Below are 287,032 nucleotides of genomic sequence, written 5' to 3'. Positions count from 1 at the left end.
GAACAGCACTTATTTTAGCATCTTTAAATGGTCATATAGAAATAGTTAAATTACTTCTTGAACATGAAGGAATTGATATTACTGCTAAAGATATTAATGCGTTTTAATTAAAATTTATTTACAAAATTTGATATTACAAAATAATATTTGGTAACAGCATAATACATTTAATACAGCACTTATTTATGCAACACAAAAAGGTTTCACAGAAATTATTAAATTAATTCATTTAAAAAAAAAAAAAATTAATGAATGCTAATTATATTAATGTGTTTTATTTAAAATTTATTTCAATTATTTAGTTTTGTGATAATTCAAAAAATTACTTGGGAATTGATTAAAATATTGGAAAGGAAACTTATTATTGCATCTAAAAGTGAATATACTAGTCTTTTTTTAACTTGCTGGTAAATGTGATATCAAAAAATATATATGTTTAATATATAATATATGGTCAAGTCAACTTTTAATAATAATTTTGTTCGAAGGAAATTTTCATATTTTACCAGCAATTATAAAACGTGTGCGCACGATTCTCCCACATAAATAGCGCTTTATTTGAAAAAGTTCAACATAATTTACCTAGATACATATATATATATATAAAGATAAATATAAAACTAATAAAATAACACATTTACCTTATATCAAAATAAATATAATCAAAATCAAATTCAAAATTTATTATATTGAAGGGAGTTCAACTTTTCGAATGGCTTCTAGCCATACTTCTTTAGCTTTACATTTTTTTATAATTGCGCCCAGTTTGATTATATATTTGACAATGCTTTGACCCAAAACTTGAACTACCTTCTGGAATAAATTTAAGTATTTTTATGAAATTTCCCTCTACAAGATTTAATTCCTATTTCATCAGTGGCAATGTGTTCAAATGAATCATTACTCTTTTTCAAGAGGATCGAATGAAGCCATAACTTTTTTGAATTTATCCTGACTTCTGCTTTCCAATTCATATAATGGTGTTCTTTTTGCCCTAAGTAAAACAAATCTTTCATGAGAAATTAAATGTGTAATTTCTTATGAAGAATTTATACCTTCATGTTGATAAATAAAGTTTTGTTGATTTAGTACCCATTCATTTGCGATTTTAATATTATCTATTTATAAATTATTCATTTCTAGAACGTCTATTATATGTGAACATGGGATACCAACATGCAGTTGTTTATTGCAATTACAGGTTAAATCATGAACCTTAAAGATCTCAGAATATTTATCGCCATTTTTGAATGTATATTCTTCACTATTTACATAATCATCACAAAGAAGCATTCCTTGAAAAGGGTGCTTGTTTCTGGCATACCTCGGTGCTGTAAGCAATTTCTCAATGTAAAAATTTTCTTATTTTTTAAAATATTTTAAGTTCCAACTCAAATGTATCTTTATTAGGATTAACAAATGTATTATTTGAAGAAGTTATTTTAAGACATGACTTAAATGAAAGATTGATAGGTTTAAACATACGGCAATATAATCAGGTTCAGATTAATTAAAAATATAAACTCTTTACACAAAAATGGAAAAACTTTTAATTACAACGATAAGCAGCCGTTTATTTTTTGGCAGATTTAATGTCTTCTGTTCTCGAAGCTGTTGAGGCTTTTTTCTATTCACCAATGTGGGTCGATACAATAAAAGACTTTGTTCTTGCCAATTGTTTTATTTTTACTGGGGAAGAAGAGTTTTCACTTGAACATTTAAAATGCCACAAGAAATTCTGTGAAATTATCGAAAATACTCTCAAAATATATCTATTAGATATCATTGGAGTTTCTTTTGAAGATTTTCAAAAAGCATGTTTTGAATCATATGGAAAAAAAGATTCAATTGCATCAATTGTAATTGGTGTCCTTAAACAAGCCACTGACTTTCAATACTTTGCGGCCAAGATGTATGCTTATAATCTTGCACTTGACAGTGAAGCCGCAGCTTCATTCCTAATTAGAGGTGATGATGAAAATGCTTTCTTTGTCACAGAAAGCACTGCTGTTGAAGAAGCACGGCTAGCAGATCAAGAGGCACAGCTCGCTACCTCCAGGCTCAACAAGTTCGAAAACGACCTCGGAATTCCAGAGTCGAAAATTTCGGATGAACTAACGGTCGATTCGAATGGGGGCGAACAAACGCAAAACCAAGTTAATCCAGCACAAGAGCCTCCAAAGACACCAAAAATATCCGATGAAGAAAGAGCAGTAATGAAGAAGAGAATACAAGCGGAAAGAGAAAAGATTAATAAAAGTATCGATCCAAAGGAAGCCGAAAAAAGGAAAGAAGCATTCCAAAAGAGAAAACAAGAACTCGCAGAGCAGAAGAGAGCAAAGTGTAGAGAACAGATTGATTTGAACTTGAAAAAACATGAAAAACCAGTTGTTCAACCAGAAGAAGATCCAATTGAAGCAATTAAGCGAGCACTTGCTGGCCGCATAAAAACAATAATTGAAGAGGATTAAATAAATGAATGAATTAAATCCTTTTGTTTGATGGCACTGTTCTTTATTTGATTTATGTTCCCTTTACTACTTGTTTTTTAAAGATAAACTTTTAGGTAATAACAACAAAACTGAAGTTGGGGAAAAAACATTAAATCAACATGTTGTATAATGTACGATAGAAGGAAATAACTTTTTCATATTGATTTGATCGTTTTTGCAACAGAAAACTTCTTAATCAAATTTCTTGTTTTCTTTTTGCAAATTAAAAATGAAGGATAAAAATCAAATTCATGCAAAATTTTAACTGTTTACTGGTTGAGCGTGTACTTAATTGCTGCTTGTGTAACTTGAGCTTTGGCATTATGTTTGATCTTTTCAGCCTGCTGAGAGTAAGAGGCAATGAACTTATCTAAAGCTGGTTCATAGTGCTTGATTGCAGGACCTAAGAATTTGTTGTAAATTTCAGCAGCTAATTTTGCAGTATCATACTGTAATGCAAGTAAGAAAATGCACTTGAGTTCATAGTAAAAAGGTATTGTATTAAGGAGAAAAGATGCAGCAGCTTCAATCAATAAGAGGAAAGCGCAAACTAACCAATAGCAAAGCCATCTGAAATCATCATCTGAACCTTCACTAACAACAGCAATGAATGAACGATAACCTGGAAAAAGGAATGTTAAAGGAAATGAAATAAAACGGAATATAGGCCAACCTATCATCTTTTGGAAAAATAATATAAATCAAATTGACATTGTTTGTTTGAATTTGAATGCACTTACTTTTGACAAAGAGAACGTTAACTCCACATATAGCATAAAGGCGCCCTGAAAACGTTTAAAACAAAGACGTTTAAAAATTAAAATGTGTGCTTTTACATTCCAGGAACTTGATATTGTAGAAATTCTCAGATGTCTTTCAGATGCTGGTATAAATGCAACGGAAAAAATGATCACACAACCAAAACCATCAACTGTTTATCGAATACTTAAAGAATTTTTTTTAGTAATAACAAACTTTGAAAAAGCAGAACTATCTCACCCTCACTACATGCTTGATCAAGATCCAGATCCAGAACTTGCAGAAGGCTTTGTATTTCTAAATTTTTATAGAGGAATGAAAGATTTAATGAAATTTGCAGCTGTTGACAACTTTTGTTTTGCTGACTTATATAAACCTGATGAACAACGTTTTAAATATCTTCTTAGTGGAATTATTAATTTTGCCAAATTTCGTGAAGATCGAGTACGAAAATTTACAGAGCATAATCAACAAGCCACTGAACTACAAAAGGAAAATGATTCTCTCGAAAATGAGATTAAGCTTTTAGAGGAAGCTATCCAAGCACAAAAAACTGAACATGAAAAACAGATGCATGAAATTGATGAACTTCGAAGTCAAAAAATAAGTTACGAAAACAAACTCAGTGAATTCCAAAATGCTCGTGAGTACCTCACAGAGAGCATAAACAAGTTCAAAGGGATGATTTCCGAATGTCAATCAAGAATCACTAAAATCAACGCACAAACAAAAGAACAACTTTCAAAGGCAAAGGAACTTAAGGATCTTCTATCCCAAAGTCCAGACGAAGTCAATTCCAAAGTTATGAAATCGAAAGATGATCTTGAAAAAGAAATAAGAGAAGTCGAAGAACTCGAAAAAACGTCTCTCAGCGCAAAAAAAAGACAAAAGTTACTTGGAAGCGTTCGAGAAAATATAATTTTGGCAAGTGATGCACTGATACCACTTGTTCAGGATCAGAAAAAATATTTGAAAATCCAAGAAGAGAAAAAGGTTTTGGAAAAGGAAAGGAAAAATTACGAAAATAAGATGAAAGAGATCCAAGAATTGAGAGAGATGAAAATCAAAATGGAGAAAGAACAGAAACAGGAAGCTGCGGAAAGAAGAGATGTGATGAATAAGATAAAAGAGCATAAGAAAACATTGAGGAGACTTGGAGAAGAAAAAAAGAATAGGATTGATTATGATATAGGTGATCAAGTTGAAGCACTGTCTCGAAAAATAAAAGAATACAATGACAACCTGAATCAAGCGATGAATGAATGTGATCAAGCAATCCAAGAATAAATGTTATTAATAATTAATTTTTGGAGATTATTAATATTTTAAATCGCTTAACGATAGTTTAGTAAGAATGAAATCTCTAAAATGACTTGATAAAAAGGTTAAATTCTGTTTGATCTCTTTAGCGATTGAGAAGCTCTGCTTGAAAATGAAAATACGTTAGTAATTGGATGAGCAGCAAAGAACTCCACACAACACTTCTAGAAGCAATTGAACGGCTCACCGATATTATTGAAATCGAGAAAGGATTCAACGCAGAAGAAAGTGGTATAAACGAATTAAGTCGTCTTTTTGGCGAGTATCTAAAATTATATTCAATGCTTGAATTATGTTATGATCAAACAATTCAAACACAACGTAGACTTGCTATACGTACTCTTTTTATTAAATTGGTGAACAGATTTTTAGAGTTATTTTTACCTATAACAACTGATAGTATACAATTTTCAACACTTTGCCAAACTGTTATGTCACAATCACAGAAATGCGAACTTGAAATCCCAATACCTCGTATTGTTAAAGATGATCAAGGGCCATCTTTTTCAATCAGAGAAGATTTGGTGAAAAAATTCCAAAAACAATTTGATGAAGCCAGAATTGCTTTAGAAATGACAAAGCCACCAGAAATGCCACTTGAAGAAGCTGTTCTTATTGTGCAACGTGCTGAAAGAGCACGAAATGCTCGACATCAAACTCTCTTAAAAAAGAGTATTCAACAACAAAAGACAAACATGCGAAAACAAGCGAATCTTTCAGATAAAGAAGAAGCAGCAAATATCATTAAAAGATTTATGAAGAAATACACAGCAAGAAAAAAGTTCAAACTCCGTCGCGAAGAAGAGAAGGAGCTCATTGGGATGAAGTTAGTTCCAAAATCGCACGAAACAGAAGAAAAAGTTTTAAGAACAATCCAACGTCGAAAAGAAGAACAAAGAAAAAGAAAACAAGAACTCGAAGCTGCAGAATCTGTATCAAAATCTTGGTTAGAAGACAATAAAGCTGTTGATCTTCGACGTGAACTTGATCGACTTTGTGCTGAATATTATAATGAAACTAAGCTTCAAACAGGAAAGGCACCAACTATCAAAGCTAAAATGCAAGTCGTTCGGATGCTTCTTGAAAGGAAAGATTGGGCGCCCGAACCAGAACTTCAGAATTATTATAATGCACTTGATGAAAAAAAGAACAAAAACAAGAAAACCGAAGAACAACCGTCGTCAAAACCGCCATCCAGGTCCCCCTCGAGACCGTTAACGATGAGCGGTTTGCGAAATACCCAAAAACAAGTCGAAATTGTTCTTGATCCAAAAGTTACTGAACTTAAAGATGCTTTGGAAAAATTTATGGAACAATGGACAACAAATCGAAAAGATGAAGAAGTAACTGATGATTTTGATATTGAACTGGTTCGCAAAGAAATGTGGACATCAATGCTACCAGATATTGCTGCTTCATGCGAACAAAAACTTAAACGTGAACTCCGCAATTTAAAAGTCCTTGAAATGAGAAGATGTCGTCGTGCACGTGTTCCTCGGAGAAGGGCAACACGTCGTAGGAGAAGGAAAACACGTAATACATTAAACATGACAGACGAAGAGGTACTTTCACAATTAGTTGGACTTGGAATTATTCAAAATACTCCAAATACTACATTTAATGATTTTATTGGAAATTATGATATTACTTCACCGGTCGATTATTCCGATCCATGGCCCGATTCTGGTGTTTCTTATGCCACAGTACGTTCTCAAGTGATATTTACATCAGTATTACCATTTGCATGCAATCGAGATTCTCTTGGTACACTCTGTCCACGAGGTATTCTAATTGCTGGGAACAAAGGCACTGGCAAAACCACACTTGCGCATGCAGTAATCAATGCACTTGGTGCCACATATCTTGATTTTTCACCATCAGTCTTAATAGGTAAAACAACACCAACACCACGTCAGTTGGTTCTTATGCTTATACGTGCAGCCAAAACTCTTGCGCCAAGTGTAATACTTGTTGAAGATATTGATAAAATGTTTGGTACACGAAAACACTCTAATCAATCGAAAAAGTTCAAGCGCCAATTTAGGAGGTATGTACGAAGATTAAAACCACGCGATCGAGTGCTTCTAATTGGAACAACATCATTTTCGTCGCTGTCAAAAATTTGCATGTCACTTTTCAACTATATGATTGTTGTTCCAAAACCGAATTTCCCAACGAGAGTATTGCTGTGGAATTTTTGGCTTAGTAAAATGGGTATTTTGAGTTCGAAGAATTCTGTGAATGCATTAGCTTTTGCATCACAGAATTATACTGCAGGTGCAATTGCAAGAGCTTGTAAAAAGGCAAACAGAGTAAAGAACTCAAGAACTGAACCGAATGAACCAATTACAGACGAAGAGCTGTTAAGGTTTTTGGCTGATGCACCTGAACAAGAGTCAAGGCCACAGATACAATTTAACTTTAAAATAGGGTCCCAAGAAAAGAAATAAAATTTTGTGTAAAAGACTTATTGAGTTTTAGTTATTAAATTTTTAAAATTCAAAAAATTAATTTGATTATAAATTTTATTTATTTTCCCTTTCTTCCTCATGACGTTCCTCCACATCCTTTAAAATAAACTTAAATATCTTCTTTATGAATTAAAAAAAGAAAGTGAATAAAAAAAAAATGAAAAATAAAAATTGCCAACGAAATGTATCGGCGTGTAACAAAAGTGATTTGAACATTTTTTCAATACGAACTGAATTCAGTTTTGACAAGATTTTATTTCACATAACATTTCAAAGTGGTCGGCCACTTTTTCGAATGAGCACCTGGAATTCAGGCAACTGGTTTTGGGAAGAACACAATGCTAACAAATGGGCAAAGGAAAGGTTAACAGAACTCGTCAATGGAATTTCAGTAGAAGGTTGGACTTTTTCTGACTTCGATTTCAAATCAATCCAAGCTGCGAAATCTATCAGAAAGAACCGTGAAATCCGTTCTTTTGAAATCGTCCTCGAATTCAAGTGGAAGTATGGCGATATGGAAGGCAAAATTAATTTCCCTGACGTATCAAATGATTGTGTTGATTCACCAGATGAATGGGAATATGAACTTACATTTACAGGTGATAGCAACAAGAAAACTGCTGCAGAAAAGAAAGCAATACGTGTACCTGCTGATGCTAATGTCATTCCATTATTCCGTAAAGCTTTCGCTCAATGGGCTGATGAATTCAAGAACCTCCCAGCAACACCAAGGGCAGAGTAAAATGTAAATGCCATTTTTCAAATATTATTCATTTATTTACCTGTGTTGTTATATATCAAAGATTTCGATAATTTTTCATCCAGATAATGTGGCTGATTGATTTGTGAAATACTGTAATCAAAATATAAAATCATTAGATGTTATTTTCGAAAATTTGGAAGAATTTTTATAATTTTGAATGATATATCATTTCTTAGTGAATTTTCACATGCGTTTCATCTAAATATATTTATAAGATTTTGATTTTTTTTAATCAAAACGAAAATTTCTAGTTTGATTTTTATAGAAATTTTTATGTGAAATGTTAATGAAGAATAAATTTCCAAACTTGTAATCACCTTTATAAACATTTTAACATTACTTCTTTTGAACAATTTATTTGACACCTGTCAGAAATAACAGATGCAAGCATAGGTTGGATCAAAAATTTCAAAAATTTTAATCAACATCGTTTTTAAAAGGAAATTGAGAAAATTTGAGAATTGTGATTTTGCACACAAAAAAATAAAATCATGAATAGTTTATTTTCACCGATATATTCAAAATTTCTATATTCCGGTGTTTTTTTGTTGTTATTTGAAAGAAAACCGTTGGAACAGTTTGTGTTGATTTTCACTTCATTATCTTTTAAATCAATGGCATATCTTTTTGGTAAGAAGAAAAAAACCACAGCTCCAACACCACAAGATACATTAGATAACATTAATAAAACCATAGAGGATCTCCACAAAAAAGAAGAATATTATGATAAACAAATCCTTGGAGAAGAAAAGAAAGCGAGAGAATTTATGAAAAAAAATAACAAGAAAAGGGCTTTGGAATGTATGAGGCGTAAGAAGCTTATTGAAAAAAGTCGTGATAATGTTTCAGCAATGTCTTTTAATCTTGAACAACAAAAGATTAAAGTACAGGAAATGCAAACGACTTCAAATGTTTTTAAGACTTATATGCAAACCTCGGAAACAATGAAAAGGCAATTTGGAGAAGTAGATATTGATAAAATTGAAGACATAATGGATGATATTCAAGATATGAACGATAATTTGGATGAAGTCAATAGCTTGCTTACAAAGCCAGTCGGCGATATGGATGAGGATGAGCTCGATGCAGAGCTTGAAGCATTAATGGGCGAAGAAGAAACAACTCAACCAACGGCTACAACTACAACAGTTCACGAAACACCACAAACAGTACAAGCTGATGATGATGAAGAACAACTTGAACAATTAATGGGTAATTTTGTTTAATCAACATGCTTATCGATATTTTAAAAGATTATGAATATTTTCTTTTTTGTTATAAATTATTAAAAATTGTGAAATGTTCCAAAAGTTGAATTTTTTAATCAGAGATATTTCGTCACAAAGCATGTTTAAATGCTTTTACACTGAAATAAAAAATTAATCAAATCATTGGATAAAACACGAAGAAATCGAAAAAAAAATTTAGTGATAAACGGTTTCGGCGGTTTGACGGTTTTGGTCCTGCCTTTTTGGGCAATGTCACATCGTAAGTACAGTGCTCCACGTCGTGGTTCTCTTGGTTTCCTCCCTCGCGGTCGCGCCTCTCATGTTCGCGGAAGAATAAGGTCATGGCCAAAGGATGATCAATCCAAGCCACCACAACTTCAAGCATTCCTTGGTTACAAAGCTGGTATGACACACGTTGTTCGTGAAGTTGTTCGTGCAGGATCCCGTCTTAACAAGAAAGAAGCTGTTGAACCAGTTACACTCATCGAAACACCACCAATGGTTGTTGTTGGTCTTATCGGTTACAAGGAAACAGTTCATGGTCTCAAACCAGTTACAACTGCCTGGGCCAGCTTTGTTGGTGAAGAAATGAAGCGTTGCTATTATAAGAATTGGGCTCAATCCAAGCAAAAGAAGGCCTTCGGAAAACTCGACAAGAAGGCTGATGACATGAAGAAGCGTATCCAAGACATTAAGGAACAATCCTCAGTTGTTCGTGTTATCGCTCATACCCAACCAAAACTTGTCAAACTTGGTTCCCGCAAAGCCGAACTCATCGAAATCCAAATCAACGGTGGCGATGTTGCTGCAAAAGTTGACTATGCCGTCAAACTTCTCGAAAAGACAATCAATGTCGGAAATGTTTTCGCCGAAGGTGAACAAATCGATCTCATCTCCGTTGGCAAAGGCCGTGGATGGGAAGGTGTTATCCATCGTTTTGGTGGCAAGCGTCTTCAGAAGAAGACACATCGTGGTCGTAGGAAGGTCGCCTGTATTGGCCCATGGCATCCAATGAGAGTCCTTTGGACCATTGCACGCGCTGGTAACAATGGTTTCCACCACAGAACCGAAATGAACAAGAGAATCTACAAGCTCCAACTCGTCGAAGGCGGAAAACTTGATGAAAGTGGTTCAACTGAATACGATATCTCCAAGAAGTCAATCAACCCAATGGGTGGTTTCGCTCATTATGGTAATATCACAAATGATTTCGTTATGATCAAAGGATCTGTTTGCGGTGCTGTAAAGAGAACTATCACACTCAGAAAGACCATCAACGCTAACACAAAGAGAATCGCTACTGAAGATATCAACCTCAAATGGATCGATACTGCATCCAAGTTCGGTCATGGAAGATTCCAAACCAAGGAAGAACGTAACAAGTTCCTCGGAAAGCTTAAGCTCTCAAAGGTCGCTGCTGAACAAAAGAAAGAGTAAAGTGCTCAAATTATTAATTTCGATTTTTTTATTTCGCAATTGTATTTGCTCCATACAAAGAAATGTATTTCAACGCAAATTTAGCTGAAAGAATTCGATTTTATTTGCTTTAAAGGAGAAAACTTTTGTTGTAAATGAAATGTAAATATTGAATGATTTACGTCGGTATTCAATTTATTTCTTCATGCAAAATATTAATTCTGTGTCACCTAAAAGTGATTTTGCATGTGAAGAACATTATAATGATATAGAAATACTTACATCGCTTCAGAAAATTATATTTAATTTAACTCAAGAAAATTTGAATTTATCTGTAGATCAAACAATGAAATTATTTGATTCATATATTTCATATTCGTTTAATTTTGTCCTAAGTAATTTAATTTATTTTGCTTTTGTGTCACGAATCAATCCAAGTGACATATATAAGTTATTTAGAATTAATTCAAACCAAAGAAGAAGAAAACAATCAAAATAATCCTAAAATTATTGAATATTTTGTTAAATATATATTAAATATTGGATCACAAGAATCATATTATTTAATAGAAAAAATGATTGAACAGAATTTAATTGATAAAAGAATTACTAAAACGATTTATCCAGAATCAGTTTATTCGAAATATTTTGCGCATTATCAAACAGAAAAGCATAATAAAATATATTGTAATGATATAAGAGCAAAAGGATTTTTAGAAAATTATGAAGAACTATCAAAGAATGATTTTGAACTTCATAAGCAATTAATTAAAGAAGGACATAATCCAAATGATATTGCAAAAATAATTCGAAATGATGAAGTTGAAAAACTTCAAGAAATAACATCACAAACAAACTTTGATTTTGAGCAAAAAATTGTTCCATCACTTTATGAAAGATGTTCATATGTAAATAATTATGTTTCATTGATTAGTTATGCAGCGTTTTTTGGTTCAACGAAATGTTTTAAATATTTGATGCTAAATGATTTTAGATTTTTCGACATTTGTAGATATGCAATTGCAGGTGGAAATCTTGAAATCATTCATTTATGTGAACAAAATCATTTGTCATTTTATGAATCATATGAAACTGCAATTAAATTTCATCGAAATGATATCTTTAAATATCTTTATGAAAATAAATTAGTAAAATCCGAAATTATCGATTATGATAAATTGGAATATGTATGTATTAATAGTGGAAATTATGAAATTCTTTTATATTTAGAAGAACAAGGAATAGAAATTACCAAGAAAATAATTAATAAAACTGCAAAATTTGGTAACTTATATCTCGTTAAATATTTTCTTCGAAAATATCAAAGACCCAATGATATCTTATTAAAATCAATCAAGTCAAGGAATTCTGATTTAGTAAAATATATTCTTGAACAAAAGAACATTAATATTAATTTTTATAATATTAATTTTTATTGTTTCATATTTATTTTAATAATTCCATGTTTTTTATTCGTTTTCAAAGTTTAAGCAAATTATTAGAAACAGCACTTATATTAGCAAGTAAAAATAATTGTAGTGAAATAGTTAAATTACTTCTTGAACAAAAAGGAATTGATGTCAATATTGAAACCATTTATTTATTCTGTTTGCAATTTCTTTATATATTTTTCTATTTCAAAATAATATTTGGAAATCATTTTCAATATTTAGAACAGCTCTTATGATGGCATCTGAAAAAGGTTACACCGAAATAGTTAAATTACTTCTAACGAAAAATGAAATTGATTTCAATAAAAAAAATGTGGATTTGTTTTATTCGATATATATTTTAATATTTTATTGTTTTAAAATAATATATGGAAATTAATTAGATCATTTAATACAGCAATTATATTTGCATCTCAAAATGGTCATAAAGAAATTGTTAAATTGCTTCTACAAAAAGAGGGTATTGGTATTAATGCTAAAAATATATATTTATTTTATTTAATGTTTGTTTTATCGATTTTTAAATACAAAAAAATATTAGGAAATCATTTAAATTATATGAAACGGCACTTATAACAGCATCTAAGAAAAATTACATAGAAATTGTTAAATTGCTTATACAAAAAGAAGAAATTGATATTAATGACAAAAATATATATTTGTTTAATTTAGAATTTACATCATAAATTTAATGTTTCAAAATATTATTTGGGAATTATTTATATTATTTGAAACAGCACTAATGATTGCATCTCGAAATAATCACTTAAATATAGTCAAATTACTTCTTGATCATAAAGAAATCGATGTAAATGCTAAAGATGTATAATTATTATATTTAAAATTGATATTTTTGATTTTCATTTTCGAAATAATATTTGGAAATTATTCAAAATATTTAATACAGCACTTATTGAAGCATCTGAAAAAAATCTACTCGAAATAATCAAATTGTTACTTAGAAATAATGATGTTAATGTTAATGAAAAGAATATTTTAAATGTTTTATTTAATGTTTATTGTATTAATTGAATGTTTCTGGAAAAATCTTGAAAATCATTAATAATATTTAACACAGCACTTATTTTAGCTGCTAAAAGTGGTCACTTGAATATAATTAAATTGCTTCTTGAACGCAAAGAAATTGATATCAATGCTAAAAATATTTATTCTATTTATTTATAGTTTTTATCTTTATTTTGATATTCCAAAATGACACATAGAAACTATTTAAAATATTTCAAACAGCACTTATTTTAGCATCGCAAAATGGTCATACAGAAGTAGTTAAATTACTTCTTGAACAAGAAGGAATTGAAATCAATGCGCAAAATCTTTGTTTTTTTTCTTTAAAATTTATTTTTATAATTTAATATTTGTAAATAATATTTAATAATTATTTGAATTATTCTCAACTGCACTAATTAATGCATCAAGATATAATAATAAAGAAATAGTTAAATTGCTTCTAAATAAGAATGAAATTGATATAAATGTTAAAGATATATTTTTACTTTGTTTAGATTTTATATATCAAAATAGTTTTTGGAAATTAATTAAATTTTATGAGTCTGCACTTACCATTGCATCTTTAAAAGGATATACAGAAATAGTTAAATTACTTTTAGAGCAAAAAGGTACAGATGTTAATATAAAAGAAATATATAAATTTTATTTAATATTTTATTCCAAAATTTTCAATTTCCAAAAAATATTTGGAAATTATAAAAATTATTTAACACACCATTAATGATTGCATCTGAAAAAGGTTATATAGAAATAGTCAAAATGCTTCTTAAGCATGAAAAAATTAATGTTAATGATAAAAATATTTTTTTATTTTGTTTTATGTTTATTTTAATAATGTAATGTCTCAAAATAATATTCGGAAACAATTTAAATTATAAAATACAGCACTTATGTTAGCATCACGAAATGGTCGTACTAATATTGTATCATTGCTCAACGATTTTATTTCTAAAAATTAAATAAAACAATTTCATTTTGTATATTTATTTATTTTTTGGATGTATCAAGTGTAAATGAGAATCCAAGATCATAATCATGTGTCAAATGTTGTACTGTCACAGAAACATCAAAACCAATATTAGGAGTGATCTGCCTTGAAAAGATTGTCGTTATTGCGAGTTTAGACGAAACAACAGAATGAACAGCGGTTTTCTTAAGTTGCACATGAGATGACAAATTCAACGAAAATTCCTTTTTTGAGCTAACAGATGTGTCCAAGCCGAATCTGATCGCTGGATCAGATTGTTTCACTATGGATAAGTTAGCAATCCATTTGTCACAATAATTTAAAGAAAGGTGAATAATGGATTTTGTTAACTGAGCATGAATAAGAGCTTCATAGAGATATTTTTGGTCTTCTGTAGAGGTGACTTTACCACCAAATGCAAACCTTGTATTTCCAAAAATTGCTGTGGCTTCTTGAAATCGAACCCATTTCTCTTTGTCATAAACTCCTGACGCTGTTATGTTTGAGTAAGGCTGTTGTAAGTTAAGCTCCAACATACCTTGAAAATTAGATCCATCTGTGATAAAACGACCTTGGGTAATAAAAAATGGAGAAAGAGCAACTGCACCATTTAGAAGGAGATTGTCTTTGGTGTAAATAGCATTGATTTGAGCTCTATTTAAAATGTTGATAGCTAAATTTGGAACAAAAATTTTGTTTGATTGGAAAATTGGATAACTACCTCCATATACATCTCTACCAATAGATACTTTGAATGAACCAATTTTTATGTTATTCGACAATTGAAAAATAGAATTAAATTTATGAATGTGCTGGATTGTTAATCCCGGGAATGTTTCAATATAAAACATCGATTCTGTTTGTGCTTTAAAGTCTTTAAATGAAGGAAGAAGCCCAACAAAAGATTTTTCTCCCATTTATGCTACAAACGGATTCAGGACACCCCATAAATTTATAAGACCGTTTTTCTTATAACCGTTGGTCAAATCAAGTAATTATGTCTGTAACTCTTGACGAGGTAAATTTTCTTGTCTGGAATTACCTAAAAGAAAACGGATTTCATCATGCCGCTTTTCTTTTTGGCACAGAATCATTAGTTCAATCTACAAATATTCCTCAAGACCAAATTTGTCCAGGAGCGCTTGTAAAAATTTTACAGAACAGTATTAAGTATATGAAAATCGAAAAATCAATTAATCATGGACGTATTGATCCAAATTCAGACATTTTTACAGAAATAAAAAAATTAGAGGAAATGTTTCCAGAAACCACTCCAGAGCCCGAAGGGAAAGTTCTCATGCATATAAACGAACAAAAAATTCAATTATCACCAGAAGTTGCTTGCATTTTAGCAAGTCATCGATCATCTGTTTTTTGTTGTAGATGGTCACCAGTCAATGACCAACTTGCCACAGCAAGTGAGGATTCAACTGTTATTTTGTGGAACATCAAAGATGGTATTTCAACACGTCATGAAGTTATTGGGAAACCAGACATTCAATCATCCGATTCTGGTGTCAGTTGTATTGATTGGGATGTAAGTGGTCATTACATAGCAGCAGGTACCCTCGATGCGCAAGTCCATATTTTTTCTAATACTGGTTCACGTATAGCCACCTTATCTGATCATAACAACAACATCTTTTCGGTTCAATTCAACCCATCTGGTACCCTTCTCGTCACTGCGGGCGCTGACCACAAGGCCATAGTTTGGGACACTTCCACTTTTTCAAAGCTTCAATCGTTTGACTTCCACAAGGACACCATCTTAGACGTTACGTGGAAGGATGACAAGTGCTTTATAACAGCATCAGCAGACCATACCATAGGCGTCTGTACAATCGGAAATACCGGCTTTGTGGTATTAACAGGACATAAAGCACCAGTTTCTGTAGTATCATTTAATCCAAGTCGTACATGCTTGGCATCAGCTAGCGAAGATAAAACAATTAAGTTATGGCGTAGCCAAAACAATAATGATAGCGTTGTTTTAAATGGTCATGAAAAAGCAGTATCAGCCCTCAAATGGGTACCAGAAAACGATTTTATTCTTGTATCAGGAGCATTAGATGGTACTATACGTTTGTGGGATACTATACAATACACATGCTTATACGTAATTCAAGCTCATCAAAATGAAATATTTGCAATTAGTTGTTCACCTAATGGAAAATATATTGCAAGCGGTTCAAATGATGCTACAATTACAGTGTCATCTGTTACAGAAGGTAAAAAAATTCTCATGTTCACTGGGAATAGTGAAGTTTATGATGTACAATGGAGTAAAGATGGCAATTATATAGCGGCTGCATTCGATGATTCAACTGTGGCTATTATACCTTTCCAAAATTATATTGGAGAGGAAAATTAATTATTATTTTTTGTATAAAGTTGTTTTGCTTTTTTATTTTTCTGCGTAATAAAAATAGTTAGTCACTTAATAATAATTTGGTATATTTTTCTTGACAAAATGTCGAAGTAGTAGTGGAACAATTACATTTTTCATCTGTGCATTTTGTTTCATTATTTATTAATAATTAACTTTAATCTCAAAATAAAAGTTAACTTCTAAAAAAAAAAAAATATTTGAGCCACTAAAACTATTTCACTCAGTGAATGATGAATTTTGAACCAAAAAATGTGTAAACAACAGAAAAAAATGTGAAAAAAAGCTGTATTCTGTTAAAACCGATCAAAATTACTGTGATTGCCGGCGGTTTACGTTGAACTGTCAGATGGGATCTTGCACAAAGCCGAAAGCCATAGCAGTTCTTATCACGACATTATATTTTATATCCACAGTGTTTCCTCTTCTGTGTGGAATTTTATGGTTATTTACTGAACCAGAATTTAGGAATTTCGATAAGTATTATAAATCCATAGATCTCACCAATTTCGCTTTTATGCAAATAATCATGTCTTCAATAGAAACGTTCCTTTCTTTAATAACTCTTATCCTCTTTTTATGTGGAAATTTACGCAATATGAAAGCTCTGGTTTGGATCACTGCATTCGTAAGCATTGGACCTTTGGTTACGATTTTTATTTCTTATGCTAACACATCAGAATCTGATTGTATTGAAATTTTTAACGAAATAACAGATGATATTGACCATATTATCGCAGGATGCCTTGACCCACACTTGATCTTTTCTGTTGCTTTAGCGCTTTTTCTCATGATGCACTTTTTCATGTTGGCATACATTATAATTGAAAATTATGGATTTACAGAAAACGCAAATCCTCCTCAGACCACAACCACAGCACAAAATGAAAAGGAAAGGCAGATATATAAACAAGAATTAGTTTCACCCCAACCTTTCCAATATTAATTCAAATGCTCAACATCAAAATGTTTCTCATCAAAATCTAAATTGGTGTTTCTTACCTTTTTTTCCAATAAAGCGAATTTGGTAAACTTTTTTTTTTAAAAATATTTTGAAGTTTTTAAACGATCATAATAATGTGTAATAAAGATTGTAAACTCCACATTTTTTAACAAGAAACAGATTTTTAAAGGAATTACTATTAAAATTATTTCGGATTTAAACTTTATCAAGCAATTGCTTCATGTAAACGTACTCCAAATAAAAACGAACGTTTATTGCCACTTTTTGCTTTTGAACGAAACTGCGTCGGTTTGATTAGTTTCTGACATTTGTCCAAAATGGCACAAAGCCCTCTTCAACCATATTTAAACGCCATCCGCCGCTCTCTTCAATCAGCCCTCTGTCTTCGTAACTTTGCTTCACAAGATGTTGAACGTCATAATAAACCAGAAATTGAAACACAAACAAAATCTTCTCGCGAAGTTATCGGACACCCAATCATGATCGCAAGATCTGAAATAGAAGCTGTTTTTATAGAAACTTCTATTAATAGCGTTCGTATTTCAGTTAAGGTTAAGCAGCTCGATGATGTTGATACCCTTTTGGTCAAAATGTTCATGCGTTTCCTTTGCCAACGTGCGGATCAATTCCGTATTCTCCGTCGAAAGCCAATTGAAGGCTATGATATTTCTTTCTTGGTTACAAACATTCATACTGAACAAATGATTTTATCCAAGTTAATTGATTTCATCATTACCTTCCTTCAAGATGTTGACAAGGAAATTTCTGACATGAAAGTTACACTTAACAAGAGGGCACGTAAATGTGCAGAAGAATTTCTCAAGATTTTGGTCTAAACCCAAAACTCACTTTTTTTGTTTTTTATTGTTAACACATATTTTCAAACATGAAAACATTAAAGAGAATCAAATTGCATAAAACAAAATTTTTACTAAATTTTTATCGTTGGAAGTAGGGCACCCCAAACAAAATGACAAATTTGAGTTATTTACAATAAAAATATCGAAAAAGTTGATGAATTTAAACGATTTTAATAACGTGGTGGATATCCTGGTTGTGGAGGATATGGTTGTTGTGGATAACCTGGTTGTGGTGGGTATGGTTGTTGTGGATATCCTGGTTGTGGAGGATATGGTTGTTGTGGATAACCTGGTTGCATCATTGGCATTCCTGGTTGTGGGTATCCAGGTTGTGGTGGATATGGTTGTTGAGGATAGCCTGGTTGCATCATTGGCATTCCTGGTTGTGGATATCCTGGTTGTGGCATTGGTGCTGCAACAAATGGTTGTGCACCTCTTGGAGCAAGATGACCAATTAAATGGAGACGACCTCCCTTCTTAACACGGCGTGCAGGGATCATATCATACCATTGGTCAATAACACGTCCTTGGGTGAATGAACCTAAGTGAACATCAAGTGTTGACATTGGGTCATCCTTGATCAGATCTTGATCTTTCATGGTAATACGAAGGGTTTCGCTACCATTAACGTCGAAGTGGAAATCTTCGTTCCATCTTGGATGCATGGAATTCTTGATAACCCTTGTCCTTCTTGTTTGACCACCAATTGTGATGATACAATAAGCATCAGTCGCATTGGCATCCATCCTTGGGATGTCAGTAGCTTCGAGAACTCTGAGGTGAAATTGGTACATGAAGAATAAAAATGGGGATGTTAATTGAGTTAAACCGAAATTTTTTGCATTCATTAAAAAACCACCCGATCAGTTTATTTCTGAGGCTGTTCGTTTGAAAAATTGATTCGATCGCAGGCGCTTTTTGGCTGTTGTAAAAAAAATCGGCCGTCAATTGAATTTGAATAAAAATAAAATTGCACTCCAAAAGAAACATATTAATTTAGTCTAATTTAGTTTCTTATGTTGGAAAAGGTTTTAGGTTTTTAACTTTTTGGTAGGAAATGCGATTCGTAAATATTAAAGAAATTGTAAATATGATCCAATTATTTTTCAAAAATCGAAATTACTGAATAAAAAACTTGGAAGAGTAATGTGAATGATTTAATTAAATTCATAGTGGGAATGTTTTACAATAGAATTTGGATTTATAATTTCATTTGATATTTCTTATACCACCCTAAAAAATAAACCATTCAAAATGAAGAGTTTTGTCTATCACAAAAAGTGACAAAGGGTCTGAAATGTCATCAAAATCCTCTATCCCAGTTAGAATTGTTGCTGTTGGTGACGGTGCTGTCGGTAAAACAAGCATGTTGCTTGTTTTTAAAGGTGAACCATTTCCAGAAGATTATGAACCATCAATATTTGAAAACCACCATGAAATGAGAAATTTCCAGGGAAAAACATATTGCCTTCATCTTTGGGATACAGCAGGACAAGAAGAATATGACCGATTACGCCCAATGAGTTATGCAAAATGTGATGTTGTATTGATATGTTTTTCACTTGATAACAAAGAAAGTCTTAAAAACGTAGTTGACAAATGGAAACTCGAAATTATCGAATATTGTCCAAAAGCTGCCGTAATTCTTGTTGGAACTAAGTCGGATCTTTGGGATAAAAATGCTGATGGTGCAATTACACAAGAAGACATTGACAATGTTGCTAAACAGGTGAAAGCATTTAAGACAATCACATGTTCGGCTAAGAACAACACAAATATTGGAAACGTTTTTGATCTCGCTATTGCTGCCGCAATTAACAAAAATGGTGGTGGATGCACAATTGCTTAAAAATGGATATTTTTTTCTAAAATTTTGATTTATTTGTGTGTTTGATATGTAAATTTAGTTAAAAGTAAATAATTTTATAAGTTTGAAAATTTAATTTTAAGAATCCAATAGCGCTTGCATCGTTTTTTCATTTCTAGAAGATGTTGTTAATATGTTTATTAATATTTTATAATATATATTAAATATATTACATATATATTAAATATATAATACATGTATTGATTGAAATAAATTTTTACGTGTATGTTACTCAATTTTATATTTAGAGAATTAAGATATCCTCATTTTATTTTTTTCTGTTAATTTCTATTATTAGACCAGTTAATAATATAATATAGTCTACAAACACCATACATCAAATCACAAATTCTAACAAATTTTCGGTGATGACATGTTTTCTCTATCAAACTGAGTGTTATTTTTACTTGTGTTACTCTCTGCATTAATTCTAGGTGTTACACTTTGTATCAATTCTAGAATGATCATATGCTGACCCATATTCCATTAATTGTAAACGGTATTTATTCAATTATGTGGAGATGAATAGATTACCAGATTACCATTTTAATGTTATGAAGAAATCTTTTCAGGATTGTTAAGTTGGAACTATTCTTTCAATGAAATAATAAGCGTTCAAAAAGCTCTATCGAGGGGTTAATGAAGAAAAAACATTAGTAACATTAATTGAGTTTTTCGTATAGTTTTGGGCAATGACATTAGGTGAAGTGTTGAAATTATTAAAATAATCATCATAGAAATCAAATGCAAAAAGAAAATCATCATCAGACATTAAAAAAAATGAAGTGATTAACGTTTTTTATTCAAATTAGATTGTTAAAACTATTGGGGTTAATAGAATTGACATCAAATACTGATTTGAATTCATGGGTATCAGGTATCATATGGGAGATGAGAATATTGTTAACTTCATCATTCTTGGACTCATAGAGAAATGTTTGATACCATTGTCCAAAATTGCTTTCGAGTTTTATTGAGTGAATTTCTGAATAATGTATATTATTTGTTATTGAAGGCTTTTTGTTCTCTGTTATTGGTATTGATATTTTGATATGTCTTTGATTGAAAAAATCTATTAACTCTATATGAACAAAATAGAAATCTTGAAAAATTCTTATGTTTGATTATCATTTATATTGGTTTCATTATAAAATTAGTAAAATTGCCCATTTTATCATCTTTGGGCTAAAAGAAAAATGCAACTGCTGTTGCATCTGGATCCTTTTCCTTGAGATAATCTCCAAGTTTGGTAACTGAAAAATATTTCGTATTCATAAAGAGTGAAGTGATGAAGTAACATTTCAAAATTGAAAATACTGACCATTGGTTCATTAATATAAATTTGCCATGCGACCATACAATAACCGTCGTTTTTCGATTATATAACCTTCGACCAAATATAACATATAAACGATTTGTGCTGGTTATACGAGGTTTTTGATAAGTTTACGTGAAAGATGGCATAAAAGTGCTATCATTACTCTCAAAAAGTTTCCCTTTCTCTCAAAATTGAATGCGCATTCAAATTTTCAAACGAATTGTATGGCTCACAAAAATCATTTTGATTTCTGTAGCGAGCGAAGCGAGCCAACATAGGGGGCTGAAGAGCCCGGAATGCCCTTTATGTTAAAAGAAAAGGTCGGAATCAGTCCCGATCGCATTATAATATACCTCCCAATATTTTATATATTGAAAAAATATCAGAAATAAATCGTAATATTGTCATTGTTCATAACGTATTTCATTTTTATGAAGGTCGAAAAAAGAGCAGTAATATTTTTTATGAAACGAAAAGGCTTTAAACTTAGCCGAATTATACAAGAGTTAGATGATGTTCATCACCAAGATGCACTAAATATTAATACCATAAAATTTTGGCTGCATCAATTTAAATTAGGGAGATCTGAAATAACGAATATTTAGAGTCCAGGAATACCAGTACTTGATTTCATTGATTCAAAAATTTTGGCTGCACTCGAAATAGAATCATTTCATTCAACATATACATTAGACGAAGCCTCATCAATACCATGATACACCATAAATGATCACGTCAATAAATTGAACTTACATTATTATAATTTAAGAGTGATTTTATATGAATTGACATCTGAAATGAAAGAAGAAAATTTGAAAAGCAACCAAGCTTCTTGATATATTAAATGTCAACAATAGAAATATCTGTCATTTAATCATAACCGGTAATGAATCATGGTTTTTCTCATCATATGATCACAAGCATATGTAATCACTACTATCAAGAGAAAATTTATCTGGAATTATATATAAATAATTGACACGATAGAATATATGGTAACTATTTTATGGAATAATGATTAATTCTTTATAGTTGATCTAATGAAAGATGGTAAAAAATTTAACTCTAAGTATATTATTAATAGTATAATTAAACCTTTTTTACTATTTAATAACTTTTTTCGGCTTTTCCCCAACATTCAATTCTAAAATGAGCTATGTTTTCTGTAGACACTGTTTCTTCTTCCATTAGCCCCCATTCATAAAATGATAACATCGCAATATCTATTGCATTCATTTGATTAATCCCATCGATTACTAACATCTATTTTGTGTTTTCGGTGGTATTCAGCAGGGTTTTGTAAAGAATTTGAAACTTCTGCCCTGTCAAAGTCTTTATCAATGATGAACAGGAAATTATTTTTTTTTCTTTTAATGAAGCTTGTTTCTTCATGTTCTTCGAGTTCATTGATCAGATCATGACAAGATCTTGTCTCAGCAGCTGGGTCAGTAATAGTTTTTAGATATGAATTTTTTCTGGATGTGATGAATGGCGCTTCCAGATTTGAAAGGATGAACCTATCGATGTCTGGATCGAAAATTCTTCTAATTTCTAATAATTTTAATAAGATATTATAACAAGAGACTTCGAAGTACATTTATATTTTTTCGAATAAATCTTTAATAAACATTGTGTTTTAAATTCAAAAATTATCCATTTTAATAATCTTAATTAATTTTGATAACCTCTTGAAAATCAAATTTGATTTCATAATAAAATTTATCAACTGTTATCTACATTTGATTTACTATGGGGCCAAGCTCAGACAGCTTTATATGGTTTTTCCATGTATTTGTATATTTATTTTCTTTAAATTTGGGTGCGGGGGATATATACATAACACTCTTCATTGTGGTTTATTTGTGTAGTAGATTTTTACAAAGATGAGCACGAAATTAATTTCCAGATGTCTTTTTTGGGTAATAAATTCTCCTCATGAGATTTTAGCATTAACTTCGATGATGGAAAACATTAGATAATCAGGAAGCTTTTTAAAACCACAAAATCGAATTTTTTATCCATGTTTTAACCATCATAATGTATTTTTCTTTCTGATGTATTTCTGTTATTGGAATTTACCAAAATAAACATGAATTTTTTAGAAAATAATTTATTCGATTTAATAAATATAAATAAATTATTTGATTTGAAAATATTTGATTAATAACTATGAGGTCATATTCTATAAGAACATGAAAAGTGACAGTAAAACAAGTCAATAAATAAACGGTCTCTTAATGCGTAATTTACCACGTGTTTTTTGTTTTTTTACATAATTTTAAAAGATATGATGAATTCTCGAAGATTCTAACATACCAAACCAGTGTCAATATAAATGTTATGTTGGTTAATTCTTTAAATAGATATTGGTTAAATTTTCGCACTTTATTAATATATATATATATATTTATTTATTAATATATTTGAATAAACATGAATTTAGAACAAAATTTAAATCATCAGTTGGATATTCTGGTATAATAAATGGCAAAAAAAAAGCATTTTCATTATGGTGGAATATATATCGAAACCAAAAATTCGAAGCAGCACTTTTCGGATTGAATTCTAAATAATGTTGGCCAATAATAGATTTATTACATATATTAAAAAATGCTAGAAGTCGGGTAATATCAAAACATGATACAGTTAATGTTGATGGGAGAGATTTTTTTAGTTCTAATTACCTTGAATATAATCTACATTTAGGCGATGCCCAAAATGATTATAAGGTAAAATGAAAGATATATATTCTCTAGAAATATTTAACATTACAAACTTTTTTACTTTAATAGAACTTGAAACTTCAGAATATTATGAATGGGAAAAAAGGGTCAAGCACTAGAAAAATAATATAAAAGTCGTCCTGCATCTTATAATGAAATTTTAGCAAGATCGATTGCTTTTAACAAAAAAAATTTAATAAACAAAATTATAAAATTAAATTTTTGGAATATTTTCTTTGATTTTTCAAAATATTTTTAACATAGAATTTTGAGAAAATCCTAAAATATTCCATTTTTTTTTAAATTAAATACTGGTTTTATCCTTTTCAAATTTTACATTGAATACTTTATTCGCTGTAAAGTATTGTAACAATAAAATAAAAATATACCGAAATTCAAACAATAATTTTTTGTACCTCTATTAAGATTTTATTACATTCATATGTTTGTTAATGTTATACAAAAATGCTTGGTTAGGTATATGTTTGCAAGTTGACTTCCTATATTTGTTTTTCGAAAAACAACAAAAAATGGGGTACCCCGTTCCGTTTAGAAGAAATGGAAAAAAGGAAATTTCGGCAAGAACTTGATTCAATGGCTGTATGGCAAAATGGAAAGAAAAGCCAACATCGAAACAACAAATTAAAATCTCACTCATCAGAATTAAAACTAAATTTCCGTTCGAATTTTAAACTTAGTCGTTCTGACTTGATTCAATATTATTTAAAACTTTCAGAAGAATATCGAGAATTACTCAAAGAACATAATAAACTTGTTCAAGAACGAAAAGATATTGAGTTTCAAATAGCTTCGAACTTTTGTCAAAAAGATCGTCTTGAAGAACTTATTAAAGAAGTTAAAGAAGACAAAGAAAAATACGAAATGACTGACACATAAAATGCCATCTAAAGTTTCATTTCTTCCGGAAGCTGATTTCAGACCCAAAGAACGATATAAAATTGTGTAACTAAATTGTCGGTTTGCACTGAAAAACCACTATCGTTACATTGAATGTTTGTTTGTAAAAGAATGATTTTATTTATTTTTAGAAAAATAAAAAGAAAGTGGTGGATTATGTTAAACAAATATCATTTGAAAATGTTTATTTTAATAAATAATATTTATGAAATTAATGGGATTTATGGAACAAGTGTTTCTTGTAGTCCACTGACTCTTTGGTAAACTTGAGACTGCTGAAACACATATACATGGAGAATTCCAAGGCATAAAAGACAAAGAGTATTGATGAACGAAATGATCTTTGACCAAATACTATTTGATTTAGCAATTAAATCAAGAAATGTTGCAAGACCGACAGACCCACTATTTGGAAATCCAATAAAAAGGTATATGATAACGCCTATGAGTAAAAATTGAAGGAATGTATAAGATATTGGAATATTGTGACTTTTACAACCTTTGTATAGGCGATCAAAGCAAATGGATGCTGTAAGATATAGCTCCAATATGGTGAAAATCAATGAAAATATAATGTTTCTTGGATATGAATAAGTACTTAAACCAGAAATAGTTGCTGCCCCGATGATATTAATAAGTGCTTGAATTCCAGTGAAGACGATACCATAAAGAGCTACTTTTACGAACTTACGAGCACGTTCAGGTATATCATGATCAATATCAGCATATATGATAGGGAAAAACTTTGGCCAATTTGGAGCATTAGTTGTTTGTATTCTAGCTTGTTGAAGTTCTTCTTGTCTTTTAAGAAGTTCTTGTTCACGTTTTTGAAGACGCAATAATTTTTCTTGAGGAGTTTCATTTACTGGTGGTTGTCGTATTGGTTCAGTTGGATAAGCTACATGATTTTCTTCTTCATCAATAAAAGGATTTTTTATGTCATCCATGAGAATTTATGCGGACGGTTTTCGGTGATCTTAACGGTCACCTACGATAATAGTTTTTAAACGTCTCCAGGTTCTATGGCAAATGTAGGGATCATTTTACCAGATCAAGCTATAGTTGATAATTGGACCAAAATCACCGAAAACCCAATTTTAGACACATATCATAATATTGTTCCTAATTCAGTTTTAATTACTTATCAAACAGATGAAAAATATCCAGCCATTCAAGAGGTACTTTCAGATATATCAGCATATGATTCTTGTAAATGTGCTCTTGAAGTTCAACAAATTATTTCCAAAATCGATAGGTATATTGCTTTTACTTATCCTTTACGATCTACAACAAAAAACTTAATTCAACAACTTGAAGGTTCTAAAGCACCTCCAGCTGAAGTTGCCAAAACAGCTCGGAAAATGATGGAGAGTTTTTCTCAAAAATTTATACAAGCACGAGTTGATTGTTATGAAGCAGTCAACAAAATTTCCAAAGACTTTCACAATCATGATACATGGGATAAAGGTTTATATTCTGATTATTATATTGATCAAGTTTGTATTTTAATCACCAAACTTTTTACATTTGGTAAACTTTGTCCAATGAAAACAGCACTTTCAGACGATTTATCTATTCTTAACAAACTATCCAAAACGACAGAGCAAGAACAAGATCTATTTCCTTTTGATATTCGAATGTGGATGAGCAATCCTAATTCTAGTAAAAATGATCTTTTAGGGGACCTTTCAGATGTACCGAACGAAGATGTTAATATTATTTTTAATGCTTTTTGGAAACGTATTGAGCATGTAATTAATAATGATATTTCAATTGACACCAACACTGAAACGTCATATCTTGTTGCCTTTCTTTTCATGTTAGATTTTTATGTATCGCATATGAATGAAGAGCGTAAAGAGAAAAAACGTAAATATGTTCTTCAGCGGTTAGACTCAACCGTTGTCACTTTTCTGACAAATCAACGAAACAAATATCCATCGATCTTATTAGCGTATGATTTATGTTTTGATTTTAATCAATTTTTATCAGATGGTGTCATTTTGTTAAAAGATACCAGTCGGAAGACCTATGAATTTAATTTATTTGAACTTTTGACACAATTACAAACATCATTTAGTAACTTAATGCGAATTCATACATCCCTAATATCAAAGAAAGAACAACAAACATCAAAACGAGAAGAAATTCAACGATATTTTGATTTAATAATCAAAACCACCAAATATATCAACAAAGCCATAAATTCATTTATGCATTTGGTCATCGATAGTCATAATCGATTAGCTCCAAGTAAACCAGAAAAAGATAAAAATGGAAATCTGATTAAATTACCACCAAGTCAATATGAGATGGTAATTCGTAATTTAGATGATTCCATATTAGAGTCCATGGTCCATTTCACATCTATTTCATGTAAATTACGTAATACATTGTTAAATGATTTACCGAACATTGAAGAATTATTATCAAATTATATTGAAGAGTCAACTCAAGACTTTGTCATTAATCAATTAAAGTTAATGTTAATTCGCTCATCGAAAGTTAGTCAATTCTTTGAATCCGATGTGTTAAAACTTCGAGAAATCATTAGTTATATTGAAGAAGATGAAAGTGTTCAAAACAAACGAAATAGTAAAATAGTCATTCAACCATCGAAAGTATTTCCTCAGGTATCATTATTACAATTATTACGTATCCAATTACAAGTTTTTATTAATCCACAAAGTAAATTAATGCCGAAAAGTTTATTATCTAAATCGATATCTAAAGATGACTTAAACTCAATACGAAACTTCTTAAACATATCTGAGTATTGGGAATCATTATCTGATTTTAAGACATTCATATCAAAGCAATGTGATTATTCCGGGTTATTCTTTAAGGAATATTGTATTAATTTATATCAATCACAAATATCACAATTCACAACTTCCATTAAATATTTCCCAGTGACTACATCAATACCTTATGTATTAATCGAATATATCATTAGTCATACAAACAAACATGACTTAATTGATACGATTTATTATCCTTTATCAATTTATGACTCAGCTGCTGCTTTAGCTTTGAAACATTTCGAGTCGAGGTCACTTTATGAAGAAATTAAAGCTGAAAGTCAAATCTGCTTATTAACTATAGCGAAAATGATTTCTGATTTTGCGTTTAATTCTTTGAAGAATTATTCATATGATAAATTCTTCGATAAAAATAATGAAAACTTATTAAAAGATAAAAATAAATTTGTTGAAGTTTCAGCATTAAAAATAGCTTCAGTATTACAACAAAATAAATTGTCGTTGTTGGGGCAACATGTATCGATTAAATCATTATTCTCTGATCGATTAAATGAATTATTTGCGAATAACATAACGCAAATTTTAAACTTCGTAGCTCAACATGGGATTTTATCGATTATAGTGTTCGATAATATAATACAAATATTAAAAGATACACATCAAATATTATTAGAGTTCGATGTTCCACTTGATCCATTTGAACAAATCCTCCAAAAAACTCTTTCGTTACATTCGATAAATTCGTTTAATTCATTATTCTTCCAATTAATAATTAAACATTTAAAACGTAATGTATTAAAATATTACATAGCGCAAATTAATCCTTTAAGATTATACCCTCCTCAAAATGAAATAGATTCTGTTTCACAATACTTTAATAATAGAAAAAATATTCCAAACGTTCTCAAACAAACTACACAATTTGTGAGTATTGAACACTTCAAAACTTTAATCAAAATTTGTGGGGAAGGTTCGGTTTTCCTTTTGTTCAAATATTTGATAAGGTTCGTTAACAAAATCGTGCCAAACTTTGTCAACTTTTATTCAGAACAAAATAAACGGTTCAAGCGTATCGTCGACTTGCCGCTGGGGTCGGGATGGCATAAATCTTATGATAGATTTGAAGGTGCTTATAAGCCTTTCCTTAAGGAACAACAAGTAGATGATTTGTTTTGTTTGATGCAAACAATTGGTAATTTATTAATTATTTCAAATATGTCGGATTTAGCTTACGCATTGTATAGGGCTTCTAATAACCAAACTCAGGCATTCTTCTTTAATATAGATAAGAATAATATTGATGAAATTAATCAGGAATTATTTACAATATTTGATGATGACTTTAAAAACTTAAAAGATTGGTTTAACGGAATTAAACCTGCTCCTGATGAAAATGAAGTAATGCCACCATTCTTTGTTAACGTAGCAAAAGAATTAATGAACTTGTTAAATGAAAACGTGTCACTTTTCGAGGAAACCTCTGAAAATATTTTAGATTTACCAAGTTTAACTGGTTTTGCATCTGTGTGGAGTGTTCTTGAGTTTATTTTTGTGCTGAAAGACATAATGGCTCCTGTGAATAAAGATGGCGTAGCTATGAGATATGGATGCGGTGTTACATTTACTGCTGCAATTGTTTTAATATTAACAAACCAAGTGTTCTTGAGTAAGGCAATTTGCATAAGTACTAAAATTGAGCATCAAAAAATGACCGGAATAACATCATTGAACGAAGCAGCATTAAATCGATTCTTGAATGTGTCGAAATTGGAGAAAACTTCGTTGGAATATGCTTTGGCAACACTGAACTCTTTGTTCAAAAATGAATAAAAATTATATTTTTAGGAATGTTTAAATAATATTTATGAGATTTTTCCTTACAAATAGATTAATTAATTTTTTTTCTTAAAAATTGATAAAAACACAAATGTTTTCAGTAATGCATAACAATAAATAATTATCAATTTGTTGAATGAAAATAGAAAACAGAAAACAATGGAAAAAAAGAATATTTTTTTCAAGAACTTGGTTCCAATTATCGAAACAAGACACAAAAACTTTTTAAAACTTTCAGAAGAATATCGAAAATTACTTGTTCAAGAACGAAAAGATATTGAGTTTCAAATAGCTTCAAACTTTTGTCAAAAAAATCGCCTTGAAGAATTCTTAATGAATTTATTAAAGAAGTGAAAGAAAATAAAGAAAAATATAAAATGTCATCCAAAGTTTCGTTACTTCTTCATTAATCATTTTAATACGAATATACCTCTGATATATTAGGGTTTTTTTGCAAAAAAATCTTACATAGTAGTTTTATTCATAATGTAATATATTTTCATCATAGTAATGAACTCGTGTTCAAGAAGAAAAATATTCATAAGTGCTGAATCAAATAGTTAATATAATTACCAATATATATTATGTTAAAACTAAAATTAATATTTTTAGCATTGATATCAAATCATTCTCGTTTATGAAGTATTTTGACTATTTTCTTTTTGCCATTTGCAGATGCTAAAATAAGTGCTGTTTCAAAGAATTTAAATAGCTTCCAAATATTATATTAAAACATTCTATTATTTAAATAAACATTAAGTAAAATAAGATGATATTTTTAGCATTAATATCAATTCCTTCTTGTTCAAGAAGTAATTTAACTATTTCTGTATAACCATTCCAAGATGATGCATACATAAGTGCTGTATTAAATAATTTAAATAATTTCTAAATATTATGTAGAAACAGCAAATTATTAAAATAAATTTTATCTTTAGCATTAATATCAATTTCTTCTTGTTCAAGAAGTAATTTAACTATTTCGATAGAACCATTTTTAGATGCTTTCATAAGTGCTGTTTCAAATAATTTAAACAATTTTCATATATCGTTTTGAAAAATCAAATTATTAGGATAAATTTTATCTTTAGCATTAATGTCAATTCCTTTTTGTTTAAGAAGTGATTTAACTATTTTTGTAAAGCAATATCGAGATGCTTGAATAAGTACAGTTTCAAATGCTTCAAATAATTTCCATAAATTAATTTGAAATAGAAAATTATTAAAACAAATATCAAATAAAACAAATAAATATCTTTAGTATTAATATCAATTTCTTCTTGTTCGAGAAGTAATTTAACTATTTCTTTATAACCATAATCAGATGCAATCATAAGTGATGTATAAAATAATTTAAACAATTTCCATAAATTATTTTAAAACTTTAAAATATTAAGATTATTTTTTTTAGCATTAATATCTATTCCTTTTTGTTCAAGAAGTAATTTAACGACTTCAGTATGACCTTCTTCAGTTGCTTTTATTAGTGCTGTTTCAAATAATTTGAATAATTTTCAAATATTTCTTTGAAATAAAAAATTATTAATACAAATTTTAAACAATACAATTTGATATTTTTAGCATTAACATCAATTCCTTCTTGTGCAAGAAGTAATTTAACAATTTCTATATGACCATTTCTAGAAGCCCTCATAAGTGCTGTCCAAAATAATTTAAATAATTTCCAAACATTATTTTAAAATATCGAAATATTAAAACATATATTGATTAAAGCAAATAAATATCTTTATCATTGATATCAATTCCTTCTTGTTCAAGAAGTATTTTAACTATTTCTGTACGACCATTTTTAGATGCACTTATAAATGCTGTTTGAAACATCTTAAATAATTTCCAATTATTATTTTGAAATATTAAGTTAATAAAATAAATATTCAATCAAATTAACAAAAACCTTTAGCACTGATATCAATTCCTTTTTGTTCAAGAAGTAATTGTACTATTTTTATGTTACCTTTTGAAGATGCTAACATAATAGCTGTTTGAAATACATTGAATAATCTTCAAATATTATTTTGAAATATAAAATTATTAAAATAAATATCAAATAAAACAAATAAATATCTTTAGCATTGATATTAATTCCTTTTTGTTCAAGAAGTAATTGAACGATTTCTGTATGATCATGACAAGATGCATTTATTAGTTCTGTCCGAAATAATTTAAATAATTCCCAAAAGTTATTTTGAAATATAAAAATATTAAAATAAGTTTTAAATAAAATAATTAAAAATTTTTAGCATTAACATCAATTCCATCTTGTTCAAGAAGTAATTTTACTATTTCTATGTTACCTTTTTCAGATGCTTTCATGAGTGGTGTTTCAAATAATTCAAATAATTTCCAAACATTATATATAAATATTCGTAAATTATTAAAATAAGTATAAAACAAATCAAATGAATATCTTGAACATTAGTATTGATATCCTTTTGCTCAAGAAGTAATTTAACTATTTCTATATCACCAAGTTTAGAAGCGTATATAAGTGCTGTATTAAAAAATTTAAAAAAAATTCCAAAAGTTATTTTCAAATCCTAAATAATTGAAAACAATATCAAATAAAACAAATATATATCTTGAGCGTTAACATCAATTCCTTCTTGTTCAAGAAGTAATTTAACAATTTTTATATAACCATTTAAAGTTGCTAATATAAGTGATGTTTGAAATATTTTAAATAATTTCTAAATATTATTTTGAAATAAAAAATTATTAAAACAAGTTTTAAACAATACAATTGAAAATTTTTAGCATTAACATCAATTCCTTCTTGTTTAAGTAGTAATTTAACTATTTCTGTACGACCATTTAAAGATGCCATAATAAGTGCTGTATGAATTATTTTCAAGAAATTTTATTTCATAGTATTAAATATCAAATTATTATAAAAAATTTTTAATAAAATTTTGAAACATCGTTTCTTAAATCAATATATTTATATTTAATAAGGTAGTTAGATAGTTCTTCATTTGAACAAAAACCTGATATTTCTAAAAAATTTATTGATTTTGGATTTTTTGATTGAAAATATTGGAAAATAAAGAGATTCCCTGTTATAATCGATTCATTAATAAGAGTTTCATTCATTATCATTCCTTCTTTTTCTAAAAATGAAAGAATATTAAAGTTATCATGTAAAATACATATTTTCCCTAATTCTTCTAAATTATTAATTTCAACAATATTATTTTCATAAAGATAATGAAAGATATCATTTCGATGAAATTCTATTGCAGTTTCATATGCTTCTGTAAATGATGAATGATTTTGTTCACACAAATGAATGATTTCTTCATTTCCACCTGCAATTGCATATTTACCTGTGTTTTCTACTTTTGCTCCATTCATAAGTAAATATTTAAAACATTTAATTGAAGAAAAAAATGCTGCATAATCAATTAATGTAACATCATCCTTATTAATAAATGAACATCTTTCATAAAGTGATGGTTCAATTGTTTGATCAAAATTAAAATTTGTTTGTGATGATATTTCTTGAAGTTTTTCTATTTCATCATTTCGAATCATTTTAGCAATTTTATTTGGATTATGTCCTTCTTTGATTAATTCTTTGTGAAGTTTAAAATCATTCTTTGATAAATCTTCATAATTATTTGAGATTTCTTTCATGAATCTTTCTCTGTTTAATATATGAATTTCTTCTTTTGACAAATAATGTATAAAGTATGAACTTTTAATATTTTGATCAATTTTCCTTTCAGTTATTTCATTTTCATACATCTTTTCAAGAAGATAATTCGTTTCTTGAAAATTATTTGCACATAAAAAATTTATGAAAATATTAATCATTTTATATTTCGTTTCTTGTTCTATTTTTTGTAAATATTTAAAACATAATATTTCGTCACCTTTTTTGATAAAATATGCATATACTATCCTACAAATAATAAAATGGGATGAATATGGGTATTCTTCTGAAAAATAAAGTAATGAATTTTCGACTATTTGATCAATATTATCTTCATTTAAGTCAAAAATAATTTTTTCAAGTTCTTGTAGTATGTGAAGATTTTCATTATATTTGGATGATGTAAGACTTTGATTACCACCCATTAAGAAAAAAATATTTGAAGTGATGTGAGTTAACGTTCATTATATATCGAGTTTTTCTGCTGTTTATTAAAAGTGGCATCTCTGAAGACAAGCACTCAATTTGGAATTTGGAAAGCCTTTGATACCGAAGTTAATGCTTTACCATCTCTTGATCATCCGAATATCTCAAAAAAGAAAAAAATTGTCTAAAAGATTTAACCAACTTAATAAAAAAATAAGAATTTAAGAATTTCATTTATGTTTATATATGCTTTCTGTATTTTTTTTTAAGCAAAAAAATAAGGAGCAATACTTACGTTAAAGAAATTATTTAAATTTAACACATATAGATATAATCTTGTAAAATATAAAATATCCATTAATAATATTCTTTGCTGTTTTAGACAACAATTTTAATTAAAATTGAAGGCCGGCCTTTCTTCTGAAATTTATATTTTTGAATGAGTTAAACCGCCTTCCAACGGGATAAGTAAATTTTTATTTTCTCTGTCCAACTTCATAAAATGTTCAAAACAAAATATAATTAAAAATACGATAGGTAATATTTCATAAATTCTTGGGAAAAGCGCTTCCAAAATGACGCATTCACAAAATATTTGGATTTCATTATGATTTGACACTTTTCAGAACACAAAATGAAGTCAATAGATCAAGAACTTGTTACTCTTGATAATGATAATACTCTATCACCAAGTATACACGAAGACAAAAAATGTTGTTGCTTTAACATAGCTTATTTTCCAATTGCTAAAATATATGTATGCAATCATTGGATTGTGAAACCTATTCGACCATTAATTATTATTGTTTTATTTCTTTACCTTCTGTTCACTGGCTGCTATGACTCAATCGTGTATATTCCTAACAAAACAATTTCTTACATATTTTTGGTAATTTTTATTCTTATTGCATTAGCGCTTGCTTTTGCTTATTTTTCAACCATCATTGCTAGTCCAGGATATCTTCCTTATGATTATGCTCATTATTCTGATCTACAAAATCTCACATGGGAAAACCTAATGGATTCAATTGTAACATATCAAGAACAATTAGACTATGCACGACAAAGCAAGCGACCACCCAGATCATCCTTCTCAGTGTTAGCACGTCGTTTTGTTTTACGAGCTGACCATTATTGTTATTGGACAGAGTCGTGGATCGGCATCAAGAACCAAAGGTATTTCATGTTGACACTTTCGTGGGCCGATTTATTTGTTCTTGCTTGGTTTTTAGTCCATATCTGGTGGTTCAGAAATGAATGTGTCAATTACCAATATCTTCATTTATACATATATTTGGGTATTGTAATTGGATTTATCGCGTTCTGTTCTGCTACATACTATCTTTTACGAGCTGTTTCACATGTGAAACATAATCTCACATCCATCGAAATCTGGAAAAAATCTGCAAAAGCAACGGATTACGATAAGGGATGCTTCAACAACTTCGCTGAAGTGTGTGGGGAGAAGAAATATTGTCCTCTTTGGTTTTGTCCTTGTGTACCACTTGAACCAGTCGAGAACGGATTATATGAACCTTAGATATTTCATAATATTAATTAAAGAAGAAAAATCTGTACTAAATCCTATTTCAATTTCTAGATTATTTTGAATGAGTATTCATATCTTTATCTAACTGTTTAGTTTTTCGCTTTATATTTTAGATGAAAGAGTTGACTATTAAAATATATTATGTATTGTAAGTGGAAAAGGTACTCCACTTTCCTGTAACGATCATATTATATTGAAAAAGTGGAAATGTCAAAATATTTAAAATGATGATGAACAAAGGAAGCGAAAATATCGATTAATAATATTTGATGCTTATTCAACAAATGCAGCAGCAATTCCTCCTCAAGGCAGTTCCCAAAATACGAAAAATATGATTTTCTGTCAAAATATTTTCTTACAAATTTCGAAATTTTTTTTTCAAATTTAATGCTTATTCAACAAATGCTGCTGCTTTGAAAAAAGCTCTTGATTTGGTTACTGCAGAAACAAATCATGTACTTCAAACCATAGTCACTGGGGTAAATTCGTTGGTAATGCATTTGTCTCTGTACTTGATCAAAATTATTTTTAATTATTGTTTGTTATGTTTTTGATAAATACTTTTCAAACATTTGATTATTACACAAATACACTTACAATAATATATGAAAGTGAATTTGATCAAAATATTACAGAACATATTATTATTGAAAAAGGAATATTTTATATACCAGATTATTCATTTTCTCAAAGGAAGAGAAATATTTCAGTTAATATCAGTAATTCAGTATATTATATTGGAAATTATGCATTTTCTTATTATTCTTCACAGCAAAGGTTTTGCTCAGCGGATAATATACTTTTACAAATATAATATTTGAATTATAATTTTTTTGATTTCTATCAAAGAATTTTCAAGAAATTTTTATTTTAATTTTAAAACATCATTAGTGAAAAATAAACCGCAAAAACTGATAATGTGATATGACCGGACAACAATCATTTCGCTTTTCTAATGAAAATTTTCATTGACGGTTTTCTTCAATTTTGAATTGTAAACTATTGATTTCTCTTGAACTTTAAAAGTTTTTTGTTAGACATTTTCGTTGCAACATTTTAATTTGATACATTAAAATATCGTTAGATCATACCTATCAGATGGATTATAAATACTTGAATTTTTTGTTCAAAATCAAATGAGAAGATGAAAATAAACAAATTTTCTATTTTTCATTATTTCATATAAATCATTCAACAAATATTTAAGGTTGAATTGAAGAAATCATTTATTTGTGTGAGCAAAATCATCATTTGAAGATGTGTATAAAAAGGCAATTGAATTCCATCGAAATGATGTCTTTAAATGGATTTATGAAGAAAAAAAAAATCAAAGCGATTATTATAAAAAATGAACTTTGTTATGTTGTTGCCAACACTTCTTTTGTTGGCGTTTTTCTTTATATTGTTTTCTGCGCACAATTGGTCTTAGGAGTGATTTTAATTATTAGCAATTTATGCTTCATTTCCATTTCTTAATAAAAATGAAGATTTGATGTTTATATAAAAAGTTTTTTAATTAGAATTTTCGTTAGTACTTTTTTCACGAAGTAAATTTACTATTTCTGTGTATCCTTTTTGTTGTGCAATTTGAAGTGCTTCCAAATATTATTAAAACATATTTCAATTTATTAAAACTTATCCAAAATTATTCAAATGAATAGTTTTTGCATTAACATCAATTCCTTTATCTAAAAGTAATTTTACTATTTCTATATTATTATTTCTAACTGCTATATGAAGTGCTGTTTCAAATTATTAAAACATATATAAAATTATTAAAACATATTCCAAATTATTCAAATGAATAGTTTTTGCATTAATATCAATTCCTTCTTTATCTAAAAGTAATTTTATTATTTCTATATTATTATTTCTAACTGCTATATGAAGTGCTGTTTCAAATTATTAAAACATATTCCAAATTATTAAAACATATCCAAAATTATTAAAACATATTATAAATTATTAAAACATATACCGAATTATTAAAACATATTTCAAATTATTCAAATGAATAGTTTTTGCATTAACATCAATTCCTTTATCTAAAAGTAATTTTACTATTTCTATATTATTATTTTTAACCGCTATATGAAGCGCTGTTTCAAATTATTAAAACATATTCCAAATTATTCAAATGAATATTTTTTGCATTAACATCAATTCCTTTATCTAAAAGTAATTTTACTATTTCTATATTATTATTTCTAACTGCTATATGAAGTGCTGTTTCAAATTATTAAAACATATATAAAATTATTAAAACATATTCCAAATTATTCAAATGAATAGTTTTTGCATTAACATCAATTCCTTCTTTATCTAAAAGTAATTTTACTATTTCTATATTATTATTTTTAACTGCTATACGAAGTGCTGTTGCAAATTATTAAAACATATTTCAAATTATTAAAACATATATAAAATTATTAAAACATACCCTAAATTATTCAAATGAATAGTTTTTGCATTAACATCAATTCCTTTATCTAAAAGTAATTTTACTATTTCTATATTATTATTTTTAACTGCTATATGAAGTGATGTTTCAAATTATTAAAACATATTCCAAATTAATAAAACATATCCAAAATTATTAAAACATATATAAAATTATTCAAATGAATAATTTTTGCATTAACATCAATTCCTTCTTTATCTAAAAGTAATTTTACTATTTCTATATTATTATTTCTAACTGCTATATGAAGTGCTGTTTCAAATTATTAAAACATATTCTAAATTATTAAAACATATTTCAAATTACTCAAATGAATAGTTTTTGCATTAACATTAATTCCTTCTTTATCTAAAAGTAGTTTTACTATTTCTATATAATTACTTCTAACTGCAATATGAAGTGCTGTTTCAAATTATTAAAACATATTAAAAATTATTAAAACATATTCTAAATTATTAAAACATATATAAAATTATTCAAATGAACACTAATTGCATTAACATCAATTCCTTTTTGTTCTAAAACATATTTCACAAGTTCAACATTTCCTGATTCTGAAGCAAAAACTAAAATATTTTTTGGAATTTGATTATTTTGAAGGAAATATTTCAAGAGATATAAATTTCCATTTCTTGCTGATTCATTTATATTATAAGCATTAACATTAATTCCTTTTTTTTCAAAAAATGCTAAAATTTCATAATTATCTTTTTTAATACAAAAACTTATCAAATCATTAGTTTTATCTTCAGACATTTTCGGTATTGATTGTATTTTTTCTAATTTATTTTCATAAATGTATTTAAAGATATCATTTTGATGATATTCAATTGCTGCTTCATATGCACCTTCAAATGATGAATGATTCTGTTCACACAAATGAATGATTTCTTCATTTCCACCTGCAACTGCATATTTACCTGTGTTTTCTATATTTGCTCCATTCATAAGTAAATATTTAAAACATTTAATTGAAGAAAAAAATGCTGCATAATCAATTAATGTAACATTCTTTTGATTAATGAATGAATATCTTACATATATTGATGGTTCAATTGTTTGATTAAAATTAAAATTTGTTTGTGATGATATTTCTTGAAGTTTTCCTATTTCATCATTTCGAATCATTTTAGCAATTTTATTTGGATTATTTCCTTCTTTAATTAATTCTTTGTGAAGTTTAAAATCATTCTTTGATAATTCTTCATAATTATCCAAAAAGTATTTTTCTATTGGATCATTTTCATTCGATATAAATTGCATACTGGTTTGGTTTTGGTTTTCTTTTTCTGTTTTATAATGTGCAAAATATTTTGAATGAATATTTTTAGTGATGTTTTTATCAATTAAATTTTGTTCAATTAGTTTCTCGATTAAGTAATATGATTCTTGTGTGTTCATTTGAGATATACGTTTGATAAAAATTGAAATTAGTTTAACGTTATTTTGATTAATTTCTTCTTCTTTCATTTCAAGTGTTTTTAAAAAATTTATGTAAATCTCAAATGCATGCTTTCGTGATGAAAATGCATTATAAATTATGATACTTATAATAGTGTTAAATGTGTAAGGAAAATTTGAGTCAAATAATTCCAATGCTTTTTTAGCTGACACCTGAGAGTTTTCTTCACTCAAACTGAATATAGTTTTCTCAAGCTCAATTAAGGATTTCAGGCATGTTGACAAATTATTCAATTTTTTCTCTCCTGTGTTTGGGGTGGTGGTACCAACATTAGGCATGTGATTTGTAATATAAAACGAAACAAACACACTGCAACTTTCAATGTTGGCACTTTCCGACCGTTATTATAATAAACGGTCTCTATACACTTAAATCTCCAACAGACAATGTGAAGTGACTTAACGTTCTAAGATTTTAAAACGAATTTATCTATTTAACAAATGTGTTATTCGAGTTTATATAGAAAATATACTCACAAAATGTTAATATAAAAGAAACAAAATGGTGTATAAAGAAAATGATTTCTTATGAGAGATCGAAATTTTAATAAAATATTTTTTATGAAATTTTTACGAATTACATGCATAATGAATATGTATAAATATAATATTGTTATTATTATATTAAAATTAAATATCAATAGAGAGATTATATAATTCACTGTGAAAAAAATAATTTTATTAATGATTACATTTTCATTAAATGAGGCATTTCAAGATTTCCCTCTGAACGATTTTTTTTTATTCCAGGATATTTGCATTTTTACGAACTGATTTAGTAGTATACAGATTTTTAAGAGATTTCTGGCCTCTGGTTTTGAGAAAAACAGGTCTGATTTCTGAAGTGTTGAGTTTTTGTATAACATATAAAATGAAATATTATATATGATCAATTATCTTATTATCTTTAAAGATATTTAAATATTTAAATATTTTATATCATTTTTTATGGAAAGGAATCACAAATTTAATGCATTAAATTAAATATATGGAAATAATAATGAGATGATCCAGTAATTGTTGATATCCTTGAAAAGATGTTAGAGCATCCTTTCTTATAGCAGCTTCATGATCTTTTTTAATAAAGAAATGATTCAAAGTGAAAATTTGTTATAGTAAATTTTAAACTTTGTTTGAATTATAATTTTGCGTTATCAATATAATAAATGAATAGAATACACAATAAAAATTATATCCATATCTAATATGCTATCATTGATATTATGCAGTTACATAACAAATTCCCTGAAATGTTAAATACAACAAATCTAATGATAAAAATACCATTCAACTTGTAAATTTAAGTTTTACCGATTTTTTTTCTTAATTAACAAGTAAATGTTTATATGCTTAATATCATTAATGAATTTTTCTTCTTTAAAATTACTCGCAAATGGATCTTCATCAATATTATTCGTTGATGTTCCCATTGTAAATGTATTTTCTTTTTCATATTGGTTTTCATCAAAACTTTTGCTTCTTGTTTTTTACTTATTTGTTCTCTATTATGAATTCGAATCAAAACTATGATAAGTATTGGAATTAATACCATTACGACAACTGCAACACAAACACTTATAATTATTATTGTGTTTTTATTATCACCATTGATATTTTTATTTTGATATATAATTGTAAAGAAATCACTATAATATATGTAATAAGTCGAATATACAACAACAGTATATTCGTAATAAATAAATACACTCAAAACATAAATTAATACAGAATTAAAAACAGAAACAGAAGATGAATTCGAAACAACAAATGAAATTTCATATGACTTCGTAAATGCATTAGATTTAGTATATGCATTTGATTTCGTTAATGAATGAAATAGTTTCAATGAGTTATTACTTGAAAATAACATTTAATTAAACAAATTACTTTGTACAAATTCATATTTAATATTTAAATATTTAAACCAGAAGTAAAAAATTATATAATTTTTATTTCATACAAAAATTTTTATGTTTTAATTGGAGTTGCGACAATTCCATTTTTAAGAATTTTCGGTAACTTTTGCTCATGTGCGTTAGCTCTTAAAGTTGCCTCTTCGAATGTTGGCGTAAGTTTTTTCTCGTTTTTCTTCAAATTTTTATTATAATGTATAATTTGTTTTTGATTTTCTTTTTTTTCATTATTTTTCTCTTCAGATATTATTTCCAATGGATTTTTTTGTTGTTCTTTTTCATTATTTTCAGTTTCATTTATTACCAAATTTAGTGCTTTTAACGATGCAAAAGATTTTTCTTTTTCTTGATTCAACAAATCCATTTTTCTTTCTTCCCATTTTGCCATAGACAACATATGTCTCAAAGTCATTTGTTTCATTTTATTATTATTAATATTTCCGATCATTTCCAAATCAGAAATTAAATTTTTTGTATTTGCTGAAGATAAACCCTTTTCTTTATTTTTGTCCTCTTTTGGATCTTTTGATTTATCTATTAAATTTTTTAAGTTTTCATTCTCTTTAGCTAAAAAAGTAATCATTTCAGCCGCCGATTGAATTTTCTTGTTCGATAGCTCAGAAATCAGTGTAAACCTTTGAATTTCGCGTTCCATTTTTTGAATTTTAACGTTTTGTTTAAATAAAATTTGTTGTTGTTCATTATATGAATTATTTATATCGATTAATTGTGTAGACTTAATATCAAGTAATCTTTCTAATGACAAAATTCTATTTTTTAAGTTCTGGATATTGGAAAATGGTTTAATTTCGGAAGTGTTTTGTATTGGAAATGAAATTTTCCTTTTTATTGTGTTGTTATTTAAAGGTTTTAATGAAGTTTTCGGATTAATTTTCGAAACTTTTACTATTTTTTCGATTGGTGCACTTAATGTTAATATATTTTTAGGTTTAGGGTTCGAATTTATAAAAAAAATGATAAAAGGTTCAATTAACTCGAACTCAAATTCGGAATTTTTTTGTATTAAAATTAATTCGTTATGAAGTTTTTCTATTTCCAAATTTGATTTTTCGAGTTTATTTTTTAATTCGTTTTGCATATCATTATTTTTAAATAATGTTTCATTCAGTTTATCGATTTCTTTATGAAGTTCATTATTTTCTATTGTGAATTGATTTAATTCATATTGTAATGAATTTATTCGCGTTTGATTAAATGACATTAAATCGGATTTTATTTGATTATTAATATCATTCGCCGAATTGTTTTGGAGCTTATTAAGCTTCGAATAAAGTTCTTCTCGTTCCATTATTAAAGATGTAATATAAGCAGATTGCTCTTGCATCTTCGCGATAAGTGTTTCCGCATGTATTTCATCGCCGTTAATTAAACTCATTGCAGTTAAATAGTTTTTAATGAGAATTTCGACAATTTCTTTGTGCCGATGAAATAAATCATTAAAATTGTTTTCGATTTGCGAATATTTGTTTTTGATTTCATTTAGATTTGTTTTTAATGAAATTATTTCATTGCAATTTATTATTTCGTTGTTATTAACATTGAAATTTAAATTTTCATTAAAACTATCGCTATAAGTTTCGCTATTATTATTATCAATGCTTATGTTTTCATTATCTTTGTTATTTAGTTTAATATTTATGTTTTCGTTATCATTATTATTAATTGTTTCATTGTTTATTATTTCGTTATCTGTTGGCTCAATGTTTATGTTTTCGTTATTGTTTATTAATGTAAAATTATTTGTTTTTAAAGATATTTCAAAGTTTATAGTTGGTGAAATCATAAGATCATTTGTTTTGTTATCAAAGATATGTCCGCTAAGTAAATTCGAAAAAGGCGAAGGTGAATCATCAAGTGAATGGAATGAGAAATTCCTTAAATTCTTAGTCAATGCAATTCCAGTGTTTTCTTTTATTTTTTTCGGTTGATATTCTTCGAAAGTATCTTCGTTATTACTATTATTATTATTATCATTTTCTTCTTTTATTTCTTCGTTTATACTATTCGCAGCATTTAAATCTTCTTGTGAAAACTCTTCCCATGAATAAACTTTTTTCGGCGGATGAAGAAAACGTTGATCAAATGAAACGTGATGACCAATCTGCGCTTTATATTTTGTCTTAAGCAAATTCTTTTCTTCTTTTAACTTTTTGATTTCGTTTAATAATGTTTCGATTTGTAATATATGTGAATCAAAGAGATCAGGCGATTGTTCATATATAACATTTGTCGTTGTTGTTCTTTCTAAATTATTGTTTGGAATGGGAATTAATGGCGAATCAGTATATTCTTCATGAATTTGAAGATTCTTCTTCGTGGCCGTGATGATTTGATCTAAACGATTCGCATTTCGGATAAAGAGCGAAAATCTGTCGGAATTATTATGTGAATAATGAATAGAAGGCGGACTGCTTATGTCGACTATATCATAGTTTTCCATTCTGATTTTATTTGGTGTTTTGTTTTCAGTTTCTTCTGAATGAGTTTTGTTTTTGTTATTTTCTTCTTCATTATTATAAGTAATTGTTTTTATTTCGCTGTCTTTACTTTCTTCTTCATTGTTATAAGTATTTGTTTCTATTTCGTTATCTTTACTTTCTTTTTCGTTATTATAAGTATTTGTTTCTATTTCCTTTTCATCGTTATCTTCTGTATGAGTTTCATCATCAATACTTTTAGTTTCTGTTATATTTTCATTGTTGTTGTTTATTTGTATTTCGTATGCATTGTTATCTTCTGCTATAGTTTCATTTATGTTTTTATCATCTATTTCATTGCTTTGAACGTTTTCTTCCGAATGTGTTTCATCAGTATCATTTTGATTAGATTTAGTTGCATTATAATACTTTCGGCTTGAACTTGGAAGTGTTGGCGGACTAAATGTTCCATTATTTTCATTTGATGCTTTTAATTTATTAATTTCTGAATTCAAATTTTTATTTATTTTTTCCAATTTTTTCTTTTCTTCAGATAATTGAACAATTTTATTCACTTGTTCATTTATTGATAATTTTAATGGTTGAATCAAATCGTCGTCATTAGAACTACAAATGTTATTAAAAGTTGATCTCATAAATATATTTTCAGATTTCAATTTAATTAATTCATCATCCATTTCATCGATTTTTTGATTATCATCAATAAAATCATCAATTTTAATATTTTCATCAATTATTTTATTTATTTTATTTGTTATATTACTTTTCTTTAAATCCAAAATATTATTTTTGATATTACTTTTTATTTCTTTTAATTTATTATTAATTTTCCAATTATATAAATTTGTTAATTCTTCTTTTTGTTGATTTAACATTATAATATATTTCATTTTAATTCCTTTTTTAGCATTTTTAAATTTTTCATCAAAATTATTTTCATTTTCATTAATATTTTGTAATTTAACATTTATAGTATCAATTGGATCAGTTAATTCTTTATATAAATCTCTTTCTTTAATAACATTTCTTAAATTGTTTTCAAGATTTTTAATTTTTTCTGTTAAATCATTTTCTAATTGCGATGTAATTTTATCATTTTCATCTAAAATTTTTAATATTTCTTTCGCTTTTATGTTTTCTAGTTCATTCTTTTGGTTTTTTAAGCTTTCTTGTATATCTTCGATGTTTTTCTTTTGTAAATTTTTGATATAATTTGTTTGTTGTTCGATTTGATCCTCATAAACTTTCCGTAATTTTTTTGTTTGTTCCGAATATTCTTCTTTTAATTGTTTTATTTGTTTTTCTAAGATTTCTTCTTTATTATTTTCATTTTTTTCTTCTTTTATTTTATCATTATTTTCGTTTTTTGTTGTTTCTGTTTCATTTTTTATTGAATTGTTTTGTTTTAATTTTATTGATTTCAAAATTTCATATTTTTCATTTTCATCTTTAACTCTTTGCTTTAGAAATGTTATTTCTTTTCGCGCTGATTCTAAAATCGATATGTTTTTCTTATTAATTTCTTTTTCGATATTTAATTCATTTCGACATTTAGTTAATTCTTTTCGAACATAATCCAAATGTTCATTTAAAAGTGAAATATGTTCAATATAATTTTTATCTTCTTTTGATTTATCTAAATTTTCATTTTCATTTTGTGAAGTTTTGTTTTTCGTTTTCTTTTTACTTTTGTTTTCATTGTTCGAATTAGATTTTTTGGTTTTGGAACTGTTTATGCGTTTTTCTGTCGTTTGAAGCTCAATAATTTTGTTCAAACGTGAAATTTCGTTGTTTTTGATATCAATTTGTGCAAAACATTCGCGAAGTCGTTTCTCATAATTTGTAATGATAGATTGATGAATTGATGTAACTTTACTTTTTTGAAGTTCATTGGCTTTAAAGTAATTATTGATGAGTTCTGCTAATTTACTTGTGTCAAATTCTTGTATCTTTAAATCAGAATCATTTTCCGAATTCTTTTGAATTTGATAAAACCAATCGCGAAGTGAGTTAATCATCCCAATTTGGTCTTCGGAATTTTTGGAATGATCTGAAATCATCTGTTGAAGTTGTATTTGTGCTTCAATGATAACATCTTGACAATCAAGTGATTTCTCATTTTCTAAAATATCCATCAAAGATAACAAAAATTTTTGATCAGAAACTTCAAAGTTATGAATTATTTGCTGAATTTTATTTGTGGAACGATCAATATTAAAAAAATTGTTTTCTTCTTTATCTAAAGAATTTTTGTCGAGAATACCTGTGTTTTGATTTTCTAGATCATCCCATAGTTTGTTTGCTTTTTGAGGATTGTAATACCATGAATCTGGAATATTATTTGTTTGTATATTACCACTTTGTTGTTCTGATATTTGTACTATTTTTTTCACTTTGCAAAGGTCAGGAGGTTGTTTTTCGTGGGAAGGAAGGAAATGTTCGTTCGTTTCTGGATGTTTTTTGTAACGTTTTTTTTTTATCACGATTTTATTCAATTTCGACTGTTTTTTTCCTGAAAAATACATTGAATTTTGAAGTTACACAATTGATGAAACATTATCTCTTTTTTTGCTGTGCAATTAAAGTAATTCGATCATGAACACTAAAATTGAATTTATTGCCTCACTAAAATTTTAAGTGTTCATCTGTCAAATTTATTTAGTGAATCATTATAGGTCAATTTATTGAAGGATTCATTTTTGATTAAATGATTTGCCATTTTTTTTGCATAGGTACTTGCCATATTTTTAGGATTTCAGGTGGCAATGAAAGAGTTTATTTTTTTATGATAATAAGTAAGGAATTCATAAAGATATTTTTATTTTTTTTTGATATTTATTCACTTCACCAAATTTTGTTGCATTCAATTTTTATGAGTTTTGGCAAATTTGATGTCTTTCACGAAATGGCCTGAACTTCAACCAAAAGAACTCATTAAAAATCTCAGCAAAAAGGAAGTTCTTGACTTGCTGGCCTATGCATGTTTTAATAGCAAAATGTTGGATTTTTTATCCAATGAAGAAAATGATCCAAAAGTGTCAGATATTTGCATGGAAATATTTATACATCCATTACTGTACAAACAATATGCGTCAAAAATTGTAGGTAATTTACCCGATAATATAATCTCGAAATTATTAAGATCAAAAGTCCCAACAAATGATATAATATATCCATCGCTTCTAGAGATAAACAATTTATCATTGGACGACAAGTATGATTATAAGAATGCAAAAATAATTGATACCGAATATGCTGATTTATTTATTCCATTGCAGAGAAAAAGCACTGTTAAAATTGGAATTGAAGTTCTCAAAGAAATGGTTGATTATGTTCTCGAAAAGAAAGACATAAAAATTGATGATCGAATTCAATATTTCAATACGTTAGTTCATCCAATTGCTAAAATGCTTCTTGAATCTTGTATAATTTGGCTTAAAGATTTAGATTTGTACACAAGTCTTTTTAATATTGTTTCAACATTTCCATATGAAATTTATATGAAATCCGAAATCATTGATATCTTCTTAAGAAACAAAGATATCAAACAACAATTAAATTTTTTTGGTATTAGTTTCAGCTTTTTTAAGAAAGATAAACAAGATACTCGGAAATCATTACCATTTAATTTTGAATATATTTTACTCAAAAAACTTTTACTTGAAGTCAAAGACATTAAATCTATCAATCAGATATCGAATGCCTATTTAATATTTCCATCTTATCCATATATAAAAGAAATGGATGATGGAGTCCATAACTTATTATTTGAGCAAAGCATTGAAAACAGTGTAACATTTTTAACCAAAGGATCCATATCTATGATGTTAGGAAATATTATATTTTCATTAAAGTCTTTAACATTTGATAGGAAATCGGGATCGAAAGTATTTGTCTCTTGTGATTATGATGATTGTATTACATATTTAACTGAAGTTCTTCAACGATTTATTAATAAAAAAGAAGAGTTAAATTATAACATTGAGTTATATCCAAAAACATGTTTAACTTTAATCGATGAATTAACAGAAAGTGGTTATAATCTTTTAGATTTATTACCGAATGAATTACGAGATGATTTAATCATTGGCGCAATTAAAAATCCAATTGATGAAAATAAATTTTCGAATTATATTCGAAATCATCGTCCATATTTCTTAGTGAACTTATTAATAAAACTTTCATCAATTAAAAGCATTAATAAAGTAATGACAAAAGATAAAAGAAATAAAATAGACATTTATGGGTTTCAAAAATCGAAATTTTTAAATCAGAAGAATTATGTTCAAATGAATATGATTGAAATATTCCTACAAAAAACAAACTTCTGGGAAAGTAAAAATCAAACCAATTTATTAAACTCATTCATTAGTTATTATAATTTCATTATGTTCATTGCTAAAGAAAGTTTATTAAATAATGATAATGTATTAAAAGAATTAACTATAAATGTACATTTAAGATGGTGTACACTTTTAACGAAAGAACAAAATAATATTTTAACTCAACAAGTAAAAAACATTTTTAATAACTTATTATTAATCATTGGTTATGAAGTATATAAAGATGAATATGTAAATAAGATTTGGGATTTGTTTTTAATGATACAAATCGATCAAAGTTCATTCATTGATATAATATATGATTTATTAACACAAATTGTTTTATATTCGAAACTTAATGATTATCCAATATTAGAAAAGCCATTATTACAACTTCTTTTAAAGATATCATCTAAAATAGAATTTGATTCTTATATAATTGATTACAAATTTAAAAAATTAATAGGAAAACAAAAAATAGAATTAACATTACAAAATAATTTGCGTGATATAACTAAAAGAAGAATTAATTTAATAAATATTAAGGCTAAAGATAAATATAACCCATTAAAGACAGAAAATTGTTTGGAATATAAAAAGTTTTATCCAAAATATTCCGAAAGAAATGAAAAACAAGAAATTTATGAAGATAATATTACATATAAAGTTTCACCATTAATATTTATGAGATTTATGAAAATTTGTTTAGAAATGAAAAGAAAAGTAATTAATGATAAAAAAGTTGAAAATAATAAAATATATTATCAATCATTTAGAGATTTATATAATTTAATTTTCTCGAAACAAATTCAATTTGAAAAATTTAATCCGAATTCAATGAATTATGATAAATATTTGGGATATTCAAAACAAAATATTATATTACAATATCATCCAAATTTATTCCCATTCTTAAAAATTATAAATCCGGAAAATGAAATTTTATTTACTGAAGAAAATTATAACATTTTAAATGAATTTTTCACAATGAATGAAACGAAAACAAAAAATAATTACAACAACAATAATAATAATAAATTTGATTTTACTTATGTAATTTCATTTAAATGTCATCCGGATTCATATAATGAACAATTAAACTATGATTATAAACAAAATATTAAAAAATATAAAAAAGAGATAAATGAAAAAAATATAAAAAGAATTAATAGTTTAAGAAATTTATTAAAAGAATATGAAGATATTCAACAAATCAAAAATCTTTTAGATGATAAAAATCTTTTTAAAGAAGAAGAAGCGAAAACTTCTGAAAAAATTATAAACAAAGAAAACAATGAATTTTATTATGATAAAATTAATTATATTTTACAAACATTAACCAAATGTAATATTAATGAAATTATCGAAAACGATGAAATAATTCAAAAAATTATTAATTTTATTCAATCAATTAATTCTATTAAAGAATATGAATTCATTAATGAATTATGTAATCAACTTTTAATATCATTTATTAAATCTGATAACATAAATGATTATAATAAATATCTTTCGTATTTCATTGATATTATCTCTAAAAGTAATAAATTTATTGGTGACATTAATAATTATAAAGAATTTTGTGAAATTATAAAACAAAACATTAAACATTTAAATCATTTTAATTATATGCCAATTCTCGTAGTAATTATTCAAAGTGAAGATATCGAACGATTACTTATCTCAATGAAATATTCATTTTATGTAAAAAACAATGTACAATATCTTACAAATTTTGTGTATCCAATTAAGAACATGTTAAACAAATTAATTGAAAATATCATGAAGAATGATACGAAAATATTAAATGAATTTAAGATTCAAATTGGTTCATGTTGTATCTTTCCAAAAATCGTAGGATTTCCAATACCACGAACATCATTTGATTATATATTATATTTATCCAAATCTAAGAAATCATTAGAATGTAAACAAGCAAGTATTACATTTGTTATAGATTATATTCGATTTTGTATGATTAATAACATTAAAATATCAAAAGATTTGGAAGATTTGTTATTAGAAATCTTAAATGTAAGTTATAAAGGTAATTATTCAGATGAAATTATAATATTTTATTCATTAATTATCGCAAATAAAATTACTTCTAATGTCTTAATGAAAAATGACGTATTCCTCGAATTAAGTTTACCGGAGAAACAACCAAATAATTATTCATATGAAAAGAATATAATTTTAACGAAGAAATGTAATCCTTATTATGATTACATTATAAATAATTTCATTTTTAATGGTCTAAATTCGAAGAATGAACATATCATAGATATAACTATTAAAATAATATCATCTTTAGACTTAAATCAAAATAATCCAATAAAAATTTTGCCATTTATTGAAAATGGTTTAAATAATATAATTTTAGGTGCTGATAATAATTTATTTATTAAATTTTCGATAATTTTCATGACCAAAAATTTACAATTCGAAAATTGCATTAATTCATTTAATAATTTCTTAAATACATTAAAGAATTATTCAATTGATTTATATAAAGAGAATTTCAAAAATTTGCATAATAATTATCCAAAAAGTTTCGACAAATTGGGTTCAATGTATTATACAATATTAGAACAATTACAAGAACCTTTCTATAATAATAATATAAATGAAATGTTATCATATTCCAAATTTTGTAGAATTATAAATGATAAAATTTCAAGTTTCAAACCTTTAATTTCATTGGAGACTTTTAACTTAATTGAAGTCATTGTGAAGTTATTAAGTAATGATAACTTCACAAATTTTATAAATGAATTCGAAACTAATAAAGAGAAATCTTTGTTGGAATTACTGTTCGCTATTTCTAAAACGCCCGAATTAGTTTTCGATGTTCCGCCGTTTTTGAATACTTTGATCAAAACATTTAGTAAAGATTATAATGTGAAGCATATCTATGCTATTGCGGAATTCCCAAAGTGCTTCCAAAACGCATACGAACTCGCACGCACGTTATCAAGCGTAGTACAAAAGAATTTGAAGGATGTGCCGGAGGAAGAAGTACTGGACGTGACGTCGAAGTTGGGAATTTTTGCTTTAACTTTCGTTTTCCCGCCACCACCGGCGCCACCATCTTGTTATTCATCTGCTCCTCCACCACCGCCTCCTCCTCCTCCGCCACCACCATCTGGTTATTCATCTCCTCCGCCACCACCACCATCTGGTTATTCATCTCCTCCGCCTCCTCCACCACCGCCTGCATTTCCAGCTGCACATGAGCCATCCTACTTAAACCAAATCTTATTGAAATTAAAGAAAAATACATCAAATCAAACTGACGAATCAGATGATGATTCATCTTATGATGATTCTGATGCATGGGAAGAATGGTAAAAAAGAGTTAATTTAATGTTTTTTGTATTTTGAATATGAATTTGATCATAAATGATAATTAACGTGAGCTCTTATCGTGTTCCAATTGGAATTGGTTGACTCGGTTAGGTAACAGCGTTTTCACAAGAAATACGTTTTGAAAAAATTAATGGCAAGGCAAAAGAGATAAGGAGTTAGAGTTGCATTTTGAATTTGATATCGCGAATTAAAAATTATTAAAAGTTTTTAAGAAAAGGACTATTTTCATATGATGTTGAACATTACATTGCACAAAAACAAAATCAGAAAATTTTGATAGATAGTTTTTATTGATAGCTCAATCCGAAAGATAGATATAGTTTTTGCATTCTATATAGTTTATGTTTGCTCTTTTGTTTCTGTATTGCTTTCAAAATTTATTGGCTTAATTAATTTCTGATAGAGTTCGAAATAAACGAAAACTATCGGAAATATTAATATTAAACTTAATATATCTCCAGTTAGTGATAGCATTTGAGGAATATTTATGGGATTCCTATAAATATGGAGGAAAAAGATTATAACAAATCCACAGACAATGGAAATGATTCTTGTCATACAAGGAAATAATAAACAGCTTTTGTTGGTATTCTGTATGTCATCGCTCTGTAATTCGTAGTTGGTTGTCTGTTCTGTGGCATCCTCCATAGGCATTAACCCAAAAAAACCGCCACTTTACATTGAATTGAAGCACATCACTGCATTTCGAAGAATCGAAATTACTTTCTTTGTGAAAATTTCTTTTCAACAAAATATTACACATGGATTATATACATCTAATGAAACAAAGAAAACAAACCAAATTATTGCAAAATGATTAAGAAAACATAAAATTTTTATTTTTGTATTTGAATGACCATTGAATCCTACCTCAAAAATCCCTCTGAAAAAGTAATGCGATGATTTCAGTGCTACTGCCACGTTTGAACATCGCTACTTAAAAACCTGAGTGTTTTAGAAACACGTCTTAACTTTTTCTCAATCTCCATAAATTTTTCGAAGTCGTTGATGTTGTGGAGTGTGATTTCTGGTTGATTATCAAATCCATTGATTTTAATCTGGAATTTAAAATCATCGTATTGCAAACGTACGTTTAGCTTCTCAGGTGGATCGATTAAATATTGCGTAATATCTATGTTGGTGAATTTTAAATCATAAAAAACACAATTAATATTATTCGCATCAGAAATAAATTTGTCAAGTAAGCTTAAATTAAAGTTACCAAAATGATTTGATAAATATGATACTTCACGATACAGTCGAGAAGATAGAAATGAAATTTGATGAAGAAAAAGTAAAGGAAATTCTCTGAAGCGGAAAACAAGCTCATTTGATGTATCATCAGGAATAATAGTCAAGGCTCCTGAGTAAATACTGGCTGCACAAACTTTTAACTTCAATTGAATATTCGATTTTCCTGAGATGCTTGTAAAAAAAAGTTCAAAGCGGCTATCTTTTGACCGGATTTCGAATACATCTTTCAGTAAGGTTTCAGCTTCTTTTAATGTGTCTAAAGCAAGTTTGTTTCTTTTTTCTTGCAAATCCATCTGAAACCCAATAGCACTTTTTGTATAAGTTGATTCCTAAATATTTTAATTTTTGTTTGCTTTTATTCATTTCTTTATCGTGTTAATAACATAACCTATAGTTTTAATGGAATTTTTTCTTTTTCAAAATTCAATTCAATAGTTAATTCATAATCAATTAATTGATTGATTCAGATTTTATTATTAAAAAAATAAACTTACAAAAAAGGAAGTTTAGATAGGGTGTTGTTAATGTGTTATTTTATTATATCTGAAAACATTTATTTTAAATTTTAAGTTTAGATAATTCATTTTTAATTTGACTAATTTGTTTTGTGAGCTGCACATTTGCATCAGTGAGTTTTTCGCATGCTTCTTCGACTCTGGAAAGATTTAATTCCCATTGATTATATAACAATTCTAACTCAGATAACTCATTTTCTTGCTTGAGTAGCTTAACAAAGCGTTCTTTTTCATGAAAAAAGCCTACGTATGCTTCCTGGTTTGCTTCGTTTGCTGCTGTCATCCAGAGAACTTGCACAAGCTGTTCGAGCCTTTATTAAACGTTCTCTAGAAACACAAAAATTTTGTAATAAAAAAAACATGACAAAAGTATTTCAAAGCAAGAAAAAATTGTCATATAAAAAGATATTATATTAATGTATTTTTAACATTTTTTACAAGAGCAAAATTTCCTTAACTATATCATCTTCTTCGTTTTCAGCTGTATTCATAATTACTATTTAAAATATTTTAAATAGTTTCCAAATATTATTTTGAAATAAATTTAAAAAAAAAAATTTATAAATATCTTTAGCATTAATATCAATTCCTTCTTTTTCAAAAAGTAACTATTTCTGTATGACCAAAAAAAGTTGCCATCATAAATTATTTATCATTTATAAATTAGATCTTTAGTTAATTGCTTATGAAGTTCCTATATCATTTCGAACCATTTTTAAAATTTCATTTGGGTTATGTCCTTCATTAATTAATTGCTTATGAAGTTTCCAATCATTCTTTGATTCATAATTTTCTAAAAAAGTCATTTATAAATGCACTTTATTCATAGCTATCATTGTAGTAGTCAAAATTTTGTAATATTTCTATTAAATAATATTATAATCTTTATAAGATATAAATCTGGTTCATAATGAACAAAATATATTGATTTGATCTTTTTGGTTATATTTGAACCATTTAAATTTCGATCAATCATTTATTCACATAAAAAAATTGATTCTTGGGTATTAGCATGAGACATATCTTTAGTAAATATTTCGATTATATTTGGTCAACTTTTGTTCTCTTCTTCTTCTTTAAGTTGAATTGCTTCTAAATAATTTAAGTAAATATCACTTGCATTTAAGCAAGTTTTAAAGTTAATTGGTTGTGATATTGAGAACGTAATTAAATGTTACAAGAAAATAAGGAAAAACTTTGGCATCGTTCCATTGGGAAGATAAACCCAAAACAACACAGGGAATAGTTTGCTTGACAGAGGATAAAACTAAGGAAGTGCTGGAAAATAATGGATTCATTGTGTTGAATGGAAAAATGTGAAAACGCTTTTTTAACTCCAAATATGTCAAATGATGGAGTTAAATTAGTGCCTGTTCAATACAAATTCGTGTGCGCTGAAAAGAAATAATTTGTTGCATATCAATGTTGTGCATAAATAGAGTTACATAATGTTTTCCATTTAATGAAGAGAAACTTTTACGTAATGCACATAAAGAAGTTAATGAGAACTTAAAATGCAGAAATAATAAAACAGATGAAACGCAAAGTTTCGATGATAATGACACCAAATTGGATGATAGATATGATGAAGATGTACATGGTTTAAATGATCCACGTGAAATTGTACAGCAAACAATGAAATAAATACAGAATTTAGATTACAACAAAATATGCAATATGTATTGAAAGAAGTGCTGAAGAAATTTCCAATCCACACATTCCACTTAATCAACCAAATCAATTATTTAACATTATTAGGTTTAATGATTCAACACATATTCATCATTTAATTGCATGAACCAATTATTTGATTTTTTGCATTCATTAATAATTGATACAACTTTACTTTCACTTATTTCCATCAAATGGGAATCTATAACCGTTATCATATGACTTTTTCAGCAATAATTATTTTACCTCAATTTTCACTTTTTGAATTCACCGATCATGATGAAAACAATTCATATTTTTTATATGATGTATAGAAAAGTGACAATAAAATTTTATATTTTCATTTACTTTAATGGAACAAAAGGATATTCCTCAATTGTTGGAGAAAATTTTGTCAAAGCTAAATGATAAGAATGTTGAAGAATCAGTTACTTCAACTCTTAAACTTTTTGATGAAAACTTTCCTTATTCATTTCATCTTATTATTTATCAATTAATATATGCTTACTCTAAGCAACCTGAAAAAGATTCGTGTGTACTTTTAAATTATTTAAAATATCTTGAAGAAAAAGAACAAGAAAGGTTCAAAAAAAGCTTTAATATCATTGAACAATTCAAACAATTTCTTCCAAATTATGAGAATGAATCATTTTACCTTCTTGCAAAAATGGTTGATGAAAAATTAATTGATACAAACTTTCCAAAAATATCAGTATACTTTGCACACCTTATGACACCAGAAGATATTCAATGTTACGAAATTTATAAATCTGATTTTTATGATAATCGTGAAGAACTATCAAAAAATGATTGGGAACTTCATAAGAAATATGTTAAAGAAGGAGCTAATCCAAATGAAATTACAAAAATAATCCGAAATGATGAAATAGAAAAACTTCAAGAAATATCATCACAATCAAATTTTGATTTTAATCAAACAATTCCAAAATCAACTTATGAAAGATACTCATTTATAGATCATTATGATGTTTCATTAATTGATTATGCAGCATTTTTTGGATCAATTAAATGTTTTAAATTTTTGCTTATGAATGGAGCAAATGTAATTCACACATGTGAATATGCAATTGCAGGTGGAAATATTGAAATTTTTCATTTATGCCAACATGAAAATACTTCTATTTATGATTATGAAACAGCGATTAAATATCATCGAAATGATATTTTTAAATATATTTATGAAAATATTGGAGAAATTGATTTCCAACACTTTGGAAAGTTATCAATTGATTTTTATAATTTTGAAATTTTATCATTTTTAGAAGATGAAGGATTAGAAATCAATAATAAAATCATTAATAAAGCAGCACAAAATGGGAATATTTTTCTTGTAAAGAAATATCTTGAAAAACATCAAATTCCAAAAAATATCTTAGCTTATGCTTCAGATTGTAATAACATAGAACTCTTTAAATATATTCTCAAACAAAAAGGATATGAAATTAATGGCAGAAATATAAATTATTTTATTATAATACATGTTTAAAATATTTTATGTTTTTTTTTAAAAAAGGCCGGAGTTTTTTTGAAATAATTTCTACAGCACTTATATGGGCATCTCATAAAGGTTATACAGAAATGGTTAAATTACTTCTTGAACAAGAAGGAATTAATATTAATGCTAGAGATGATATTTAATTTAATAATTTGGTAATTCATTATATTATTTGGAATATATTTAAATTATTTAAAACAGCACTTATGACAGGATCGCAAAGAAATAGTGAAATAGTTAATTTACTTCTTGAACAAGAAGGAATTGATATTAATGCTAAAGATATTTATTTGTTTTATTCGAAATTTATTTTAATAATTTGATATTTCAAAATAATATTTGGAAATTATTTAAATTATTTCAAACAGCACTTATGTGTGCATTATATTCAAAAGATAACACAGAAACAGTTAAACTTCTTATTAAGCAAAAAGGAATTGATATAAATGCTAAGAATATTTATATGTTTTATTTTGGCTTTATTTTAATAATTTGAAATTTCAAAATAATATTTAGAAATTATTTATTTTATTTAAAACAACATTGATAATGGCAACTGAAAGAAGTTATTCAGAAATAATTAAATTGCTTCTTGAACAAGAAGGAATTGATATCAATGCTAAAGATATTTAATTGTTTTATTTAATATTTATTATAATGTTTTAATATATCAAAATAATATTTGGAAATTATTTAAATTATTTAATACAGCACTTATATTAATGGCATTAAAAAATTATAATGTTGAAATAGTAAAATTACTTCTTGACCATAAAGATATTGACATTAATGCGAAAAATATTTATTTGTTCTATATAATATTAGTTTTAATAAGTTAATGTTTTAAAATAATATTCGGAAATAATTCATATTATTTATAAATGCACTTCTTTATGCTTCTGAAAATGGTAATACGGAAATAGTAAAATTACTTCTTGAACATAAGGAAATAGACATAAATATAAAAAACATTTATTTTTTTCATTTAATGTTTATTTTAATAATCTGGTATTTATCGATAATAATTGGAAATCTTTTAAATGATTTAGAACTCCTCTTTTAATTGCATGCGATAAAAATTTTAATGAAATTGTGAAATTACTTGTTGATAAAAGTAATGTTGAAATTAATTTTACTAATACTTAATTATTATCTTTAAAATTTTATAATAAAATTTAATATATCATAATAACATTTGGAATTTTATTAAAATATTTGCTACACCTTTAATGATTGCTTGTAAAAATATTAATTCTGATCTAGTAAAAATACTTCTTGCTAAAGAAGGGATTGATATAAACGCAAAAAATATTTAATAATTTTCTTCAAATTTTGTTTTTTTGAAATTCACTTTCAATATATTATTTGGAATTTATATATAATTTTTGAAACAGCTCTTACAATTGCATGTTCATATAATAATGCTGATATTGTAAAAGATCTACTTAAATATCCTAATATTGATGTAAATTCAAAAAATATTTAATATTTTTGTTTGTAATTTATTTAAATTTTTTCATATTTAAAAATAATATTTGATATATAAATCATTTTATTAAAACACCACTTATGATTTCTTCACAGAAAGGTTTAACTGAAATTGTCAAATATCTTCTTGAAACTCAAAAAATTGATATCAATTATCAAAATGTTCTAAAAAATTACATAAATTTTCTTAAAATATTTTTATGTTTAATAAAAATTTTTGGGATATATACAAAATATTATTGACTTCTTTAATGTTTGCTGCGCAGAGTAATCGCATAGATGTTGTAAAATTATTACTTGAACAAAAAGGAATCGACGCCAATATAAAAAATGTATCTTTAATATGTTTCAAATTTGTTTCAAATCATTTCAGTATCTTTTATAAATTTGGATTTTTTTCTCCATATTTAAAACAGCACGTATGCTTTCTTCCATAAAAGGACATACTGAAATATATAATTTACTCGAAAATTATGAATAAAATATTACACAAAATCAAATAATTAATGAAAATAAGTAAACAAACACAATAAAATTAATTTTTTCACTTCAAATCTGCCTTACATGACGTTTGTAAATATACTTCCATTAACAACAGTTCGGAAAATAGAAAGAGTAACTAAAATGAATATAACATAATTGAAAATAGTATTTGTGATTATTTTTTTTAATTATAGTAGTTCAATAATACAATAAATACTCACGCACAAGGAAAAAGATGATATGCTGCGTTTTGACTTTACCATTGTTGGTAATGATGGAATTGGTGAAACATATTTCATGGATACTTATAGTTTAAATTAATGTATCATAAAAACATTACACAAATTATTTATTGTCCGAAAGGTAAAACGACAATTTCGATACCAAATAGTGTAACAACGATTAATGATGAAGCATTTCGATCTTGTACATCATTAATTAATGTTACAATTCCAAGTTCAGTTCAAACTATTGGTTCAAATGCATTTTTATAAATGTTCTAATTTAAAGATAGTTAATATTGAAGAAGGTGTTAAAACTATTGGTTCATCATCATTTCAGTCATGTTCTTCATTAGAATATATTGAAATTCCTGATTCAGTTACAACAATTGAAAGTTTTGCATTTTATCAATGTTCTAATTTAAACACAGTTTTCATAGGTAAAAATGTCACAAAAATTGGTTCTAGTGCATTTCGTGATTGCATTAAACTTCAATGTATTTATTATTATGGAGGAACACTTCCTGCGATTGGAACAGATGCATTTACTAATATTCATACCACATATGTAATGACATTGGATTATTTTAATAGTGAAGAAAACTCTAAATTTGGTGAATTAAGTATTTCGAAAGGAACAACAATTGATGAATGCAATCCGTGGCCAACGCATACGTTTTCATCATCAAACACATTCTCAAATACATTTACAAACACATTTTCGCAATCCGACACGTACACACAATCGAATACATATTCGCAATCGAATACATATTCGCAATCGAATACATTTACAAAGTCTAACACATTCACTAATTCGAACAATCTCACGTTCACGCTCACACTTACCCACACGTTATCGCTCACCATTTCGCGTTACAACTCATACACGCTCACTCTGATTGGTTCTGACTATGTTTACAACACCACTGACTTTGTGTATTACGACTACACAGTTGTCTCGTACATGTTCTATTTAAGTTTCTTTAATAATTTCTTTACGCCGGTTCACATAACATCAGATCCCAGCAACGGTATCTCCAACGAAGCGCTTATTGGAATAATATGCGGCTCTGTCGTTGTCGTACTGATTATCGTTGGCATTGTTGTGTTTCTTGTTCGAAAAGACAAAAAACGTAATGTGTCTGATGAAAATCGGAGCAAAAATGAAAGCATCACCACGTCAAACAATGGAAATAACGTGGAAGTGGATCAGGAAGTGAACAGGTTCCTCACAGAAGAGGAAAATGACCAATGGATTTGAAAATAAGAACAAGTGGTGGTTTCGTGTAGAATGCAATCATAAATAAACTTTATTTCTCCCGAAATTTCAAATTCAAATTTGCGAACAATGCTAAAAATACCAAAATAAATTCAAGAAAACTGAGGCATAAATATTTTTATTGGAGAGAGGTCAACACATGGAGATATTCATCAAAGTAATTTAATAATTTTTGTGATTATCAATCAATTAAATATAGATTTTCGCGAATAAGCAGTGATTTTGCAAATGCCGTTTCCAATAAGTCACCGCATATTCGCGAAAAACTCTATTGAACATTATAAATATTTTCAAAAAAATGTAAAATTTATGTGTATATATGCATACTTAATTAACTTCAAGAATGAAAGGCAGGTTATTTTAGTCAGAGAATAAACTCAAATGATAGTTGTCTGGTTGTGTTGTTTGCTATGAATTTATGTTGTTATCTTGAATTCATAAATTTTAATAACGTTCTTTCAAACAAGTATCTTAGAAACAAATTGGTCCCAACGAATGGCCAAAAATAAACATGTTTTATTTCTTTCAAATTCCTTTGGCTTAATCACAACTATCAAATGTATAGTGGATTCATTTTCTATGAAGATTAAATTTATTACAAATGATACTCAAATCAAATTATTAAATAATAGAACACATTTCTTTTCTTCGTGTTGTTTATTAAAAAAAATTCTAGTTTTAAGTTTTACACTTTTTAACCAATTTTTAAAATTAATTCTTCCTTCGTTATATTCCTATTTTATTATTATTAATTTATTATTATTTATAAATATTTTGTTATTTATCATTAAAAAATCATTTTATTTCATTAAATTCTTTAAACAAAATATTTATTTGAAAAACAAACAAGAAAACAAAATATTTTTACTAATTTTCATAATGTTTTTTATCCATACATTTCAAAGTTTTCATGAAGCTACAGGAATATTTGATATATATAATTCAAATGAATTTAGTGATATTAGTGAAGGAAATATTGACAAAGAAAAAATCAAATATGTTATAATTCAAAATGGTATTACAGAAATTCCAAAAAATGCATTTGAAGGATGTATTTCATTAATCAATGTTTCTATTTCGAATTCAGTTACAACAATTCAAGAAAGTGCATTTTCAGGATGTTCTAGTTTAACTAATATTATTATTGGAGAAAATGTTGAAACAATTGGAAGTCATGCATTTGAAAATTGTATTTCATTAAATAATATTATAATTCCAAATTCAGTTACAACAATTCAAGAAAGTGCATTTTTAGGATGTTCTAATTTAACTAATATTATTATTGGAGAAAATGTTACTGAAATTGGAAGTAATGCATTTGAAGATTGTATTTCATTAATTAATATTATAATTCCAAATTCAGTTACAACAATTCAAGAAAGTGCATTTTTAGGATGTTCTAATTTAACTAATATTATTATTGGAGAAAATGTTACTGAAATTGGAAGTAGTGCATTTCAAGGATGTATTTCATTAATTAATATTACAATTCCTGATTCATTTCCAATAAGTGAAAGTAATATATTCCAAGATTGTACGAATCTTCAATTTATTAAAGTATCTGTAAATAACACGAAATATTCCAATTATGAAAATGATGGAATTATTTATAATAAAAACATTACACAAATTATTTATTGTCCGAAAGGTAAAACGACAATTTCGATACCAAATAGTGTAACAACGATTAATGATGAAGCATTTCGATCTTGTACATCATTAATTAATGTTACAATTCCAAGTTCAGTTCAAACTATTGGTTCAAATGCATTTTATAAATGTTCTAATTTAAAGATAGTTAATATTGAAGAAGGTGTTAAAACTATTGGTTCATCATCATTTCAGTCATGTTCTTCATTAGAATATATTGAAATTCCTGATTCAGTTACAACAATTGAAAGTTTTGCATTTTATCAATGTTCTAATTTAAACACAGTTTTCATAGGTAAAAAATGTCACAAAAATTGGTTCTAGTGCATTTCGTGATTGCATTAAACTTCAATGTATTTATTATTATGGAGGAACACTTCCTGCGATTGGAACAGATGCATTTACTAATATTCATACCACATATGTAATGACATTGGATTATTTTAATAGTGAAGAAAACTCTAAATTTGGTGAATTAAGTATTTCGAAAGGAACAACAATTGATGAATGCAATCCGTGGCCAACGCATACGTTTTCATCATCAAACACATTCTCAAATACATTTACAAACACATTTTCGCAATCCGACACGTACTCTCAATTGAATACATATTCGCAATCGAATACATTTTCTTATTTGCTTCCAGAAAATATTACATTTAGCACAACCAACTCATTTATTATTAATTTAAATATTTCCAACACATTTTCGTTGATATTGACATTATCATTCACACAAACAATTTCAATTTTTATTTCTTCATTTTCAAATTCATTTTTGATATCATTTACTAACGACAATCGCGTTTATATTCCAACATTAATAATTTATTATGATTATACAATTGTTTCATATTCATTTTATTTCAGCTTTTATACGAATTTCTTTACAATTTTACATCAAACAGAAACAAATCCATCTAAAGACAATGCAATTATTATCACAGCTGTTTGTGTTGCAATTGTAGCAGTTATCATAATTTTAATTATTTTTTTGTTAATCAGAATTAAAAACAAAAAGCGTCTTAATGAATCAGAATCAACAAAAAGTTTGGAAGAACAGAACGGATTTGATAGCAAAGATACGTTTGCTGCAGTAATGAATTTGTCGAATGTTGAGGAAGATCCGTTTGCACCTGATTTTAAGGAAGATAATAAAATGATTTTATGAGTAAATAAGCGAATGTTAAATTATTTTTTATCGAATCTCATTCACAAGTTAAATAATGTAAAGATATTAATAAGTGAATGAAGCTATAAATAAGTTATATAAAAATAATTTTTTTCCATAATTAAAAATAGTATGTGAATAGTATTAAATATATTCAGTATATATTAGAAGGTATATTATTGATTATTTTTTCATTCTGAGTTACCAAATTAAAAAAAAATTAACTTTATTTCCCAATATGTTTCGTAGAAATCTTGAAATAAATTATCAGTAGATATCACCATGAACGAATCATGATCATGTAAATTTTAGCAATATTTCAGATGATGAAGTTTAAACTATTAATAATTTGATTACAAATCAACCAAAGGAAAGAAATAATGATTAAATATACAAAAAATTTTATTTTTGAAGGTCATATAGTTAATTTAACTGGCTTTGACTTTACGAAATGCCTTGGATTGATGTCTTATACCCGAGATATTTCAAGATATCATTATGATAAAATATATTTAATATATTCGCTGCTCCACATATACCATGAAATGATGAATAATTTCTTCATTTCCGCTCCAACTGCATAATTAAATGTACTTTTCATATTAGAACCATTCATATGTAATTCATGTGTTTTTAATTAAAAAAAAAAAAAGAAAATATGTTTTTTCACCAAAAACATATGGACATGTGATATAAAACGATCGTTATATTTATCCAAATTTGGAATTGAAAGGTTTATTTAAATGTTGTTGAATGCTTTCAATATGTTTCTTGGATGATCAACATCTATACCTTTCTCTATTGCTACATAGTATGCAAGCAACTGCATTGGTATTATGTTTACAATTGCTTGTACCCATTGTGATGTCTTTGGAACTTCGATTAAGAAGTCAGAGAACATCTTTACGCTCTCTGTCTCTTGGCTCGTTGACACAACCAAAATCTTTGCTCCTCTTGTCTTAACTTGTTGTAGTGATGATAAACAAGCAGATACCATTTCCTTATCTTCACCAGTTGCAATGAAAATCACAAATGCGTTTTCATCAATGAGTGCAAGTGGTCCATGTTTAAGTTCTCCTGCCATAAGTCCTTCAGTATGGATATATGTTAATTCATTAATCTTCAAAGCAGTTTCTCTTGCTGTTCCATAGTGTGTTCTCCTTCCAAGAGCAATGATTGTCTTTTGCTTTGCAACAATTGGTGCAATTTTCTCTATTTCAGGTGCTAATTTAAGTGCTGCTCGAGTAACTTCTGAGATATTTTTAATATCTAAAAGAGCTTCTTTTCGTAAGCTATCCATAGATTTATTGTCTTCTATCATAAGAAGGAGTATTAATGAAAGAATTAAAATATTAGATGTATATGATTTTGTTGAGACAAGACCAACTTCAACGCCAGCATTAAGAAACACGCCACAATGAGTCTTACGACTAAGTGGTGACCCTGGCGTATTGCAAACGCCAACGCAAAATGCGCCTGCTTCTTTGCAGTAGTCGAGCGCAGTTAACGTTTCGACGGTTTCACCGCTCTGCGATACAAAAATGCAAACGTCTCCTCTGAAAACCACCGGTTTTCTATCGTTGAAATCTGATGCGATTTCGACGATAACTCTTTGATTCAAAAATTGCTCATAAAGAGGACGAACAGCAAGAGCTGCATTGTATGAGGAAGCAACAGCTATGATAATGATGGAATTAGCTTTTTTGAATGTATCTAAATGAGGAATAATTCCTCCAAGTTGAACACTTAAGTCATCTTTAACACGACCTCGAAGTGTACTTTGTAATGTGTTTGGTTGTTCAAAGATTTCTTTTTCCATAAAATGCTTATATCCACCAAGTGCAATATCAGCCATTTTATTTCCTGCGAAAAACTCTACTATACGTGGCTCTACCTTATCTTGCGTTGTGTTGACAATATTGACTCCATTAGGAGAAATATGGACAATATCCCAATCCTGAATAATAATTGATCTATTTGTAAATTCAGCATAAGACATCGTTGTAGAAGAAATAAATAGTTCGCATTGAACGGGAATATTACAAAACTCGATATCACTTTCTTGTTTTGATACAGATAATGATCTAAGTGCTTGTTGTGCCGTGGATTCATTTTGGAACTTGATGCCAAGGAAAAGAGGTGATGATCTTCGTGTTGCAACGCATTCTTGTGGATATAAAGTTGATTTAAATACGCATGCAAATGCACCGTTTAACAATTTAAGTGTATTATCAACAACTGAAATAAATGTTGGCTTTTTCCCATGCTCTTGTTCAAGCTTTTTGTAAACGTATAAGGCAAGTTTAGCAATTACTTCTGTATCAGTTTCACTATTAAAAATAGCTTCACCACTATCTGCTTCTTCAACAACAACACTATCATCGTTTGGGATGCTTCTTTCGTGTTTGAAGATCCATTCTTCTTGAAGAAGTCTGGATTTTATTTCAGAAAAGTTTGTAATAATTCCATTATGAACAACAATGAATTCCATTTTTGGAGAAGAATAATGTGGGTGAGCATTTGCAGCACAAGGATTTCCGTGTGTTGCCCATCTTGTATGAGAAATGCAAATATGATTCGAAAAGCTTATATTATCGACCATATATTTTGACACAAGTTGTTCGAGTGATTTTACAGTGCCTTTATTTTTAGCTATTATAGATTTTCGCTTTCCATTTTCATCGATTTCAAATGAAATTCCACAAGAATCAGAGCCTGCTTTTTCTAAGTTTACTAGTCCCAAAAATATTTTTGTAAGAATTTCCTTTAATGTTTTATTTTCGAGAAAGTTAATATAGACGAAAATCCCGCACATCTGATTTTTTCCTAAACTTTACAAAGTCAAAGTTCCTATCAAAAATTGAATGTCCATCGGCAAAAAAACCAAATATGGCCGACCAAATAAATACTCAATAAAATCTGTTGCGAGATGTTATTTCATCTAACAAACTAAATGATAAAATGATTAAACTTAAGCAAATAAAAATTTTATTTATTTATTTATTTATCACATAAAAGGTTCGGTTTCGTTTTCATCGGATATGAAATCTGGAATGTCGATTTCTTGAGGTGAGCATTTTATATGAAAGAATTTATCTGTATTTACAGATTTTATAATTGGTGGAAGCACTTCATTTCCATGGTCTTTCTCAATGCATTTCCCGCATTTACTACATGATGTAATAAATACTGTTTCATATGATTTCAACCATTTAGAAAATTCATAAATTCCGATCTCATGATATTTCCTTAAAAAGTGTGGTAACACACGAGAAAAATATATTGTAAGTATTCTAAAAACTCTATATTCACTTTGTTCAAAAATTGTTTTGTTTCTTTCACTTGTCCCATGAACAGCAATAAAAGAAATCTGCTGGTCTATACCAAAAACAAGGCTAACGATGAAAATATCAGATATGCGTATGTTGAAATATGGAAGAATATCTTCAACCAATTCTATATCTTGAGACAAAATTTGTGATATCTCAAAGACCAATTCTTTGGGATTAAATTTGTAAAAAGGTATATTCGATGAAAGGGATTTGCTGATATTTTGTTCCATTTGTAGAGACATTTGATATGAAAATATTATTGAACAAAACAAAACAAAAAAAATTCCTCAAAAATAAACATAAAACAATTCATTTAACAAGCAACATCGAATAAGAAAAATCTTAGATCAAAGAAATATCAAAATTACAAAAGATGTAAATTTTTAGATTGTGCTTGGGTAAAGCATAACACGAACCTTTTTACCGAGCATTATTGGCGGAAGGTTGCGATCGAACTTTGCACGAACAATACCACTGTTTCCGTGTTCTTTTGTTATAACTCCCCAATTAATATGTGCTTCAATCTTCTTACCATCTTTTCCAACCTTAGCTTTGACGTATGACGCCACCTTTTTTCCGACGTAAAATTTTGCTTCTTCTTTTGAATTTACTCCACTAATTTGGAGGAGAGCTTGATTTGGGTTAATTTGACGCTTGCTACGACGGAATGATGTGAATATTGCACTAACCCAAAGCTTTGGTTCCGGAACAGTTGTTTCAGCCATGTTTTCTAACACGAATTGGCCAAGTCGACCGTTTTTGGTGCACCCCAATTCAAAATTTTGTGACACTTTTTTCACATGGCATGATGGAAGCAAATGTTTACGAGATTGATCCAGGGCCGTCAACTATTTCTCTCATTCTTGATCAACTCCACCACATACAATATACAGACGCACCAATTGTTTGCTTAATTTTGTTCATCTTTTTCCTTTATATTATTTTTTTTAAATTCAGACATAATCTTATTATTTCAAGTGTTATATTTTTCCTTTCGGTTTTTTTCCTTTTTGAAGTGCCCTCTCTAAATTCTTTTCTATCATCTAATTGGATAAATCTCAAATTTTCCAAAAATTATTTTGATCAAAACGGAACTTTCCTATTTATATTTTTTATTATCCCTTTTTCAACGCTCTCAATTCTTATCACTTTCTCATTATTTGTCAACTTCTTTTCTTCCCTCGGAATAAACCGCAAAAAAACCGCAGAAATAACCGACAACGATGAACCTCCGCCTCGTTTTGAAAAAGTTAAAAAGGATTTCTAACTTAACCAAACATGAGCGCTCAAGCACAGCATGTAATTGGTAATGCAGGCGTCATGAAAACGAGCATTCCCAAATGGTGTTGATTACATTCATTTTGATACATCAGATGGAACACTTCAACACAATTGTGGCTCAAGAAAAGAATCCGAATCAATAAAATGTATTTATCAGCTCAACTTTTTATTTATTACTTATTTTAAATGAAAAAAAATTATTTTTTTTTCTCTTTTCTTTGATCCTTAATTCAATTCTTCGTAAAAAAATAATTTTTTTTTTTTTACGAAATTATCTTTCAAAACATTATATAAAAGTAGAGCCAAAAATGTCATTACTTACCAAAGTAATCATCGTCATCACTTAACTCATAAGAAATAATTTCACTAAATGCGGACACCATATTCCTTCCAGTTGTAGCAGTGGGCACTCCATCAGTGTGACTCTTTTGCCTTATGACAGGTTGCTGCAACACAATTGGCGATGGCTTCAGACGATTAATGTCATTACCTTCCACAAGCACTTGTCTTTCTTGGAAGTGTTTAATTAGCGCGTACCAACTTATGTCCATTGACAAACATTTTGCAGATCCGATTATCATTAAACCTTTTCTTGCTCTTGTCAATGCCACGTTTAATCTTCTTGGATCTTTTAAGAATCCGATTGTAGACTTATTATTTCGTACGCATGAGAATATGATATAATCACGTTCGCCTCCTTGGAAAGAATCAACAGAAGCAACTTCGATATAAGAATATAATTCCATAGGTAAATCGCCTGCTGTTGATAAGAATTGTTTCAAGTAAAATCGTTGCCCTGCATAAGGCGTAATAACTCCAATTTGATTAGGATCAACACCTGCATGACATAACTTGGAGATGATTTGTGAAACTAAATATGCTTCAAGACGATTAATGTATGAAGCGCCATTATCACTTTGCTCTTCTTCGCCATTAGAGTTATAGAAGAACATTGGTATGTTCGGTTGTGGGAATGGGAAACATGGACGTAATGGAGTTCGATCATGTGCTGATACACCATTTTGTAAGATTCCGCCGTAGAAATAATTCGATGGGAATTCAGCTAATGATGGATGCATTCGATATTGCTTCAAAAGTCGAACAGGTTTCATACCTAATTGAACAAGTCGTTGGACCATTGATACTGATAAACCTGCTCGTAATGCTTTCGGACTTGAAATGTTTGGCCCTAATTGCATATGATCTCCTACTAACACTACTTGTTTGCAACCATGTAAAATAGGTATTAATAACTTAGGTTCAACTGTTTGTGTACTTTCATCAATGATTACAACTGGGAACTTTAAGTCTTTAAGACGTCGTGAGCCTGCTGTATCACATGTACATGTAACCACATCAACACTTCGTGCAACTTCTTTTTCTAATTCTTCACGGAGTGATTCATATTTGGCCTTCTCTGATCCAAACAATGGCTCAACCATTCGCTTTTGATGTAACTCTAATAACATTCGTGACTTAGGTGTGCCGAGTTGTAACGCAATCGAAAAAGCATTTAATTGATCAACTGTCGATGGAGTACCATCTAATGACCATGATTGAATTCGTACAACGCGAACTCCTGTTTGCCCTATAGATCGTGTTAAATGTTCAACAGTGATATTGGATGGTCCACATACTAATAATGGCTTCTTTTGTAATTGTAAGAATTGATATGTTAACGCTGCAATTGTTGTCGTCTTACCTGTGCCTGGTGGTCCTTGAATTAATGTAAATGGATGTTCGATTGAGTATTGGATGGCTTCTTTTTGTGAATCATTTAAGACTGGTAACTCGGGAACTGCAAAGCTTTTGATGATAAGTTTCTCACGATTCATTCGAACTGTTTTGCCTAATATTATGTCTTTGATTAACGGATGTATTATTGTGGAGTCGGCTTTGGTGAATTCTTTTAATGAACGTTGCATTCGCTTGTAACTAGTGCCCTTCCATAAGAATTGGATTGTGTACATTTGACCTGTTGGCGGCTCATGACTTTCACGTGGTAATATGAACTTGGCTTCAACAAACTCACTAAATGAAATCATTATAACTGTGCCTTTGCCTGAGAAGCCTTCAGTGGAAAGAATTATTTCATCGCCAATTGCTAAGTCGCGTATAGATTCGGCTCCTGGAGCTTGGAAACGTGCAATCCGTATTGAGGGCCCAGAACAAACCCATTCAATGCTCATGTTACGGATTTGTTTGGATTCTTTGACTTTACGTTCATAATCACCTTCTTCTTGGATAAGTTTTCGGAATACATATGAATATGTTTTCGTATTACTATATGTAAGTTGGGTATTTGGTATTTGGTCACGGGATCGAATTTGTGGTAAGTCTAAGATAGAGGCTTTAGGGTCATTTTCCCATGTTTCTTCTAAAAGATTCATATCGGCAATGGATATCTTAGAACAAAATGATTGTTGCTTCTCTTCGATGGCTGTGGGTGGTCGAACAAGCCATGGAAGAATGCTGTTGTCAGTAATAATGGAATATCGATTTTGCATATCAAATTGAAATGGTGCTAGTGAGGGATTGTTAAGACAGTCACGACAAAATACATAAAAGTTACCTTGCTTAAGGGATTGAACAAAACAAAGTTGAAATACATTTCTACTTTGACATTGATAACAACATAAAGGAATTTTGGAATACTTATTAGAATCAAGTAATTGAAATTCACGGTTTCTAGACTTAACTAAATGTTGAACTATATGAGAATGATGTGACCTACCTCTTCCATTACAAAAATATTTTCCAGTTGCTGGACATTTAACAAGGCAATCAGGTACATCTAATAAGCAGTAAGCACAATGCGGTGTTTCTTTTACTTTCGGGGTTGTTGATTGTTGATTAGCATTTTGAATTTCATTACCATCTTCTCCTATATCCCATTTATCATCATCGTAAGTAGGAATATAGCCAGCTGAGTTTGGGATGTTTGTATGTGTTCCCCATACGTTGGAATTCATAATTTCACAGTAAAAAAAGACAGGCCATGCGTTCAATTTCGTCAAACCGCCGGTTACAATTAAAAAATAACGTCTTTTTTCTCTTTTTTACTTGATTGACTGGACAAGCCATTTAAGGCCATCGCTTAACCCTTCTCCTGTTATAGCTGAACAACCTTGGATCTGCCAAGGATGATCACGAATCTTATGTAATTCGAGTGAAATTGTGATTTCATCTGCTGGAAGTGCCGTGGCAAGATCTTGCTTATTTGCAAAAATGAGAACTGGAATATTTGCTAGCTTCTCATCTTTGAGTAATGTGGCAAGCTCTAACGAGGTTTCTTCTAGGCGGGGTTCATCTGCACAATCTACAACCCAAACAAGTGCATCTGTGTTTTCATAATAATTATCCCAATATTGTCGAATAGCTTTTTGACCACCAATGTCCCAAACATTGAACTTAAAGGAGTCGGCTTGAACTGTCTTGACGTTGAATCCGCGCGTTGGTGACGTTTCAGTGGGATCTTCATTACATAGATTCTTGAGAATTGTGGTTTTTCCGGCATTATCAAGACCAAGAAGACTGGAATGTTAGAATAAAAATATACAGTATCCTGCACTCGTGGTCAGAACGACGCATTTGTTGTAAAAGACGTAGAAGGCCCATCAGCTCAACTAATTTCAAACGAACATTGTTAAATTTCAGAATAAATCCAAACGTACGCTCAAGTATTTAACGGTCTTTTCAATTCACCTGTTTTGTGCCGTTTAATATTAGCATAATAAAACGAAAAATAAATTAATAAGAAAAGAAAATATTGCAAAATTTTTGCTCCAACAAAGAGAACTTTCTGTTTCTTATCTTTTGGATTCGATTTTGGAAGAAATTATATCAACATCATATTTAAATCATTTCATTTTTTCAAAAGATTTTAGAAAAAATACAATTTCTCATCTTGAAAAAATTATTAAAATTTATGTTGAAAGTGAAAGAGAACAATTTATTTCATATGTTTTATCTCCAATTTCAAATCCAGATATACCTGAAGTAAAATTTGATTTTTGTAGTGAAAAACAACTTCAAACAATACTAGAATCTTATGCATTAAATGTCAATTCTGTTTTATCTTATTCAACATCATCTTTAATGACACATTTCTTTTTTGAAGCTTCTTATGTAAAATCATATGCACTTCAAATCCGAAAAATCCTTTTTGATTTTATTCGGGATTTTCAACAACAATTTGATCAATTTCGTTTACAAATAAAGAAAATTTTAGAAACATTAATGTTAAATAAATCACAAAAAAATTATCCAAAGCAAATTAATAATAATAAACAATTTCAAGAACTTAAAAGGCAAAACTCTCTTCTTCAAACATTAAATAATGAGTTAAAATCTCAATTAAATTCAAGTGAATATAATAACTTATCGATTAATAAGCAATTTTCTTTATTAAAAGAAGAAATTATAATGAAGAAAAATGAAAACGAAAAAATAATGAAAGAATTGGTTGATAAAACAGATAAACTTAGAGATTATTATGAAATTAAACAAAATCTTGAAGAAAAAACAGCAGAAAATGAATCACTTAAAGGAAGATGTTCTTTTTTAGAAATGCAAAATGAAGAATTCACCAAATCGATAATTGAAAAGAAGTTAACAGAAACGAATTATGTATCTGAAATCAGTTTATTATCACAAAAAATTATACAAATAAATAAACAATTATCAAATGAGAAATCACAAAATTTAAGTTTACAAAACCAAGTTGAAAGAATTCAAAATGAATCAAAAATAGAAATCAACAAAAAATACGAACAATACACAAAATATTATCAAAAAAACTTGAAAGAAAAAGATGATAAAATAAATTTACTTACCAAAAAAATTGAAAAACTTAAAGAGAAATCTAAACAAAAGGAAAATATTATTAATCAAAAAGAAAATGAACTTTCACAAGCAAATTTAGTAATAAAACAGTTATCATATGAAAATGAACTATTAACAAAACAAATAAAAATCAAAGAAAGTACTAATGTTGATGCACAATTTGAACAAGCACAAAGAATTGCTCAAAGTGCATTAGCAATTAATTCTCAATCAAGTTTTTCACAATCACAAAGTTCTCAGTTAAATAGTTTTGAAGAAGAATTATATCAAATTAAGTATGAAAGATTATGTGTGAAATTATATAAATTAGAAAATCAATGTAATGATCTTGAAATTAAAATAAAACGAGTTTCTTCTTCTAGAGCTAATGCTCTTCAAGAATTAAAAAAAGTAAAAGAAACATTAAAGGAAAAAGAAAAAGAGAATCGCGAACTTTATAGGAAAATTACTGAAATTCAAAATGAATTAAATGAAAAAACTGAAGAAAATACTGAACTATCTTTCAAGTTACATAAATTAATAATGAAAAAATCAACTAATAAAGAATATGAAGAAGAATTTAATGAAATGGAAAAGAAGATTAAAGAAAAAGAAAATATAATTCTAAGAAAAGATGAAATTATTAAAACGCTAAAAGAGAATTCTAATAAATTAGAACAATATATTAAAAATATTCAAAGAAAGTTGGTAAATGCAAATTGTGAAATAAAATCATTACAAATTAAAAAAGATAAAAATAAATTAAAAGAAAATAATAAAATTAAATCACTTGAAGAAGAAAATGAAAAATTACTAAGTAGCCTTCAATCACTTCAAAAAACTGAAATTCAAATCCTCAATGAATCCAATAAATACAAAGACGAAATCAAAAATCTTAATAAGCAAATTATTGAGCTAAAAGACAGGGAAGAAAAACTTCAAAGCAGTATTAAAGAAAAAAGCTTTGAAATTGATAAAAATAAATAAGAAATCGATTATAAAATTGAATGATATTAAAATCAAATCGAGAAAATATTATAAAACTTTAACTAGTGTGTTATCAACCAATTTGTGTTTAGAGGTCAATGCATTTAGCTATCAAATGATGTTCGAAAATGTTAATTAAAGTAACTCACATATACAAAAAAATTTACCGAACATCCATTTGCCAATCAACAATAAAATGTATTTGAATCTTTATTGAGTTTTATTGAGTTTTCTTTGCTCAACAATTTCCCTGAAATATGGAATTGTCCTCTCTATTCCCTCGTCGAGAAGTATCTTTGGTTCCCAGTTGAGGTATTTCTTGGCCTTTTCGATGCATGGCTTACGTTGCTTTGGATCATCGACTGCCGCTTCTTGAAACACAATTTTGCCGTTGGGGTTGATTTTCTTGAGAATTATTTCGGCTAATTCGAGAATTGTAAATTCGCCGGGATTACCAATATTTATTGGACCTGTGTAATCGGTGTCAATCATTGCGAGGACAGCACGGACAGTGTCATCGACGTATCCAAAACTTCTGGTTTGCTTGCCATCGCCATAAATTGTCAAATCTTTTCCTTCAAGTGCTTGCATAATGAGGTTTGAGACAACACGGCCATCTTCTGGATCCATGTTGGGGCCATAGGTATTGAATAATCGGCAGGTTCTGACTTTGGTGCCGTATTGACGAATGTATTCATAACAAAGTGTCTCGGCAGCGCGCTTGCCTTCATCGTAACAGGAACGTGGACCTCTGCAGTTGACGTTACCCCAGTATTCTTCGGGTTGTGGATGATGTTTTTCATCTGGATCACCATAAACTTCACTTGTGGATGTATAAACCATACGTGCATCATACTTACGTGCAAGCTCAAGCATATTCTTTGTTCCTTCAATAGATGTAAGCAAAGTGTGAATAGGATCATGCATGTAATGTGGAGGTGATGCTGGACATGCAAGATGGAAAATTCTATCAACTTCAATGTCAATAGGATCAATTACGTCGGCAATAATTAATTTGAAATTTGGATGATCAATCCATTTTTCAATATTCTTTTTTGTTCCTGTGAACATGTTGTCAAGAACAGTAACTTTATGTCCTTGTTCCATTAGGTTGTTAACTATGTGGCTTCCAATAAAACCTGCTCCTCCTGTAACGAGACAACGAAGTTGGCTACTCATAAAAGTACCCCAAACACAAACTATAAGCCTTTTGAGTAGAATTTGATCATCCAACTTGCAATTTTTGTATTAAATTTAAAGTAAAGTTATTAATTATTTCAAAACTTTTGGCTATGGTTTTTCTGTGAAAGGACACCTCTATCACTCCCAAAAGGAATCACATTGATATTAGGAATATTTGTTAATAACAAATTGTTAAACACTAATAAGTTTTTGGATAAGATAGGTATTAAAAGCAAACCATTTTGATAAATTAATCAACCAAAAAGAGATAAATTTGGAGAAAGAGTAAATAAAAAATCCATATATAAACAAAAAAAAATTGAGTTTTATGATATGAATTTTCAGTATATGTCTTCCAAACTAGTTTCACATGTGATTAAATAATGTAAAATTGGTTGGACTAGGTTCCTGGAACAAGCTGATTCATTTTAAGCATTTAACTTCTTTGAAGAGTTTATCAAACTGAGGAAATAAACATATCCTGGTGAATTTTTTGATTTTTATTAGATCCTTATCAACACATGAATAAAAATCTGCTTTCAAATTGGGAAAAAAATATCCGGATCAAAATCGAAATTTCGAAATCGATTTTTTCCAAATATATATTTTTTATGACCAATCTTGATTATTTTTGATGTAAATTATATTTTATAAATGGTAATTCATAAAATTAAAAGCATAATTTTTTTTCATTCAATTTTTTGCATTTTTTTCTCACTTTTTTTTAAAATCTTAGTAAAAAATTATATGAAATGGCGGTGGTCTTTTTTTACTAGCTATAATATTAATACATAATGAATATTAAATTATATATATATATTTCGATAATTTTAATTATTTATTAGAATATTTATATTTTGAATATCAAAAAGTGCTCGAAAATCGGTTTTTTCAAATTTTTTTCTTATGTGATGATTTTAAATAGAAATTTTTTTGATTGAAGATGTTTTATTTTGTTTCACGAATGTATTGCTTGAAGGAAATTAGATTTCAATTTTTCGAATTAATAATTTAGAAATGATGTCAAAAGTAAATAAATCATGAATTTTAAATGTGTAAAATAATCTATGATCAATTTGCTTTCTTTCCACATATATGGTTTTTTATAATATACATTTTTGATGAAAAAAAAATAATTTTTTGATTTTTTCTCATTTTTTTAATGATAAAAAATAATCGTGCAATAGTTTTTTAATGGGACCCGATTAACTATGAAGTTTAGGATTTATTTATAATCAGACCTATCTAAGGTTTTGGACTGCTGAATTTTTTTTTATGTGCAATTCTTTTTGGGGTGTTTCCCATTGACGCAATAGCATTTTCGCCCGGTGTGACTATAACAAGAGATAATGAAATTATTGGTTTATAAAAAGAAGTTTTACAGAATATTGAAAATCCTTATCAATTTTTCTGCGAAAATGCACAACAATGGATAAATTCTATAATGATAAATTGGAATCAAATAGAAAATTATGCCTTTGTTTATTACATTCAACCTATAAATCCAGATTATTCGTGCTCGATAATTCATTTTTCTTATTCACCCCAGGGGAAAGCAACAAATATTCAATGTGAAACACTCGAAACATTACGTAATTGAAATAAGAATCATAAAATATATGTTCTTGGATTTGCCTTTGATGGTGATAATTGCTATGATTCTTATCATAATCCGTTCTTTGGTCAATATGAATGTGTTGCTGAACATTACACAGCTTCAATCGTTGAAATTGCAAAAAGAGTTTTCTTTCGATATATTAGTGATCCCCTTCATATACTCAAACGTGCAAGATATCGTTTACTTACAGACGTACCATTAACTATTGGATTTAATCGAAATTCACCAATCATTGACATTTTCAAAATACGGGAAGATTTAAATTTATTACCGATTTTAATTGATAACTCTAAAATCACAAAAATGCACGATATTCTTCCCATTTCTCTATTTTCTATTAACAATATTTTAATGCTATATGAGAAACATAATTTTTCAGCATTATTATATTTCTTACCATAATCTTTGTTTATAGAAGCAATGTCTAATGACAATATAAATTCAAGCGAAAGAATTTCGCTATTTGATATCATTTTTTTTTTAATATTTATATAAATTTATGAATGAAACAAAATTAGACACAGGAATTAAACAAAGAAAAATGAAAAATATCGTTGCTTTAACAACACTTTTTGATGAGAAATTATGTATTCATTGTTGTAATACAATTCATTCATTTGTTACATTACTTTTAAATAATATGAATGCCAAAAAAAGCTTAAATAGATTTACGTCAAATCCTCTTGAACATCAATTTGGATGTTTAAGAATAAAAATGGGTATGTTCGAAACCCTAAAATCAGCATTAAAAAGAATATCAACTGATCAAATAATAGCTAGCATAACAGACCAAGAATTACAATATTTAAAGGTTTATAAAAGAACATCATCATTTGGAATAACAATTTCAAACAATGAATACGATAAATCATTATTTCCATATGATGGAAGGACAATTGCTTATTCACTATTAATTGAAGCAAGATTCATAGTAGAAAAACCTATTGTTTATGTAGAAAATTTTGATTTCATTATGGGTAATCGTTCTAAAATCGTGGAAGAATTTTTTCAGATATTATTTGATACATTTTATTTTAGTACAAAAAGAATAATGAATTCCTTGAGTATTAATGCAGTTACCTTGTCTGTTCAGACAGGTTCAAATGGTAGAAATCTTACACAATCCAAAGTATCAATGGATAAGATATGCTTTATCGAAGGTTCTCGAAGATTAAAGATAAGAAGGAAATATTTCTCAATTAATGAAGAAATAATAATCGATTCAAAGAAATTATTTGGAAATAAGTTATTATGTAGTACTCTGAAGGATATCATCGTAAATTGTTCTGAATAAAATCAAATTCCATTTTCCACTAATGATACAATAACAAAGCAAAATATGCTCGAATGGATCCAGAAATATTATAGCAACATTAAAGAAACAATAGCAGTGATATCAGTTAACTTAAGAGATCTAAATAATTAAGTAGACACCCAAAAATTCGAATAAAAAAATAAAAAAATAAATAAATAAAAAATCACTTCACATTATTTTTTTCACTTCACCAAAATTTCAATCATTCATAAAAATTCATGCCAAAAATATTTTTATTTAACAATCACATTTTTATAAATAATAAATCATATATTTTCATTCATAAATAAATAAAGACCACCACCACTTCATATAAAAAGTTGCACTCGATTTATTATCGACTAAGTTGATTTTTTTATATATTTTCACTTTTTCTCAAAATTTTAAATGAAAATGATAAAGGATAATAGTTTAGAAAATAAACACATCTAATATGCAACATTACTATATAGGAAATAACCCAAAATTCCAGAAAAAGTATGGTCGAAATCAGATCGAATTTCGAAAGATTGTACAGTTGAAATTTCGAAAAGAGGGTATTTTTGTAATCTCCTCCCAATGCTATCCTTAACATAAAATTATCGTTGAAAAAATATTGCAGGGTTTTGAGTTTTAGTACCTCTTTCTTTGAGTTTTATGTAATTATCGACAAATTTAAATTTTTTAGAAAAATATTTGCAAAAACACAACAACATGATAAAAACATGTTTAGAAAAATCGTCTGAATATAATGAACAAGAGCAATAAAATCCTCCAAGTTTTGTAATCAGGTTTGATATTTTTTTTAGCAATTTGAATACTTTATTTAACTAACGTTTAGTTTAAAGTATCAATGATAAAAAGAAACAATATAAAGCATGTAATAACGGTGAAGGAAAAACCAAAGATTGTACCACGAATCCTCCCACCAATGGAGCGACCAGTTACTCCTGCAAGTGATGGGAGATCCCTTTCTTCAGCTTATTCGAAAAAAAGACAAAATGTTGCATTACCAATGCTTTCGCAGGAAACAAAAACTAATGCTTCTCCTTTTAATGAAGTCACTGAAATTTTATCAAATTCTTCCACAAGCGATAATACTTTTGCAATTCAACGATTTGAACAAATAACTAAAGAACTTCAGCAAATAACTGTTGATGATCTTAATTCATATAATGAACTTTATCCATTACTTTCAAAATTAACTGAAACGACACCAGGGAAAACCTTAACTATTCTTATTTCTGCTCTTAGAAATATGATACATTTATTAGAAAAATCCAGTGTCCTCAAACCAAAGTCTCCTACTTCACAATCTCCTCGTTCTAAGCGTTTAATCAAACTTCAACCATTAAATGAAGAATCTTCACCAACTCCAACACCACCATCACAACCAAAACTCAAAGCAATTGAGCACTTCAATCAATTCATCTCCAAGATATATTACAAAATGTCAAGTGATAAATCTAACGATATACTTTTTAATGATGACCAAGTCATTGAGAGCCTTATATCTCTAACATCTATCGAGCACAAAATTGAAACCAGAACATACTCAATTGCTGCTCTTAAGAACGAATGCCATTCTGAGCAATTCATCAAAAAACTCGTATCGTTTAACGGTTTCCAGTCAATTTTTGAAAACTTCAAAAGTGAAGTCAAAAAGCCTCAGCTTCTTAACCAACTCACTGGTCTTTGTCGAAATATCATTTTAGACCCGAGCAATGTTTCACTTTTAGTTTCATATGGTATTCATGTTCATTTGGTAAATTCATTAATCAAATTTCCAGAAATACAAGAACTTGTTTTTAATTGTTTTAGGACACTTACCAAACTTAGCGGTATCTCTGAAGTACGCTCATCTCTTCTTGAAACATTTACTTCTCAAAAACTTGTAATTCTTTTCACCGAACTTCTTATTACTCATTCTTCACATGTTCCAATAGTCAGTCGGATTTCATATGTCTACGCCGACTTTGCAGCACATGAGCCAGAGTTTTGCGAAGTGGCAGGAGATATTACTTCTCCAGTTGACATTGGACAAATTTCAGATCTTTTAGACAACAATGACATTATAAGCAACAAAGAAGCTACAGCGCTTTTATTACAAGTGATTGCCAATTTATCTGTGAATTCCAAATGCAGTTCCATCTTATCGTTATCAGAAGCGATTCCAAATCTTCTGCCCAAATGTACTTTTAAAGATGATGATCGTGTTGGACTGAATTTATTGTGCATATGTTCCAATTTTACATTTCATGATAATTATTGGTGTCCAAAAGAACTTATTTCAGCGATACCAATAGCACTTGTATCGCGTAACCATCTGTGTATTATTGAGTCATTACGTGCTTTATGTAATATTGCATTAAAACCAAATACAATGCTTGTTGAAAGTAAAATTCCTGAGCTGTTATGCATATTATTACGTCATGTTGATCATGAAATTGTAATTTATTCGTTGCAAACACTTGCAAATTTAGTTAATCAGGCAGGAATGAGAAGAAGATTAAGAGCTGCAGATGCAATTAATGCTGTAATGGAGTTGCTTGATGCAGAAGAAGTGATGGAAGATGAAATTGAGGCAATTGCTGCGTTGATTATGAATTTTGGCGCAATTACTTCTGAAGAGGCCAAAGGATTTTTGAACAAATTGGATGAGTTCGAAATAGATGAAGAATCAAATATGGTTACTGCGTTCAGAAAGTTTTTAAAGCAACAGACTTTAGTTGATTGTTAATAAAATAACATGTTATTCAAATTAACATCTTTACGGAAAAGTGTTGGATTTTTACGTATCGTTTTCTGTCACTTTTTGCGTTCAGGTGGCATAATTGTAATGGCATAGATCTATAAATTCTCAATGATGTATGAAAATTACACTCATTTTTATGATGAATTATCGCACACAAATCAGTTCGAATTTTATCCAAGTCCACAAATGGTATATCCAAATACGCAAACATTATATCCAAAATTTCAATTATTATCTCCAATACTACAGGTGTCGGCTCCAGAATCGCAAGAAGCACCATCAAATTGTGAGGTTAACATTGATTCAAAAAATCTTAAAACAAAACTTAATTCACGTAAAGACTTCAACAAACCTAAAATAAATCCTCCAACTACTGGCAAAACACAAAACCAAGTGTATTATGTTAAAAATCTAAAGCTTTCTAAAATGGTTTCGGCTCAAAAAAGGAACTCTAAGTTCCTATGACTGTAATTAAGTAAAAACATCATTTAAATTTTCGTTTTGTAAATTTTTAAAAAATGCTATTAGCATTGATCTTATTATATATTTATCTTAGGTTATCTTATTTGATTAAATTTATCATAATTTTAGTAATTATATAATTTTAATTTTCGAGTTCCGATATCGTTCATCGGTTAGGATATGTGGTTTTCATCCACGGGAGCGGGGTTCGACTCCCCGTATCGGAATAAATTTTTTAATTTTTATACATTTTTTATCCAAAAATTTCGATACTTAAATTCTAATTCCAAAACATTTATGAAATTGCATTTTTCATTTAATTTTTTACTCATATAAATATAAAAATAATTTATACATTTTGTTTTCAATCCTTTTCCATATTCTCAAAGAATTGTTGTGCCAAATTATCATATTCCCCTTTCATTTCCTGGAACATTTCCATGAGTCCGCTGCTCCTCAACATGCTCCTTGCCTCCTTATGTTTACTCAACGCGACTATTACTTGAATTGCGTAATTTTTCAAGTTACTTTTACCCTTTGCGCAATTTGCAAATCTTTGCAAACATAACAAATACGCGTTTGAAAATTCGATGTCAGCCAAGAAGCTGCATGTCACAAGTGCGCTACTTAACACTGATGAACTTTCTGAGTTTTGGACGTATTCGAAGTATTCCTTAAAGAAACCTGACGACTCCAACTGTGCGAATAATCGTGGGTCGACAATTGATCTTTTTAATAGCGAACCGATTGTTACGAATATTTTATTATCATGAATTTGTATAATTTTACGTAATAAACGAGGGAACTCTTTTGTATGGGATAAAGTTGCGCGAATGTTTGGATATATATATAACAAAACTAATAATTTATATGTGTCAATGATTGTTGGTAACGGGATTAACATCCAATCAGAGAAACGAGTTAAGAAGTTCGCATGTTGTGGAGATATACTTATGAAGTTATATAATGCTAATGTACCATGTGATGAATATCGTGCCGCACTATATATAGCGCCGAAGATATATTCTTCAGGTGGTATATTATTAAAACAACCTAAAAGATCAATCGCATACCATTGGAATGATTGTAATCCACAATGCATTAAGATTAATTCATAAGGAATATTCATTTTATTATCATGTAAATTAATTGCGATTTTATACGCGGATTTAACATTAGAATCGATTTTAGAGTTCAAAAATAATATAATTAAATCATATATTTCTGTTTTATGTTTAGGTTGGATAATGTTATAATTATCTTTTAATAAATAATAATATGATGATAATAAGGTATCACTTATATCAATGTTTATAAGTTCTTTAGTTAATGTTATGATTATATCTAATGCATTTAATGGCTCTTTCATGTTTCGAATGTTATAAATGAAATAAGAACATAATTTAATGAAATCAGTTAAACTATGTTTCATATTAAACTCAAAAAATGTTTTATATTCAGGTAATATAATCTCAGAATTATTTAACAAAATTAAAACAAAAAATTCAAATGTGATTTCTTTGATCTCTGGTTGTAATAAATATTTCATCTTAAAAAAATTAGTAAATGAAATAACAACTATTAAATTTTTGTTCTTTGTAATGCATTGTAATGTCCATTGAAGAAATGTCTTTAATGAATCAATCGAATATCCTTCAATAAATAACAACGCAATCTCAAAAAAGTTATAAAAATAATCAGGAACAACTTCACTAGTATACCTCTTTAAGACTTTCCCAAAGTCTTTGCTCGGTTTCGATAAAGCAGCTACGTATGACACTTTTTGGTCCTCGGTGATTTGGTTGGAAAAATCACTTTTCGTGAAAAATCGCAAGCGTTGAAGGATTTCATCAACGTTTTCATAGATGGGTGGTAATTGTTTTGGCGTTTCACGTAATGTTTTCTCTTTTTGTTGTAACATTTCGGAATACTCCCGAATGATTTTCATGTTACAATCTCGAAATACATATTTTTCATATGAAATTAAGTCAAAAATTTCTTCAAATGTAGGTCGCTTTTCTTGATCAGTGCTAATGCACATCTTAATTAATGACCGAAGTTTTTGCGGAGTTCGTTTGGTAAATTCGGATTTAAACTTTTTGCTGATGATGGTGTATGTGGGAAATTCAAGTTCAGAGATGATTTTATCATACTTTTCGCACATGCAATAGATTAATACTCCGAATAAATAGATGTCATACTTCTTGGAATTGCTAACATTGGTGGATGTAAATGGTTTGGCATGATCTATGGTAAATATAGTGGGTTTGAAATCATTGGAAATATATATGACAGAAGGTGAAAGAGCTCGAAATAAAAACCCGTTATTGTGGATATGAGACATGGCTTGACATGTGGCTAAAAGAAATCTGGTATAATTTGTGCCCGAAGGAACTTCATCAATGGCAACGGTTTTGAGATAAGTATGAAAACTCATTCCTTCTGGTTGTTCTATTATGAAAGAGTATGGCTCTTCAACAGTAAAACCTACTAGTTTGGAAATGAAAGGAGAATTTGAAGTAATAAATGCACGAACCTCATGACAAAACCTTGAAATTGTAGACTTTCTAACCCTACTTACTTCTTTGACAAAAACTTTTTTCTTGGTTTTTGCATCTATAGATTTATATATTTGGAAATCTTTTGTTTGAAATTTAATCTTGCGATTTGGAAAATCTGAAATATTACGGATATAATTTGGATTAGATTCAGCTAGAGCGAAAATTTTTTTTAGGCTATATTCGGTGGCTGTGTCTTGGCTGTAAGACATTTTTCTTTTTTACCTGATAAAAATTTTGTGCGACAATCACATTCAAAAAGTTTTTTGTTCTGAAAAGACCCAATTCAATATTTCCATATTGAATTTTCTGTTTCTGATGTTGGATTGGTTTGCGTAAATCTTTCTAAAAGTGGCATCACTGTTTTCACAGGCTTGCTGACCACTGTTAATGGTGGACGTTTATTTTTTAAGATCGTTTTTTTATTGATATCTCTAATAATTCTTCATGAAAACATAACTTAATTTTTGAAGCAATAAAGGCATTATAGGGATAACCATGCCTTCCCAATTTGCCAAATAATAATCAAGAAAAAAGCAAAAAAACATCGGCTTATTATTTTCTTAGCGATCAGAAATTTTACAACCATTTCACCATACAAACATTTGAATACGCTTTATCAAAAAGTTAAAGGTAACAGTCCGAAACACCTCCTTTTTTTAATAAAAGCACTCTTGATTTCCAAAAATTTGTTATCCAGTTATAATGTAAAAAAAAATCACTTTTCATAAATAAGTATGACCACATTAATAAAATTTTCTCATAAAAACAAAATTATGAATTCAATTTTTGTACAGAATTTTTTTGCTTCAAGTATTGGAACAGAAAATGGGAAAGACAGCATATGGTGTAATTCAAGTTATAATGTTTATCGGCCAACAGTCATTAACATGATTCTTTCGGAAGGAGCAACGCTCTCATTGAAGATGATCCAATATTTCATATAACTCCAGGTGGTAGCAATGATAGTAAATTTTCTGGAAGTGAAGAAAGTGAAAGCGGCGAACCAAGCAATGGAATGAAAATTTTGAGATCATTCACAACAATTAGTTTCGTTCTAGTAATTACTTAATGTGGAATTGATTTAACCTTTAAAAATGTTTAATGATTTGAACCATTAATTAAGGAAAAACTAAGCAAATGATTCTCACATCTTTAAATTATGTATAAAATCTATATAAAAGTATTAAGAGTGATAAATTACATGAAAAATACCTTCTTTGACATTCTCCTTAATTTTTAAAAATTTCAAGTGAAACTCAAAACTAAATTTGAGATTCCATAATGTGAGTTCACTAATGAACAGTTTGAATGGCATTACAAATTGTGATCTTATATGATTGACAGTTCATTGATAGGGCGGGTTGTTTGAGCGTTGCTGGTACATTTTATGTGAAATGGGCTTGGTGTTCTCTAATATTGAAATAGTTGTCTTAAAGCAGAACAAATTTATCTGAAAACATTTTTATAATGAATAAAGAGAATGCCGTGGCGGAAATTTTTGAATTTTTATTTAACTATTTAATTGATGATTTGAAATTTCTTTCTTTTCTTAATTAAGAAGAAAGCATCATATGTACAAACTCGGCATAATCAATGATTCCATCCTTATTAGTGTCTGCTTGGGCGATCATTTCATCTATTTCTTCTTGTGTTAAAGGTTCGCCTAAATTTTTCATAATATGTGTAAGCTCTGCAACTGAAATTTTCCCGTCGCCATCTTTATCAAATACGCGAAAAGCATCTATTATTTCTTCTTCTGTATCACCTTCGCGAAGTTGACGACTCATCATGTAAAGGAATTCATCAAACTCGATTGTTCCATTTCCGTCAATATCTACTTCGTTTACCATATCTTGTATTTCAGCCTCAGAAGGATTTTGACCTAATGATCGCATTACAGTTCCTAATTCCTTAGCCGTAATTCTACCATCCCCATCCTTATCGAAGATATTGAATGCTTCACGGAATTCTGCAATTTGTTCAGGTGTTAAGTTGAGATCTTCAGACATGTCTTCCGCTTTACAACGGTTGTAAACTGACATTTTTCAAATAAATGAAGAAATCATGTTATTGGAGTCTAGTTAGAATATTATCTTATGTTTGATATTTGCCGCAGTAAAGGTAATTCCAATTTGACAGTTCCCACTAAATTGTAAACAAAAAAATCAGAAATTTGTGACATAATTTCATAATCTTTTGTTATATTTTTCAAACACACATACTTTATTTCCTACTGTTCACCATTTAATTTATTCCACCTCCGTCCAAACATCTAACTTTCATTTCAAATATTCTTTTCCAGTTTCGATAGAAAATTTTGAATTATTTTTGATCGAAAACAGTAAAAAAATTTTTTTCATTGCATTAATGCAGAAATTCATTTCTGGTGTTTTATGTTATGAGCTCCGGTAATAAGAAATATTCAAAAAATCTAAAGTTCTCATTTGGGGACAAAATCATGTTTCCAATAGAACTGTTCACCAAGAAAAATTTCACCCAAAAAAGTTCAAAAAAAGTTTAAACTATATCACATGAAATGAGACTTCAAAGTACTACTTGAGAACTCTAAAAAAATCAATTAAAACAAGAAAAATGTATGGCAAGAAAGAATATGTTAATACAGATCAAAAAGTCTGTTCAGTAACCCACACTACATGAACTATTGTTCTACCACAACATCGAGATCAGACAATAGTTTTAATGATCACATAGGCAAAAACAACGAGATAGATTCAAAACATGGAAAGATTATTTTATTGAATTTATGTTATGATTGGAACATAAAATAATAACAAATTTATGTGCTCATAGATGCAAACCAAAATAGCATTATTACATTTATGAATTTAAATTCAAATTTTTGAATAAAATGAAAAATATCAATCAGAGAGTTCATGAAAACCAGTTATTTCTATTTTAACACTATTGCATTTCAGCAGTGATATCATTCTTAAATTATCAAAATATTATAAATCATTTAAATAAATATCAAATCATTTAAATATATTAAAAATCATTTAAATTAATCCAAAATTCATAAAATAAAGACCAAATCATTTAAATAAATATCAAATCATTTAAATAAATATCAAATCATTTAAATAAATATCAAATCATTTAAATATATTATAAATCATTTAAATTAATCCAAAATTCATAAAATAAATATCAAATCATTCAAACAAATTATAAATTTTTAAAATAAATTTCAAATTTTCAAAATAAATTTCAAATTTTCAAAATAAATTTCAAATTTTCAAAATAAATTTCAAATTGTTATAATAAATTACTTGAAGATTAAGGTCAATTCCTTTTTGTTCTTTAAGTAATTTAACAATATCAATATGATTATTTTCATTTGCATATATTAATGCAGTTTTGAAACAAATGAATAAATTCTAAATGATTTAAACAAATGTTAAATTACAAAAAAGCTCATCAAATTAAACAAACAAATATCTTTTGTATTAAGATCAATTCCTTTATGTTTAAGAAGTAATTTAACAATATCAAAGTGATTATTTTCCGCTGCATACATAAGTACTGTTTTATATCATTAAAATGAATTCCAAATTAATAAAATAAATATTAAATTCTTATAATAGATACGAAATTAAACAATTAATCATTATGAGCATTAACATCAATTCCTTTCTGATCAAGAAGTAATTTAACTATATCAATGTGATTATTTTCATAAGCAATAAGAAGTGCTGTTTCAAATCATTTAAATAAATGTTAAATTTAAATGATAAATATTAAATCACTATAATCAATATCATATTAAAAAATTAAATATCTTTTATATTAATATCAATTTTGTCTTGTTCTAGAAGTAATTTAACAATGTCAAAGTGATTATTTTCAGCAGCATAAATAAGTGCTGTTTTATATCATTAAAATGAATTCCAAATTAATAAAATAAATATTAATATTAAAAAAAGGAAAAAAATGTTTTTTATATTAACATTAATTTCTTTTTGTTCAAGAAGTATTTTAACAATTTCAAAATAACCATTTTCTGCAGCATCTATAAGCGCTGTTTTAAATCATTATAATAAATACAAAAGGATTTAAATATATCCAAAATTATATTAATAAACATTTTTTTCATTAATATTAACTTCATTTTGTTCAATAAATAATTTGACAATTTGAAGATTACCATTTTCAGATGCATACATAAATGCTGTATAAAATGATTATAATAAAAATCAAACACATAAAATATATATTAAATTATTACATTAAATATCAATTTGTTTTAATAAACATCTTTTATATTAGAATTAATATATTTTTGTTTGAGAAGTAATTTAACAATTTCTAAATAATTATTTTTAGTTGCATATATAAGTGCTGTTTCAAATTATGGAATTAAATTCCAAATGAATAAAACAAATAACAAAATATTCAAATAAATATCGAATTTATCATACAAATATTTGTTTGATTAATATTTATTTCTTTTTGTTGTAGTAATAATTTAACGACTTCAATATATCCATTATCAGCTGCATACATAAGTGCTGTTTCAAATCATTGGAATAAGCACCAAATAATAAAAGCAAACTAAAAATTATATATACTAACATTAAATATAGTAAATAAATATTTGTTTCGTTAATATTAATTCCTTTTTGTTCGAAAAGTAATTTAACTACTTCAACATAACCATTTTCAGATGCATACATAAGTGCTGTTTTAAATAATTTAAATAAGTTCCATATGATTAATATTGATATTAAATAATGTGATTAAATATTTTTGGCATTAATATCAATTCCTTTTTGTTCTAAAAGTAATTTAACCATTTCAACATAACCATTTTCAGATGCATACATAAGTGCTGTTTGAAACAATGAAAAGAAACGCCAAATCAATGATATAATCGGAATAAACGCGAAAAATAATTAATTTATGTTTTTCATATTGATATCGATTTCCTTTTGTTGAATAGTATATTTTAATAATTCTAAATTTCCTGCATAAACTGAGTCAAGAATATTAATTTTTATATTACTTTTATATTGTAAATACGATACAAGAAATATATTTCCTGTTAATACAGCATTTTCTAACATTGAACAATTGATTTTCATTCCTTCATTTTCTAAAAATGAAAAAATTTCAAAATTATTATATTTTACACATTTAATTCCTAATACAGCTAAATCATTAATTTTTATCATATTCTTTTCATAGAAATAATGAAAAACATCATTTCGATGGAATTTAATTGCTGTTTCATAAACATCTTCAAATTTCGTATGATACTGTTCACATAAATGAATAATTTCTAAGTTTCCACCTGCAATTGCATATTTACCTGTTTTATTTACAGTAGCTTCATTCATAAGTAAATATTTAAAACATTTAATAGAAGAAAAAAATGCTGCATAATCAATTAATGTAACATTTTCTTCATTAATAAATGAACATCTTTCATAAAGCGATGGTTCAATTGTTTGATTAAAATCAAAATTTGGTTGTGATGATATTTCTTGAAGTTTTTCAATTTCATCATTTCGAATGATTTTTGATATTTTACTTGGATTAACTCCTTCTTTAATTAATTGCTTATGAAGTTCCCAATCATTCTTTGAAAGTTCATCAATGTTTGTAATGAATTGTCGGTAAAAGAGTGGTTGGTTATAATATGTAAGAGTATTACTTCTTTTAATTTGTTCTTTTGTTTTAAAATAACAGAAATAAAACGAATCTTTATGTTGAACAATTTCTTGATCAATTAATTCTTGTTCTATCAACTTTTGAAGAAGATAATTTGATTCTTGTGTATTATATTTGATTAAAAACTTACCAAAAACAGAAAATATTTGTGAACTTTTTGCTTCTAATTTTTCATGTTTTTCGATTTCTGTTAAATATTCAAAGAAAACATTAAATTCTTCTTTTCTTGATATAAAAGAATAATAAACAAAACGACATATTGCAAAATTAAATGAGTATGGAAAAGATCGTTGGAATAAACTCATTGTGTTTTGAACGGATATATCAACATTTGATTTATTTAAATTGTCTATTATATTTTCAATATTTATCATACTTTGAAGTTGGGATTTTTTTTCTTCAAATGTTTTTGTGTCCTTTTTATGAGATACATTATCTTCATTAATGTCTGATTGATTTCTTTCATCAGTTGATTCACTTTGAGTTTTTTGAAAATTGTAAAAATTTATTAACATTAGATTTTGATTAACTAAAACATTGATTAAAAGAATAAAAAGATTAATGAGTTTGGAATTACTTTCATTGTGAAATATTTTGAGAAAAGTTTTAATTTGATTATGAAAGTTCTTTGTTTGTTCTTGACCTGGCATTAAACAGCCATCTTCTATACTTTTGGCGTATGTGAACAGTTTAGAGAATTCTGGTATGTTTTCGTAATTTTCCATTGATGAAACCTTATTCACTGTTTAAACTGACAAGAATTGGTTGAGAGCTAACGATCGAATATAATTCAAATATGAAATTCTTGAAATAAAAGTGCCATATGGCAGACATGTCTTTCAAATTTTGAATGGTTTCAACAACTGCTGTGCTGACAACATTAACATGAATGTTTCTATTAAAATATGTTTTAATGTTTTGATATTTTTAAATAATATTTAGAAATTTATTAAATTATTTAAAACATCATTAATGATAGCAACTATAAAAGGTTATATAGGAATTGTTCAATTTCCTATAGAACAAGAAGGAATTAATTTTAGACTAAAAGATATTCGTATGTATTATACAAAATTGATATTGTAATTTTGTGTTTTTATAAGAAATTTGGAATTTAATCGTTTTATTTGATACCGCACTTTTATTGGCTTCGCAAAATGATCAAACTGAAATATTTAAAATACTTCTTAAGAAAGAAAAAAACATTAATAACATCAACATTGTTTTTGTTTATTTTGGAATTTAATTAAATTATTTAAAACACCACTTATTGAAGCAGTTGCAAATAGATATTTTGAAATGGATAAGTTACTTCTTGAACAAAAAGGAATTGATGTTAATGCTAAAGATATTTAATCATTATTAAACAATGATTATTTATAAAATTATTTATAAAATTTTAATATTTCCAAAGAATTTGGAAATTATTTAAAACAGCACTTATATTCACAAAGAAATAGTTGATTTATTATATTCTAAATAATTCTAGAAATGATTTACACATAAATTCCTTTTATAAAAAATTTACACATCTAAAAAATTAATTTTCTATCACATTTTGAATTAAATGCAAATAAAAAATGTTTTATTTTTTTGCAAAACTGTATTTCCTTCGTATCGTTTGCCGATGGACTCATTCTGAAGTTTATCAAAAACACAATTTTGGATATTTTAATAATAAATATAAAAAATAATCATATGTTTTTATTCAAAAATAAATACAGACGAGCGCCACTTCGTATAAAAGTTGCATTTGCATAAATCTTGGAGAAGTTGTTTTTTTCATATATTTTCACTTTTTCTCAAAAATTTCAAAAAAAATGATACAGATAATAGTTTAGAAAATAAACATATCTAACATACAATATTACTATATAGGAAATATTCCAAAATTCCCGAAAAAGTATGTTCGAAATCATATCGAATTTGGAAAGATTGAAAAGTCAAAATTTCATAACGAGGGTATTTTTGCAATCTACTGCCGATGCCATTATTAACATAAAATTATCGTTGAAAAAATATTGCAGGATTTGAAGTTTGAGGATCTCCCTGAGAACATTTCTTAATATAATTATTATTCTTCACATTTTTATTGATTTCTTATCTGAAAATGCTTTTTTTATTATTTTGAAACGACCGTTTACATGCGAAATGGATGGGATCTCGTTATCTTCTGAATTGTAATATTTTTCAAAAAAATACCATTTTAATAATAATAATAATTTAGTGAATATCATTTCCTTTTTGTTCAAGAAGTAATTTAACTATTTCTGTATGACCTTTTGAAGATGCTCTAATAAGTGCTGTTCTAAATAATTTAAATAATTTCCAAATATTATTATGAAATATTAAATTATTAAAATAAATATAAAATAAAACAAATAAATATCTTTAGCATTAATATCAATTCCTTCTTGTTCAAGAAGTAATTTAACTATTTCTGTATGACCTTTTGAAGATGCTCTAATAAGTGCTGTCCAAAATAATTTAAATAATTTCCAAATATTATTTTGAAATATTAAATTATTAAAATAAATTTCAAATAAAACAAATAAATATCTTTAGCATTAATATCAATTCCTTCTTGTTCAAGAAGTAATTTAACTATTTCTGTATGACCATTATAAGATGCAAACATAAGTGCTGTTATAAATAATTTAAATATTTTCCAAATATTATTTTGAAATATAAAATTATTAAAATAAATTTCAAATAAAACAAATAAATATTTTTAGCATTAATATCAATTCCTTCTTGTTCAAGAAGTAATTTAACTATTTCTGTATGACCATTATAAGATGCATTCATAAGTGCTGTATTAAATAATTTAAATAATTTCCAAATATTATTTTAAAATATGAAATTATTAAAATAAATTTTAAACAAAACAAATAAATATCTTTATGATTTACATCAATTCCATGTTTTAAAAAGTATTTAATTAATTGTTCATGATTATACTTTGATGCCCATAAAAATGCTTTTTCAAAAAAATTAATGAAATTTTAAATAAATATTTATCACATAGAATTATGTAATTTAACATCATCATTCTCAATCTTAATTCCTTTTTGTTTGATGAGCCATTTCACTACTATAGGGTTTCCATATCCAAGAAATTGGGAAAAAAGTTCTTTTTTAATCATTTTTCCTTCATAAAATATATGTATAAATGGAAGATTATGCAAACTTAATGCACCAGCTTGGAGTGAAAGATTTAATTTTGATAAACCTTCTTTCTCTAAAAAAGATAAAATTTCATAATTAATGTGTTTTAAGCATTGTATTCCTAATTCATTTAAATCTTTGTTAATGATTAAGTTTTTTTCTTTCTTCAAATTTTTGATTTCTTTCATCATAAAAATAATAAAAAACGTCATTTCGATGAAATTGAATTGCTGTTTCTAATACATAGCTAATAGTAGAATTATTTTGTATGCATAAATGAATAATTTCTAAATTTCCGCCTGCAATCGCATATTTTAATGTATTTTTAACATTTGATCCATTAATTAATAAAAACTTAAAACATTTAATTGACTTATAAAATGCACAAAAATCAATTAATGAAACATTTTTATGATTAACAAATGAATGTTTTTTCATAAGATGATGGTTCAATTGTTTGATTGAAGTCAAATTTATTTTGAGTTGACATTTCTTGTAATTCTTCTAAATTATCATTTCGAAGAATCTCCAATATATGATTTTCTTTCTGATTTTCTTTGTCTGCTTTATTTATAATTTTTTTTAGATAATAAAAAAGATTTGAAGGTATCATTTTATGGTCGTTCATTTCGTTAAGAAGACATTCTGATTCACTTGTATTTTTTATGTAAAGATAAATGGTTAATACCTTAAGTAGTTTTGGAAAACTTAAATTTTTTGTATTTGATAACAAGTTTAAAAATGAAATGTATAATTTTGCATCTTTATTTTGCGTAAAATAAGCCATATAAATACACTGAGTAATATAAAATTCATAGAGTAAAGGACAACTTGGTGGAACTTCTAATACTTTTGAAACTTTCTGAGAAATTAATTCGAGATTATTTTCATTTAATTTCAAAAACAACTTTTCAATTGCAAGAGCTTCATCAGGAACGAGTTGCAAAACTGATGGACTTGGTGGAGGAGGAACGTCCATAAAAATTATAGAAACGATCATAAGTCACTCAATTTATCAAAAAGTGAATTCAAAGTGTTGCTGGAATGAGGAAGAATTAATCCCAGTAAATATACTGATCTCAATAAATACAAACCAAATATGATTCGCCATACTGTTATGTATGTTGCGAGGTTCACAAAGCCTTCGAGCAATTGGCATTTTCCGGACATACTGGAATATCATAACATTTATCACCGCACATAGTATTATTCATAGCTGAAATAGCTACCATAGATTCAGTCTCGAATACTTCAAGTATTCTTTTTTTATTCATTGAAGGCATTCTTTATTAATAAATTAATTTCTTCTTATATTTTATGTCATTTCCCATGCACGGCAGCTTCAGGGTTAAATACCTTGTAATACATAGAATGAACAGTGTACTGTTACGATTCTTGTTTATCCAAAGCCCATAATGTTCATCGATCCTACTTCTCTGGAGTATCATCTTTCTCACACAGCTAAAGCACCTGCTGGTATTTTTTTAAATTCATAATAAACAATTATAATCAGGAACGTGAAATTTATTAATTCAATTTAACATACTGATTTTTCAAAAAAAATTCGGGTAGTTATTTTAGCAATCATTATTACAACATTAGTATGAATTCATATCTTATGGGAACAAGATTTATGTACATCATTATATGACGAGTCATACATATTCATATTATCAAATTTATTATATTCGTTATTTTACACTTAGAAATATACATGAATATAGCAATGATAATCAGGTAAAAACAATAATAATATTTGATTGCATTATAGAAATTCTTATTGTTTTTATAGTTATAATAATTTTCAAACGAAATTAACTAGGAATTAATTCATGATACTGTATTAACAATTACACACTTATTGAAGAAGATCCTTCTGCAAATGATTTTTAAAAGATAATATCATTTGAAATGTGTAGAACAAATGCAATTCTAAAAATCATTTATTCAATAAGGAAAAAATAATGCACATTTATTAATCATTTGTTTCATATATATAAATAAAATATTTATTACACCATTGATAAATAAAATACATTATTCTAATTAAACAAACTATTCCATCATATTACAATCACTTTGTTTGAAATTGCCTTGCAAGGCAGTGGAGTAAATTATTTCTTTTATAAAATATCATTATACCATTATACTATAAATATATATAATGAGAAACGCAATTTTATTGAGTTTATCTATTTCAATATATTTTGATTTATAATTAAATGATCCTTGACCATTCTGATTAGACGGAAGATGGAAAATATATTGAACAAATAATTATTTAATTGGGTTTAAGTTATTGCTCCTTTTTCACTAAGTAATTTGATTATTACAATATCTACATAAAAATGTGCAATTTTTAGTGCTGTATTATATAATCTAAATAAATTCCAAATAATATTTTGAATTTTCAAACTATTAAATTAAATATCATCTCTAGCATTGATATCAATTCCTTTTTGTTCAAGAAGTAATTTGACCATTTCTGTATTTCTATTTTTTGCAGCACTAATAAGTGCCGTTTTAAATAATATTGGAAAATTCCATTTGTTTTTATGGGATACCATATAAATGAAAAAAGTTTTAAATAAAATATTTTAATATATTTAATATTAATATCAATTTCTTGATGTTTAAGTAGAATTTTGACTATTTCTTTGTTTCCATGATTTACTGCGATGATCAAAGCTGTATTAAATAATTTGATTCATTTCCAAATAATATATTGATATTTCAAATTATAAAAAATAATATTATCTTTAGCATTAATTTCTATTCCTTCTTGTTTAGAAAGTAATTTAACTATTTTTATATTATTTCTTGATGATGCATAAGTTAGAGCTGTACAAAATTCTTTAGATAATCTCCAATTATTGTTTTGATATTTTAAGTTGTAAAAATTAATATTGTCTTTTGCATTGATATCAATTTCTTTATGTGTAATAAGTATTTTGACAGTTTCTATAATATTATTAAAAGATGCAATAATAAGTGCTGTTTTAAATGTTTTAAAGAATTTCCATATAATATTTTGAAACATAAAATTCTTTAGTTAAATTTTTTATTATACAATTAAATATCTCTAGCGTTGATATCAATGCCATTTTGTTCAAGAAGTAATTTAACTATTTCTGAATTACGATTTTTAGATCCATGAATGAGTGCTGTTTTAAATAAAATGTTAAATTTCCAAAAGTTTTAATATAACATCAATTTTTATAAACAAATCTTAAACATATGAAATAGACATCTTTAGCGCTGATATCAATGTCTTTTTGTTCAAGAAGTAATTTGAGGATTTCTGTCTGACCTCTTTCGGATGCCAAAATTAGCACTGTTTTATGTTTTTGAAATAATTTCCAAATATAATTTTGAAAAATTAAATTATTAAAACAGACATTAAATAAAATAAATATAGATCTTTATCGTTGATGTTAATTTTTTCTTGTTCAAGAAGTAATTTAACTATATCACTATGCCCTTTTTCGGTTGCTGAAATTAAAGCAGAATAATAACATTTGAATAATTTCCAAATGTTAAGATGAAACTTTAGATAATCAAAACAAATTTCAAATAAAACAAATAAATATCTTTAGTATTTACATCAATTCCTTCTTGAGAAAGAAGAAATTTAACTATTTCTACATGATTTTTCTCCGTTGCTATCATAAGTGCTTTACAAAATTATATTTTGAATTCCAATTTAACCAAATTAAATTTCAAATAAACTATATAGAGATTTTCTTTAATACTATTATTATTTCTTTCTTTTTCTAGTAATGTTTTCGTAATTTCTGTATTACCTATCGAAGATGCCCAAATGAGTGCTGTATTAAATGGATAAGTTTAATTTCAGATACTAATTAAAAATATCATTTCATTAAATTAAATATTAAATAAAATAAATTAATATCTTTAGCATTGATGTCAATATCTTTTTGTTCAAGAAGAATTTTAAATATATCAATATAGCCTTTTTCGATTGCTTTTATAAGTGCTGTTTTAAATATTTCAAATAATTTCCAAACATTAATTAAAAATATCATTTTATTAAAATAAATATTACACAAAATAAATTAATATCTTTAGCATTGATGTCAATATCTTTTTGTTCAAGAAGAATTTTGACTGTTTCAATATGACCATTACCAGATGCAATCATAAATGATGACATATGAAGTCTTATTGAATTCCAAATAATGTCTTAAAATTTTAATTCATTAAAATATATATTAAATATAACATTAAAATATTTTTAACACTGATATCAATTCCTTTTTGAGAAAGAAGTAATTGAACAAAATCTATATATCCATTTGATGCTGCCATTATGAGTGCTGTATTAAATAATTTGAATAATTCCCAATTAATGTTTTAAAATATTAAACTATTATAATAAAATTTGAATAAAATGATGAAATATCTTTAGTATTGATATCAATTCCTTTTTGAGAAAGAAGTAGTTGAACTATTTCAATATGATAATTCCAAATAGCACAAAGAAGTGCTGTCCAAAATAATTTAAACAATTTTCGAATCTCAAATTAAAACTTTAACTTATACAAAAAAATTGTAAGCAAAACATATATATATATTCTTTATCATTTATATTAATACCTTTTTTAATAAGTACTTTTGCTATTTCTGTATAACCATTTGAAGAAGCCCAAATGAGTGCTGTATTATGTAAATTAATTGATTTCCAACAATTATTTAAAAACTTTTAATTAACATAATAATCATCAAATAAAACAAACAAAAATCCGTTTCTTTAATACTAATTCCTTTTTGCTCAAGAAGTAATTTGACTATATCTCTTTGATTTTTTTCAGTTGCTTTTATAAGTGCTGTTTTAAACAATTTATATAATTTCCTAATATTATTTAGAAATATGAAATCATTAATATATAAATAAAATAAAACGTATATATATTTTTAGTATTTATATTAAAGTTTTTTTGTTTAAGAACATATTTAACTAATTCAATGTTTCCTGACTTTAAAGTTTTAAATATAAAATTTTTTGGTATTTGTTGATGAAATTTTTTAATAAAATGTTTAACAAGATAAATGTTCCCATTTTTTGCAGTAAAACAAATTAAATTTTTATTGCATTTCATTCCTTCTTCCTCTAAAAATAAAAGAATCTCATAATTTGCGCTGCAAACGCATGAATACATCAACTCATTATTAATTTCACCTATTTTATTATCATAAAGATAATAAAAAATATCATTTCGATGGAATTCAATTGCTGCTTCATAAGCACCTTCAAAAGCTGAATGATTTTGTTCACATAAATGAATGATTTCTAAGTTTCCACCTGCAATTGCATATTTACCTGTGTTATTTACATTTGCACCATTCATAAGTAAATATTTAAAACATTTAACTGAACCAAAAAATGCTGCATAATCAATTAATGTGACATTTCTTTGATTAATAAATGAACATCTTTCATAAAGCGATGGTTCAATTGTTTGATTAAAATCATATTTGTTTTGTGATGCTATTTCTTGAAGTTTTTCAATTTCATCATTTCGAATGATTTTTGATATTTTACTTGGATTAACTCCTTCTTTAATATATTGCTTATGAAGTTCCCAATCATTCTTTGAAAGTTCATCATAATTTTCCAAAAAAGTTGTGTCATATATTTTAAAATAATACACTGGAAATGTTTCCAAATCAGTTCTTCTCTTGTTTATTATTGAAGAAAGCTTATTTTGTTTTTCTTTTTGATAGTGTGCAAAATATTTTGATTCAATATTGTTGGGAATACTTGGATCAATTAGATTGTGCTCAATCATTTGTTCAATAAGATAAAATGATTCTTGTGTATAAATTCCTCTTATATAATTAAAAAAAGTTTCAATGATTTTTGGATAATTTTTATTCATTTTTTCTACATTTGTTTGAATTAATTCCAAATAATTTAAGAAAATATCACTTGAATTTTTTTGTGATAAGAATGCATTATATATTAAAAAACTTACATTTATATTAAATGAATATGGAAAATTCGAATCATATAAAATCATTGTTTGATGAACTAATAAATCCAAATTTTCTTTTGTTAAGCAAAATATTAATTGTTCAAGTGAACAAGGTGTATCGATATATTTATCGATACTCTTATGAGATTTGAAATGTTTTTGGCCTTTGGTTATAGTGGTGTGATAGTTCATTCTCCAAATCTTTTCAGGTTTTAAATGCAAACATATTCAAAAGTTCTGAAAAGCTATCGTATGAATTTCATTAATGAATTTTTCTCACGTTCACATGCATTCTGGGAAATAATCATCATCAATTAACAATTAACAACTTAATTAAAAAAAATAAATTTAAGAAAGCATATGATTTAGATGGCGATCGATCAACTAATCAATGGATTTTTCATTAAAGTACTTTTTTTGAGTTTTCATCCCACAGGCGTAGGCTTATACACACATATTTTTCTTCAAAAGGTTCGTTTGAAAATAAAAAATTAAAACAAAAAAGAACATTTTAAAATATATTGATTGATTAAGAAACATAATAAAATCAAAAGATGACAACAGGTTTGCTTGGATCATCAACCTTCTCAACCTTAAGGTTAAGTCCAAATACAGATCCAACAACAATTTGGAATAATTTTTTAACATTGATGGAATGCGTATTGGAACAATAAACCAGTGGAGCGCCAATAGCAGTTGCAAATTTTTTGGCTTTGTTTGTAATGCATATCCTTTCTTGTTCAGGTAATTCAAAATATTTATCAAATTTATTACCAACAAGAAACACACGTGCACTTTGATTGCATTGATATGCAGCTTTATACCAATCACGGAGAGCTGTCAATGATTTAACGTTGGATAAATCAAACATAAAAATCATTGCGTGTGCACCTTCGCAACAAATATTAAGCATATCCATGAAATTTTTTTGTCCTCCTATATCCCATATAACAAGATTTACTGGAGTATTTTTTACATTGATTGTTCTTTCTAAAAATTGTACACCAAGAGTTGCGATGTAATCCTCACTAAATGTGCCTTTACAATATTTGACCATAAGTGATGTCTTACCAACCATTGTACTACCAATAAGAGCAATTTTTACAGTAACATTCCCTTCTGTTGTCATCGAACCAAATGCGTTCAAAAAGTTAATGTATCGTCGCTTTTATGCTCAGAACAAAGTATTTTTTCCATTCTAAACAGGATTTATCTTCTATTTTTATGAATTTTGAGTGTTTGTTAAAAACTTCATGAGGTTAGTGAGTATACTGATGAATTATCAAAGTTTAATTGTAACCTATATCAATTATACATATCTTAGTCGGTTCCTTCTCCAAATAACTTATACTTACAGCATAGAAAATATTTTAATATTCATGCATAGAGAAACAAAAAGCTTACATCCATGTCTTTAAATAGAATTATGCTATTTAATTTCAATATTTCTTTATATAATTTCAAGTTAAATTCAATATGATATCTGTTTGTTAAACATTGACAAAAAAGAAAATATTTTATTTACTTCTTCTTGCATCCACCTGTGACGATTGCAACAATGATCATAACAACGCCAATTATCATTTGCATAGATCCTGCAGCAATACCAAGATCACCTGCAACACCTAATGTTGCAATTCCATTGATTGCATAATAAACACCTCTAAGGATTGGGGAATCAACAAAACTAAAGTATTTTGGTATAAAGATAAGACCAAGCTCTGCAATTGCAAATACTAAGTTGATCAAACCGAAGCAGAAGTATGAATATGAAATATAATAATATACATTTACGTTTGATTTTGGTTTATATCCTGCATGAATAGTTCCGCCGGATTCGAAGACGCAAAAGTATGCTGCACCTGCAATAACTTCTATGCAGAAGGCTAATATTGATATTACTGTTTGGATATTAAATTGGAAGCCCATTAATAAAATGATCTGAAAAGACGTTTATCTTCTGAAATTTTCTGAATAATACGTTATTTCGTTAGTACAAACTTTGCGATCGAAAATAAAGTATTCAACTACAGGATAGTTGTCAGGCACAATTGAAAAAGTTAAATAAAGCTTTGAAAATGGTACGTTGGATTATTGTGGGATCGTTTTTCTCAAAAAGGCTTCATTCAAAATTTGGCGAAATAGGAGGTTTGTTATGAAAATTTTGGTGGAATTGAATGGTTCGTTTTTTTTAGTGCAAAACAACATCCATCGATCTACAGTTCTTCTTGAAAGGTATTCTTAAAGGAATCATTGTTTAGATAACTATAATGGAAGACACATTAAGTTATTCATCGGTATCTATAGCTAAATTAATATTTTGAAATTTAATTGCTCTATTGATTTTATTTTTAACTTGATTTACATACCAGCTTACTCTATATTGAATATACTCCCTATCATATAATATAATCTCTTAAATATATATATACAAAATAGATTTATATGGAGCTTTCATTTAAAAATAAAATTAATATACAAATAAAGAGAGAAAATGTGGGTTCATATAAAGTATTCTTTTTTCTTATATTTTATGAATATTATTCTGTTCGATAAAATCACTTATTTGAAATACAAAATTTCGTCGTTAGTTAATTAGGATATGGCGAGGGAATAAGAGACATCATTTATCCTTTTTATGCAAAAGAAACAGAAATTTGATTGTTAAAAATTTTTCAATTTAGTGTTGTCCAATCCAAGCAAAAATCTTTAATTTGTAAATCATATAATACAAAAACTACAAACACATTAGGTGAATAATTAATTATTTTTTTCATTTGTATATCTACGGATTAAATTAAAATTTGGAAAAAATTGTTCATAAAAACCATAAAACAAGTGTTTACCCTTTATTTATTCAGAAGAGCAATGCGTTTTTTATGAGGATAAAAAATAATTTAAATGTTTGAAGAAACAAAATTAATAAAAATTGTTTTTAGCATTTACATCCATCTTTGTTTCCACCATCATTGTCAACATCAGTGATTTCAATTTCGTTACCAATTTCTTGAGGGGCAAGAGTCAATAATTCTTTGGCGAGATCATTGAATAATTCTCGAATGCCTTCACCACTTAAAGCTGATGTTTCTTTGATGTATTCGATTTGGTTATTCAGAGCGAAGTCTTCTCCACTCTTCTTTGAAACTTTTCTTTGAGATTCAAGATCACATTTATTTGCTGCGCAAACAACGATAGCATTTGGTTGTCCTCTTTCTCTGAATTCGGAATACCATTGTTCAGCTTCTTGGAATGAAACTTCATTTGTAATATCATAAACAAGGACTGCAGCTCTTGCATCACGATAATACATAGGTGTTAAAGAACGGTATTTTTCAGAGCCACCTGTATCCCAAATTTCTAGTTTTACATCAGTTCCATCAACAGTGATAATCTTCTGTACGAATGAAGCCCCGATTGTAGCTTCGCTTACAGTTGAAAAACGATCATGAACAAATCTATTAAGGAGGGATGTTTTCCCAGTAGAAGCAGAACCAATTATTACGATCTTTTCGCTTCGGATTTTATTTCCTGCTCTTTGCATATTGAATAATTTAATAACCAGTCCAACGGTTAAATAAACAACTCACCGTAAGTATCAAAAAGCCGCTTTAAAACGGTACCAATCGGCATGCCGATATGATTTTCAATGCAGGGACTCGTTTTTTTTTTCAGGGGGAAACGATTATTTCTTTATTGAAATTCTTAACGTTAACCAAATGAAACCATTTTACGAATTCCTGTTCGGTTTACTATGTTTTCTAATGTTGGTTTTGTTGATATTAACATTTAAAGAGATTATTAAATGTTTATAGCTACACTTTTCTTACAAATAAAAGACAATTTGATTATTATATCACATCACATTTCATAAAGGTTCCACTTTTTGAAAACATTAAACCACATTCATCGTTTTTAACGTTTTTGCTCCAGAAGGAAAAAGCAAAATGTTTTTTGTATTCTTTGCTCTTTCCCATTCATGGTGGGGGCATGCGCACATCATGATTTTACGTATAGCTCAATCTTTCATATCAACAAGCGAAAAGAATCTTCTCGAACAAATAATGAACTATGGTTCAATGACACATTATGATTTTCTTCATGTTGCCACCTGGCAAGATGACCTTAAAGACTATTCCAAATTCAAAGGAATGAGTAACTGGCACTTTATGGACAACCCAGTTGTACGTACAGAAAAGAAAGTCAATCTCATTGAACCTTCCTATAATATTTCTGGATATTTACTTCAATCTTTCGAAACCATCCAAGACAAGACCACCACACATCCATGGGCTCTTGCCTTTCATCTTCGTTCCATAATTCATTTTGTTGGTGATGTCCATACTCCACATCATAACTGCATGCTTTACGATGACGATCACTTAAGTGGTGATTATGGCGGCAATAGCTATTATCTTAATTGTGAATATGGTTCAGCATGTAATAATATCCACTTTTTATGGGATTCTGTTGGCCTTAAATATCCAATTACCGATCCAACTATTCCACGATACCTTGATGAGTTTGAAAAGAACTATTCACTTATCATTGAACAATTTCCAAAATCATATTTCACCGATAAAAAATATGATTTAGAATCTCTTAAGCCTCTTGATTGGAATGACGAAAGTTATCAGTACTGTGTGATGTATGGATACAACACAACACAACAAGCGCGTCCAAGCGATGAGTATTTCAAACTCGTTCAGGACCGCGGTGCCGAAAGGGTCGCATTAGCAGGCTATAGGCTTGGATACATCCTTAGGTATATCCTCGATAATATGGAGCTCCCAAGTTATGGTAATAACACAACAACAATCCTCGAAATCGTGTTTTGGATTTTGGATGTTGCATGCGTAACAATAATAGTAATATTTGCTATCCTTTTAAGAAAAAAGCTAAAACTTTCGTAAAGCTCTAAAGTAAACTTTAATCTAAATTTATTTTGGCAAAATAATAATAATGAATATGAAATATATGTTTTTCCCAAAAAAATTCCATGTGTTTGGAAGATATATTTTGTGCTTACTCTAAATTGTAAATGAAATCCATTAATGCTTTGAATAATTTTCACATATTTAATAGTGGAAATCAATTTCCCTCCTTTGCTCTATCGAATTATGTTGAAACTTAGCTTATTCGTGACACAATTTTATTTACTATAATATCTTAAATGATTTAATAAATATGTGCTCCCTTTGGAATCCAAAGTCTGGACTTTCGATACAAATTTTTGCCAATGGTTTCATTGAAATCGGAGTAAATATAACAAAAAGTTGTCAAAGACAGTGTCATTTCTTTGATAAACAAAAAGCTTTAAAAAAGCCTTCTCAAGAATTGTTTATAAAAGAAACATCAACAACACCTTCAAGACATTCTATCCAATAAGTGAAAAATGCAAGAAATTTTACATTGGTCAGTGACCCAAATTCTTTCTATTTTAGAAAAAGTTTTTTATTAATATATACAAACTAATTTTAACAATTTACAGGCAATAGTTGTGAAGACTTATTCTGTGGTAAACGAGGCACAGGAATATCATCGAGAATAAAAGATGATCTTTCATCATAAACTTCCGCTCTTACAGTTTGAATTGAATCTAATGACTTTGACTTCAGTCTCTTCAATGGTATCTTTGGGAACGAGACTTTTTGCGCAAGTTTGTCGAAGAAGGGATGTTCCAATAATTCTTCAACACTCGCTCTCTTCGAAGGATCAATAGAAAGCATCCTATGCAATATATCTGTGAGTGATTCTGACGCATAGCTTGGGATTTGAAGCTCTGTTTCTTTGGTCACATTTGCAATTTCATATGCTGTACTTCCAGTATATGGAAGTGTTCCAAAGGCTGTCTGATACAATGTGATGCCTAAGCTCCAAATATCTTCTTTAACTGGGTCAATTTCTTGATCAGCATCATCAAAATATTCAGGAGCTTGGTATGCAGGTGTACCAAAGACCATGTCAGCACTTTGGAAAGAATGGCCAATTCCAAAATCTGAGAGTTTAGCAACTCCGTCATCAAATAATAATATATTTGATGGTTTAATGTCTTGATGAACAATACACTTTGAGTGAAGATACTCCATGCCTTTTAGGACCTGGTAAAATATTGAGGCAATTTCTTCTTCGCTCATTTTCTTTTGTTCGTTGATTGAATCTTGTAATGAACCACATTGTGCATATTCCATGATCAAATATATGGTCTTTGTATCTTTTCTGAAAAGTGTTTCATGAAGTTTTACAATGTTTGGATGATTTAATCTTCTCATTATTCTTATTTCTCTTTCGAAACCTGATGTACTATTACTAAGCGAATGACTGGATATTTTTATTGCTTTTGCGGCATATTTTTTTGAAGTTTGAGTATCGACTGCAAGGTAAACTTTTGCGATGAATCCGATTCCGATTTTAGCTTGGAGAATATACTGATTAAGTTTAACCACATCTTTCTTTTTTAAGTCATCAACATATGTTGGTTGAAGAAAGGTGTAAGTAATTGTTCCTCTGTGAATGTTCATTGTGGTCGTTCGATTTCTGTGGAAGTTTTGGAATTGAATAAATGTATTGAAAATTGATTTTTTTGTTTATCTGAAAGCTGTTGGTCTGTGGTTAACCAAAGACTTTTCTCAACGTTTTTAAGTAAAGTGGTCAAAAAAGTCAACTTTTTATGAATTCTTTTGTGTCAGAAAAATTTCTGGTTTGGAATTTCATTGCCTGACAAATCAATGATATCTTGATACCTATCATTAATAAAAATTACCCAGAAGAATATAATGAATGCACAAGAAAATGTCTAGCAAAAAACTCAAAATAATTATTAAAAATTATGATTCCGAGTTCGAGAACTTCATGGAGATCAATGATGAGATGAAACGAGCAAAATTTTCTCCATTGAAATTTCTGAGTGTAAAAACCAAATTTTTGAATATCGTGGTCAAAAACTAATTTTAGGATAACTTTGAAGATTTAATGAGTTTTCTACACTTGCTCGAGCTGGCTTGATGTTATTTGTTGGTCGTTCATCATTCCATTTATTTGTGTAATGGAAAAATCAGTGTTTTGGTTTGAGTTTCTTAATCCAGCATACCACCTATTTTTAACCGAACCAGGACTCCTCCCTGGTAATGATTGTGCAATTAAAGACCATCTGTTTCCAATTTCTTTTTGCTTTGTAATAATTATTTGATCTTCCCATGGTTCGAAAGGTCCATGCTTGAGTTCAGGAGAAAGCCTATTATGCCACCTTTCTCTACATTGTTTTGGTGTTCTTGAAGGAACAAATTTTGCAATATCTATCCATTTTGTTGTACCTATTTTTTGGACCGCATCCTTCAAAAGCTCATCCTCTTGGACAGTCCAAGTTCCCTTTATGGCCATTTCTGGGGATTTAATATCTTTAATATCCATAGGTTGATTTTGGATCATTGAAACGTAGTAATTGAGCATGTCTGGGTTTAAATTCATCTGGACAGGCACGCTGTTGATGTTTTGATTGATTCCTTGCATCTGATTTGGGATTTGATTCATGGATTCCATAATTCCTCAGAAATTAAATGGCGCGGATTTTTAACCGTAAAGTAGTTTTCACGGTTTACGATAGGACTATACGTTTAGAAATTTATTCATGGATTATTCTTCGAGACTTTCAAGAACTCCAACAAAAAAATCATCAATAAGTGATAGGTTCTTTTCACCAATAAAACCAAATAATAATGGTAGAGTATCAATGACTCCAGATAGAAATCTTCATCGAAGATCATCGAAATTAACTTCATTAAATTATCCTGAAAATGAAAGATTAAATTCATTAAAATCTAGTTTTTGTTCTCCTAATGCACAATTTAATCAATCTTCACCAAGAAGAAGACAAACATCTTTACAAACATCACCTGTATCTTCACCTTCTTCAAATGTAAGACATTTCCCATCAAAGCCAATTCATGTTGTTGAGTTAGATAATATTTTATCAGACTTTTATATTTCTCCACTTGATTGGTCACGAAATAACACAATTGCATTTGCATTAGAAGATAAAGTTTTATTCTTCAATCCTAAAACAATGGAATCACATGAGCCTCGTAATCTTCCACTTGATGTTGTTTCTTTGAAGTTTAATCCTTATGGAGATAAACTCTTTTTTGGCTGTCATGAAGGAGATGGAATTATATATGATATTTTTACAAATAGTACTACATATGAAACGCGACTTTTCGAAACGACAGTTTTATCAATTGATTGGAAATCCAATCAAATTCTTACGGGTTGTAGCGATGGTTCTTCTTCAATAATCGATATGCGTGATGAGAAACCAATCATAAATATTCAATCATCACATTTAGAGGAAGTTTGTTCTGTAAAATTTCAACCAGATTCATATCTTTATGCAACATGTGGTAATGATTGTACAGTCAAAATTTGGGATCAAAGAAATCTCGATAAAGAACCATTAGTTACATATTCCGAACATGAAGCTGCAATCAGAGCCGTTTCTTGGTGTCCAACTAATAAAGATTTAATTGTTACTGGAGGTGGTACAGCTGATCGATGTATTAAAATGTGGAATGTTCAAACAGGTGATACAATTAAAAGTATTAACACTGGTTCACAAGTTTGTAACTTATTTTGGAATTCCGAATATGATGAAATTTTCTCTACACATGGTTATTCACAGAACCATTTGGCTATTTGGAAAGGAACTGATTTATCACCTGTTGCTTCATTTCATAATCATCGGCAAAGAATTCTTTACATGTGTCATTCACCAGATGGTACAACAGTAGCTACGGCAGCTCCTGATGATTCATTGCAAATTTGGAAAATGTTCCCATCGAAAAGAGCTTCAATTTCTCAGTCTCTTTTACTACTTAGGTAATAAAATAAATGTTTATCATTGATATCCAATAATTTCTTCAGTGTTTCTCAGAAAAAATATTTGATAAATAAGAAGTTAATATAAATTTTTAAATGAAATAAACCTTTTTCCGAATCATATTTGTTTATCAAAGTTTTTTTTCTAATTCCTTTAAGGGATTCATGCTTTTCTTTTGTTTGATCAATTCAAAAAGTGGACGGTTTTAGTATGAAAACCCCTAATGATAACATATCTAAAATCACTTATCAAACAATAATGAATTGATATTAATATAAAAAATATTGAGTAAATACCAAATTTGTAAATCAATAAAAAATACAATTTAATTTATTGAAAAATGTTATATTTACAAAAATTGCAAAATTTTTTGATAAAAATATTTTTTAATACCAAACTAATATTACAAAGTATTTGCAAATGTACAGCAGTGCATACAAATATCCATTTTTTTTTTATTTTTCTTCACCAATTCCAAAATAAGCATATAATTTGCAAAAACAAAAAAATACTTGTTATGGGAATGCAGTTTTTTCACTAAAATTTATTCCGAATACCATTAAAAATAATAAAATTAAATAAATGAAGGGGGAAAAAATAAAATTAAATAAAAAACAGCGACCGTTTAAATTCAATCCCCACAAAAAGAAAATTTTTCATAAGCTATTGAAAAAGTGCATACAGTTGTACGAGTAGTCTCAACCTAAACTTGAAAAAATTCAAAAAAAACAAAAGATGAATAAACAATTCAATGATGAGTGGGAGATACCAATGTCTCTTAAAGAGATCATCTTTAATCTAAATAAAGAAAATTTTCTTTATTCCATAAATTCAATTGTTAAAAAATTTGATGATATTCATTCAATATCTTATAATTTAATTATTAGCCAAATGATATATTATGCTATTTACATTTCGAAAATGAGATCTTTTGATCTATATATGAATTTTTTAAGGGAAATAGAAATATTTGAAGAAAATAATAATAAGCATCAAATTTTTGATACATTTACATGTTTTCTTTTTAAAAATAATAACCAAGAATCTAATTTCATTCTTGAGTATATGATTGAGCACAAATTACTTGAAGTTAAAATTGTTAAAGTTAAAAAAAATCCATATTTTGTACATTATATACCAAAAAATAAAATTGAAGAATATATTGATTATTCGTTTATGGAGCCAATCAAGAACAATTATGAAGAACTTTCCAAGAATGATTGGGCACTTCATAAACAATTAATTAAAGAAGGAGTTAATGCAAATGAAATTACAAAAATAATTCGAAATTATGAAATAGAAAAACTACAAGAAATATCATCACAAATTGATTTTAGTTTTAATCAAACAATTAAACCATCACTTTATGAAAGATGTTCATTTATTAATCAAGATAATGTTACATTAATTGATTATGCAGCATTTTTTGGGTCAGTTAAATGTTTTAAGTTTTTACTTATGAATGGTGCAAAAGTAAAATACACAGGTAAATATGCAGTTGCAGGTGGAAATGAAGAAATTATTCATTTGTGCGAACAAAATCATTCTTCATTTGCAGAAGCACCTGAAACAGCGATTCAATTTCATCGAAATAAAATCTTTAAATATATTTATGAAAATAAATTAGAAGAAATTAATGATGAACTAGAACATTTTCAAAAACTGTACATAATTGGTGGATATTATAAATTTGGGAAAATTATTTTAGAAGAATTAGGGGCATATTGTATTTTATATTATAATTATGAAATTTTCACATTTTTACTTGAAGAAGGGATGAAAATCAATGATGACATTATTAATGCATCAGCACTCATTGGAAACTTATATCTTGTTAAATATTTTCTTCAAAATAATCAAATTCCAACAAATATTTTAGCATTTTCATCAGGATCTGGAAACATTGAACTTGTTAAATATATTTTAGAACAAGAAGGAATTGATATTAATGCTAAATGTATGCCTGCAAATATATATTTGCTTTGTTTGAATTTTGTTTCAACGATTTTGGATTTCAAAATAATATTTGGAATTTATTTAAAATATTTAAAACAGCACTTCTTAGAGCATCTAAAAATGGTCATACAGAAATCGTTAAATTACTTCTTGAACAAGAAGGAATCGATATCAATGCCAAAGACTTATGTTTATAATATTTAATATTTTTTTATATAATTTTATATTTCGAAATAATATTTAGAAATCATTTATATTATTTAGAACATCACTTATTTTTGCATTACAAAAGGGATATATAGAAATTGTCAAATTACTTCTTGAACAAGAAGGAATTGATGTTAATGTTATTACTGAAATTTTATTGTTTTATTAGATATTTGTCTTAGTAATTTTATCATTCAAAATAATATATCAAAATTATTTATACTATTTAGAACAGCTCTTTTTTATGCATCTGCCGAAAATTATGTAGACATAGTTAAATTGCTTCTTAAGAAAGAAGGAATCGATCTCAATATTAAAGATATATATTTATTTTACTTCGAATTTGTTCTAAAATTTTTGGATTTCAAAATAATATTTCAAATTTATTTATAATGTTTTATACAGCACTTATGTATGCATCTTCAAATGGTTATACAGAAATCGTTAAATTACTTCTTGAACATGGGGGTATTGATGTTAATGCTAAAGATATTTGTTTGTTTTATTTAAAATTTATTTTAATAATTTCGAATTTCAAAATAATATTTGAAAATTGTTTTAAATATTTAATACAGCACTTATTTTAGCTTCTCAAAATGGAAACATAGAAATCGTTAAATTACTTCTTGATCATGAAGGAACTGATATCAATATTAGGAATATTAGTATTTTAAAGAAATGTTTAGAAATTATTTCAAAAAAATTGGAGAATGTACTTACTGTTGCAGTTAAAAAAAATTACATTGAAATTGTTAAATTACTTCTTGAACAAAAAAGAATTAATATCAATGCTAAAGATATTTATTTGTTTTATATATAATTTGTTTTAATAATTTTTAAATTATATATAATATTTTCAAATTATTCAAATTTTTTAATACAGTACTTATTTATGCATCTAAAAATGGATACATAGAAATCGTTAAATTACTTCTTGAACAAAAACGAATTAATATCAATGCTAAAGATATTTATTTGTTTTATTTTGGATTTATTTTTATAATTTTATATTTCAAAATAATATTTGGAAATTATTCAAATTTTTTAATACAGCACTTATTTATGCATCTAAAAATGGATACATAGAAATCGTTAAATTACTTCTTGAACATAAAAGAATTAATATCAACATTAAAAATGTTTATTTATATTGTTTAATTTATCCATTGACAATTTGAAAATATAAAATAATATTTGGAAATTATTTGAAATTCTTTTTACAGCTCTTATGCTAGCATCCGAAAATTGTAAAAAAGAAATTATTGAATTATTTCAAAATGTTATAAGTGCTTCAGATCATGAAAATATTTAATGCATGCTCATAAATTTAATTATTTGTTTTAAATATATAAATACATACTCTAGCAATTTTATTTTCACAATTCCTTTGTTTTGTGAGTATTTTTTTTTAAATATAATTCTATTTGATGTTGATAAGTCAAAATAAATTTAATATATTTTAATATACTTTTCATTTTAGATTAAGTGCTTCTTTTGGTTCATAAAGATTACTTTGTAAACCAGTTTAAAGACCAAAAACTAAAAATTCTTTTTATATCACACCATATTTTTCGATAACAAATGTCTAAATCAAAATTCTAGTGAATGTGAATTTTTTGTTGTGTGCTGGAGAATGTCACTGTCTTTCTAAAAATTTTAGTAACAGAGAAACAGAGGCGATCAATTCATTTTAAAGCTACCAAATTTTTTAAATTAACAATTGTATACTTTTATTATAACAAATAAATAGTAAAATATAGTCAATAAATAATAACATGTAATGATTCACTGTTATATTTATATTTATCCTTTATATTATATTCATCAACAGAAGTTATAGAAAGTGTTTGTATTTCAAATGAATCTGTAAAAAAAAAAAAAATAAAACTAAAAGAATTTTGTGTAAATGTATTTCTTTTTTGTGAAAAAATAATTAAATAGATAACTTCAAAGAGAAAAAATATGATGAATTTTGATATTTAAGTTTGTTTAAATCTTCATCAAAGAAATTGGTCAAGTGAAAAAATTGCATGCTGAAAAAAGATTGTGAAAGTTTTGTTTGATTGGAAATGATTTTTCTTTGTAAATGGAAAAGATGAAACAAAGCGTTTTTGAAACAAGATACTAAAGAAAACATCAAACATTACGACATTATGTATTGGGCAATAACAAATATTTTTCTGTGAAGATATATTCAAAACATTACATTTTCCACTTAAACAATGTTTTATTTATCCGAAAAGTTTAATTAAATCAGCCTTTTATCATGGGATTGCAAAAAGAAATTACCAAAATATTTCAAAATATTCAAAGTGATGCAGGCCGAGAAAACAATTTATTTATGCTAAAAATTTAATTTTTATGATTTTTTATCTTCAAAATGATATTCGGTATAACATAGCGCAATGAATTTAATATATTACCTCAAATATGTTAAAAGATTTAAATTTTTATTTATAACTTTTGAACATATTTCAGTTCATCCAATGCATCGCCAACAGTTTTATCGAGCGAAATATTCTTAAAGAAGTATTCTATAGAGTTAGTGATTGATTTTGTTTCGTCGTCAGCAAGTTTTGAATCGCAATACCTGAATCTGATTGTCGTATCATTTCGACCATTTCCTAAGACCGAGAATCCCATTAAAGAAACAATATCTTCTGTATACTTAGCTTGCATAGATAATGACATCCAAACATCTTTGATTGGTTTTTTGATTTTGATCAATCCAACATTTGATATCTCCAATCCAACTCCTGGAATAATTGGATCTACCATTGGCTTACCGATGTTCTTTAAGAAGCCAAATGCTTCTCCTCTTTTATTACGTTTCATTAAGTCTTCTCGCATTCTTGCTCCAACATCTCTAAGTGTGGCATTTAAAGAAATAGGAGTACTTGCAGTGATCTCAGAGAAACAATTTCCAATGGAAAAATCGTTCTCATGAGGCAAAAGATAAGGGCGTAAATCAACGCACGTGCAACACCCGACGGTTTTGTCAAGAAAACCGTTGTGAGCGGCGGTTGAAAGAATGAGCGAAAGCCAAAAAGTTTCAGTAAGCCCATCACACTTCTGCGTACGAGGATTATAGCATTTAAAATCATAAGTGGAAGAACTGAAGGTATGGTATTTGGCGTAAGAGCTGGGAACTTTAGGAAGTTTAGATTTGGATTGTATTCGTGTTAAATTAGGATCACATTGCCATAGTTTGACAGTATCAGGAGAACTGGATATTTGTGAAGAAAATATATCAGTTGTAAGACGAGTGAAATATGGCGTTTTGGAAGGTGGATAAAAAAGATGATCAATAATATACTTGAAGTATCCACCATCTGCCATCGCGTGATTAATATTCAACACTACTTTGTTATCACTTGCTGATAATGAAGCAATTCTATCTTTATAATTTGGTGTATTATTTTTTACGACCCATTCTGTTGCTTCTTGAAGTGTTTGAAGATTGTCGGGAATCTTGGCAACCTTTACTTCTTCAGGCGTGTAAATTAGTCTTTTGTCATCAGTTTTGAGATGCAAACCAATAATTGATTTTTGAAGATTATCAATAACTTGGAACATAACATTCTTGTTTGAAAATTCTACGGCTAACTGAATCATACAACTTGCTTCAAGATCATAAACATCAAGCTTGGTGATTGGCCGAGAGATCATTTTGGTTGATAAATCATTTCAATGGAAATAAAAATGTCATTTTTTTTTTCTATCAATAAAAAACTGATTTTTTTGTTCTAAAGAGCGTTTTCAAAAAATGTCACATTTTACTTGAGGAATATATGGAAAAAGGTAAAATATCCAAACTTGATGACTTTAACCCTCAGAGCATAGATGCACCTCCAGATACCTTTGTTGCAATTATTTGTGCTTCATCTTGGATAAATGAATTTGCTGCTTTTGAAAGTTTGGGAAAAACTTTCAAATTTAATGAACCTGATTGGAACAGTACATATTGGAATTGGAATTTTTTTGCAGACTGGATAAGAGAATTAGAATGGATCAAAGAAAAAAAAATTGACTTTTATATATATGACCTAGGAAAAGAAAATATTTCGATTGACTTTGCGGATTTTATGGAAAAATGCATTGTTCCATATTGGAATTCTATAGATGGAAATAATGCAAAACAATTCAATTTTTATTATCACAAAGCATAACTTTCTTAAAATATTTTATGAAGTGTGTTTTGTTTATGGTTTAAAGCAAATAATACAAAGGATATCAATGTAATGCAATAATGGGTTCTTTGGTTTTAAAGGTGGAAATTCAGAAAAAATAAAATGCCGCTTTTTTTCAATGAAATGATAACTGTCATTTTTTTAGGCGCTTATTGGAAAGGGAATGGAACAGTGGCGCCATTTATTAAATGCAAGCTACATCTGAAAGGATAAGTTCTCTCTGTACATCTTTAGGTCATAATACACCAAACGGGTATGTGCCTAGTGATGACTGTCAACTTAATCTTAATGAACTTGCATTTTCTATTTGGCATGATGATGAAGCAGCAAAAAATGTTTGTTCACAAGTATATGAATTTGATGTATTTAAGAGAGACTTCATTCCACTTCTATTAGTTGGTGAACCTATTTCTTATGTTGCATTAAAAGCTTTAACAGCTGTTACTTACTTACCCTCTCCCAATGCCGAAGAATATGATAAACAAATGGATATTTTAAAACAATACAAAAACGAAGCTAGTTTTCATCCAGAAATATTTGCCAAAGTACTTGAATATACAGCCTCTATTATTGAAAACCCTCGTGCTGAAGTACAATTATTAAATCGAGCAGAACTAGCAATGACGTTTATACGTAATATAGCCATTATTCCTTCATCCCCAGATGTTCATGAACGAATTGTTCAAATTTTTATTGACTCATATCTTTTTGATGTCATTGAAAACCTCAAACTCATCAGATTTGGTGATCGTTCCATGAAATTTGCACGTCTTCTTCTTGGCATCTTCTATGGCACTTTTGTACCATATCTTCCTCTTAAAAAAAGTGACGAGCCGGATAAACCGTCCGAGCAGAAACCGTCATCCAAATTCTTAAGGAACTTCATAAACTCACAGAAAAACGTCATTCATTCTAGTTCCAGACACGGACATTGGGGTGGATCTGTGACAGTTACTGGTCACGGGAAATCTGGTTATACAATGCCAATCAATCTTTCATTAAGTGGAAAAGCACCACTTCCTTCAGGCAAACATCTTCCAATGCGCAATCGCCCAATTGAGAAATCTTCACAGACAGCTCGATTTACTAAAGAAGCTGAGCAAGCTGCAGCCAAAGTAATTTCCATGTCAGTATTTCCTCTTGCCTTTGAACTGGGTATTCCACATGCCTTTGCCGCCTATGATAAAAGTTGCCCAGCCAATGAACAACTACAATTTTGTGATACTGCAAGATTTTTCATTGATTTTTCATTAAAGTATGGAGCTGAGCTTAAAGTCAAACCATTAGCCACATCAGAATTTGTAAGTTATGTTCAATCCATGGCAATGTTTTTTATCAGTTCCAATCAAATGTTAATAGATGGCATTACATCAATCTCTGCCTTACAAACGATATGCCGGTACTACTCCTCGTTGTCCCTTTTCCTTAATGCCATCATACGTGACGACCGACATGAGCGCCAATCAGAATTAGCATCTGAAGTTGTCTCCAAATATAGTTCTGACATCGAAAACTTTTTAATTGATTACTTGTCGCAGTCCAATTTAACCAAGAAAACGTTGACCATGCTCAAAGATAACATAGTTGCACTTGATCATTTGCATCAATTATATATAACAGCACAAGAAAACGACTTAATGAAGGTCAGCATCACCCAAAGAGACGAAGATGCGAATCCAGACGACATTGCTGATGATCGAATTATTGAAGACATTCGAATGTTTAACTCTGAAATGATTGTGAAACGAATTATTCGACGTCAAAACGCATTAACACCTTTTTTCATTGTGTTACAAAACTTCGAAATCCTTGAAGAAGAAGATATAATATCGATCACGCGTATTCTTAAGCAATTTATTAAGAAAAAGAATGGGCTTGCGCATTTGTTTAAGTTGAGTTATTTTTATGTGATTAATAAGTTGTGGAATGATGGAACTGTGAATAATAATGAGAATACTTCTGATGCTATAAAGGATTTGAATGAAGTTTTCGAAGAAATTGTGCGACATTTCTTCTTAACTGCGATGAGGGATAAAACAGCGTTTGTGTCATTGATCGTTGGATTCGATGAAAACGACGTTTATGATGAGGAAGCTGAGAAAAGAGAAAAGGAACAATTCATTAACGATAAATTGGGGCTGACGCCTGAGTTAGCTCAAATGCTGAACCAAATGAACCAAAATGGGAATTTGGTGTCAGTAGAAAAAATCGAAAATAATCACGCGCTGAAAAGACTGCACGAGGAAAATGCTATGGATGATGAAAGTGAGTTGGAAAGCGACTGATTTTAATAGTAAATATTTGTTTATTTGTTATTTTATGATTTAAATTATCATCGCTCAAACTATAATTTAATATGTAACGAGAACAGTTTTAATGTTTGGTGGAATTAAAAATGAATTTGGTGTTCACTTTGTTTACTGAGAGAATCTTGGAGTGGTTTGAAGGAACTCCGCATCGTGTCCAGTCTTGAGTGGCTCCTTGGATTCAAGTGTTTGGATGCAGATTATCACAAGTGGTTCGGTACCTGTGTTCTTGTAACAGCGACTTGCACCAGTGCCAGTACGAATAACAGAACCTTCTTCAATCAGGGAAAACAGTATCATCAACTTGAAATTCACCTTTTCCTTTGATAATAATGAATACTTCTTCATTTTCCTTATGGGAATGGAAGAATGGAAGTTGTACACCAGGTGGAATAGATGTATATGATATTTCAGATCCAGTTAAATGAAGTGGTTGTTGAATGAAAACTTTTCCTTGGATCTTCTCACCATGAGCTTCTAATACATACTTTTCAATTTCAGAAGCTGGACCAACATTTATTGCAGAATAATTTGATCCTTCAGAGATTATTTTAAGGGACATTAAAATAAAGTGATGTGATTTTTGCAATGGCTATTTAAAAAAGGGAGATATATAATTTCAATATGATTCTCAAAGATTTTGAATAAATATGAAGATAAATCCATTTTTCAAAAATGCGATAAATTTTCACTTCACCTCACCTTGATTTGTGTAGTTTACAAAAGTTTTTGTGAGCAGAACGATTGATGCATACTGAAAATGTTGTACACCAAAATACAAGAATATCGTCTTTCATGATGGTATTCTATCCAGATATTATTTGTTTTCAGAAAAACTAATATTTTGGCTCATTTATATCAAAATATTCGAACATTTAATAATGTCCAATTGGAAAAAATATAATGAAAGTCTTTGCATTGAATATGTTTTTTATCATAAATGTTTTTCCCCATTCATACAGATATACGAAAGTGTTCACTAATAAATTTGTTGTTATAAAAATATTATAATAGTATTTACATTATACTATTGAATGAATTTTCTCTTTATAAAAAATGACGATAAATTTTAGAAAAATTGGTATATGTATTATAATCCATTTGTAATTACAAAGAACTTTATCAAATGTTTAATATCTTTTTGAAAATATATAAAGCAATTTTAAATTAAAATTAAATGTTTCCAAATATATTATCGAAAGTCAATAAAACCAATCAAATTGTCACTTTAAGCGAAACTTTTATTAATTTTTGTCTAATTTTTATGACGATATTTATATACTGACCATATAATCCCTCAATCATACTTAACGTTCTCCAATTTACCGCTATCGTTTTTATGAGCATCAAACACTACATCAAACTCAATTAAAATTTTAAATTTAGAAAATGAAGCTGTTTATTGGCATTGTCTTCCGTAAACGTAAGGAACAAATGTCTTTCTTGGGATGAATTTACCTTTTCTTTCTTCTGTTAACATACCATTCTTATAATTTGCAACACCATTTTCAACTTCACATTTCCATACTAATCTTCCATTAGAAATTGTTATTACTGGAATTCCGGTAACTTCAATTCCTTCAAACAAGTTATAGTCGGCGGCACCTTTTTGATCCTCTTTTTTGATAACTCTTTTAGCCTTTGGATCAACAACAACAACATCAGCATCAGATCCAACTCTTATAACACCTTTTCGAGGATATAATCCGAAAATCTTCGCCGCGTTAGTAGAAGTTACAGCCACGTATTCCATTGGAGAAATTAATCCCTTATTAACACCATAACTCCAAGCTAAAACCATTCTTTCTTCTAATGCTGGGACGCCATTTGGTATTTTCCTAAAGTCATTAAGACCGGTTCGTTTTTGTTCTAATGTCCAAGGGCAATGATCAGTGCATATTGTCTTTAACAAACCTTTTTGTAATCCATTCCAAAGTGCTTGGCGATCAGCTTCAGATCTTAATGGTGGTGACAAAACAGCGCCTGCTGCAATGTCGAAGTTAGGATTACTATTAAGTTCATCAGTGAACACGAGATGTGATATAGTACATTCTGGAATAACGGGATATTTTCCATTGACTGCATTTTCGAGAACTTCGAGTGATTCCTTACATGTATTATGAACAATGTACACTGGACTATCAGCTGCTGCTGCAAGAGAAACAGCATTAGTAACTGCAGCACTTTCGACCCAACTTGGACGTGATTTAGGATGTGCAGCTGGAGTTGTTTCGCCTGAATTGAAGAGCTTATTTTGAAGATAAGGGACAATTTCACCATCCTCACAATGAACTTGTGGAAGCATTCCATGTTTTCCTACAAATTCGAAAAATTCGATAAAATCTTTCTGTGAATCAAGCATAAGGTTACCCTTATAAGCGAGATATACCTTTGCTGAGTTGATTCCATGTTCGATTGCCATTTCAAGAGATTCTTTGGACTCTTGATTCCAATCGACAACTGACATATGGAAGGAATAATCAATAACTGCTTGTTGTGCTTGTTTTTCCCAATGTAAGAGACACTCCTTTGGATGGTCGCCTTTGTTGACTGGAACGAAATCTAATACACATGTCGTACCACCAGCTGCAGCGGCTCTTGTGCCTGAATACCAGTCATCCGTAACACGGAATACGGCTCCCTGCATTTCAATGTGGGTGTGGGGATCAATTCCGCCAGGAATCACAAACTTTCCTGTGCAATCAATTTCTTCGGCATCTGTCGACTTAAGATCGGTTCCGATCTCAGCGATCTTGCCATCAACTATTAATACATCTCCGACAAACTGTTCATCAGCATTTACGATTGTGCCGTTTTTGAGAAGAAGGGATTTCATCGAAAGTGAAGTCACTAATCATTTTGTCAAAAAAATAACAGAATAGTGAAAATTTTGAATACAACAAATACACCGTTTTCGAATGAGGGCACCCCAAACCGTAAAAGTGCTGAATGATAAATGTATTTTGACATGTAACCGCTTAATTAATAATTTTTCTGAATGGTTTAAAGCACTATGCTAAAATGATATACGGTATTAATGTTTAAAATATTTAAATCGACGGTTGAAGCCGTTGGCGTTTTGGAAAATATTTAAATTACCTATTTATAAAAAAGTGAAAATAAATATACTTTAAATTTTAATACATAGCTTCTCCTTGAGCCCACGAAATTTTCATTCTTAAGCTCAATAACTAAGTCAAATTGCTCATCGATTTACTGACTTCTTAAGAAGTGGTCACATATATATTTTTGCCATTTTGAGCCTCAAATATTTGTATGTATTAAACTATGGATCTGTTATTCAAAAATTTACAACTTTATTGTTATTCAAATTTATCATATCGGCATATTACAACAACTGGCAAACGACCGTTATCCTAGTGATCGTTTTGCCAAAATTTGTGAAGATTTCAATTCGATTTGACATTTTGGGCTTAAGGTTCAACGTTCATTTTAGCATTTTGAATCGAATCAGACATTTTGGGCTTAAGGCTTAAGAGTGGATGAAGGCAGAACCGATCATTTTAAAAATTTCTCTATTGTAAGAGTAAATACTCATATTAAAATTAAAAAAGTACTTTAATTTATTGTTTATTGATCTCAAGAAAATGAGAAACATTTTCAATAATCTTTTGTTTGCCAAGACTTTAGTTCGAGTTCCAAGTTTTATTGATATTTCCCAATATTTTTGTTGTGCAGGTGATTTATTTTGTAGAGTGTGACACTTTTCGGATATTTCGAAGTTTGTTTGGCCAAAACCTATCAACCTGAAAAGTGTCTCATGAAGAATGCATTGATAGCAACATCATGAACTGGTTGTCTGTTTGCTGAGATGCCAGGTTTCAAGTATTCTTCAGATATAAATTCAATAATTGAATCTTCTGTTTCTTTGGTAATTGAATATTTTTGTGGATGTGATGGTGGATTTGGAAATCAATTTTGACCACCAGGAAACTGGGTGTTCAAATTAATTTAAAATATGCTCAAAAATCGTACGTTAAGAGACCGTTTATTATAATAACGGCCGAAAAGTGCCAACATTGAAAGTTGCAGTTTGTTTGTTTCGTTTTATATGACAAATCACATGCTTAATGTTGGTACCACAACCCCAAACACAGGAGAGAAAAAATTGGATTCTTTGTCAACATGTCTGAAATCCTTAATTGAGCTTGAGAAAACTATATTCAGTTTAAATGAAGAAAACTCCCAGGTTTCAGCTAAAAAAGTAATGGAATTATTTGACTCAAATTTTCCTTATACATTTAACACTATTATAAGTAACATAATTTATAATGCATTTTCATCACGAAAGCATGCATTTGAGATTTACATAAATTTTTTAAAAACACTTGAAATGAAAGAAGAAGAAATTAATCAAAATAACGTTAAACTAATTTCAATTTTTATCAAACGTATATCTCAAATGAACACACAAGATCATATTACTTAATCGAGAAACTAATTGAACAAAATTTAATTGATAAAAACATCACTAAAAATATTCATTCAAAATATTTTGCACATTATAAAACAGAAAAAGAAAACCAAAACCAAACCAGTATGCAATTTAGATCGAATGAAAATGATCCAATAGAAAAATACTTTTTGGATAATTATGAAGAATTATCAAAGAATGATTGGGAACTTCACAAAGAATTAATTAAAGAAGGAAATAATCCAAATGAAATTGCGACAATAATTCGAAATGATGAAATAGGAAAACTTCAAGAAATATCATCACAAACAAAATTTGATTTTAACCAAACAATCGAACCATCACTTTATGAAAGATGTTCATTCATTAATAAGGATGATGTTACATTAATTGATTATGCAGCATATTTCGGATCTGTTAAATGTTTAAAATATTTACTTATGAATAATGCAAATGTATTAAATACGGGTAAATATGCGATTGTAGGTGGAAATGAAGAAATCATTCATTTATGTGAACAGAATCATTCATCATTTGAAGGTGCATATGAAGCAGCAATTGAATATCATCAAAATGATATCTTTAAATACATTTATGAAAATAAATTAGAAAAAATACAATCAATACCGAAAATGTCTGAAGATAAAACTAATGATTTGATAAGTTTTTGTATTAAAAAAGATAATTATGAAATTTTAGCATTTTTTGAAAAAAAAGGAATTAATGTTAATGCTTATAATATAAATGAATCAGCAAGAAATGGAAATTTATATCTCTTGAAATATTTCCTTCAAAATAATCAAATTCCAAAAAATATTTTAGTTTTTGCTTCAGAATCAGGAAATGTTGAACTTGTGAAATATGTTTTAGAACAAAAAGGAATTGATGTTAATGCAATTAGTGTTCATTTGAATAATTTTATATATGTTTTAATAATTTAGAATATGTTTTAATAATTTTTAATATGTTTTAATAATTTGAAACAGCACTTCATATTGCAGTTAGAAGTAATTATATAGAAATAGTAAAACTACTTTTAGATAAAGGAATTGATGTTAATACAAAAAATATTCATTTTAATAATTTATAATATGTTTTAATAATTTTATATATGTTTTAATAATTTGAAATATGTTTTAAACATTTGCAACAGCACTTCATATAGCAGTTAATAATAATAATAATATAGAAATAGTAAAACTACTTTTAGATAAAGGAATTGATGTTAATGCAAAAAATATTCATTTGGATAATATGAAATATGTTTTAATAATTTGAAACAGCACTTCATATAGCAGTTAATAATAATAATAATATAGAAATAGTAAAACTACTTTTAGATAAAGGAATTGATGTTAATGCAAAAAATATTCATTTGAATAATATGAAATATGTTTTAATAATTTGAAACAGCACTTCATATAGCAGTTAGAAATAATAATATAGAAATAGTAAAATTACTTTTAGATAAAGGAATTGATGTTAATGCAAAAACTATTCATTTGAATAATTTGAAATATGTTTTAATAATTTAAAATATGTTTTAATAATTTGAAACAGCACTTCATATAGCAGTTAGAAGTAATTATATAGAAATCGTAAAATTACTTTTAGATAAAGGAATTGATGTTAATGCAAAAACTATTCATTTGAATGATTTTGGATATGTTTTAATAATTTGAAATATGTTTTAAACATTTGCAACAGCACTTCATATAGCAGTTAGAAATAATAATATAGAAATCGTAAAATTACTTTTAGATAAAGGAATTGATGTTAAAGCAAAAACTATTCATTTGAATAATTTGAAATATGTTTTAATAATTTTATATATGTTTTAATAATATTTGGAAGCACTTCAAATTGCACAACAAAAAGGATACACAGAAATAGTAAATTTACTACGAGAAAAAAGTACTAACGAAAATTCTAATTAAAAAACTTTTTATATAAACATCAAATCTTCATTTTTATTAAGAAATGGAAATGAAGCATAAATTGCTAATAATTAAAATCACTCCTAAGACCAATTGTGCGCAGAAAACAATATAAAGAAAAACGCCAACAAAAGAAGTGTTGGCAACAACATAACAAAGTTCATTTTTTATAATAATCGCTTTGATTTTTTTTTTCTTCATAAATCCATTTAAAGACATCATTTCGATGGAATTCAATTGCCTTTTTATACACATCTTCAAATGATGATTTTGCTCACACAAATAAATGATTTCTTCAATTCAACCTTAAATATTTGTTGAATGATTTATATGAAATAATGAAAAATAGAAAAAGAGTTTATTTTCATCTTCTCATTTGATTTTGAATAAAAAATTCAAGTATTTATAATCCATATGATAGGTATGATCTAACGATATTTTATTGTAACAAATCAAAATGTTTTTAAAATGTTGCAACGAAAATGTCTAACAAAAAACTTTTATAGTTCAAGAGAAATCAATAGTTTGATAGATATCAAAAAAAATGGGTAGACTGAACTATACCCGAAAAAAATACGTTATTTACGATAGAGAACGATAGACATTTTAAGGTAAAAATGATCGTTCGAAAAAATTTGAAAAAAATGATTTTTGGCAGGCGTTGTAAAATTTTATATTCAATACAACCGTTTACATTAAATTTACAACCACGTAAAATTATCAAAAAGTGAAATAGAGAATCAAAAAGTTAATGTGATTTAACGTTCTCTGCAAGTTTTGCATAAATTGCCTAAGAAGTGTGAACCTTTGTTGATAATTCGAGTTTAATGTTTTCTATTTCTTCTAAAATTCACCAAGGTTTCAATCGAAATCATTGTTTAATAATTTATCAGATTTTTCTAGAAAAATTTACCAAATTTAATTTAATTTTTCCATCATGGAAATCCCATGGAATTTTTTAACCATATAGCTATATAAATGGGTAGAGGTTTTAAATTTTTTTTTAATTCGTGGATACTTAATATATTTAAATAGAGAACCGATCTAAGCACATACATCTAATGATGCCCAATTTTCGGGGTGACCCCAGGTTGACGATATATATACGATATGACTTATTGAATTATAATAATTTTTCATTTTAATATGAATTATTAAAACTTACCTACAAAATAAAACAAATTTAATTAAAAAGCCAAAATAAATGGAACGAAAACAAAATATAAACTTTTATTTATTAATCATTTCATCAACATTAATGTATTATTTGAATCGAAGTTTTCATACTACATCACAATATCCATTCATTCCTTGGGCTAATAATAATGGAGACTTAAGTAAACTCATGAATAAAACCGGGGGTAATTCAGAAAAAAAAAATATGAATAAAGCCATGAACACATTTTCTATATGAATTACTATATCAGGTATTGATGAAATTTTTATATATTCCTAATAACACAGCGTTAATAATCATTTGGAAAATATTATAAACCGTTTACTCTTCGAACAAAGCTTCTCAATTCTTAAACATGAATCTGGATTATCTCCAGACAACCCACACATTCCATGTCGAAAGAATTATGGACTATCTTTCACACAGCCTTCCAATGTGTGCGCTTCACCAAACCAGGACCATCATTTTCTTCTGTTATCTTTTTGCCGTTCTTATTGAATTTCTTCTTTATCCACCTTATTCAATTGGCAGTACACCATTTGACACAACCACATTACTCCTTCCTATCATCATTGTCATAGTTCTTCATTTGTTATTGACAATTTGTTATCTTTTTGGTGCTTTATTTGAACGCGCCTCATGCAAAACAGGTTTTGGTCTAATCTTTTTATTACATGCTCCAGTGCCTTTAGTTCTTGTCATAGGTGTCATAATAATTATCAATGAAGATTCACCAAATTATTATTTTGACATTTCCATTCTCGCTTCTATTGGCGTCTTTTTAGACTTTATCTGTGGAATTATCTCCCGTCCATCCCAAAAAGTAATCCTTACCTTTGAAATAATTGCAATTTTCCCAAGTTCATTATTATTTTCTTTATATTCCAAAAACGTCATTGACAAGGTCTGGATTCCATTTATCCCACCCTTCGCTTACATTGCTCTCTATTTTATATCGCTTTTATTCTTATCTCCATCATGTGGCGCATTTGGCACATGCATGCGAAAATTCTTTTCTGACCCCGAAATATCTGCGGAGTTCCAAGCGTCTGCGGATCCGCAGCTAAAACCCTTTAAGACTCGACCCGATTGGAATGATGAAGCTGACATCATCGGAAGCGATCGCCAGAACAAAAGAGAACGAAACTCGCGTTGGTCGCGTGCTCAAGACCCCGAGAAGACCACTCGATTTCCATCTCGAGCTGATTTCCAATTGTATAATATCGATGCGACACCCGAAAATCCGATATATTTAGCGTCACCATTACCTATGCTGGCGATAGCAATTGTGCTTGCTGTGTGTTTGGTGCATTGTATTTCGCCAATTGGTAATTTTTATTTTTATTTGTTCGCTACTGTTGTGCTCTTAGTGTTGGCTGTGCTGTTAAACACGAGGGCTACGGCATGCAGCTTTTTGGCATTTACAAATCTGGATGATAAATGCGTGGATATATTATGGGATCATCCAAGTTTGTCAATTTTGTAAATAAAAAATAATGTTTGAGAAAAGAGTTTCGTATTTTGGTTTTATGCGCAAAGGAACATGAATCTTATATAGAGAATGCTGAAATTAAAATCATAAAAAACATTGTTTTATTTATGAGTATTATCATCTACTTTTGATTGTTCAATAAGTACTAAGTAATGCTCATAGTGAAACAAGCGCAAATCATAAAAACATTTGGTACAAATTAGATGAAATATGTTAATTGCAGATTTGTTAGAAAGTTTTAACTTGACTCTTAATTAGTTTGTGCATCGGTTGTACATGTATTTTTGATACTTTGATTTAGCTAGAAATGCGGAAGGTGAGCTCAGGTCAGACTTTACATAATTTTTAAAATTTGTTTGAATATTCAGTCATACGACTTTCAATTTTTGAATACGGAGATAAAATTTGTGAACTTTATTTATTGCTTCTTCTCGCTTCATTTTTTTGTTGAAATGTCTGAAGTTAATCACTTAAGCAGTGTCAAAAGGTTAAACCCTGTTGAAGCACCATCATATGAACAAAAGGAAAGTTTCTTGGGTTTTGGAATCGATACATTTGTTCCAAGCATTTCTCAACCTCAGATGATCCAAAGCATTCCAGATGAATATTTAAATGCTGATCGGGAATATGGCGTCTAAAATAACTAAATAAAACATAGAAATAAAATCGAAATCCGAATTTAAAAAAGTTGAAAGCACATTATTCCGAATTACTCTTAATCAATGTTATTATTTTTGGAGAAATATAAATTTTTATTGTAATATTTTAAAAAAAAATATAAGTCAAGTCTTTAATTTTTTATGAAGCTTACTTCTTTTTGAGCATTTTTTATTATATATGAATTGATTAGATTAAATACTTTATTCGTTGAAACCGATAAATACATAGAGAAAAAGTGGTGAAATGTTCATTCAATATTTAATGGGTTAAAATGACAGCACGTAAGCGCGCCTTGGAACGAAAATGGCGGCGCCAAAGAAAGTGCCATTTTATTTAATGTCTGGCAGAGGAAAAGGTGGTAAAGGTCTCGGTAAGGGAGGTGCTAAGCGTCATAGGAAGGTTATGCGTGAAAACATTCAAGGTATTACAAAACCAGCCATCAGAAGATTAGCTCGTCGTGGTGGTGTCAAGCGTATTAGTGGTGATATCTACGAAGAAATCCGTGGTGTTCTTCGTCATTTCCTCGAAAATGTTATTCGAGATTCAGTTACATATACAGAACATGCCAGAAGGAAGACAGTCACAGCAATGGATGTTGTTTATGCACTTAAGCGCCAAGGCAGAACACTTTATGGTTTCTAAAGAATTTTTTTGTCAACTTTTTATTGATCTCTTGCTGAAAAGAGAACGTTAGCATTCAATGAGAGCAAGCGAAGACGACCCTTTATCATTTTTCTCATCTATAACAGAAGATTCCATATTATCAACTTCTTCAGATTCAAACCAATTTTATTCTGCCCTTTTTGAATATGCTCAAGGAAATTCTCCAAACATTTTATGGGACATTGGAATTCCACCATTTAAATCACTTGACTCATTCAAGCTTTTCATCACAAATACGCCATTTACAACTCAAGAAGACATTTTTATTTTTGAACCCACAATCATTCTTTCTACTTATGAAAATTTTCATTATATAGCTATTTACACACAACTATTCGACATTGAAGCACGAGGATTTTCTCGTTCAATTTCATTTGTAGTTGTTCATCAATCAAATGATTTTATTCAAAATGTCTATCACACACATCTTGCTAAAATGACAGATTTGGTCAAATCTCTCCAACGTAAAACCCTTGAATCTGCTCCTCATGACTTATCTTTGTATGCTCTTAGTCTTGAGAAAACCAATGAAATTCATCTTGAACCACAATTAGAATCAAAACTTAATGAACTTCAATTATATCTCAAAGTTTTTAATGTTGAAGTAGATAGAACACTTTCATCTGAGCCCAAAGATATCACATATTTTACATTAATTCGTAATGATCTTCGCTCCATATTTGACATCACCAATTTCACTGGTGAATTCTCGAAACTTTTTGAGGACTTTTTTATCGAAATTTCCAATTTGCCATATGACGATAACGTCTTAACGTTCGGCGATTATCAAGAATCTAATCCCAAAATATCATTTGGAGCTGATGAATTCCCATTATTTATATCACAAATCAAGTCATTTGAAGACGAAGAAAAATTATCTGAAGCTGATGAGTTAATATTTGATTCAATTTTTCGAAGTGAAATATTTTATCATTGTTCTTTTTCTATACTTTCAGGAAGAACACTTATTATCTTATCCAAAAATCGAAAACTTTCGAATTATATATGTAAACGATTTTCAATTTGTATTCCATTTTATAAAGATAATTACATACGAATCGTAACAAAAGAAATTTCTTTGCTCGAAAGTATTAAATATTCAATTGTCATCGCTGAGGAATTAATTGAGGATAATAATAAAGTCAAAATTAATGTTTTGGATTTGGATAATCGAATATATAAAGGTGAAAAATGTCCGATTTTTTCGTTTATTCGGAAATTGGATGTAAGTAATAATAAGTTTTCTTATAATATATTTTTTAAAAATTTGTTTTTGAAATTGAAAACGCAGTCGTTTAACTTGATTATGAAATTGGCCGAATTGGGCGATCAAAGAAAAGAGAAAATTTTTAAGCCCGAAAATGGTCTGTCGAAAGATGACGAACCTGTGTATAGGTATTGGATTCTGTCGTATTTTAACAAGCATAAACTGAGGCCTGTTTTCAATTTGGGATTTGATGAAACAAAATTTGACGAAGAAATGTTTTAAATAAATACTTAAATTAATAAAAATGTAATATATTATCTTTTATTTTTCGTGTTGAATGCAAAAATATTTTAAATGTTAATATATATTGCAATCATAAACTTTTAAATAAATATCAGCCATGAAAAAGGTAGTGCTTCATCATAGCAAACAATAATTTGGTGAAAACAATTTAAATGGTATTCATTTGATCTAATTTTATTCAAGAAAAAAAGTGTGGAATAATATATATTAAAATTGGAAATTATGTTTATTGCTTAAAGAATCTCAACGATTACCCGTGTATCTTATAATATCTTGTGATTTGGGCTTATTATTGAAAACTTTTAATAAATACCGAATCATTAAAATGAACATTTTTTCGTTTATTAGCTGCGTTTTGAGTTAAAAGAGTCATAATTTCAAAATTAATATCGAATGCCAATGATATTGCTGTTTTAAGTAATTTAGCGAAACATAAAATTATATTTTTATACATTAATATATGACAATAAATATCAAATATATAAAATATATATCATTCACATTAAGATTATTATTGTCAAGAATTAATTTGACCATATCAACGTTATTTGCTAAAATTGAGTATTTTAATGATGTTTTAAATGTTTTAAATATGTTCCAAATTTTATCATAATACATCATATGAATGAAATATACATTAAACAATATATATAAATATCTTGAACATTTACATCAACTTCTTCTTGTTCAAGAAGTTTCCTTACGATATCAATTTTATTATTTTCTGTTGCATGTATAAGCGCTGTTTTAAATACAACAAATAATTTCCAAATATAAATTATTAATATTAAATAATTAAAATAAATATTAAATTTTTTAACAAAATATCTTTAATATTGTAATCGATTCCTTGTTGTTCAATAAGCAATTGAACTATATCAGCATTTCCTTTTTCAGATGCATAAATAAGTGCAGTCTTAAATAATTTGATCAAATTCCAAATATCTTTTACGAATATTAAATTATAAAAATAAAATTTAAGCATAATAAACAAATATCCTGAATGTTTAGATCAAATCCATTTTTACTAAGAATTAATCGAACAAAATTAACATTATTATTTTTAGATGCAATGATAAGAAATGTTTCGAATAAAATGATAAAATTCCAAAAACAAATAAGAAACATTAAATAATGTAATAAAACGTTATATAAAACTTAAAAATATTTTTGTCATTAATATTAAAATCAGCTCGATTAAGAAGTAAATTGGCGATTTCCTTATTACCATTTTGAAACGCATACATAAGAGCATTATTAAATTCACAAAATAATTTCCAAATTTTATTTATAAACACTAAAATATTGAAATATACTAAAAAAATGTTGAAGAAATATCTTTAGCATTTACATCAATTGATTTTTGTTCAAGAAGTAACTTAACAATATCAACATAAGATTTTTCTACTGCAAATGAAAGTGAAGTTTTAAATGATTAAAATAATTTCCAAATATAATAATGAAACAACAAGAAAATAAATCAAACTGAATTTATAATAAATTAACATCTTTTGCATTAACACCAATATCTTTAAGTTCAAGAAGTAATTTAACTATATCCAAATGTCCATTAGAAGATGCAAGTATTAAAGAAGAATTAAAAAACATCAATAAATTATATAAATAATAAATAAACATATCGAAATAAATTGATGAAACATTAGAAATGTGATCAACGCCTCCATACATAAGTAATAAATCAACAATTTCTATATGTCCATTTTGTGCTGCATTCATTATTGGAGTTTCAAATTGTTTAAATAATTTCCATATTTAAATAAATTTAAAAGACTTCAATACTAATGTTAATATCGATGTTTCTTTTTAAAAGTAAATAAACAATTTCAGTTTCGCCAATTTTAGATGCACTTAAAAGTAGTTTTTTGTATTATTTGAATAAATACTAAAAAATTAAAAAAACATATATAAAATAACTCAAATTAACGATATCCAGTTCTAATTTCTTATGTTTAAGGAGTAATTTGATTACATCATAATGATTATTATCAAATGCCATCATAAGTGCTGTTTTATATCAATTAAATAAATTCCAAATATTAAAACGAAATTTTAAATTGGTTAAATATACTCTTTACATAATAAAAGAATATCACGAGCATTAACATTAACACATTTAGATTGAAGGAGTAATTTAACAATCTCAATATGTCCTTCTTTAGAAGCTAACATTAATGGTGTAATAAATTTGATAATTAAATTCCAAAAATTATTTAAAAATTTGAAATTTTGAAAACATACATTAAAAATTAGCAAATTAATATTAAATTAATGAAACAAATAGCAAATAAAAGTAACTAATATCAACGTTGTTAATATTACAGGATTTTTGAATTATTAATAATTTAATTACTTCAAGATGTCCATATTCTGCTGCGTAACAAATTGCTGTTTTAAATAATTTCAACAATTTTCAAATTCGGTATTTAAATTGCAAATCATTAAAACAAACTCCAATAACTTAAAATTAATATCAACCGCATTTAAATTAACATTTTCTTCATTCAGAAGTAATTCAACAATTTCAGAATAGCCATTTAAAGATGCTAATATAAGTGGTGTCCGAAAAAGTTTAAATAAATTTTAAAAATTCTATTCAAACATCAAATTAAATGAATAAACAGAAATTATATATAATAAACATTATTATAATTTACTTCAATTTTTGGATGCTCAAGAAGTAATTTAACAATTTCAGTATTCCCATTCTCACAAGCAAACATAAGTGCTGAATAAACCTGAGCAACTGTAGCATTAATATTAACGTTCTTTCTTGTAATTAGCAATTTTAATATTTCGGCTAAACCATTAATTGAAGCAGCCATAATTGCAGAACGAAATAACACAATGAAATTAAAAATTTTATTTTAAAACTTGGAATAAATGAAATTATCATTAAATCAACAGAACAAATATCTTTGGACTCATTTTTAATTCCTTTATTTCTAAGAATATATTTCACAAGATCAACATTAGTTGATAATACAGCACTAAGCAAATTCAAGTCATCAATTTTTTGATCATTTTCATAAAAATATTTTGTTAAGAAAAGATTTCCAATTTTTGATGTTTCGTTAATAGATATTTTGTTTATTATATTATTTTTTAATAAATATGATAAAATTGTATAATTGGAATTAGAGATACAAATATTTACTATTGAATCATTAATTGGACCTCCTAAACGACTTTCATAAATTTGTTTAAATAAATCATTTTTATGGAGTTGAATTACTGTTTCATATGTTCCTATATAAGGCGAATTGTTTTGTTTGCATAAATTAATTATTTCTTCATTGCCGCCTGCAATTGCGTACTTAATTGTTTTAATTTTTGAATTTTTCGAAAGTAAATATTGGAAACATTTAATTGATCCAAAAAATGCTGCATAATCAATTAATGTAACATCATCCTTATTAATGAATGAACATCTTTCATAAAGTGATGGTTCAATTGTTTGATTAAAATCGAAAAATGTTTGTGATGATATTTCTTGAAGTTTTCCTATTTCATCATTTCGAATTATTGTCGCAATTTCATTTGGATTATGTCCTTCTTTAACATATTTTTTATGAAGTTCCCAATCATTCTTTGATAGTGCTTCAATGTTTCCAAAGAAAGAATTCCAAAACGTATTGATTTTGTACCTTTTGTCAAATGTAATTTCGGGTCTTTTCTCATATTGCGCAAAATAAATACTCTTCTTAAACTTTGCAATTCTCGGCTCAATTAAATTTCGCTCAATCATCTTTTCAAGAAGGAAATTCGATTCTTGTGATTTATCAATTGCAAGAATTTTAGAAAAGTCATTAATTATATTGAGTTTTTTGGATGTAAGATCTTTTTCGATCTCTTCAATCAATTTTAAGACTTTAAAAATAAGCTCATAATCATTTGGATGTGCTTTAAAGCAAGAAAAAATTAAATTACATATCGTTACATTAAAAGTATTTGGATATAAATTATCAAAAAAATTCGATAATGATGTAACTGATAAATCAACATTTTCTTTATTTAAGTTAAAAATAATTTCTTCAAGTGAAATTAAGTCAGATAAACATTTTGGATTGGGAGTGGTCATGTTGTTGGAAGTGGCCATTTCCAGGATTATTTGGCATTTTTTTCAAGCGGCTATAGTTCTTTCCAGGATTGAATACCTTATACTAAAATTGACGGGCTTGTACCATTTTTAGATTATAAGAATTTTATCTTCGACTTTAATTCAAATTAAAGATATCAAGAATTATTTATTTTTATTAATATGAATCAATGTTTTTCCTATTCTTTAATCTAGTTATTAAATTTAATAACTCATTTTTCTATTAGTGTAGTTAAATAATTTCAGACTTAAATTTTTAGCATTCTACTTAGCATCATTATAGTATGAAAGTGATATTATTCTACAATTTATTTAAAAATCAATGTTAATTTTGCAAACTGCATTTCTATATATGCATGGCCCATATTTGTTTATATCTAATAAGCTTTACCTGCATACTTAAATTTCCAGATTCAAATTTGGAATTTATCAATATTAAAATTTTCAAGGATTTAGATCCAGAAAAAAAAATTCATTGTGCACTGATATCAAATTCATTAGTATGTTATTACAAATGCTTTTTATTTTTCATATTTTTTCTCTTTATTTCGTCGATTATCTTTGTGCTTGGTGTACCAACGATGATTTTTTTGGGCATCTTTTTGAATATCTAATTATCGGTAGATTTAATTTTCTGTGTAGTTATAACTCCTCATTGAATTTTGAAGGTGCTTTTGGTAGTCCTCAATCACTTCATATCTTTCCATGTTTGCGTTATTAATTGCAAGTGTAATATCAGGCTGTGATGTCTATGTCATGTCACCACTTGCTATGTTTGATTCGAATCAAAATCTTCTCGATTCTAGCAAATACGAATATTGGTTTAGTCAACTTCAAAGTGCCAATGTCAAAGGCGTAATGATTGATGTATGGTGGGGCATTTGCGAGCAAGCACAAAAAAGTTACAAATTTACAGGCTATAGAACAGTTTTCGATATGCTCAAAAACAAAGGACTTAAGATCATTCCAGTTATGTCATTCCATCGATGTGGTGGTAATGTTGGCGATTCATGTAATATACCAATTCCAGACTTTGTTTTCCAAGGGTCCATTCAACCATATTTTGTTGATCTTTTTGGCAACAAAGATTCTGAATATATTTCATTTGCATATGATGACATTGAAGTTAATGGAAGAACACCACTTCAAATGTATCATGATTTCATGACTGCCTTCAAAAATGAATTTATTGATTTAATTAATGATGGAACAATTGTTGAAATCGAAGTAGGCGCAGGACCATGTGGCGAATTACGTTATCCATCATATCAACTTGATAAATGGACATATTCAGGATGTGGTGCATATCAATGTTATGATCCAATGATGAAGACTAAGTTTAAACAAGCAGCAGCAAATGCTGGTCATCCAGAATGGGATTCGCCACCAACAGATACAGGCGATTATAATGTACGTCCTGGAGGTTCTACATATTGGAATGATGGTTGGAACATTGAATATGGAAAGTTCTTTAACAAATGGTATTCTAATCTTTTAATTGAACATGGTGCTAATATCCTTAAAGATGCTCGTGAAATCTTTGGTAGTAGTATGCGCCTTTCTTGTAAGATATCAGGTATTCATTGGCAATATACCACAAGTTGTCATTGCGCCGAACTTACTGCTGGTTATTATAACATTTGGGATTATGATGGATATCAAACAATTATTAATATGTTCAAACAATATAACGTCGAAGTATGTTTCACTTGCCTCGAAATGACTGGTGAAGATTATAGCTCAGGAAGTAACCCACCTGCATTAGTCTCCCAAATTTTAAAGGATACTAATAACGCTGGTTTGAAGTTCGAAGGTGAAAATGCTCTCGAAAGATACGATTGGACTGCATATAACCAAATATTGTCATGGGTTCCTCAAGGGTTGTCCACGTTTACGTATTTGAGGTTATGCGACGAATTGATTAATAACCAATACAATGACTTCAAGAACTTTGTTAATGCAATGAATAATGCATAAAACCAAAGGATTTTCCCTCTTAATTTTATATATGATAAACAATGGTTTAATTGAGAATTTCAATTTTTGTATTTACAAAATATCTATTAATTTAAATCGAATTTATTTTGTATTTATAATTAATACAAGAATGAGATGCGCTTTGCTCTGCAAACAATAAGGAATTTTCAAATAAACTCATTGAGATATAGATTAAAAATTATAAAAAAGTTAAAAGTAGAATCCAGAAATATTGGAGAGTGGAAAATTTGTTAGTTTGATAATTTTAAAGAAACTCGATCCTACATAGTTTGATATACAATGAACAATTTAAAGATATATTCATCGAAAACAATTATATCAAAATTAAAAAAAGAGTGTAAAAAATTAAAATTATCCAAAACATGATGTGATCAGGTTGTTATAAGATACTTTCCCAAATTTCCACAAACAATTAATATCATACCGGATTATCATTTATATTATCAGTATTTCTCACCACGAACCTATAAGCAAATGATATTGAAATCAATAAGGAAATTGTATTCACAGAAAATATTACATCATTACATTCGTCCTCGCTATTTTTCTTATATCATTTTACATTCCACAAAATCAATAAATAGATTTTTACTATTCAGTTTCCTTCCTGTCCAAACTCCTGCGTCCATTTCTCATATCTTCCCAAGTCCTCTGGCGACACGCTTGGCCTCACCTTGGACAGCGCCTGCAGGAAGTCCTGCATCGTGACGAGAGGCGGATGCAACTTTTGCGGGTCGATTGATTTCCAGTTCATTGGCACCGCGCCGGGCTGGTCGGGGTTGCACGGCCACATCATTCCCTGGTACTCGCAGAAGTACTGCGCTGATTGCAGGTTGCGAAGTGACACAAACGAAGCTTCTCGCGTCAATATCTTCAAGTCGGCGCCAGAAAATCCATCAGTCATCTCAGCTATGGTGTGAATGTTTTCCTGAGTGAGCGAATGAGGAGTTGACTTCATTCGATTTCCAATAAGATATTCACGGGCTTCAACATCAGGTAATGGAATATAAATCTTCTTCTCAAAACGACGGCGTACGGCTGGATCTAATGACCATGGAGTGTTGGTAGCGGCTAATAATAATATGCCATCCATGGATTTGCCAACTCCATCAAGTTGTACAAGAAATTCGGTCTTAATACGACGTGAGGCTTCGGTGTCATTGTCAGTACGCTCAGAAAGTAATGAATCAATTTCATCAATAAAAATAATTGAGGGCTTTCGATCGCGTGCTGTGTCGAAAAGAGCACGAATAAGCTTCTCAGATTCACCAAGCCATTTGGATACTAAATCAGAGGTGGATACTGTGAGAAATGTGGAATTGTCAGCTTCGGTGGCTGTGGCCTTGGCTAAAAATGACTTTCCTGTACCTGGCGGACCATAGAGAAGAATTCCATGCCATGGAGAGCGTTCTCCTGTGAAAAATTGTGGAAGACGTAATGGAAGAATTACAGCTTCTTCTAAGGCTTGTTTGGCCGAGGCAAGACCAGCAACATCACTGAACTTAATGTCAGGCTTTTCTATCATAATAGCACTGGAGATTTTATCTTTGAATTCATTTGCTTCTTTATCATTAGTATTTTTAAGCTTATCATTATTACCACTATCACCGCTGCCACTATTGCCACCGCCTCCGCTATTGCCAGAACCACTGGTTGCTCGAGAAGGAATTTTTGTATTTTCGAGAATTTCGACTCTTTGCTTACATCGCTCAAGATAATCATTCAGTGGCCCAGAGATAGGTTCAACATACATGGGTGGTTGCTGAAGAGCTAAATTGAACATGCCAATGGCTTGTCGGTAATAATGTTTAGCTTGGTTGTAGCTTCTCATATTTTCCATATTAACAGCATTTGAAAGGAATTTTGTGCCTTTATCAAAATATTCTTTTGCAGGATTTCTGTCGAATTTACTGGGTTTCATTTGGTAAAGAATTATGATAACCGGAAAAACCGTTAAAATTTTTTCAAGTTAAATTTTCTTCTTCGGAAATTCTTCTTCATTCTTGAGAATATTAAAATAATCGAGCTACAAATTATTGTACTATAATAAAACAAAAACCGCAAATGATATAATTTGATTTTATTAGGAATTTAGCAAACATCATTTTTTAAAAAAATCTGAAAATAACAACATACGCGTAATTATCGAAGAAGCCTTTAAAATAGGAAAAAATAATATCAAATTAAAAAAAATTCTTTCCTTTTTCATAAGTAGACTTTTTTGAACTTTTTACTTTATGCAAGAAGTCATGCAAAATTTGCATTGCAAATCAAAGCTCATGATCAAAAGATTTTGTAATTTTATTTAAAAAAGCATCAAATATCGCCATAGTTTATATATTCTATTAACAGCTGTGTTAAGAACAAATAACATAACAAGTAAATCATATTTTTGATTAAATTAAAAGCGTTGATATATTTAATTAATTTTTTACTAATAATGGTTCCTTTATCAACAAGATTCATGAAGTATAATTTTTTGTTTATATTTTAGCCTATTCATGTACGTTGTTTCCTTTTCGTTCTTGTAATATTAATCAAATCTTTATTGCATAACATGAATATTCCTTGATGAACATGTTACTTGTTAGTGAATTTTTATGATATAAATTTTTGACGCCTTCTTAAAGATCTAAGTTCATTCAAAAAAACCATTTTTTTGCTCAAATAAAAACGTTGTATATAATCATATCATGTATTTACATAAATTTTATAAGAATTATCTGATTAAAAGTGATGAAGTGTAAAATCTTATCGTACTAATTGAGAACATTTTCTGTTTTCCATCGGCTGTTTTTTGCCGTTGAATGCATTGAAAAGTTGTCAAATCATTCTAACCGTATAATTTGTTTGGGGTGTCCGAAAGAACATTCAAAACCGCCCTTTTATAACTTTTTAATAGCTTTTTGATAAGCACACTTCACAATCGGAGAATGGAAACATACAAGGTCGTTGTTCTAGGTGTTGGTGGTGTCGGTAAATCCGCTTTGACAATCCAGCTTGTACAAGGGCGATTTGTTCCTTCATATGATCCCACAATTGAAGATAGTTACAAGAAAACAATCGTTGTTGATGGCGTTGATGTAACTCTTGATATTCTTGATACTGCAGGACAAGATGATTTTGCAGCTATTCGTTCAACATACATGAGGAGTGGTCAAGGCTTTATTGTTGTTTTTGCTGTTAATGATCCAACTTCATTTGACTCAATTGAAAGATTCCAAAAAGATATTAGAATAACTAGCGGTAAAGAAGACATCCCAATAGTCGTTTGTGGTAACAAATGCGATATTGAAGAACGTTCCATTACAAAAGAAGAAGCAAATCAACTTTGCCAAAGTTTCAAAATCAAATATTTCGAAACATCAGCCAAAACTAATTATAACGTATCAGAAGTTTTTGCAGAAATTACACGTATGATGAGAGAGCAAAATCCATCTGTCAATACATCAACTGACAAAGGCAAGAAAGAAGAAAAGAAAGAAGAGAAACAAGAAAAGAAGGGATGCTGCAACTTACTTTAAGCGAAATCTTACTCAATATAAAAAAATCTACGATTTCTTTTTTAATTTGATTAAACATCGTTTTTTTATTCATCATTTAACTTTTTGAAAATCAAGAATAACCGATTCAAAAAGTTTTCTTGTGCCCTCTGAAAATTGTTAAAAACGCTTTCTGTGGAAAAAATCAATCGTATCGTTATAACTTTTTGAACTCAATTCTATTACAGCATTTTCGAGACCGTTACGAAAAATTTAAAACGGTTACAAAATTATTTAACGTTCTTTTTTCAAGAAAGCGATTGCTATATAAAACTGTTTGCTCTTGGAATCTCTTGACAATCATGAAATCTTAATTTTTCACAACATCACTTTTTTCAAAAAAATGTATAGAAGAAAGATCCCAAAAAATATCTTCATAGAATCTGCAAAATATATGATATACAAAGAATGTTTTCCTTTCTGTAATAAAAGATTCGTTCCACAGAAACAGATGATATTGAACTTTGTCTGCATTAGGACCATTGGTAATCACCACATTTTTAATTTTGTGGAAACAAGTCTTTTTTTTTTCAAGTTTAATAGGAATTTTATTTCCCTGTTCTTTAAATCAATAATGGATTTAGGTGAAATTGTGTTTATTTGTGTATGCGAACAAAAACAAGAAGCTTGGTGTTAATAAGTGAGGAATGTTCGGGCTTGAGCTTCATCTTTGTTACACTGAAGATAAATATCGGTAACAAATGATTCATCATATATGTTATTCCGAAGTCTTCGTATTGCAGCTCTATCCTCTCTAGTAAGCTGAACTTCCTGTCCAGCATCGCTTTTTTCTTCTTCTTCAGACTGTGACGCAAGAATTGTAGCTGCTTGGTTAGGGTCGTAATGACATTCGCGTAAAACTTTTTCAACTTTTTCCTTAGGAAATCCCATTTCTGATATGGCTTCTACATTTTCAGCAAATGTAGGGGGATCTGGATGCTTATCTTCGATTTTTGGAGTTTGAGCAGGAGGATTTTGTATTGGTGGTTCTGGAGGTGGTTTTTGATGATTTGGAATTCCTTTCTGTAAAACAAGCATTGATATCGGAGTTTCAACAGTAAAATTGAATTCTTTCATTGGCGTATTTTCTTTAATAGGTTTATCATTAACCAAAAAATGTAATTCATTATCTATCCCATAAGAATCAAGAAATATTTCCCTGATGTCTGATAGAGTTTCATTTCCAGTGAGTTCTAAAATGTATTTTTGGTTAGTTTGAGCAACAAAAGCGAGAAACATTTTGTTGCCAATTTAAAAATTTTGAAAGGAAATAAATTTGAATGAAAATATAAATGGTTCATCTTTACATGCTATAACAAGTCGAAATTGATCTAATAAACACATATAAATGATGTTACTTACAAATTACAGGCCATGACTTATTGGAAAACAATTATGCATATTTACATCTCAACAGAAAATTTGAAATTTGAAAAATCCAACTACTAATAAATAAATGACATTTTGGATTCATTGTTGAATAGCTCTTAGTTTTGAAACCAAATCTACATTAAATATCTTTTATTGTATATTCATTAATCATTTTTTTAATTATTTTTATATTTGAACAATTTACATGAATAAACAATACAAATTTCAGACAAACCGTTTTCAACGATTGTTCTCTTTGTTTGTTTAATAACAATTTTAATTTTTCCAAAAAATCGAATCATTTATTTCAAAACAATAACTTAAATGAGAATTATTTCTATTTACTTTTTATCTATATGTTTTAATTACCAGATCCAACTCTATCCAATGTTCTTATTCTAAAATTACGTTTTAACTCAGAGTTAAACATTTCGAAATTTTCGTTCATATTATTTTCTATTTGCTTCATAAACTTATCGAGTTCATTTGTAATTTCGTTTGTTCTTAACATTCTATACAATGCCATAATTTCATTTTCTTCGTTATTCTTTAAATATATATTTAATTGATCGATATCATAACCCAATTCCTTTATTTGGTTTGCCACAATCGGATCAACCAAATCGTTCCGAATCTTAAACTTATAATCTTTCGAAAAATTATATTTTAAAATTTCCGAATATTTCGAGTTCGCGATCCATTTATGTTGTTTAATTTCTTCGAGTTTAATGCGTTGATTATGGTCTTTCTCTAATAATCGCCGTAATAAATCTTGCGCATTTAAACTGATGTTACGCGGAATGTTTGGCGCTTTGTAAAGAATATTAGTAAGGACTTCATTACGCGTCTTGCCAACAAATGGAAAATTCCCTGTGATCATTTTGCATAATAAGACTCCAAGACTCCATATGTCAGCGGCGCTGTTATATTTTTCATCTTTGATGACTTCGGGAGCAACATAATATGGAGTGCCAACTTTAGTCTTAAGATCTGGTGATTTGGTGGTGAATGAATTTGATAAACCAAAATCAATAAGGCGGATATTATTGTTGGAATCAAGAACAATGTTATCTGCTTTAAGATCGCGATGAACGACATGACGAACTTTATGAATATAATCTAAAGCTGAAACGATTTGTGCAAAAAATTTCTTGGAAATGTCTTCATTAAGACATTTATACTTCTCAAGAAGACTAGATAATGTACCATTGCAAGCATATTCCATAACAATCGTATAACTTGTGCTTGTTTTTTTGGTATCGAATAACCGGGAGATAAATGGATGATCCATGTTTTGAAGCATGGATATTTCTCTTACAAGCTTGTTTTCATCACTTTCGCTGGAAAGCGCTTCACGCATAATCTTTTTTATAGCAACTGATGTATTTGTCTTGTCATGAATTGCAGAAAAAACTTTAGAAAAATTTCCATTTCCTATAGGTTTGAGATGAGAGTAATTATTTAGAAGTTGGTTTTGGGAAGGTTCTTCCGTTTGATATATTTGTTCGGGAAACAGTTGGATATAATACGATAGGATTTCAACATATAAACTATTCAAATAAAATCTTACGATAGGAGCGACCAGAAGCAACGATCATATAGATTTTCCAAAATACCAAATTTAATATATAATGTTATATAAACAGATCATAATAAACATAAAATTATCCATTTTTTCTATGATTGTTGAATACAATTTTTGTTAAAATGTGGTAAATTTGTTATCAAGTTTTTTTTTTTTTTAAAATTGCATTTTAATACGAGTATAAAATTAATGGATACATTAAATAATTGATTTTTTGTGTCATTTTAATTTTTGAAATATCATCAGAAATTCCTAATTTTTTTTACAATTTTTACAACAGTTCTTTACTTGGTTACATCCTTACTACCAATTAATGCTATGTATGTTCCACCGGGCGATAGTTTATCTTCTTTTCCATTTAAAGATTTTAATACAATTAATATGGGGATTTTAGATATTTTTGCATACGGATCAATAGCCGTAATAGGCTTAATTTTAAAATCCAAAAAACAAAGAAATTATGATTTTGATTTATTTAATTTGATTTTTCTAAATGCAATATCAATTTCAACCACAGGAGTTTTCGTGAATATAATGAAAACTTATGTTGGAAGGCCAAGGCCTACACTTTATTCTCGATGTGGACAAGATTCAAACTATAAATCTTGTAAAAATTTATCTCATTTTAAACTGAATGATATGTTTGCTTCATGGCCTTCTGGTCATGCATCCACTGCAATGAGTTCTTCTATGTTTATCATATTATTTCTTCTTAAACTTCAAAAAACTTCATCATTTGAATATATGATTTATTGTCTTATTATTCTCTTTATTTCGTTTTTTGTTGGGATAACAAGGATAAGCGATCATTGGCATCATCCAGATGATGTTTTAGCTGGATTTTTTGTTGGATATGTAGTGACTAAAATTGTTTGGAAATCAACATATAAACTTATTTTTTGTTACCCAGTCACTAAGGAAAGTTCCATCAAAACCACTATAAATAAATAAATGTTTTTCTAATTAAAAATAAAACCTTCAATAAAGGTATTTTAGATAATGGTTTTATCTGTATACAATACCTACTAGAAACTCAAAACTCTAATCATTTACTATGTTAAACAAATTGCAAAAAAGCAAAAATAATAAAAATTATTTTTTTAAATAAAATTCAATTATTTTATGATTTCAATTCTAATTTAAATTTCAAATACATGAATAAAAAAAGGATAGTTCGATTTTCAATGATTAAACACTCGTGCATAAAACATTCCAAACCACCCAAACAACTTCTGGCAAGTTTTGCCCACAAAAAGTTGACAAATTCTGAGGTTTCCCTTTTTGGCCGAATAACCGTTTTTTAATTGTTTTGGATATTAAACAAGAAAAAAGCAGACTATGCGCTCTCCAAACAGAGATGCGACAGCGTATCATCCACTGTAAACTTACAACAGATGTAAGATATATTGGTGGCGCAGACTTAACAGTTGAAGATGATTTGATGATTGGATGCTTAGTTGTAGTAGACGTTAAAAACTCACTAAATCCAATATATAAAAAGTGTACAAAGGTAAATGTAGATGTTCCATATATTCCAGGACTTCTTTGTTTTCGTGAAGGCCCAGTTGTCGTTCAATTATATAACGAATTCAAAGAATTATGTCCTGACGCAAACATTGATGTTCTTTTGGTCGACGGGTGCGGGGAGTGGCATCCAAGAGGATTTGGACTTGCATGTTATGTAGGAATTGCATGTGGGATTCCAACAATTGGAGTTTCCAAATCATTTCTTTATGTTGGATCTGAACACCACGGAAAAGAAATTCATAAAATTGCACAAATTGAGTGCAAGAATTTTGGTGATGCAATGAAGCTTCATCATCAATTACAAGATGGATATTCAATTGATTGTGCAGTGTTGAGAACAACACAAAGCCATCCATTTAACCCAATATTTGTTTCTGTAGGTCACATGATCGATTATGATAGTTCAGTTGAGATTGTAAAAAGCCTATGCAAATTTCGGGAACCAGAGCCTTTACGCCTTGCTGATCGAATTTCACGCGAGTTTGTTCGAAAGCATAAGTAAATGTACTGGAATTGAATTTTTATTGTGCAATTGATGGAATTTCTTTCCCACAAAGAAAAAGGAACATCACGTTGCTTGGCAAAATATAATTTGTGCGTTCTATTGCCACCAGAGCAATTTTTGCTTGTCATCTTCAATTAACTCTTAAAATTTGGAAATATAAAAGGGTTCTTTAATATATCTGTACTTATTGCAATAAGCCTGTTGAAAAAAGGAATTGAATCAATTGATAAGGAACCAATCGATAATTGCTTACAATTTTTATGAACTCTTCTTATACATTTTTCATGATCTCTGAACGAAAAGTCATGATATTGACCAAATTGTGTCTTCTGTGGACAATATCATTAAAATTTCTTAAAAGCCAATATAAAATTTCCTCAACAAAATTATAAAAATGAATTATCTTTTAGAGAACAAAGCGTTATTAAGGAAATATCAACTGGTACAAAACCATTTGTTATAATCATTAAAATCCTAAATAAATCATTTAGATTCCTAAAGTATACTTTTTACTAAAAACAATATTTAAAAATTTAAAAATCCCACAAAATCTGTTCTTCATTGCCAAACGTGAAATCTGACATGGATGTCCAGATGAAATCATTGTTCATCGGATCACTTTCGAATGAATCATATAAAACACCTTCTATTTGATTTGGTGATGAGTAGTCTACGTTTGGCGTTGAAGCAAAGTCATTATTAGACATGAAATCAAATGCATTTGCTTCATTATTCTTTGTTTCATTCTGGATGATATCATTTTTTCTTGGTGCCCTAGATCTGTATTTCCTTTTTTTAATGTACGGTTGGTCAGTTTCATTTAACTTTTCAATTTCTTCCAAAACATCTAATGATTCATTTGTAAATTTTTCTTTTTCAATTCTAAGAACATAACGCTTGTCACCAAATTGGAATGTTATTTGTTTTGGTTTGGTGTAGTTTTGGAATCTCCTTCCCATTTATAATGTGAACTTATATTTCATTTTGACAATTAATTTTCCAGCTGTCAAAGAAACGTCATCTTTTGACAATAATTTTTCCAGCTGTCAAAGAACGCATGAGTTCGACAAAATATTTTCTTCAGAAATTTTTTTCAGATTTGACATTTCTTTTGCTGTGTCAAATTTGTATTAACAAATGACCGTTAATTAAAAATCTTTGTATTTAAGTGGTTTACATTTCAGGCCCAAAAGTGACAAGTTAAAGACGTTAATTCCAGGAAGGAAACTAAAATGGATGAGAACACACAAAAACTCGCCATTCAAACATTAAAAAAATTTATTTATCATCCAATCACAAATCCATTTATTAGAGATTTTTTACCAGATGAAGAACATCAAGCAATATATAAAAGAAAAGTGAAGCACCCAATTAATTTACAAACAATCCTTAATGAACTCGAGCACTCTAAGTACCAAACACTGAATGAATTATTTTCAAAAATTGATCTTCTTTTTAGCAACTTTTTTTCATGCTATTCTGTAGGTGATTATTTATACGATGTTGCAATTGAAGCACAACGAGTCTATAAAAAGTTATTTTATGGACTTAGGTGTGTATCGCTATCAGTTGATCAATGGTATCAAGAAATCACAAATCTTAAAGATAAATTATTACAGTTAAATTATAGTACACCACAAACAACTGCTTTTGTTCCAAAAGGTATTGATATGGACAAAGAAATATCAACACAAATACCTTCTGACAGTGATATCAGAGAATTCATTTCGATGGTCAAAAGTTTGAAAAGTGAGGAAAATCATATTGAACTTCTTAGCATAATAACGCAGGAGCAACCAGAGCTGACATCAAAAGAACCAAATCCACAATTTGATATATTATCTTTAAATCCAAAAACTTTTTGGATGGCTAAAAATTTTGTAGCACAAAAAATCAAAGAAGAGCTGCTACAGCAATAATTTGTGTGATATAAATGTAAAATTTGAAGCTAAAAAACATAATAAAGCTAAATAAAAAATAATGTGAGTTACAATATATTTGTTTTATTAAATTTGTTAAAATCTTTTTGTTTTTACACGACATACGCAAAATTGTATCCATATTAACAAAATTTATTGATGATTTCATTTGTATACAATCAGCAATTTAAAACTTAAGCTTTACCAAATATGTTTGTTATATTAATTTTTGCCATCATTGCAAATATTAAAAATAAAGAGTATTGTTGATTTAACACATTTTATATAAATTATAATAACTATAAGGATTTTCCGCAAAGTTTTCGCTTTGTTAAAATTTCAAAGATTTTTTATTTTAAAGCCTGAAGTGAAATTCATAATGCAAAGGATTATAATATGTCCTAATAACAGAATTATTTGATAATTTTCTAATCAAATTCCAATTGTTGAAATTTTATTTTGATTTCTTCTTGCCATGACATCCCAACAATTATTAAAAAATGGTTATATGAAATTATCATGTTCCGCGTATCTTGACAGCTAGAAAAAATAATTAACTTTTTTTGCAAAAAAACCGTTTGATAGTATTGAAAAGGTTTGGAACAAAATTTGTCGGTTTTTGGTTGTAATTTTAACGTTTTCCTAAAAATAAATGCTTCTTCTTTTTGCATCAATTGCATTATGTTTCAACTGTACAGATGCACAACCAAATCAAATGTTATGCACAAGTGATACGGAATGCGAATTAGATGTAAGTACAACATTTCAATGTTATGTTTTCCCAAGTGTAATTTGTAATGGATCCAGAAGTTTCGAAAAAACATTCCCCTGCAGATACTGCTATCAGCAACGCGAAAGTGATATTGAATGTGAACCCTTAACAAAGTGTAATCCAAAATTAGATTTTTTCACAACTACTTGTCATTCAACTGTTCCTTGCCTTGGTAACTCAATATTTCAGAAAACTACCACATGTTCAAAAACTTCTAAATCACAAAGGACAGCCGTTTTCCTTAGTCTATTTTTAGGAATATTTGGCGCAGATAGATTCTATCTTGGATACTATGTTTCAGCATCTTTCAAGCTTATAACACTTGGCGGACTTGGTATAGTTTATGTTATCGATTTGGTATTAGTTATTATTGGATACCTTGGTCCTTCTGATGGATCACTCTTTGTTGAAAGAATTTGATTTGGTTACTAAAAACAGGTATATTCGAAAAAAATTATTTTTACTAATTTTATCAATATGATCGAAAAAATATTTCAATTTTTCTTTCAAACTTCTTTTATGTTTCGTATGGTATGTAATACAAATCCATAAAATTCTCTAAAAGCAAGTAAGCATTTTAAAATTTATAAATTTTGAGAAAGCTGCATTGTACTTTCAAAAAAAATGCCTTATTATTTAGAGTAAATGTCACAATGCTTTTTAGAATTACCAAAATCAAAATCAAATTTAGAAATTTTTCAATTTAAAGTTTTTTGTTTAATTGATTATTATTATAACAAAAACTTACCATTAAAGTTACTCATTGCTATTATAAAAATCAAATACAAATACACAATTTAGTAAAACAAAATCTAATTTGTACTTTGAGTAGTATTGTTTGGTGGAAGCTGCTTATTAAAGAAGGTGAGCTGATTCTGAAGAAGAGTATTTTCCGCTTCCTTTGTTGATATTTTTCTTTCAAGTTCAATTATTAGTTCCTTTAACTGCTTATTTTCTTCACAAAGGGATTTGAGGTATTCCCCTTTTTTCTTTTTTTGCTGTTTAGTAAGCTTTTGTGTGGATTGAAATTGGAAATCTTGATTCGAAATCAGATCTGGTTTTTTCTGTTGTGTTTTTTGTTCACTTTCATTGTTTTTCTTGTCATTATTGTTTAAGAATTCAAATGATTCCAAAAAGAATTCTTGTTCATTAAATGACATGTTTTCTGTTTTAAAATTCTTTCTTTATAAAATAAACCAAAGAATTTATGGGCATCCAACAAAGATTTATCATGCAATTTTTTTGTATGCAAAATGGCATTTTCTTCTGATTAGAAACGGTTTTGATCCTTTGGCGGATCCCAATGTTCATAATTTTTTCCTTTACATTCATCTTATGGAAATGTAAAGATAAAGATTGTAGTACAAAAGAGGGTAGCTTTATTGTTCCATTAAGGTATTCTAGTGAGTCCCTTTTAAATTTAACAATACCTGTTGTAATGACAAACGCTAATTCGAAAGGAATACCAATTGTTTTTTTAGGGCCAGGAAATGGTGTTGGAAATATGCTTAAAGATTTTAATTTTGCAAATACATCATTTCCAGTTAATCCTTTATTTTTCATAGGATATCGTGGTGTTGACTCAGATATAGTACCACAAGATGGAAAAATCAAGTCTTTAATTTCGATTGAATCCAATACAGTCAAGGATTCATTACTCTCAAAAATCATAAATTCTGTCATAAATTCCGAGAATTTTCATCTTTCTGATTTTGGATTGACCCAACGCTCCAAGGATATCATCAAATTTATTAAGGATGAAAATATTGAATTTTTCCATATCATTTCAGTTGGTGAAGATGGCTCTCGTATAGGCCATTTTCTTTCATCACAAATTCCACAAAATGTAGTCCGTTCTGTGTTTATTAATCCTAGTGTTCCAATTCCACATAATGACACAACGGTCAGATTACTTGCAATTTATCGACGAATTTGTCGGAAAGATCCAACCTGTCCATATCCACAAATCAAATGGCTTCCAACCACATTTCCGAAAAACATCTTTAATGTATTTACTGTTAATCCCGAACGTATTCGCTTCAATTTAGAGCAACAACTTCGAAACCCATCAACGGCACCGAATGCGTTTGAAGCACTTCAATCTATTACTGATGGTTCTAAATTTGGATATCTTTCATTGTCAAGTTTGACAGGGCCTGAAATGCTTGACTTGAAGTGGAGTGACATATTGCTTCATTCGTGTACGGTACCACGTGATAGTTCTCTTTACTTCCTTCCATCAATCGAAAAACTCTGCGAAAATTTGACCGTTAAAGAAGAATTGCCTGGAAAAATCGAATCACCTCTTTTAATTATAAGTGGTGAATTAGATCTACCAAGGCCAAAAACAACAATAGAGTATTACAAAAACAATAGTTTAATGCCTTCTTTAGTTGATCAAATTTATTTAGAAAAAGCTTCATCTAGGTTTGAAATGCTAAGACCAGACGTTTTAAAGGCAATTTTGAGCTTTTTAAATGAAGGGAAAACAGAATTCCAACTTAATGAACCTGAAAAAATAGTTTGGAAAAATACAATTGGTATGACATCCATTTTGAAATGGGGTATGGGAATTGGATTTGTATTTTCATTAGGTAGTGTTGCCATTGTATATTATTTGTCTAAAAAAGGGGAAAAAGGAGATCGCAAAAAGAAAAATGACTGATTAGATTTTTTTTCTTTTATTATAATTTGTTTTATTAAACACTCAACAAAATACTTTTTATTTTATGTTACAATTTTTTTTTTTTTATGAAAAAATTAGAATTTTAAAAATAAATTAAAAGAACAATTCATAAAAGTTAATATTTTTCGAGCTAGTTTTTAATATTTATAAAAATCGGATAGTTTTTTTAGATAAATAGTTAGATAAAATTTTGTGTATAATATTTGAATTTATAATAAGATAAAGATATATGGGATTTGACTATTTCATCATTCTAGATAAATTAATTTGGAATTTTTTTAACACATTGTCGATAAAAATAAAAGGATAAGATGATTTAATTTTTTCATCGCCTTTTTTGGCGGCAATAAATTTTTCAGAGGAAAAGCTTTTGTGAGGGTGTTGTATAGAAATATGATTTAACATTTCGTTCAAAGATCTTCGATTTTTAGAAATTGTACATCTGAGATAACTTTTTCATAGACTGGTGTCGTAAATTGAATAATATCGTCTTTGATCTCACCTTCGATTCAAAATTGAAAGAAAAGTGGTTGGACTATCGAATTTACTTCATTTATGAAAAATACTGAAGAAAGTACCTACGAGGCCTACGACAAAGACCCCGAAGAGATTTTCAAGCATTTTGGCACCGATCCAGTGAAGGGTCTTACAAATGAGAAAGCCCAAGCCAACATCGAGAAATTCGGAAGGAACGCATTTCCACCTCCATCAAAGAAATCCATTCTTTCAATGATTATCGAGCAATTCCAGGACAAGATGGTTCTTGTACTTCTCTTTGCTGTTGTCTTAGGTTTTATCTTTGCATTCATTGAAGAAGATCCAGAAGAACGTGTTACAGCTTTTATTGAACCATGGGTTATCATTGTTATTCTTGCCTTAAACGCCTTCATTTCCGTCATGCAAGAAATCAATGCTGACAAAAGTGTCGAATCATTAAAATCATTCCAACCAAACAAGGCTCACGTTATCCGTGATGGCGAAATCGTTGAGATTGATGCCGAAGATATCGCATGTGGTGATCTTGTTGAAGTTGGTGAAGGTCATCAAGTTCCAGCTGATGCACGTGTCATCAAGATCAAGTCAACTGTTTTAACAGCAGATCAATCCGCATTAACTGGTGAATCTGTTGGTGCTAACAAGACTGTTGAGACAATCCATGATAAAGAACTTGTTCTTTCCCAAAAGACAAACTGCTGCTTCGGTGGCACACCATTAACACGTGGACGTTTCCAAGGTGTTGTTTATGCTGTTGGTCCAAAGTCTGAAATCGGTAAGATCCAAGATGCTGTTCATAAAGCTGGTGAAACAGAAACTCCATTACAAATCAAGCTTGACAAGTTTGGTGCTGTAATTGCCAAATCAATTCTTGTCATCTGCATCATCACATGGCTCGCCAACATTCCAAAATTCAAGGAAGCAGGTCATGGTAATGTTATCAAAGGTGCTCTTTCCTTCTTCAAGATTGCCGTTTCACTTGCTGTTGCTGCTATTCCAGAAGGTCTTCCAGCTGTTGTTACCACCACATTATCTCTTGGTGTTAATCGTATGGCCAAAGAAAAGGCAATTGTCACAGCACTTCCAGCTGTCGAAACACTTGGTTGCACATCTGTTATTTGCTCTGATAAGACAGGTACACTTACAACTAACCAAATGACCGTTAAAGCATTCCTTACAGTCGAGAACAAAGATGTCAACGTCTTTGAAGTTGAAGGTGATTCATATGCTCCAAAGGGTGAAATCAAAGCTAATGGTGCTACTGTTAAAAACTTCCCACAACATAAGGCTGCTCAAATGGCTGCTTTAATCGCTACAACATGTAACGATGCTACAATCATCTGTGAAGAAAAGGATGGCGTTGAAGAATTCAAGAGAAATGGTGAACCAACAGAAGCTGCATTCAAGATCCTTGCTGAAAAGATCGGTCTTCCAGATGATGAAGAAAATTCTAAACTTATGAAGATGTCACCAAAGGAACGTAACAACAAAGTTAGTGATTATTATCTTAACAAATATCCAAAGGTTCGTACACACGAATTCACACGTGATCGTAAGTCAATGTCTGTCATTGTTGGTAAGGACACACTTGTTGCTAAGGGTGCATTCGAAGTTATCCTTGGAAACTGTGATCGTTATATGGATGATGCTACTGGTGAAATCCTTCCACTTACAAAGGATGTATTCGAAAAGATCGATAATGTTCGTAAGCATTGGGCTGGCGGTTCAAACTGCTACAGATGCCTCGGCTTAGCTTACAAGGATGCTCCAGATTACAAGTCATGGGATGTCAGCAACATCGCTCAATATGAAAAGGGATTAATTTGGTGTGGTGCCGCAGGTATCATTGATCCACCACGTCAAACAGTTATTGCTGCTATCAAGGAATGTCACACAGCCGGTATCCGTGTCATCATGTGCACTGGTGATAATCCAGATACAGCTGCAGCTATTGCAAAGAAGATCGGTATGATCCATGAAAATGATGATATCACTGGTAAAGTATATACTGGTAACCAATGGGCTAAGATGACAGATGATGAAAGATTAGAAGCCTCCAAACATGTTGCTGTTATGGCACGTGTTGAACCAATCCACAAACAACAACTTGTTGATTGCCTTCAAAAGCAAAATCACATTGTCGCTATGACTGGTGATGGTGTTAACGATGCTCCAGCTCTTAAGAAGGCAGATATTGGTATTGCTATGGGTTCAGGTACAAAGGTTGCCCAAGACGCAGCTAAGATGATTCTTTCTGATGACTCATTTGCTACAATCGTTAAGGCAGTTTCAGAAGGTCGTGCTATCTATAATAACACAACAGCATTCATCCGTTACTTAATCACATGTAACATTGGTGAAGTCGTTTCATGCTTTGTTTCATCAATCATTGGTGGTCCAAACTTATTACGTTCTACACAACTTCTTTTCGTTAACCTTGTTACAGATGGTTTACCAGCTACAGCACTCGGTGTCAACCCAGCAGAACCAGGAGTTATGGACATGCCACCACGTCCAAAGAACGAAGAAATCGTTACACCACTTACACTTTGCAGATATATTGTCGGTGGTATTTACTTAGGCTTTGCTACAATCGCCGCCGCCTACTGGTGGTACCTTTATGACCCAACAGGCCCACACATCACATTCAAGCAAGTTCTCTCATGGAGCACAGCACCACCTGAAATGAAACATATCTTCGATGATAATACTCCATCAACAATGGCTATGTCTGTTCTCGTTGTTGTCGAAATGTTCTCTGCTATGACAGCTATCTCTGAACGTCAATCAATCTTCACATTCCCACCAACAAAGAATAAGATGTTAGTCTTGGCCATCGTCGGCTCACTCCTTGTTCACTTCCTTACACTTGAACTTCCAATCGCTCGTCGTATCTTCTCTGTTGTCAAACTTGATCTTGGCCATTGGATTGTTATTTTAATTCTTGGTATTCCAACTATTATTATAGAAGAAATCTTCAAGTTCTACATCCGTAGTCATACTAAGCACGTCAACCCAGATGATTACTAAATAATGGGATAAAAAATTAATTTGATTTTTTGTTTTGTATCGTCGACTCTTTCCATTCAATTTTCGTCTTTTGCATTTGAATTATCTACTCGAATTCAGTTCGTTTTGGGGTGCACCGGTAACCCATTCTGTATCGCCAAAAGTGACAAATGTAAATTAATGAATTATACCGCGTTTTGAGATGTTTGGAACAAAGAAGGACATCCATACGATAGCTCAAAATGACAAATTTGAATTCTATATATTTCTTTGTGCCACATGGAGATATCTCCATTGGATGGATCCAATCACAATACCTTTTTGTAAATATATATTAATGTTTGGATTTATATAATCTGAGAAATTAAATTATATGTTTTCAATTTGAATGATGATATTTGTGTAGTCAATGGTTGTTGCAACAAACATATTTCTTGTTTTTGTTTCATAGCAAATTTGCTCATATAAAATATATATATAAACATCTACTTACATTAAAACCTAATCAACTAAACAACAAGATTGAATAAATATTTAGTATCTCGTTGCGAATAATGTGATTAAATACCATTTACTGAGTTATAGAGACGTCTTCTTCATCCACGCGCACTCCATGATGGCGTCGGCCGTGGCCCTTTTTTCTGGATCTGGCTCAAGCATTGAGTCTAACATTTCGATAGCTTCTGTTGAGAGTGGTGGATAATTAATTTCGTGGTTGAGAATTTTTTGCGTGATTTTTTCTGCATCAATGCCGTTAAAAATATTTTGATATCTTAACGTTGACAACAATAAGACTCCGCACGCCCATATGTCGGCTTTCTTCCCATCATATGGTTCCCCTGAGAAAATTTCTGGAGCTTGATAATTCAATGTCCCATATTTTCCTGTGATTTTTTGATTTTGTGGAATATAAGCTGCATTAAAAAATCGAGAAAGTTTAAGTTGCTTTTCTTTGTCGAAATATAAGGATTCAGGTCGAATGTCCAAATGAACTATGGAATTATTATGAAGATATTGAACAGCAGACATAAGTTGCTTAAAAATAATACGAGCAGACTCCTCATCAATCGCAATTTCGTTTTCAAGTATTGAATAATAAGAATTGGTCTCATGACCAAGAATTGCGATAATTTTATTTTGATGAATGACTACTTCAACAAATTCTTGGATCGAAGGATGGCTAACAGAACCTAATATTTCAATTAGATTTTCGATATTTATACAATTTGGATTATATTCTAAACTTGAACGATCAGAAACATAACCAATAAAATTCTTGTTGTCTTTATTGCGTGTCACTTCTTGAATCATATAATAGCTTGTGTTATCTCGATTATATGGTTCTTGAAATGTATATAATTTTTCTCCCATAAATTGTTGCAAAAAGTGACAAATTTAAAAAAAATGAAAAATTATTTAATAGAAGAAGTTTCTATATTAAATAGTTGTTAGGTTTTTATTATTATTAAGACAAAACAATTAGTTTGTTTAACTAATTCGCTAATTAATGAATTTTCCAAAATGATATAAAGAAATCCTTCCAGTAAGAAGTTCTTCGTTGTTGAGCAGGAGCACTGGCTAAAGTTTTCTCTGTGTCAATATTCTGTATTTTATTTTGAGAATGTTGATTTTGTATTTTTTTACCTTTGCATACATTTTCACATACAGCGTGGCTGTTTTCTTCTTCATCAGAGCCATCACAACAGTCACAAATTCCATCCCCAACACTCCAAAATGGAATTAATTTTGGTGTATCTCCTTCATTTTTACAGTAAAAGTAACCCTTTTGCGATGCAGAAGTACCTGGTTCATCTGATCCATCTTCACAATCAGCATAATTATCATTTATCTTATTTAGAGGAATTGTTTTATTTGATGAAAAACAATGAAACACATTATTTTCAATATCCATTGCATTTTTATATTTTTCCCACATCTCAGGGGATGACCCTCGTGGTGGAACGAATGTTTCTGTGCAAATCAAGAACAAAAACATCCTATTTTTCTGTAATCATTTTTCAGAACTTTTAACGGTTTTCTATCGGAAAAAATGGCTTCTTTGGTACAACAAGCAGTCGATGCAATTATTCGACCACCAAGAACAGAATATGATCACACTGCAATGCCACTTTATCTAGATGCAGGAAAAGATGGAATTTATATTCGTCATCCAATCAGATTTACTACAAAACGAGGTATTAATTTAGTCGGATCAATTTATCATTGTCAAAATGTTGATATTATGGAAGGTGGCCCATGTGTGATTTATCTACATGGTAATGCTTCATCACAACTTGAAGGACAATTTTTAGTTCCAAATTTTTGTCCTCACAAAATATTTGTATTTTGTTTTGATTTTGCTGGATCTGGTTGTAGCGAAGGTAAGTACATATCACTTGGTTATTTTGAAACATCAGATACACTTGAAGCCATTACTTTATTAAATGAAACTTTTAATATGGGCCCTTTTATATTATGGGGTCGTTCTATGGGCGCAGCAGTTTCCTTGTTAGTCGATAGTCCATTAGTTATCGGTAAAATTAGTGATTCATCATTTACTTCAATAACAGATATGGTCTCAGCCATTGGTACATCTATGAAATTACCGTCTGCTTTTATGCCAGCAGTAATTTGGTTTCTTAAACGCAAAGTTATTGAGCAAGCTGAATTTGATTTATCAAGTGTATCTCCACTTAACGCAGTAAAACATAACAACTATCCAACTGTCTTTGGTCATAGTGAAAATGATCAATTTATCCCATTTATACAATGTCGGGAATTATTTGATGCTTCAATAAACCCAATGAAATACATGATGGTGCTTGCTGGCGGCCATAACAGTCGACGCGAAGAACAATGGCTCCATCTCGGGATCACATTCACGTTAAATTTGCTCGGAATTGATGTTCCGAACTTAGTAATATCTGAAGCTCGTTCGCTTCAAGAAGCTGTTTGCCACTTTAACTCATTTAATGAACTTGTAAAAGATTCGAAAACGCGTAACAAAGACGAAGAAGAAAACGAAAATAATAATAATACGAACGAAAATACCGAAAATAAAAACGAAAGCGAAAATAATAAAAATAATAAAAATAAAAAACAACATAAAAGAAAGCATCACATGCATAAGAAGAAAGAAAACAAATTAACAGACGTAACAGTGCAAACAGATGAAATATTTCAAATGCCGCCGCTGAAAGAATCGTTGTCAACACAACTGTCGCAAATATTTGAGGAACAAGTGAAAGGAGACGCAAGCAAAGAGGAAACAGCAGTGCCGAAAATGAGTGATGAAAAAGAAATTTTGTCTTCGTCATCAGGGGAGGCAAGTGATGAGGATTTGATCAGTTTTGATTGAAAAAATATATAAATAGTGTTTAAATTAGAATTTAGTTTTTGGAGCTTTTAATTACCACAACTTTGAAGGTCAATTGATAGAAAAGAAATTAACTCTATGAGATGAGAGATGTGTTTTGTGTAACAATTACAAAAAATATTATTCTTTAATTAAATGGCTAAATCAGATTTAAGCATTGTATCATTTTATACTTTATGTAATGATAAGGATATTCGAGTATTTTAAATATTATAAGCATAAAGATTTATATGTTTGGAATTTTGAACAATGTTCATGCAATTTTTTATTTTCAATTCATGATTCTTGTATTTCCGTTATTACAAACATTAATTTCTTGAATTTATTTACGTTAAATAATAATTTCATCATGGAAATCCTATTTGCTAAACAAAGAAATTGGATTTTGAAAGATTTCCTTTTAAATAAACTATACAAAAACACCCGTTTTTTATCTGTCATGTGAAAATGAAGCGTTTATAGTTCAACAAGCCGCTTAAATGTTGTGAAAATTCATCATATTTTAACTGCTTTACATGTCAGATTTTGGGACTCTCTGCGTCCTCAGAAAAGTGGCTCTTTTATTCAGTAAATGGAGATAATAATGCATACAAAAAGTGGGTGGGGCATTGAGGTGATTGTGTTTGAAAAAAATTTATCACTTCAGAAATAAACGTCTTTTTGAATAATTTCTCTGTATAAAGTATTGAAATTAGGACTCAAGCAAGATCAAATGCACACCAACTACTATGAGGTTCTCGGTCTTCCCTCAAATGCATCAAACAGTGACATAAAAAAGGCATACTATACTCTTGCATTAAGGTATCATCCTGACAAAAATCCTTATAATGTTGAAGAAGCTACAAAAAAATTTGAGCTAATCAGAGAAGCATATAATACACTTTCCAATAAGATTTTGCGGGAAAACTACGATAAAAAAAACTACCAAATTACTACAAAAGTCCCAAAAGGATCTTTTTCAAAAAGATCAAATACATTTGATGATCTATATTACCATTTCTATGGAAAAGACGATGACTTTGCGAAAGAAGTACATGATGGGATATATGGCACAATACGAGTTCCAGTTGATTGTACATTAGAAGAATTGTTTGATGGAGCATCAAAAATTGTAAAATTTAACAGATATATTGATGGCAAGCCTAATGCGCGCAAGGCAAAAATCACTTTAAACAAGGGCATGAGCAATGGTGATGTTATCACTTTACAAGGAATGGGAAATACGAAATCAGGACATCCACCATGTGACGTAGAATTCATAATCCGCGAACTAAAACATGACGTCTTTCGCCGTGAGGGGGATAATATTCATTTGGAACAGACAATCTCCCTTCTTCAAGCCCTCAGATGTGTCGAAATTAACATCAACGGAATTGATGGGGAAAAACTCGAAATCACAAAAACGAAAACTATACAGCCAGAGTCCAAAATGACATTCCATGGAAAGGGGATGCCTAAGGCTGGCGGAGAGAGAGGAGACCTCATTTGTCGATTCCATGTTGAGTTGCCAAAGAGTCTCTCTGAGGAACAGAAACAACATTTGATTTCGGTATTTACAGAGTAAATTATTATAAAGTTTTGTATAATTAATATGTAAAAAGTGAAATTTAGCTGCGGAAATTTTTCTTGAAATTGTTATTATTTTATGGGGGTACGTAAGAGTTGAAGTGTTTGGCGTAGATTGAGATCCTTTTTACAAAATGATCTGATTAGATTTTTCAAAATAAATGAAATAATTCTATTTAATAATGCTCAAAACCAATATATTATGCATAGCCAAAGTTGATTTTAACATATAATATTGAACTATGATAATTTTTTTTGATTCATTTAATTGTTGAAAGGGTAATTGCAAGAACTTTTTTTTGAGTAAATTTTGGCTTCCTTTGCTTGGTTCCAAAAAGCATTGCAACTAATACAATTTAATAAATTAAATCTCATCATAAGATATGGTTGTCATTAATTAAAGAAATTCCAAAAAGATTCGCACATTCACATGATTGGATCGAGGTAAAATTAATTTAGTGTTTTAATCCCCTTTGTTCAAGTAATGCCTTATAGGCTTCGGCCTTCTTTTGAGCTGCCTCCCTGCGTGCTTTCTTCTCTTTTAAGAACTTAGCCTTGCGGGCAAGACGGCGTGGAGTGATAAGACGTTGAATCTTTGGTTGTGTGAATTTGCCTGGTTTAACTTCACGACGAAGAACAAGTTTGGTAACATCGGCCTTCTTATCAGCACCAAAGATAGCCCTGATCCTTGTTGCACGCTTTGGACCATAACGACGTGGAACTACTTTATCAGTAAGTCCTTCGATTTCGGCATCTCCTTTCTTAAGAACAATGAGATGAAGAGCAGAGATTTCTGAGGAAATAACACAGCCACGAACTGTCTTTCTCTTGCGTTCTCCATCTTTGCGTGGGCGATAGCATGATGTGCCTGCACGAAGAAGAAGGCGGACACGACGTGGAGTAAGAACACCTTGTTTCATTGGAAAGCCTTGTTTATCGAATCCACCACCAAGACGGAAAAGATAGCCTGCAAATTGTTGTCCAAGAATGGAACCATCGATATCTTGACCAAGACGGTGATCGTAAAGACTGTTAAGAGCAACTGGATCTTCAACATCAATGCAAATTTGTGTTCCGTGATCAGGATAAGCTAAAGTAAGCCTCATGAAAAGGAAGGACCATAACCGCAAAAAATTGAATAGCTTATTTTCGGTTATTGGATGTGCTTTTTTTTTCTGTTATGAAATAAGTTATAAAATTTCAAAACCGTCAAAAATTGAATGCGATTTCATGTATCTCGAAAAATGGAGTATATTGAAAATAATGAATGACTTAAGAATACTTAATAACTAAAGTTTAGATCATAATTTAAAAAAATATTTGATTTAATGATAATTAATGAAGATATTTGAATTTAAAAATTATTAAAACCGTTTTGTTTCAATGAAATTATTTCTGTCACCTAATTTCAATAAAAACATATTCCTTTTTAGGATGAAATAGTTGATTTTTTTTTTAATTACATTCGGTAAGAAGATATTTTTTTTAATTAACTTTTATTTATGGAAGTACTCTCCATGATACTTTTGTTTGATATCCAAAGAAAAAAACTTGGTATTTAAAATGAATTTCTCTTCATTATTGGCAATATCCAATTCAAATCAAATCAAATGCTTTTGTATGAAAAATTCTTTTAAACTAATTGAAATCAAACAGGAATGTTAATAAACAAAATTTACACATAGTTTAGTCCGGTCTTATCTTACTCCCAATGATATTCCTTACGTCCATATCATCATCATTTTCCAACAACTCAAGATAACTCTTTTGGCTTTTGTCGAGTAATCTCGCCAGCATTAGTCTCACGTTCGAAACTGGATCCTTTACGACGTCTTCCACGATATCTTTCAAGTTATCCAATGCATCAATTTTCACAATCGCAATTAATGCGATTTCTCTAATGTGATAATCCAATGATTTATACATTTCTCTAATTTTATTTTCGAACGATTTCAACATTTCATCAGTTCCAAATATTTTTGTAATTTCCGCCAAAGAATTCGCAGCGTGAGTTCTAACAATTGCAATTTTATCATTTAATAAACAAAAAACTGTATCTTTAAAATCATTATTAAACTCTTCGAAAGAAATATCATTTGATTTCTTTATAATGAAATCGATTATTTGATTCTTCATTCTCCAATCACATTCATCAATTATCGAATTAACTTTTGACATTATCGAATCAATACAAACACCAGTACTTAAAATGCATCGAATGATTTCTTTGTCCATTTCTTTATTTCCTTTTCCTAAGTTCTGTTGGATGAGTTCACTTGCTTCAGTTTCATCACATGCGCCAATTTGTAATAAAATTGGTAACTTAGAAAACACATGAAACTTTTCTTCGTCCATTGCAAATTTCGTTTGCGCATATTGAATAGTTAAAACTCTAATGAACTTAATAGGAAGTGATTTAGTGAATACTTTAAAGACATTTTCTAAAAGCGATTGATATACAGATGGAATTAATCCTAAGAAGACTTTAGTACCATCTTCTTCACTAAATATTTGCGCTTTTTCAAATACTTTAAGATAAAATTTCTCACAAAGTTCTTGATTCGTATTTAATACAGAAAGAATTTGTGGAATTGATTCAAGAACATTTCGACTGATAGCGTCTTTGCTTAAAAAATACTCAATAAGTTCATATAAATCATTAGGTTCATATTTAACATCTTTTAATATTAAATACATTTTTGTAATGATTTCTTCTTTTCCAGATTTTTCTGTGGTTTCAACATCTTTGCTTTTCTTGATGATATTGATTAACTCATTATATCTTTCAGGTAAAAGTGAAAATGTTTTATATGTAATATTAACTACAAGTGTAACTAATCCATCGTTTAAGAAAGTTTCAATGAAATCAAAAAATTTGGAATTTAATATTTCATGTGGAAGTTTCTTGAAGATGTCATAAGCTGAGGCTGAAAGATTATTAAAAACAAGCTTACGCCTATTGTTGGATGCAATGCGATGTATTAATGATAAAATTTTGTCAATGTTGTTGACACCATCAATCGAATCAAATGCTAATGGTAACTTCCGAATAAAGCGATTTAATGCTGCATTCATAAGACCACTGTCGAGGATATATGGATAAAGATAATCGAGGGTGTTTGAAGGCCCAATTTTTTCTACAATTGGTCTGAGATTTGAAACAGCTGAAAGTTGAGCTGTTTTGGAATTAACACGCAGCCTGGAAATAGTTTCAAGTGCTGATTCATTAAGATCAAAATCATCAGGGAAAATAAGAGATTTATGATTAGTTGTAATAATATGTATTAAATCATCAATATGATTGAGAGAAGATTCTACGTAAGTGAAATTGTGAGTTGAGGAATAACTGACAGCTTTTTCTTGAGTGGTATTTTGAGTTTCTTCAAGATCGATCTTATTTCCAACCAAAATAAAAGAAGTAGTTGAAGATATACTTTGTGGAAATTCATCTATCCATGCGCATAGATGATCAAATGATAAACTGGAGTCAATAGCATACATTAAAATGATAATATTTGAATTTTGAAATATATCAAAATTTTCATGGCTAAAACATATCTTCTGAGTTTGTTCATCACTTGATGTATCATTTTCCTTTTCGATTTTTATGTCGTATGTAATAAAATCATATTTTACATCTGAATTTTTGATAACATCATTGCATGTGAGTTTTTCAATTACAGATTTTTTTCCAACACCAGGATCACCAACAAAAATGATTTTTTTGTTTGTTTCCATTGTGTTTTTATTTGCGGTTTTGATCGTCTTTTCGCTTGGCCGTTTTTCAGGTGAATAGCCGTTGTCTTTGAATGCATCCGCCTGAGCAATGTATAGTTTACATATATCATATTGAATATTCAGTAAATCTGCGGATATTTGAGAGATAACCATTCGTGGTTCATTTGTGATTGGTTGTTCAATGTTTCAACAGAAATGTTATTTTCTCTTTGCTTTCTTACCATATCTCATTTTGTTGTTACAATTTTTTCCAAGAAATTCTGTTTCAAAAATTTTTATAGATCGATCTATTTTCCATACAATTAATCACATAAAATTATGTACCTCAATTTATAAACAAGGTGTCTCTTTTACAGGAACATCATTTCTTGTTGAAGAAGCCAAAATTTGTAAAACAATATATTTTATTCTTCTGAGATTTAATGAATTAAATTTATCAAGGAAAAAATATTTCTCACTGTTAACGAAAAGTAACATTACCAAAGAATTATTCAAAATAGAAACCATGAAAGCACGATTGATTAGCTTTATTATTTTCTTGTTTATCGAAAATGTAAAATTTAAATCATACACCAAACATCTGAAAATAAAAGATAAAATCAAAGTTAAATTTTTTTTTTTTTTTTTTCATAAATTCTTTTCAAATGTTTAACGAATCTAATTTAACTCTGATAATACGTAGTTCAACTGAATTTAATAATTTTTCTGATGAGATAAATAAAACAAAATATGTTTTTATTAGTGAAAATATTATGGCAATACCAGATAATGCATTTGTTGGATGGCAATCAATTGTTTATGTTAATTTTGGTAAACCAGTTTCAATTATTGGATTTTCTGTTTTTTCATCATGTCCTAAATTAGAAACAGTTATTTTTGGAGAAAATGTTACAAAAATTGACAAATCAGCATTTTCAAATTGTGCTTTGATCCAAAATATTACATTTCCAAATACAGTTCAATTCATTGCTGATGAAGCATTTTCAAATTGTTCAAATTTAACGATTTTATCACTTGGTTCAGGTTTAATAAATATTGGAGATTTCGCATTTTCAAATTGTTACAGCCTTAAATGTATTAATTATTATGGTACTTCTGAACCAAACATTAGTAAGACTGCATTTTATAATGGTCAATGCGATAGTTATTACAAATCCATCATATGATAGAACAACTTTTAGTAATTTTACGGTGAACAAAGAATATATTAAAGGTGGTGTTTGCTCACCAATATTAACATATACATTTGCACAATCGAATATATTTACACAAACAAATACATTTCCCCAATTAAATACACTTACTGAATCTCTTCCAAATAATTTAACTTTATCTTTTTCATTTATATTAACAATTTCATTATCTGTTACGTATTCACTAACTATTTATGAAGCTCAAACAAAATCATTTTTATTGTTTCAAAATAATTCAGTAAATACTTATATTGAAACAAAATTTATTTATTTTGATTATACATATATTATTTATTCGTCATATTATAATTATTATTCTAATTTTTATACATTATCAATTTTAGACGAAATGAACCACCTAATGGAATTTCAACCTCTGTTTTAATTGGAATTATATGTGGATCAATTGCATTTGTTTTACTAATAAGTGGAATTGTTATATATTTAGTAAAAAGTCAAAATAAAAAAGTTGAATCTTCTGCAAAAATGAAAAACAAAGATTCAACTACATCAAGTACAAAACAATATGAAGAAATAAATAAATTGAATGAAGATATTATAAAAGAAGATGAAGATAATTGGATATGAAATTGAAAATATTTTTATGAATCTAAATTTTTTTTAATGAAAATATATTATAATATTTTTTAAAGTGAAAATTTTTGTTATGTGATCCTGATTTTTTTCTAGAAAACATAAGTCTTGGTTTATCATTATAAATAATAAAATGCATAAAATTTCTACTTCTGTGTAATATGGGATTAAAAATACACTTTTATATGTATATTTCTTAAATTTATAGAAAGCAAACAGTTTTTCATTATACATAAAAAAATTTTTTTATATAAATAATCCTTTTGATATCTTTTGATAATAATTTTAGAAACATTTCAAATATATATTCAAGAAGTATATCAAATTTAATGGAATTGTATGCAACAAATGCTTAGCTATAATTATGCAATCATTAATCATAAAAATGTTTTTATTTTATCTCAATTATCAAAAATTTTATAATTTTTTATTTATTTTTGTAACTCTCTCTTATAATATTATATTTCTATTACAACACTTCTATAAATTTTTTTTACATTTCATCAGTTGATCCAATTAATTCCTCCAATGTTTGTCTTATGTTATACAGAGGATCATAATAATTATCTTCTTCATATATCTGTAGGATTCCTTCAAATTCATCGAAGTTTATCGCTTCCAACATTTCGTTTGTTCTCTCGAATTTGACCGCCTCATCTATAATAAATGGGAAAAATTGGCCAAATTCATCACAATAATCATTATCCTCCACATTAAGCAAGTCAAATAGACATGAAATTATACTCGGCTGTATTATTTTTTCGACTTCGCTTTCGTCAATTTTTAATGCGATTCGAAGTAAACACATCGCAGACAATAGACGAACTATTGTTTGACCATTCTCAATCTCATAAAATAAGAACTCATAAATAGGAAAATTCCATATACTTGTCGCGATTTCATTAGGACAAATTTTAAGGATTCGATGAAGACATTCGAGATTATTTTTCAGGAACCATTGTTGCTGATTTGGAACAAAAAACATATCAAGCAAAAGAGGAATCTCATTTTGATTATCAAATATATTATGTTCAAATAATCCACAAATAATCAAAAATGAAAAAGCACTTTTCCGGTTTAAAGCCAAACCGTTTTTCGTATCGTACGTATTCAATTCCAATATTCTTGAAACTTTTTGACTAACGTAAAACTGTTGGCAAAGTTCAGAAATTTCTTCGGGTGATAATGAATCATTGGTTGTTAAAATTAGATGAATAGAGTGAAGCACATATTTCATTCCAGTTGGATTTTGTAACTTTAAAATGAAATTAAAAAATTTAAAAATATAAAAAACGACATCTCTCGGTAAATTTTGGTTTCTAGAAAGTTCATGAAACATATATGGAATATACTTGTTTTGCTTTGACTGAAACATTTTTAAATAAGACTTTGAAGATTTATATAAAATTGAGATATCAATTTTTTCAAAAATTGGGAAATTTGGAAAATTATATAATATGTTACCAACCCATTGAAATACAAGACATTGATCTGGAAAAGTTGCCTGAAGATTTCTCATTATTGAAATTTCAAATGAATTTTCAATCATTTCATTTAGAAGCTGAGGGATTTTCTTTGATAAAATAGATAAGCAAGAAAGGGAGTGGTGCAAAATTGAACCAAATGAGTTTGCTGAAAGCTGAATAAGAATTTTAATTGTTTCTCTTTTATTTAAATTAGCAATAAAACTGATTTCATTCCTTCGAAGAAAATTATCTAATAGTGATAATTCTATTAGCATTCTACCCCTATTTTCAAGAATAAATGATGCATGGATTTTTAGTAAAGTTAATTGTAATTTTTTTAAATCAAAGTCAAGAAATTGCTCGGTAAGCTCTGGATTTTCCAAGTCTTCACATTCCCCTAAAGCATGAGAGCTTTTGGCGGATTCTCTTTTGTATTGCATTTTTAGGTATAAACGTTTCAATACAAAATTATCGTTTTTTCACAATGCAAGATAAAATTCAGTTTGATCCAAACTGTCCAGAATCTATGGATCCTGCATTGCTTCGTGAGGAACTTTGTAAAGGAAGACACCTTGAAGAAGCAGCAATTGTTTCAATTTGTGATAAATTAATAGAAATTCTCACAAGTGAATCTAATGTTCTTTATTTACAATCACCTATTACTGTGGTTGGTGATATTCATGGTCAGATTTTTGATCTTTTCAAAATGTTTGAATTATCAGGTCAAATTTCAGACGGAAATAAATATTTATTTTTAGGAGATTATGTTGATCGTGGGTTCAGTTCGATCGAAACCTTTGCCTATCTTGCACTTCTTAAGATTAAGTATCCAACGTCAATTTATCTTTTACGTGGAAATCATGAATCTCGTCAAGTTAATCAAATGTATGGTCTTTTTAATGACTGCCTTCAAGTATATGGTCATGCAGCTATATGGTTTTTATATAACGAAGTATTTGATACGTTACCAATTTCCGCCATCATTGACAAAAAAATTTATTGTGTTCATGGTGGCCTTAGTCCAGATATCAAAATGGTCGGTCGTATCTTCACAGATATTCAACGGAAACAGGAGATTCCACAATGCGGACCATTTGCAGATCTTTGTTGGTCTGATCCAGATGACGTAAAAAAGTTCATACCCAACAAAAGAGGCGCTGGTTATATATTTGGCCCGAATGAAGTCGAACAATTTCTTCATTTAAATCGATTAAATTTCATAGCGCGATCACATCAACTTTCAATGGCAGGTTACACGTGGCTATTTGACCAAAAAATTGTAACTGTTTGGTCGGCCCCAAATTATATGTATAGATCAGGAAATAAGGCATCTGTCATGAAGGTAAGTGAAAACGATGCAACCGAATTCTTGGTATATACAGAGGATTCAAGGAGTGACAAAAAGATAGAAGACCTAAAGGTGCCATATTTTGCATAGAAAAAATCATGTAATAAAATTTAATTTAATAAATTTAGGATTGCTATTAATGCCGAAAACGATCCTTGAACAAACGATAGAAATTTCAGAATGACGATGGTTTTTTTATGTGGAAAACAGTTTCCTGGCCATTCAATTTATCTATCATATGTAAGCATCAAAATTTAAATCAAAAATTTCACTTCTTGCTGAAATGCCACAAACACATTTTTCATTTATGAAGCTTAGTTAAAGTGTGGCTTTCGAATCTATTAATCTCAATTATCGATCATCGCTTAGACAGTTTCTATCGGCACCCCCCAGAAATTTTTTTGTCCAATTTCATAACGAGCATCGTAATTGTCGTAATGAGGTAAACGGTTTTCAAAAAATGAAATCAGACGGAATAGTGGAATCATCATGTCTAGGGAATTTTATCAAAAAATTTGCCATCGTAGATTGGATTATTGTATTAATTATTGTTGCGCTCGCTATTTTTTCTAAAAAATCGCCATTTCCTTCTGATTTTATTCCAACCATAAGCACAGGTATTGACGAACCGAAAAAGTCTGTAACAGTTCCGGTTGCTGTACTCTACATCACAATCTTTTTTGGTGGGATTATTCTTTTAATTTCATTTGGAATCATCTGTTCTACAAAAATCACAATATTAATGCAAACATTAGCTTCTTATTGTTTCTCTGTAGTTTTTACTTTTCTTGTTGTCGTATTGATTCAAAATATGATTGGACGTCCAAGGCCAGATACAAAATCATATTGTGGTGGAAACGGATCATTCAAAGATTGTACTGAATCACTCAATACAAAACAACTCACCGAACAATACAGATCATTCCCCTCACTCCCCTCAGCAATTGCAATGGCAGTTGGTGTATTTCTTACATATTTCCTTATTGAGATTTGGTCAACATATTCATTGTTCCAAACATTTATTTCGTTAGTTCCAGTTTGCTTGGCTTTGTTTGTTGGTGCCTGTGAAATTTGGGATCGAAATTGTCACATAGAAGATGTAATTACTGGCTTTGTAATCGGTTCATTAATTTCATTTGTTACAGTCAAATTCTTTACTCAACAAGTAAACGAGCGTAACGAAATGAAACGTGAAGAATCTACATCTTCTTCATTTCGTATTTTATTCACTAATTAATAAAAGTGGCAGCTTGTATTATTAAATTTATATTCTTCTATTTCATCATTTCTATAATGAAAATCATGTCAAACAATCATAATAAAAAACTCAATTTTTACTTTAGCTTAGAAGTTCCAGTTTTGCTTTATTTCATATATATCCTTTATTAATGTGCACACACACTTTCTTCGTTCATTATTTTAAATTATCTAAAGTTCTCATATAGGGTTCAGATTCCATGTGAAATGTTTAAACATATTTCTGGATGACGTTTTTCTTTGGAGTGCACCGTACCCAACTGATAACTCTAATATATTCTCAACAGTTACTGCGAAAGTATTTTTTTTTACGTTTACTTTTATGCGTTCATATAAGTTCCTGCGTCGACGTTTACCGGCAAATCCTTTATCTTCACCTCGAAACGTCTTTGCACCTCTTCCAACATTTTATTTTCCTCGTCTGTTGATATGAAAGATACGGCCAAACCCTTTGTACCGAATCTTCCCGCCCTTCCAACTCGATGCAGATATGTATCTGAATCTGTTGGGAAGTCGTAATTAATGACAATGTTTACTCTTTCGACGTCTATTCCACGCGCGAATACGTCTGTCGAAACCAGAATTTTCTTTTTGAATTCTTTGAACTGTCGAAGTGCATTAATTCGATCTATTTGTTGCATCTTCGAATGCATTGGTATCGATGGGTAACCACATTCGTTTAATAAGTTATTCAGTGTCTCAGCTCTTTTCTTCTTGGAGACAAATATCACAACTTGATTAAACGTGAAATTATCTAAGATTTCGATCAGTTTCCGATTCTTTTCATTCGGTTGTAACTTAATGTAATATTGTTGAAGCCCATGTAACGTAAGCTTCTTTTCATCATCAATGAAAACTTCGGCTGCATTACGCGTGAACTTGCGACACATGTCCTTCATGTCATCGGGCATGGTGGCGCTGAAGAGCATTGTTTGCTTGGACTGTGGAAGACTTTTATAGATCTTCTCTACGCTAATCTTCATGTTGGGCTTCTCGAAGATCTTGTCGATTTCGTCAACAACAAAGAAGCGGACTTTGGAGAGATCAATGACTGACTTATGCTTCTGTATAAGATCAAGTAAACGACCAGGTGTTCCGATTATGATGTTCGGTTTTTGTTCCCGAATGGTGTTGATTTGGTTCTGGATGGGAATACCGCCGTAAACAACAATGCTCTTGACATTTTCCATGTATTTTGAAAAACGAATGAACTCAGAACAGATTTGATAGGCAAGTTCTCGAGTGGGAGCAATGCAAATACAGGCACAATCGCCATCAACTGGATCTAACTGTTGAAGAACTGATATTACAAAAACTGCAGTTTTACCCATTCCACTCTTACCTTGGCATATAATGTCTGTGCCTAGAAGTGCTTGAGGAATACATTCTTGTTGAACTTGTGAAGGATGCTCAAATCCATTGTCAGTAATGGCTTTCATTAATTCTGGGGTGAGGAGAAAATCTCGAAATGCTGCTGAATGAATGGCAACATAACCCATTCCTTTTATCTTAGACTTATCTTTCTTGATGTCTGCAATCTGTTCAATTTCATTATACGCAAGGAGCTCATCTTCTATTGGATCTGCCATAAGAAGAAAAATATATAAAACCGTTTACAGATATAACTTTTTCTATCGTATTATTTCAATTGTTTACGTGTATCGTGTAACGGGTTTTTGTTGGTGATGTAACCTATATGATGGTTGCAAAGCAAGTATAATTTAGCAATTAATATATTAACAATTACCAAAATCATGTGTTTGATAAAATGATATTTTTTATCATTTTCACAAATATTAAAAAAAAAAAAATCTGAGCTTTTACTTGGTTATTATTGACTTGTGCATATATGGAACCAATTTAGTTTTTTGCATAATTTGATTATTTTTCACAACATACTTAACAACTTTTCATGATCGCTTGATGCTTACTTCATATTCTTCTGGAACTTATTATGCATTTAACAAACATTTTTTTTAACCTTCAAAATCGGTGTAAAAAAAATTGATTTATATTCTGACTTTATTTTAATTTGTTTATTTTGTTATACACCAATATGCTTAAATCATTAATTTCATAACAATTTGTATTTTATCTTATTTAGTTTAAATATTTTAACGTGTGCGTTAAATGTTAAAATCAGGTTTCACTTTAAATCTTCAAAAATGAAAAGGAATAACAAAGAACGTATTTATCATGTAATTTATCATTCTTAATATTTTTTAGATATCTTTTATACATAGTTTAACAATGTGATATTCATTCGCTTCATTAGTTTTTCCTTCATTAAATCAAGAAAATTTATCAAACCATTTAAACATTTTTCAAAATTAAATCAATTTTATTCAATTGATTAATTTCACATTACATTAAGTAATGTTACTAGAATAAAACCAATGATTGTGAATGATGCCAAACTTTTCATTCTTATTCCAATACTTGGCTCACCGCTTTCACTTTCTTCACTTCCAGTAACTTCACTTTCTTCAGTTTTAGTAACTTCACTTTCATCGCCACCACCTGGTGTTATATGAAATATTGGATCATCTTCAATTGTATATTTAATATTACTTGGAATTCCTGATGTATCAATGAATGGTCTATTTATATCTGATGCAAGAAGCTTCAAGTTAAAGTCATTGATGTTTTCCCATTCCCCAGTGAAATTAAATCCAATTGTTGCATTTCTTTCGTAGCCTTTTTGATAATAAAAACTCAAATCAAAAACATTTGGAAAAACTTCCAAAAGTACATTGAACCTGCATCATCAAGATAAATAGTTAATGATTTAGTTTGCGTTGCTTCCTCCGAAAGAATCATATCGATGATTATTGGCTGAAAAACATATGGCGAAATCATTAAAGAAGTTTCACTTGGAATTAGAACATCATTAACAGAAACATTGTTCTGATTAAATATAATCGATTTTGTATTCTTGGCATAATAAATTTTATTTGTTGCATGAATTTGTGGATTTTCGAATAAACTTATTTCTTCAGATATGAAATTATTCATAGTAACTTCGCCTGTAACATTGACTTTGAATGTTGGATACGCATTTATAGCACATATTGTATTAAATTTAATGTGATTAACAAATTTTGCCCATGACATAAAAATAATAAATGGAAGTGATTGTGAAAGATCAGAACTTGTTTTAGACCATATATTTATATTTTGTTCCCGTGCATGTTCAAATAGTAAAACCTTTGAAAACCGTTTTGAATTTGCTCTGAACCACCATATTCAAACGAAGCATGAATTTGCATTTTTATCAAAAATTTATCTGTAAATCAACTAGACTTGAATGTTGTCAACCACCAATGAATAAGAGTGTTTTTTAACTTTTTTGAATATTTTTATGCAAACAGATGAAAATACCAATATTTCATGCAGAATTGAATGTTGTTTAAGAAAACATTCAACTGAAAAAATTTTTCCAATCATTGCTTCTTCATTAATAATATCATCATTGATATTCATTCCTTCTTTAAGTAAAAATGAAAATATTTCATAATTTTGATAAAAAATACAAAGCTTTCCTAATTCTTCTAAATTATTAATTTCTTTTAATTTGTTATCATAAAAATATTTAAAGATATCATTTCGATGAAATTCGATTGCTGTTTCATATTATCCATAAAATGACGTATGATTTTGTTCACATAAATGAATGATTTCTTCATTTCCACCTGCATCTGCATATTTACCTGTATTATCTAATTTTGCTCCATTCATAAGTAAATATTTAATGCATTTAACAGCTGAAAAAAATGCTGCATAATCAATTAATGTAACATTTTTTTGATTAATAAATGAACATCTTTCATAAAGTGATGGTTTAATTGTCTGATTAAAATTAAGGTTTGTTTGTGATGATCTTTCTTGAAGTTTTTCTATTTCATCATTTCGAATTATTTTTGCAATTTCTTTTGGATTATATCCACCTCTAATTAATTTCTTATGTGATTCCCATGCATTCTTTGAAAGTTTTTCATAATTATCTAAATCATACTCCCTTAAAATTGTGTTCAATCGTCGCATCAAGAAGATAATATGATTCATGTGTATGTTTATTATTAAGAAATCGCCAAAATACATCAAGTGTATTGGATGGGATTTTATTGCTCTCTTCAAGTGTACTTATTTCTTTTATAATATTCATAAATAAATCTACGCTATTATTTTTAAATACAAAGGAATTATAACATATCATTTGAATAATGATTAAATCATAAGATAAAGGATTGATTTCATCTTATTTGTTGATTATTAAACCTAAAGATCTAGAGAAATTTTCTTCATTCAACTAAAAATTGCTTGATTTAATGATAGAAGTGTTTCCCAGTCGCAATAATATTCTTGTTTTAAAGATGAAAATAAATTATTTAAGTAAAATTGGAAAACATCAAAGTGTTCATATATTTATGTACAGTAAGAAAACAAATAAAAAAACTGAGTAAAAAATAATATAAAATTTAAAATTATTTCTGTTGTGTTTAGTTTACTTTGATGGTGATGCTTTGCGCACTGGCGATGCTTTTCGTGCTGGTGATGAGTTACGTCCTGGTGATGTTGAACGATGAATCTCGCTGTAATCTGCAATCTTTTGTTTGCGAATTGGTTTCGTGGCCACTTTGCTTTTGTCTTTAGTGAAGATAACATAAAGAATATAACCAACAACAAACACAAAGAAAAGATAAAGGAAAACGGTACCAAGGCGCTCTTTGATATTAACTACTTCATAAAATTCAGCTGTCTCATTAAATAAAAGAACTGAATAATTAACTCCGTCTTCTGATGTAACTTTAGCATAAATATCAAGATTAAAGTTACCAGACTCCATCTCTTGATCAAGTTCACATAAATGTAAAAATGTCGTTTGATCTTCATTAGATAGACGTCCCTCCAAGTCCATATGATGTGAAATTCCATATAAAATCATTAGAATCACTTAAACTTGTAACTATGACCAAAAACTTCTTGTAATCCATATCCTTCTTCATTGTGAACTAAAAATGAACTTAATACTCGGAAAAATCGTTGAATAGGTATTCGGTTGTTCGGATAATCTGGTAATAATGACTTACCTGTGATAAATTCTGTTTTAGCAAGTGGTAAAAATGTACCACGTGATGAATAAACTCCTTCACCTTCTTCTTCTGAAATTATGAATGAGAAAAGTAATGTTAAAAGCATTTATTTAGATAAGGCTGGCAAATCCTGGCAAAAGACGTTAACTATTTTATTTAGAGCGTTATCATTATGATATTTTAAAATTGATTTTATTATCAGTAATGGAATATAGAAAAAATAATAAATTTTTAAAATGGTAAAATAAAATTTAACACAGTCTTAATTTATTCATCACTTGTTGTTACAACCATATATTTATAACGCGATATTGTGCAATTGGAATGCTGTGATGAAATAAACTGAAACTTAATGAATTTTAATCATAAACATTTGGATTTGCGCAAAATTTTCACATTAATTTACCAACCGACATATCAACAAAAAAATAATAAATTAACAAGCAAGGTAAATTTACTCTAAGAAGTCGGAAAGACCAATAATTTGGTGACCGTTTAATCGAAGTGGATTGGTTTTGCCTTTGTAACGATTTTTTTTGAAACGGATTAACGTACAATATGAACTTTTCTGATATTTCACACAAATTTCAATGAAATACGTTATTTGTTCGTTAGTTATCACATCACACTTAAAATGGCATCTTCTGAACAAGTCAACATATTTCTTCAAAAATTCGACGAAGTGGACACCAAAAAGAAGGGATCTCTTGATCAAGCACAATTCAAAACCCTCGTTGGCGAAGTTATGGCAGGAAGAACTGATGAAGAAACATCTGATATGTATTTTAGGGGAATTGATATTGATAACTCCAAATCTGTATCAAAGGATGAGTTCACGGACTTCGTTGTAGCTGCGTTAACAAATGATCAAGAATATATTGTCAAAATGGCTTTTCGTTCAATAGATGTAGATCGTTCAAGAACACTTGATTCTAAAGAAGTCAAAAAGATCGCAAGATACTTAGGTCAAGAAAAAACAGATGAAGAAATCGAAGATTTAATGGTACAAGTCACTGGTAAAAAGTCAGGTAAAATCACATATCCACAGCTTGTTAAAATGTTAACAGGCAAGGATATAGATCCAAAATCAAAGGAAGCTGATCCATATGATGGAAAGCTCAAATCAGGCTGCTGCAACCTTTTATAAAAAATCAAAATTTAATGCTTTGATACGAAGTATAAAAGTGTGAATAGTGAATAATTAAAAATAATTATCATCTAAACAAGATTCATTGGAACACTTTGAAACAACAATTAACTTCTCTTTATCTAATTATCTTATCTTGTTACCAATTTTTAAAAATTTTGATTTCTCACACATTGGTGAAAAAAGAATGTAAAGGGGCTGCAATATTCTTACAAAAAAATGCACCCACTGGGATTCGAACCCAGGACCTTCGCGTCATAAGCACGATACTCTAACCGACTAAGCTATGGGAGCTTGCTGTTGATAATGAAAAAGCATGTTCAAGTACTTTTATATGAGGGATCTTCTTATCATTCTTGCATAATTGTATAAAATAACTATTATCTTATTGAATTTCCTTCATAAGTTGGGTACCTTTCATACAATATCATGTTAACAATTTCTAAATATTATAGATAATTTTTATTAATTACATTCATTATTTTCGTTTAAAAATAGTTTTTATTAATCAAAAAATTATAATCTAATTATTTATTCAAACACCGAACTTTATATCAAAAAGTCTCTAAAATCTGAAGATATTCTTTTAACTCTGGCGAATTAGAGTTTGCCAAAAGAGTTCTTATTTCACTTTCTTTGATAGCTTTCTTCATAGATGGATAATTAACTATGTTGAAAACAAATTTTGCAATTATATATTCAAATTTCTGACTCTTTTTGAAAATATAAGGTAGCTTACATATGATATCTGTGAAACAATCCACACATGTAACAACAGAAATATCACAAATGAAGCACAAAACAGCATTAATTGAGTTGATAGAATCTAATTTTAAGTTAGTATTAATGAAGTTAGAAAGAAATCCAGTGCTTTCGAATTGCTTTATAAATTTTTCATTAAGTTTTATAGAATGACATATTAATGAAATAAGTGATATTGGCGGCGTTTCTAGCATAAGAACATTATTAAACAAATTACATATGTCTGTTATTTGATTTTCGGAAAATTCGATTTCTTTATGTTTTGAAATAATTCCGAATAAATATAATCTAAGTGAAGTACTTATATTTTCGTTTAAAATCCATTTATCACTTAGTTTTAACAACAATTTCACGTGTTTAGAATCTTTTGCTATTTTAATAAGGAAAGAATATGCATTTTTATGTTCTATTTGTTCAATAACATTCAAAATCAATTCTTCGGTAACTTGAATATTATTAGAAAGATTAATAATGATCAGAGCATATTCAACAATATCTTTATCTTTAAGATGTTCAACTATGTTTAAAGGAATAAAAGTATCATCAAATTCTTCAATTAATAATTTATATCCAATTTGAAGAATTTCTGAATCATTTGATTGGAAAGATAATTCAATTATTGATTTTAACTTGGATTTGTTCTTTTGGATTAATGAATTATCAAATTGAATAATATTAAAGACAATCGTTGTTATTTCTTTTGGTGCAAATTCATAATATATTTGGAAATTATCAAGAATATAGGTTATGAATTCATTTGTTGGATTTTCAGATAAATCAAAAATTAATTGGAATATTTCATTTGGATATTCTTTAAATATGCCAAAAATATCTTTTATTTTTTCAAAAGGTATTAATTGAGGACAAAAATCAATTAAATCCATTATGATTTGATATAAAGATTCAAAAATATTTTTATTTGAAAAAGATATTTTTTGAATAAGATTTGATTTTAAAAATGCACGAATTTGCTTATGATTTTTTTTAAATGATGAATGAATAATTGTCAATAATGAATTCATAAGATCATCGGAAAACATTGGAACAATAGAAGCCAATTCATTAAATAATTTGATTGAGTTTGTTTCATTTAATGATTTTATTACATTCCTTAATTTAACTGGGAAAATTGAGAATTTATATTCCTTTTGAATAAATGATAAATCAAGATTTTGTTGTTCTATTATTTTTTGATCGATTTGAGGAATCTCGGATGAATTAGAATGAGTTTTAATGTTTTCTTGTTTTGAAACATAATCAAGGAATTCATCAAATTTTTTCATATCGGTTCCTTCGAAATAAACCTTTTTTTGTACAAACGCTTGATAAATGTTTTCAAATGAAGGTCTTTCATCTGCTGATTGAGCCCAACATAATTGAATTAATGTTGAAAGAGGTTTTGGCGTTTCTACGGGGATTGGTGGTCTAGAGAATGTTTGGCATACAGCAGTCATTATTTGAGCTGGTGTTAAACCTTTAAATGGAATTTCTTCTGTTAACATTTCCCAAAGAATTATTCCATATGCATAAACATCAACTCTTGCATCATATGTTGGGTTTTGGAATAATTCAGGTGCCATCCAATGCGGTGTTCCAATATGTTGAGTAATTGGTTGTGTACTGTCACATTCAAATCTTGAAATTCCAAAATCACAAACTTTTGGATAATACTTTTCATCAAGAAGAATATTAAGAGACTTAAGATCCCTATGTATAATGTTAAGTTTGTGAAGGTGTTTCATTCCATGAGCAATTCCTGCTGCAATTATTGTTTTTTGAGTAGGTGTTAATCCTTTTTTATTTCTACTGCGGAGAGCTTCATATAATGAACCATTTGATATATACTCAGTAATTATTGAATAAGGATGATGAAGAGTAAATCCATGAAATGGTAGTAAAAATTGATTATGACACTTAGCAAGAATTTGAACTTCTCTACAGAACATTTTCATTTGCCTTCCCTCCAAGTGATCAAACAATAATTCTTTGATTGCATATTCTTTGTTTGTTTTTTTGTATTTTGCAAGATATACTTTTCCATATGCTCCTTTACCAAGAGTTTTGATTTCGGTGTAATCCTGTAAATTTGCAATATAGCTAACAAGGTGTTCTCTCATTTGTTCGAATCCTTCTTCCATTTTGCAAGTCGTTTTAGGTAAAATAACTTTGATATGTACGTTAAATCAAAATTATTAACGTATGATTCGAATTAGGGCACCCCGAAGGCGTTCAAAAAGCAAAAATTTCATCTCAAAGTCATAAAACGAATAAAGATAAACGACAATATTTTTTTAAAAATGTTTTTGGTTCTAAATCATATTATCTTTTATGGGAGTTCCAAAAATGATGATTTTTTATGAACTAAAAAAAAAATCATTTATTTTGATCAAAATAAAAAAAATTAAATTTAAAATTTTGAAATCATAAATTATTGATATCAACATAATGTATTAGATATATTAGGATATGATCAAATTCTTGTCATGTAAAGATGATTTTATGAATCGTTTAAGTCTGAAATGAAGGGACACTGTCGTTTTATTTTTCAATGCGATTGAATGACATTTGAGACAAACAAACAATAGAAAACCGATGACATAGTGAATTTTGATAGAATTTTCCAAATCGAAGTATGCTGGGTCTACTGCTTGTAACTCTGCAATGTAAGGAGCTAGCTGAAAATCAATTGTTCCCTATTGAGCGCAAACGTTGTGCTGTTAATCTAAATGGCTATGATTATAGTTTAGTTTCAATGGGTGAAAAACGTGGTGTCGATACTTTTCAAGTACACTCTGAAGGATATAAGTATTATATCAAAATGTGTAATGAAATTAATGCAACAGCTGACAAACTTCGTAATTTTGATCCAAAATTAGATACAAGAGACGTTTTGGTTGCAAGATGCAATAATGATGGAACTTCTTGTCAAAACCTGGTTACAATGAATGCTTTTGATTGGAAATTCAAGTATTCTGATCGTACTCAAGGCATTATCTATTTTGCACAAGGTGAACCATTTTTCAATCCAGAAATCAATGATTACAGTACCTTTGACATTGAAATTGAAGTCACATGTAATTCAAAAGCTGGTCCTACTGCACCAGTCACGTATTCATATGACAATTCAAATCCAAAGGAAACACATCTTATCATGTCCATTGCCAATAGTAATGGTTGTGGTACCAAAGCCGATCATGTTCCAACCCCATCTCCTCAACCTTATGAACCTCATTGTATATACACCAATCGTCAAAATGAATCAATTCAAGGCGTTGACATCCATCTCAAAGAACTTAATGGAGGTCCTTATGGTATCCGTGTTCCAATCTCAATTGGCACAACACATGATCAAGTTCTCTTCTTCCAACCATGTGAACGTATTGAATGTCCAATAGGTTATAAATGTTATGATAACTTATCATCAGCCTGGCTTTGTGATCCCGACATTAAGATATGTCATTCATATGGAGAAGGCACATCTGAGATGTACATGTCACCACTTGACGAGACGTTAACTACCATTAACTTAAAGTTATATCATCAAACAGAAAAAGTCTCCACTAACGTTGCCTTTAAATGTTCTAATACATATCCAGAAGATCATATTTTATTTGAAACACATGGAAACATTGATGGCCGTAATACATTACAACTTAGTGCATCTAACAAAATGTTTTGTTTACAACCATTACCAGATCCACATCCATATGAAGGCAAATGTCATTTTAATGAGACAGTTGGCGATGCATTTATTCATGTAGATTTAGCAGATTATAACTTAAATGATAATGTTGGTCATAAGACTAATGTTGTCATTAAGAATCATACTGGTACATATGTAGTTGATGGAACATTAATGTATGAACCATGTAATAACATTTATTGTCCTAAAGATACTGATTGTGATGGTGATGAAGATGCAACAGTCTTTTTATGTACCAAAGATCAACAAGGCAAACAAGAATGTATTGGTTATGGATTATTCCATAATGACATTGCAATTAAGTTTAAGAGTTTAGTTGATATCGAACAAGGACTTAGTGTTGAATACTTTGGTGATTTAGATCGTATAGCATTTGTCGATTGGAAATGTGATCGAACATTAAATCCAGGAGTAATAACATTACCAACAGAAGTTGATATTGTTGATTCAAAGACAATACGATTTGAAGTATATTCATCTGAATCTTGTGCACAAGGACATCCAGAACCAGAGAAACAATGGCATCCACCAATACCATCTAAGCCATCAAAGCCTACACCTTATCCACAGCCATCACCTAATCCAGTTGATTTACATATAATCAATGAAACACATTATATCATTTCAGAATTAAGTGATTATTATCAACCAATTTATAAAGGTTTTCATACTATAGTCTCAGGAACATTACAAGGCACAGTTTATGTCGAATATCATCCATGGGATTTAATACCATGTCCAATTGGTTATGTTTGTGGTAATGGAGCTACATCATCGAACTTATGGATTTGTTGGGAAGAAGATAATAATACAAATTATTGTCATAATGCAGGCGACAAACGAATCTTTAATCATATGCAACCATTTGATAATCCAGACTTAGGCGTTTACTTACATTATGGAGGTGTTTATGATTTATCATCAGAGATTCGTGTTGATTGTGATCCTAATGAAGAAACAGACAAAATTACATTTGACCATGCGACAGGTTTACGATATTCACATTCATTAGCAGGACCAGAGTTTTATGTATATACAGATTCAGGTGCCATATGTCCACGTAAGTTTATATTACCCGAAGTACCTCAAGCGCCAACTACACCTACACCAACACCTGATCCATCATATGTACAAATCTTTTCATATGTTGAAGAATCAAATAACAAATATGTATATTTAGACTTAAATAACTTTAGTGATTATCAAGAAGAAATAGCTTTAGGTTATGGAAGTAATTATCAAAAGAATACAATTATCTTTAACCCAGTTACACCTAAGTCACCTCCAACAGGTTATATATCATTAGATGGTGACTCAGCTACTGCTAATGTTTGGAGATGTTTCCAAGCTTCTGACTTAAAGAAGTATTGCCACAGTATCGGTAACGCTCGTTATGGTATATATCATGAATTAGCAGAAGAATCGAACTTCGACTCTGGAATAGCTGTTAATTATGAAGGTGGATATGGTGGATATGAAACACATTTCATATTCCAATGCAACTTAAGTATACCTTCTGATCAAGTTAACTTCGACCAAGCTGCACGTCTGACGCCACAGAAAGTCGTTGTGATATTCGCCCACACGTCAATGGTTTGTCCGAAAGAAGGCCAATGGGTTGGACCAGATCAAAAGTCCGCCAGAGTTTCCGGAGGCGCTGTGTTCTTGATAATAATATTCATCGGTGTCGTGTTGTACTTCTCTGTCTTCGTGATATTGGGTGTCGTAAGGGAAAATAAGGTCGAGTTCCCTCATTACACATTCTGGAAGGAGGTCGGATGCTGCATTGCAACTGGTGCAATCTTCTTGGCTACTTGTGGTAAGAGGAGATCAATCAACGTCGATTACTCACAAATATAAATATTATATCATTTAAATGGTTAAATAAACCAAACAAACATTGAACAATTTGCCGTTTGCTGAGAAAAGTTTCACAATTATGTCGAAGTTTTAGGTTTCATTGCACTGTACAGCTAAAGATGAAATAAGTCATAAACTCTGTGTATGATAATAGACAGAAATTGAGTATGTCATGTTAACGTTATCCTAAGTTAAAAGTTAGTCTACAGGAAGTGCGTTTATTTTACCAATGCAACGTAAGTTAATTTTACTTTAGATGTAACATGAGAAATTACTGCATAAGTAAATGCTAGAGATTCATTTTTTGTTCAAAATATAAAAAATTATATATAACATAAATGTTTACTTATAAAATTTCTGTTCTTATGCTTTTGAAGATGATGATGGCTTTCCATTATTCTTTTTCTTCAGCACAATAATTGTAACGACAACAGCAATTGCAACTATTGTGCCACACATGCAATTACAATTCCAGCGATTGCACCGACACTGAGTCATTTCGCATTTGCATCTTTCATACTTTCATCGATTTGATAATTAATTCCATCAGCGTTTGTATATAACACAGTTATTGATACGCCATTTGGCAAACGCACGTCACCACTTTTGCCTTTATTGATTGTTAACAATCCATCTTTGTTTCTATCAGTCATGAATGTGACTTTCATATTTTCATATAATTTAACAATTTTAGCTTCATTATTCGCATTAATAAATTGTATATAATTATTATATATTTTAATTGTTGGAATTGGTATTGGTGAATCATTCATTGTTATATCATTAGCATTCAAAATCAGTAATAAGTTGTTTAATAACAATAGAATTATTATTACTAACAAATGTAATATTTGTAAAATTCATATATTTAAATTGGATAATTTTCGGATTTGCAACAAATTTATCACCGATTTGAAATGTTAAATCTTCCGCTGTTAAATGAAAACCATTTTCAAATAGTTCCATTGGATATTATCCTTGTATTACAATTGTATGTTTTGGTCCTTATTAAACCTGATGTAATGACAACTGGTTATCGTGTAAGAGCAACCATTCTTTATCAATGTTCTTGAAAAAGATTGAATTCGATGATGAAAATAAATCTTTTTACTCAAAAACAAAATCCTTGTTCTATAATGACTTTATTGGAGAATAAATTGTGTATATAAAATATATTTATTCATAATTTTGATTTTTAATCAGTTAAAAAGTTTAATTAACACAATGATGTTTGTTTATTGATAAAGTTCAAATATTATTCAATTCGAGAATGTATCGTTATGTTATTATAATTGGACAAAAATGAATAATATTCTTGTTTGAAAGATGAAAATAAATTATTTAAGTAAAATTGGAAAACATCAAAGTGTTCATATATTTATGTACAGTAAGAAAACAAATAAAAAAACTGAGTAAAAAATAATATAAAATTTAAAATTATTTCTGTTGTGTTTAGTTTACTTTGATGGTGATGCTTTGCGCACTGGCGATGCTTTTCGTGCTGGTGATGAGTTACGTCCTGGTGATGTTGAACGATGAATCTCGCTGTAATCTGCAATCTTTTGTTTGCGAATTGGTTTCGTGGCCACTTTGCTTTTGTCTTTAGTGAAGATAACATAAAGAATATAACCAACAACAAACACAAAGAAAAGATAAAGGAAAACGGTACCAAGGCGCTCTTTGATATTAACTACTTCATAAAATTCAGCTGTCTCATTAAATAAAAGAACTGAATAATTAACTCCGTCTTCTGATGTAACTTTAGCATAAATATCAAGATTAAAGTTACCAGACTCCATCTCTTGATCAAGTTCACATAAATGTAAAAATGTCGTTTGATCTTCATTAGATAGACGTCCTCCAAGTCCATATGATGTGAAATTCCATATAAAATCATTAGAATCACTTAAACTTGTAACATGACCAAAAACTTCTTGTAATCCATATCCTTCTTCATTGTGAACTAAAAATGAACTTAATACTCGGAAAAATCGTTGAATAGGTATTCGGTTGTTCGGATAATCTGGTAATAATGACTTACCTGTGATAAATTCTGTTTTAGCAAGTGGTAAAAAATGTACTCACGTGATGAATAAACTCCTTCACCTTCTTCTTCTGAAATTATGAATGAGAAAAGTAATGTTAAAAGCATTTATTTAGATAAGGCTGGCAAATCCTGGCAAAAGACGTTAACTATTTTATTTAGAGCGTTATCATTATGATATTTTAAAATTGATTTTATTATCAGTAATGGAATATAGAAAAAATAATAAATTTTTAAAATGGTAAAATAAAATTTAACACAGTCTTAATTTATTCATCACTTGTTGTTACAACCATATATTTATAACGCGATATTGTGCAATTGGAATGCTGTGATGAATTAATACTGAAACTTAAATGAATTTTAATCATAAACATTTGGATTTGCGCAAAATTCGACTTTCCGCCCATTCAGTGCATCAACAATTGCCTTTGCAGCAATAGCCGAAATTTTATCACGAGTTTCAATTGTCGCATCAGCCATATGTGGACAAATAATGAAATTATTTAATTTCAACAGCGAATGTTCTTTTGGAATCGGCTCAGGATCTATAACATCAACGGCAGCTCCGCTTATTATACCTTCATTCAAAGCTTTGTAGAGATCTTCAGTTACAACAATTGGACCACGTGCAATATTCACCAAAATTGATGTTCGTTTCATCTTTTTCAGCTTGTCAATGTTAATGAGGCCTTTGGTACTTGAGTTAAGACTTGCTGAAATTACAACAAAATCAGATTTGGAGAGTAAATCGTCAATTTCAGAACAATATTTTGCACCAGTATTATCAAATGCAGGCTTTTGATGTGGCCCATGATATAAAATTTGCATTGAAAAGCCCTTTGCTCGATTTGCAATTGATTGACCAATACGACCAGGCCCTATAATTCCAAGTGTTTTGCCTGAAATATCGAAGCCATTGAAGAGCTGTGGTTCGTTGACAATCCATTGTCCATTTCGAACATATTCAACTGATGAACATAATTGGCGTGAAATAGCTAACAATAAACACCAAGCAAAATCTGCACATGATTCAGTAAGAACACCTGGTGTATGTGCAACAACAATTTTATGATTTGTCGCAAACTCAAGATCAATGTTATCCAAGCCAACTGCTGCTTGTGAAACTATTTTAAGGTTTGGATGGTTTAAAACGTCAGCGTCAATTGGATCAAAACATTGTGTAAGAATTGCATCACATTCACTAGCTTTTTTTAAAATGATTTCTTTTGGACATTTTTCATCAGATTCCCAAATTTCCACATCTGAAAAATTTTCTTTAAGGATTTTGATTCCACATTCCCTTATTGAACTTGTGATGAAAACCTTCATTTTGTTTTTAATTATTTTAAAAAAGCAAACAAACCTTATCAAAAAATCTAATTTAAATATATTTTACATTAAATATGAAGAAATTTTATCTTTTCTATAATAATCATAGAATAAATATGCCTCTATATTTCCGTCGAATTTAATTTCATTTCCCTTCTGGTTGTTCAGAAGAGGTCTATCAAGAATATCGAAATGATTAACAATCATCCCATACTTATTTGCAACCCATTCCCAGAAATGAGTTAATGCTTTGACATGTGTATCAAGTTTTTCAACTTGCGCTTTTCTATGATAAGCAACATCAGACAAATCGTATAAGTAAATTGGTTGAATTTTTTCTGATTCAAGCATATCAAACAAAGGAGGAAGCCATAAATTACATTTCATGCCAGAAACAATAAGATATTTAAGTCCCAATTGTTTAGCAAGTGCTACAGCATTAACTGTATCATGAATAAAGTAATCTGATTTGGTGGAATAAAGAATATCATGATGAATTTGGGGATTAACTTTAGCGGGATTAACATCAAAATCTTGATAAAGACATTTGTCGCCATCAAATAAAGGAGATGTTTCATCAAGATAAAGTGAATTAGATTCCTTGATTTGATAATTACCATGAATTTTTGTGGAATCTTCAGTAGTAGTATTAAAAATAATCTTGAATCCAAGGGACCGCAAAAATTGTGCAACTCTATTGATTTCTGGACAAATTAAATCTGCTCTATCTGAATAGTAGGGACATGAATAAGATTCGTGGAAATTTAATAATAACCCTGATTTAGATGGATCAATGTTAATTGTTTGTTCTTTGTTTGATGATGTTATTATTTTAATTGAAAAAGAATTTGCTTTTGGTTCGCCAGTAAATGCTTCTTGAAATGAAATTACAATAAAAAGTAATACACAAAGTAATGAGAAAATTAATATAGAAATAAGTTCCCTTGGGCGATAATGTCTTCTTTTCATTGTGCACAAGAAGCAAAAAAGTGTCTATTATACACTTTTTACTTTTGGAGAACGTTTCAAAAATGGAATAATTTATACGATCAAATTCAATTTAATTATCTTTTGAAAATTCCTATCGTGTTTTAATCGGTTTTGCACGAATTAATAAACTACTTAAAAAGTGAAATAGTCTGCCGAATGGAAAAGAATAATATCCCACCAATCCAAGATGAAGATTCATTTTATTGTTTGATAAAATGGATACGGCAGAAAATCGAACAATTTTGTATTTCTGATAATATCGAAAATAATTATCATCAATTAATACAAATTTATAAATTCACTTTAACAGAAAAACCAAGTTCAATGGATGAACGTAGTTGGGAAAAGCAAATTTTTTTGCTGTATAGTTTTTTAATAAATTTTTGGATAGCCGGCAAACCATTTCCAATTGGCACATTTAAAGTCAATTATGGGCCACTTTTCCTTGCTCGTTCTCTTATTGATTTATCCAAAAAAAATTATGAAAAATCACCAGAAATTATTGAAACATTTGAATTCATAACACAATCTATTTTAAGCACACAAAAGGAGATATCATATAATGTACCACCATCATTTTTTGGTATTTTTCTTCCAAAAGTTATTTCACGTTATTATCCCAATGAATATGAAAATTTATTTTCACAATTTTTAACAAAAATCACTGAATTACCGAGTGGTCATTATTTTTATGAATCCGATATTTTATTTATGGCGGAAATCATCAAAATTCTTCGTAACAATCGTAATTTACCACAATCGGTCCAATATTTTTTTGATTATATTTTCAACGGATCAAGTCAACCAATTGTATTAATAGTACAAAATTTGTTTTCTTATTGGCGTACGGGCTTTAATCCACAAGATGCAAATAACAAATCAATGATGTTACAAATAAGACCAACGAAAGTTCTCGAGTTATTTACCAAGTTGAAAATCTTTGATTTGTCATTATCATTTCAATGGATTTCATGTTTATTATTATATGAATCCTTATTTTCTAATCAAAGCGAACAAATTCATGTTTTGTTTTTTATATGTACAGCATTATTTCATATGGAACGTGTTGTGTTATATAAACGATTTGTACATCATTCAGCTGATTTCATTAAAGTATTAAAAAGTCATATTGAGAAACAGAATCCATTATTTTTTTATTATTTTTTAACAAACATTGTATCGATATTAGATAAAAATATAATTTTCCTGAAGAATATAAAAGGATATCATATTAATAAAGGTGAAAAATCAATAAAATTTTCGGAACAATCATTTTGTAATGAGATCATTGATTTAGATGATTGTTTATATACTGAATATTCACCTAAACAAGTTGATAACATTAATGAAGCAATTAAAATATGTGAAAATAAACTTAAAATTATCGAAACGAAACTTCAATTTATGCAAGTTTCACTTAATTTGTTCTTGAATATTCCATTATCTATTTTTCGAATTATTAATTTCGAAAAAGAAAATGAAACTAATTCTAATTTGTTATTTTATTTTGAAGAAATATTTTATCATTGGTTAAAGTTTTTATTATATTTTTCACATCGAGTTACGATTTTATATTATTTAATTCATTCGAATAATAAAACTAAAAATCATTTTTGTACAACACAATTAAAAACATTATTTAGCGCATTTAATAAAATGTGTAATGAAGTTCCTTCAAGTTGTTTTAATATGATGTTTTCTATCATAACGGACTTTCTACTTAAATATGTACGAAAACATTTATTAACACAATGTTTTGTTATAAATTTTTTGGGTGAAATTATTCATAATAAAAATTCTTTTGAGATTTTAATGTCTTATCTAATAAAACAAGAAATTCATAATTTATTATGTTTTACTTCTTCTGATATTAAAGATGTAAAATTTATTAGTCAATGGTTTTTCTTAATATTTCGAGTTGGATTATTAAATAAAAATTATCAATCAGATTTATATAACTTTTTAATATTACATGGGTCTTTTATTATTCCAAATGTTTCTTTAATGTCGAATAGAATTGTTCATTATGATATTACTTATGAAACAGTTTTATGGTTTAAAAAAATTATTCAACAAATTAATGTTACTGGCGAAAAATTTTCGCCACGATTTCAATTAAAATATTTTTCTTTATTACCTTCGACTACTAAAAAAAATTCTTTATCATTTTTTCTTGATTATATTATAAATAAAGATTTGCAACCAAATCAAAATGAGAAAATTGTTTTATTTGGGAATAAAGTAATTGATTTAACTACAACTGAAGTAATAAAACTTGTTTTAGAAACTAATAAAAGAGAATTTTATGATATAGTTCTTAATTTACTTGAGAAAACTATAGATTTAAAGAATATTATTCAATGGAATGACAATTTCACAAATGAGAAATTTGAATTTTTTAATTTATTATTAAATAATTCGAATGATAAATTAGATTCAAATCTTGTAAAATTTATTAATCATCCAATAACAAATTCATTTTTAATAAGTTCGAAAAGTCAATTAAATTTTTCAATTGATATATTATTAATTAAACCATTTGAAATATCAATTTTAGATTTTTTAAAAGAAATTATATCAAATCAAGATAACTCAATCGAACCAATTAATTTATTCCAATTAATTGATTGGTCTTTTACTATTATCCAAGAATCTTCATTAATTAATGAGTCAATTGAATTATTTGGATTATTATTAAATATATGTTCTAATTTATCAATACATTCTTCATTATCACCGAAAATTACAAATTTTATACATAATTTAAATATGTTTTATGCTGAAAAAATGAAAAGTAAAATGTACTTTAAATATTTTTTGGCACTTATATCAATTTTAGGTAAAACTCAATCAACTAAAACTGTTTTTATTCTTGAAATGTTTTGTGATTTTTTATTATCATTACAACAAGAAGTACCTTCATTAAACTTAATAACTATTTCAATAAATCAAATTATTTATAATTTTCCTACTGATAAAGAATCTTCTTTATCAATTTCTATCGCATTAAATCAAATATTAAATTTCTTTCCAAATTCAATTTCATTTGAACAATTTCAACATTTTTTATTTAGTTATCCACCATATTCATTTGAGCCTTCTATATTATCTATATATAGTTCTGTCATTAAGAAATATATAATAAATTGTTCAAATGATATTAAAATAAAATTATTAAATTATGTATATGAAAATTGTCAATTAATTCCTTTTGTTTATATTTATATTATTCTTAAAAACTTTTCTAAATATGATATTCGTTTAAATATTTCATCATTTCGTACATTAGAAATTGATGATATACCAAATATATTCTTTGCTAAAGCTTCTTTCTTATTTGGTTGTGGAATAACTGGTGATCAAACTATATCACCAACACTTTCATCTAAATTAATGAATTTGTTACAATTCGAACAAATTAAAGTATTTAAAGAAAGATTAGAAAGAATTAATCGTGTTTTAATTATATATTATTCGATTCTTATATCACCCGAAGTTTATAATTATTTTTTTTCATTCGATGAATTTGTTAAATCAATGTTTTTATGTTTAACTTATTCATTTACGATTCCAATAAAAGTCTCAAGAAAAATTGGTAAAACTCTTTTAAAACAAATTTATACTCGAAAATTCACAACTTTTAAATTAATAATACATAATATTGGATTAAATACTATTGTTCAAGAACCTTTATCATTATTTCAAGATAATTTTCATATGAAAATAATGTTTTTAAAAGAAGTATTAAAATATTTTTATGAGTTTTGTTCACCACGAACAACTGATGTCATATTAAAAGCATTTGTTTGTTATGATAAATTTTCTAATCAAAGGAAAATGGAAGGGTTTCAAAACTTTGCAGAGTTAATGAAATTAATCACAAGTTCAAATCAATTTTTAAAAATAATATATCATAAAATGAAAGAAAATGATAATGAGAATTTAACAATTGAGAAATTTATAAATCTAAATATTTCATTATTTCAAAATAATGATATAAGTTATGATTGTTGTTTAAAGTATTTATTAAAATTTATTTTAATTGAGCCGAAAGAAATTATTTATAAATATTTCTTAGCAAATAAGAATGAACAATATTTTTATATACAAATCTTGAAAATTTTAATAATAAAAGATGAAACAAATATTTTGATAATGAATTTGTTTTATTTATTAAAAGCAGAATGTTCAAATAATATTTATATTTATTCATTATTAAACGAATTATTAAATGATAAAAGATATTCAATGAATCAAAATGTTATTAATGAAGTTGAATATTTATTTGATACTAATATGAATTATTTTAAAAACATATTAACAAGTAATGAAAATATATTTAATATTGTTTATGATATTAGTAAATGTTATTTAAAAATCTTGAAAACAAATCCAACTAATAAACAAATTAATAAATTCATTTCATTATTATCTATAAATTGTTTAGAATATTCATATTTACAAAAGAAATTCATTTCTTTATTATTTGATGATGAATTTTGTTGTGAAGATGAATTTTATTTAACATTATTAGAAACAATTTTATTTTCTATATCATTAAAAGATAACATTGATAAAATATCAATATATGAAACATTAATTAGTAAATTACTTAAAAAAATTCCATTTTTACCTGAAGAATTTAATGAAAATTTATGGAATTATTCATTTGAATATATTAAACAAAATGAATTTTTTAGTATTGGTTCAACAATGATTACAAAATTATTAAAATTTCCGAATGCTAATAACCATATCGAACAAATATTACATATCATTCCAAACATTTTTTTAAGTTCTGATTTATATGTTAATAAAAATGGATATAAAATTATGTTAAAATTACTTGAAATGGAATTATTACCACCAGATTTATATCAACAAGTTATTACATATTTATTAAGTTCATGTAAATGTTTTGATCCATGTTTTATATCATATTCATTTAAAATCTTTAAATATGGTAACGAATTATTAAACCCACCATCACAAGAACTAATAGAAGCAATTACATTATTTGTAATAACAAAAATTTTCTCATTTCAAGATCATCCATTAATACCAAATTTACAAAAAATAATTTATGTATTTCATTCATTACCTTTTATTAATGATTATTTACCTTTTTCGATTTTACATGTAATAATTTCTTATGTTAATACTAAAATTAATGATCATGCATTCGACTTAGCGAATATTTCTCAATTAGATTCGTTTTTAAGTTTAGGTGTGAAGTTTTGTAATATTATTCGACCAAATATTATCGAACTTAAAAAGTTAATAAAATGTTGTTTCGATTATTTGGAGTTTGGATTACAAAATAAGAAAATGAATATAAATTTCCTTGACGATTTTTGTGAGTTAATCATTAAGTATGAAATTAATGATATTCCTGTTGAATTTTTATATAAATATACACAATTACATGATCATTTTTCTTTTGTTTCATGTTTATTTAATCAAATTAATGGGAATTTTTTAATTGTTCCAAAAACTCAAAAAATTGTTCAAAATTCATTTAAATTATTATCTACAAAATGGCAAAAAGTAATTTTTATTAATAATTTGTTTAACTTAATTGTAAATGATTTCGAAATATATATATTATATGAGAAAAGTATTGATTCGATTTATGATTTTTTACTTAATGAAGTAAGTATTAATTCTATATGTAATGTTACTTATTGTATAATAAAATCAAATTTAAACATAGATAAACTTAAATATCTTAATAAAATATTAAACGTGATTGATAATTTAATTAATTCTCATTTATATGCTTTGGCTAAAAATGTTTTTCAATATATAAATTCTTTTTTTGATGAATTTCCTATTGAAATGCAAACAGACACAGTGAAAATAATCTTTGATGATATATCTACAAAACCAATTAAAAAAGAAATATATTTTTCAACTTTAAATATATTATTTAGATCAAATTTTGTACATATTCAATTAAAATTTGATATTATTAATAATTTTTATATTTTTGATGATATATTACATAACGTTACTGATACAATAGTCTTTGATTCGATTTTAAATTATTTAAATATGTTTACTACAAGTTTAAAATACATAATTTATATTTTGTTCATGCAAATGTATTATTCAGAAGGGAATAAAAAATTCGAAATATTTTGTAACATATTAAATTTAATTGGTGATAATGAAATAGATCGATTTTTAAATTTATATAATTCTTTACCTATAATATGTTGGCAAGATAAATATATAACTTTGTTATCATTATTAATAATTGGGTTTAATTTTCCTTGTGAAATATTTGTGAAATTTTCCAATTTTATTAATAAATTTAATGAGAAAATATTTGAAATTGCTTTATCTAATTTAAATGATGAAAAATGTATGAAAAAATTAATGAAAATATTAAACACTACATTAAATATCCCTAAATATCATCAATGTTTAATAAAGACTATAATAAGATTCATTAATTATAATCAGAAATTAAGCCCATTAATTTTTAATATAACAAATAAAATTTTTAATTTTGATTTTGTAGATATAAGTATAATTGATGAAAATTTTTTATTGCCGCATAATTCGAATGATTATATATTTGGTATAATATATAATGATAAAAATAAAATGGAAAAAATTGCTTCTGCGCAATATTTCTTAAGTAATTATAAACAATCGAAAAAAATATTTTCGAATTTAACAGAAATTAATAATGATTTTGTCCAACAAATAAATTCTATTACTAATAATTTAACATTTAAAGATAAAGAAAATATATTTTCTTCATTATCTTTAGATGAAGATACATATTCATTATTTAATTACATGCGCAAAATTACAAATCGCCAAATAAATCCACAAATCAAATTAAAATATAATAACTCGAGTGATAATTATAAAAATTACTTAAATAAATATTTACAATTATCAACATATCATAAAAATATAATTGCAACTTATAAATTTTTTGATAATTATCTTCACCATTATATTAATAATCAAACAATTCCATCAGAAACAGAACTTTTTTATCAAACATTTCTTTTGAATCCAATTTATGAACAAGTTAAATATAAAATCGACAAGAAATTTAAAATGGAAAAACTTATTCGTCCATTTCCTAAAGTTTTAAATAATGTTAATTCTGAGCCAATGACATTAATACCATTTGATCTTCATTCATTGTTTCAAACAGTTTCAGGTATTAATTCGAATGATTTTATGTATATAACTAATAATGAAATCGAAAATTTGTCGAAAAACATTTTAACAAATATTAAAACTATTCAACCTTATACACTTCATAAATGGTCTGTTTTTAGTTTTGAATTATATTGTAAAGAAAATGATAAAATATTTTTAACTAATTCCATTCAAACTTATATGAAAACATTTAATTTAGTTGACGAATTCCCAAATTTTATTAAATATGAATGTGTTTCTAGAATTTTATTATTATTACAAATATCTTTCATTAATTATAATAACTTCGATAATATTATATCTGACTTAGCTAAAAATGATAAAAACATCGAAATATTTAAGTTTTGGACTGAGAAAATTATCGATTTGCATAGTACAATGAAGAAAAAATTGATTCCAAAAAACATAATGAACTTTTTCTTGTTTCCTGATGTGAATTTTTTGAATAATCAACAATATATAAAAGTTAAGAACTTAAATGAATTCTTTGATTTCTTGACCGCGAGTATTAATTTGGATCAATTTAATGAAAAGCAGTCAATTGAAGCGTTGATTCGTTTTATTAAAAATTGCGATTACTCAAACTTGCCAACCGATTTGATTTCAATCAGAAATGATCGACAACCGAACGAATTAACTGAAATTTTGTCAAAAATTTCAATAGAAACTCTTCAAAAATTAAAACCTGTAAACGAGTTATTTATTATTAATAACGATTTTATAGAATCATATATTGATTCACTTGATGCTAATGAATATTCATACGCGTTTTTGAAGCAAGAGTTTTATGCAAAGATTGATGAAATCAATGCAAAATTATCAATTGATTTACCAACGTTTGTCATTAATAAACCAGCGAAAAAGATTCAAACAATTATTCCAAATATTCGTAAGATTAATAATTCACAATATATTATTAGTTGTATTATTGATGGCGAAAAACGAAGTTTATTAATACATAAGCTACCAAATAAGCAAAAGCAAATCAAGTTCTCTTTGTTTACCAAAATTATGTACATTTTCCAACAAATAATTAATTATTCATATTCGTCAAGAATTAGATCCATTCGATTTGATTCTTCTTTTATCACATTGATTGGTAATTCGTATGTAATATATGAGTTACCTTATGATACCATAAGTTTGGATGATCTTTTCTTTAAATCGATTGGAACCAAATCGGGAAAATGGATCAGCGACTTAAATTACGCAAATAAAATCAATGAAATTGATACATTCATATTGAACAAATATGTTTCATCAAAGTTTTCTAAAGAAAAATACATAAATGTTCGTAATAACTTATTAAAATCTTCAGCTTCTTCATTTCTTGTTCGACATTTGTTTAATTTCTCTTACCAAAACTTAATGAATTATCAATTTAGTTTGGAAAACGCTTCTGTTCCAATAATGATTGAAGACTTTAACTTAACTAATACGAACATTAGTTCAAGTTTTAGGATTTCTCCGAATATAATAAATTTGTTTGGAAATACTATCGACGGAGAAATCATTTTATCAATTGCTGCGTGCGCTGATGCAATGAAACATCACTTGAGCGCATTTCGTGCTGCAATCGAAACACTTTTTTGGGGAAATGTATACGAATTTAAAATGATATTAAGCGAAATAATTAATAACAGAAATATTGTAGAAAAGAAATTGTTGGAAATATCGCCGCCTATAATAGCAGAATGTTCAGAAGAGTGGTTTGATAAATTAGAAAATTTGATTAATAATGCAAAATCAGTCAACAATAAACCAAAAGAAGCAATTCCTTGGTTTTGAACGATAGGAAATTCAATGGGAAAATATCGTTTTGGGCTGAAAAACGCCTATCGTAGATTCAGAAAACTTATAGATATATATAAATGTTTATATAAATATTAATGTAAGAATAATGTTTTGTGTATATAAGCCATTTGTTTTTGTATAAAATATTCGCTTTATGTACAAAAATGTAATTTGATTTTCAAATGGAAATTTCATATCAAGTATTACTTGAGATATTTTAAGATTTGTTTAGAGAAAATACAAAAAAGGATGCGAAAAATCATGTTTATTTCCCTTGTATTTTATAGTGCAGATAAAATTTGAGAATAATTTTCTTCCATTTGATTAAGTACGCTAATAATTACTTCACCTTGAAGAATGTCATCCTGACCGTAACTATTCTCTAAATCATATCGAGTTTCAATTCCAAACATTTCATTAAATACATTAAGATAGCTAGAAATGGTTATCAATTGCTGGTATATTTGATAAAAGTCATTCCCAACGGCTCTGAACTTTTCATCCATAAGTTGATACCTTCCGTTTACATTATTTTCAACAATTCCTTTGTCGCTTTGCATTTTTTCGGAAACGCTACTTAGATAAAGAGCTTCGGCTGAAACATAATCCGGAATTTGTTTTTCTGCTTTAAGATTTTCCATTGTTGCTTTTGCTTTATTAATTTTTTCGTTGGCTGTATCTATTAATTTTTTCATTGCGTTAAATTCGGCAATTTTCTTTTGCAAATCGGCATTCTGTGCAATTTTGTCTTGTGTTAAATTTTCATTTCTGTATTCATCAACATCATTTTGAAAATCTCTACTTTGGATGTACTTCTGAAACTCGCTTTCGAATTCACTTTCGATTTGTGATTTCTCTTCTGCTGTAAGTTGGTATGCCATCCTGCAGAATTGACACTTTTCGCCAGTATAACTGTAAATACAATTGAATTTTTGAATGTTACTGTTCTTGCCATTAGAAATTGTCCTCGAAAGATCTTCAATGAAACAGATTTCTCATTATGCAATCTTTTTATGACTTCGAGGTTGTGAGTCAATGAACAAAATATTTAAATATAATAAATATCATATAAAAATTATATAAATTTAGAATGGAATCTTTGTTTGTCGCTGCCATTTTTATTTTCTTTTAAAATCAGTGTGACTTATTTGGATTTGAATAAGATCGTACGCGATCAATATTGAAACCGTTTAGTAAAATTGGTGCATGCAGCAACACCAAAAAACGCACATGAATTCATGAGAATTCTCTTATAACATGCAATCTCTATCTAAAGAATAACACCTATTAATTAATTACATACTAAACTTAAGTTAAGTTATACAGATATAATTAATGAAATTATTTGTTTCAAATCCATTAATATATAAAACAGTTAGAGCCATAACGATTTTGAAACGATTTTTAAGTATTTGTTTCAAACAAGCTAAAATAAATGAATTGAAGCGAAATAAGATTTTCATTATGAAAATATTTTTTGAATGGAAAAAATTGACAAAAAAAAACTAAATCGGGCTAAACTTTACTAAACCCATTTACTTCCTCTTGTGGAAAAGTTTGTGAGCAATCTTTCTCCATGTGATATGGTGTGGGCGTGGTCTTTTGATTGTCTTTTCTTCTTCGTTTGTTGCGCCAATTTCAATGTGGAAGGAGATCTTGTTGCCAGATGGGTTCTCAAGTGTGATATCTTCAGCAACGTCGTTTTCGTTTAATGTAACATCAGTGATTTCGTAGTCACCTAATGTAACAGCATCATCTTCAAGAACAAGATCTTCCGATTGGAATAATTTGGAAATGTATTCGAGAAGCTTTTGGATTCCTTCCCAGAATTTAGCCCATGAGAATTGGCCGATGGCTAATTCCTTGATATCAGCACCGATGACAATCTTGTTAACACCGTTTTCAAGTGTGACTTGCTTTGGTCTTCCATCTTCACCAGCAACAACATCTGTAACCTTGTAACCGTTGATGTATAATACGTTTTCTTCTTCATCTAAGAAGATTGAGACAATTTTAATGACTGTTGTGACAACTTTGAAAGCAGTTTTGATACCTTTCCAGATCTTACCCCAGTTGATTTTGTTTTCTTGTGGTTTTTGGTCCTTTTGCTTGATACGGAATCTTGGTTCAACATCGAATGATGGTGGTCTTCTGATTATGCAGCGGAATGCGACAAAGAGAAGAAACATATTTTTTTGATTTAAGAGTCAAATGACACACCCCTCACAATTTTGAAGTGGCACTGTCAAATGCCAGAAGAACGCCCGTAGGCCAAGCCGTTAACGCGGAAAGGCTTTCAGACGGTTATGTCAAGCCAAATATTATATAGTTTACATGGTGGAAATCTGTCCTTCTGGTTTTTGTGAACTGACAACCAGCGGGTTAATACTTTTTGACTCTGATTTAATCGTACAACGTGGTTAAATTGTTATAAAAGCCTTTTGGTGAAAATTTTAGAGCACACAAAATTATGAGCCTATTCAATATAGGATATTGTGTACACAATTTTTGTCTTGATCTTTTTTGACAAAAAAGAAAAATTGAGAAGAAGTATAATTTTGCCTAAATCTCAATAAATATTCTTTAATACTTGATAAACTTGATTAAAAAACATAATATATTGGAAAAAACCTATAAATAACTTATTTCTAAGGTTCAGTTTTTCGAGAATAAAAGTGATGTACCACTTTGATGGAAATATAAAATAAATGCATTTGGCAAAACTTAAAAGGGGGGGGGTAATAATTTTTTATTTAATGATTTTGCAATAGAATTTAAATTCAAAGATAAAAAGAGAGATACTGAATTTTGGTTCCATAAGTTATTTTTGAAATAAAAAATGATTAAGGTATTTTGATATCGATTCCTTCTTGTTCAAGAAGTAATTTAACGATTTCTGTATGACCATTTCTAGATGCATAAATAAGTGCTGTTTTAAATAATTTAGATAATTTCCAAATATTATTTTGAAATATAAAATTACTAAAATAAATTCTAAATAAAACAAATAAATATCTTTAGCATTAATATCAATTCCTTCTTGTTCAAGAAGTAATTTAACGATTTCTGTATGACCATTTCTAGATGCATAAATAAGTGCTGTTTTAAATAATTTAGATAATTTCCAAATATTATTATTTTGAAATATAAAATTACTAAAATAAATTCTAAATAAAACAAATAAATATCTTTAGCATTAATATCAATTCCTTCTTGTTCAAGAAGTAATTGAACGATTTCTGTATGACCATTTCTAGATGCATAAATAAGTGCTGTTTTAAATAATTTAGATAATTTCCAAATATTATTTTGAAATATAAAATTACTAAAATAAATTTTAAATAAAACAAATAAATATCTTTAGCATTAATATCGATTCCTTCTTGTTCAAGAAGTAATTTAACGATTTCTGTAGGACCATATTTAGATGCCCACATAAGTGCTGTATAAAATAATTTAAATAATTTCCAAATATTATTATGAAACATCAAATTTGGTTTAGAAATCCCAAATAATCAAAATAAATATTAAATAAAATAAATGAATATCTTTAGCATTAATATCAATTCCTTTTTGTTCAAGAAGTATTTTAACTGTTTCCAAATGACCATTTAAAGATGCATAAATAAGTGCTGTATTAAATATTTTATATAATTTCCAATTATTATTTTGAAATATCAAATCATTAAAATAAATTTTAAATAAAATAAATAAATATTTTTAGCATTAATATCAATTCCTTCTTGCTCAAGAAGTAACTTAACTATTTCTATATGACCTAGTTTAGATGCTAACATAAGTGCTGTTTTAAATAATTTATATAATTTCCAATTATTATTTTGAAATATCAAATCATTAAAATAAATAATAAACAAAACAGATAAATATCTTTAACATTAATATCAATTCCTTCTTGTTCAAGAAGTAATTTAACGATTTCTGTATGACCATTTCTAGATGCATAAATAAGTGCTGTTTTAAATAATTTAAATAATTTCCAAATATTATTTTGGAATATCAAATTAATAAAATAAATTCTAAATAAAACAAATAAATATCTTTAGCATTAATATCAATTCCTTTTAGTTGTAGTATGAATTGAACAAGTTCGAAATTTACTGATTTTGACGCAGACATTAAAATATATTTTGGTTGTTGATATTTTCTAAGAAAATATCTTGTTAAAAACATATTTCCAATCGTTGCTGCTTCATTAATAATATCATCATTGATATTCATTCCTTCTTTAAGTAAAAATGAAAATATTTCATAATTTTGATAAAAAATACAAAACTTTCCTAATTCTTCTAAATTATTAATTTCTTTTAATTTATTATCATAAAAATATTTAAAGATATCATTTCGATGAAATTCAATTGCAGTTTCACATGCACCTTCAAATGATGAATGATTTTGTTCACATAAATGAATGATTTCTTCATTCCCACCCGCAACTGCATATTTACCTGTATATTTTACATTTGCACCATTCATAAGTAAATATTTAAAACATTTTACTGAAGAAAAAAAGGCTGCATAATCAATTAAGCTAACCCAATGATCAATAAATGAACATCGTTCATAAATTGATGGTTCAATATTTTTATTAAAATCAAAATCATTTTGAGATGATATTTCTTGAAGTTTATCTATTTCATCATCTCGAATCATTTTCGCGAGTTTACTTGGATTATGTCCTTCTTCAATTAATTTTTTATATAGCTCCCAATCATTCTTTGATAGTTCTTCATAATTTTCTTTTAATTGTTTTACATATAAATTTTGTGAGATAAACATATTATCAATTTCTTTTTGATTTAAATAATGAACAAAATATGGATCTCCTTTGAATTTAATAATTGTTGAATCAGCATATTTCTCTTTAATCATATAATCAATGAGATAACATGATTTACGTTGAGAATTACTTTGAAGCACATCGAGAAATACATGAAATATATTGAATTCATGATAATTCTTCTCTTCAAATGTTTCAATTTCCTTCATGAAAGAAAAATATAATTTACAAAATCGTATATCAATGAATTCATATATAATTTGACTGAGAATTAAGTTAAAGGAATACCTATATTTCTCATCAAATATTTCCATGATTGATTGTGCTGATTGTTTAATATCTTTATCACTTAGATTAATAATGATTTTTTGAATCAATTTATTATTTCCCATTCATTATTTTTATCTTTTATAGTGTCAATCTTTTTACTGGGACTGTTTCTCATTTTAACATTTGAATGAAGACTTGACGATTAAAACGCATATAAAAAGTCCGAAAACACACTGTTATTCCAGTGAAAAACGATAACTTTTTGATTAACCGAGAAGCAGATTAAAAAAAAAGCCAAAAAGTTAACAAATCGTCCGATCAAAGCAACATCAATAAGATTGATTAAACGATCTTTTGTTGAGAATTTTACGTTCAAATTTTTCACATTTGAAACAAGAAATTTGATACGAATGAATCTGTCATTTTGTACACTTTTATTCATCATAAAACAATTTTGGTGCATATTGACCGTATGATTTGGAGTTATGACCTCATTAAATGAAATTTTAACGTATTCCTATCGTACAATAAATTTCTTTGGAATTATACGGTTAATTAAATTATGATTTGAATAAAGTTCTGAATTCCTTCCAGAAGGGCGATAAAAACCGTAATAACTTGTATAAACGGTTTTCATTCTAATTCCGATAAAAATTGAGAAGGAAAAAAAGTTTCAGAAAAGAAACCTTAAATCAAATCACTTTCATGCAAAACGTTACACTTAGCAATGGTGTTGTCATGCCACTCGAAGGCTTTGGTGTTTTCCAAGTTCCAGATGGCGAACAGACCAAACAAGCAGTTCTTGATGCCATTAAAACAGGTTACAGATTAATCGATACTGCTGCAGCTTACTACAACGAAGAAGCTGTTGGTGCCGCTATCAAAGAATGTGGCGTTCCCAGAGAAGAACTTTTCATTGTGACCAAACTTTGGGTTCAAGATGCAGGCTATGAAAATGCCAAGAAAGCATTCGAAACATCCATGAAGAAACTCGGTCTTGACTACCTTGATCTTTACTTAATCCATCAACCATATGGTGACTACTATGGTTCATGGCGTGCCATGGAAGAATTATATGAAGCCAAGAAAATCCGTGCAATTGGTGTCTCCAACTTCTACAATGACCGCCTTCTTGATCTTTGCTTGAATGTTCGTATTGTTCCACATGTTAACCAAGTTGAAGTTCATCCATTCTATCAACAAATCGAAGCAATGAAACTTATGAAGGAATACAAGATCCAAATCATGGCATGGGCCCCACTTGCTGAAGGAAAGTTCGGAATCTTCCAAAATGAAACGCTCAAGAAGATTGCCGAAGCACATGGCAAATCAGTAGCTCAAGTTGCCCTTCGATGGAACACACAACGTGGTGTTGTCATCATTCCAAAGTCAGTTCGTCAGGATCGCATGGCTGAGAACCTTAACATTTGGGACTTCAAGCTCACTGACGAAGAAATGAACGAAGTAGCCAAGTTAGATAAAGGACATAGTGAAATAGTTAATCACTATGATCCAGAATTTACAAAGATGATCAACAGTTGGAAGATTCATTAAATCAATTTTTTTAAAAAAAAATTATTTTGAATGTGAAACAACGAAATTAACTTTTATTTAATATAAATGATAACAATTTCAGATATAAATGAATAAGAAGCTTCTCTTCAAATTGAAGAAGATGCGTTTTGAGAGAATTTAACCAGAATTATTTTATTTTAATCTTTGATAACTGCTTCACATATTCGTATATTATCATAATCGATTAACTAAGTGCTGTATTAAATATTTTATATAATTTCCAAGTATTATTTTGAAATATAAAATTATCAAAATAAATTTTATATAAAACAAATAAATATCTTCAACATTAATATTAATTCCTTTTTGTTCAAGAAGTAATTAAGCTATTTCTGTATGACCTTCTGAAGTTGCTAACATAAGTGCTGTATTAAATAATTTGAATAATTTCCAAATATTATTTTTTAATATCAATTTATTAAAATAAATTTTAAATAAAACAAATAAATATCCTCAGCATTAATGTCAATTTGGTTTTGTTCATGAAGTAATTTAACGATTTCTAAAGCACCATATTGAGATGCCCACATAAGTGCTGTTCTAAATACTTCAAATAATTTCCTAATATAATTCTAAAATATAAGTATCTTTAGAATTAATATCAATTCCATTTTGTTCAAGAAGCAATTTAGCTATTTCTGTATGGCCTTCTGAAGATGCTAACATAAGTGCTGTATTTTATAATTTAAATAATTTCCAAATATTTTTTTGAAATATAAAATTATTAAAATAAATATTAAATAAAACAAATAAAAATTTTTAGAATTAATATCAATTCCTTCTTGTTCAAGAAGTAATTTAACTATTTCTATTTTACCATTTTCAGATGCAATTATAAAAGCTGTATTAAATAAATTAAATGAATTCCAAATACTATTTTGAAATTCCAGAATATGAAAATAAATTTTAAATAAAACAAACAAATGTCTTTAGAATTAATATCAATTCCTTCTTGTTCAAGAAGTAATTTAACTATTTCTATTTTACCATTTTCAGATGCTCTAATAAGTGCTGTTTGAAATAATTTAAATAATTTCCAAATATTATTATGAAATAGAAAATTATTAAAATAAATATTAAATAAAATAAATAAATATCTTTAGAATTAATATCAATTCCTTCTTGTTCAAGAAGTAATTTAACAATTTCTATATAACTATTTTCAGTTGCTTCTATAAGCGCTGTATAAAATATTTTAAATAATTTCCAATTATTATTTTAAAAAATCATATTATTGAAATAAACATTAAATAAATCAAATGAATATTTTTTGCATTGATATCAATTCCTTTTTGTACAAGAAGTAATTTAACTATTTCTATATGACCTTTAAAAGATGCTAAAATAAGTGCAGTATTAAATAATATAAATAATTATCAAATATTATTTTGAAATATAAAATTATTAAAATAAACATTAAATAAATACAATAAATATTTTTAGCATTAATATTAACATTATTTTGTTCTAAAATATATTTCAGAAGTTCAATGTTTCCAGATGCTGATGAATAAACTAAAATTTTATTCGGAATTTGATTGCTTTGAAGAAAAAGTTTAACAAGATATAAATTACCAATTTCTGCTGATTTATTGATAATATCATCATTAATTTTCATTCCCTTATTAAGTAAAAATGAAAAAATTTCATAATTATAATATAAAATACAACATTCACATAATTTTTCTATATTATAATTATAAGCTTCATTAAATTCTAATTTGTTTTCATAAATGTATTGAAAGATATCATTTTGATGAAACATAATTGCTGTTTCATATGCATTTTCAAATGTTGAATGATTCTGTTCACACAAATGAATAATTTCTTCATTTCCACCTGCAACTGCATATTTACCTGTGCTAATTACATTTGCGCCATTCATAAGTAAATATTTAAAACATTTAACTGATCCAAAAAATGCTGCATAATCAATTAATGAAACATCTTCTTCATTAACGAATGAACACCTTTCATAAATTGATGGTTCAATAAATTGATCAAAATCAAAATTTGTTTGTGATGATATTTCTTGAAGTTGTTCGATTTCATCATTTCGAATTATTTTTGCAATTACTGTTGGATTATGTCCTTCTTTAATCAATTTCTTATGAATTTCCCAATCATTCTTTGAAAGTTCTGAATACTGGATTTTATATTTTTTTGGTTCATCTTCTGACACATAATGAACAAAATATGTTTTATTTTTGTTCTTAATAATTGTTGGTTCAAGTAAACCATGATCATTCATATTTTGAAGAAGATAGTCTGATTCTCCTGTATATTTACCAAGAAGAAATTTTATAAATTCATCAAGAAAACCTGAAATATTTTGATTTTTATCTTCAAACATTTTAATCCCATCCAAAAAACTTAAATAAACATCAACTTCTTGTCTTCTTATAACAAACGCTGCATATGTCATTTGGATGATGATCATTTTAAAAGATAATGGGTAAATATCATCGAATTTGTTAATTATTGAATTTACTGATTGAGATATATTTTTCATGTTCATATCAAAAATTGTCTGCATGATGGATAAAAGAAATTTATATTCATCTTGTAACTCTATGTTTATCTTTTGTTTTTTATTATTGTTCATGAAATAATGAAATCAGGATTTAAAACGCGACGATTCAAATCATTTGAAATTCTAGAACGATAACTTTGGGTAATTTTCATTAAACTTAAGATATCTTTGGTATTTCAACTCAGAAAAAAACAATAATATGAAACAAATGTATTTTACAATACATTAAGATAAATTTTCGAGTTCGAGATTAAATTTGATATCAAATATATAAATTTTAAAAAGAAAACAATAATTTTTTATTTCATTGCGTCACACAACCAATTTAAAGCATCATCAAGGCCTTCTTTTGTAACAGCAGAACATCCTTGAATCTGCCAACTTCGATTGCGGATTTGATGTAAACCTAAATTAATTGTAATCTATTGTTAAAAAAGAAAAATACTTCATCTGGACTCGCAGCTGTTGCTAAGTCTTGTTTGTTTGCTAATATCACCAAAGGAACACCTGCTAATTTTTCCTCATCTAACAATGAAGAAAGTTCAATCCCAGTTTCTTCCATTCTTCTAGAATCAGCGCTATCTATAACCCATACAATTCCATTAACTTTATTATAATAATTGGCCCAATAAGGTCGAAGTGCTCTTTGTCCACCTATGTCCCAAATGTTTAATTCCATGTTGTTTTTTTGGAGTTGTTTAACATTAAAACCTCTTGTTGGCGCAATTGTTGTTGGATCTTCGCAACTCATAGCTTTTAAAATTGTTGTTTTTCCTGCATTATCTAATCCAAGAAACAATAACCTTCTTTGAGCTACACTTGAATTCCCACCCTAGAATAAGAAAAAAATTCATACCATTTAGATGCTTTCCAACGTTGAGAAATAAACGGTCAAAACAAGGTGCACCCCTGAATAAATACCGTTGAAGAATGGATAACTTTATGAATAAAATTTTATAAAAATAATGAAAAATGAAAATGATGAAGAGATAGAATATCGTCATTATATGGATTCTCTTTTTCGCAAAGTAGAAATTAATAAAAAGAGATCTATACGTTCTGTAGAAGAACGTTCAATGATGATTCATCATCCATGGCATAATGTAGAAATTGGTCAAGCTTGTCCTGATGTCGTCAACTGTGTTATTGAAATTCCTGCAGAATCTCGTGTAAAAACAGAACTTGATAAGCCAACAGGATTATTAAAAGTTGATAGAATTCTTCATTCATCAGTTGTTTATCCATCTAATTATGGATTTATTCCAGAGACATTAGCTGAAGATGGTGATCCTTTAGATATACTCGTTCTTTGCCAACTTTCTGTTCCACCATTGTGTCTAATGAAAGCTAGGCCAATTGGTGTTATGCCAATGATAGATGGAGGAGATCCTGATGATAAAATCATAGCTGTTTGTGTTAATGATCCAGAGTATAACATGTATTTTGATATATCTGAACTTCCACCATATAAAATGCAGAAAATCAATCAATTCTTCAATGACTATAAAACACTAGAAAGGAAGACAGTAAGAACCTTCCAAGCTATGGGGTCAGGGCATGCTAAAAGAATTATTCAAAAATGTTATGCTGCATATCATGATTATTATAAAATATAATTTGCTCAATTTCTATATCTAAAAATTTGTTTTTTCTTTTCTACTGTACAAATAAATTTCGATTAAATTAAACTGAATTCCATTTACCAGATAATTTATTATTTAAGCAATTTTTTGTGTTCTTGCTTCCTAGAGTAATAAATATATAGATATAATTCCGCACAAATAAAAATATATTCCATTGTATTTAAAATTCCATGAATAAGTCCAATACATTCACCTCTAAGCATAGCTAACCAAGTTGCACTGTACTGCCTTTTCTAGGGCACACCTCATAAGCATCTCCAAGAACAATATTCATGAATTCCCAAAATTTTATCTTCAGTAACCATTTTATTATTTTGGTTTAACCCAACCTTCCTTTAAATAACCGCGTTGTTTAGAGGAAGTTCCAACATTTTCCATTGATCATTTGGATGTACATTTTTTTTAATTCAGAAGTTTTGTTCAAATTTTACTGAAAAAACACGTCAAAAACAATTAAAAATTTTATAGAATAAACTTTTAAAAATAAAAGAATAGAAATATATTATTACCACCATGGATACCATCCCCTAAACATCATACATAAGTTCTTTGGATCAGAAGCTTCTTTAATTAAATGATCTACTTGATCCACGACTGGAGTAATTTTACCTTTTTTCAATTCTTTCCCTTTTAATTTGTCATCAATTCTATTAATAATATTAATTGCCCATTTACTTTCACCTCTTTCATTTTCATCATTCGAAACCATCCATTGTAACAAAGGGTCATAAATGAATACTTCCAATAAGTCATGTAATTGTTCTCCATTTTCTCTAAATAATTTCATTACGTTTTGACAACAGCTTCTAAAAGTTCCTTCGATTTTTGAGACTTCCAAAACGTTTTGTAACATTCTTGTTAATCTAAAAGGGACAACTTCAGGGAACTTATCTCTATGCATAGCGACTTCGAAACAATCACCGAAATCAATATGTACTAATTTTGCACTTCTTTTCTTTATCATTATATTACATAAATGTCGATCACCTAAACCTAAAATATAACCAATCATTGAAGTAATACTTAATGAAGTTGTATATAAAGTTCTTCTTTCAATCCAATGATTAGAATCATCAGCCATTGAAAGCATTAAATTCTTTAAATCATTTGCGTTATTTGATTTTAATCCAATATTAAATGCCTCGATTTTTTCATCTGATAATGGCATTGTATCAAATTTGGAGCAATTTTTTATAGTTGTTTGATATTCTATTTCTAATGGAATTTCATTTTTCTTACGATTCATTTTAACTAAGTCATATAAAGTATTACAATTTTGTACCCAACCAATTAAACCAACTTCATTTGTTAATGGTATAACTTTATAAGTAGTTATAGTTAATTTATCTTTTAATGGTATTGATGATTGTGTAATTATTGAATTCACTAAAGTAAATAATTGCATTACACGTTCATCTAATCGTGTATCTTCATTAGCTTTTAATAAGAATGTGAATTTTTGTCCATTCGAACCTAATAAATTCATTTTACGTGGACGTTGTTTACTTTTAATTATTGACATTTCTGAATCAATACCAATTAATTTAATTAATGGCTTATTAATTTCAAATGTACCGGGTACAAATAACTCAGTATTTTGTAGATTTAATAATTCTGGTGATGCATCATTTAATTTAACAGTAGTTAATTCATTTAATATCGGTTTAATTTGATGAAAGATTTGGATATAAATTGTCCATGCTTGTAACAAACAATTATCATCTTTAGTTTCATTATATTTATTTAGCCAACTTTGAGCAATATTTAAAACATTACCAAATTGTCTTGTAAACATAATTTCATAAAATGTTAAAGGTTTTATCGATATTATTTTATGCGTAGGGATTAATAAGTCAATCATTTCTTGTTTATTCTTACGCATTACATAAGCACGCGAAGCTTCTTCTATTTGTGAATGCCATATTTCCCACCAAGTTGAAGCTACACGTATTAATTCATTAGAAAATATTAATATTTGATTGACGATTTTAGGATATTTATAATTTAATTTATCAAATATAAACTTTGCTAATTTTTGACGTTCAGATAATTCATTTTTTAATGGGACTAATAATGAATATAATATTAATTGTGGTTGTTTATTCCCAATTAATAATAATAAGTTTTCAATTAATGATTTTAATTCTTTATCATTACTATTAGAACGTGCTATAATTTGAGGTAATACATCGATCCATATATGTAAAGGTAATAAAGAAATATTTTGTTGGAATTTATTATAAATTTCTTTATTACCATTTCGAAATAAAATCGATAAAATTCGTAATGTTATTGGTAAAGAATTCGAAATATTAATAATAATACCTTTAATTAATCCATTTAATGAATCAATTAAATAAGAATTATTTTTAGTTTGTTCAAATAAAATAAAATTAATTTGTGACCATAATGAATATTGTTCAATAGTAATATTATAATTATTTTTATTATTAATAACTTTTAATAAATTAATTCGTGCTTCATTATAATTCTTAGATTCCATAAACCATTGACTTAATAAATAATATGATTCAATATTATTAATCGGTAATTCTTTAATAGCTTCTTCAATATAATCTTCTGATTGTAAATGACGACTATAAATTAATTTAAAATCGGAATCAAATTCATTTAAATTCTTTTTAAGATAATTAAAAGTATTCGATAAAAGTTCATAACGTTGATGTTTTAAAGCTGTATCTAAAAACTTTATCCATTGTAATTTTTGTTCTTTAGGTGTTAATACTAAAGATCGAATACATAAACTTAAATGCATTATACTTGGATTATCAGGTAAATGATTAAAACGTATTTCCCATGTTTTTCTAATCCGATATAAATCATTTGATATATTCTCTTTATTTGAATTAAAGAAATTATTTAATTTCTTTGTTAATTTCTTATATTTTATAACTTCTTCTATTTCTGTTGTAAAACAAACCTTATAAAACTCATTATAAATTTGTTCATAATCTTCAAATATCATTGGGAATATTCTATTTATGAATTGTATTCGAATTTGTTTAATTAAATCTTTAACATCATTATATTCATTCTTCATAATATGATATAATGATCTTAAGAATAATCCATCAGTTGTTGTATTATTTAATAAATTCGTTGATACAGTATCCATAAATTCATCATATTCAAACATTCGATATTCAGAGATAGCTAAATATATTGGGAAATTATTATTTAATGATGCTTCTTTTAATTCTTTATATTGTGATAAAGCCTTTAAACAATTTAATTTCCCTTTATATAATTGACGATTATTCGGATCATTATTTAATTCTAATTGATATAATTCTAATGCATCTTCCCATAATCCTAATCTTTCTGCTAAGATTGCTTGTGTAGTACTAATACCTCTTAATGCTGCTACTCGTAATATCCCATTAGCAGCTAAAGGTAAATTTAATTGTTGATTTAATATAATTAATTTTTCTGTTTGTGAATTATCAAATTTATTAAAAAGTTCTTCAGAAATTCGTAATGATTGTGAAATTCTTTCAGCTTTTTGAGCTTTAGTAGAAATCAATTCTAAATTTATTGGTAATTCATTATCTATAATTTCGATTAATTCTAATGTTGATAAGAAATGACGTAAAACATTACGTGGAGTATTATGATATTTAAATATTTTATAGAAAAGTTTAACAATTAAATTATTTCCAATGTTTTTATATTGATAATATAATAATGTTAATACTATTGGATATAATTTATCTTTAATTCCAATATGTTTTTCAATTATGTTCTCACATGTAGAAATAGCTCGTGATGAAGAATTACGTATTAATAATCCGAAGAAGTCATCACACCATTTAACCCATTGTGATTCATCGAAATCTGATTTAGGCATTGAGAAATCAATTAATTGGAATTCTGTTTGATGAATGAAATTATTATTTTTCGTAATAGTTTTTTTAGGTGAATTTTGATTAGTATTATCAAAAATAGTTTTTTGTAATATAATTTTAGGTATTGGTTCATTTGAATTTAAACATACTATATAAGCAATTAAATCAGTAGAACTAAACAAGTTAAATACTTTCGATAATTGTGGAACATAAATTAGAAATTGTTCTTTTAAATGTATCCCAATAATTAATATAATTTCAAGTAATTTCTCATGTAAATTCTTATTAATTTGAGCAATTTGTATCATAGTTCTTAATAATTGTGTTGAATATTTTTGATTATTATCATTAATTAAAATCTCTTTAAAAGTCACTAAAACATTATCAATTTTTTCATTCGCATGAAATGATAACCATTTTAATATTGGTGGATAAATTATATAATCGATGTTTTTAATATATTTACCAAATGATATAATACCCAACAAATTTGAATTTATGTTTTGAATGTTTTGATTATCTAAATCATCTACAAAAACTTTTGCGATTTTCGGTAAAAATGGTAAATAAGAATCAGGCAAATATAACATTAACCAATTAGATATACGTATTAACAATGATTGATCTAATTTCTTCCAATTATTACATATTAAGTCAACAATATAAGGTACTAAAGGTTTAAAACTATCACCTAAAACAGTAATTAATGTCGACATATTTTTGATTAATATTAATATCGTTGAAACACTATTAGAAGTAATTAGTTTTAATATTTTCTCCATAATTTCTGATTCTAATTCATCAATGATCATTAATCGATGAGCGCGTAATATGTTTAATAATGATTCAATTGCTATAGTATGTATTGTCGATTGAGTTTCATCAGATAATATATCTAATAATGTTAATGTAGTTATACCGATTGATGCCATTGTTAATCCTTCGATAATATTTTTGGAGGTGTAATTAATCAAATATTTATTCGGTGTAATTATTTTAATTTTTTTTTGGTTTTTGTTTTTTAATTGTAACTTCTCTATAAAAGTAGGTGATAACCCACCGATGTTATTTAATAATTTTAATAATTTGATTGATGATTTCGATGATATTTGTAAATTCGAATATTGTAACAATAGAATTATTAAGTCCGAATATTTCTCATAAATTTTATACTTCAAATTCGTATATTTTAATGATGTTAATAATAATTCCCAAATAGATTTAATACGTTTTGGTGTTGAATAATTTAAATTATTACGAATTAAATTCACTAACAATTTAATGTTCGCTGATTTCGGTGATAATTTGATTATTTTCGATAACAATTTAATCGATGTCGTTGGTAATATTTGTTTCGAATTTAATAAGTATTGAATAAAAAATGGAGAAAATATTATTAACAAATGCTTGACATACGTTGAATAATTGGTGTTCTTGAATGACTCCTTCGATATGATCAAAAAACATTTAATATGTTCCTTATAAATATCTTTCGAATGTTCAATGTCATGAATTTTTTCGGTTAGGTAACTTTTTAAGAGGATTTGTGACTCTTTGAAATACGATATTTTTGTGATGAAATTCAATGCTTTCAAACGTATCGTTTGTGAAGTGTCATACAATAGAAACTTTAACGAATTTAATATTTTGGTGTTTGTCGGCTCTAAATTTAAATTTATCATCAAGTGTTCCCTTAACTCACTGTTAGTTTCTGTTGATATTATACTTAAAATACGTAATAAGATATCAATTGTCGGAATTTGTTTCTGATAACTTAAAATAAATTTCGATGAAATTTGTCGTATTTTTAAATGTGGATTCCCCATATGTAATGAATACATTAGAATTAATTCTGGAGAAAAATATTCTTTCGAAATATTCATCAGATATAACGAATGAAAACAATCATAAATTAAGTTCGGATCGGAATTATCATTTAATAATATATCATTAACACTTGAAATTACTTTCTTATATAAGAATTCCTTATATTTAGGGAAAATTTGACTAAGTAAATGTAGGCCGTTTGTGATAAAACTCGTTAACGGTATCGTAAAAATCAAATTCAATTCATTTGTGATGTCTTCATTCGAATTCGTGACCGTTAACAACGAACAATAACAAAAGGCCGTTTGTTCGCTGTCTATCGGCTCTATCAATTTTTTGCACTTTTCGAGTTCACGTTTTTCGGTTTTTGTAAAGTCGCATCGTCGAACAAATATATAATTCCCAAATCCAATTAGAGCTTCATTACGATTTGGTGCTTTACGTTTGATAAGTGATGAATATGATTTAATAATTCGTTGATTTATCTCTTCGGTAAATGATGAAGGAGAACATCGATAACAGATTGGTAAAAACTTATAAATCGGTAAACGCATCTGAAGCTCACGTGATTCAAGGAAGGAAATGGGGATATTATTGAAATTGAAATAACACGAATTTTGGATATCCAAATCAATGATGGTTTGAATGGCTTCGCATGTGCCTTCTATAAAGGATGGAACCGTGCATGAGTTTGAGAGAATTTGGCATAACTGTTTGATTGGGAAATTTGTGGAAATAGTTAGCACGAGTTTAAGAGCTTGTTTCGCAACAGAAAAAACTTTCGGAGATGAGAACTGAAATCCAATTGCAAATGCTTGGATGAGTTTAGAGTCGGAAATTGTTCGTTTATCTGGGAAATTTTTATACAAAATCGATATTATATTAAAGACTGTGATAGCTTTGGATTCGTCTGTTGGCGTTATTGTTGATATTAAATTTGTGTAAGGTAAAAGAATTTGTTCCATTGACTTTGGTATTGTTTTATTGAGCCACCGTAAAACATGTTCAAGTGAAATCCAATAAATTGGATTAGTGTCCTGTGGTAAGCTTTTAATGAGGAACGAAATTCGATTTGCTTTTGTAATTTTATCGCCGATATCGATATTAATGATTGCATCAATAATAATTATAGCAATTGTTGGGCTTTCAATGTTTTTGAGTTCACCTAATAGATCTGTGTATAGTTCATTGACAAGATTCCGTTCTTGTTGAATTAAATATTGATTTCGAATAAATGATTGAAATCGATGAATGTACTGTGAGAACTCATAGCTTCCATAGTCGAGCTGCTTTTGTGATATAACTGTTAAAAATTTACGGATTTTTACAATAAAGTCTCCAGTGTTTTCATTCATATGTCGACTTTTTGTATGGCTTTGAGGAAGTGGGCTGTCACTTTTGAATGTAATTTTGTACAAAACTTGAAGTAAAATTTAAACTCATTGTTAAATCATGTTTATTATTTTATTTTACACTGAAAAATTCAAAATTTATTTGTTTTTTCTGAAGTTGATGTATCTAATAATAAATGTTTGAAAATATTACGTTTCAATGATTTGCAATATTTGTTATAACAATGATATCATTGATTATCAGTATTGTAACCCTGAGGGTGAATCCCGGTATCGCTATATCAGAAGCCATCCCTAAATTAGGATGAAGAATAGAATGAATGATGCATCATTTATCCTTGTTAGGAATGCATCATTTTAAATTAAATACCAAAAGTTAAAAATATAAATATTTTGACGTATTATCATGTTAGAAAGTTTTTTAGTATAGTCTGATCTTGCTATATCTCCCTCGAGAACTATCGGTAATTTCAATGAGAAATGGCGGGCATTTTTCCAAATCAATTATGATTCGAGTTAAATGATTTATATTATGCAAAATCATTATTTGTTTAAGTTCTACAATTCATATTTTATCTAATATTATAAGTGCGCTTTCCATTCTTTAACATTTCTTTGCATGAAAATGAAAATCAAAAAAGTTTTTACTGATAAACTTTTTGTGAAGATAACGATTATTCATTATGGAATGTTATGTGAAAAAATCAATGTTTTTTGGATGCCGGCACTTTTGTAATAAAGAAATAAAAATATTAGTGACATCCGGCTACCCGATACCCACATGGGAAATTATCGAATAACGACCCAGTACGAACTGAGGCTCTGATGTAGAACGCCCTCCATTTTGCGGTTTTTGAACGATAGGAAATTTGAGGAAAAATAGAAATGCCACGTTAGGGCACCCCATTCACCATCCCGTCGGCCGGTTTCGATCGTTATCCATTGAAAAACTTCGTTTTATTAAACTCATTTGTGTGTATAAAATATAGCATAAACCACAAGGTAAGTTGATTAAATATATTCATAATAAATATAAAATATAAATAAAATCTATTCTCCCATTTTTTCCCCTCAGGCGGAAGCAAAAATAGGCCATCAGAGAAATCCGCCAACCCCAACATAATTTTTATATATCACTAAAAACAATTCACAGTAATTTTTTATCTAAAATGGTGACTTTAAAGGCAAAAATGTGTTACAACTGTTGTCAGAAGGTAACATTCATCATATTTATATGTTTAGAATGATGAAATACAAAATGTACATTGAGATAAATCAATTATTTAATTTTGACAGCGTATTTTCTCATCACAGAGTTATAATATAAGCTTGACATTTATGCCATCTATAATACAAGCTATACCCTATTTATTTGTTTCTTTATTTTGTTTGTATCTCTGTTACTTATATTTTCTGTTAGACGAACAGAGCTCTTACAAAAAATGAAAGTGCTTTCAAATTTCAATAAATTTAATTCAACTTTTTCAGTTCAAAACGATCAATTTACTAAAGTCAAGAAGAACGTTAATTAAAATGCACCTATTATTTTGACTGAGTTTGTTTGTAGCACTTTTCATTCTCCTTTTCATATCACATGAGTATAAGACAACTTCTTGAAGCAGATCCTGATGCAGGTATGGCTAAATTCGAAGAGAAAATAAAGCCTCTTGGATTATCTCAAGGCGCCCAAAAGAAATTAATCTCTATGTTTAAATCAGCATTTCTTTCAGGGAACATTGAAATTGATTGGAACAAAGTTATTCCTCTTAAGGACGAAGAAATGTTTCCTTATGACCAAATTCCAGAGCCTGAAAACCCACAAGAAATCTTAAAACAATTAATTGTTGTCAAATTAAATGGTGGTCTTGGCACTACAATGGGATGCACTTGTCCTAAGTCACTCATTGTTTGTCAAAATGGTCAAACATTCTTTGACATTGTTGTTGATCAATTGAAAGATTTTAATTCACGTTATAATGTTGACATTCCACTTGTTCTCATGCACTCATTTAACACCGACAAACTTATGGAGCCTGTTATTGAGAAAGTACAAGGGCTTAAAATCATCACATTTAATCAAAACAAGTTCCCAAGGATATATGAAGATACATATGAGCCAGTGCCAACATCTCCAGACTCACCTTTATCCATGTGGAATCCTCCAGGCCATGCCGATGTTTATCATTGTCTTGATGAGTCTGGTCTTTTGGATCAATTCATCCGCGAAGGCAAGCGCTACATGATGATATCCAACATAGACAACCTTGGCGCACGTATTGACCTCAAAATATTAAACAAAGTACTCAAAGATGACATTCCATATGCATGCGAAACTGTTGATAAAACCCCAGAAGAATGGAAAGGTGGCATGCCCATATACTATGAAGGACATTTAAAGCTTTTAGAAACTGCACAAGTCCCACCCGATCATATGGACGATTATGTTGCAATTCATTATTTCCATGCGAATAACTTATGGGTTAATCTCTTACAACTTAAGGAAGCGATCCAAAACGACACATTAAAAATCGATGTCATGAAGAACTATAAAACATTCGAAGGCCGAAAAGTGATACAGCTTGAATCTGCTTGTGGATCAGCAATCCAAAGCTTCGAGCGCTCGATTGCTATTAAAGTCCCAAGAAGAAGGTTTATGCCTGTTAAAGCATGTAACGAGTTGTTGCTGATGCGCTCCGACTTGTACATCAAACACGAAAATTCAGAGCTCCTTTTGAATCCTAAACGTACAACCAGCGGTTTGCCAGCGGTGTCGTTAGGAAAAGAGTTCCAAAGAATTGAGGACTTCGAAAAGAGGATTAAGTGCCCGCCAAGTATCTATAACTTAAAGAAACTTGTTGTGGAGGGCGATGTGATATTTGGTAAGAACATTGTGCTTGAGGGTGATGTGATAATTAAGGCTGAGAATGGAAAGAAATTGGTTTTGCCTGATGGATTAGTGCTGAAAGATTGCACTTACAATGGTGAATAAAAATTAATTTTGAGTAATGTTTTACATATAAATTACATAAAATGGAAATCTTTTCGAGTTTTTTCTCATTTTTATATGTTGTTTTAGGAAAAGAATTTAATACATTTTCTTTTTTATTTAATAATTTTTTAATGATTTAACTAGATGTTTTTTTATGATAAATTATATTATATAAAATGATTTATATTTCAACAAAATCATATATTAATATGATTTTTAAAAATAATTTTCTTCCATTAATTTTTATTGTTTTTTTCATCAATACATATGAAATATTTTCCAAAGATACATCAACTCTTACAATTACTAATTTAAGTGAATTTGAAGAAAGATCAAAGTACAAAGATTTAACATTGCATATTGTAATTGAGAGTGGTATTACAATTATAACAACAAATGCTTTTTATGGATGGAGGAATTTACTTTCAGTTATCATTGGTGATGGTATAATAGAAATTCAATCTAATGCTTTTGGAACTTGTCAAAATTTAGAATCAATTATTTTTGGAAGAAATGTGCAGACATTTGGAGATCGTGTATTTCGGGATTGCAATAAATTACAAAGTATAACTTTCCCTGATTCAGTTGCATCCTTTGGTAAAGATGTTTTTGCGGTATGCTCTGGTATTAAGTTTTATAAAGTATCGGAAAATAATCCCAATTTTTGTAATTTCAATGGTGATGATGTTCTTTATGATAAAAATGTTCAAACTATTTTCTTTTATCCGGCAGGTAAAGAAAGGAAAACATATATAATCCCTTCAACAATTACTTCTATTAGAGATACATCATTTTATGCTTCTATTAATTTAGAAGAGATTATTAACGGTGATAATATTTCTAGCATTGGTTCTTATGCATTTGGCCTTTGTTTAAGGCTAAAATCAATTTCTATATCAAATCAAGTAACAATAATCCCTCATGGTTTATTTTCTGCTTGTACTTATTTAACTACAGTATTTATAGGAGAAAATGTAAAAGTAATTGAAATATATTCATTTTATTATTGCATTTCCCTTAAGTGTATTTCCTTTAATGGAGGAATAGAACCTGCAATTAGTGAAAATGCTTTTGATTTAGTTCCAAATAATATTATAATCATGGTATTAAATATATATCAAAATAAAACTTTTGGTAGATTCAGTATAACTAATGAAATCGTTTTTGGGTGTTTTGCAACAGATACATTTACAAACTCATTACCCTTTACTAATTCTAATACATTTACACAATCATTACCATTTACTAATTCTAATACATTTTCACAATCATTACCATTTACAAATTCTAACACATTTATATTAGATAATTCTTTTGAAGTTTTTACTACATTGACATGTACATTAACATTAAAATTTACTATATCATTTACAGGAGAAATTATAAATTATTTAGTTAGATCAAATACATGTGTCCTTTCAATGATGTCTTCTTCTTTCACTTATTTAATCACTGAATTTATTTATTATAATTACACAGTCATTCATTATTCAACATATTTTTCTTTTTATTCGCATTTTTTCACAGTTTTAAGTCACAATCAACATATAATTGGAGAAAAGCATACAGATGGTAATGCTGTTATAATTGCTTTTAGTGTTTTAGTTGTTGCTTTAGTTATTTTCCTTCTTATTGTTTTGATTGTTCGTTTCCGTAAAAAAAATGAAAATGAAAATGTGCCAAGTGAATCAAATGAAAAAACTGATGAAACACTTTTTGTTGTTAACCAAATGCCAAATATAGAAGATGATCCATTTGTTAAAGATTTCAAGGAAGAAAGTTTTGTTAAAATATGAATATAATTATTGTTAATTAAATATGAAACTATTTTGTTTGAAGTATATTTTAAATGCAATGATCTTAAAAATTAATGTCAATTAGAGGTAAATTGGAAATTAAAATATTGCAAAATTTATAAGTTATTTAAAAATTATGTGTTTAAATTGATATAACCTTCCAAAGAATTGTAATCTTTAATTCATATAATTTGATGAAATATTATTATATTTTTGAAATGCTTTGAGTTGATATTCTGTTAAATAAAATCTGTTTAAAATCTTCAAAACTATACCTGCTTCAGTATTTCTTCCTTTTTATTCAATGTTGTAGGTTAATTTCACATTAAAATTATTTCTAAATAAAAATCTTTTATTTTTTTTGAATTATTCATCCTGATTTTACTTTACTATCATGACCTTTCTTTTTGACATGAAATTTCATAATATTTTTTGAAAATATTAACCATATAAACAACTTTTTTATTCTTTTGTTGAAGCTCATTCTTTTGATTATATAATACAATTGTATTCTCATTGATTATTTACATCAATTAATTTTTTTATTGAATAAAATATAAAATTCACTTAGCTAAAATAATAAAAACTGTTTTAATTTACAAAATATTTGACTTTTCCAAAACCTAATATGCTTAAACACTTTTTCTTGTATGATGCAAATTCAGTTACCGAAATAAAAATATTTTTTAATAATTAAAGAAACAATGGAACAAATCCTTACACTGGGTGATTAAAGATACAATATTCGAAAAAAAAATATTGATTTTTAACTCTTATAACAATCTAAAAATATATGAATTATGAACCTTTTATTAAACAAAAACAAAAAATTTAATCAAAACAAATCAAATTTGGAATGAATGCAGAGATTCTTGAGTTTTCTGGATCTCATTTTCAATTTGTTCTGCAATAAAATTCAGTTTTTCAAGTTTAGTTTTCTTTTGTTTAATTGTTTCACGAAGTAATTTGATTTCGTTATCTTTTTTAGCAGTAGCAAATTCAATTTCTTTACATATTGCTAAATAATTTTGGAACGCATCACTTTCTCTAATTGTTTTCTGTGATTGTATAACTTCTTGGATTTCATTTTTATATTTCCGCAGTTCCGATGCAAGCGAAGAAGAGTTTCTTTGCAAGTTGTGTATTTTTACTTTGTCTTCTTCTCTCTCAAATTTGCTATTGTTACGAATAAATTCTTCGGCTGTGTTACATTGCTTCTTCAACGCACGCTTTGTTTCTTTTAGTTGTTTTATTTTATCCGAATTTGGTGATTCAGCTGCTTTGAAATCAAGAAGTTGTGTAAGTTTGATCATTAATCTTTGATTTTCTTCAGCAAGTTTTTTGATTTTAGGACTTGCTGTTTGCCCTTCTAATGAACTCTGTATAAGAGAATGAAAGTTTTGATTAACTTCCAGAAGTTTTTGCTCATTTGTTTGCTTTAATGCTTGAATTTGTTCGAATTGTTGACATAAATTTTTGATTTCATTCTCTTGTGAGTCAAGTTGTTGCATAAGAAGTGATTGTTGTTTTTCTTCAATTGAACTGAGTTTTGATGAATATTCTGTTAAGCGCGATACAAGACTTGAGCTTTGATCAAATGACCTATTCTGTGTGGCTTCTCTAGTAGTGTATGTGTATTGGTATTCACTACTCTTGTTTTTTGTTTCCATGGTAACTTTCCAATTTTTTTATTTTCTAACGTACGCGAAGCAGGATGTTGAAAATAAATCACTCCATTCTTATTCGTCAGTATCTTTTTAAACAATATAAAAGAAAACATTGATGCTAATATTTGTTACCAGACTATAAATTTCAAAACAATAATAATTATGTATTCATCAACACATATTATTTCACACATATAACATATGTAGTCAAAAACTATTGCTACCAAATGAATTAATTGTTTATTTATTTTAAATTAATAAAAAAAAATCTTATTCATTTTCTTTGAAAAAACACGATTTAGTTTTCATTCCACGACCTTAGAAACATAAGTTTGGAAAACCCTTTTATTTATTATTTACCCATTTTATAGAGAGATTTACACAAACAAGAAATTTTTTTATTCAGCATACGTTAATTGTAAAATCTGGTTTTGAACCAAATGGAACAAACTCTATCGGATGAAGATGCTTTAAATCTTATACCAATACTTCAAAAAGATGATATTGAAAGTTTCAAAAAACTCATTTTTTCATATTCAACTGTAAATCTAGTTTTTGCAACAACATATAATGATATGCCAGTTTGTTTCAGAAAGAGACCATATATTAGCGACATTGCTGCATACTTCAATGCAATTAAATGTTTAGCTTACATTTTTAGTTATTCAGAACATAATGTAAAACATGAAGATTCAGTTTTTTCTTAATATTTTCAGGCGTTTATTTATTTTTTTTCGTTCTCTAGCTCATTTTGCTGCATATAATGGTACGATTAATCTTTTTTTGCTACTTGAACAAAATGGAATTCCAACATCCACATCTAAAATCGATGTTTATCCCATTCATATTGCAGCCAAGCATGGCCGCTTAAAGGTATGCCAGTGGTTATGGTCTAATGGCTCACCAATAAATCTTTTAACACGTAATGGTTTTTCACCAATACATCTTGCTGCACATTTTTATCATTTTGATATTGTTGATTTCTTTTTATCAGTTAATTGTGATATTAACCAACATATGGGTGTTTTTTTCTCACATTTAATGGTATTTTTTTGAAACATTTAGTACATTATTAACTGAAGCAATTCAAAACGATAATATCGAATTGATTGAATACATCATAAAACAAAGCCCACAACAAGTATGTGACAAAAAAGGAATTTATCCATTGCATTATTGCGTTTCTAAACGGAACGCAGATGTATTGGAAAAACTGATCGAAATCGATGCTGATTTGAGTTGTCAAGATAAAAAAGGTTTAACACCATTACATTACGCATGTCAAAGAGGTTTTTATGACATGTGTGATATTTTACTTACAAAAGGCGCTGACGTTTCTATAATTGATTCAAAAGGTAAAACGCCATTACATTATGCTGCTGCTAGAGGTAACGTTTATGTTGTTCAACTTTTGGTTCATTATGGAGCGGAAATTGATGCGACAGATAATGTTTCATTTTTTCATTTGAAGGTATTCGTTTTTCATGTTTTTGACTCCAATGAATGTGGCTTTCTTAAAGAAAAGAAATGAGTGTGTGCAGTACTTTAAGCAGATTTCTTGTGATAACTTAAACCTTTACTTTGATGATGAAAAAGGATTCATCAAAATTAACTAAATAAATATTTGGTTATATAATGAAACAATTCAATGATATGTTTATATGTAATTTAAAAATTTTCAGGAATGTATAAGTTCAATAATTATTTTAAATTTGTAAATTTAGAATTTTATTATTTTTCTTATTTCTATTTCATCTTGACTTTCTATTAACAAATTTTCTTCTTAAGAAATTTAAAAAATCAAATAGCGTCAAATGTTAATTAACGTTATGTATATTATTATTTGTATTTAAATGATTAAAAATTATTTTATACCCAAAATCAGAAAATGTTTTACTAACATAACTCAATATCGATATTTCATTATAAAAATGAATAGACGCTTTTTAAATCTTCCATATTCGGAAGTTAAGATGGTATTTCAGCTGCAAGTTTTCGTATTTGTGCAGCTACATCAGTTCCAGGAATTGAGTATTGACCGTTAAAGTTGATGGAGTCCGAAATTGAATTCGAAATAGAAACAGTTTTAACAATGTTTTCCATTAATGGATTTTGTTTGTCATTCATTTGATAGATCAGGTCTTCCTTTTTTAACTTTATTTGAAGTTCCATTTTCTGAATTTCATTCATCATTTTTTGCTTGGTCAGTTCAAGAGGTGCCTCTTCATCAACATCAAGAATCGCTTTTGAGGAATCTATTTTGGTAATCAATGCGCGTATTCCTTGGATTAATGCATTATCATCATATCGAGGAAAAACTGCTTCTGGAAGATTCGATGGGAACAAGCAAGCCAATTTTTGCTTTTCGCTTTCGTTTCTGGTTGTAGGGAAATATGGAATAACTGTTGCTGAAATAACATATAAACCATGAGTTACAGAATAAATACGTAGAGGTTGAAGTTCTTTAACAAAGCTAACCTCAGTTTCAATATCACTAGAATGTAATTCACTGATTTTTGCCAAATTTTTATCATGCATAAGAACGATAATTTGATAATGAGAATGAGGTGAATCTGAACAAGGAACATCCATCTTATTTTGTATTACTGTAATTACTGCTGATAGAATTGAGAGAATGTTTGAATGAGAAGAAAAGAAATAAATAGATGAAGAAAACTCGATAAAAGTAAAATGATAACACCAACTTAAACCATTCACGGGAATTGTTTTAAAAACTTTATCATTTTCTGAGAAATTAATATTCCATTGATTTGAAGAATACTTAAATGATAATTGAACACCTTCTTTTGTGATATTACCAGAAGTAACATATGTACCAATGCAAGTAAAGTTTGAAGTGTTTTCTACGAATTTATTTATATCAATTTTGCTCTCTCTTAGATATAATAAAAGTTCCTCGTTCATATATAAACCGCTAACATTTTGCAAAAATTTCTTTGGTTTATTTTAGCATTGAATTAAGTTTTCGGTTTTTGTTTAACGTTCCCCTAATTTTTATCTGGATAAGGTCCTTCTAAACACTCTGGAACCAATGGAAAAAAACAATCAACCACACTGTGAATACTGCGGGTGCAAGCAAATAGATTGTCTTGTAAGGTGTCCTACAACAGGTCTTTATTTTTGTAATGGAAAAGGTGCAACATCACAAAGTCATATAATTCATCATCTCCGTTCCATTCAAAGCGACACAATTTCTCTCCCACCTCAAAACAAATATTCATCTATACCATTCAAGTGTTATATTTGCGGTTCAACAAACATTTTTCGTCTTGGGTTTATTTTTTCTGAATCCGGGAATATCTTTATTGCATGCCGCTCACCCTGCCAATTTGATGAATCACTTAAAGAGAAAAATGTTAAACACGATATATTTATGCCATTGGTTTCCAATAACGAAATTTATCCGCAAGTTGTAAGAATTCCTAACCCTGAGGAATATCAAAAAGTTCCAATGCTTAAAGTTATTGAGATCAAATCACAAATAAAGGAATTTTTAGGGAAGCAAACTAATTCATCATCACTTCCACCATCCAAAATCAAGTATGATTCAGTTGAGGATTATACAGATCGAATGATTCAATATGTTAAAGCCGAAAAAGAAGAATCATCTCGACAAGAAAAATCTCGTCGATTTGGAGGAATTACTCTTGATTGGATAAATGAAACAGATGTATCCTTTAAAGCTCAACCACAGCTTTTCAAGCTTACAACACTTGGTTCATCCATTGTTTTTTCAGAAAATGAAATATCCGAAATTGGTTTTGTTTATCATCGTTCTAACAACATGTCGATTAGTGTTCATTTTCATTCTAAATCCCTTTTTTATGGCCATACAAATGGAATAACATTGAATGTTGTCATGAGTGATGTTCCATTCAAGAGACAACTTGCTGCACTTCAAGCAATTCAACGAGAACGTCCTCCACTTCACTGGCTTATTCTTGATCTTTTCTTAGGTTGTACAGAGAAGCTTCGACATCATAACAAACTCAAGAAAAACAAAGCACGGTTTTTCCAACCGCCGAACCTCCCCAAACTTAACGAATTTCAAAGGCGCGCATGTGAAGTGTCACTTTCCCAACGGTTCACCCTGATTCAGGGCCCCCCGGGGACCGGCAAGACGACCGTTATTGCTGCCTTAGCATATTCATTTGTTCAATCAGGTATTTATCCCATATTAGTATGTGCGCAATCTAATGTAGCAGCAGATTTTGCCACCTCACGTATAGCAGAGACTGGTGTTAAAGTCACACGAGTTTTAAGTACATCACGGGAAGCTGTTGATGATAAAATTGATTCATTAACCACACGAAAGAAAGCCAAAGAAATGTATGGTGAATCATTTATCAAGTTATTAGAATCAACCAATGAAGACGACAAACGAAAAGTCACAAACATTGAACATGAAATTATTGAAGTTAGTGATGTAGTATGTGCAACATGTACATCTTCTGGTGGTGCACGATTACGAAACATAACATTTCCAGTTGTAATCTTTGATGAAAGTGGCCAATGTTTAGATCCCGACTTATTAATATCGTTAACACATAATGCGCAACAAACAATTCTTGTTGGCGATCATTGTCAACTTGGCCCTGTTATATTATCCCGTGATACAGCCAAAGCTCGTTATGATATTCCATTAATTCAACGCCTAATATTACTTGAAGTCCATCCAATTATATTACGTACGCAATATCGAATGCATTCATCGATATCCGAATTTCCATCTTCAGCGTTTTATATGAACTTATTAAACAATGGGATAAAAGATGAGCAACGTAAATGGGAAAAAGAAGTCATCAAATGGCCGAACCCATTATATCCGATCATGTTTTGGAACGTATTTGGGAAAGAAGAGAATTATGAGTTCGGACTTTCATATATTAGTCGTAATGAAACTATATGTATTGCATCGATACTTGAAAAGATGTATTTAAATAATGTTAAGTCATCAGACATTGGTATCATTACGCCTTATGTCGGACAACAAACTTATCTAATAGAAACTTTGCCTTACTTCTGTAAGAACATTAAAAAGGAATTCTTCGACGAATTAGAAATCGCTTCTGTCGATGCGTTCCAAGGAAGAGAAAAGAATTTCATCATATTTAGTTGCGTAAGAGCAAATGATTCGTTCGATATCGGGTTCTTAAAGGATAAACGAAGACTTTGCGTGTCGCTGACAAGAGCAAAATATGGACTCATTACGTTGGGCGACGCAAAGACTTTCGCGAAGAATAAGTTGTGGTGTAAGTACATTGAGCATTGTATAAGTAAAAAAGTCTTCGTCGAGGGTAAAGACGTCGATTCGTTAGTGCCTTCGACTTTTACACCACTTGTGACAACAAATGAAATGGAGGACGATGACGACGAAATGGACAATGTTGGAAATGATGATATGATTGCATAGATAATGAATGAGTAAACATGTGTTTGCTTCACTATTTATTATTTGTACAATTAAAAGTTGAAATTGATTTTATGGAATTTTATTCGTGTGAATTTATAGACAAATGTTTTAACATTTTAATTTTTACACATGAATTATATTTAATTTGGTGTCGTTGGAAGATATTTTTGGATTTTCCAACTCTTTAATATTCCGTTTCGATAAACAAATCCCTGTACACAATTAAGAACAATCGATGTGAATAATAATGTAGAAAGATATAATATTATCACTGATTCGATGCTCGAAATCAATGGTATCGTGTGCACCATTTCTATTTCAGTAACTTTTATCTTTAATTCAATTGTAAACGAGTGCCATTTCCCAAAGTGAACTATCGGCTCAGTCCAATCAACGTAGAAAAGTGTGCTCGTGTTGTCTTGTTGCTCTAATAAATCAGATAATGAATGGAATGATATCGGATCAAAAGTCGTTTCTTCAAAACGCCCATGAAAACTTGGAATTTCATTCTGTTCAAATGTCAATATGCCAGAACAACTAATATGATTAGTAGGAAATGGAAATGATGAAGTGAATGTGCCAATGGATTTAATGGTGTTATTGGCAAATCTTCGAATTTTAACAGTGTAATTAAATATAACTGTTGCTGATATTATGTTTAAATTTGGATCTGAAATATTGATGGACATCGTCCAATCAGAAAGTTTATTTCCAGAGTAATTTGGAATTTTTTTAATTGATAGTGGATAGTTAAAATCATCACTAGGATAATTGATTGAATTTCCATTAGAATCAAAAGCTATAAATTGTATTATATTTCCAGGTATTACCATTGGCAATTCTGTATCGAAAGCAATATTTGATTGATCAATAACGTAAAATATACATGCTAAAACAGGTAATAAATATTGTACTATAAGACATAAAACATGAAAAAGGAAAGCACAGCTACAAATTCTTGCCTTGTAAACAACTGGTGGACGAGCTGTGCGATAAAGTATTACCATTCTTCTCCAGATCGGCCGTTTAAGTTATCACAACGTTTATTTGGACGTCAAAATATTGAAACAATTGAATTTTTTACATAAACCCTCAAATTTGTGTGCCGAGTTTCGGTTTGTGTCAAATTAACCGATTACAAAACTTTTACTCGAAGATGCTCGACAATATCATCAAGAAAATCGAAGATGGAGGGTTCCCAACAGTCGAAGAGATAAACTACGTTACAACAAATGCAAAGAAACTGTTCGAGAAACTTCCAAATGTCGTTAAAGTTAATCCACCAGTTACAATTTGTGGAGATATCCATGGACAATTCACAGATTTGATTGAACTTTTTAGAATTAATGGCCCAATCCCATATACAGATTATTTGTTCATGGGAGATTATGTTGATCGTGGAAGTCAATCTGTGGAAACAGTTACATATCTTTTCGCTTTGAAACTTAAATACCCAGATTCAATAACCCTCCTCCGTGGAAATCATGAGTCTTCAGGCATCTCTCAACATTTCGGATTCCGTGATGAAGTTGTAGCTCGATATGGAAATGATGAAGTTTGGCAAACATATACTCAAACATTTAATTACTTACCTTTGGCAGCTCATGTTGGATCCAAGATTTTATGCGTTCATGGTGGCTTAAGTCCCGAAATTAAAACAATTAAAGATATCGAAAAAATTGATCGTTTCCGAGAAGCACCACATGATGGACCAATGTGCGATGTTTTATGGAGTGATCCAGGCACTACACGAGGTTTTCATCCTTCTTGTCGTGATGCAGGATATCAATTCGGATCTGATATCACAAGACAATGGAATGAAAATAATGGTTTAGAATTAACAGCACGTGCTCACCAACTCGTAATGGGAGGATTAGAATATACTCATGATGATGGATTAGTTACAATTTTCAGTGCACCTGATTATTGCTTAAGATGTGGAAATCTTGCAGGTGTTTTAGAACTTGATGAAATGCTTCGAAGAAAGGAAATAAGATTTGCTACTCCTAGATTGCTTGAAGACAATTGTGAAGACATTCCAGAATATTATAAATTCACTTGATTTCATTTCAATAAATTTTAAAAAATGAAATGTTTATTTTTGTAAACTATTTCAAAAGTGATAATTATGCAGCGGTTGTGATGTTCACCGCTGATTGAGATGTTTCTCTTTATTTATTAAAGAAGAAACTCTAATTCTATTTATTCTTTCCTTCAGTGTTCAAGACTTTGTGTTATTTGAATGCAGAACTCAAATTATTATTCTGATTGATTGACATTTTCATTTTTAAGTCAAATGAAATCTAAAAAAAAAAATGAAATCATAGACAAAAAGAAAAATTTAATGTGTAATGATTATTTTTTTTGATAACCATTGGTAATAACACTTTGAGCTTACCATTACTATTGGCTGTTAATCGTAACGGTGTTTCACATAACATTTCGGCAATGTCACTTTTCTATTATAGCAAGCTTTCATGTATGAGAATTATGGATCAATTCCCTCCTTCAAAGTCATCATGCTCGGAGACTCTGGCGTTGGGAAAACATCGATTGTTCTTAGGAGAACAAAGGGTAGCTTTACATTCCAGATGAATCCCACGATTGGGACATCACATATCAAAACAAATGTAAAAATTAATGAACAGACTGTTGAACTTAAAATATGGGACACTGCTGGACAAGAACAATTCGCCTCGCTGGTTTCAATGTACACTCGTGGCACTGATGTTTGCATAATTGTAGCATCTGTTGTTGATGAATCATCAATACAGAGTATAGACAAATGGAAAAACCGACTCAATGAAACTGGTGAGTTTCCACCTATTATTATAGCCTTAAATAAGATCGACATGGAAGAATCTTCTGAAGAAATTACCATCCTTAGTGAAAAATTTTCATCTCAATATAACAACGTAATCTTTGTTTCTGCCAAAACAGGGGAAGGGATTGACTCCCTTTTTATTTCTGCTGCAGAAGAAGCTCTCAGATCAGCACAAGCATCTCAACAAAAAGATACCGAAAACCCACCTCCCTCAGATATCACTCTTCGAGAAGAAGAGAATAAATGTAGTTGTTCACAAGCATAAAATAAACATCTTATCTTTCTGTTAAGTTTGGTGATTTTCCATCGTTCATTCGGTTTGCAAATCTGACAATTTTTCTGAGAATTTGACAGATGTAATTGAAAAGAACTCCCCCATCGCCTTTATAACCATGTAAATTATACAAAAACTTGTTTTTGACATATCGTATTTTATTTAGTGGTTGACGTTCGGGTGAAGTTTTAGCTGCACAAATTTAGCAGTTAACTGTAAACGATAGGTATTTGTCGCGCATGGTGCTCAAAGTCGAATATACGCATATTAAGTAAGCAACGCTTACTTATTGCAATATTAATATGAAAACATTTTATAATTTAATTTTCCGTCATAAATCGAAAATATAAAAATAAAATTGTTCACAGACAAATATGCTCATAATTATTTCATCATAAATAATTTTGGAAAATGCTTTCATGGATCGTTATGATCGATAGATAATAAGTAAAAATTAAAACATTTCAACTAATTTTGGTTTAAATTTATATCAAAATAAACATTTCTAGAAATAAAAACAATGTTTACAAACAATTACATGAAGTCAAACAGCGTTGTGCTTCTTAAGTTTTTCTTTTTCTTTGATTTCTCTTCAGATTTCACATTTATCACAGGCACAAATTCCATTTCATATTCGCCTTCGACTGCTTTATATTCAGATGTCCATAGTTGCGTAGTTTTATCATCTGAACACGACACAATTGTATCGAACGATTCTTTATTCCATTCGACGCACGTTGCAGCAGATGTATGACAAATGAAAACTTGCGGCGTTTCATTCTGCCCAACCTTAAACACATTTAATGCGCCTGACGATGACCCTGTTAATAAGTACCTCGAGCACGGACTGAAACAACAGCGTATGTAAAAGGATCCGACGTTTGGCCAATGCTGAGTTACGTAACAAAAGTCATTATCGAGAGAATAAAATGTGATATAGCTATTAGTAGAGATAGAGGCGAGGATCTTATGGTTGGGTGATATGCTTAGAGAGGAAATTGGAACACGAGCGTTCTGTTCTGGGATTGAAATTGGAAACGGTTTTTTAAGATTGCGAGAATCCCAACAAAGAAGCTCACCATGACTATCAGATGTGAAGAAATACGTCGGTGATGCAGAGGCAATGGAAAGAATGGATGGTTGGGATTTTAATTGGATATATGAAATGGGATCTTTTTGACGATAATCCCAAAGATAAACACTCCCATCACGACCGCCTGATAAAACATTGTCGCCAAGATTGGAAAGACAAAGAACAGTTCCGAGATGTTTAATGTATGATTTGATAGGAACGCATTTTTGAACATCAATAAAAATCACAGACTGCTCTCCAGTACCAACTACAATAATATTCGAATTATTGAGAAAAACAAGATCGAAAATTGAATTATCAACAACTGAAAATGAATCAACGCTATAAATAGGTTTTTGTTGTTGCAATGCTTCCTGTCCTCTGACAAATGAAATTTCTCCTTCTTCTCCTGCAATTGCAAGGAAAAGAAATTCATGAGGAGAAAATTTGGCAACATAAGGGCGAATCAAAGTCACTTCTTCATTAAATTTCGGGATAACAAAGCGAGATGCTGGTGTAAAATCAATAGAATATTGGTATGCTATTGCTCTTCCCGTTATTAATGCAGATGGACTTGGTATGTTTTCTCTCAATAGAGGCTGAATACAAAAGGAAAAGTGACAGATCTAGAATAAAAATTTCAACATGTTGTCCTATAAATTTCCAATAATACAATGCTAGCTACAACAAAATGCAATGCCTTTTTGGTCTCAAATCGAAATATATGCTTGTAGCTTTGAGTAAGAAGAAATCTTACAAATTGATAAAGAGAAAAGTCAGGAATTTTTGATTCAGTTTTCAGGCAAAATAAAATTTGCTTGTTTACACTGTCAATAATTGTGTTTATATAGATAATATCTCAGTGTTTCTCTGAAAACTTCAAAATTTTGAGATGAAATGACCAGATTTAATCAGAATATTATTTCCAAAAAGATTAAAATGAATTTTTTAATTAAACTTGATTAAAGGAAAATACACCGAGCTTTCCTCTTTTCATCTTTATGCTTCTCGGCTTCTTCGTTCTTTTCATTATCAGTTTTTTCATTTGTTTCTCCTTCGTTTTGGTTATTGGTTGTTTCGTTATTTTCATTGTTTCCATTATTTTGCTCTTCTTGAACTTCTTCTTTTGGTGCTTCACCATTGGCCATATCCCCTTCTGACATGAAATTATTGTGAGGTAAAAAATGTTAGTTTCGATATTTATAGTTGAAGATAGAAGTTTTGAGCAAAAGACAATTTTTTTAAAAAAACCTACGATTCCCAAAAAGCATATGATAATATTAGTTTTGGACATGCTTATCCACTCTACTAAGCAAAATAATTATTTGTTATATTATAAAGTAAAAGAATTTCGTGTTCAAATAATAGTATTAGAACCATAAAAAAAATTGAAAGCGTCCTTTATTTGTTATTTTCTAAAGAATAACATAATGTAACTAGAAAATGATTTTAAAAAAGAGTCTCTAAAATTCATGACATTAACTTGAAGAAATTAAATTATTAATAAAAAAAAAATAAACAAAAATGTGGGAAATTACTAAACAGAAATATTATTAGAACACAATTAAAATTTGTAAGTTATTGAACGATGTAACAAAGTTACAAGATGCCGTTTAACTTTCGATTTTTCTGAAAAAGTGGATTTGATAACGTACGTTTAAATATCTTTCCGCGATCTTTTAATTTTTTCATAATGGGAGTAAAGAATCTCATGAAATTTATAGAAAAACATGCCCCATCGGCTATTAAAAAAATAAGAATTGATCAATTAATGGGGAAAACAATAGCAATAGATGCATCTTTACAAATCTATCAATTTCTTGTTTCTGTTCGTCATATTGGAAATCAATTAGTTGACGAAGAAGGAAATACCACATCACATCTCCAAGGTATCTTAACAAGAACAGTCAATTTCATTACTAATGGTATCAAGCCAATATATGTTTTTGATGGAAAACCACCAGAAGTTAAAAGCGCCGAACTTCAAAAGCGTGCTGAAAGAAGGCAAGAAGCAGAAGCCCAACTTGAAGCTGCAATTGAAGCTGGAAATGAAGAAGATATCAATCGTTTTAGTAGAAGAACAGTTCGTATGGACCCACAGCAGGTAGAGGAATGTAAGCGACTTCTCAAGTGCATGGGAATCCCATATGTTGAAGCACCATGTGAAGCTGAAGCAGAATGTGCTGCCTTATGCAAAGCTGGACTTGCTGAAGCCACAGCTACAGAAGATATGGATTCACTTGCTCATGCTACTCCAGTTCTGATTCGTCATATTGCCAAACCCGATGAGATTGTCTCCATCTCTTATGAAAAAGTTCTTGAAGAAACACAGCTTACACATGAACAATTTATCGATTTTTGTATTTTGTGTGGATGTGATTATACAAATACCATTAAAAATATTGGTCCAAAACGTGCATATGAATTAATTAAGCAACACAAAACTATCGAAAATGTAGTTAAAACGATTGACAAAAATAAGTATCCAGTGCCTGATGATTTTGATTATCAATCAGCTCGTGATATGTTTTTACATCACGAAGTTGTCACAGAAGGATTAGTATTCAAATGGGGAAAGCCTAACAAAGAAGAAATGATCAAGTTTCTTGTAGAAGAAAAAGGATTCAACCAAGGAAGAGTTGAATCCATTGCACAGAAACTTATCAAGGCAAAACAAGGAGGCCAACAAACCAGAATGGATTCCTTTTTCTCTGTAATGCCTTCAGCACCAAAGAAGAAAGCACAGTTGCCTCCAAAGAAAGCGCCGAAAAGTAATAAAAAGTGACAAATAATTTTTGTGTACTTTACTCAATGAAGTGAACTTGGGTTTTTGTGGTTTTCTCGTCTGGCTTAAAGCTTGGATCTGGCTTTCCAATTGCAACGGAAAGACCAATGCGGTCGGTAGGGATTCCAAGAATTTCAGATGTGAACTTGTTTTGTGGTGGATTAGATGCCATTAAAACTGGAAGAGTTGCATAACCAAGTTCGACAGCAGCATCAATGACAGAGACCATAGCTGCGCCACAGTTTGTTTCACCACGTTTGCCTTTTTCACTATTATAGATCCCGAAGATGACACAAGGAGCATCACACCAAATTGTAGATTGAAGTGAATATTTCTCTTTACGGGCATCAAGGTAATTAAGGAATTCAGGGGTTCCTTGGTGAACCTGAGAACTGATTTTATCGATGATTTCTTGATTTGTGATGACAAGGAAATCAACATTTTGGTTTCCAAGAGAGCATGGGTAGTTACGCGCCGCGTTGACTATCTTTTCAATATCTTCGCGTGGGACTTTTTGATCACGGATGAATTTTCTGCAGCTTCTTCTGTTTAGAACCTGATCCATTTGCTGACGGTTATTAATGTGAAAAAGTTCTTTGACATTTGTCGCTAAACAACAAAAATGTTTTCTTGGAATAAAATGTGTTTTCCAAATGATCACATCAAAGATCATTGGTGAAAAGAAACGTGATTTCAATTTAAGAATAATGTGTAATGATTAAATAAGAAAATTAAAATTTCACATCAGATGTAGTTTAAGCAGTAAGAGCAGATGCTGTTTGGGCGTTGTACTTCCAGTTTGGTGCAATTATACGTCTTGCCTTGTAGTAACGAGCAAGACGATGGATACGGGATTCGATAAGAATAAGACGGTACTTGCCATCAATGTCGTGGCTAGACCTTTCGAGGTGCTTACGAACGTTGACTGCTTTCTTGATTAAATAGTATAATTCTTCTGGAAGAGCTGGTGCTAATCCATTAGCCTTAAGAATGCGGAGAACCTTATTGCCTGTGACTGCGCGAACTTGGCCAACACCATGACTATCACGGAGCTTTTCACCAATTTGTGATGGTCTGATTCCTTTCTTAGCATAGTCACAAATGAGTTGGACAACGTTTTCACCAGAAAGTTGGAGCCAATGTGGTGCTGTTCTGCGGTATGGGATTGTTGAACCAGAAATACCTTTACCAGGAGAATGGAGACGACCCATTTCGAAAGGTTGACCAAACCGGAAAAAACTCCTTTTTTCATTCAAAAAGTTATATCACGACATGAAATGAATTTGTGAATCTATCGTTTACATAACCGTCAAAAATGATCGTTATATTGCTGGTGATTTGTTTACTATTTTTGTTAATTAAGTGGATCGTACTTATTTCTCTTGCACTTATCCTTTACGATGACTATAACTGCTATCACGCCAATTGCAAGGCATATAATTACCGATACGTATGCAATTATCATTGGCTTCCTCGATGATGTTGGTTCGAATGTGTTAACTTCGACAAGTTCATATTTTACAGAACTTGGAATTCCTTTTGTGTCAATTTTATTTTGATTTGCTTTTGAGCTTCCGAGTGTCAAACTAAATCCGGTCGTATCCTTCCAATTGCCATTAAAAACGAAACCGATTTTAGCGTTTAAGAATGGCTTAATGTCAGTGACTCCATGCAATTTCACTTTCTCAAAAAGATAATAGTTTTTAACCAAATTCTCAAAGAATCCATAGAATGGTTGGTCAAAGATGATTTTGATTGGCTGTGGAGTCTTGACATTATCAGAAAGATTTATTGTGATATCATATGAGTCTGAAATATATGGATCGACCATAATACTTACTTTGGATGTTTGGGAGTTTGGTATGACATATTCAGTGGTTTCTTCGTCTTCATCTGTAACTTCAAGTGTTAATTGATTAGAATCAACTTTGATGGATGTGAGTTTGTCATTGATAATAAATGTTTTACTAGATGCTGTGGATTCGTTGAGTTGGGCGAGATCAGTGGTGTAGAGTTCGTCAGTTTCAAGTTTGCCTGTTAATAGTGTATGATATAAAACTGCTTTGGGAACTTTGATTGTCCCATTGATTTCCGTACTGTGCGAGCTGAAAATAATTTGCGATACTGAGTTGGTTAAATCTTGATTTTTATAATAAACAACATCGGTTTGGAGACTACTCATGTAATAGCCTATATAAACACTCTTTTTGGCAGAGGAGGGTGATAGGTCAACGGGGTTGTCAGGGGTACTAGAAAATGGGCCAATGTATGCATTCTTGCTGATTATATTTCCAATAGTCGAAGCTTCTGTTAATTCTGGGCAATAAAGATCAAGAGTTGGATAAAGGTCAATGATCTTTCCAAGTACTTCGCAGTATTCTGGAGCATAATTTTTAGAACAATTATTATACTCTTCCTTCATTTCTGGTGTTACTTCAGTCACCTTAGGACAGACTTCCTTCATGTCAAAATAAATATATTGAAAATCAGTAGTTGCTCCGAGAGTTAATCCTATTAAAAAGAAAAACATTCAGTGATATGTGCCTGGGAAAACGGTTATAACTGTTTGAACAAGCAGTACGATAGGACTTTTGAAAAAGCCAAACACGATACATGTAACGCCAAAGCCATTCAAATTTCTATCGTATGTATGTTTTGTAAGCCCTAAAATTATTCTTTATATAAGTAACTCGAAATACATTCTGTGCACAGAATGTATTTTTATCTTTCGGAATATTTTCATTGATAAATTTATGAAATGTTAGTTGAGATAATATGATCCTTTTGCAAATTCATTAATTCATATAAAATATTTTTATTTTCATAATAAAAAATTTTTTTTTGTTTTATTCATAAGCAAATATTTATAACAATGAATTGACCAGTTTAGGAATACATTGTCCAAAGTATACTTGATAATGATGGAATTTCAAGTGTTACGAAATTTCGTTTCAAATGTAACAAATAAAGAATGTACATGATAGTTTTGAGATTTGATGGAAGTTTAAGCGTATCAAATGCTGTACAACTTACAAATCCGTAAGAGTTGTTGAAATGTTTTCATTAAATGGAATTTTTGCGTTTTCACATCCATAAAATGCATAATTGTCAATTGTTCATAAATTTTTTGGAAGTTGTATTGATGCAAAATCATTAATTGTCATATTAACTTGATCAGGATCTTCAAAGCTTGTAAATTTAAAATAAGAAAAAGCTCTTCTATCAATTTGCAATATTTACACCAAGTATTATCTGATTTAATGAAATACAACTACATTTCTTCAGCTGTAAATGAATGAAAGATAATAACAATTTGAAAATGTATAATCATTAATAGTTTCAGGTATTGTACTTTTCACGATGTTAAAAAGTATGTGCACCAATTGTTTGAGTACAGCTAAGAATATTAGCTTCAGTTAAAGATGTCAATAATTGAAAGGATTTACTAAAACTATATGAACTTAAACTTGAACATTTGTAAATGCAAAAGTTTCTATTGCTTTGACATTATCTGATAAAACAATTGTTTGAATCGATGAACATAAAATGCACAATAATTAGTTTCGAAACTCTTTAATGCATTAAAATTTTCAAATGCATAATTTCCAATAGTATCAACATTAATTGCACCTTTTATTGGATGTATAACTTGATTATTAAACACATATTCATCGATAGTTGTAATTGTATTAATGATTCAGTATTTTTATTTGCTATTGGTTTGCACATAAGAAAGGCAAATTACCATGATTTTAAATAAAAAACTCTATCAATTTCATGATAAGAATATACTGTATTTTTTTCTTCTACTTTAATAACTTCAAGAATAAAACATTTTTGAAAATACTCTACCAGATGTAAAGCTTTGAACATATGTTGGAATTGTAATATTTTTTACAGCAAAACATGAATCAAATGCTTTAGCTTAATAGCAAATATAGATTTGCCAAGTAAACGACTGTGTAGTTTATACAATTCGCAAAATATCATTTTGAATTTTGCTAGCCTGAGACTTCAAATGTTTATTCAAATTTACAAACAAAAATATGTTTTCACTGGTTATGGCTCAAGCTTTATCCTAAAACAACATTTTTTTTTAATAATACCTCTTGAAAAAAAATCTTTTTGATCTTCAAAATATTTACAAAAAAAAGTCATTTGTTTTTTCCTTCTCACATAATTCTAATGCTCCTTTCATGACTAGACTACATCACATATGATGAGTCTAAAAAAGAATGCTGTTCTAAGTATGTGAGCCACAAACAGTGGCGTTCTTCATGTCCCAGCGACTATCTCCCAGACAATTTCATCAAATAAAAAGCGGCAAAAATTGTGTAGGGTGGCAGTTTTTTTCTTTGAAATTTGAATGTAAAAGAATGCCTCAATTGAGAAAGTTTTTTTTTATTTACTAACGACTGTTGGACAGATTTAACAAAGCCAAACATGACTGAAGCCAAAGGCACGAATAAGATGTGCTCTGTAATAATTCCAACTTATAACGAAGCAGAAAACATAAAACAATTACTTGATAAATTATTTGAAACATTTAAGCAAATTTCAAATACAAATTTTGAAATCATTGTTGTTGATGATAACAGCCAAGATGAAACAGCTAAAATAGTTTCTAAATACCCAAATAAAAATGTTCATTTATTGGAAAGAGAAGCCAAACTCGGGATCGGTTCTGCATACAGACATGCCTTCAGAAGGTCCAAGGGAGACTATATTTTGATAATGGATGCAGATTTTTCCCATAACCCAATTTACATTCCTGAATTTTTCAAATCTCTTGACAATTCGAACTCCTCTGTTGTATTCAGTTCTCGATATACGGGTGATGGTGGTGTCTCAGGTTGGGATTACAAGAGAACTTTTATCTCAAGTGCAGCGAATTTCATCGGGAAATTTATATTGCGCATACCTAATTCTGATATCACAGGGTCATTCAGATTATACTCAAGAAATGTATTTTCTAACATTGTTAAATACTCAAAAGCGACAGGTTTCTCATTTCAACTTGAAGCAGCATTTCTATCAAAGTACTTTGCAGAGTCATTCCAAGAAGTACCCATAACCTTTGAAGATAGAAGGAAAGGAAAATCAAAACTGAATTTTAAGGAAATCATAATGTTCATCTGTTCATTAATCTATTGTTTTTTCTTTATGATCTATCATTTCTTCTTTAAGCTAGATAATAAATAAAATAATTTTATTATTTAATTTAAAAATTATAAGATAAATCATTAATTAATTTTTTTTTTTTACTCAACAAAACGAAACGTGCTTCTAGAGTTTCTTCTTATTTTAGGATATGGTGTATAGTTTTATTAAAAATGTGGATATTTTTTATACATTTCATAAAACTTCTAAAAAAAAATAAAACCGTTAAGTCTACAGACGGTTTTCTCAAAATGGAAAACACTCCAAACCTCTCTCTGAGCTCTATCCAAGAAAAAATAAAGCAAGGGCAGATTATTGAGTCTTTTAACTCCAAGCGAATTGAAAACTTGAATCAAAAATTATTCGATATAATACATCAAGTACTTGCAACAAAGAAGTTTCATTTGTTTTGTCACTATTACTATCGCGACATTCATACCAATAAAATCGACCCATCATTTTTCTCATCTTTATTCCAAAGCAAAAATATTAATAAGCCAATAGAAGATCGAAAATCTACTGTAATCCTAAACTCAATTAAGTTCCTTAGGGACAAGCCTATTAATTTTCAAACTGAAATTCTTAAACTTGGAGTTGAGCAACCTGAAATGCGTGATTTACTTACCTTTAGTGTAATCCCATCAATCTTTGGGCTTCTTTCTCATACTGAGGAACAGAAGCAATACGTTGACTTCATTGTTTCTATAACCAAATCAATCAAGGAAATAGGATATTCTTTTGGCAGAGCCTTATTTGTCATTCCTGAGTTTAGACTTTTCACCAATAAAATATATGAAACAATTCCAATTCACTTATCCAGTATTAACAGTACTTTACAAGCAGAAGATTTTTTGACACAATTTCTTAAAGGTGCTGAAAGATACATTTCACAATGTCCTCTCATAGTCAAATACCTTTTACAAAAGGACCTTGGATACAAGATCCTTAAACATTCTTTTTTCAAACAATTTATTGTATCAACCTACATATATGGTTTTTCACAAATTGGTGAAGATGCTGACTGTCTTGAAGCTGCGGCAATATTGCTTACAGAAGCAGCAAAACGAACAAAATTTGTCCATCAATTTTCAGAAATTCTTCGCAAAGCGAATAAAACTAATTATTACGACCAAGCAACAGAGCTTCTTCCTGTGTACTCTAGAGTGTTTTATCTCACAACATATGACGTCCAAATCATTGCACTTCTTGTTGCAAATTGTAAAAACGAAACTCCACAACCGCTAAAACCGCCATCCGAATACAATTTACTTGTTGTTAAAGATCTTGCGAGATTAAAAGGTAGTGGACAACTTTCCCAATCGAATGATTCTCTTTTGCAAATACACAGTGTTCTTCATGATCTTTTAGCCGAAGCTAGTGTAATTCCAAATAATATGCAACTTGATGAAGTCTTAAAAAGTCTTGTTGACCATACGTCTAGCTTCCGATCAGCGAAAGCTCGAGTACAATTTGAAATTTTCCAATATCTTGTTGAACAATATGAAGAAAAGACTAATTCCAAACTTCAAATGGACAAATTAATCACGTCATTCAAAGATTCTCTTGAAGGTGAATCCAGCCAACTCAAAGAGTCCACCTCTGAGCTCCAAAAATTCATAACGATATTTACCATCATGAAACAATTCCTTGACAAGCTTTCCACCATATCCTATGACTACAATCTTCTTATACAGTATTGTCTTGTCTGTACTTGCTATGAAAAGAACGACTTTTTCACTCGTGCAATCCAACTTAAATCATTATCAACATTTACTTCGACTTTTTCCGAGATCCAAAATCGATGGAACTCATTCACCACCACCTACAACTATCATTTTGACGTTTTGCCCGAAAGTATTCTTTTGCATTTCATGGACAAGTGCACATATCCATTGTTCATCAAAGCGTTACCAGATACGCAACAATTCGACCAAAAGTTTTCCCAACTTTCCGACGAGTTAATTGAAGACATTGACAATGTTAAGCTCAAACAATTACTTAAGAACGAAACGTCACGATTCGACATAAGTATAAATCGTATTCATGACGCATACGAATGTAACTCCGTTCTGCTTTACTTGAAAGAAATATCTTACGCAAGAAATAACATACAAAAGGTGCTGTTCGAAATATTCCCCGAAGCTGGCGAAAACGAACTGTTCCCAACAGTCGTCTTTTTGGTGCATAAGGCAAAGCCAAATATGTTCATATCGAAGACGGAATATATGTTCAGAGCTTTTCAGGCAATTTCAGGAATGATGACGCAGTCGTACGGAGAGAAGCTGCTCAATAACGTGGTGCTGATGAGACAGGCCGCAATATTCTTCGTGGAAACAATAGAGGGAAGTGAAGGGGCATTGAAGCTGAACGCGTTCTTGAATAGTTGATTTTATAAAATGATATTTTTCCGAAAATTGGATTTGTTCGAATGAAATTAAAATTATTTATTGTAAAGGAATTTCTAAAGAAGAAAATACAAATTTGGCAGTAACATTTGGAGATTTTGCACTTCTAGATTGGAGTTTGGTGGTTAATATTTCAGTCCCATCTTAAATTACAGGAATTAGAGAATTCGCATTCTCTGGTTGTTCTTGAATAATTAACTAATATGACAATTCTTATAAGAAAGTATGATCATTTGGCATTACTAATTTCATATAATTTTTACATAGGCGTGTGCATGCATTGAAGGATTTATCATGATAAAAAGAGATGCTTTTCTTTAGATTGAGGAATTTTGTTTTGCTGTTTATCAACATTTTGACTACTTTATTTGCTTTTCATAATAGAAACCCGTTATTTTGATTTAGATCTCAGAAAATTCATAAGATTATATCAAACCGAAGTTTTCCACACAATTTGTTCCGATTAACCGGAATGTTAACTGGGGGGTTTATGCCAATTTCAATAACCAACATTTTTTTTTGCTTCAAAATTGCACAAAAGCCGCTGCCATTTGCCAATTGAAATGCAAACTGAAAACTCAGGAATGAAATTTGGAATTCAAGGATTTATTGAAGAATAATTTATAAATGACCACTTTATACATGCTCATTAAGCTGGTTTAATAAATTACTAATCTGATAGAAATATAATGGATCATATTGCTGATCGTCTTTACTTTTCGTATCAATTGATACTTGATTATTTTCATCATTATCTAGTTGAGAACTAGATGGATGCTTTGTTATTAGTCTTGCGCAAAAGTAAAAATCTTCTTCTGAATTTACATTCATGTTTAATGCTTTCATTTTCCTCATTATTGAATTCCATCTATTTTTCACATTATTAATTGATCTGTTACAGAAGCACTTACAAATTAAGGACCACTTTGGGCCAAGCATATTATATTTCTCATATAAAATATGATCTTCACTTATTGTCCATGGAGAACAATTTACATTTGGGTTTAAATAGAATTTCCATCTTTCTCTGCACTGTCTTGCATTTCTAGTTTTAATCTTAGAAGAAATAAAATCCCAATTTTTCATACCATACTCCTGTACAAGCTGAATAAGCTTTTGATCCTCTTCATTGGTGAATGTCTTTCTCTTTTTCTTGCGAATTTGACCAACTTGAGTCCCTTTTAGTTGTTCCATCTGTAAAATACTTTTTTGAAGTATTCAATTTCAATTTCTCTTTGTGATATGTTCTGGAAATTGAATATGAATTTCATTCAAAGTTTGACGCTGGTAACATTTTAAAGAATTAATATATTCTCTTAGATTTTCTCGATAAATTATATTTGATGTAGTATTTGAAATTACATCTCTATGTTTCATAAAGTATTTATATAAAACAAGAGTAAAATTAATTTTAAAATGAGATCTTTGTTTTTCATGCATTAAAACGTTTTTTGGATTTGTTAACAAATTTCTGGAGAAAACGTTCAGCCAAGATTATCGTTAAAGCTTCTGTTAATTGAATTGCGCTTGATTGGTTTTCAGAAGAAATAATTTCAGTCAAAAGTCTTTCTTTTGATTAAGTTTCATAATTTTTGCGAAAATTCATTTTTATTCATGAAACTTTAGTAAAAAATTTCGTCTCTGATCTTTATTATGGCAAATTATTTAAATAACGTGCGAGTCAGTTTAAGATTCTTTATAAAAATTAACCTCATTCTGCAAATGACCAAACTCTTTGAAACGTACGAAGAAAATTGAATTAATTTTTGGTTTTTTTACGGTTCTAACTTTTTCATAAAAGGAGGGTTAAATTCTGAACGTTTGGTGGTCGAACATTGATAAGTTTACATACAACTGCAACACCAAAAAATCATATGCAATCGGATTTATTGGATGTGCCATACCGTGTTGTTACAATAGGTGAAGAATCAGTCGGAAAAACATCAATAACAAATAGACTTGTAGGTGAATCATTTAATCAAAATGAACCCAGCACAGTTGGCGCAAATTACCAACAAATCGAACAAGAAAAAGATGGAAACAAAATATGCATTCAGATTTGGGATACAGCAGGACAAGAAAGATTCAAATCTTTAGCACCAATATATTTGAGAAATGCTTGTGCAGCACTTGTTGTTTTTTCATTAACAAGCAAATCTTCGTTCGAAAGTTTAGGTTTGTGGATTGAAATGTTCTATGAGATCGCTGGGCAAAATACAATTTTATGTGTTATCGCAAATAAGTCTGATCTAACAGATGAACACGAGTTGACACTTAGTGAAGCAAATGATTGGGCAGCCCAATTTGGATATCCTCTCTTCGAAGTTTCTGCTAAAACTGGATATGGAATCGATAAAGTTCTTGATTTTTTGTTAACTAAGCTTCCAACTCTCAAAGAAGGAAATAAAAGCAAAAGCAAAAAGCTTACTCAATCACAAGAAGGGGGACAATGTTGCTAATATCAATTGTTTTCTTTTTTATGTAAAAATTGGTTTTGGTGGGAATCATCAATTTTTTTTTGAGAACTAACAAAAACCATTAAGTTTTTTAATTTGAAATATTGCAATGTTTTGTAATTGGTTTTGTTTTTTTTTGCTGCAATTCAATGATTTATTGCGAGCCGTTATTTTGAATTGTTATGATGTCGTGAAAAGTGACATTTTTAATCAACATAAAAATTCATAAATAGAAATGAAAAGCAAATTTTTCTTAACCTCAAACAAATAATTTTTTCTTTAAATAATGATAATATTGAAAATTCAGTTCAACAAACAATTAATTTGTTTGATTCCATATTTCCAATTTCATTTAATAAAGTTATGTGTATGATGGCTTATTCTGCTTTTAAAACAAGAATGGTAGATGGAGAAAGTTATTTAACATATTTAAAATCAATCCAAACAAAAGAAATTGAAACAAATAAAGATAATCCTAATATCATTGATGCGTTTGTTGATTACCTTATAATTAAGAAAAATAAAAAAGAAGGCAAATAAAATGATTTTTTTAAAAGGCCCAGCACTTAAAATTGCTATCAACAGTTATTCAAGTGATATTATTATGATGATTGTAACTGCTCAAGAAAATTTAGATAGTGAAGAGATGGGCACATAAAAATTCTGTAATATATATTATAGAAATAGAACTTCTTTTTATAACTAAAAATCACTTTAATACATATTTTTTATATTCGTCAAATCAAATCCGCAAGTAATGTAATCATTAGAATTTATATACTTATGATATAATTTAATTAATTAATTTAATTTCAAAATAACATTATATTTCATTGTTAAATTTATCTTTAAAAATTTATTTAGGTTAATCATTTATTCAGAACATTCTTTTGCAAGTATAATGGATACTGTCGTTTCACTATTTTCGGCATTAAACCAAAATCCAATTGCAATTTTATCGAAATCGCCAAGCAACAAAGTCTTTGACCCTTCGGTAATTTTTTGAATAATCACTTTTAATGTTGATTCATCATTACCTTTCGCATTTACGTATGTTCCATCCGCTTTCGAATACAAATTAGGAACAAGTTCTTTCGTAAATGCATTAGAGCTTATAATTATTTTACGTTCTCCTATAACACGTGCATAAGCTTTCGTTTGTTTAATAAGTTTCTGTCCTTTTTCATTATTAGCTGATGGGAAACTTAGTTCATTAAGTCCATTCTGTTTTCGAAATGTATTAATCGAATCAAATAATATTCGCGACCGTTTTTCGAAGAAACCGTTTGCGGTGGCACTTTTTCTCGGTGATTCACTTTTGTTTACGCTGATGTTGGAATTGGAAGTTGTGCCTTCGTATATGAGAATCGCACAGACGTCACGATCTGGGTCTTCATAGAAACCAATTCCAATGTTATTAAAATGCGTGAGTGCTTTAACTGATTCTTGATCATTTACATAATGTTTGGCAATTTGACCGTTAAGTAATTGCTTAAACAAATATGAAGTAAACTTATTGAAGTTTTGATTTTTATAATTTCTGAAGTTTTGTTTAAGATCTTTTTCATTGTTTCTTCCTTTGTTTTTCTCAAGCATCTCATTGAGTGAGGTTGAAAGAGATGCATCGAAATTAAATGGTGGAAGATTATGTTTTGAACGGATTTCATTAAGACAAGAAAGAATTTGATTTAATTTCATCGTACGATTGTCAGTTAAATTCTCTTGATTTGAACTTGTTATTTCATTTTTATTTGTATTTTGTTGTGTTTGTTCCGGCACTTTTTCATAATCTTCGCAATTAGTTTTCACTTCGGAAGCATCGCTTTGACTTGATGTTTCTTTATATCTATACTTTTCCATATCATCCATGTTCAATGGCTTAAAATTCAATGGATTTAATTCGAGTGTTGAAGTTCCATCGGACAAATTTCCATTTAATGATAAATTCAAATCATCGTCATCTTTAAAATCATCCAAAGAACCTCTTTTTGCATCTTCAAACATCAAAGGCATTTCATCACCATCTGATGAGGAAGTAAAATCTGGTGGTAATGGCTTTGATTTTAAGTTTAAAAGTGGGTTAACAGATCTTGGCTGTGGATCAGAGAGATTTGCATCCATTGAAAGGGTTCTGGACACAGGAAGAGCAACTTTGTTTGTGAGAGAAAAGTCGCATGTGTGAACTTTTGAGTAAAAACGCCTTTTTTCATGTAAACTTACCTTTTGTGATGAAGGTGAGCCAAGAATTGATGAACTTGGAGGAAAGACTCCAACAATAGTAATAGTTATTACATTATCTTGTGTGTTGATGAAGAAATTGATAGATTGAAGAAATGATGTGCAAATATTTGTGAAGCCAGGTGATAAAAATAATTGACCAATAGGACTTGGGAGCATAGGACCAACAATTATTGTAGATGTTGCAAAAAGTCCGGTCTTTGTTGATGATAATAAATTTGTATTTTTGTTTGTGTTGATTTCTTTTGCATAATTAAGCAAACTTTCGTCAATTTTGAATAATGGAAGATGTAAAATTTTTCTGTAATTGTTTATTAGTGTTAATAAATTATCAGAAGAAAATTCCATTGTATCATTTTGTGTTTTTTCAATAAAAGCTTGAGTGTTGGTTTGAAGTTCAGTAATTTTTATCCTTGCAATAATTAAAACTAGGAATATTTTTCTGGAATTAAATATTAAAATTCCAATTCCAAAGTTTGTAATGTTACCAGAAAGTAATTCTTCATAACCTTCCTCTAGCCGAAGCCTTTGATGAATTGATTGAATAATATCTGGCGTATTGTTTAAAGAAATGGAAAAAGGAGTTGACATTTCCAAAACAAATTCTTTATATAATTCTACATTTGGAATTAAGTTCCTCCTCTTATCTGGATTGAGTGCAATAATATTTGGTGGATTTTTTGGGTATTGATTTGTCATTAATTGGGCGAGTATTTCCAAATGTTTATGAATTGCAATTGACTGATTTGATACTCTGTCATTTTGTAACATTTTGCATAGTTTTTCTTCATAAATATTTAGCTTTAAGTGCTCGCCTGCATTCTTCATTTATTTAAACAGACAAACTGTTTTTTTTGTATAGTTTATTACAATCCAACAGATTTCCGCGGTAAAAAACAAACGGTCCCTTATCGTATAAACGGTCGTGCTCTGGCCAAATGAGCTCAAAAGCGGCAGCAAGAAAAGAAAAACTTAAAAGAGAAACAGAAATAATTAATGCAAAAATGCAAAAAGTAAAGTTTGCAAATGAAAATGAAGATAATCTCTCTGATTTAAAAATATTTAAGCATTTTTCAAAAAATGGTATAAATGCAGAAATTAATTATTTCAAGGAAATTCCAGAGGAATACAAAAATTGGGTATTCGATTTAACTGAAAGAAATATGAAAGATATGTATGAAAAAACATGGGGATGGAATGAAAAAAAGAAAAAACTCGAATTATTTAGCCCATTATCTCGCTATCTCATTGCAATTACACCTGAAAAACCAATAGGCTTTGCTCATATCAGATTTGAATATGAACATAACTTAGTAAGAATATATATTATGGAATTCCAAATAGAAAAAGAATACCAAGGGAAAGGCCTTGGAAGGTTTTTACTTCAAGCTATCGAATTTATTGGTCTTAAGCGAGGAATGGAGATTATTATGTTAACCGTTTTCAGAATTAACACTGGCGCACTTGCGTTTTACCACAAAATGCATTACTTCCCACATGAGCTCTCTCCATCAGTCGCTGATCCAACAGGTGCTTATGAATATGAAGTTCTTTGCAAATCTTTGGTTAAAAAACAATAAAAAAATATTTTTGTTTCTATAGTTTTCGATTATATTATCATTCGAAGATTTTGTGTTTAACCATTTTACATTGTGAACAAACAAGTTCAATGTTTCTTAAAGCGATTCGCTCTATTTCACTGTATTAACATAAAAAATGGTAAACGAAAATATTCAAATTTTGTTAAATTGCGTTTTGATTAATATAACATAATTTTTATTTATGATTAAATCATAACAATTTTCCTACAAAAGCCATTTGTCATCATCCTCAAGGATCAGTGCTATGTGCGTCAAGTCTATATCATCGGATCTTGTGTCATATTCCGTCGACACATGTTTCGTTATACTTTTCATCGCTTGTTTTCTTTTATATTTTTCTTCGTCATCTTGTTTCTGATGCCTCACGAGGAAAATTATGATTCCCGATAACAATAAGACAAATCCAATAGATCCGCAAATTAAGCCAATTAATATATTTTGATTGTTTTCTTTTTGTTGAACTGCAGATTTGAGCAAAATTGTGAAGAAGTTGGAATAGTAACTGTAGTGCGATGTGTAATATAAAACAGAGTACGTGTAATATATGAAGTTGGTGGAAACATATGTATTCGTGGTGCTGACTGATGACTTAACAAATGTGACGGAAGAAAACGAGTCGACAAGAGTAATGGTGCGCGTAATCGAGACTGAATATATAATAACATATGAAAATGTTATTGTGGCATCAAATGGATATGAAGATGTAAATGAGTTCGACTGCGTGATTGCATTTGAACTCGTAAATGTATTACTTTTCGTAAATGAATTTGTTTTTGAAAATGTATTCGATTGCGAAAATGGATTCGACTTAGTGAAAGTATTCGATTCAGTAAATGTATTACTTTGTGTAAATGCGTTCGAAGGTGTGAACGTGTTGCTTTGCGAGAACGTGAGCGTTGGAGGGAGGCATTCATCGATGACTGTTCCCTTTGAGACATTCAACGACCCAAATGTTGGGTTTTTGTACGAGTTATTCGTCATAACGCTTGTTGCAGGAACGCCAGAAAACGTTTTTTCTGTTATTGTTGGCTCATTTTCACCGAAGAAATAAATACACTTCAGATTTTCACATGAGGAGAATGCAGACTCGCCAATTTCAATTACATTTTCTCTGATGATAACAGTTTCCAAATTCGCGCATGATAAAAATGCGTTTTTTCCAATTGTTGTAACTGTTACAGGAATTTCAAATCTATCATTTGTTCTTCCAATCGGATAACAAACAATTTCATTAATTTCTTTATCATAAAGAATTCCATCATTTTCATAATTTGCGTAATTTGAGTTATCTTTTGATACATTAATAATTTGAAGTTTACTGCATAAATTAAAAGCATTTGTATTAATATCATTTATTTTACTTGTAATTGTGATATTTACTAATGAAGTACACGAATGAAATGCATAGCTCAATATTTTGGTTACGCTTTCGCCAAAAACAATTGTTTTTAACAGAGAACATTCAGCTAAAAAATCATTTGGAATTACTTTTACATTTTCTCCGATAACAACTGTTTCTAAATTTTTACATCGATTAAATGCACTATTTCCAATTGTTTCAACCTTATTTGGAATTGTGAAATTTTTTAAGGAAGAACATGAACAAAAAGAAAAATTTCCAATTTCTTTAACATTTTCTCCAATAATAACTGTTTCCAAATTATACAAATTATAAAAAGCATAATCACAAATTTCTTTAACATTTTCTCCGATAATAACTTTTTTTAAATTATTACATGATGAAAATGCATAATTTCCAATTATTGTAACTGTTTCAGGAATTTCAAATATTTCATTTGTTTTCCCAACAGGATAAATAATTAATTTGCTTATGTTTTTATTATAAAGAACTCCATCATATTCATAACTTGCAAAATTTAAATTCTCTATTGATACATTAAAAGCTTGAAAGTTAATACATACACCAAAAGCATCGACTTCAATTGTTTCAACATTACTTGGAATTGTGATACTTGTTAATGATTTACAAGAAGAAAATGCTTGACTTTCTATTATTTTTAAATTATCTCCGAGAATAATTGTTTCTAAATTTTCACAAAAATAAAATGCTTCAACTCCAATTGTTGTTACACTTTCTCCAATAATAATTTTCAAATTATTACATGAATAAAATGCATTACGATCAATGTCTCTAACAGTATTCGGAATTTCGAATACTTCATTCGTTCTTCCAATAGGATAACATATAATTTGAATGAGTGAATGAGTATAAAGAATTCCATCATTTTCATAATTTGCATAATATGGATTTTGCTTTGAGACATTAATAACTTGAAGCTGAACGCATAAAAGAAAAGTATTCGCATATAACGTCTTCACACGACTTGGAATCGTGATATTTACTAATGACTTACATGAAGCAAATGCTTGAACTTGAATTGTTGTGACATTTTCTCCAATGATAATTGAATTGAGATTATTACAAGAAGAAAATGCATACGACATAATGTAATTGACTGCTTCGCCAATTTTAACTGTTTCTAAATTCCAGCCTATAAATGCTTTTTCAGTTATTTTAATAATACTGTCAATAACAACGTGTAATGCACTGCTTTGATATTGTTCTCTTGTATCAAAATCAGAATTATTGTTGATATAAAAGATTTTATTGATTGGGTCAAATGATTCAAATGAATGAGCGATAAATATAATAAAAAAACATAGAATTGAAATTGATTTAATGTTTGAAATTTTACTTCGAAATATTTCTTTGTTAAAAAAGCAAAAAACAAAAAACAAAATTGAACTGGCTATAAGGCCTATGTGAATGTTCGGTAGTGAGTTGTTGATAAAATTTGATGGGATAGAAAAAATTATTGATTTTTCTGTTGAAAGATATTTTTGCTTGGAACTGGACAAAGTGTTAATTAAACAAGAAAACATTGGTCTTAAGCCATCATTTATATTATTGGAATACTGATGATCAAAAGAATTATGGATGGACTTTTTGATACCGATGAAATTACATCCAGTGGAACACATAGCATCAACGCCTAAGCTTATGCGTTTATTTTTGTCATTAGTATGAACGTTATATTTCATTTTATTGCAATTTAAAAATGTCTGTATTTTGTGTTTGCATGCGTTTTTTCTGTACATCACATGTAAGATAAGGCACGTAATAAAAGTAAAAGATATTAAGTATGGGAATTTAATGATTTGTGCCCAATTTCGCATTTTGCAAAATTTTGTGTTGATGGAGCAAATATAATTCAGAGCTTTACAAATCCGGCCACAGTCTGACACGACATTCAAAAAGTTAAACTGGTGGTTGGCCAGTAAAGTTTAGAACATTTAATATGGGAATTTTGACTATGATAACCTTAAATGTTCCAAATTAATTTGAAAAGGAGAATTCATCTAAATATGTAAAAATAATAATGAAGAACCTTCAAAGTAATGGAACATCATAAGAAATATATAAAAGAAGGACATAACCCAAATGCATTTGCAAAAATAATTCGAAATAATGAAATCGAAAAACTACAAAAATTGTCATCCCAAGTGATTATGATTTTAATGAAACAATTGAGCCATCACTTTATACAAAATGTTTCATTACTTGGATATGCTACATTTTTGTTTTTATCATATGCTTTGAGTTATAAAAATAGAAAGATATTATATGCAATTAGAAAATTTATGCTTCGATTTTACTTGTTGTTTTAATGAGGATGAATTGACGATTTCGGTGAAATCAAAAATATTTTTGGGCATATTGAATTGAAGAATATTAAACAGAAAATGCCATTGTTTCAAAACAAATTTTCGATGTTTTGGAAATTATTTTGCATAAACATCAAAAATTTTTGATCTTAAAATCTATTTTGGAAGCATTAGTTTTATAAAACAAAATATCTTTATCATAATAGTACTCATTGTGTTGAACAAGAATTTCAAAGTATTATATTTAAAGTGCCAAGTATAAGCTAAGTTTAGCTTCAAACTTCAAATGCAGAACCAGAAAAATGCTGTCGAGCTAAAAGAAATTTTCAGGAATATTAATGAGCTTATGAATACTTCTGAGAAAATGTTACAGAAAGGAGCACACAACTTACAAAATAATGCAAATGAGAAAGAAAATAAAACAAAAAATGAAACAAATGTTCGTATTGAAGATGTTCTACCAGTCAGTTCTTATGATCCACCACAAATGGATTTTGCTACCGAACAATTTATTGGTGTCAACGATAATTTTAAAAATGTAGATATTGAAACGTATGCTAATGCAAGAATTCGTACATACGAAACCACAGGAAAGCTTATTAATTTTTTGATAAATGAATTACCATTTATTTCAGATACAGTTATGCGTAATCCTTTGTGTCAGGAAATATCATGTGACATAGAATTTTTGAGAGCTGATTTAGACACAAGATATCAATACTCATCTTTTCTCGATTCAACGTTGAGCGATCAAATTTCAAAAATAAGTGAAAATAATGAATAAAAAATGTAATTTCTTTCAGCTTTGATGTGTTTTATAACAAAATCGAACGAAGAAATAAATGCCAGGTTTTTATTTGCAAATGCCACGAAATTTCTATCGTCCTTTAAAAAAAACATAAAGTTATGAAATTCCGCTTTCAAAATTGTTGGAAGCGGCAACGTTGCCATAAACAACAGTCCCAACATTTTCACGAGTTAAAAATTTAAAACATGATCTTTTCTTGTCTGATTAAACATGTGCTTTAGTTTCCTTACTTCTAAACTTCATTTTTTTTTTCTTTCATGGGAAGTTTTGTTTTATTCATTTTCCAATCGTTTTTATCTGCCACACAAAAAGTTATTTTGAATGATCAGAAATTTTAATGACCGCGAGACATTTGAAACAAAAGAAGACTTTCCATACAAAATCAGTCAATTTTGATATAAAACTGACAAAACGCAAAAGGAGCAAAGATGATCCAAATTGACGAATGGGCTGCCGAAAGAGATTTCGATGAATGGGAACTTGACTACAAAGGATTCCAAACAGGTGAAGATGAAGATCAGATAACAACAATGAATTCTTTACCAACAACACAGAAATATATACAAGGTCCATATCCAGAAGTTGAAATAGGGTCTTCTTCTGATGATGAGGCTCCTCCAGTACCCCAATCTTCATTACTTGCCAGAGAAAACCTTGAATTGAAAGCAAGAGTAAACAGTTTAATGCAAAGAGATAAATCTTTAGAAATTGCGAACAGTAACCTCAAAACTCAACTCGTTAAATGCCGTTCAAACTTTGCGAAGCAAGTGAAAGCTGGGTTTAAGAAATTGTTTAAATGAAAAGAAAATTAATTTCCATAAAAATTGTTATAACTTTAACTCATATTTCAACTTATGTGGTTCTGATGTTTAAGAAGTTTTGCATAAAATATTTTGATCTGGATGGAGAAAAAAACTTTTTTACATTTGAAGAAATGTGTAAAGTATTCAATATCAGGGTATCCCATCGTCAAATGTCGACTTTTCTTCTCGGCCTTCGTTTTTTTGATAATAAAATAGAAAAATCATTGAACGGGTTAGTTCCTAATGAACTTGTTCATTCTACGTCAGGAAAAGGTTTTCTCTTTATATCTGATTCTATACAAAATATTCATAGAATTGACCATCATTTTGAAGTAAGAACTATATCCACAAATTTCGAATCAATAGAATATATTCAAGCCTCGCAAACTACACAACAAATTCTTGCAGCTGGGAAAACAGGAAGTACTTATTCAATTATAATCGAAGATACCGAGAATTTTTCTGAACAAAATGACAGCTACATGTACCGTGTTGCAAATTCTTTTAATCTTTTAACAAAATCTAAAGCAACTGAACCTGCTTCATTATTTTGTTCATCATCTTCACTCTCATATATTGCTTTTAAGACATCATTAAATGAAATTCTTATTTTCAAGGCACCCTTTTCAGAAAAAAATAAACCATTTCAACAATTCACAGTTTCAAATAATGTTGAAAAACTGCTTATTACAGAAAATGGAAATTTATTCCTTATTTCTCATGATTCTATTTCACTCCATTCAGTGTCTTCTAAGAATCAAACAATCATTGATAATCAAGGATGTAATCCAGATTTTGCCTTTTTAACTAAAAATGGTGGCATTGGATTTTTCCGTGATAAGAATGTATTTTTCTATAATATCCAATCCAATGGTCAAATTAAAAAAGATGTCACTGATTTATCAGCTGAAGGAACAGACTCACCTGTTTCTATTGGTGCCTTAGGTTCATATTTTTACATTACATATCCATATAAAATCCAAGATTCAGTTCAACGTCTTAAAGTTATAGATCCAAATTATAATGTTCGAGCATTCCAGCAAAATCTAACAAAGCCTCTCAAATTTGTTGAGATGCAATGGGGTGCCCTTATTATGGTTCAATCTGACAAACGTGTTCTCATGTTTTCAGAGGTTGACGATCAAGTCAAAGTTGATCGTTTCTGTCAGAAAAACCTATTCAAATTAGCTCTAACAATTGCCAATGAACTTCATCTTGGAGAAGAAGTCATTGCCAATATTCATAAACTTCAAGGCGATTTCTTTTATAGTGCAGCAAAATTTGAAGATGCCATTGATGAATATATTCAAACCATTGGCTTTGTTGAATCATCACATGTTATCCAAAAATTTGTTGAACCACATCATGCACAAAATCTTATGAAATATCTTGATGCATTACAAAAGCGGAAGCTTGCCTCCAAACAACACACTACTTTATTATTTAATTGTTATACGAAAATCCGTGCGACTGGTCTATTAGAAGAAGCTGTTGCCAAATTTGTTAAAGCAGCTCAACGTGGGGAAGAACCCAATTTCGATGTTGAGACAGCTGTCGATGTTATGAAGCGGAATAACTATCAAAAACAAGCGGAAGAACTTGCGAAAGCATATGGCCATCACAAACTATATATGCAATTGTTATATGAAAACCAAGATTACAAACATATCTTAGAGTACATGGAAACATTACCAGGCGAATTAGTATTATCGACGTTAACAGAATATGGCAGTGAAATCATGGACAATTATGAAGAAGGACGTGAAGAACTTACGAAGTTTGCGGTCAAATGTTGCACAGTTGGCATTGAGAATCATAAAAAGCGTAAAAGCACACACACAATCATTGATCCAAATAACTTATCAATGATATTTGTTAACAACAATGAAATGTATTTCGATTTCTTATATCAAATCTTTCAGTCGAATCCTGACAACTTATCAGATATGATTTGGAACATTTTGATTGAGATGTCATTGCGTTCAAACTCAAGTAAAACTATGGAATTGTTACAATATCCGAACGCAAAATATTCAAGTGAACAAGTGTTGGTATATTTGACAGGTTTCAATCATTCGGAAGGTAAAATATATATCTATGAGAAGTTGGGTCTATACGCATTGATATTACAAGAATCGCCACCAGAGAAATGTTTGGAGATCTGTTTAAAGTTTGGAGATAAAGATAAAACGCTTTGGAGTGATGCACTTGTAAAGTTATCAGTTTCAAATTTAAGTGACGAAAAAATTTTATCCCAATTTTTGGATGAAGTACAAAAACATGACGCTTTACCATTCTTAACAATCCTTAAAGTATTAAAAGGAACTAAAAAATCATTCTCTACAATATTACCAGTGGTGCAGTCAGTGTTTAAGAAAGAACAACAATTGTTACATCAAGCTCAAAATAAAATCGATGATTATAATAAAAAGGCTGAAGAAAATAAAACGGTAATACAAAATTTGTCTACCCAAAATTTCGCTATAAACCAAACAAAATGCGCTAAATGTGGACAAGATATCGACTTCGAATCAAATCATTTTATGTGCGGCCATTCATTTCACATCACATGTCTCGGTGACTCTGACACTTTTTGCCCAATTTGTAGAAATAAATTCGAAAAAATCGTGGTAGAAAAAGTTAATAAAATGGAAGCAGCTAGAAAACAAGAAAACGTGCAAAGTAAATTAAGTCAGGAAATTGACGGATTCGAGTTCTTGTTGAAACAAGTGGAAAATTCATTGTTCGCTTCCGGAATTAATTTGATGGCTCTCAACCAGGATGACGAGGAACTGAACGAGGCAAAGGAATTGTTGCAAAGAATGTCGACAAATACATGACTAAACTGATTTAATAACAGAAATTTGTGTTTGATGGTAAAAAGTGCGTTTTTCATAAGTTTACATATAAATTCAATAGCCAATGAAAAAATGGTTTTGTAAAGTAACGATAGAATTAAGTGAGAGGTCAATTTGGCAACTTTACTTAGTCTAAGTTTATTTGTTCCATATGATATTAACAGGAAGACCAATTTCCTGTAAAATTTTGCAATGCTAACAAGTCTATACATTTTTCCTCGAATTCACGTTTTGTAGGGTATTATTTACTTGATACTCTGTCTTCAAGCCATTTTCTTACAATCCTTTATGTTAACATAATTGTTGGTCTGTCTACAGACGAATTGTTTTTTACTTCGGAAGTATATTGTCTTACTCTTGTAACGAGTCTTGGTGAGCATCGTGCTAATTGTGAAACGTTTACTTGTAAAAATGATTGATTTGAATTTAAGACTTTTTTGACGAAATCGGTAATTGTTAAATTATCTTCAATTCTATATTTGAAAGGAAATTTGTTATTGCAGTTTGAAGTTCACACCCTAAAAACTCTGTGTAGTATTATTTTAGAACAAACAGTATTTAATTCTAAAACCCGTTAATCTGTGGTGATCACGAAGCTCGAAACGAGTTGAAATTTCTTATATTGCATTCATGGACATATAGATGAATGTAAGGAATTTTGCATATTATATATCAAAAAAGACGTTAAAATAGCACTTTTTTATATCATTTTTCAAAAATTTACACAACGCAACTCTAAGTAATTTTTAGTTCTTTTTGGCTTCTTTAGCTTTTCTTTCATTGTTTTCTCTATCCTCATCAATTATATTATCATTTTCATCATAGATAGAAATGTGTTCAATGTGTGGTTCGATTTCATCCCAATGTTCTATAAACCATTTAATCAAGACTCTTTTATCTCGTGATGCTTCTCTGTCAAGTTTTAGAGAAGTCTTAGAGCAAATAATCTGAGCAACGAGTTTTAGTTCTTTTTGTGTAATACCAGAGCTAAATTTTTTCTTTATAGTTTTATATACTTCTGTTTCATAAACATCAGAAATACTGTCTTGGTTCAAGCGGCGGCGTGTCCTTTGTGCTTCAATGCCTTCACCACGTTTTTTTTCCATTTGGCGCAAAGCCAGAAACAATGCCACATTTTGTGTCGAAAAGTGCATTTTTTTACGTGTAAAGTACTCAAAAATTCGCGGTTTTGACATTTACAAGTTACAATTTGTTCGCAAACTCAAGAAAAGCAAAATATTTTCTTGCTAAGTAGATAATAAAACCAGGCATAAGTTTGTTTTGAACTGTATGGAAAAGAATTATAAAAATAACCTAAAAAAAAATTATAACTATACATGAATTTGAAAAAAAATAATAATGAGTAAAAAGAATGATTTCATATTGGTGACTTTCATTTAATCAAAGAGGTCATCAAATCCACCCATCATTTCAACAACTTCTTCTTCTTCCTTCTTCTTCTCTTCTTCCTTATTTTCTTCAGTAGAAGCTGTGGCAGCGCCTCCAGATGGAGCAGCACCTCCAAGAGCTGTGCCCTTTACAAGTTCAGAGATATCATGGTTCTTGAAGTATTCAGCAAAAAGATCAACCCAGTATGATTCAAGTTTGACACCAGCTGCTGAGATGAGCTTGTTGATCTTATCGGATGTGATTTCGATTCCATCGTCGTTGAGGATGAGAGCTGCATATACAACTGCGAGTTCTGGTGATGCCATGTTTGAAAAAAGGCATGACCAAAACCGTCATAAATGGAGGTTATAAACGGTTGCTGAAAATCGAAAGTTTTTTTCTGCTGAAAATGAACTTGAAATGCAATAAATAAAATATAAAAAGCAACATAATTGCAAGTAATCTATTCTCTTATCAAAGGTGATAGTTTTTTTCTTTTAAATATGATTAATTATTCAAAATGTTTTCAATATAACTTTAATAAACACATTACTATATTGATACATTAAAAAATATGCCTTGAGGCAACCTTAGTTTAACAACAAAAATAGTAAAAATTAATTGTGTCTTGCAAAGACCATTATGGAAATTTTGAAAATGATTAGGTGAAATTCAATGCTTTACATAAAATGTCATGGAACCAGCGAAAAGAACTTCTAGATCAAATTGAGCAGCTGGTTGAAGATCCACAATATCCATTGGATGATCTTCTCATGATGAAAGAAATCAAATTTGCCATAAATCAACGAAAGCCAAAACTAATATATTTTTTATCAAATCATATTCTCGATTTATTTGACAGATCATTTTCTAACACTTATAGCGACGAAATCAAACAAACCAGTTTTTCTATTTTAGTTGGCAGTACCGATATAAAAAACAAAATATGTCATAGTACTGATTTTATACAATATTTTCTAAATTTTTACAAAGATGGTAATACAAACAAAGATGAATTTTACATTACAATTCAAAACTTTGTTTCCAATTGTGGCATTATTTTCTTTCAAAATTTTCCAAATTGCAAATCTTACATGAAAGAATTTTTAACAGATTTAAAGTATTCCACATGTTATGAATTTTTTGTATATTTATTTTCATGGAGGTATGATGAAGAAGTTCCTGATTTTTTAATGTCCATTGATGTTGATGAAATGTTATACGAATTAATCAAATCGGCGGACACAATTATCTCATTACGTGCCATGAATTTACTTGTAGTGTTACTAATCGATGAACAATCCGGATCACCGATCATAACGAAACTTTCGAACATTGAACAAATCAAAGAAATATTTGAACTCGCGTTACGTTCGACGATTAATGAGTTTTCGGAGAGCGCGTTTAATTACATTATATTATTAAGTAATCAATGCGATGACAACGATGAAGAAGAAGAAGAAGAAAATAACGAAGAAGAAGAAAAAACGAAACGAATTAAAACATATAAAAAATCGACGTTTCAAAAGATCATCGAATTATTGACACAAAACATTCAAGAACTATGTAATTATGTCCAAAAGGATCATTCATTCCAAGGGAATAAAAGGTATGCAGTTGAACTAATAACAACTGTTATATCGATACAAGATAATATCGAACCATATATTTTGAATTTTGCCGATTTTTTATTGAGATTGTTTCTGGAATTAAAGACAAATAGTTTTTTGCATTTGTCTTATTTCGCTTTTTTTCAAACTATAACAAAAATTAAAAGCTTTAATGAGTATATCATAAAAAATGATTATATGAACGTCATCTTAAATGTGCTAAAAAATAAGGATAATGTGTATGCATCTTATTGGGGACATATAACGCAAATTATAGAAATATTACGTCATATATTGAAAAAAGAAAAAGTAAAAACTTCGGATGAATGGAATAATATGATAAATGAGGAACTAATGCCAAAATTGAAGTTGTTGGCACAAAATGATATGCCATATATACAGATTGTACAGTAATGTTATATATATAGTTTATGACAAAATTGTTTGTTATGAATTGTCTTATTTAAATAAAAATTATATCAGTTTTATTGTTGGTTTTTATTAACCAGTAAAAATTTTGTACGAATTCACTCAGACAATTCGAGTTGCACATGTATATAAACATTTTTCGTTTTGATTTTTTAATGACATTCTAACAAGAATTCTTATGAATATCTCATTAAAAGCACGAGATGTGTATAATGTATTTTGATTTCCATTTGAAAAGCAACCTAATATACATACTGTCCTTCCTAAATTTTTGTTATCTATCCCTTTGTAAATGTTTTACAATTTTCTTCTTTTAATCAGCACAATAACCAAGATGTCCATCTTTATTGAAAATTGAAAGTATAGTGAAATTTGAATGCTTTTTGAGAGCGCTGTCAATTTCTCCTTCCATTCAATTTAAGTGGCCGAGCATTTATCTCAATTCACTTTATTGATGTCTGGTGAAAAAATATATATTACAGAAGACCAGCTAGTTTATAAAATCATCAAGGTTGAAGGTACAGGTGAACAACCTAAAAAAGGTCAAACAGTCCGTGTTCATTATACAGGTACACTTGAAAGCGATGGTAAAAAGTTTGATTCATCAAGAGATAGAAATGAACCATTCGAATTCAAAATCGGTTCTGGTGTTATTGAAGGTTGGAGCCTTGGTGTTGCAACAATGAAAGTTGGTGAAAGATCCGAATTTCATATTGCTGCTAAGTATGGTTATGGTGATGCTGGTTCTCCTCCAGATATACCAGGAGGTGCCACATTAGTTTTTGATATTGAACTTTTATCAATTCCAATTACATATGATACAAAAGAACAAGCTCTTGAAGCAGCAAACAAATTCTGCGATAAGGCTACTGAGTTCTTCCGTGGAGGAAAATTCGAAGAAGCAATTGCTGAATATAAAAATGCACTTGATGCTGTTTCAAAGAAATATGGTGAAGACATCAACAAGATGAATACACGTGTTCAACGTAACTTATCTATTGCATATTATAGGGTTCAAAACTGGAAAGAATCCCTAAATTACGCAGAAAAAGTTTTGAAAACAGATGCTAATGATGTCAAAGCATTACTTCGAAAAACAGAAGCACTCATTAATCTTGGAAATACAGAAGAAGCACGTAAAACTCTCGATAAAGGACTTGCTGTTACAAAGAATGATCCTGCATTCAAAAGTATGATCCCTAAGCTTGAAGCAGCAGAAAAGAAAGAACGTGCCAGAGAGAATGAGCTTTTCAAGAAAATGATGAGTAAATAAAATCGAAACTTTGTGAAACTTAAATTTTTCTTTTTAACGGTGGACATTATTAAACGTATTTTGATTTTTGTGATTTAAAATCTTAAAATTTGTTTTATGTCTGATTCGAGTAGTTTCATCACTGAATCAGATGATAGTAAAAGTACATATCGAAAGGAGATTCCACAGCCTATCGAACAAAATATTGATGTACCAATTACACCAATAATGTCAACACAATTTCCACCATTTTCATATTTTTTTGTTGTTATTACTAAAGCAATTAATCTCCATGGGTGTTCCAAGCAAACGCTTTATTTATTAATTCGTACACATCCAAAAGTTAGGCCTATAATGACACCAAATGCTTGGTGTGATGAATCAGAAGTCATTTTTAATTGCGGATATTCTCTAGATTTTACCAGTTTAAGCAATTTTTCACTTGGTGATTTTACGCCAGTTGTCGAATTATATTCTCGTTTATCAACAAAAAAGTCACAACTTATTGGAATCTCATTTCTTCCATTAAAAGTACTTAAAACAATTACTGTATATGACAAACCACTTACATTTATTTATTATAACACGCCAATTGAATTGAAAGATGTTTCCACATTACGAACTATAGGCACAATATATTCCACAATAGCATTTGGTGAATATGAACATCAAAATCTTCTTGATCCTAATTCGCCAGCCTTTTCTAAGATTAATCTTTTTGATCACAAAATTATATCTCGCAATGAATCATCATCAGATTATTCTTCAAGTGAATATGATAGCGATTATTCATACAGTGATTATAGTGATGATGAAGATTGGATATTAATTGCGAAGAAGAAAGGATGGTATAAACCAGGATCAAGTGGAAGATGGAAAGAACATGCATTATCTAAAGGATGGACAGCTCCGAATTTAACAAGTTTTTATACAGTTGGAATAGAATGTGATATCGAAGGAATAAATTCACGTGCGAATAATTCGGTTCAAGTTGATTTAGACTTAAATGATATCAATGATTATTTAAATGAATTCGAAGATACTTCACAACAAATTGAAATAGTTAAAGAAGATATAAATAATTTGTTTTCAAACCATTCATTACAAATTGAAGAACAAAATATTTTTTCGTCTGATTCACTTAAATCTAAAACTAAAAAGTTTTCGTTAAAGAAATTTATTATATTTTCTACTGAAAATGATAATGGGAAAAATGATAAAACATATTCTTTTAGTTCATACAATGAAATTAATATTATTAAAGATGAAAATAATCATAAAAAAGAAGAAAACATTAAAATTTATTCAGTAAGTTCCGACAATAGAACAGAATTAAAAATATTAATTTCAAATGATGAAAATGAGATTTCAAATCATGAAGAAGATGATAATGATTCAAATACACTCGATGAAGTTTTAAGCATTGAAGAACTTAGTTTTTCTGATTCATTTACATTTGGCTTTAAGAAACAATTTCTTTCAAGTGATAAATCCGATTCTTCTTCAAAAGAAAATATTAGAAATAATTCAGAAAAGTCAAAGCAAAATAACAAAAAGTCTAAGTCGGAAAGTGATAGCGGAAGTGTTCTTGATATCACAAACATTGCGGAATTTGACTCTTCCGAAATTTCGATGCGAAATAAAACTTCGAAACATGATTCAACAATTGGCTCTAAAAATGAAGAAGCGAAAAGTGATAAAAACAACGAAAAAACTGAATTAGAGAAAGTAAGTGACATCAGTTCATCGGAATTTACTAAAAGTCCCGATAAATCTTCAACGAAAAATAATACAATTCAAAATTCGGAAAGTATTAAATTATCTGTTACTTCGAATGCTGACAAAAGTATTAACAAAGAACTTTCAAATGATTCAAACAATGATAAAGTAAATGAAAATAATAAAAATTCGGAAAGAATAAAATTATCGATAAGCAATGATAAAAATGAATTGTCAAATGATCCAATTAAATATGAAAATAATAAAACTTCAGATGAAATAAAAATATCTGTTTCAACGGATAATGATAAAAATAATAAAAAAGAATTGTCAAATGATCCAATTAAATATGAAATCAGCAAAATAGAAAAAGAAAACCAAAAAGTTTCGGATATTTCTAAAATATCCACAGTTACCACAAGTAAAAGTAACAGTAAATCTTCGAATGATCCAATTAAATATGAAATTAGTAAAATAGAAAAAGAAGATCACAAAGTTTCAGATGAAATAAAAATATCTGTCTCATTAGACAATGAAAACAGTAATAAAAAAGAATTGTCAAATGATCCAATTAAATATGAAATCAGTAAAATAGAAAAAGAAAACCAAAAAATTTCGGATATCTCCAAAATATCCACTGTTACCACAAGCAAAAGTAACAGTAAATCATCGAATGATCCAATTAAATATGAAATCAGTAAAATAGAAAAAGAAAACCAAAAAATTTCGGATATCTCCAAAATATCCACTGTTACCACAAGTAAAAGTAACAGTAAATCTTCGAATGATCCAATTAAATATGAAATTAGTAAAATAGAAAACACAGAAAAAGAAAACCAAAAAAATACCGAAAATCAACAAATTTCAGATCCAATCATAAATGGAACATTTGATAGTTATTTATCTGATAGTTTAAATGATATTTTAAGTATTTCATCCAAACACTCTAAAAATTCCGATTCCAATTCATTCACTAATCAAAAAGAAAATGAAAATAGTAATTCGAGCATTTTAAATTCAAGAAAAACACTCAACAAAAGCAATAAAACAAATGAATCATATGTAACTGAAATAAAGTCATTAAGTGAAGAAAGTAATAGTATTTCTTCATTCGAATCATCTATTAGTGGGAAAACTGATTTAGACTTTAATAAAATTATACCAAACGAAAATGATAAGAAAAGAAAACAAAAATCAGAAAAACTTCGCAAAGAATTTAAATCGTTAAGTGACGAAATCCTAAAAATTTCATTGGAATCAGATAAAAATAACAAAACTTCAGAAAATAAAACACCAAATTTGTCAATAGACTCTTCTTCTGATATCAGTGTTTCAAGTGATTTCGCAGATGGAGAAATTAAGCCAATTGAGCCGCTGGATGACATAGATGAAATATCTTTGCACGCAATCAATTTGAGTAATATGAAGTCAAATTCAGAAAGTGAATCAGAATCTTATGACCCAAATGTATTTTAGAAATAATTTCCGCAGCACATGTTATAAAAAGTTTATATGTAAATAAATTATTTTATATTTTTTTCTTCTTATGTTAATATTTGCTATCGTATTTTTTAAAAGAATGTTTTCTTCTTTTATAATGATTAACCAAATTTCAAATTTTGTTATGATATATAGCTCTTCCTTAATGGTTACCAATGATGATGAATCCCTTTCTAACTTTGTTATTAGATCATGGATAAGATCTACTATGTTGCAAAAAATACTACAATATTCAATGTTCAAAAAACAATATTGTTATACCCTACGTTAGTCTATGGATCACCTCTCATATGACGATCAAATTGTTCTGAAAATAATATTAATAAAAAGTGCAGATTGGGGTGCTCCAGTGTCTCTGGAAATGGGGCATACCAAATAGCTTAAGAATTGTTTCTCATAAATGGCAACAAAAAATATTGATTCCCGACGTGACATTTGGGGCGCTCTTATAAGTGAGTCAACTGACGATAAAGTAGCCATTCTTTCAAATGAAAAACAATTTTTATTTATTGGAAGTGAAAAGTGTGGAAAATCTTCAATACAAAATGCATTTTTTAATAGAAGCGATGAACCAAATCCAACACTTGCATTGTCATACCAAAGTGCCACACTTCAATCTCAAGAATTGACTAAGATTCTTCATTTTTGGGAACTAGGCGGTGGAAGCAAACTAGAGCCTATCTTGGACACTATAGTAACAGAAGAAAACCAGCTCAATTTTGTAATATTTATTTGTTTCGACATTTCAAAAAACTTGTCAATACTCGAAGCAACAGAGTGGCTCCCTAAAATCATGCGCAGATTTAAAAAAGGTTATTCAAGCGCCTTTTTAATTGGAACTCACTATGAAGATTTTGAAAACAAAGATCCATCCAGCAAAGGCAAGATAATTTCTGGTCTTAGGTCGCTTGCATATCAGTATGGCACTGGACTCATATTATTTTCCAACAAAAATGATTTTCTCATATCAAGATTTAAAAAACTTATCAAGTCTCTTGTTTTACCTGACGTCAAAAGGCCAGACCCAGTTACAACGCATACAGGACCCACACTTATTTACCAAGACAATGACGACGAAGCGCCAGGAACCGAAGTTGCAGGGCAATTTTTGGCCTCATTGAAAATTGAATCAGATAAAGAAAAAAGTGACAACCCGAAAACCGTCGACCTTCGAGTTGATGATGAAGTTTTTGCGGAAGAAGAAATTGATAAACTTGTTCAAACTAATGAAAAAGAGCTTGACGAAAAAATTAAGCTTCTTCAAGCAAGTATAAATGATTGATATTTCTTGCGAATAGTTGAATATTCAAAATTTTCATCTGAACATCAATAAATTGAAGATTTGTACATTCTAAAAATGGATTTCCAATTGAAGTAACAGAACTTGGTATATAAATATTCACAAGGTTTGAACATCCTCTGAATGCATCAGATCCAATACTTCGTACTCCACATCTAAATTTTTTGTTTCAAGTCCTGTACATTTGTAAAATGCGTTACCACCAATGCTATTACAACGAATTGTAACATTAATTAATGAAATACTTCATAAAATGCGCCATCTCCAATTTCACTCATTAATTTTTCTGGAAATTGTACATATTTTATTTTTTTGCATGATGCAAATGCTCCACTATTTATAGTTTCAACTGACTCTCCAATTATTAGTGATGTTAATAAAGGCCATTCTCTGAACACATTACTTTCAAGCTCTCCAACATTAATAATTATAACACGTTCTGTAACATTCATATAATCTTTTAAAAAATCATTGAAATTAGATATTGTGAGAGTTTTGTCTCTTCGTCATATGATTGCTTTGTATTAACAAAAAATATAATTAATAAAATTGGAATAACTTCGTTTTTTTGATGAATGCTTTTCTGATTAAAATAAATTTTGAAAAATAAAGTAAAAACAAAAAATATAAATACGAACAAAGTTGTATTTGCATATGCGGAAGTAATAACTGCATTAAATATCTTTGGTATATTTTTAAGAATATTATTGTTAAAATTCATTGATAAATAACATTGATAACTTTCATTAAAATGATATGTATAGGGGGTGGAAAAAGTCCGTTCGTCAGCTTTTTTTTTTTTTTTTGATTTATATTAGATATTAATGAAATCAAATTATATAAATAAAATTTATAATAAATATATTATCATTATTATGATAATACTTTTTTCCAAGTAAATATGATGCATGAAGTAAAACTACTTTTTTTCATGATACCCTCGAAAAAGAACGTTTAATCATTTAAATGTCAGTTCCAATTGAGGAATTACGTTCTGTTGTCCATTTTCTTTAGTTAGAATCAAATGAAAATCAAGACATATATAGGCGATTATGTGCTGTATATGGTGATAATATTATTACACTTCGAACAGTTCAGAAATGGACAAAAAAGATGAATGAACATACCTTCTCAATTTTCGAACAGAAAAAAACAGGGAGACCAAGAAGATCAGATTTAGATCAAAGAATAACCAGTTTTATATTAAGTTATCCATATGCATCGACGAAGAAAATTGCGAAGAATGTAGGCGCAGATCCAAAAACAGTGAAAAATATAATGATTAATATTTTAGGGATGAAAAAAGTTAACTTCAAATGGATCCCACATAAGTTGACTCCAGAAATTAAAGCCAAAAGAGCTGCCATTGCTTCTGAATTATTTGAATTCCATTCTAGTTCAAATGACTACAGACTAAGACACATATTGACGCAAGATGAAACCTGGATTTATTTTGTTAACGGGAGAAACTCGATGTGGATTGAATCTGGAGTGCAAAAACCATACAAACCCAAACAACCTATTGCCTCCAAAAAAGTAATGATATCTGTTATATGGTCTATAACTGGTATCAAATCAATAACAATGCTCCCGTTAGGCCAAAAATTTAATCGAATTTTTTTTCTGAAGTTGTACTTGGAGATTTGGCAAAAAGAATTTCAACGAAGGGATATTTTTTGCATATGGATAACGTACGGCCTCATTTGGTTCATGAAAAATTGAATGAATCGGGGATTAAAAGACTTCCGCAACCCTCGTTTTCGCCAGACCTCGCACATTCTGACTTTTTTCTGTTCGGATATCTAAAAAAAATGCTCGAATATGAGGAGTTTGAAAATGAAGATCAACTTTTTCAAAAGGTCGAAACATTACTGTATAATATTCCTAAAGACATCTTCAAAGCCGTATATAATGAATGGATGAACAGACTTTTAATTACAATTGAAACTCAAGGTGAATACACATCATAATAAATAAACAAAATTTCTTTTACTTTTTTATTCATTAAAAAAAAGGCTGACGAACGCACTTTTTCCACCCCCTATATTATGTAGGATATCAAAGATTACAGTCATTTTAAAAATATGAAATTACTAATTTGGAGAAATGAAATACTTAAAGCCTATTCTATTGTTATTAAGAGAATTGTTGAATGAAACCCATTGTGATAAATGATTTATGTTGTTTGCCATTTGCTAGTAATAAATAGGAAAATAAGATATTAAATAAATAAAAATAAATAATGATGTTTTTATACATCAGATAAACTTCCAGATTTTGACCAAAACTTCTTGTATACAATAGCTCCCACAACAGCACCAAGAGCTACGATAACTACAACCACAACTCCGATTATTAGACCTGTTTTCGAACTTTTATTCTCATCAGAAGAAGCTGTAGGGACATCAGAAATATTCGTAGAAGGTTTTCCTGTGTCTTTGTGCTCGGTTTTTTCTGGTTCATCTGGATCAGAAGTCGCTATATAAGGATCAAATGTATTATCTTCTTTTGCCTCTCCCATTACTTTTTCAGGAATATCATCAGTATTTAAGAAATTCTTTGATTTTGGGGATGCTATAAGATTTATTTTTAATTTCGAATCTTCCCATTTATTTTTATCGAATTCAAATTTAACAACAGGAGCTCCTGTTGTTGAGAAATAATTATCCTTTACCACAATATCCATATCATCAGGATCTAAAAAGCCAAAAAGAATTGAAGAGAAAGGATCATCAAAATGTATATCTATTGTAGAATCTTCTTTACAATTCTTTTCTAAAGTCATTTTAATTTGTGAATCAACTTTTGACGAAAATGGACTAACAACAATACCAACATTATCTTTATAATTGATTGGACGTGATTCAAGCAAAAATTTCTCTTCATCAACTTTGATTTCTAGAGGTGGTAATAAATAAAGTTGTTTTTGTGTAGCTTCTATATTTTTGAAACTATCATCATTTGATTTTGTGATAACTCTATTAGATTTAACTTTTCCACCTTCAAATGAAGAAACAAAAATTGTGTCAGCTGTAAAATCTCCATCGAAAATAGTATGACTATTAAAAACAATGGTAGGAATTGTTTTTGATACATCTGCACTTTTTACATATAAGTTTGTGGATGAACCGAGAATATGAATTCCTAATTTTGGAATTGATACTTTAGAAAGATCAAGAACATTATTCTTGTTATCTTCTAAAATAAGTATAGCTGCTGATTTGGCGCCAGAAAGATCTTGATCAATATTACTTAAGTCTTTCAATTCTTTGTTAATAGAGATTTTTTCACATGTATCAACAAATGATTTAACTTTTTTACATTTTTCATCATCTCCCTTATCTTTGCAATTAGAATCATATTGTTCCATTAATTTGGTTATAATGGGATTCGCATTTTTTTCCCCTCCATAAAGAATTATTCTATGATTGGGTTTCTCTTTTTCATCGCATATGATTGAATAGATGAAAAGAAGAATCATTAAAAATGAAATGATGAGATAGTTTTTTTATAAAAAAAACATTATTTTTATACGAAAAAACCCCACAGAAATTTTTATGTTGGTTATTTTTGTTGATTTTTTATATGATTAAGTTCAACACCAATATTTACTTTGATGTATGTGAATATATTTTATTAAATATACAATGAAATATTTTGTTTTGCTTTTTATGTGGTTTTAAATAAGCTTGAGAATTAACATTATATCATACAATTAAATTAGTTTAAAATGAGATATTATATATATATATTGACGCATCATTTTAACATTCATAAAGATATCTTATTTGATTTAACCTTAAAAATTAAGGTCAATATGTTAATATACTAATTAAATGATGTATTTTATATATTTTTATTGCTAACTTTATTATGGAGTAATATAAAATTTAATAAATAACATCAATAATATAATAAAGAATCAGAATCTTTTAATTTAATAAAAAAAAAATCCTCATATTTATTATATCATAAATATTTATTTTATTATAAAAAATGAACTTTTATATCAAACTTGATAGGATTACATACAACTGTTTAACATCTCAGGAGGAGCTGTCTTACATAAGGAAAATAATTCAGGGCCTCTCCTGCAGAACCCCTCTAAATTGCATACAAGGTACTCACCATCCTGGAATAAATTTCTCCCCTTATGATTACTGTTTACACCTCTCAAAATGCCATTCTACAACCATACACTCCGTTCCTTATTCTTCACTCTGGCCAAAAAAAATCTTTTTTAACACATTATCAAATTATTCAAAGCTCAAAACAAATTTTTAAATAATTAATGATGTTTTTATACATCAGAGATGTTCTTAGGCGTTTTTTGAAGATTCTTAGATACAACGATTATCAAAGCAATAACAATTACTACTGCAGCCCCTACAGCGGCAGCAATAATCACAATATTGTTTTTGCTCTTTTCTTTATTTTCTTCATGACTTGGTTCGTCAGTTTTTCCTGGTTGTTTTGATTCAGGACTTTCAGTTTCTTTTTGATCAGTTTTTTCTGGTTGTTTTGATTCAGGACTTTCAGTTTCCTTTTGATCTGATTTTTCTGGTTTGTCAGGTTCAGGACTTTCAGTTTCCTTTTGATCTGATTTTTCTGGTTTGTCAGGTTCAGGACTTTCAGTTTCCTTATGATCTGGGTCATCTGGCACAAATTTTGAATCTCCTTCAAAAGTTCGATCTTCCTTGAATTCACCTAATACATCTTTATGAAGAGTGTTGATATCCAGCAAAGTACTAGTTTTTGATGTTGTTATTATATTTATTTTTAATTTAGAATTTACCCATTTACTATTATCAAATGCAAATTTAATTTTAGGAGTATCTACAGAAGCAAAATAACCATCATTCATTAAAACATCGAATTCATCAGGTTCTAAATAACTATAACAAAGTGTAGTGAAAGGATCTTCAATAAATATGTTTATTACAGAATTTTCTTTACAATTACTTGCTAAGGTTACTTTAATAACTCTATCCTCATATGGATTAAGAAGAATACCAACATCATCTTTATATTTAAAAGAATATTTTCTAACTCCATTACTATATTGATTCGCAATTTCATAATGATCTTCATTTATAATAATTTCAATCGGATTTGTAAAGATATATTGTCTTTTCGTTGTCACTACGTCTTTATTATCAGGTTCTCCAATATAACGATTAGCTTTCACGTTCCCCTGTGTTCCAATTGCATAAATCTGATCTACCACAAAAGTACCACTAGTAACCGAAACAATATTTTTTAATGCAATTACTGGAATTGTTTTAGATATGTCAGCATTTTTAATTAGCGTAGTAAAACCTAAATTGTAAATACCTAATTTTGGGATCGTAACTTTCGATAAATCAAAGGTAATGGGGTGGTCCATATCTTCCACATATATTACTGCTGACTCAATACCAGAAAGATCATTAGCAAGGTTACTTAATTCATTTGCACCTTTATAAAAAATGATTGATTTGCTTTTGAAAATAATTGAATTGCCTTTATCACATTTTCTATCACTTGTTTTCCCCTTGCAATAAGATTCATGATGTTTCATGAAGTTATCTAGATGTGGAGGGATATATTTGGATTGTCCATAATAAAAAATCGCATGCTTGGGCTTCTTATCACATATGATTGAAGGAATGAATAGAAGAATCATGAAAAAAAAATGATGAGCAAGTTTTTTTTATGAGTTATTTTTAAAACAGAGAAATCTTTCATATTATTTTTGTATTATTTGTTTTTTTACTATATTTTAAATGTTTTTTACATAATAAAACTAAAATATGTTTAAACAACTACTAGCTAGTATGAATTTTTATTTGAAAAACATTTAGTGAAATAAAATCAAATTTATATCAAACCGAATTACAATGATTTTTCCTGTTAACTTTCATATTAATAATCTGATTTTAGCGCAACATAAAAACATATAATAAATCACATGTTATGATAAAGAAAACATGATTTTATTTAATTAACATGATTAGCTAAATTAAGAAAACGTTTCAAAATTTAGTGATATCTTTTGTAAGGAGATATTGTTTTTATGATTATAACGAAAATAACATTTAGATGAAATTTAATTGCAATTTCATTCTAATATTCCATGGCCTTTGTAGGATCAAATGAATTAGTGAAATTTGAATCATATAAATTATTGTTTGCATTTTCTTTGTCTTTGGGGTGGTCCATAAAACGGATTCAGCGGTTAAAACGGTTATGGTCTTCCTTTTTAATAATGCAAAACGAAAAAGGTGAAGTTGTCGACAGGCTTATCCCTCGCAAGTGTAATGCCACACATCGCCTTATCCCACCACACGATCACGCATCAGTCCAATTCAGAATTGCCAAACTTAATGATGAAGGTCTTCCAACTGGTGAATTCGAAACAGTTGTTTTCTCTGGCTACCTCCGTAACCTTGGAGAAGCTGACAATGCACTCAATCGCATTGCCACTGAAAAGGGACTTTTACAAAACGTTTATCGTGCATAATTCGATTAAAAATTGCATATCTCAGAAGATATCTTTTTGTTATTTTTGAACGTATTTATTTGTTTTGAGTAATTTTTATCTTTTTCTTTTGTAGTTTTTAAATTTTTTTATATTTCGATTTCATTTGACATGTCAATTATTAGTTGCAATTTTTTAAAAAATGAGTAGACCAGCAACTCCTACAAAAAAATCTCTCAATATTGGTGAAGCTAAATTTCCATTTATTGAAGGTTACTTTCCTGGTATTGCATCTTTTAGATATTCTGGAGAACTCAAAATGTTATTTTCGAAAAGATCTGTTGGAAATTGCAATATTGAAATCATAGGTCCATTTCTGTTTGCAACCCAAGTTGAATCAGATGAAACCACATTTATATTTTTATATGATTATTATGTTCGGTGCATTCCCAAGTCCAACTGTTTTGAATTAATCCCAAAGAACCCAGTTCTTTTCGACAAATTTTATTTTTGGGCCCAAACCAAAGAACAACGGACTGAATGGTCGTCAATAATAAAGTCAGCTGTTTCTACCATCAATACTCTTCCCAACAGTATTCCAGATCTTCAATTTGAAGCCTTTTTTGTGGACACCCATGCCAGTACCATGCAAAATGTTTATTATATCATTGGCAGCAAATCCAATTGTGTCATTATTGAGACACCCGTTACACAAATTCGTATTCCATTTAGTATTGATTTCCATATTAGTTCAAGTTGTGAAGTTGACAATATTCCAATTGACAAAAAAGTTTTTACCATTGCATTATACGAAGGGATAACAAAACCATATTACATATACTTCAACAAAGGCATTGACACATTTTTATGTGCATATTTAGCAACAGCCACACCACTATTAAAAGTACGTCGCATGACATTATCCAAAGTTAAGAAGTATAATACATTTGCATCGCCATTTCCAGTTCTCACACGTCAAATGGTTTGGGCGTTACCATTAACATTTAAATGTCAGCCCGATCCATTATTAATAACCAAAATCGATTTCGACGACGTAATATTCGATCCATTAACATGTAAAGTACCGAGTACAGCATCGAATGAACTTTTCGTATTAAACTTTAATGATCATCATGAAAAGAAGCGAACGATATTAATACAATCGATTCATCAACAACGGAAACTTCAACAAATTAAATCGTCGGCATTTACTGATAATTATTTCGAACCTGACGACTCGACGTTTGAAAGTGAAATTGAGAAATTACAAAACCAATCGAAAGAAGAGAAATTTTGTTTTAATCTTGAAAGTGATCGATCATATTTTGACTTTGCGGAGAACACTGATAAAGAATATTTTAATAAGACTGGTCAAAAGTTATTAAATGAATATTTTAATATGCCAAATCCGAATAATTTATATTATAAACAAGAGCTTTCATTAGGGCTAAAACTAAATAATAATAAATCGATATTATCAAACCAACAAATGTTAGAGAACTTATCGAAAATAATTTATGATTTACCTTTAGATGTTGATTGTAATTCAACAATATATAATAAAATTTGTTCACTTATAGTTTCGTCATTAATTTTTGCAACTGATCAAATCCAAATAATGCAACAATTAATAAACTTATGTAATGTTGATCCGAAGTTATCTTCATGTATACCAACGAAAAAATTAACACTTAATGAATCTTTGTTTATGTTCATTTCGAGATTAATAATATCTTATCGAATAACAAATTTATTCGATTTGATCATTAAATCGTCTGAATGGAGAAAAGTTGTATATCCGAAATCATCACAATTTTATTTAATTAACTTTTTTATAAATTTGAATTTGGTTTTAGTGAAGTTAAATGAGCATACATTCTTCGGTAAGTTTAATCCAAGTAATTGTGAGATAATGAAAAATGTAATAATCGAAAGAACTGATCTCGCTATAAAAGATGATATAATGAATATAATTCGAATTTATAGGTATAATTGTGATAGAAATCAATTAAATGATTTGATTTTCCATTTGTTATTTGATTTGACTTGTTTCTTTAAAAATGGTTTTAATCAAATAACGAATAACATTTCTTTGGATTGTTGGAATTTCTTTTTAGCTGCTACAAAATTAAAGTTAAATTTGCCCGAATTTAACGTGTTTAAGTATAGCGTTGATAAAATTAATAACCAAAAAAATAAAATTGTGCAATTGTTGGTCCCCCAATGTATTTTGATGGGATTAAAATCCGGTTCGCTTCCTTTATGGATTCTGTTCCTAGCAAAGGCTGCGATGGAAAATAATACACATAATAAAAACGCACTGATTTATTATAGAGACCCAGTAATGATAGTGGCGGAGTCATTAAAGTTATTGGAGTCAATAAAAATTGATACGGACCCAGAGTACTTAATTCAGTGCTTACATATATTTTAAGATTTTCATTAATTAATTTATTAATAAATCATTTCTTAGGTTTCTTAAATGTAATTTTGCGTTTGCTCAATGATGAGCAAGAAGGATTTTCGAAATTAATTGTTCACCAATAATTATTTTTATTTCACAAAACATTCTTTATGCAAATTCAAATTTAGTTGAAAAATTTAATGAATTATTATATAATGGTAAGAGAATGAACATTTGCATTTTGGTTATATAGAGACCCATTTAATTAATAAGTTTTTTATTTTTTTTTAACTGAAGTCGGTCTATCATGTGAATTGAATAATTACTTCATATGATATTGATATATAAATAACTATCCTCTACTTTCCCATGAATATCTATTTATTCTTTTTAATAATCTAAATTAAAATATGCGGATGATTAAATAGTTACTTTTCGAAAAATTCCGAATGTCTATCAGGCATTTGTTGTTACTTGTTTAAAACAGACACAACTGAATTCAATATCCAAGTTTTCTTCCTCTTGATTAATAATGTTTTCATATCAATTAATTTTCCATTTTCATAAAAAGTTCCGTATCTTTATATTTACTAACAATTTTAAATAATATTCAAGAAGTATCTTTTTCTTTTCCTTTTTCATTTTCTTCTTCTTCAACTTCATACTCATATTCGTATTCATCGTCATCCTTTTTCTCACTTTTTTCTTCTTTATTCTTTTCTTCTGCTTTTTCTTCTTCTTCTTCTTCATAGTATTCTTCTTCCTCTTCTTCATAGCTTTCCTCTCCATCTTCAGATGCATTCTGTAATGCAAGCGTTTGCTTGTAGCGAAGGATGTAGCCCCTCCAAACTCTTTGTATCTTTGTTGCTGATTGATTCATTTCTTTCAAATGTAACTTCACTAAAAACGTTCTTACAATACTTTCTATTTTTATAGCACATTTAATTCGATTTCTTTTTTCGCGCTTTTTCAGTTTCTTTCTTAATAACATTTCATTTAACTCTTTTCTTCGCTTTAAAAGTTTTGAAAAATCTTCTTTTAATATTTTTAGCTTTTCTTCTAATTCAACAGTTATAGTTGGAGAAGAAACAGATGCAATCGTTGGAATTTCACCATTTTCTAATAGGCTAATTGTGTTTTTAATCATATTTTGATTTTGATATTTGGTATATAACTTAAGACGTCTTTCAAGTAATTTTAATTCTTGTTCTTGTTTTTCTACAAGAAATTTTAATTCATCATTTTGACGTTGGAGATCTGTTTGATTGAAAAAAGATAGTTCTTGATTTGAAACAAGAAGTGATGAAGTGATGGGATCAAAATTTGATTTTCGTTTTTGTAAAGCTTCAACTTCTACAAACGTTGGATCAGGATTCGTGCGGTACGAGTTAATATATTTTGAAAATATGGAAAATTCATCTTCTCGATCTTTTAATCTTTGATGAAAATCAATTATTGACTTTTTAAATTGGCAAAAAATATTTGGATTTTCATGATTAAGTAATTCACTTAATTTTTGCTTTAACTCATTATTTTCCTCTTTTAAATCATTTATCTTTGTTGATAATTGTGCAATTTTGTCATAAGCTGAAAATTGATTTCTTTTGTCAAGTGCTGGAAGTTTCATGATTTCGTTTATCTGATTTCCAATTATGATTGGTGAAATATTTTTATTTTTTTCTTTTTTCATTTTAACGGATTTTAATATGGAGTGCCCTAAAATATGTCCGATTCATTATTTGATTAAAATATTCATTAAAATCATATTAACCAAACCATTATCTATTTCGAAATTTACATTGAATAAAAAACTCATTTTCTAAAAGTATAAATTCATTTGATATTAATCCATAAAAGAAATTCTTCTAAGTATTGGTTTATTTACCACCATTTAATTATGTATTTAAAGGAAAATAAAATTGTTATAAAGTAAAGAAATTGTAAAAGACTATTTTCTAAAACGGCTGAGATAAATTTTTACCGCAGCAAAAAGCGTTAACGTATTTTACACTGTTTTGCCAACAGGCGGCGAATTTGTTCGTTTTATAGAAAAAGTTATATATTATTCACCGAAGCAAACGCCCAACACCGAAGTTTTTAGGTATTTTATTTCAAGTTTTTGAATGGACCCGACCGTTAATCACATCTCTCCCTAATTTTTTTCAGAATGTCGAATTGCAACTTCGATTATCACATTACTCCACAAGAAAAGAAACTTGTCGAAAGAATAGTACCTCTTTCTCAAGCAAAAATTCATCTCGCATTTCGATCAAACATCATTTTAAACGACAAAAAGTACAAGGAAGGAGTTGCTATTTTATCTGAACATCTCATAATCGTTTGTAAAAGAAATCTCGTTGGTAAAGGTATAACAGCAATTAAAACGATACATCTTTATGATATTAACAGTTTTTCAATGATCAATGAAAATCATTGCAAAATTTCAACACAAAACACTTTCTTACAACTTATGTCCAAAGCTGTTCTCAGATTTGCACGTGTTCTTATCAGAAATTATTATGTTATTACAACTTTATTTCCACAAGAAATGAAAATGGAATTTCGACCACATGATAAAAACGCTTTCCCTCCTTTCCGTCCACCAATGTCACCATCACAAAAATTCCAATTTACATACAATGCATATTGTTCATATTATCAATGCACATATTTTCATGAAGTAGTTCAATTCTTCCATTCATTAGTAATTTCAGGAAATGGTGTAGCTGATCTTGCACATCTACCACTTGAAATCATTGAAGTCAATTCTGGTGATTCACTTGATTTACAAGCACTCTTTATGGCTCTTGTTCATTACAAACTCATTTCTGGTATTGTTTGTAACAACATTGCACGTCCTGATATTGCGTATAACATTGCACCTTTAATTCAAGGAAACAATGAAATTCGTATTGTTGATCTTAGTAATTGTCGAATTGAAAAAGGTATTTTAGAACTTGCGAATGCAGTCATTGATAATCCTCGATGTAATGTTGTTTATTGGGATTTAAGTGAAAACCGTAATGTCACATTTCTTCCCTTCTGTATGTGTTTAGGACAAACTCGAGCCAATGTGTTCTATATCAACTTATCGAACTGCAAATTGACATTCGAGGATTTGAATGGTTTACTCCAGTCATTAATTGACAACAGTTGTTTGCATTCATTACGACATTTATTCATTGATGGTGCCACATTTAACAAAACGTCCATAGTGTTATTTAAAGAATTATTAGTTTTATTGAAAGATGAAAGAAAACTTCAATTGAAGACATTAAGTATTTCATCCATTGGATCTGCTATTGAACCAATGATACTATTAATTAACTCATATTCGATACCATTAGAGAAACTTAACATTAGCCACAATAAAATCAAAGAAAAAGTAGTTCCTAAGTTAATACAATATGTATCGAAGACGAAAACACTTAAAGAATTAAACATTTCTAAAACAGATATTCGAAGTGATGACATTGTTAAAATTATTGAAGCTATTTCTAATAATGAAAATTTGGATTATTTTGCTTTGAATCTTTCATTACTTGGGTTAAACTCTAAAAGATTGGTCAAGATATTAAATGCGTTAAAACGAAAATCAGAGAAATGGTGTAAACTTTCATTCGATGAGAATGGAATGTCATCGAGCGATTTGACAGAGTTAATTAACGTTTGCAAATCTTTTCAAAACCTCATTTCAATATCTCTCAGCGGCAACTTCAATTCAAAATCCAAGACAATTGAGTCAGTGCTCCCACAATTGTTAGAAATTGAGAGCCTTGAGCAGTTATGCATCAAAGGCACCCCCAAAAATAAACTTGGCAATAACCTATTCAAATTATTCAATGCGTTAACAGAAAACCAGAAGATTCAAGTATTAGATGTATCGAGTAATCGTATAGGGGACATAGGTCTTAAGAAGCTTACAGAATTAATAAGTAAAAACACTAACAACATCTGTGAAATCGAAGCAGATGGATCAGGAGCAACATACGAAGCAATTTTATCATTCCTTGATGCATTATCAAACAGTGAGAAGATTCATTCATGTAAATTCCCGATTGAAGATGTATATAATATCCTTGGATCAGTCTCATCGACGACACAACGTAAGAAACTTTATGAAAAGTTTTCAAGCAAACAAATCGAATCACAAAAAGCTATCGAAAAGAACAAAGCAGCAGTTGGAATTCATTCCGATTTATCGAAGAAAGGAATCCCGGAACTTAATGAACTTTTAGACGAGATCACATTATCGATGTCGCAAAAGTTAAATGGCGTCAAAGTGAATGAACACGCGGGATTAGCGTCAGCATTTGGCTTAACAATGCCGCATTTGAACGAAGGCGAAACGCAAGAAACTAATGTAGTAACAAATAATGTTAACTATGACAAAGGTTATGATTTGGAGAATTCCAATGTGACAATAATCGAAGAATTAAATAATAACAACGAAGAAGATGGACTAAGGACATTGCAATTTAACTCGTTGTGCATAAGAAGACCTGCAACAACAAGAAATCAAAGAAACGCTATAATAAGAGAAGAGGAACAAAACACACAGCAGGTAATGATGAGCGGTTCGCTGCTGCCGCCAAACGAAAAATCCGAAAAAGAATCATCGTCGGAATCGAAGTCGGAAAGTGAAGCGGATTCGGGGTCGTACGAATCGAATTCTTCGGAGAGCGATTCTGATTAGAGAGGAAATGATGTCAATTAAATAATTATTTTGGTTTAAGCTTTTGTAAATGGAAAACAAATTAAAAATGTGAATCAGATTAATAAATGAAAAACAAATTAATAAAAGTGAAACAAATTAATAAAAATGTGAATCAGATTAATAAAAGTGAAACAAATTAATAAAAGTGAAACAAATTAATAAAAGTGAATCAGATTAATAAAAGTGAAACAAATTAATAAAAGTGAAACAAATTAATAAAAATGTGAATCAGATTAATAAAAGTGAAACAAATTAATAAAAGTGAAACAAATTAATAAAAGTGAAACAAATTAATAAAAGTGAAACAAATTAATAAAAATGTGAATCAGATTAATAAATGAAAAACAAATTAATAAAAGTGAAACAAATTAATAAAAATGTGAATCAGATTAATAAAAGTGAAACAAATTAATAAAAGTGAAACAAATTAATAAAAGTGAATCAGATTAATAAAAGTGAAACAAATTAATAAAAGTGAAACAAATTAATAAAAATGTGAATCAGATTAATAAAAGTGAAACAAATTAATAAAAGTGAAACAAATTAATAAAAGTGAATCAGATTAATAAAAGTGAAACAAATTAATAAAAGTGAATCAGATTAATAAATGTGAAACAAATTAATAAAAGTGAAACAAATTAATAAAAATGTGAATCAGATTAATAAAAGTGAAACAAATTAATAAAAGTGAAACAAATTAATAAAAATGTGAATCAGATTAATAAAAGTGAAACAAATTAATAAAAGTGAAACAAATTAATAAAAGTGAAACAAATTAATAAAAGTGAAACAAATTAATAAAAGTGAAACAAATTAATAAAAGTGAAACAAATTAATAAAAGTGAAACAAATTAATAAAAGTGAAACAAATTAATAAAAATGTGAATCAGATTAATAAATGAAAAACAAATTAATAAAAGTGAAACAAATTAATAAAAATGTGAATCAGATTAATAAAAGTGAAACAAATTAATAAAAGTGAAACAAATTAATAAAAGTGAAACAAATTAATAAAAGTGAAACAAATTAATAAAAGTGAATCAGATTAATAAATGTGAAACAAATTAATAAAAGTGAAAAAAAGTGAAACAAATTAATAAAAGTGAAACAAATTAATAAAAGTGAAACAAATTAATAAAAGTGAAACAAATTAATAAAAGTGAAACAAATTAATAAAAGTGAAACAAATTAATAAAAGTGAAACAAATTAATAAAAGTGAAACAAATTAATAAAAATGTGAAACAAATTAATAAAAAAGTGAATCAGATTAATAAATGTGAAACAAATTAATAAAAGTGAAACAAATTAATAAAAATGTGAATCAGATTAATAAAAGTGAAACAAATTAATAAAAGTGAAACAAATTAATAAAAGTGAAACAAATTAATAAAAATGTGAATCAGATTAATAAAAGTGAAACAAATTAATAAAAGTGAAACAAATTAATAAAAGTGAATCAGATTAATAAATGTGAAACAAATTAATAAAAGTGAAACAAATTAATAAAAATGTGAATCAGATTAATAAAAGTGAAACAAATTAATAAAAGTGAAACAAATTAATAAAAGTGAAACAAATTAATAAAAGTGAAACAAATTAATAAAAGTGAAACAAATTAATAAAAGTGAAACAAATTAATAAAAGTGAAACAAATTAATAAAAGTGAAACAAATTAATAAAAGTGAAACAAATTAATAAAAGTGAAACAAATTAATAAAAGTGAATCAGATTAATAAATGTGAAACAAATTAATAAAAGTGAAACAAATTAATAAAAATGTGAATCAGATTAATAAAAGTGAAACAAATTAATAAAAGAAAGAGAAACAAAAAAAAAAAAGAGAAACAAATAAATAAAAGTGAAACAAATAAATAAAAATGTGAAACAAATTAATAAAAGTGAAACAAATTAATAAAAGTGAAACAAATTAATAAAAGTGAAACAAATTAATAAAAGTGAAACAAATTAATAAAAGTGAAACAAATTAATAAAAATGTGAATCAGATTAATAAATGAAAAACAAATTAATAAAAGTGAAACAAATTAATAAAAATGTGAATCAGATTAATAAAAGTGAAACAAATTAATAAAAGTGAAACAAATTAATAAAAGTGAAACAAATTAATAAAAGTGAAACAAATTAAAAATGTGAATCAGATTAATAAATGTGAAACAAATTAATAAAAAAGTGAAACAATTTACTTATAAATGAAAAATTTAAATGGCAATAAATTAACAATGAATTTTTGTTCTTAACTTTTAAAATGGAAATGATGTTTTTATAATTAAAAATGTGGAACAAATTAATGTCAATGAGATTATATAGCAACAAATTTACTATTAGAAATCGCTGTCATCTAAAAAAACAAAAAATATGGTACAAATTAATAAGTTGATGAAATTCGATTAGAAATCAAATCAAATGTCTGACAACAAAATTAAAAATGTAAAAAATGTAAAAAAAAAAAACGCCTAACATAGTGTTATTAATATTAATAATATCAGAAGCAGCCTGCATTATTGTCTGTTTCTTGGATTTTTTTTTTTTTTTGGAAATTTTAAACGGCAATTTTCTGGTTTATATAAAATTATGCAATCTTTGGTGAAAATTGTTGATGGCGACATATGTAATGCAAAAGAAAAGTACATTGTCCATCAATGCAATTGTGTTTCAAAAGGCGCTCGTGGAGTCGCCCAAACAATTTTCAAGAAATTTCCATACTCAAATGTATACGCACAGAGAACTAAACATGATGTTCCTGGAACTATTAAAATTTGTGGAAATGGGGTTGATAAGAGATTTATTATTGCTCTATTTGGGCAATATGGATGGGGAAAACCAGATAACAAAAATGATTCACCTGAAAAGAGACTCAATTTCTTTAAGTCTGGCCTTGGGAAAATTGCCCAAATTCCTAATCTTGAAAGTGTAGCTTTTCCTTACTTAGTCGGATGCGCCTCAGCTGGAGGAAATTGGGAACTCTATCTTCAAGAAATAGAAACGTTCGCAGCAATAACGCAAGTCCCAGTTGTCTTATACAGATACAATCCATAACTTTAGTCAAATAAATGTTTAAATTTTTTTTATCATTTAGTCCATTTTACAGGAACCCAAATATAAAATCATCTTTCATAAATAGTTATAATCTATTTCTTGATTTACACTTCTTTACTATATAGATTGAAAATTAATGATTTGAAAAACTATCCAAAAACTTTATGTTTGTTTTTATCAATAATTTGTAAATTCCATCTGACTTACATAACTTTTATACACAGCTTTCTACAGGTTTGTTATTATTTATAAATAATAAATTATTTAATAATTATTTATAAATTTTTGCTTTTTTCATTTTAACTTTAATTTCATGAGCACGATTGCACACACTCATATGAGTTAAACAAATAAAATCATCCATAACACCATTCAAACCCATTTTTTTTAACTAATAATTAATATTTTTGAATTTTAAATATATCAATCTTCGTCACAATACCAGCTGGTTTGATTATTATACAAAATATCATTTTTTATGATTGTTGATCAATTATTAAATTTTTGAAATTAAAACTTAAATATTATGTTAACCATATATTTCTAAATCCACAACACATGTAAATTTCAAATATACTAGAGTTACATCAAAATTTATTTAAGTTACCAAAATATTTAATGATTTTGTTTAATTTTATATGAGAATTAATAATATTTTTTAGAAAAATTAGAGACACTGTTTTCCTTAGTCCCATGATATTTTATTGTTTATATTTATTATAATTACTTGTATTTTTGTTAGGTCAATTTAGAAATTGGTGAAGCTTCAAGATTCTAAATAAGACACTGTCAACCAACTTTCCCTCTTATAGATTTCTTTTTAATTCTAAAATTATTTGTAATGTATTTAATACATTTCAGATTTTAACATATAATGACAGTAGACAAATTTTTATGAAAATATAATAATTTTTTTAAAATTTCCTTTGAATTTTGTTACTTTCCATTTAGATTCGTGTACGATACAATACACAAACGGTCATTCAAGTAAAGACTGGACGTACTAATTAACCAGTATAAACAAATATTGTTGAAAAAATGTTTAAAACATGTTTGTTTCCTGTTTAATTTTGTGATTCTTTTTTGTGAGTATCGCTCACTCGTGGCGGAACGAATCTTGATGGACATAATTATAAAGAACTTTCAAAGAATGATTGGAAACTCCATAAACAATTAATTAAAGAAGGAGTTAATCCAAATGAAACCGCAAAAATAATTCGAAATGATGAAGTAGAAAAACTTCAAGAAATATCATCACAAAGTAATTTTGATTTTAATCAAAAAATTGAACCATCGCTATATGAAAGATGTTCATTTATAAATAAAAAAAATGTTTCATTATTTGATTATGCAGCATTTTTTTCAGCAGTTAAATGTTTTAAATATTTACTTATGAACAATGCAAAAGTAGGTAACACAGGTAAATATGCAGTTGCAGGTGGAAATGAAGAAATCATTCATTTATGTGAACAAAATCATTCGACATTTGAAGGTGCATGTGAAGCTGTAATTGAATTCCATAGAAACGATATCTTTAAAAATATTTATGAGAATAAATTAGAAAAAAAGAACCAAAGCCAAAGAATACGATGATATCAACGAATTAGTTGCAACAAAGAAATAATAGGATCAAAGATTTGGTAAATTTTTGTATTAAAACATTCGAAAAATTAGGGAGTGAAATTTACTCAAGTTTATTTGACGCTAGCCAAGGCACAATATGGGTCTGAGTGATTTTACTGCTTGGATTATGATATTGAACAAGTGAAAAGTTACATAAAATACATTCTCAATAATAGTCATAAAAGCATTCCAAATTTATTTAAGGGAATTTTTGAAATTAAATATGGGAAATATACTTCGTATGAATTAATTTTAAAAATATGTAAATCAATTAAATTGTTCAAGAAGAATACCAAGAAAATAATTTGATTCTTGTGATATTTTATTAAGAATAAAATGCCTAAAAATTTCAAATATCTTGAATTTAATATTGTTTTTTCTCCATATCTATCAATTTCTTTCATAAAATCTCAATATATATAAATGTCATTTTGTAAAATTATGTATAATAAACATAACATCTGACTAAAAAACAAAATGGAATTTGGATCATCATTATTAAATAATTCAAATGAACCACAGATGATTTAATTTTTATTTAAACGGTCGCGATCAAATGTGACTTTACAATTTTTCCTCATTTTATCTTCTGGAGTTAATGGTAAGCTTATCCAATATAGACCAGAATGAAACATAGTTAAGAGCGCATGTCCATGAAAGAAGAGTATCCTCATCATTTTCATATATAACATGTTCTGTTTCTTTGCTTCTCCTCTTTTGAAGGTCTTTAGTGAATGTAAATCCTATAGATCCACCATTGATCTTTTTGATTATCATATGAGGAGGCTCTTTCTTACTTGCAGGAACAAACGATGTATTTGACCCATCAAGTTCAATCTCGCCAATGAGCTCGGATTTACTTTCGTCTTTGAAGTACTTAAGGCTGAAGTGGTCGATGATGTAAAATCTTTTTGATTTGGCCTTGAATACTCCACCACTTTCTTTCTTTAAAAGACCTGATTTGTTGTAATTAGGCTCTTCTAAAGACACAGAAAACTCGAAAAAGATGGGAATTGGGTTTTCTTTCAATTGATAATAAATTTTCTCTTTATAAGCATCTCCAACTTTAACTGTCTTGACAAAAGAAAGGAACTCACCGAGTGGTAAAACTTCGGTTTTTCTGTAAAAAATAGAGAATGCAATACAAGCAACAGTAACTTGTGCAATTTCTTTGCGACTTAATGGTAAATATGGATTTGCTTCCGAATACACAGAAGCAAACGTATTGAATAATGTCGATAGATGTTGTTGATTGTTTGGGAAAGCAATTCTTGATAATAATATTCGAGCAGCTTCTGGAATTGTTAAAAATTCAAGATTGACTGCTCCAAAATAATAATAGAGAATTGAATGCGCATTCGAAGGATCCGAAAATACGTACTGCGTAAGTGATTTAGGATATATGTTTGGACAATACATTAAAAATGGACCAAGGTTAGACTCCTCATTTAGTTGCCTCATTGTTGATCGTATCTCTGAAATTGCTTGGTTTGGTGATTTATTAAATTTATTTGCAAAATCAGGTGGATACTCAAACTTTTTATGATCAAAAGGATAATCAATTTCTTGTAGCAGTGGTGCCTTTCCAATCCAAGTTGTAGTTTGTGGGTTTTCACCATATTTTTGAGATAAAGCTGCAGCACTTTGCATATTGATTTCCTCAAAAGTTTCGTGAGAAATGATTGGCCCACTTTCAGGAATTATTTGTTCCGAAGGCGAGTTTGTATCAAGAACTTGGTTGGTGCTTGCTGACATATAAAAGCCGTTTATGTTATTGAAAAGTGTTTTCTGGTTTTTTTAACGGTCGTTAATTTAATTCAAAAAACACAAAATATTCTATTTAAATAACCAATGAATTGTGACAAACCGTCGGTATAAGCATTTCACAAAAATTTTTGGTTGCCAGGCAACGGTTTTATTTTTCCATTAACCATAAAGTTTTTTTTACATAAATCTTATTAATGAAATTCAAATATAGTTCTTGAAAAAATAAGGTCATTGTTCGCCTTCCATTAATTAAAGCGTAAAAATTATTTCAACAAGAGTGATATGCGAGCATTTAAAAAATGACATTTTTGAATCATAAACAATCGTTTCAATCAAATTTTGATAAAGTTATGTATTCAAATTCTGATAGCCCCACCTCACATTATATGAGTTCCATCTTTCCTTAATTAAAATGCTAAAATATTGAGAAACAGAGGGGAACATGAAACTGTAAAACGATCTTAAGGAGCATTGCGCTTACATATAATTACAAAGCAAATTCTGAGCCCAACTTCACATATTTTTAGTTCCATCTTTCCTTAATTAAAATTAAAATATTGAGAAACAGAGGGGAACATGAAACTGTAAAACGATCTTAAGGAGCATTGTACTTACATATAATTACAAAGCAAATTCTGAGTTCACAGGTTCAGCTGCGTTTTAATTATAACATATTTTAATATATAATATTTTATTTATATCAAAAACAGTTAATATTTTGCATCCGAGCTTAAGCTTTCGTCATCACTTTCCGAGCTACTACTTAACGTGAACAAATCGTCTTCGGAGTTACTCTCATTTTCTTTTCTAATTCTTTTATTTACTTCCTCCAGTATCAATTGGGCGTCTTTTTTACTGTATACTTTTAATATATCTGCGTTTTCCACCAAAATATTTAAATCGTTTTTCAAAGATATTTCGGTGGTGTACCAATGATTCTTTAATCTATCTCTGAACAACGTTAAATCCATTGGTTGTTTTGCGTTTCCTATTAAAATTCTTTGAGATTTTCCATCTCTCACATATATCATATTTGTTATTTCTTTTTTTCCACTATTAATCAAATCATTAATATAAACATATAACTCATCCATTAACATATTTAACTTAACATCTATTTCAACAGTTTCATCTTCATTAATTATTTCCCATGGAACTAAATAACAAATTGAATTATCATCTATAAACTTTACTTCGATTGATGACCACGGATCATTTTTATAATTCTTATTAATACTAATAATAATTGCTTCGAATTCTTTTGTGTTTCCATTATCTTCTTGAAATTCCGCTTTAATATGATCATTAACTTTAAGTGTTTCACAATATTTAATACTTTTATTATATATTTCTTCTCGTATTATAAATGGTGGAGTTTCTGGTATTGGATAAGCTATAGTTGCTTCGAAGTCTTTAAACCTTAAAAATAATATTAAATGTGTTATATAAAATTGGATGTTAATGATAGTGGCAATTGTTACATCAGGTAAATTACGTTGGATTTCATATGGCGTTCGATAATGCATATAATTACAGATTTGTTTATATTCTTGATGACCTTTCCGTACATATATTATCCGTTCGCCAATTTGTGGTATATATGTATGACGAATTCGAACACTATTAAATACCCAATTTGGAAGTATTTCATTAATAACTGTTTCGTTTTCATTAGATGATGTCGATGACGATGCTGTCGAACTATAATAATATTCTTCTTCTGTACTATGTAATGATTGTTCTTCTGAACTTTGCGTATATTCAAAATCACTTGATACAATTGATGATGTACTTGATGATTCATACATAGAAATAGTATCAGATGTATCAGAACTAATAAATTTGGATTTCCGCGTTTGTTTTTTGGCGTTTTTCTTCTTCTTTGGTTTGTATCCCATGACAAAATCAGATGATTCATCAGATGATTCAACTTTCTTCTTCTTCTTGTTCTTAGGCTTAGGTGGAGGTGTCGGATTAGTTTTCTTTTTTCGTTTTGGCTTATACCCAATTACAAAATCAGATGATTCATCAGATGATTCAACTTTCTTCTTCTTTTTCTTATTTTCTTTTTTAATGTCGTCGATAATAAAATCAGATTTTATAGTTTCAACGAAATCTTCTTCAATGAATTCATCATCATCATCTTCATATGTATTATTTCTTTTACTTTTCTTATTAGAACCTAAATCATCATCAATGAAATCGTTGAGATCATCATCGTCATCCTTAAATAACTTTGACGAATTTTTTTTTGTTTTTCTTTTCTTAGTTTTCTTCTTTTTCTTATTCTGAGGATGCTGTTGATATTGTGATAAGTTTTCATCATTTTCTTTCTCTTCGTTCTCTTCATTCTCATTAAAGAATTCTTCATCTTCGTTATTAGGTTTTAATAATATATATTCACTAATTTCATTTGTAATTCTATCTTCTTCTTCGATAACATTATTAGGAATAATTTTTTGCTTAATATCAATTCGAATATTAGTTAAATCAAATCGTTTTGGTTGTGGATTTAATGGATTCCCAATTTTATCAACAATTTGACAATAACTCGATGGTTCTTCACCTTCTTCAAATAGTTCTGTTTCGAAGAATTGTTCCATATAAGGGATTTGTTCTTGTTTGATTTTGTCATTCCGTAAGCCAAACATTGTTATACCGCCATTACTATCTGCTGCAAATATATATTGTCCATCACGTGACCATGTGACTTCAACAATATGGTACTCTTCATAAGGTAATAATACATTGATAAGATCTCCTGTTATTATGTCCCATAATGATGCACGACCGTTACGCGTTGTCACAATTATAATGTTTGGAATTTGAGGATGTGGTCGAATTATTGTTGGATGATCTGTAAGTTCAGGATGTGATATAATGATTTTGTTGATAAATGTTTGCGTTTCCCATACTAGAATACAATCTGATGATAATCCGATTATACAACTTTCATCACAATTAAATGAAGCATTACATACTCGAGCTTTGACCCCGCGAGATGTTTTGGCCGAAAGAAGTTTAGGATCAGACCAATTCCCATTTTTATATTGCCAAAATTTTATGTTTCGTTCTTTTTGTGAAAATGATATAATTCGTTGACATGAAATCTGACTAAAAAAAACAAAATCTGGGAGACGCGAATGTCCTTTGAGAATTAATACTTCATGTGTTATAAGTGATGCTACTTGAACAATATTTGGCTCCCCTGAACAAACAATAAATTCACCGCCTGGACTAAAGCTAAGCCATGCAAACCCTTTTTTGTTTTTGGAATAAAAAGAAAATAATTCATTCCCTTCAGAAAGTGCGTCGGCAACTTTCCAAACCGTTACACATCCTTCCTCACAGGCTGCCCCAAGATAACGGCCGCAAGGCGAAAACTTCAATGAGTGAACTTCACCGTTTTTCCGAAGCCGATTTAATAAAGTGCCTTTTTTTAGATCAACAATACAGATACAATGGTCATGTGAAGATGAAGCAAAGTATTGGTTTGATGGATGAATTGAAATATCAGTGATAACATTTTCATGAATTTTTAATGTTTTTAAGAGAATTAATTCAGGTATTTTCCAAATCTTAAGCTTGAAGTCATCAGAACCTGAGATTAGGATTTGAGATGTGAAATCAATTGCAATACAATATATATCATCAAAATGTCCAACCACTCTTGTATAAGGCCCAAATTTTTTAATAGGTAAAATTGGTTCCCCAATGTTATAGAATAAGCCGGTTGTGTTACTTATTGATTTTTTGTTTTCTTGTGTTGGATTTGATAATAGCGATGATTGATTTGATTGTTCACAAAAGTTTGAAATAAGCCTTATGAGCTGATCATCTGGAACTCCTTTGAAAGAGTTTTTGAGTTGAGCAAAAGAACTATTGTGAGAAAATAATCCTGATGGAAAAAGATTCCTTTGTTCGCATTCGTGAATAAAAGAGTCACCAATTGATGGAAATTCAAGTTTTAAGAAGTTTGCTAGAATGAAGAGTAGCTCACTCCTTTGGTTGGAATTCAAAATGTGAATTGGCTCCAAAATCCTATTTCAAAACGTGCCTGTTCTTCAAAAGTGACATCACCTGGGGCTGCCCATTTTTTTGTCAGATATTCGCTGTTTATGATGTTAGTACGTTAAAACGTCACTTTTTAATACTTCAGATTAAAAATATCACAAACTCATCCCAAAAATCGTATGACCAAATATCAATTCAAAAGTCATTTCAACGAAACGAGAGTGGTTGCTGGTAGGTATATAATGCGGTCGGGAATGATCACGAGGACCCTAGCCGGGGGCAGGCCCCTCAGGGTCCCTCGTGATCATTCCCTGACCCTAAAGTTTTCACTGGGAGGATTTCCGGGGTCTCCGGCCTCCGGAGGTGCCCTTCGACCCTCCGAGGCTCCCTCAGACCCCTCCCAATCTCTAGAGTGTGCTCGTTCTGGCTCTGCTAACAAAAATCAAAATGATTTTTTGTGAGCCATACAATTCGTCTGAAAATTTGAATGCGCATTCAATTTTGAGAGAACGCGAAACTTTTTGATAGGAACGATAGCACTTTTAGCACCACTTTTCGCATAAACCTATCAAAAACCTCACATAACCAACACGAATTGTCCCCGGTTATCTTTGGTCGGACATTTATCCTATTCAATTTATCTTTGCCAGGAGGTTAGTAGTCAAAAAGCGACGGTTATTGTTTGGTCTCATGGCAAACTTTATTTTTATAAATGCTTAAACCTGTAACTAAAACGTATTTTTGTACTTCACAAAAAGAAAACCGTTTTCCGCCTGAATTTGTGGATTCTCAAAATCCTAGATATATAGTAGTACAACAATGTAAGTGTAAATTTAAGGATTATTTAGTATCTGATGTTTCAATGCATGCTGATTTCATTGAACGTGATCATTATGAAGATTATTTTTGTATTTATACGAATGAAAATAGAACTAAATATAAGAAATATGAATATAAAAGTAGAAAACCAAATTTTAAAATATGGTTTAAAGAAATGAATGGTAAAGAAATTGAACCAGAATATTTTATGTTAGAATTATTATTAATTTATTAAATAAAAATCATTTTTTATCAATGTTTAGTATTGAGAATGCTACGAAAGGTATAAAAACTAATGTTATTGCTGCTCCTGAAATTATTGACCAAGATGACTTACAAAAAGTTTTAGAAAATTATTCTACAAATGATCAAATAACAGAAAAACTTAATACTATAACTTCGATTACAATCCCACAATTATATTATAATAAATCGCAATCAGATGAAAAATATTCTACAAAAAGTCATACTCATAATACAATAAATAATGATTTAACAGTAAATGGAAATGTACAAGTTACTTCATTAAATGGTTTTCAATTGTCAACAGCAGAAGGTGGTAAATGGGATACAAAATTATATGTTCCAGCTATTATCACATTAAAAGAAGATGGTGTTGTAGAAGTTGGACAATATATTGATATGCATAATAATGCAGATTATGATAAAGATAATACATGGAGAATAACTGCTAATACTAATTCATTAGATTTTAAATCGAAAACTGGATCATTATTAAGTTTTGGAAGTAATGGCAATATTCAATATGCAACTATTAATAATGTAGATACATCTGAAATATCTTTAAATGATCATAATCATGATGAGATTTATGCTAAAAAAGATCATGAACATGTAAACTATGCTTCATCAGATCATACTCATAGTTATACTGATTTAAATGATAAACCACAGTCATTTCCACCTTCAGATCATACTCATAGTTATACTGATTTAAATGATAAACCTGAAACATTTCCACCGATGATAAATGGCAACTAGCAGCTATTTCACAAGAAGAAAATAAAATAATATTTAGTATTTCTCAAGGAGAAGATGATACTCAGCCTCCTGAAATAAAAGATTATTTCATAAATAGAACTGTAGAAAATTTATGTATTAACAAACCAAATTATAGTGATATCCGAAATAAACCATCATCATTCCCACCTGAAACTCATACACATACAGAATATGCACTACTAAATCATACACATAATTTTAGTAATTTAACATGTACTTCAATTAATGGTTTTGCTATTAATTCTTCTCCTTCTTATAGTAATATAAAGATTGGTGTTCCTTCAGTAGCAGTTATTAAAAATGATGGAGTTTTTAGAAGTAGGACAATATATTGATTTACATCATTCTGATGATTATGGAAAAGATTATACTTATAGAATTCAAGCAACCCCAGAATCATTGAATTTAAAATCAGTAGATGATAATAGTACATTTAAATTTTATTCTTTTGGCCAACTTTTTTGTCCTGAAATTAAATGTCCTTTAATAATTATGGATTCACCCACTATGGATGGATCAATAGAATCAAATGAAGTTTATCGCTATACATGGGAATTTAAAATATCTAATGATCATAAATTATGTTTTCAAGCATTAACACAACAGTAGGGACCCCTTCAGATGATCAAGGAGAATCTTCTGTGGGTACACCTGAGGATAGCACCTCCTCTGAAGATTTGGTATGGAACGTTGTGAATACTACATCATATTATATTAATCATGTATTTAATCACAATCCTGGCTCAGGTTCAATTCCAATTAATACAACCATTACTCATAATGCTCCTGTTTCAGAAGATTTAACACAATTTCAAATTGGTTCACCAGTATTTTTAACAGGTAATGTTTTTTCATTAAAACAAAATGGCGTATATACTTCAAATTCATTTACAACAGATTGTATACCATCAGTTAAAACAACAGGTACATATAAAGAATATATAGGTATTTGTGTAGCTAAACATGAAAATGGTTATAAAGCTTCAATAGGTGATGTTATTAAAAGAGAAGTAGAAATTTTACAAGATACTATTGATTTTGCTACACATGGAGATTTTTATTTTAGAGTAAATAATACTGCAGATTATGAAATTGGTGATGTAGTATTATTTGATGGTAATAAATTATCAGATGATTTAGTAATAACTACTATAATATTAAATTTATTATTGAATTCAATAGTTGGTAAAGTAACAGGTGAAATAGATGAACATTAATTAAGTGTATTTAAAGAATAAATATATTTTATTTCATTTTATTTTTCTATATGATGGATTCAGTTTATAAAAGATAGAGAGAAATACAAGATTCATTCGAAAAATTGATTAAAAATGAATTAAATAATCAAAATTCACAATTAAAAGGTAATTTGAGTCTTAAAAATTTTATTAATTTTTTGAATGAAAAATATAATAAGGGAGTTTAATTTTACACCTGAATTTAATACTGGTACAAAGCCATTAGTTGAAACATACAACAATTTAGTTAATTATTATATAGATGTGAGCTTAGAAAGAACAACAGATGATCAATTTAAAAATAAACAATTTGACGATTATAAGCAATTTGAATATAATTTTATTAAACTTTTTATCAAAACTGAAAAAATTACACCTATTAATGGAAAAATTGGAAGAAAAACAATTCCAGAGCATTATGAATATTATATTAGAACGATTATCAAAAAATTGAATGAGATGTTTGCACGCAAAGTTTTTGAAGCTAAAAAAAGCCTCTCAAATTTAATAAATATTGTGAAGAATTAAGGAAATATTTATATGGTATTGAAATAATTGATAATAAAATTGGGAACGTATTTACATTCGATTCTGCTTATAGTAATTATTTGTTACAATATTTTAGTAAATTTCCTTATGACAATATATATAAATATTATAATATTTATGAAGATTCTAAGAATTCACCTTATATTAACACAGGTTTCAAATCTCGTTCGAAAAACAAATATTTATTTGATAACTATTTACTTCCATATCATATTGATTATTCAAAATTAGATTCACAATTTAAACCTAATATAAATAATTTAGATTATTGTCCTTATAAAAGTTATAAAAAATATCAATTAAAATATATTGGTAATGATGGTGATATCATGAAATTGTATCGGTCTATATATAAAGGTAATGAAATAGAATTCAATTTATTATTAGGTACAACCAAATTTAAATCAAATTATAATCAAATCATCACTAATGTCGTGAAATTCCCGAGAACATTAAAGTTCACATATGAAAAAGGAGACATTAACAACTATTATTAA

At 28.6% G+C, this 287,032-nt stretch overlaps 93 protein-coding genes across 93 annotated transcripts; 46 read left to right on the top strand and 47 right to left on the bottom strand.

The window, feature by feature from the left end:
• Positions 1–1,592: 1,592 nt before the first annotated feature.
• GO595_003986 (cilia- and flagella-associated protein 36) lies at positions 1,593–2,471 on the top strand (the record flags this gene model as incomplete). The annotated part of the gene is made up of 1 exon (XM_067917067.1): positions 1,593–2,471. One exon carries the CDS (start codon positions 1,593–1,595, stop codon positions 2,469–2,471), a length of 879 nt encoding a protein of 292 aa, XP_067775881.1.
• Positions 2,472–2,761: 290 nt separating this feature from the next.
• On the bottom strand, positions 2,762–3,172 carry GO595_003985 (TB2/DP1, HVA22 family protein; the record flags this gene model as incomplete). The annotated part of the gene is made up of 1 exon (XM_067917065.1): positions 2,762–3,172. The coding sequence occupies one exon, from the start codon at positions 3,170–3,172 to the stop codon at positions 2,762–2,764; it is 411 nt and encodes a 136-aa protein (XP_067775880.1).
• A 142-nt stretch (positions 3,173–3,314) lies between these two features.
• Positions 3,315–4,538, top strand: GO595_003984 (kinetochore protein Nuf2; the record flags this gene model as incomplete). Its single annotated transcript, XM_067917064.1, has 1 exon — positions 3,315–4,538. One exon carries the CDS (start codon positions 3,315–3,317, stop codon positions 4,536–4,538), a length of 1,224 nt encoding a protein of 407 aa, XP_067775879.1.
• A 167-nt stretch (positions 4,539–4,705) lies between these two features.
• Positions 4,706–7,021, top strand: GO595_003983 (IQ and AAA domain-containing protein 1-like; the record flags this gene model as incomplete). The annotated part of the gene is made up of 1 exon (XM_067917063.1): positions 4,706–7,021. One exon carries the CDS (start codon positions 4,706–4,708, stop codon positions 7,019–7,021), a length of 2,316 nt encoding a protein of 771 aa, XP_067775878.1.
• A 316-nt stretch (positions 7,022–7,337) lies between these two features.
• On the top strand, positions 7,338–7,784 carry GO595_003982 (activator of Hsp90 ATPase; the record flags this gene model as incomplete). The annotated part of the gene is made up of 1 exon (XM_067917062.1): positions 7,338–7,784. One exon carries the CDS (start codon positions 7,338–7,340, stop codon positions 7,782–7,784), a length of 447 nt encoding a protein of 148 aa, XP_067775877.1.
• Positions 7,785–8,419: 635 nt separating this feature from the next.
• On the top strand, positions 8,420–9,031 carry GO595_003981 (Charged multivesicular body protein 4a; the record flags this gene model as incomplete). Its single annotated transcript, XM_067917061.1, has 1 exon — positions 8,420–9,031. The coding sequence occupies one exon, from the start codon at positions 8,420–8,422 to the stop codon at positions 9,029–9,031; it is 612 nt and encodes a 203-aa protein (XP_067775876.1).
• A 252-nt stretch (positions 9,032–9,283) lies between these two features.
• GO595_003980 (60S ribosomal protein L3) lies at positions 9,284–10,471 on the top strand (the record flags this gene model as incomplete). The annotated part of the gene is made up of 1 exon (XM_067917060.1): positions 9,284–10,471. One exon carries the CDS (start codon positions 9,284–9,286, stop codon positions 10,469–10,471), a length of 1,188 nt encoding a protein of 395 aa, XP_067775875.1.
• A 3,446-nt stretch (positions 10,472–13,917) lies between these two features.
• On the bottom strand, positions 13,918–14,814 carry GO595_003979 (uncharacterized protein; the record flags this gene model as incomplete). Its single annotated transcript, XM_067917059.1, has 1 exon — positions 13,918–14,814. The coding sequence occupies one exon, from the start codon at positions 14,812–14,814 to the stop codon at positions 13,918–13,920; it is 897 nt and encodes a 298-aa protein (XP_067775874.1).
• A 338-nt stretch (positions 14,815–15,152) lies between these two features.
• Positions 15,153–16,268, top strand: GO595_003978 (F-box-like/WD repeat-containing protein TBL1XR1; the record flags this gene model as incomplete). The annotated part of the gene is made up of 1 exon (XM_067917058.1): positions 15,153–16,268. The coding sequence occupies one exon, from the start codon at positions 15,153–15,155 to the stop codon at positions 16,266–16,268; it is 1,116 nt and encodes a 371-aa protein (XP_067775873.1).
• A 1,296-nt stretch (positions 16,269–17,564) lies between these two features.
• Positions 17,565–18,083, top strand: GO595_003977 (Actin-related protein 2/3 complex subunit 4; the record flags this gene model as incomplete). Its single annotated transcript, XM_067917057.1, has 1 exon — positions 17,565–18,083. The coding sequence occupies one exon, from the start codon at positions 17,565–17,567 to the stop codon at positions 18,081–18,083; it is 519 nt and encodes a 172-aa protein (XP_067775872.1).
• A 194-nt stretch (positions 18,084–18,277) lies between these two features.
• On the bottom strand, positions 18,278–18,955 carry GO595_003976 (C2 domain containing protein; the record flags this gene model as incomplete). Its single annotated transcript, XM_067917056.1, has 1 exon — positions 18,278–18,955. The coding sequence occupies one exon, from the start codon at positions 18,953–18,955 to the stop codon at positions 18,278–18,280; it is 678 nt and encodes a 225-aa protein (XP_067775871.1).
• A 449-nt stretch (positions 18,956–19,404) lies between these two features.
• On the top strand, positions 19,405–19,956 carry GO595_003975 (rho-related GTP-binding protein RhoA-D-like; the record flags this gene model as incomplete). Its single annotated transcript, XM_067917054.1, has 1 exon — positions 19,405–19,956. One exon carries the CDS (start codon positions 19,405–19,407, stop codon positions 19,954–19,956), a length of 552 nt encoding a protein of 183 aa, XP_067775870.1.
• A 5,198-nt stretch (positions 19,957–25,154) lies between these two features.
• Positions 25,155–25,880, bottom strand: GO595_003974 (scamp-domain-containing protein; the record flags this gene model as incomplete). Its single annotated transcript, XM_067917053.1, has 1 exon — positions 25,155–25,880. The coding sequence occupies one exon, from the start codon at positions 25,878–25,880 to the stop codon at positions 25,155–25,157; it is 726 nt and encodes a 241-aa protein (XP_067775869.1).
• Positions 25,881–34,264: 8,384 nt separating this feature from the next.
• Positions 34,265–35,170, top strand: GO595_003973 (DHHC zinc finger domain containing protein; the record flags this gene model as incomplete). The annotated part of the gene is made up of 1 exon (XM_067917052.1): positions 34,265–35,170. One exon carries the CDS (start codon positions 34,265–34,267, stop codon positions 35,168–35,170), a length of 906 nt encoding a protein of 301 aa, XP_067775868.1.
• A 15,196-nt stretch (positions 35,171–50,366) lies between these two features.
• On the top strand, positions 50,367–51,146 carry GO595_003972 (uncharacterized protein; the record flags this gene model as incomplete). Its single annotated transcript, XM_067917051.1, has 1 exon — positions 50,367–51,146. The coding sequence occupies one exon, from the start codon at positions 50,367–50,369 to the stop codon at positions 51,144–51,146; it is 780 nt and encodes a 259-aa protein (XP_067775867.1).
• A 7,425-nt stretch (positions 51,147–58,571) lies between these two features.
• GO595_003971 (leucine-rich repeat protein) lies at positions 58,572–59,576 on the top strand (the record flags this gene model as incomplete). Its single annotated transcript, XM_067917050.1, has 1 exon — positions 58,572–59,576. The coding sequence occupies one exon, from the start codon at positions 58,572–58,574 to the stop codon at positions 59,574–59,576; it is 1,005 nt and encodes a 334-aa protein (XP_067775866.1).
• A 3,578-nt stretch (positions 59,577–63,154) lies between these two features.
• GO595_003970 (glutamine--fructose-6-phosphate aminotransferase [isomerizing] 1) lies at positions 63,155–65,017 on the bottom strand (the record flags this gene model as incomplete). The annotated part of the gene is made up of 1 exon (XM_067917049.1): positions 63,155–65,017. One exon carries the CDS (start codon positions 65,015–65,017, stop codon positions 63,155–63,157), a length of 1,863 nt encoding a protein of 620 aa, XP_067775865.1.
• A 1,113-nt stretch (positions 65,018–66,130) lies between these two features.
• GO595_003969 (60S ribosomal protein L33-A) lies at positions 66,131–66,472 on the bottom strand (the record flags this gene model as incomplete). The annotated part of the gene is made up of 1 exon (XM_067917048.1): positions 66,131–66,472. One exon carries the CDS (start codon positions 66,470–66,472, stop codon positions 66,131–66,133), a length of 342 nt encoding a protein of 113 aa, XP_067775864.1.
• Positions 66,473–67,342: 870 nt separating this feature from the next.
• Positions 67,343–70,000, bottom strand: GO595_003968 (regulator of nonsense transcripts 1-like; the record flags this gene model as incomplete). Its single annotated transcript, XM_067917047.1, has 1 exon — positions 67,343–70,000. One exon carries the CDS (start codon positions 69,998–70,000, stop codon positions 67,343–67,345), a length of 2,658 nt encoding a protein of 885 aa, XP_067775863.1.
• An 87-nt stretch (positions 70,001–70,087) lies between these two features.
• Positions 70,088–70,881, bottom strand: GO595_003967 (ADP-ribosylation factor-like protein 3; the record flags this gene model as incomplete). The annotated part of the gene is made up of 2 exons (XM_067917046.1): positions 70,088–70,562; positions 70,877–70,881. The coding sequence occupies 2 exons, from the start codon at positions 70,879–70,881 to the stop codon at positions 70,088–70,090; spliced, it is 480 nt and encodes a 159-aa protein (XP_067775862.1).
• A 2,168-nt stretch (positions 70,882–73,049) lies between these two features.
• GO595_003966 (SDR family oxidoreductase) lies at positions 73,050–73,946 on the bottom strand (the record flags this gene model as incomplete). Its single annotated transcript, XM_067917045.1, has 1 exon — positions 73,050–73,946. The coding sequence occupies one exon, from the start codon at positions 73,944–73,946 to the stop codon at positions 73,050–73,052; it is 897 nt and encodes a 298-aa protein (XP_067775861.1).
• Positions 73,947–77,786: 3,840 nt separating this feature from the next.
• On the top strand, positions 77,787–79,673 carry GO595_003965 (uncharacterized protein; the record flags this gene model as incomplete). The annotated part of the gene is made up of 1 exon (XM_067917043.1): positions 77,787–79,673. The coding sequence occupies one exon, from the start codon at positions 77,787–77,789 to the stop codon at positions 79,671–79,673; it is 1,887 nt and encodes a 628-aa protein (XP_067775860.1).
• Positions 79,674–80,514: 841 nt separating this feature from the next.
• Positions 80,515–81,252, bottom strand: GO595_003964 (TKL family protein kinase; the record flags this gene model as incomplete). Its single annotated transcript, XM_067917042.1, has 1 exon — positions 80,515–81,252. One exon carries the CDS (start codon positions 81,250–81,252, stop codon positions 80,515–80,517), a length of 738 nt encoding a protein of 245 aa, XP_067775859.1.
• A 3,012-nt stretch (positions 81,253–84,264) lies between these two features.
• GO595_003963 (Calmodulin) lies at positions 84,265–84,753 on the bottom strand (the record flags this gene model as incomplete). The annotated part of the gene is made up of 1 exon (XM_067917041.1): positions 84,265–84,753. One exon carries the CDS (start codon positions 84,751–84,753, stop codon positions 84,265–84,267), a length of 489 nt encoding a protein of 162 aa, XP_067775858.1.
• Positions 84,754–98,113: 13,360 nt separating this feature from the next.
• GO595_003962 (Septum-promoting GTP-binding protein 1) lies at positions 98,114–98,695 on the bottom strand (the record flags this gene model as incomplete). Its single annotated transcript, XM_067917040.1, has 1 exon — positions 98,114–98,695. One exon carries the CDS (start codon positions 98,693–98,695, stop codon positions 98,114–98,116), a length of 582 nt encoding a protein of 193 aa, XP_067775857.1.
• A 392-nt stretch (positions 98,696–99,087) lies between these two features.
• On the bottom strand, positions 99,088–99,495 carry GO595_003961 (uncharacterized protein; the record flags this gene model as incomplete). Its single annotated transcript, XM_067917039.1, has 1 exon — positions 99,088–99,495. The coding sequence occupies one exon, from the start codon at positions 99,493–99,495 to the stop codon at positions 99,088–99,090; it is 408 nt and encodes a 135-aa protein (XP_067775856.1).
• A 1,006-nt stretch (positions 99,496–100,501) lies between these two features.
• GO595_003960 (Ras family protein) lies at positions 100,502–101,107 on the bottom strand (the record flags this gene model as incomplete). Its single annotated transcript, XM_067917038.1, has 1 exon — positions 100,502–101,107. One exon carries the CDS (start codon positions 101,105–101,107, stop codon positions 100,502–100,504), a length of 606 nt encoding a protein of 201 aa, XP_067775855.1.
• Positions 101,108–101,564: 457 nt separating this feature from the next.
• Positions 101,565–102,476, top strand: GO595_003959 (class I nuclease; the record flags this gene model as incomplete). Its single annotated transcript, XM_067917037.1, has 1 exon — positions 101,565–102,476. The coding sequence occupies one exon, from the start codon at positions 101,565–101,567 to the stop codon at positions 102,474–102,476; it is 912 nt and encodes a 303-aa protein (XP_067775854.1).
• Positions 102,477–103,040: 564 nt separating this feature from the next.
• On the bottom strand, positions 103,041–104,084 carry GO595_003958 (CAMK family protein kinase; the record flags this gene model as incomplete). The annotated part of the gene is made up of 1 exon (XM_067917036.1): positions 103,041–104,084. One exon carries the CDS (start codon positions 104,082–104,084, stop codon positions 103,041–103,043), a length of 1,044 nt encoding a protein of 347 aa, XP_067775853.1.
• Positions 104,085–104,544: 460 nt separating this feature from the next.
• GO595_003957 (Myb-like DNA-binding domain containing protein) lies at positions 104,545–104,973 on the bottom strand (the record flags this gene model as incomplete). The annotated part of the gene is made up of 1 exon (XM_067917035.1): positions 104,545–104,973. The coding sequence occupies one exon, from the start codon at positions 104,971–104,973 to the stop codon at positions 104,545–104,547; it is 429 nt and encodes a 142-aa protein (XP_067775852.1).
• A 652-nt stretch (positions 104,974–105,625) lies between these two features.
• On the top strand, positions 105,626–106,438 carry GO595_003956 (WD repeat protein; the record flags this gene model as incomplete). Its single annotated transcript, XM_067917034.1, has 1 exon — positions 105,626–106,438. The coding sequence occupies one exon, from the start codon at positions 105,626–105,628 to the stop codon at positions 106,436–106,438; it is 813 nt and encodes a 270-aa protein (XP_067775851.1).
• A 4,614-nt stretch (positions 106,439–111,052) lies between these two features.
• On the bottom strand, positions 111,053–112,267 carry GO595_003955 (uncharacterized protein; the record flags this gene model as incomplete). The annotated part of the gene is made up of 1 exon (XM_067917032.1): positions 111,053–112,267. One exon carries the CDS (start codon positions 112,265–112,267, stop codon positions 111,053–111,055), a length of 1,215 nt encoding a protein of 404 aa, XP_067775850.1.
• Positions 112,268–112,976: 709 nt separating this feature from the next.
• On the top strand, positions 112,977–115,073 carry GO595_003954 (uncharacterized protein; the record flags this gene model as incomplete). The annotated part of the gene is made up of 1 exon (XM_067917031.1): positions 112,977–115,073. The coding sequence occupies one exon, from the start codon at positions 112,977–112,979 to the stop codon at positions 115,071–115,073; it is 2,097 nt and encodes a 698-aa protein (XP_067775849.1).
• Positions 115,074–115,371: 298 nt separating this feature from the next.
• On the bottom strand, positions 115,372–115,656 carry GO595_003953 (cupin domain-containing protein; the record flags this gene model as incomplete). Its single annotated transcript, XM_067917030.1, has 1 exon — positions 115,372–115,656. One exon carries the CDS (start codon positions 115,654–115,656, stop codon positions 115,372–115,374), a length of 285 nt encoding a protein of 94 aa, XP_067775848.1.
• An 837-nt stretch (positions 115,657–116,493) lies between these two features.
• On the bottom strand, positions 116,494–117,930 carry GO595_003952 (dihydropyrimidinase; the record flags this gene model as incomplete). Its single annotated transcript, XM_067917029.1, has 1 exon — positions 116,494–117,930. One exon carries the CDS (start codon positions 117,928–117,930, stop codon positions 116,494–116,496), a length of 1,437 nt encoding a protein of 478 aa, XP_067775847.1.
• A 5,068-nt stretch (positions 117,931–122,998) lies between these two features.
• GO595_003951 (uncharacterized protein) lies at positions 122,999–124,129 on the top strand (the record flags this gene model as incomplete). Its single annotated transcript, XM_067917028.1, has 1 exon — positions 122,999–124,129. The coding sequence occupies one exon, from the start codon at positions 122,999–123,001 to the stop codon at positions 124,127–124,129; it is 1,131 nt and encodes a 376-aa protein (XP_067775846.1).
• A 1,002-nt stretch (positions 124,130–125,131) lies between these two features.
• On the top strand, positions 125,132–125,437 carry GO595_003950 (histone H4-3; the record flags this gene model as incomplete). Its single annotated transcript, XM_067917027.1, has 1 exon — positions 125,132–125,437. One exon carries the CDS (start codon positions 125,132–125,134, stop codon positions 125,435–125,437), a length of 306 nt encoding a protein of 101 aa, XP_067775845.1.
• A 6,353-nt stretch (positions 125,438–131,790) lies between these two features.
• Positions 131,791–133,062, top strand: GO595_003949 (putative beta-amylase; the record flags this gene model as incomplete). Its single annotated transcript, XM_067917026.1, has 1 exon — positions 131,791–133,062. One exon carries the CDS (start codon positions 131,791–131,793, stop codon positions 133,060–133,062), a length of 1,272 nt encoding a protein of 423 aa, XP_067775844.1.
• A 616-nt stretch (positions 133,063–133,678) lies between these two features.
• Positions 133,679–134,866, bottom strand: GO595_003948 (vacuolar protein sorting-associated protein 4B-like; the record flags this gene model as incomplete). Its single annotated transcript, XM_067917025.1, has 1 exon — positions 133,679–134,866. One exon carries the CDS (start codon positions 134,864–134,866, stop codon positions 133,679–133,681), a length of 1,188 nt encoding a protein of 395 aa, XP_067775843.1.
• Positions 134,867–136,016: 1,150 nt separating this feature from the next.
• Positions 136,017–136,607, top strand: GO595_003947 (GTPase KRas; the record flags this gene model as incomplete). Its single annotated transcript, XM_067917024.1, has 1 exon — positions 136,017–136,607. One exon carries the CDS (start codon positions 136,017–136,019, stop codon positions 136,605–136,607), a length of 591 nt encoding a protein of 196 aa, XP_067775842.1.
• Positions 136,608–137,258: 651 nt separating this feature from the next.
• GO595_003946 (uncharacterized protein) lies at positions 137,259–137,864 on the bottom strand (the record flags this gene model as incomplete). Its single annotated transcript, XM_067917023.1, has 1 exon — positions 137,259–137,864. One exon carries the CDS (start codon positions 137,862–137,864, stop codon positions 137,259–137,261), a length of 606 nt encoding a protein of 201 aa, XP_067775841.1.
• Positions 137,865–138,357: 493 nt separating this feature from the next.
• GO595_003945 (CAMK family protein kinase) lies at positions 138,358–139,356 on the bottom strand (the record flags this gene model as incomplete). The annotated part of the gene is made up of 1 exon (XM_067917021.1): positions 138,358–139,356. The coding sequence occupies one exon, from the start codon at positions 139,354–139,356 to the stop codon at positions 138,358–138,360; it is 999 nt and encodes a 332-aa protein (XP_067775840.1).
• A 1,582-nt stretch (positions 139,357–140,938) lies between these two features.
• Positions 140,939–141,610, top strand: GO595_003944 (endonuclease V; the record flags this gene model as incomplete). The annotated part of the gene is made up of 1 exon (XM_067917020.1): positions 140,939–141,610. One exon carries the CDS (start codon positions 140,939–140,941, stop codon positions 141,608–141,610), a length of 672 nt encoding a protein of 223 aa, XP_067775839.1.
• A 536-nt stretch (positions 141,611–142,146) lies between these two features.
• GO595_003943 (uncharacterized protein) lies at positions 142,147–142,572 on the bottom strand (the record flags this gene model as incomplete). The annotated part of the gene is made up of 1 exon (XM_067917019.1): positions 142,147–142,572. The coding sequence occupies one exon, from the start codon at positions 142,570–142,572 to the stop codon at positions 142,147–142,149; it is 426 nt and encodes a 141-aa protein (XP_067775838.1).
• Positions 142,573–145,607: 3,035 nt separating this feature from the next.
• On the top strand, positions 145,608–146,969 carry GO595_003942 (alpha/beta hydrolase; the record flags this gene model as incomplete). Its single annotated transcript, XM_067917018.1, has 1 exon — positions 145,608–146,969. The coding sequence occupies one exon, from the start codon at positions 145,608–145,610 to the stop codon at positions 146,967–146,969; it is 1,362 nt and encodes a 453-aa protein (XP_067775837.1).
• Positions 146,970–147,545: 576 nt separating this feature from the next.
• On the top strand, positions 147,546–150,515 carry GO595_003941 (SERCA-type calcium-translocating P-type ATPase; the record flags this gene model as incomplete). The annotated part of the gene is made up of 1 exon (XM_067917017.1): positions 147,546–150,515. The coding sequence occupies one exon, from the start codon at positions 147,546–147,548 to the stop codon at positions 150,513–150,515; it is 2,970 nt and encodes a 989-aa protein (XP_067775836.1).
• A 558-nt stretch (positions 150,516–151,073) lies between these two features.
• On the bottom strand, positions 151,074–151,865 carry GO595_003940 (CBL-interacting serine/threonine-protein kinase 25-like; the record flags this gene model as incomplete). Its single annotated transcript, XM_067917016.1, has 1 exon — positions 151,074–151,865. One exon carries the CDS (start codon positions 151,863–151,865, stop codon positions 151,074–151,076), a length of 792 nt encoding a protein of 263 aa, XP_067775835.1.
• Positions 151,866–152,544: 679 nt separating this feature from the next.
• GO595_003939 (Clan SC, family S9, unassigned serine peptidase) lies at positions 152,545–153,852 on the top strand (the record flags this gene model as incomplete). Its single annotated transcript, XM_067917015.1, has 1 exon — positions 152,545–153,852. One exon carries the CDS (start codon positions 152,545–152,547, stop codon positions 153,850–153,852), a length of 1,308 nt encoding a protein of 435 aa, XP_067775834.1.
• Positions 153,853–154,582: 730 nt separating this feature from the next.
• GO595_003938 (dnaJ-like subfamily B member 1-like) lies at positions 154,583–155,434 on the top strand (the record flags this gene model as incomplete). The annotated part of the gene is made up of 1 exon (XM_067917014.1): positions 154,583–155,434. The coding sequence occupies one exon, from the start codon at positions 154,583–154,585 to the stop codon at positions 155,432–155,434; it is 852 nt and encodes a 283-aa protein (XP_067775833.1).
• Positions 155,435–155,891: 457 nt separating this feature from the next.
• GO595_003937 (40S ribosomal protein S6) lies at positions 155,892–156,542 on the bottom strand (the record flags this gene model as incomplete). The annotated part of the gene is made up of 1 exon (XM_067917013.1): positions 155,892–156,542. The coding sequence occupies one exon, from the start codon at positions 156,540–156,542 to the stop codon at positions 155,892–155,894; it is 651 nt and encodes a 216-aa protein (XP_067775832.1).
• Positions 156,543–157,122: 580 nt separating this feature from the next.
• GO595_003936 (HEAT repeat family protein) lies at positions 157,123–158,937 on the bottom strand (the record flags this gene model as incomplete). The annotated part of the gene is made up of 1 exon (XM_067917012.1): positions 157,123–158,937. The coding sequence occupies one exon, from the start codon at positions 158,935–158,937 to the stop codon at positions 157,123–157,125; it is 1,815 nt and encodes a 604-aa protein (XP_067775831.1).
• Positions 158,938–162,953: 4,016 nt separating this feature from the next.
• Positions 162,954–165,012, top strand: GO595_003935 (Ser/Thr protein phosphatase; the record flags this gene model as incomplete). Its single annotated transcript, XM_067917010.1, has 2 exons — positions 162,954–163,847; positions 164,413–165,012. The coding sequence occupies 2 exons, from the start codon at positions 162,954–162,956 to the stop codon at positions 165,010–165,012; spliced, it is 1,494 nt and encodes a 497-aa protein (XP_067775830.1).
• Positions 165,013–165,352: 340 nt separating this feature from the next.
• GO595_003934 (ATP-dependent RNA helicase SUB2) lies at positions 165,353–166,621 on the bottom strand (the record flags this gene model as incomplete). Its single annotated transcript, XM_067917009.1, has 1 exon — positions 165,353–166,621. One exon carries the CDS (start codon positions 166,619–166,621, stop codon positions 165,353–165,355), a length of 1,269 nt encoding a protein of 422 aa, XP_067775829.1.
• Positions 166,622–169,536: 2,915 nt separating this feature from the next.
• On the bottom strand, positions 169,537–169,977 carry GO595_003933 (uncharacterized protein; the record flags this gene model as incomplete). Its single annotated transcript, XM_067917008.1, has 1 exon — positions 169,537–169,977. The coding sequence occupies one exon, from the start codon at positions 169,975–169,977 to the stop codon at positions 169,537–169,539; it is 441 nt and encodes a 146-aa protein (XP_067775828.1).
• A 782-nt stretch (positions 169,978–170,759) lies between these two features.
• On the top strand, positions 170,760–171,272 carry GO595_003932 (EF hand family protein; the record flags this gene model as incomplete). The annotated part of the gene is made up of 1 exon (XM_067917007.1): positions 170,760–171,272. The coding sequence occupies one exon, from the start codon at positions 170,760–170,762 to the stop codon at positions 171,270–171,272; it is 513 nt and encodes a 170-aa protein (XP_067775827.1).
• A 3,394-nt stretch (positions 171,273–174,666) lies between these two features.
• Positions 174,667–177,597, top strand: GO595_003931 (uncharacterized protein; the record flags this gene model as incomplete). Its single annotated transcript, XM_067917006.1, has 1 exon — positions 174,667–177,597. The coding sequence occupies one exon, from the start codon at positions 174,667–174,669 to the stop codon at positions 177,595–177,597; it is 2,931 nt and encodes a 976-aa protein (XP_067775826.1).
• A 1,457-nt stretch (positions 177,598–179,054) lies between these two features.
• Positions 179,055–179,396, bottom strand: GO595_003930 (uncharacterized protein; the record flags this gene model as incomplete). The annotated part of the gene is made up of 1 exon (XM_067917005.1): positions 179,055–179,396. One exon carries the CDS (start codon positions 179,394–179,396, stop codon positions 179,055–179,057), a length of 342 nt encoding a protein of 113 aa, XP_067775825.1.
• Positions 179,397–180,004: 608 nt separating this feature from the next.
• On the bottom strand, positions 180,005–180,973 carry GO595_003929 (D-glycerate dehydrogenase; the record flags this gene model as incomplete). The annotated part of the gene is made up of 1 exon (XM_067917004.1): positions 180,005–180,973. The coding sequence occupies one exon, from the start codon at positions 180,971–180,973 to the stop codon at positions 180,005–180,007; it is 969 nt and encodes a 322-aa protein (XP_067775824.1).
• Positions 180,974–191,226: 10,253 nt separating this feature from the next.
• GO595_003928 (uncharacterized protein) lies at positions 191,227–191,826 on the bottom strand (the record flags this gene model as incomplete). Its single annotated transcript, XM_067917003.1, has 1 exon — positions 191,227–191,826. The coding sequence occupies one exon, from the start codon at positions 191,824–191,826 to the stop codon at positions 191,227–191,229; it is 600 nt and encodes a 199-aa protein (XP_067775823.1).
• Positions 191,827–192,480: 654 nt separating this feature from the next.
• On the bottom strand, positions 192,481–193,134 carry GO595_003927 (uncharacterized protein; the record flags this gene model as incomplete). The annotated part of the gene is made up of 1 exon (XM_067917002.1): positions 192,481–193,134. The coding sequence occupies one exon, from the start codon at positions 193,132–193,134 to the stop codon at positions 192,481–192,483; it is 654 nt and encodes a 217-aa protein (XP_067775822.1).
• A 3,584-nt stretch (positions 193,135–196,718) lies between these two features.
• GO595_003926 (aldo/keto reductase) lies at positions 196,719–197,567 on the top strand (the record flags this gene model as incomplete). Its single annotated transcript, XM_067917001.1, has 1 exon — positions 196,719–197,567. One exon carries the CDS (start codon positions 196,719–196,721, stop codon positions 197,565–197,567), a length of 849 nt encoding a protein of 282 aa, XP_067775821.1.
• A 2,960-nt stretch (positions 197,568–200,527) lies between these two features.
• Positions 200,528–200,872, bottom strand: GO595_003925 (ADP-ribosylation factor-like protein 3; the record flags this gene model as incomplete). Its single annotated transcript, XM_067916999.1, has 1 exon — positions 200,528–200,872. One exon carries the CDS (start codon positions 200,870–200,872, stop codon positions 200,528–200,530), a length of 345 nt encoding a protein of 114 aa, XP_067775820.1.
• A 256-nt stretch (positions 200,873–201,128) lies between these two features.
• GO595_003924 (soluble inorganic pyrophosphatase) lies at positions 201,129–201,737 on the top strand (the record flags this gene model as incomplete). The annotated part of the gene is made up of 1 exon (XM_067916998.1): positions 201,129–201,737. One exon carries the CDS (start codon positions 201,129–201,131, stop codon positions 201,735–201,737), a length of 609 nt encoding a protein of 202 aa, XP_067775819.1.
• Positions 201,738–210,403: 8,666 nt separating this feature from the next.
• On the top strand, positions 210,404–211,798 carry GO595_003923 (UTP--glucose-1-phosphate uridylyltransferase family protein; the record flags this gene model as incomplete). The annotated part of the gene is made up of 1 exon (XM_067916997.1): positions 210,404–211,798. One exon carries the CDS (start codon positions 210,404–210,406, stop codon positions 211,796–211,798), a length of 1,395 nt encoding a protein of 464 aa, XP_067775818.1.
• A 2,641-nt stretch (positions 211,799–214,439) lies between these two features.
• GO595_003922 (uncharacterized protein) lies at positions 214,440–215,264 on the bottom strand (the record flags this gene model as incomplete). The annotated part of the gene is made up of 1 exon (XM_067916996.1): positions 214,440–215,264. The coding sequence occupies one exon, from the start codon at positions 215,262–215,264 to the stop codon at positions 214,440–214,442; it is 825 nt and encodes a 274-aa protein (XP_067775817.1).
• A 1,965-nt stretch (positions 215,265–217,229) lies between these two features.
• On the bottom strand, positions 217,230–217,799 carry GO595_003921 (uncharacterized protein; the record flags this gene model as incomplete). Its single annotated transcript, XM_067916995.1, has 1 exon — positions 217,230–217,799. The coding sequence occupies one exon, from the start codon at positions 217,797–217,799 to the stop codon at positions 217,230–217,232; it is 570 nt and encodes a 189-aa protein (XP_067775816.1).
• Positions 217,800–218,313: 514 nt separating this feature from the next.
• GO595_003920 (regulator of nonsense transcripts 1) lies at positions 218,314–220,695 on the top strand (the record flags this gene model as incomplete). The annotated part of the gene is made up of 1 exon (XM_067916994.1): positions 218,314–220,695. One exon carries the CDS (start codon positions 218,314–218,316, stop codon positions 220,693–220,695), a length of 2,382 nt encoding a protein of 793 aa, XP_067775815.1.
• Positions 220,696–221,851: 1,156 nt separating this feature from the next.
• On the top strand, positions 221,852–222,757 carry GO595_003919 (PP2A-like phosphoprotein phosphatase; the record flags this gene model as incomplete). Its single annotated transcript, XM_067916993.1, has 1 exon — positions 221,852–222,757. One exon carries the CDS (start codon positions 221,852–221,854, stop codon positions 222,755–222,757), a length of 906 nt encoding a protein of 301 aa, XP_067775814.1.
• A 415-nt stretch (positions 222,758–223,172) lies between these two features.
• On the top strand, positions 223,173–223,784 carry GO595_003918 (small GTP-binding protein; the record flags this gene model as incomplete). Its single annotated transcript, XM_067916992.1, has 1 exon — positions 223,173–223,784. The coding sequence occupies one exon, from the start codon at positions 223,173–223,175 to the stop codon at positions 223,782–223,784; it is 612 nt and encodes a 203-aa protein (XP_067775813.1).
• Positions 223,785–224,327: 543 nt separating this feature from the next.
• GO595_003917 (denticleless protein-like) lies at positions 224,328–226,028 on the bottom strand (the record flags this gene model as incomplete). Its single annotated transcript, XM_067916991.1, has 2 exons — positions 224,328–225,453; positions 225,844–226,028. The coding sequence occupies 2 exons, from the start codon at positions 226,026–226,028 to the stop codon at positions 224,328–224,330; spliced, it is 1,311 nt and encodes a 436-aa protein (XP_067775812.1).
• Positions 226,029–226,558: 530 nt separating this feature from the next.
• On the top strand, positions 226,559–227,650 carry GO595_003916 (Flap endonuclease 1; the record flags this gene model as incomplete). The annotated part of the gene is made up of 1 exon (XM_067916990.1): positions 226,559–227,650. One exon carries the CDS (start codon positions 226,559–226,561, stop codon positions 227,648–227,650), a length of 1,092 nt encoding a protein of 363 aa, XP_067775811.1.
• Positions 227,651–227,669: 19 nt separating this feature from the next.
• Positions 227,670–228,215, bottom strand: GO595_003915 (nitroreductase family protein; the record flags this gene model as incomplete). The annotated part of the gene is made up of 1 exon (XM_067916988.1): positions 227,670–228,215. One exon carries the CDS (start codon positions 228,213–228,215, stop codon positions 227,670–227,672), a length of 546 nt encoding a protein of 181 aa, XP_067775810.1.
• Positions 228,216–228,405: 190 nt separating this feature from the next.
• Positions 228,406–228,861, bottom strand: GO595_003914 (40S ribosomal protein S13; the record flags this gene model as incomplete). The annotated part of the gene is made up of 1 exon (XM_067916987.1): positions 228,406–228,861. One exon carries the CDS (start codon positions 228,859–228,861, stop codon positions 228,406–228,408), a length of 456 nt encoding a protein of 151 aa, XP_067775809.1.
• Positions 228,862–229,004: 143 nt separating this feature from the next.
• GO595_003913 (uncharacterized protein) lies at positions 229,005–230,180 on the bottom strand (the record flags this gene model as incomplete). Its single annotated transcript, XM_067916986.1, has 1 exon — positions 229,005–230,180. The coding sequence occupies one exon, from the start codon at positions 230,178–230,180 to the stop codon at positions 229,005–229,007; it is 1,176 nt and encodes a 391-aa protein (XP_067775808.1).
• A 3,238-nt stretch (positions 230,181–233,418) lies between these two features.
• On the top strand, positions 233,419–235,197 carry GO595_003912 (uncharacterized protein; the record flags this gene model as incomplete). The annotated part of the gene is made up of 1 exon (XM_067916985.1): positions 233,419–235,197. The coding sequence occupies one exon, from the start codon at positions 233,419–233,421 to the stop codon at positions 235,195–235,197; it is 1,779 nt and encodes a 592-aa protein (XP_067775807.1).
• A 1,892-nt stretch (positions 235,198–237,089) lies between these two features.
• On the top strand, positions 237,090–237,674 carry GO595_003911 (small GTP-binding protein; the record flags this gene model as incomplete). The annotated part of the gene is made up of 1 exon (XM_067916984.1): positions 237,090–237,674. One exon carries the CDS (start codon positions 237,090–237,092, stop codon positions 237,672–237,674), a length of 585 nt encoding a protein of 194 aa, XP_067775806.1.
• Positions 237,675–238,544: 870 nt separating this feature from the next.
• On the bottom strand, positions 238,545–240,068 carry GO595_003910 (uncharacterized protein; the record flags this gene model as incomplete). The annotated part of the gene is made up of 1 exon (XM_067916983.1): positions 238,545–240,068. One exon carries the CDS (start codon positions 240,066–240,068, stop codon positions 238,545–238,547), a length of 1,524 nt encoding a protein of 507 aa, XP_067775805.1.
• Positions 240,069–241,072: 1,004 nt separating this feature from the next.
• GO595_003909 (N-alpha-acetyltransferase 40) lies at positions 241,073–241,489 on the top strand (the record flags this gene model as incomplete). The annotated part of the gene is made up of 1 exon (XM_067916982.1): positions 241,073–241,489. The coding sequence occupies one exon, from the start codon at positions 241,073–241,075 to the stop codon at positions 241,487–241,489; it is 417 nt and encodes a 138-aa protein (XP_067775804.1).
• Positions 241,490–242,138: 649 nt separating this feature from the next.
• GO595_003908 (uncharacterized protein) lies at positions 242,139–242,561 on the top strand (the record flags this gene model as incomplete). Its single annotated transcript, XM_067916981.1, has 1 exon — positions 242,139–242,561. The coding sequence occupies one exon, from the start codon at positions 242,139–242,141 to the stop codon at positions 242,559–242,561; it is 423 nt and encodes a 140-aa protein (XP_067775803.1).
• A 3,872-nt stretch (positions 242,562–246,433) lies between these two features.
• GO595_003907 (uncharacterized protein) lies at positions 246,434–246,805 on the top strand (the record flags this gene model as incomplete). Its single annotated transcript, XM_067916980.1, has 1 exon — positions 246,434–246,805. One exon carries the CDS (start codon positions 246,434–246,436, stop codon positions 246,803–246,805), a length of 372 nt encoding a protein of 123 aa, XP_067775802.1.
• Positions 246,806–246,978: 173 nt separating this feature from the next.
• On the top strand, positions 246,979–249,648 carry GO595_003906 (vacuolar protein sorting-associated protein 11-like; the record flags this gene model as incomplete). Its single annotated transcript, XM_067916979.1, has 1 exon — positions 246,979–249,648. One exon carries the CDS (start codon positions 246,979–246,981, stop codon positions 249,646–249,648), a length of 2,670 nt encoding a protein of 889 aa, XP_067775801.1.
• Positions 249,649–250,412: 764 nt separating this feature from the next.
• On the bottom strand, positions 250,413–250,772 carry GO595_003905 (uncharacterized protein; the record flags this gene model as incomplete). The annotated part of the gene is made up of 1 exon (XM_067916977.1): positions 250,413–250,772. The coding sequence occupies one exon, from the start codon at positions 250,770–250,772 to the stop codon at positions 250,413–250,415; it is 360 nt and encodes a 119-aa protein (XP_067775800.1).
• A 291-nt stretch (positions 250,773–251,063) lies between these two features.
• Positions 251,064–251,381, bottom strand: GO595_003904 (60S acidic ribosomal protein P1; the record flags this gene model as incomplete). The annotated part of the gene is made up of 1 exon (XM_067916976.1): positions 251,064–251,381. The coding sequence occupies one exon, from the start codon at positions 251,379–251,381 to the stop codon at positions 251,064–251,066; it is 318 nt and encodes a 105-aa protein (XP_067775799.1).
• Positions 251,382–253,548: 2,167 nt separating this feature from the next.
• Positions 253,549–254,367, top strand: GO595_003903 (putative FK506-binding protein (FKBP)-type peptidyl-prolyl isomerase; the record flags this gene model as incomplete). Its single annotated transcript, XM_067916975.1, has 1 exon — positions 253,549–254,367. One exon carries the CDS (start codon positions 253,549–253,551, stop codon positions 254,365–254,367), a length of 819 nt encoding a protein of 272 aa, XP_067775798.1.
• Positions 254,368–257,965: 3,598 nt separating this feature from the next.
• GO595_003902 (cytoplasmic dynein 2 light intermediate chain 1) lies at positions 257,966–258,847 on the top strand (the record flags this gene model as incomplete). The annotated part of the gene is made up of 1 exon (XM_067916974.1): positions 257,966–258,847. One exon carries the CDS (start codon positions 257,966–257,968, stop codon positions 258,845–258,847), a length of 882 nt encoding a protein of 293 aa, XP_067775797.1.
• Positions 258,848–261,116: 2,269 nt separating this feature from the next.
• On the bottom strand, positions 261,117–262,235 carry GO595_003901 (uncharacterized protein; the record flags this gene model as incomplete). The annotated part of the gene is made up of 1 exon (XM_067916973.1): positions 261,117–262,235. The coding sequence occupies one exon, from the start codon at positions 262,233–262,235 to the stop codon at positions 261,117–261,119; it is 1,119 nt and encodes a 372-aa protein (XP_067775796.1).
• Positions 262,236–263,165: 930 nt separating this feature from the next.
• GO595_003900 (LPXTG-domain-containing protein cell wall anchor domain) lies at positions 263,166–264,530 on the bottom strand (the record flags this gene model as incomplete). The annotated part of the gene is made up of 1 exon (XM_067916972.1): positions 263,166–264,530. One exon carries the CDS (start codon positions 264,528–264,530, stop codon positions 263,166–263,168), a length of 1,365 nt encoding a protein of 454 aa, XP_067775795.1.
• Positions 264,531–265,112: 582 nt separating this feature from the next.
• On the top strand, positions 265,113–265,367 carry GO595_003899 (40S ribosomal protein S21; the record flags this gene model as incomplete). Its single annotated transcript, XM_067916971.1, has 1 exon — positions 265,113–265,367. One exon carries the CDS (start codon positions 265,113–265,115, stop codon positions 265,365–265,367), a length of 255 nt encoding a protein of 84 aa, XP_067775794.1.
• A 2,972-nt stretch (positions 265,368–268,339) lies between these two features.
• On the bottom strand, positions 268,340–268,609 carry GO595_003898 (uncharacterized protein; the record flags this gene model as incomplete). Its single annotated transcript, XM_067916970.1, has 1 exon — positions 268,340–268,609. One exon carries the CDS (start codon positions 268,607–268,609, stop codon positions 268,340–268,342), a length of 270 nt encoding a protein of 89 aa, XP_067775793.1.
• A 1,590-nt stretch (positions 268,610–270,199) lies between these two features.
• Positions 270,200–272,425, top strand: GO595_003897 (Leucine Rich Repeat family protein; the record flags this gene model as incomplete). The annotated part of the gene is made up of 1 exon (XM_067916969.1): positions 270,200–272,425. The coding sequence occupies one exon, from the start codon at positions 270,200–270,202 to the stop codon at positions 272,423–272,425; it is 2,226 nt and encodes a 741-aa protein (XP_067775792.1).
• Positions 272,426–275,037: 2,612 nt separating this feature from the next.
• On the top strand, positions 275,038–275,502 carry GO595_003896 (SNF2 subfamily protein; the record flags this gene model as incomplete). The annotated part of the gene is made up of 1 exon (XM_067916968.1): positions 275,038–275,502. The coding sequence occupies one exon, from the start codon at positions 275,038–275,040 to the stop codon at positions 275,500–275,502; it is 465 nt and encodes a 154-aa protein (XP_067775791.1).
• A 2,205-nt stretch (positions 275,503–277,707) lies between these two features.
• Positions 277,708–278,880, bottom strand: GO595_003895 (ankyrin repeat-containing protein; the record flags this gene model as incomplete). The annotated part of the gene is made up of 1 exon (XM_067916965.1): positions 277,708–278,880. One exon carries the CDS (start codon positions 278,878–278,880, stop codon positions 277,708–277,710), a length of 1,173 nt encoding a protein of 390 aa, XP_067775790.1.
• Positions 278,881–279,602: 722 nt separating this feature from the next.
• Positions 279,603–282,986, bottom strand: GO595_003894 (PH-interacting protein-like; the record flags this gene model as incomplete). The annotated part of the gene is made up of 2 exons (XM_067916964.1): positions 279,603–282,894; positions 282,973–282,986. 2 exons carry the CDS (start codon positions 282,984–282,986, stop codon positions 279,603–279,605), a joined length of 3,306 nt encoding a protein of 1,101 aa, XP_067775789.1.
• Positions 282,987–287,032: the final 4,046 nt, after the last annotated feature.

The sequence above is a fragment of the Histomonas meleagridis genome, assembly GCF_020186115.1.
Source record: "Histomonas meleagridis strain 2922-C6/04-10x chromosome Unknown contig_24, whole genome shotgun sequence".
Taxonomy (NCBI): Eukaryota; Parabasalia; order Tritrichomonadida; family Dientamoebidae; genus Histomonas; species Histomonas meleagridis.
Note: the sequence above shows the minus strand (reverse complement) of the source record. Positions and strands in the feature narration are given on the sequence as shown.